Source organism: Miniopterus natalensis, chromosome 11 (genome assembly GCF_054644295.1).
Source record: "Miniopterus natalensis isolate mMinNat1 chromosome 11, mMinNat1.hap1, whole genome shotgun sequence".
Classification (NCBI taxonomy): Eukaryota; Metazoa; Chordata; class Mammalia; order Chiroptera; family Miniopteridae; genus Miniopterus; species Miniopterus natalensis.
In genome coordinates, this window is record NC_142091.1 from 72,312,095 (window position 1) to 72,581,555 (window position 269,461).

Genomic DNA, 269,461 nt, shown 5'->3' on the forward strand with positions numbered 1-269,461 from the left:
AGCTCTGGGACTCTAGGGGGTTCTGGGGGCAAAGGTCACAAAAGGAAGAGTCTTATAGATTAAGCTTGGGAAAGATAGACACTTGGGAGCATGTTAGTTTTCAAGGCTGCCATAAACTAGATGGCTTAAGACAACAGCAATTTATTTTCTCACACTTACAGAGGCCAGAAGTTCAAAATCAAGGTGTGGGCAGGGTTGGTTCCCTTTAGAGGCTCTGAGGACAATCCTATCCACGCCTCTCTCCCAGCTTCTGATGGCATCCTTGGCGTGAGTTGCACCACTCTGCTCTCCACCTCTGTCTCCACATGGCCATCTCCTCTGTGTCTCTGTGTCTCTGTGTCTCAAACCTCTCTCTCCTTTCTCTTATAAGGACATCAGTCACTGGATTTAAAGCGAATCCTAAATCAAGGATGGTCTCATCCTGTGATCCTTAATCCTATTTCCAAACAAGGTCTCATTCACAGGCACCAGGGGTTAGAACTTCAACATATCTTTTTAGGGGACACAATTCAACCCAGTACAGGAGGCATCCCCATGGAGGGGCTGGTTGATGCCATGACCTAATATCTCCATCTGCTTTGGCTCAGGTGTCACCTCCTCTGGGGAGCCTGTTGTTATCTTTCCTTTGTGCCCCACAGGCCTGTGCCTGCCCCCATCACTGCCATTATTCCTTCAACTAACATTTACTGAGCACCCACTCCATATCAGTCAGGCACTGAGTTGGGTCCCAGGGGTACAGCAGTTAAGGTTGCCAAATTTAGATTTATTTTTTTATTTTTTTTTTAGAGAGGGGAAGGGAGAGGGAGAGAGAGAGAAGCATTGATGTGAGAGTGATACATTGATCAGCTGCCTCCTGCCCACCCCCTGCCAGATCGAGCCTGCAACCTAAGCATGTGACCTGACTGGAATCCAACTGGGAACTTTTTGGTGCATGAAATGATGTCCAACCAATAGAGCCACAGCAGCCAGGGCTAGGTGGCCAAATTTAGCATATAAAAATACAGGGCATCCATTGAATTTCAGACAAAGGTTGAGTTTAAGTTTGACCCATGCATTGTATCTAGAAATGCTAACAGCAGCAGGGGAGGGAAGTGCAGCCCCCAGCTGCAGGGTGCCTGCAGTCTCGCGGGGAGACAGCAAAGATAAGTGGCTCCAATGCTGTGTGACAGAGGACCAGGGGGCGAACAAGGCATCGGGAGACTCCAGGAAGTGTGACTGGGCCAGCTATCCGAGCAAGAAAAAGGGCCCCAGGGGTGAGGAGGAAAGACACTTTAGGTGAAGGGAACAGCAGGGCCAAAGGTGGGCGTGGAGAGGGCGACTTGGCCAGGTGGGCAGCGGCCGAACACCCTAACTCCTAACAGTCTAGAACCTTGAAGTGCTTTAACTTGCCTGGCTAGAAGTGCAGTTTAGAAAGAGGGGGATCGTGGTGTCACGGATGCCAAGGAAAAAACAGTCCTTCATGGAAAAGAGAGTAAATAATGCCAGAAGTCAGAGGGAGGCCCAGAAAGATAAGGACCTGGATGTGTCCCTTGAAATTAGCAAAACTGCTGGAGGCGGCAGGGAGAGGCTTCTGGTGGCGGCGGAGGTGGAAACTGAAGCCGGGCTGCGGCGGGTGGAGTCAGTGGCATGAGAAGCGAGGCAGTAGGGACAGGGTAGGCCACTTTTTCCAAATGCTTTTGAGCGAGAGGGAGGGCCAGCGCGGGCTGGAGCTGGAGAGGAGCTGGGTTGAGAGGCTGAAGGAGGGGGGGAGGCCTCCAGGGAGGGGCCCTGAGGGGATGAGCCCAGAGTAGTCTGGCCTTGGAGGAGGCTTAGCTCCCCAGGTGGCAGGAAGCGGAGGGTGGGGAGCATTCAGATTCTTTTTGGGAAATCAAGGAACTCTCAGAGCCAGCTGATCACATAGTACAAAGTCTGCTGTGCTGTGACACGCCCGCCCCTGGGCAGGGTTATCTCCCAAGCCTGTTCTTCAGCTCAGATGACAACATGGAGCACAAAGTGGCCCCGAGCCTGTGCTGAACAAATGAACAAATGAATAGCTGGGAGCAGCTGAGGGCACTAGAGTGACAGGAGGGCAAAGGACAGTATTTGGGGAGTGGCTGTCTTGGGATGAAGGGAAGGAGAAGGAAGAGGAGTCCAGGAAGGAGGTGGGAGGTGTGCAGGGGCAGAGGGGGGGAGACAGTGTCCCTGTGCAGAGGGTCAGAGAGGAGGAGAGTGGAGAAGGGCCCCTGGGCCCTGCGTGGGAGCTGGAGGGAGTGGCTAATGCAGTGTAGACAGGCTGGTCAATAGGGGCAGATGTTGGGCAGGGGCAGAGATAGTGGGGACATGGACTTTTGTCCGTGGGAAGGGATTCCTTTCCTGCCCCAGGCCATGCCAGGTGCTATCCACCATTCCATCTCATTTAATTCTCAGAAACCCCACGGGAAAGATGGCGAAATAATTGCTATGTGTAATCTCACTGTAGAAAGAAGGAAACTGAGTCTCAGAAACTTTAGTTACCTTGCCCCAATGTAGCAGGGAGGGCGTTTAACGCCAGACCATTCTGACTCCAAAGCAAGCTCTGTCTACTATCCCAGGAGACTTGAGCAGGGCAGAACCTTTAATCGGGGGCAGCTCCAGGGATACTGCTGTGGGGCAGGAATAGGGCCTTGGTCTTTCTCAGCCTTTTGAGGTGCCTAGATGATGCCACCTCCCCAAGAGACTACTGGACTCACCTCCCAAGCCTTTTGTCAGGTGTCCAGCAAATTCCAGCAGCCTGGGGAGGGCGGGTGGACCCAAGAGTGGGAAGTGGCAGAAAAGACAGTACAAGATGTCACTTTGGCAGGCATTTGTTCCCTGAAACAGCTGCTCATGAACTTCAACATGTGTAGAGAGAGAAGAGAAGCCAAAGCAGGGAGGCGCACTGGGCTGGGGTGGGGGTTGGACCTCATTCCTACCTTGGTCCACTGCTTCAGGGGTCCTGGCTCTGAAAATACTGTTCCCCCCCCAAATCTCCTTGCCTCCTCCTCCTTCAAAGGTAACTTGAGTTTTCTCCACCTTGGCCACTCTCCTCTGACCCTTAGCTCCCTCTTTTGGTCCCCAGAGTGTCAGCAACAAGATTTTCTGACTGAGGAACAGGATACAGGCTGAAGATCCGTTCTAGTCCACCTGCATCCCTCCAAGTCCCACCCAGCTTCATCCAGCTTAAAATACTGTCCATATGCTTACTGCGCTCAAATGTTTCTCTCCTGCCTGAGTTCCAGACTCTGATTACTCCACATGTCCATGTGAACATCTAAAAACCATCTCAAAACAGGCATGGTCCAAATTGAATTTGATCCTACCTGCAGAACTCTCAGAAGCCAAGACTCTGGCTCCTCCGTTGGATTTTCTGGTGATGGGTCCCAGGGGTGTGCACAGTGCGCAAGCTCTCTGGGTAATTTTTTAAAATATATTTTTTAATTGATTTCAGAGAGAGGAAGGGAGAGGGAGAGATAGAAACATCAACGATGAGTTATTGATTGGCTCCCTCCTGCACGCCCCCTGCTGGGGATGGAGCCCGAAACCCGGGCATGTGCCCTGACCAGGAATCAAACGCAATCTCTTGGATCCTAGGTGGATGCTCAACGATGAGCCACGGCAGCTGGGCCTCCCGGGGGAATTTTAATGCAGGTCATGTAGGGGTCACATTTTGGTCTTCTGGAATAGACTGAAATACTGTCCAGGATGCCTGGGGTCTCATTTTCACACCACCACCCACTCTTCATTTAATAGTTGTTACGTGCCTGTCTCCTCTCTAAACAGTGTCTTGGACTGCAGCGGCACCTTGCTCTTCTCTGTGGCCCGTCAGCACCGCGTAGATGCCAGTCAATGTTTATTGAAAGTGCAAATGAATGGAGGGTGAATGAATGGTGACAAGATGGATGAATGAATAACAGGACTCTGGTTAGAAAGGAATTTCAAGAGTTCACGATCTAGGTGGGAACGTTTCCAAAGACTTCCCCTGTGCCCTGGCCAGTGTGGCTCAGTTGGTTGGAGCCTCATCCAGCAAACCAAAAGGTTGTACGAGTGGGGGAGGCAACTCATCCATGTCTCTCCCCTACTGATGTTTCTTTCTCTCTCTCCTTTCCTCTCTCTAAAATCAATTAAAACAACAAAAAAAGACTTCCCCTGTGCCCAGAGTTGCAGGAGGGGCTGGTACTTCAGAGGTCGTGACGGTTTGGTTGGCTCCAGGCCAGGCGGGGCCGCAGAGATGCTGAGCGCCAGGGCTGCGAGGCCACCCACCCGGCTGCCCAGAGGCGAGCTTCCCTCTCAGCGTGGCGCAGCCGTTGCCATAGCTACAGATGCAGCCTCTCGAGGAGGGGGCGGGCCCAGGGCTACGTCATTCTTAGCGCGACGCTGCTCTGCGACTCCCGCCTCTTCTGGGCTGCGAGACCCTCGGCCCGCCCCTCGAGCTCTCCACCTGCACGCCTCCCCGGGTTCCCCCGCTCCCGGGCTGTGCGCAGGCGCGGTGCCCACCAGGGCGCGCGGGGGAGCCCGCGAGGCGCATGCGCGGTGCGGGGCCCGCCGTCGCTCTGCTGTCGCCGCTGCCACCGTAGCTGCCGTTGCCGCCTCCCTGCCGGCAAGTGTGGGAAGGAGGAGCCGAGGGCCGCTGCCACCGTTGCCGCCATGGGGGTGAGTGAGGCAGGGAGAGGAGACGCGAGCACCCGGAGATCTCCCCGCTCCATTCGCTCCTTGCGCCCTCATTGTTCCTGAACCCCCCTTTTCCGTGACCTCCCAAGCCCCTTTGGCCTCACGTGCCCCCTAACCCCCAAACCACCCAACTCCCCCATTCTAAGTGTCCCCGCGCCGGACCCATCCCGGGAATCCCCTGGGGAGCCCCCTTCTCCCAGCCCCACCCCCGCGGGTGCCCCCCGCCCTTCGCGTCCCCGCGGCCTTCCTAGCTGACCTGTGATCTTCTTGGCCTCCCCCTGCCCCCGCGCGCATCTTGGGGTATCCCCCCGACCCCAGGGGTCACTGTCACCTGGTTGTCACCGGCTTTGCGGTTTCCCACATCTTAGGTCAGCCCTGGCCTGGAGGCAACTGAGGCCGAGTAAAGAAGGCACCCAGCCAAGGTCACACAGACAGTGACTGGGGGCCACACCCCGACTCCGGTCTCCCGACCCCCTGTGCTGCGCTTCCCGCTACTCGGACTCTCAATAAAGCCGGTTCCCTTCCTCTCTTTCGAAACCTCTCCAGCAGGTTCCTCCTGCCTCTAAAACAGTTTCTTCCTTCCAACAGAGGCCTGCCTCTCCGGCCTCCTAGGCGCAGCGAGGTGGGGCTTATTATTCCCTGAGTTGTGAGCATTCAGTACTGCAGGTGGCTTTGCAGGGGGAAGCTGTGAAGAAGGTGAGCAGGGGGCTGGTGAGGGCAACTGCCGACGGATAGTGACCACCTGTTCTGTGCAAGGCCGCCTGGAGGTGCATTTTATGCCCTTCTCTGGCACGTGCTGATAGAGGGTTGCCAGAAGTTATGCACATGCTTCTGTGGGTTCACTTTCCTAAGTCCCAAGTAGAATAGCATAAGTCACTCTCCTAAAAATGTAACTGGCCCTTCCTGTGTATATTATTAATTTTTCCATGGAATTTCCCCCACCTTTAGGGAGCCCTGACTTTGGAGCCAGAGCTACCTCAGTTCCAGCCCCATTCACTGCCTAGCAGCATGATACTGTGCCAGTGACATGGCTTTTGTGAATGTGAATTTCCTCATTTATGTGATAAGGATGATGGTACCTCCCCCTTAGGGTAGATGTAAGGATTAAATGAGATAGTGGATGTAAATAGCCAAATAGATGCCTCTTAAGTAGTGGCTGTTATTTTTGCCTGCATTCTCAGTCTTTATTTTGTTTATCTAGAATAGATTTGTACTATTTTTACTTTAACCCATTGAGTTTGTCCCTACTGTTACTAACCTAGATTTTTTTTTCTCATTCAAGTAGTTATTGACTGAACAAATCAACTTGTTACACAAAAATAGTTGTCTAACCCTTGTCAAAGCACTTTATGTAGTCCATGTCAAAACCCATTCATCATGTTTCAAGAAGGATGGTTTTGGTTACTATGTATTTCATATGTAGAAAATCAAGCCTAGAGACTTTCGGCATAGTTAACCTAGACTTAGGTGAAAGGTCCCAGACCCAGCTTTTGTTGAAAGGAAATGAAACCTGTGTGCCCAGTATCACTCGTTAAGTATCTACACAGCATCAGCCACTGTAGACTGAGCAGAAAACAAGAAGCATAACATTCCATTCTGGGTCAGCACTTCCTCCTTGGCTGAGCTGAAGTAGTAAGCCTCAGAGATACTGTGATCGTTGCTTCCTTTAGGGCCCCGTCTCATCACTCATACTTTACAAATGTGTTTCTCAGAATGGCCCCTACCTAGTCTGGTCTGGCCTAAAACTCACTGTAAAAGACAGACTTAGATTTTCCTCTCTGAAACAGCTGCAACTTCTAATTATCCTCATTCCTCATAGGTGGGGGCCGTGGACACCCCACTTCAGTGTCAGGATGGTCATCATAGTGGTCACCTTTGAGCAGAGGGCCATGCTCCATTTGGCAGCCTGACCTCAGGCTAAGAGAGAGTGGCATCAGATAGAGCACCATTTTTTTCACAGTTCTTTTAGCCCTTGCTGCCACACATTTCTTTTAGGAATTAGAATTTAGGTATCTCCCTTTGCCCAAAGCAGAGGTTCTTTTCGGATCTTGGATACTTTGTGGGGTACAGGCATTAACACTGAAAATCTAGGAGATGCCAAATTCCTTTTCTGAAAGGTGCCTCCTGCCCCCATCTGGGTGTTTTTTGTTTCTTTACACTTCTCCACATCAGAGAACTGAATGTGGAGATACTATTTTCATAGGAATAGCAAGGGGAGGGGTTTTATGGCTGCATGTGAAAACACGTCACACTTCCTAATGTGTCATATAAATGTAATTGGTATAGTAGTGGAAGGAGCATGGACTCTAGGGTTCAGACCTGGATTCAGTCTTGGATGATTTGTCAGGTATGAATTGAGTATCTGCTGTTTGCCGAGCTCTGGGTGTAAATTGGCAAATAAAGCAGATGTGACCTCGACCTCATGGAGTGTATGGTCTGGTGGGGGTGGAGGGCAGTGATAATAGGAGGGCCTCTTTGAGAACTCTGTGACCCTGAAAGTTATCTAACCTCTCTGTGCCTCAGTTTTCTCATTAGAGAAGTGGGCACACATACCGTGCTGAGATATTGTGAAGATTAAAATAAATTATCTTTATTAAAGCACAAGCAGAGTGTCTGACACTAGTGAGTCCTTGTTAGCCCCATTTTATGGATGAGGAAATTGAGGTTCAGAGAAACCTTGCTGAAAAAGAGATTAAATAATTTGTCCAAAGTTGCACAGCTACCAAAGAGAAGAGCTGAGAATCAAATCCAGGTCTCCTGACTCAAAATCCCACACTCTTTATTATATAAAGCTCCTTTGGGAAAGACACTTAACCACAATGAGCTTTACTGTTCACTGTGCTTATTTCCTATTTTAATTAGGAGAATTTTTCTGTGTCCCTGCAGGATAGTCTTACCTCCACTACGTAGGGCAAAGCTAATTGGAACAGTAGGAGTCCACTTTTCCTAGGGTGTGCTAGGTTTGAGGGGGAACTCCTGCCTGTCTGGCCCAGCCTGCTGCAGCCTGCCTCATACCCTGTGTGCAGGCAGCAAAGTGCTGAAGGGGCTCTTTCATTATCTGCAGTCTGGGGTCATGGCAGCCCCAAGCCTCACTCCAAGGATTCCCTGGCTCGCCTGTTCCCCTCCATGAATGAGCCTATAAATCTGGAGGCCTGGGGTTGGCCCTCCTGCTGCTTGTGCTTAGGAATTACTTACTTCATGTGCTTAGAAATGAGATCCTATGGAGGGAACCCATGTTTCAGTGCTCTCTGGGTCCCCGGAGTCAAGCTTTCCTTCCAGCGCCTTTGATCCTTCAGCTCTGTATCTTGTTAAGAGAGAGCTAGCATGCTGGTTGGAGGAAGGGAGCTTGCTTCTGCTGTGAAGGTGTGCTGACTTCTGACTGTCCTTACAACTGTTCTGTGAGGCCGACATTGCATTCCCATTTTTCTGGAGATGGAGCTGCTTTCTCAAGTCATGCAGGGGGTGACAAGGGGAATATTGGCCTGGCCTGAGTGATGCCAAAGCTCATGTTCTTTCTGCTCCATCACACAGTCCTGGAGACCTGTCTTAGGTTTTTCTGCTCCTACCTCAGTATGGAGATGGGGCTTGAGGGTGGCACGGTGTGGGCATGTCATACCAGCCATTACCAAGCCAGAAGAGTAATGAGAAATGAATTGCTGAATAGCTGCCTTGGGGGCTTTTGAGGTCTCATCTTGACCTTAACCTTGGCCGGACTGAGAAGATCTTTGGCACTGACGTAGGCTCTCCCAGTGGGAGATAGCAGGGCTGGTGGAACAAACACTGGCTCTGCAGCCCAGCCCTTGGGATTGAGTCTTCCCTCTGCCATTTACTCTCTGGGGAACTCCGAATGAGTCACACCAGCCCTTTGAGCCTTGGTTTCCTCATGTGTAAGGGAGGTCATATTTTTTGCCCTGGGAGGTGAACCAGATAATTGTGAAAGCACTTTGCAAGCTGAGTGCATCTCAGCATTGTCTGGAAACCCAAGCAAAAGATGGATGATCTAAAACCTGTGCAGTAGACAGGCTAGTTCTGTGTCCAAATCCCAGCATTGTGAAGACAGTTTGTTTTCTTGTTTGTTGCTTCCTCTGAGAAGTAAGAACTGGGATCTAGCCTGGCTTCCAGCATGGTGCTCAGCCTACAGATAACAAATAGCTGGTGTTGGACGAGTTTATACCTAGAAGAGCAATCCCTGTGAGTTCCTGGTATCTGAACTCTTGCCTCCTGGTTTCTTGAAGTAGGAGTCAAGCAATGTCATTCCTGGGGGAACCGAGGGTAGAATTTATTCTGAGAAACGTTCCCAGCAGCTGTTTTTTCAACTTGCCTTTTCCTGGGACCAATCAGTGTCCACTAAGGTGTGACTGGAGGTAGTAGAACCTCTCTCTGATGAGCTCAGCCATCTTACCAGTGCCTTTGGGGTGCCTCTGGACTCAGCTGGGTGGGTGAGCACCTGCAGATGTGTGTGCTGCTCTGGTTCTTGGGTGTGAGGATGAGAACTGTCATTTATTGAGCATGTGCTATGTTAACCCTCATGGGCTTAACACCTCCAGGTAGGTATTAAGGGCCCCACTCATTAGATGAGGAAATGGGCTGTGTTTTGCCTGAAGACCACAGGGACTGAAGAGCAGAAAGAAGCTTTGGATAAGATCTGTCAGACTCCAGAGCTGGGCTCTTTCCCTGTGTTAGCAGCTTTTTACAGGACAAGAGGGTCCATTTAGGCCTGAGAGAACCCCACACGAGCCTCAGAATGGGATCTACTCTAGCTGCAGTTGTGTGTGGTTTACTGTTGCCACTCTCTGCAAGGACAGCCTGCCTTTGCCCCTCCCTGCTGCCTGTGTGGCTGCAATTTGGCCTTGTTGACCACATGTCAGCATGTCTCTGTCCCCAGGTGAACGCCTTGGGGCCCTTCACTCTGCCCTGTTGCTACTAGGTGCCCAGTGTGCCTGCCACTCATTGGCCTTGGTTGAGCCGCACTTCTGGGGAATGGCTCTGTCCCCTTAACCAGAGTGCCTTCGCCCTAGCTGAAAAAGGGTCCCAGCTCCCAGAGGGGCTGCCCCAGACCAGAGCTTTGTCTCCTGAAGCTGGAAGAGACTGAAAAGGCTTTGAATACTTACACATAGGAACAGCTACCTCAGATGCCATCTCTTCCCTGAAACCTGCCCTGAATCTATCTGAAATGAGTTGTTCCCTTCTTAGGAGGGAATGGGTAAGTGAATGATTCTTAGGCATCTGCCTGGAGCGTGGAGTATTGTCTCGTGCTCTCACAGTGACCCAACAGTCCCACGAGTCAGTACTCTTCCTGACAAGGAAGCTAAGTCTAGTGATGCTCTCAAAGTCTCACGACTAGAACACTCTTGGGTCTTTTGCAGCCCAACAAGTGTATGGCAGCCAGGATTGAAAGTTCCTGCTGCTGAGGCCAGGTCTGTGGATGCAGGGACAGACCCTTCCGTTTCTCAAAGGGAAAGTCAAGCCTTTGGTTGACCACAGCCCTTTAAGCCAACTTTGCTTTTCTCTGTTGCAGAGGAAGTCAAGCAAAGCAAAGGAGAAGAAGCAGAAGAGGTTGGAGGAGCGAGCAGCCATGGATGCCGTCTGTGCCAAAGTGGACGCAGCCAACAGGGTGACTCCCTTCTTCCCAATCCCTCCCTCTGGTGACTTCAACTTGGTTTTTAATTTTACTTCTTTTGGCGCCACCATGTGGCAGAATTGTGTTAAATAAGCCAAGATGAGCCTGGGCGAGTTTCCAGGTGGGCCAGCGATTGGGCCCCATGTGCAGGGAAATGTGGATTCAAATGGAAGTGGCTGCTCCTCTCTGTGGGTCTCCTTACCAGTAGTAGAGGGTCTGGAGATATTTTTATCAGGATTTTGCATTTTGGGGAGGAAACCTCCCTCATAAAATGTGGTATAATTTTCTCATTCATTCCTTCAAACATTTATTGACTGCCCATGAAGTACCAGAGGCTATTCTTGAACCAGGAAGATGCACCCACCTGGTTTCAAGGGGCTGCAGTTAGAGGAGGGGTAGCTGTGAACCTAAGCACCACATGGGCCCGGATTTCAAACTGAACCAGAGAGATTCTGATCATCTTTCCTGCCCCTTCATATCCCATTTTTTCTTGTTCTTTTAGCCCCCTCTGTAAGCAGTCCATGTTTATAAGGATATGGCTCAGGAATGTGATTTTCCGTTTTGGGTTTTGACCAGGTGAGATTAGGTGGGGGCTTCTTAGAAGTACACAGGAGGGTCAAGTGATCTCTCTCCTTTGGGTAGGTGAGTAGTGAGCAGGTTGTATGCCCATAGGCTAGTACTAGTTCTAGGCTAGTAAAGTCTCCTCCTGTCCTGTCAATGAGCTAACTCAACTCTCTTTGGCCCCCTTGCCAAAGCCTCCCTCTTACATGTGATTTCAGAGCTGAGGCAGGTGGAGAGTCCATGTGAGGGGTGCACCTGGTGCAGGAGCTAAGCCTCACAATGTGGGTCTGCCCAGCATCGGACGTCAGGGCAGACGCGCGACTCTGCCAGCGTGTTTGTGCTACTCCTCTTTTCTTTCCCTCCACAGCTGGGAGACCCTTTAGAGGCTTTTCCGGTGTTCAAGAAATATGACCGAAATGGGTGAGTGGTCAGCATCCCTAACCTTCGCCTCTGAGTGTCTTCAGGAACCCACCTTTCCAGAGCAGGTGTCTCAGACTCACAGTTTCCTCTTCTTCATTAGGAAATAGCAGAAACGGCGGCTAGTGCCTGTTGATGTAAAATCCCCCAGTTAGGGTGACGGAGGAGTCCACAAATGAGCAGAGGTTGCATGGTCTCAGACTGACGTCCCTAGACCTTGTTATTCTCTCCGGACAATGAATCACAGAGCTAAAACTCTTAAAAATCATCTAGGCTGACTCATACAGGGGGAAACAGGCTCGGAGGACTTGAATGAGATTTCTGAGTTTACAGTTTCTCTCTGGCAGCCGCAGGGGCTTTTAATTCCAATCCAGTGCTCTTTCTCCCGAGTGTATAGTATAATTGTTAAAAGCCACTTACTGTCTTTGTGACCCTGGACAAATTACTTAACCTCTTTGTGCCTCAATTTTCTAATAAGAAATGGGTCTAACAGTAGTATCTTCCTAATGCAGTCATCAGGAGGATTAGATGTAAAGCATTAGTGCCTGGAGCACACTAAAAGCTAGATCAGTGTTAGCTGTTACTACTACTGTTATTACTGATCCAATTTACTGTGGGATCTGCATAAAACCCCTCCCCTTTCGGTCCTCTTGGTTTATAAAATAGAAAGCCTAATCTGTTTTACCAGAGATGCGTTGGCTGGGGGGGAAATGGGGGTTATGGTTTTAGAGAATCACAGCTGTGGGTTTGAATCATAACTGTGCCTCTTATTAACTGTACTTAGACAAGTCAGTCATACTCTGAAAGCCTCATTTTTTAATCTCTTAAATGGAGTGAAGATGCCAAACTTGCAGTTGTTTTAAGGAGGAAAGAATGTATCTAGCTCTGTAAATAGCAGCTGGTATGAGTAGTTTAATGAACAAGATAGACAAATGTAAATATATGAAGTATGAAGCAAAGACTAGTAGGAAGCACTATATTTGCCTTTCATAGCTGTGTCTGAATTTCATCATATCACATTAGTTTATTCATTCTTCTCTCTGCCTGTGATCAGATGCAGTACAGTTCCTGAGGTTGCTTTAATTCAGCTTCTGGGGAGGCCTTTGACATAGTTTAGAGATCTCTTCCTGTGATAGTTCTTAATGTTCCATATTCCACATTCCCACTGACTTCCAGAAATATGGAACAGCTCGGAGGCAGTCATTGCCAGCCAACGCCGGGCTCCTTCAGTGCCTGGAATTTTGTGTGTTTGTGTGGCTGTGATCCTACTTTCATGAACTTAAAGAACTCAGAGTAGCAGAGAATTTATACATGTGAACCGCCCTTTGGAAAATACACAGCTGAGACAGATGCAGTGCTGTGTTTGGGCATTTCTGACTACTACATGTTCACTATTTACAAAGAAAGGAAGACTCTCGAGTTAGGAAGTTTCAAATTTACAAGCCTGAGCACATGTGCAGCTCACATGGTGCACCACTCAGCATAGGTGAGGTGGGAACATCCTCTGAGGGGTTGTGTCAAAGGTCACTGAAAGATACTGGTATGGGAGCTCCATAAGGACTTGAAGTTGCTGACTTCAGTCCCTTCAGAATGTGGCACTACCTAGAGAATGTGAGTTACCAGTTTGGCCGAGGTATTGAACTATGATTTACTTGTTTCATGTAGAAGTAAATGGCAGATTGTGATACCTAATGACTACAGCACTTGTTAGTTTAGGAAAACAGTGTGGGATTAGACCTGTTCTGCTCTGATCAGCTGAGAGCACCTGTGTTGTCCTCAGACGAGGTGGCAGGCAGCACCCGGGGGGGGGGGGGGGGGGGGGGAGGGGGGGTGTCAGCCGTAGTCTTCTTAGAGGGGCTGGAGGTCACCCAGATGCTTTCAAAGGAGAGTGGTAGATAAGAAGGAAGAGCTCCCAGGGGAGTCCAGTGAGGAGTCTGTTCAGGGTGAAGGCAACAGGAAATACGCCTGAGGGCAGGAGCTAAGGGAACAGAGAAGACTCAAGTGTTTGTAACAAAGTACAGAAGACAGGGTGGAGGGAGCAAAGAGGCAGCAGAGAGGGACAGAAGTTTATAACGAGCGAGTCTGATAAGGGCCCTGCAGGGAAGGCAGGAAATGGCACTTGTGGTCAGGTGGTGCGCCTGTGATGACAGTTGTTAATCTTGGCCCAAAAGGCTTAGGTCCTTAACAGGCATCTTTTGTAGTCATGTCCAGGGAGGCAAGGCAAGGCTTGGCAATTCTGTGTAGATTAACAGACCAGGCACCCTTTTTGTTAGGCTTTCTGGGCAGTGGGGCAGCACTGGGCTGGAGCCAGCTTCAAATACTTCCTTTTCTTCTCAGGTTAAACGTCTCCATTGAATGTAAGCGAGTGTCTGGACTGGAGCCAACCACCGTGGACTGGGCCTTTGACCTGACCAAAACCAACATGCAAACCATGTGAGCACGCCCTTACCTCAGGGTCTCTTCTCCAGGCTGGCTTTCCTCTCCCATGGTTCCGGTCCTGACTGCCCCCCACTTCCCCAGGTATGAGCAAAGCGAGTGGGGCTGGAAGGACCGAGAAAAACGGGAGGAAATGACAGATGACCGAGCCTGGTACCTCATCGCTTGGGAAAACAGTTCCGTCCCCGTTGCTTTTTCTCACTTCCGGTTTGACGTGGAGTGTGGGGATGAAGTCCTGTACTGGTAGGAGCTCGGCTTGCGGTGCGGTGTGGGGAGGAGACCCTGGTGTTGCCCTGGGCACTCCAGCTGGGTGGCACAGTCCACTGTGCCTGTCAGTCTGTGGGCTGCCAGGGGCCACAGGCTCCTCTGACGGGCCCTGCAGCCCCTTCATGCTCATGTCTCTGCTTTCTCCACCAGCTATGAAGTGCAGTTGGAAAGCAAGGTGCGGCGGAAAGGCCTGGGGAAGTTCCTCATACAGATTCTGCAGCTCATGGCCAATAGGTAAGGGCCACTGCATGTGTCACACAATTGGAAGGAGCTGCCTGACTTGTCTGCTGTTCTGTGTGACTCCGTGGAGGACAAGGCTCACGGGAATGTTTCAGAAGAAAGGCATCTAGAACCCTCTCAGCAAGATATTCCCTGTCCTGCTGTGACCCCAGATTTTGTACATGCACCTCAGTGCACAATGGGGATGCAGAGAGGAAGTGGAGAAGCTGGTCAGGTGGGGGTGGGGGCGACTGCCCGTACAGTCTCATCAGCCCCTGTCAGGGAAGCCCCAGGCAGAGGCTGGACTCAGGGCTCAGAAGTGCTTCTGAGGGGCAGGCAGAGGCCCGGGAGAGAAAGCATGACTTAGCATCTGTCTCTTTCTACAAGGTATTCTCTCTGCTTTCTTCTAGCACACAGATGAAGAAGGTTATGTTAACCGTATTTAAGCACAATCATGGCGCCTACCAGTTCTTCAGAGAAGCGCTGCAGTAAGGAGCTGGGCCCTGGTGTGGGACTTTCCACCACACTGCCTTTTTCCTGGTCCTGGCCCCCATTCATCCTGATGCCTGAGCTCCTGTCCAGTGGTCATGAGGGTTGGGGGTTGGTGGATGACCTGGGGGTGTCCTCTGGCTTGATTTCCTGCCCTCTTCCTGCCCCCTCACTCCTAGGGGTCTCATGAGTATGGCTGGTGGAAAAGTTCTTGGGCCAGGGAGGAAGGCAGTCAGCTCCCTGCAACCAACCCTTTCCTCCTGCCTCCTTGCAGATTTGAAATCGATGATTCTTCCCCCAGCATGTCTGGTTGCTGTGGGGAGGACTGCTCCTACGAAATCCTGAGCCGGAGGACCAAGTTTGGGGACAGTCAGCATTCCCATGCGGGTGGGCACTGTGGTGGCTGTTGCCACTGAACTCCCAAGCCAGAACACTCTCTCCAAGGCCTGCCCTCTCCCCTGGTCTCATGCCACTTGCCAGGTGCCCTCAGAGCTGTGGCCTCCTCAGCCCTGCATGTGCCAGGCTGCGCCCTGAGAGCACAGAACCCTGGGAAGGAGTAGTCTGAGCTGCTCCTCCTCCTCTCTCCTAGAGAAACAGAGTGCCAGGAGGGAGCAGAGAGGAGAGGATGCTGAGGGATGAGCTGGTGGGGGCTGGGCATGAAGTCATCCTTGCATGGAGGCTGCCTTCTCACTCCACTCTTGTGCCCTTGAGTGTAAGATTCCCTGACTTCTCTGTAGCTGGGTTCCTGGACCCCCCCAACACACACACATACTTGGACAAATGGAGTGTTATACCCACCTTTATGGAAGTCCTGGAGCCTTGGGTCAGGGTTTGGCTGATCCTCAAAGAGAAATGGACTTGGTGTAAGGTCTGGGCTTAGAGAGGCTTCAGAGAGACTCCTGCTTCGTGCACGGAGTGCTCTGGTGGAGACTGGGAAGGTCTGTGCTGCAGCACAGGGAAGCACGGGAGCTCTTTCTAGCTGTGCTCATGCATCTGCAGTTAGAGTGGAGTCGTCCCAGGGGACCAGCCGACTCCAGGAGGAAGCTGCCTCCCTCTCTCCATCGCTGCCAGCGAGAGGGGCTGAGAGGACCAGGAAGAAGTTGCCGAGTGGGACCGACATTGCTTCTTTGGGCTTTTGGACTTTGCTGCATTTTGGACTTTGCTGCATTCTAAGCTTAATCTCTTGATCTTATGGCAGTGGCTCCAGTTTTTAATTCATAGGAAAAAGCCAGAGGTCCTGCCTGTCTTTCCATTGCCCCTCACTACTCTTTCTCCCCCTGCCTCTCACCCCCACCCCAGATACCTCTGTTCTTACTCTCCAGGGGGGGAATAACAGCAGGGAGCCCCTTGTCTTCTCCCACGAGGACCTCTCGTTCCTGGCATAGTCAGTGCCCTTTCCTCTCATATCTCGGTGCTGATAGCTCTCTGCAGGTGGGGCATCCCTCCCTCTTCAGAGAGCCCCCAGCCAGCAGCAGGCCCTCTGCCTGCGCTCCCCAGCCTCTCCCCTCGCTGCCTCAGTGAGGCACTAGTGTCACTGCCCTGGCCAGCAGCTCAGGCTGCAGCAGGGCCCGGGGCCGCCTAGGTGGCCACATCAGCTGCTTTCCTCTCTCTGGGATCACCCTGCGGCAGCGGCTGGAGCTGGGGAGGAGAAGGCCTTCCTCTTCTCACAGGATAGAGGGTGTGGGGTCAGAGCTTACACTTGCCCTAATCTCTAGGCCTTGTTCCCCCTCCAGGGAAAAAATGACCAAATCATTATCCAGGAAAAAGCACCTAATGCCTCCCTTAGACATCCTTGAGCTCTGCTTTAGGGAGTGTCTTAAAGCTCTAGCCTTTGTGAAGTCGCTGTCCTGGAGGTCTGTGGGTCCTCCTGACCTCAGAGGCTGCTCGCAGCCCACCCTCTGCCCTGACTCGGGTGTCTTTGCTGACAGATCTCCCCGGAGCTGTTCTTGCTTCTCCCCCAGCTCCCTGCCTGTGCGGGGGTCTGTGCACACAGCCTCCTTCACCCAGCCCAGCCCCGCTGAGCACTCCTCAATGCTCTTAACCCTGCCAGCTGTGAGATGGGTCACTCCCTTGGAGAGGGCCCTGTGGCTTTACACTGGAATAAGCCCACCCATGTCCTTGTCCTGTTGGCTCGGGGGATTTTACCCGAGGGAGAGAGTTTCAGTTTCTGGGAGGACATTGGTGGGCTTCCAAGAATCATGGAATGACAGAGCATGTTTAGGAAGAGTTTCCTCTAATCCCTGTCCCTCAAAGGACACAGAATGATAACTATTTATTGTCTTAGATCATGGATTTCTGATACCTCCCACTCAAGGGGACCAAAAGGAACCCCCAGTGTAAATCCCACATAAGGTGAGTTCAGTGTATGTTGTCTTTCCAATCATTGGACACCTGGCACCGAATCCATTTGGGGTGCTTGGTGCCATTCCCTGCTGGTCCAGCCTCTGCTGGCCACTTCCCGAAGGGCTGCCCTGGAGGTCGGGGCAGGGGCGGGCGAGGCACTGCCTGAGACTAGCAGGGCACTCTTGTCAGTGTTGAGCCCGTTCGGTTCTCACCCGCAGTCTTTCTCCACTTCCCAGGTCTTGGTTATGAGAAGCATAGCAGGCCTTTACTGGGCTTTTTTGTTTATCGTTCATTTGGGGCACATTAAGATACTTTTTAAGATTTTTCTTTTAGTTGTATTCACTCTATTTCAGGTTATTTTTGTTGATGTCAAATGTGCATATGAATGTGTATGGTTTTTAACCCTTTCTGGGTTTTTTAGAGGAAACTTTGAAGATAAACTCCTCCTTGATATATATTTTTTCTTTAGCAACTTGTTATCACTGGAATCAAAGGGGAAAAGTGACCTCTTTTTGCATTGGTTGTATTTGTATGTCACAAATAAAAGATACTTTGTTCAGCTGCTGGGATAGTGCCAGATGCTGGGGTGCCATGGACAGTGTGGGCTTGGGGACACCCTGGATCTTCACACTGCCCCAGAGTTGGGTCTATACCTTGGGGGGCATGTAGCTGTGATGGCCCCACATCCCTTCCTGTAAAAGAAGCTTCAGGTGAAACCTTCTTCCCTGAGAAACCTCTGGGTGTCTGGTGAGCAGCCAGAGTTAGGAACTGAGACCGAATGCCTGTGTTTTTCCCACTTCCCAGAAGCCCTGGTAGAGGTCATTCCGGAGAGAGCCCTGAGCCAGGCGTTGTGATACCTGACATCTGTGGCTGAACATAAATTCCAGTATACTGTGTGGGAGTTGAATAGATGAGAGTGTCAGTGTTTCCTCCCTTTTACTTTATTGGGTTACTCAGAATATTCTTTGTGTCCTGAAAGGATTCCAACCCCCTCTTTCCTCCACTCACAAAAGGCAAAGGCTCAAAGGAAGGGTAACTCATGTCAGGCCTGACAGGGCAGAAAAGTTATGAGCTGGGGGAGGCTCCGGCCAGCCCCTCAAGCGTGACAGATGGAGCCATGCGGCTTCTCTCCCAGGCGGGACTCCTGCCAGCCCTGGCCCAGGGTGAGCTGGGAGGAGAGGCAGGAAGTGGGCCCGGAGGTAGGGCTCAGAAGCACTTCCTGTGGATACTGAAGGGGCTGGCCTGTCACCCTCCTGCGTGGTGATCACATCTGCTGGAAGGTAGAGAGGGAGGCCAGGATGGAACTCCCCGTGGAGTGTTTGTGCTCTGGGGGGTCAGTTATCTGGGGAAATGGCAGGGTGCCAGCATGTTGTGGCCTTGGCCTTGTGGGCAGGGACACACCCAGGGGATGGTTTGTGCACTGTCTTATCTTTGAGGCACAAAGAAAGGTGTCTTGGTCCTTGAACATTTCACTGGCTCATCATACAACAGATTTCTTGTGACAAAAAGCTCCTTGTTCCTTGAAGGCTGTTTTCATCGCAGGCAGGAATTCCTTGGAATGACCATTCCCTTGCTGCAGGGTAAAAGCCAAGGTTGGAAAGGGTGGGGCCCTTCCCTCAACTGCGCCCTTCACCCTCCTAAGTGGCCAGGGCCCCTTAGGTCCTCCACAGCGGCTGCGTTCGACCTCTGCCTCCACCCTTGCCTCCAGCTGCAGCTCAGGCTTCTTTGCTCAAGGGGCACTTGCCTAAATGCCACACCTTCAGCAAGAGGTAGAGCAGGAGGCACAGTTGCTGGATGAGTGGTCAAAGCCTGAGCGGTTTCCCCAGTGGAAGGAGCCTGGCACCGAACGGTTTGACTGCCAGGCTTTGGGGGCGGTCCGGTCACACAGGGCAGCGTTACTCTAGCTCCCTGTGCTTCCTCTCTGAGGGCAACAGAGGCGGCTCCTCGGCGACCTGAGGACAACGGTCTGGATAGGTGGGAAGGTGCTGGGAGGAGCCTCGTGGGCTGGACAGCAGAAGCAAACATGTTGCTACTTGGCTGTGACAGGGAGGAAACTGGCATTTAGTGAGCCCGATAGGCAAGTGACATCTCACGCTCAGCGCTCGCGTGTGCTGGGCGCTGTGGAATGTTTGCTCGTATTAATCCTTCTGTGCCATGCAGGGGCTGCCAAGAAAGGTGGGGGGAGTTGAGGCTAATATGGAGGAGCGGCTGCCTCGTGAGGCTTACCCATAAAGGAGGGTTGGAAGAGGGGCTGGGGGCAGGGGACGCGCCTGTCGCCAGTGGTGACAACCTGCCTGTGCAGCTAGCTCATAGTTCTCCAGAGAGGAGGCGGCAGCTGTAGCCAGCTCGTGTTCAGAGTGCAGGGCCAGGTACCCCAGCTTTTCCTTGATGTACCTGCATGATCTCCACTCAGCTGAATGGGGGAGGAAAGGGTGATAAATGGACAGAGAGGCAGGCTGTGCCCCAGCCCCCTGCTGGCTGCCCTGGTGATGATGCCATGCTCCACAGGGCACAGGAGTGTCAGGATCCATGCTTGCTGGGCACACCCCCACATATGAGTCCTTCTGACCCATGCCCACCATGACACCCTCAGGGGAGACAGGAAGGGGAGGCCTTGGGTGTGCTTGGGAGGTGGTCCCACCTAGCAGCCCCGCCCCTTTGGGTCTCAGTTTACCCTTCTGTTCCATGGGGGCTGGTGTGGAGGGGAGTGGCAGCACAGGGACTCAGAGATCTGACTGTCAGCTTCAGGGAGCTGAGGATGGGTCCTCCCTCCCCAGTGAGCCGGCGTTTGCTAAGCCTGAGTTGTGACACGAGTGAGGTGATCTAGCCCTCGTCACACATGGCACTGGCTGTGGGTCACAGGCTGGAAGCGGTTAACCACCACCTGGCAGGCTGTGGGCAGGCATCCCCCCCAGCCCACATCCTCCCTGTGCCCTGGCCACCTGCCTTTCCAGCCATCTGCAGGGCCACAGGACCCCTGGGGCTCTTCCAGCCAGGATAGCAGGACAGCCACATCCCACTGGGGCGAGCAACACCCCCCAGCCCCTCCCTCTGCGCCTCTTCCATGTCACTGCCTGACAGTTGCATCAGGGTCCACCCCCTGGGCTTTGGGAGCCTGGGGACAGCTGTACTCCAGGAAGATCGGACGCTCCCTCTAGGATCCTACATCATCCCAGTCCCACTTCCACCCCAGGGGTTCCTTGCTTCTTGCTGGGGACATCCCAGACCAGTGCTGGCTCAGTTTCCCAAACCGGCCCTTTTCTTCCATGATGCCGACCCCTCCTGCCCCTTTCTCTTGCTGGACTTTGCAGGAATTTCCCCATTTTTCAGATGGTGGAGCTGAGGTAAGGGAGGTAACCCAGCAAATCAGTGTTGGGCCTGCAGCCCGTCCTCACTCCCACTCCCCCTACCCCACCCACCCCCGCCCCTCTCAAACCCTCCTCCTTTGGACACTGGGCCCTCCCTGAGACTCTACTAGGGCCCCTGCCCCTGCTCCCACCCCAGGAAGTCCCCCCTGGCCCAAAGAGAAGCCGCAGCTGCCCTGAGAGCACTAGGTGGGCTCCTTCACCCTGCAGCCTTCCCCCTGGCCAGCCCCAGGGCTCAGTGCCTGGCACCCACTTGATATGTCAGGAGAGTCCTGGCCAGGTGGGGAGACTGGAGACCCCTATCTCAAGTTTGTACCAGCTTTGTGTCAGATGCTCTGGGAGGTGGCAAACTCCAGAAAATGTGTGTGGGGGGGTGCTGATGGATTTCTACCTGCTGGCCCCACAGGGCTTGGGTTCAGCCCCCTCCCTAGGACTCACGAGCTCCATATTTGGCCAGCAGTTGCTGGGCCAGAGCCTTAAGTGGACAGTGCCAGGCCTGAGTTATGAGGGCACCCGTGTATGGCCTGTGGGCCTGTGAGCCTGGGGCCCAGCTCTGGGTTGGGGCACCTGGGATCTTTCCAGCCCATGTATGACCATCAGGACCTCGGTGCCAAGATTGTGAAGCCAGTCTTAGGAGTAGGGACCAGCTCCCCTACCTATTCCTAAGGCTTGATATCTGTTCCTACTGCCCCACTCAGGAAATGGAGGGTGGGGGGACAGCTTGGGCCTTTGGGTCAGAATCAGGACCCAGGCTGAGACCTCTAGGCTTCCCCCTGTTGCAGGGAGAGACTCCCAGCTGTCCAAGTGTGGTGGGCAGCCCCAGGGTGGGACAGAGCAGAGCAGTTGTCAGGGTGTTAGAGGAGACCCCTGCCCTGTGGAAACCTGGTCAAGGTCCCTGCCTCCCAGGGAGTTGGTCACCCCTGGGGCAAACCTCCCTCATTGGACCAGAGAACCCCACTCTTCTTGCTTGCTTACCCTAGTGCTGTAAGAAGTGCCCGATGTGCAATCTCGGAAAAATGCAGGAAAAAAGACCAAAGTTTTCCACCACCATCTAGACACCACCACTGTCGTGTTCGTGTGTCCTCCCAGCCTTTTATCTGTGCACAGCTATTTCTCTAGATAGTTTCTTGGCTTTAGAAAAACAAGATCACATCACACATTGTTTTCCTTGCTTTTTTTCTTGTCTTCCTTAAAACTTTTTTTAACTGAAGTATAACAGGCACAGAGAAATGTGCACAAGTTGTGAATGTCCAGCCACTCCTGATGGAATTATCACAGAGTGAGCACATTTGTGTAACCCAGCGCCCCATCATGCCTCTCCGGGTCCCTATGCCTGCCTTCCCACTTCCCCCAGGATCCCTGCTACCTGTCACCCCCCCCCCCCTTAGTCCTGCCTGCTACCCTTTATATAAATAGGACCACAGTCTGCTCTTATGTGTCTGGCCTTTTCTACTCAATGCTATGTCTGTGGGAACCATTCTTGCTGTAGCTGTAGTTTGTTTTCACTGCCATACAGTGTTTGCCTGCAGAAAACACCACAGGGTGCCCTACGCTATTGTGAAAGGCCTGTCCCTGCTGTTTGGGAGGAGTGGGCTGCTGGGGGTCTGGGGGTAGAGCAGAGACATTAGTATTAGTTCGATAGACCTAGGTGTAAACCCTTGGCAATTGTAGACTCAGCCGTGGTGCTTAACCTCTGCCGGCCTCTTTCCTCCTCTCTGATGGGGTTTCTGAGAGAAGCCCATGGCAGGGGCCATGCGGAAAGCCCTGGGACAGTGCTGATGTGCCTGTTCCACAAACGTTGACTCCTTTTCCTCCAGCCTCTGGCGAAGGAGATGAACGTGCATTTCCCCAGAGAGTAACCCAGGAAACCACAGAAAGGCGGTTCCTTCCTTGAGGACCTCTGGGCTGCTTGCCTGGCTGTGCTCTAATCTGGGCATTATTACTTTGTTCACAGGACAAAGCCCAGTAGGGCAGCTGGGAGGTCCCTGCCCCTTCTCCTAGAGGCTGGCAGCTGGGGCCTGGGCCTCCTAGCCCTGAGCCCCTAGGCTGTGCCCTTTGAGACAGGAAAGGGAGATTTAGAAGCATCTGTCCTGGGCTGTTTGCCAGAGCCCCGGGCAGGGTGAGGGCAAAGAGCTGGTACCTGGGGGTGGGGCTGGGCTGAGACTGGTGGACATTACCAATAGGGAGATGGGGGAGGGGTGAAGGGGGGCCCTGGGTAGCTCAGGGCCTGGGAGCCCATTCCTCCAGAGGAGGCTCAGGCACAACCCGCCCTTAGGGGCACTCACTCTGGGTCCATCGCCACCTTTCTGCGAGCCCCCCTCCCGATGCCCACGGGGCTGAGTTTTCTCCAAAGGTCCTGATTTTTCAGTCCCTTGCCACCTCACCTCATGCCACCCCCTACCGCAGCCTTTGATCTTATTGCCCACAATATCACAGCTGGAACTTCTGGAAACTCTCCTCCATAGCAGCATGTGTGATGGTTAAATGTATGGGTTTGGAGCGGGTAGACCTGCCCTGGAATCCTGTCTAGGCAGCCTCGTAGCTGCATGATCTTCAGTAGGTCAGTCAGCCAGTTCTCCAGGCTTTTTTCCTCCTTTGTAAAAAAATTTGAAATAATAGCATCTCCTTGTTGTGAAGATAAGATGGGATTGCACAGGTAAGGCCTGTGTGATTTGGTTAGATTTATGTTTAAAAAGAAGGAAGATAGAGGGAGGAAAGGAAGGAGGCAGGCAGGAAGGTCAGCTGCCGCCGCCTGGATACGGGAATTAGGGGTAACAGCAAGGAGAGTTCAGTCAGGAGGTTAGTGTCAGCCGGAAACAATGGGGGCCTGGCGGACGGTGGGGGTTTCTCCAGAGAGAGATTTGAGTACTGTACGAATAGAGGGAGGAGTCAAGACTGCCGCGGGGCCCTGGCCGCTGTGGCTCAGTTGGTGGGGTGTCCTCACTGCAGGAGGGGCTCGATCCCAGTTGGGGGCGTGCAGGAGGCAGCCGATCAATGACTCTCATCATTGATGTTTTTCTCTCTCCCTTCCTCTCTCTCTGAAATCAATAAAGACATATTTTAAAACTAAACAAACAAATAATTTTAAATATCTCAAAAAAAAAAAAAAGGGCCGCCTAGGTTTCTGACTTAATGTGATAGGGTGACCACAGATTTCACTCACGAAGACAGGCCGCTTTGGAGGCGGGGCATAACCGCTAGGGACACCCTCCTTGCCCCGCCCACCAGCGGTAGGAATGGCGTCGATTGGCTGTTTCGAGGAACGCGCCCAAAACTGACCAGGGCGGGAGGCGTAGCCTTTCGTCATTTCCGGAATATTTCCGGGACTGCTTTTCCCGGCCTCCCCAGCTCCGGAAGTTCCGGGCCGCCATTTTGACTTCCCGACCTTGGGCTCTGACTGGTAGTCTACAATCCGTTCTGTGCGGTCATGTCTGCGCTGACGCCGCTGCTGCTGAGGGGCCTAACTAGCCCGGCCCGGCGGCTCTTGGTGCCGCGCGCCCAGGTCCATTCCAAGCCTCCGCGGGAGCAGCTCGGGACCATGGTGAGGAGCGGCCCGACCGGGAGTCCCGCGGCGGGTTCGGAGCGGCCGGGTCCGGCGCACTGGACCTCGCGGCCCGCAGCGCAGCGGGGAGCTGCACTGTTGGTTTGGGCGTGTCTGGAGGGCGCAGGGGACAGTGCCCGGGCCACCGTCGTTCAGCCAGCCTCAGGGTCTTGGGTCACAGCCTGTCAGTCGGTTCATTGGGGTGCTTGACGACTGTCAGCGACTATAGTAATTGCTACCGCTGTTAATTATTACGGAAGGGAGGGGGGAACAGGAGGACCCCAACAGGTGTTTGTAATTCCCAGAAGTGTGGGAGGGTTTAACCCTTAATGACAGCTTCCTCCTGTCTGGCGCAGTTATACATTGCCTCGATGGCAGAGCCGGCCTTGAATGCATGTCTTCAGAATCCAGGTTAGCAGGCCTGTTGTTAAGAGCAGAGCCGGGAGATCGCTGCGATTGAGGAGATAACAGTGATAATTGCAGCTGACATCCGCTGAGTGCCCTCTGTGTGCCAGGCACTGTGCGAAGACTGCTGTGCTGGTCTCATTCAGCCCTCCCTGTGACCCCGAGGGGAAAGGCCATTGTCTCCATTTCATGGTTGAGGGAACTGAAATTTTAGGACTTGTCAAAAGTCACACCCTTCAGTGGCAAAGAAGAAATTTGAACTCAAGTGTGACTCCAAGTTTTGCTGTGATCTTAGCTATAGAGAATGTGGAAATGGCTGTAAAAAGCCTTTTATCCCTAGCCCCGAAGTTTGCATAGCAGTCCTGGAAAGGAGGTGGTGGTGGGGGTTTAAGGCAAGGAAGGGAAGGTGCATTTTTACAGTTAATCAGCCCATGCAAGGTTCCTGGGTCCCAGCAGACCAGATGTAAACAGGTTTGATTCTTTGTTCCTGTCCCTTCACTTTATAATTGATGGTGAATTTCTCCAAGGATCCTAACCCAGGCTGGCCCCCGCTGCCACATCCGACCCTTTACTTCAAGGCCCGGAGTGGGCCTTGAATCTGCTGTGTTCTTCCTCCGGAACCTGAATTTTCACTCTGAGCGGTGCTTTCGGCTGCCTGGGAAGGCTGCTCAGACAGCCAGAGAGAAGCCTAGCTATTCCTTACTCAGGGGCTTCCTTCTTTCTTGTGCTCTGTATAGGATATCGCCATTGGGCTCACCTCCTGCTTCCTGTGTATCCTCCTGCCCGCCGGCTGGGTCTTGTCTCACCTGGAGAGCTACAAGAAGCGGGAGTGAAGGGGGCTGTCCTCTCCCTCACCCTGTGACCTGACCGCCCCCGCCTGCCCTGATCATGTCTGCTGCATTCCTGGCCAGCCTCCCCTGGATCGTGTCCTTCAGTTACAGTGACCTCTTCTGCAACATGACCTCTTGATTTCTCCATTGTGATATCCTGGGACCACATATTTCGGTTTATAAGGCCCTGCTTGGTAGAACCCACCTTGTAACAATAAAATTTATTTACATCTTGCTTCAGAAACTCATCGTGCCTTTGACCTGGGCTTTTGCCTCCATACTTAAGCTGAGGTTGGTGTTGGGTGGGGGTGTGGAGAAGAGGGCTTGGCTGGCTTCATGTCCCCGCTGGCTGACTGTCCAGTGGTAGGTTATGCGTGCTCAGCCATTTTCCCTGCTGTCAGGGAGTGCTCTTTTCTTTGCATGCTTTTGTGTGTTGAAATGTTTTCTGGCTACTTGAGTAAACAAAGCCTGTTGTCATTGGGCAGCTTTTTGTGCTTACCTTCTCTAGCACCCTTGGTTTTGCCAAGCTCAAGGCCATGTGTTTGTGTCTATCCCATTGGTACCAACTCTGCTGCTGGAAGCCTTGTTCCTATGGGGCCGGCTTTCCCTGTCCTCCGTTGGTGGGCACCAACCATTTCTCAGGCATTGTTGCCCTTCCTAGTTGGAGGGTGGGGTACTTTACAGTGTCTTGCTTTTTTATGTCAACTCCAGGGCCCCTTAACTTTTACAATTATATCCGTAAATGCTTATGGACCGACTGGCTTTTTGCTGCTTCTCTGTTTCTTCCTTTGCTTGGGGAATTTGCTGTTCCTCATCCCTAGGGCCCTTCTTGGGGGCATGGGGGAGGCTCCTGAGCTGGGAAGTACTTCACACTGAGCTAGAATCCTGACTTCCAGTGTCTGGAAGGAACCCTCAGTCCTGCTGTCCCCACCCCTGGAGGACAGCTTTAGCTCTCCTTTGCTTCTCTTTGCTGGGGTGACATGGGTGATTTCTGAACAGACACAGGTTCAATGTCCCCTGTGGAGCTGAGGCTGTTAGGACTCCTGGGGCAAGGATTGAAGGCAATGCTGCCAGGTGAGAGCTGATGGGCTCTAGGGTATGGTTGGTTTTGGGCCCTGGGTATCAACACACATCTCCTCAAACCCTCTTCTGCAGGGCTATTGTTTCCTGAATTATGTTTACAGAAGCTCAAGGTGGACCCTGTTCTACTCTTTGTCTAATCTTTCCTGATCTTTTTGTGTGGTGTCCAGTGATGCTTGTGGGACCCAGTGCCTGGATACTGTGGCAAGTTCAGCTTTTGCCCATGGCTGCTTCCTTGAGGGGTGGGGAGTTGTTTGCCTGCCTTCTAAAAGGCTTGTTTCTTTCCACACAAGCAAGCCTTTGTGTCTGGGCCTGAAGGGGCAGGGCTTTGAATGCTGAGAGGTGTTCACAGTTTGGGATGTTGGCCACGGAAGTAGGAGAGCCCACGTAGGACCTGAAGGGCCAACCAAGCCAGGCTGGGGTGCTGAGGAAGGGACATCCACCTGTCACCTGCAGGTAACTCAATAACTCCCTTGTCTTTGGGGGGAGGGGCCTCATGGCTATCACCTCCCAAACAACTGGGTCACCCCTGTCCCCTACTTTACCCGGAGGCTTTCCTGTTGACACATCTCAAGCAGAGAGCTCCAAGCTGCTAGCTTAGGTTGGTTGTGGACACAGATTAGGCCACAGGGCTGCCATGTAGCAAGAATGTGACCCTGGGAGAGGAGAGGAGAGGTGTCTTAAGTTTTGGTAACTCCACTGTCCTGCCAAGGGTTTTAATTGGGTGTCCCCCATTTTGTGTCCCTGGAACTCTCAGGGACAGCAGTCTCCCTGTTCTAGGAGGACTACCCCAGCCCAAAGCTGTACATCTCAAGCCACCATGAATAAGTCACTGTACATGGCAAAGGGGACTCTGCAGATGTGATTACAGTTGATGAGAAGCCAGTGATTATAGGCAAGTCCTTCAGAACCCTGGTCTGAGAAAGTCATCAAGCCTAACAGCTCCTCCAGCCCTTGTTCTCCCTTAACCTGCTGGTCCCGCAGCTTATGTGGACACGGGCAGGGTCATACACTTGGGGGTGGATGGGAGAGTTTGGGGTGCAAGTGACCTGTCATGCTTGAACCCCATTCTCCCTTTGGTTCTTAGTGTGGCAACTAGACCTGAAATCTGGTGACTTTTTAGAGTCCCTTTCATCCCCAACCAAATCAGGTGCGCTGGGGTCATCCCCTATAGATAAAAGAAGGCTCCGTGTACTCCCAACCAGCATTTTCTGTGTGTGGGGGGGACTGTCAGCTGGATGAGTCTGGAGGACTGGGTGTCTGCCAATTGTGCATGCTGGGCGAGGGGAGGCTGCAGTCATGGCAGATACTATAATGTTGAGAGCAGTGGACTGGGAGGCAGAAGCCTGGCTTTGAGGCCTAGTTTGGCTATTTACTATGACGGTGGGCAAGTCATTTAGCCCCTCCTGGCCTCAATTTTCATGATTTTCAATGAAGGTGATGTGGCCAGCAGAATTATGTCCTCCCAAAGATGTCAATACCCTGGTCCCTGGAACCTGTGAATAGGCCACTTTACATGGCAAAGGGGACTCTGCAGATGTGATTACAGTTAAACATGTTGAGATGGAAGATGATCTGATGGGCCCAGTCTAATCACACAAACCCTTCCGGTGGACAATGGACAGGAAGGTGGATAATGGTCATCTGAGAAGTGCCACATGAGGACTCTGCCCGCCTGCCTGCCTGCCTGCCTGTGCTGGCTTTGAAGATGGAGAAAGTGGGCTGCGAGCCAAGGAATGCAGTGACCCCTAGGAACTGGGGACAGCCTTCAGGTAATAGCAAGAACAAGATTCAATTCACAGCTGCAAGCAACTGAATTCTGCCAACAGCCTGCATGAGTAAGAAGCAGATTCTCCTTTAGAGCCTCCGGAAAGAAACACAGCCGTAGATATGTTATTCTTGTCTGGTGGAACCCATACCAGACCTTTGACCTCCAGAATTGTGAAGTTAAACATTTGCGTTGTTTTAAGCCACTAGGTTTGTGGCAATCTGCTAATGATGGCAGTAAGGGAATTAATGCATCATTCTGGTGCTTGGAGCTCTCCCAGGGGAGGGGCTGGCGCCTCTCCCTTGAGATATTTTGGAATGTGAGGCATTTACAGGAGGACAGTGCCCAGAGGAGTGTAGGTGCTGAGTCTGGGGTGGTGGTGGTTCTCTTTGCAGCCTCTGCCCATCCCCTCCTTACTTTCTGCCTTAGGTGGCCTGGGCCCTGCAGGCAAGTATCAACCCAGCCAGCAGCCCTCAGGAACAGCCCTGCTACGCTTCATCAGTTGGGCCTCTGGTTTTGGAGCCAGCTGCCTAGAGCCCCTTGTGGGTTCTGCAGTGTCAGTTCCAGAGGTTCATTTGGGGCCAGGCATGCCCCCACTCTTCCCATCTGGGGAGCTGCCTGCCTCCCAAGCTGGCCTTAGAAAGGATCACCGATCCCTCATCTTTGGCTCACCTTTGAGGCTTGTTCCTGACCATGGCCTTCTTGTGAGGATTGTGGCTGTCCTAGGGCCTGTGCCATGTCCTTGCTGCCTTCGCCCTCTCCCCTGAGAGGTGGAAGAAGTTGAGTCGGCCTGGCAGCCATGTGGCCGCCTTAGGACCTCTGTGCCATTCTGTAAGCTTTTTCTCTGAGGCCAATGTTTCACAGTCCTTGGGTCCTAGTATGGGGTCTCTTCTCCCTCCACCTGACAGAATCCAGCTGACATGGATGTGGAGTCCCAACACACTGCAAGCAAGCAGGGCTGTGAGGAGGTATCTGTGTCATGTCAGTGCTATGGAAAAGAAAGCCCTGGGTTGCTGTCACCTTTGCAACTGTATCCAACAGCAGCCTGCGCCACACCGCCACACCGCCAGTGCTGCCTGTTTCATTACAGACCTCTCCAGCCAGAGGTAGCAGCACCAGACCATTTCTGGGTTGGCACATTGGGAGGCAGAGAAAAGTCTGGAGCTAGGCTGGTAACTCCTGGCAAATGTATAGTTGGGCTTTAAATGTTTCAGGATAGAGACCCAAAACCCTAAACTGGTAAAAGTAACATTGACCATGGAATGAGGGTAAGAGAAGTTATTAATCATAAAATGAACTGACATGGAAAAAAGTGGGCAAAAGTTGAGCACCCTACGCCCTGGCCATGTGGCTCAGTTGGTTGGAGAGTCATCCAGTTCACCAATAGGCAGCAGGTTTGATTCTAGGTCAGGGCCCAGACTGCAGGTTCGATTCCTGGTCTGATGGGTGTTTCTCTCTCACATCAATGTTTTTCTTTCTCTCCCTCTCTCTAAAATCAATTAAAAAAAAAAAGTTGAGCACCCTGGGCTGGATTAAGAGCCACAGTTTCCCCCTTGCTATTCTGCCTGACAAAAAGGGGAGGACTGGGCAGCAGATTGGAGAAAGGACCCTCATTTACAGGCCTTTTGTACATGAGGGTGCAGGTTTTTTCTTCAAGCCCCAGGCCCTTGGGAGGGAGGTATTTACTTGGTGTTGGCAGTCAGTCCAGCACGGGGATTCCTTCTGACTCCAGAGCAGCTGTGTTCCCTGTCCTGACCATGAGTCCCAGCCTCAGCTCCCACTGCGCTCCCTCCCCTGCCACGGACTCCCCCCTTGAAGTAAGGGGTAGGAGGTAGGAGTTGTCCTATAGCTATTTTCAAGATTTTGAAAAGCCTAATAACATGTTTTTGTCAACTGCCTTATTAGCTCTTCATAGAATACCAATTCTATTCTACTAACTGAAGAGCTGATTGGCAGTTACAGATTTCATTGTTAAACTCTGGAAAAGGAATGAACAGTTTGGTAGGCATAAGGTCCAAATTGGGTGGATCCTTTGCTTTCTTGTGTTTGGAAGAAACCTCAAGGCTCAATGATCCAATAAATAGTAATTTGCAATGTTTCCGGGACACAGGTTTGACATCTGTAGTGTTGCTGTGGGATGGTCACCCGGGGTTGTGTGGTGAGCCTGGGCACCAATGCACCTGCTCTAGGACTGGGCAAAGCTCATGAACACATTCGGTCACATTCCACTCCTGTACTGTCATGAACTGAAGGGTCTGATTGGAACTCAGGCACAGCCTCCTCAAGTGCTGAAAGACCACTACTGCACTGTCATGAAAAAGGCCCTCAAATAGGGAAAAGTCAGGAACAAGCCCCAGACTGACTGTAACCTCTCTGAGTATCTTAAGCATCCAAGGCCTTACCACTTCGTAACCTTTTTATTTTTAGATAATTCACAGGCAATTTTCGCATTACACAGAAAGATCGGTGTACCCTTTCTGCAGTTTCCCCCATTAGTATTATTTTGCAAAACTCTAATACAGCATATACCAGGATATTCAAATACAGTTAAGATACAGAATGTTTTGCCCTGGCCAGTGTGGCTCTGTTGCCTGGTTAGGGCACAAGCCTGAGGTTGCAAGCTCAGTCCCCGGTGAGGAGCATGCAGGAGGCAGCTGATCATGCTCTGCTCTCAGATGTTTCTCTTTCTCTTTCCCTCTCCCTTCCTCTCTAAAAATCAGTAACACACACACACAAAGATACAGAATGTTTTCATCTCCACAAGGATCCTTCCTGTGTCTTTTACAATCTCACCCTTTCCTCTGGCCCCCAACCCCCTCCTTAACCCCTGGAAGCCACAAATCTGTTTTTCATTTTTATCAACTCCCTGCTTTTTAAAAGACCTTGCTTTTCTCATAACGAGAAGTGCGCAGGGTCCGGAGTTAGGTCCTGACACTTTGGCCTTGACCCGAAGGGACCTGTTCTCCCTGCCAGAAGCAGGACACCAAAGCCCGCTCAGAACTGAGGCTCAGGGAGAGGCGGTGGTCCGGGGCTCTGATCTGAGTGGCCAGGTGCTCCTCACTGCAATCACCAGCCCTGAGTTCTGGAGCCCACCGCAGGAATGTTGCCTTGGGTGATTCTAATTTCACCTTCCTACTTATCTCAGTAACACACTCCTCGTTTCAAACTCCAGAGAAAACTACTGCCTCCGGGAGGCTCTTCTCAGCAGCGGGAGCTTTGGGAATCTGGGAAGACTGAGCCACGCAGGTGCGCGGGTGGAGGGTGGGCGGGGCACCCGTCCCTTCAAAGGCCTGGGCCCCTAAGCCCGGGCGGCAGCGGGAACTGCGAGCCCCGCAGGCGGCTACCTGGGGCTCCCGTTGCTAGAGGCGTTGCCAAGGAAGGTCACGAGGAGGGGCTCTCTTCCGGAGAAGGACAACTGATAACCCGGAAGCAGTCAGCAGTGCGGCGCTGTTTAAAGATGGCGGCGGAGGAACCTCAGCAGCAGAAGCAGGAGCCGCTGGGCAGCGACGCCGAAGGTACCGACTCGGGGAAGACCATCCGACCAGGGCTACCGGGGGCGATGCCGGACCGCTGGTTCCCGAGGAGGCGGGGGGCGGGGCGGCCGGCGGCGGGGGCGTAGCGCGCGAACGGCCCCTTTCTCCTCCACCGCTGCCGCCGCCTCCCCTCCCCCTCACAATAGAAGGAGCCGCCGCCGCGACCCCCGGCCGGGCGGGCGGAGCGGGCCCAGGCCCGCGGCCCTTCCCCGTCACGCGCGCCCGGGGCGGGGCCTGGGCCGCCCCGCCCCCCGCCCGGCCCCCCGCCCGGCCCCCCGCTCAGCCCCCTTGGCGCCAGGCTCCTGGGTCCCCAGCCCTGCCGCCCAGGTCTTTGCAGTCAGGCGGAGGCCTATGTCGGCGCCCACCACTCACCCGCCTTCCCCCGAGCAGCCCGCGCCCGGGAGGGCATCGTGTTACACCGGGCCGCGGAGCACAAAGGACTGGGCGGCCGCTGGGGATGCTACGGGCGGCGGGGGGTGTGAGCGGCCGCGGTGTGTGTGCGCCTGGAGGCTGCAGCCTGCGTTTCCGGCAGAGCCCCCTCTTCTGGCCTTGCAGCCCCTTTCCGCCTGCCTGGGCATTGTATTCTTAGATTTCTGAAGAGTTGGACCTTTCAAAATGGTGCCACTCTCTCCATTTTCACCCACGAATTAGGCCCTGGAAACTAAGTAGGCCTTTTGGGTGGGAGGGACAGCCCCATTGCAGGGCACTGAAGGGAATGGGTCGAGGCGCAGCTGAGGATCCGGAATACTCAGGCCCCAAAGTATTGGCCTTAAAATACCCCTCTGCCCCATTCGAACCGCACACTTGAGGGACTGATCACTGGGACACCCACGCCCCCAGAAGGGACTTGTTCAAGATCACATAAGTTAAGAAGAAGCCAGGACCAGAATTCCTTGCTCCTGGCTTCTCACCAGTAGCTGCTCAGAGTGTGCCTCAAAGGTACCATCTCATGATATTTCATTGAGGGGAGGAAGACGGCGGTATTGGCTCCTTTTTACAGCTGAGGAAAGTTCTCTGCAGTGAGGTGGCAGAGAAGAGGTATTATGGTGAAGAGCTAATAAACCTTCGGAATTAGGCAAACCTGGGTTTGATCACAAGTCTTGACTAGTTGTGACCTTGGGCAGGTTACTTCATCTGTCTGCATTTATCTGTGAAATGGGCACCATTAAGAATACACAGAACTGCAGGAGGAAGGGTGTGGTCAAGTAAAGGGCAGGCTCACAGGAAGCTCTCATCCAGCCCAGGACTCTGCCTCCTCCTCTTACTTTCCCCAGGAGACCCTGCCTAGCCCCAGAGCTTTCCCAGGCTGCTGGGAAGTGATGTTAGAAAGCTGGAGGGCAGGGGAAAGGGGTGTTAGAGCTGGAAGACACACCTTGGGGTGATCGCCTCTGCCTCTGCATTTTAAATGTGAGAAAACAGGCCTTAGAGGGGAAGGGCTTTGCCAAGATCACACAGTTGGGTGGAACAGGGTATAAGATGCATGCTTCCTGATTCTAAGTCTGCTCTGCTGGCTGCTTTTGTCCTTGGTCCAGCTCCCTAGAGTGGAGCTAGCAAGGCCCCACTGTAATCCTTGGCCTTTTTCCTTCTTCCAGGTGTTAACTGTCTTGCCTATGATGAAGCCATCATGGCTCAGCAGGACCGAATTCAGCAAGAGGTGAGAGGCTGTGGCCAGTGGCCCTGTTATGGGGATGCATAGGCTGGGCCTGAGGCCTGTTTTTCTCTACTTTGGAAGCCCTCTCCTTTCCAAGCTGTGCTAGATACTGGATGCCTGTGCCGCTGGGTGACTGGCCCAGCACCCTTCGTTTAGGTGTTCTGGCTGTTAGGTGGAGGTCACTCCAGCCACGTGCCAGAGCATAATGGATTTCCTCCCCTCCGCAGATTGCTGTGCAGAATCCTCTGGTATCAGAGCGGCTGGAGCTCTCGGTCCTGTACAAGGAGTATGCTGAGGATGATAATATCTATCAACAGAAGATCAAGGTGGGAGCCTAGCCAAGTGGGCAGGAAGAGCCCTGGGGACAGGAGCAGGAGCAGGCCTGCTCAGACCTACTCCTTGCTGGGCCTGGCCTCCTAGAGGGTAGGGTGTTGGGGGAACCCTCTTGTTGCTGGTTCTCAGTGTGCAGACTCTGGGATCAAAAGACCTGGATTCAGATTTTGACTTTGCCACATAGCAGCTATATCCTTGGCAGGTTCTTCAATGTGTCTGAGCTTTGGGGTCTTTATAAAATTGGGGTGATCAAAGCATGGGCCCATGGTTGTTGAGGGTGGTTGTGAGGTTGAGAGAGATGATATCTGTGGGGCATGATGGTCTGAGTGCTCACAGTGGGGCTGAATGGACGGGGTGGGGGTGGGGGCACAGAGGCTTGGGGCAGGGGTATGACCTATAGCCTGCTTCCCGGATCTTTGTGGAGAGGCAGGCAGCAGTGGGGAAAAGGGGCCTACAGACCTTTGTGCCAGGTCCTGCTGCTTCGTTTACAAACATGTAAGTCCCTTAACCACTCACTTCTCTGTGAGCTGGGAGGCTGAAATGTGGCAGTGGGTATGTGTAAATAGTATCCATTGGCACAGCCTGGGGGTTTGGTAAATGCTACTCCCCCTTCCCCTAAAGATCAGAGATGCTTAGAACCTTCCATCTGAAAGGAGGAGCCAGGAAGGTAACCCAGGTGATTGAAGGTGGCCAGGTCAAATGGTGAATGTGGGCACCGAAGCTCTGAATCAGCCAGTAGCAGGGAGTGGAAGGACCTGGAGCAAATGGGAGTGACCATGCCTGTCACTCCATTGTTGTTGGATCTGTTTTCCAAGAGAAGCCAGAAATTATTATTTTTTACTTATGTATTTTTTGTTAATCTTCACCCAAGGATACTTTTTTCCATTGCTTTTTCAGAGAGAGCGGAAAGGTGGGAGGGAGGGAAAGAGAGAAACAGAGAGAGACATTGATGTGAAAGAGACACATTGACTAGCTGCCTCCTGCATATGCGCCGGACCAGAGGCAGGGAGTGAACCACAACCCAGGTACATGCCTTTGACCGGGAATCGAACAGATACCCTTCGGTGGTTGGGTTGACACTAACCACTGAGCAACACTGGCCAGGACGAGCCAGAAATTATTTTGATTTGAGATCTCCAGGTTCCTAACAGCTGACAGCTAGTTCAAATTTAAAATGTTGTGTGGACCAGAAACACACATGCAGGCCAGATCCAGCTGTGTGTGGCCTGTGGTCTACTCTGACCCCTTGCTTAGGGTGTTTGTGATTTACCCAAGGTTTGTGGAGAGATAGATGAAGGCACTGGTTCTGGGGTCCAACAGACCTGGGTTTGAGTCATGGCTTCACCACTTACAGCTGTGTGATCTTGGACAACACACTGAGCATTCCTGGGTGGAGAGGTCACTGCCTCCCAGGGCGAGCATGAGGCTTGAAGGAGATGACAATGGTCAAGTGCTGAGCTTAGTGTGTAGCACATGGCCAAGGCTTAAGCTGTAGGTCTTTTCCCCATGTGGTTGGTGAGTGGAGTGGGGCCCTTATTTAAGGCCTACATGTCACACTTAGGCCACCCTGGTGAGATTGACAGGGTGGGCGTCTTGGGTTCTTTCCCATCGAGTTAGCAAATGTTCAAGTGTCTGCATGCTGTGTGTGCAGGAGCTCCGACACCCCCAGTCTTTGCTGTGCTTACGCCCACCTTTGCCCCTGGGGAGGCGCCTACACCTAGATGCCAGAGCCTAAGCAGAGCTGGGTGGCTTTGTGAAATGGGCCCCTCTGAGGATTAATAGGATAATGGACCCGAGCCCTTAGCAAAGGGCCTGGCGTGGAGAAAGTGCTCAGAAGGATTCTAGTAACTCCTGGTAGCTACAGTGGTTTGGTCTCTTTGTACGCATTAGGAGCTGTTGACTTAACATTTATGAGCATGTATGGTAGGCTAGGCCCTGTTTTGGATACTGAAAATAGTGATGACTACCACTGACAAACTCCTGCCCTCATGAAGCTCAGACAGACAATAAGCTGGGGTAACTGAGAAGGTGGGGTTTGAGTGACTGACCTGACAGAGGCACTGGAGCAGGTTGTGGCCACCTGGGCAGAGAGTACAGCCTGAGGCCGGGGTAGGAGTGAGGGTGGTGTGAGGGTGGTTTGAGGAGTGGCGTGGAGGCCAGTGCAGCTGGAGCAGAGTGGGGAACAGGAGAGGGTGGGAGACGGGGCTCAGCCAGAGAAAGGACTTGAAGGAAGATGGTGGGTATCAACAGGTTTCTGGGTGGTTCAGGTGGCTGGGTTGAGAGTGGGCTGAGCGCAGGTGGAAGTTTTGCAATAAAACCAGTAGGAAGTGGATTGATGCCTGGGACCAGGGTGGGAGAGTTAAGTAGTGAGAAGTGCTTGATACTGGATGCATTCAAGATAGAGCCAAAGGGATCTGTATTGTATTGGATGTGGTGTGAGGGAGAAGTTGGCAATGACCGTGAGGTTTTTAGCTGAAATGTAGAGTTGTAGTTGATGGAGGGGAAGGCTGAGAGGAGCAGGCGCATGGGGAAGTCGGGACCTGCCATGCCAGGCTGGGTAGTTCGGAGGTGTAGGTGAGGCAGCTGGATGCATGAGTTGAAATTGGAGTTCAGGGCTGAGATGGGGCAGGCGAAGAGTTACAGTTAAGGCCATTTAAATCCCAAGATCGATGACATCAAGAGAGTTAAGTGGAAGCTGTGCCAGGCCTGAGCAGGGTTGTGCCATTCACATAACAGTCACTGTGGATGGCTGTGTGTCGTGACCATCTCCTGGGAGGTGACTCACTGTGTCTTGAACGGTGTTGTGGTTTGGTGGTGGCTCTGACCTTCACAGGTTAGAGGGATGAGGAGTGGGAGTAAGGCATGAGGACAAGAAGAGGGCAGGATCCATAAGCCACGGGGAAGAGAGTGTGGAGGTGCCTTGGGATGGGGGTTTAAGGAGAATGGAGCAGGTACGAAGTAGCCATCAGGGCGCAGGGGAGGGTGCCCAGGCCAGGGAGTGAGGCCCATTTACCAGGAAGCACTAATGGCCCACTTGTGTGGGCAGGTTCGACAGAAGAAAGTCTATGGAGTTTGGGGAGGAAACCGGAAGACATCACACAGGTGGTACCTGTGAGCCACCAGCACAGGGTTGAGGAGGAGCTGAGGGGAGCTCTTTCTCATCCCAACCTGGGGGCTGGGTGCACCCCCACCCTAACCAGTTTGACTTGGTCTCTCATGGTTTGAAAGACTATTCACTGGTCAAGGACTGGTTCACTTGCCTGTTTTTATGCACAGCCCTGCAGGTCCAGGCAGTGTTTTAGGTACTGACATAGAGCAAGATGTGGCCAGTGGCTAGTGACTACTTTGGTGACTCATGCAACCAGTATGTACATAAGTCATGGTTTCCTGAGGCTTTGGGGGCTTTGGGCAGTGAGTCACTAGGTGACTCCCATCACCAGAGTCAGCAGCCAAGGATGGCAGGTAGCTGCTTAGAGCTCAGTTGCCACTGCTGGGCGTGACCTTTGTCAGGTGGCTCCTTGGCCTGCCCTGGTTCTGGCCTCATGTTGATGGGCACGGGGTGGGGCGGGGTATGCCTTTCTGCAGGACCTCCACAAAAAGTATTCGTACATCCGCAAGACCAGGCCTGATGGAAACTGCTTCTATCGAGCTTTCGGGTTCTCCCACTTGGAGGCGCTGCTGGATGACAGCAAGGAATTGCAGAGGTGAGGAGGGTGGGCGCTCGGGCACTGAAGTAGGTGGGTGACAGATCCATGAAGGGCTGGTAGGGCTCCCTCCTCCCTCTTGATGGCTAGGCGGTACAGTTCCACCTGAGGCCAGACAACAGGCTGGGCTCCTATTCTTTTGGCTGAGGAGCCCATGCCCACCTCCCTTTCCCTCTTCCCGCTAGGTTCAAGGCTGTGTCTGCCAAGAGCAAAGAAGACCTGGTGTCCCAGGGCTTCACTGAGTTCACAATTGAGGATTTCCACAATACGGTGAGCCCAGCTGCCTTGTTGCCTGCTCTGCCAGAGGAGGGTGGGTGGCCTGGCCATGGCGGGGTTGACCCATTTCCTGCCTCACCTCCCCCTCTCTCCCTGCCTGTGGCAGTTCATGGACCTGATAGAGCAGGTGGAGAAGCAGATCTCAGTAGCTGACCTGCTGGCCTCCTTCAATGACCAGAGCACCTCAGACTACCTGGTGGTCTACCTGCGGCTGCTCACCTCTGGCTACCTGCAGCGGGAGAGCAAGTTCTTCGAGCACTTCATCGAGGGTGGGCGGACGGTCAAGGAGTTCTGCCAGCAGGTGCCACCCGCACTCCACTTCTCAGATTCCGGGCCCTCCCTTTTCTCTCCCCTCAGTGTGGGGAGCGTCCTGGGGTCGGGGGCATGGGGAGGGGGTGCGGAGACCCAGGCCCTGACCTGCACCCATGCTACAGGAAGTGGAGCCCATGTGCAAGGAGAGCGACCACATCCACATCATCGCGCTGGCCCAGGCACTCAGCGTCTCCATCCAGGTGGAGTACATGGACCGCGGCGAGGGCGGCACCACCAACCCGCACGTCTTCCCTGAGGGCTCTGAGCCCAAGGTCTACCTTCTCTACCGGCCTGGACACTACGACATCCTCTACAAATAGGGCTGGCCCTGCCCGCCGCTGCCCTGCTGCCCTCCCCTCTGCCAGGCGCTAGACATGTACAGAGGTTTTTGTGTGGTTGTAAATGGTCATATTTCACTCCCCCCCTTCCCTGTCATACAACCTTCCACGTTTTATTAAAGGGGATGCTGGTGGTGAGCCCTGTGTGCGTGTCCCTGCTCTGCTGCTGCCCGCCTGGATGCTATGTGTCTGGCTGTCCCCCTCCCCCCCAGGTGGGTTCCTCTTGGCCTTTCACCTGTCCACCTCACGCCTCCCTACCAGCAGCAGTTATGAGGGGCTGGGCCTCTTAGGGCCCCTCCTGGTTATTGGGATTCTGCCTAACCTCCTTCCCTCCTTAGCTGGCCCAGGGGCTTCCATGGAAGTGTGGAAGTTCCATGGGGACTTAACCAGGGACCTAGGACCATCAAGGCTTCAAGCTGTGCCCCCATAGGTCTACCTCCATCCTGCTGTCTTGCCCAGGGCCCCAGACCCCAGCTGCCTGCTTTCCATCAGGTCTGCATGGTCAAGGAGCGCGGGGCAGAGAGGGCCCGCATGATGGTGAGGCCTGGCTCAGCAGGTGGAGGGGCTGGTGGGAGTAGGGCAGCCTTCAGGCCTCTGCTTAGTCGGGTCCCCAGGCAGGACTTGCCAGGCTGCCATCCTCCTGCCCACCTGCCTGTGCCTGCTTTGCACCCCCTTTGCTTCAGCCACAGTGTCTGCATTGCCTGCCTTTTTGCCTTCACCTCCTTTCCTCCCCCACCCCAGCACATGTAGGGGCTCAGTCCCTAGGCTGTGAACTCCTTGGGGGGCAGGCCCTCAATAAATGTGAAGTGCTGCTGCCCACCTCTGCCATCGTCTGGCCAGTGCCTCCCTCACCCAGCTCCCCGAGAGCTCTCACCAGCCTCTTTGAGCCAGAGCCCCTGCCTACACCTGTGGGTTGCCTCCCTCACCAAGTCAGGGCTCACACAGCGGGAGCTGCAACAAGGGTGGTCTTTATTAGAAGGCTCCTGAGGGTCGGGGCGGAGGGAAAGGAGGGGCTGCCCAGGCCCAGGCCCAGCTGCAGGCTTCAGCGACCTCTCAGAGCTGGGAGCGAGGTCCAGCAGGCCCCGGGGAGTCTGCGGGCAGAGCAGAGAGGTTGGAGGGAGTGGCGGGCTGGGTTTCCCAGGCTGCCTCCCTGTGGGGGTGAGTGCCAGGGTGAGCGGGTATTAGTGGGCAGGAGGTTAGTGGGCAGCCACACAGCGGGCCAGGCCCTGCTTACCAGTCCTGGTCAGGGTGTGCGGCAGGGTGCCATCAGGCTGGAAGGCAGAGGACACTGAGAACCGGCCCAGGGTGGGTGGGGCGGGGCAGGGGCTGGTGGGGGTGGGGGTGGGCGCCTCCGCAGGTACCTACCCACTGGGAAGTAGTGGGCCAGCCGCTGCAGGTAGATGTTCTCGTCCTTCTCCAGAAACACACAGATGACCAGCCGGTCCACCTGCCAGGGCCTGTTCAGCTTAGGGGGGAGCCCCCCTTTCCCTGCTCCCGAGTCTCGTCACTGCCCCCCAGCACCCCACCCTGCAGGGGTACCTGCCTTGCCTTTGGGGAGCCCCTCAAGCTAGGCTACATGCTTTACAGAAGGGGTTCATGGTGTGGGAAGAAAGGAAGGAGAGGAGATCCGTGGGCCAGGCGCCCCTCAATGACTGATGGAGTTGGTTAGTGGGACCAGGATGTGCCCCATCACCCTACCCCTTCCTGCCTCAACTGGGCCCAGGCCTCACCTTGTCCTTGTGCTGCTCTAGCCACTCTCGCAGCGCGGCCAGCACTACCTCGGCAGCCGCCTCGTTGGGGTAGCCTGGGGACCCGGCGACAATGAGTCTGGGCCCCGGCCCACCCCTCGTCGTCGGTTAAGTTCCCACTGCCAACCCCACCCTTCCTCTCCCTGATCCCACTCACCGAACACGCCGGTGGAGATGCAGGGAAACGCCTGGGAAGCGGGGAGAGGGAAGGGGGAGAGCGTCACTCTCGCCCCGCCCCACCCCCTCCTTTGGCCCCGCGGCCTCCACCAGCTCCAGGCCGCGCCCGCCCCGCCCCGCCCCGCCCCGCCCCGCCCCGCCCCCGGCGCCCTCACCGCAGAACGGAGCCGATGCTCCAGCAGCAGGTCGAGGCTGCTCAGGTAGCAGCTGCGGAGCTCAGCAGCCTGGTTGGCGCTGGGCTCTCCGTGGGCGATGGGCCCCACCGTGTGGATGACATCTGCGGGAGGTGACCGCGTCAGGCGGGCTAGGGTCTCCCTGCGGTCCTCCCTTCTGCCCCCGCCAGCCTGCGCCGGGAGGGGACAGGAAACGGGCGCTCTTCCCTCCTCCAAGTTCCTTGACTCTCCAGGGGAGGACCTCACCCATGCAGGCACAGGCGCGCTCTGGAGCCCTAATCCACACCTGATAGACAAGGCAGGCCCGCTCCCCACATCTGGGTGCACCCGGCTGAGACGGGCGCGACTGGGTGCGTGAAGGTCCCGCCCCTTAGCTCTTCCCCCCTCCCTTTCAGGTCCTTGTCCCACTCCAGCCTCTACGCGCTCCTAGGGTGTCCGAGGAGGGGCAGGCTCCAGCACTTAGGGCTAAGAAGTGCCCCTGAGGAGGCCTCCAGCAATTCTGTGGGGGCCGCACCATGACACGAGGCTCCCATAGCTGGGGGTGGCGGGACTCACACTTGGCCGGCAGCCGATAGCCCCCGGTGATCTTGGCCTTGCCGGTTTCGCAGTTCTGCAGGGTGCGGCACTCGTCGGTGAGCAGGGGCCCGGCGGCCCGGTGAATGCAGCCGTCCACTGCAGGAGAGGGCCAGTGAGTCGTGGGCTCCTTCCGTCCCCCGAGCCCGTTTCACAGAGAAGCCTGAGGCCCACAACTGAATGGTCCCAGTCCCCTCGATTGTGCTGGGATTCACCTGGCCTCGCGCCTTTCTCCCAAGGCCTCCAGCTGCTCTCGTCACCCCCGCCCCCCATTGTTTCCCATCAGGAGAAATCAAGTCTCAGAGAGGCACCGCCACGGCCCCGGAGGAAGCGGCGCAGTACGGCCGGCAGGGGGCGCGCCCTGCCCACCTGCTCTTTCCCGGCAGAGTAGCCAGGGTGCGGGCGGGCCGCCGGCGGGCAGGGGCCTCCCCCGACGTGGGCGGCTCGGAGCGGTGGGGTCCAGACCGCCGAACAGCTACGCGCGCCCGGCCAGGGGTAAGTTCTTCCTCTGGGCTCCGCTCAGGTGCGGCAGCCGGCACCGCGCACCCGACCCCAGGGTCGACCTCCCCAGGCGAGGCTCCTCGGCCCCGCAAGCTTTAGGATCCACTTTACGGATGAGGAAACTGAGGCCACCTCGATACAAGTGGCAGATAAGTCCGGGGCCTTGAGCCTGGTCTTCCAGCACCTCCTGGCGCACACCCTGCTCAATAATGAACCTTCTCATTAGCGCATCGAACTAATTGCAGGTGGCCTGGGCTTGTTAAACTGAGAACAAAGGCGGCTCTGGGGCCTGGCCAGAGACTCTGGAGACCTGAGCCCAGGTAAACAACTCGGGAGGCTCAGAGGAGCCGCTCCTTCAGCTTCACCTCTTCCTGGTGCCTGGGCCTGAGAGGACCCTGCGGGAGAGGAGAGGCTCAGCCTCAGGCAGGCCAGGGCCAAGTCCAGGCTTGCCCCTCACTTCCTGTGCCAGTGGGCACGTTGGCAAGTCCTTTCCCCTCTCTGAGTGTCCACTGCTTCATCTGGAAAACTGGGACAGTGACCCCCTCCTCCGAGTTGGAGTTGGCATCCTGGCAGGGAGAACAGTACCCACCTCTGGCAGCTCCCCAGCTCCCACTGCTCCCCAGGCCTGTACCAGAAGCTCTGTGGGCACCAACTGCTGGGTGTGCACAATGCTGGGCAGCAGAAAGGACCACCATGTCTCCATTTTAGAGATGCACGTACTGAGGCCCTTTCTCCTCCATCATAGCCCCATCAAGCACAGGTCCAGGGCCACGAGCTGGATCCCCCCCTTCTTTCTTTTGTACCCTGGGGATCCCAATGAAACTTAATTTTGCGACTTCATGCTGAGCTGGTACTAGGAGATTTTCCAGAGCATCCCATAAGTGGGGGTGAATGGGGAAGAGGAGCTGGGGAACCCTGGAGGGGCTTTGAGACTGGGTCCTCACCCCCTCCTCTCCTGTGTGGGGATAAGGGCAGCTGAAGCCCATGGGAGGAGAGGAGTGTCCAGGAGCTGCAAGGATGGTGCATAGCCAGGAGTGTGCAGCATCCTGGTCCGTGTGTCTGCTCTGGGTGGAGGTGCCAGGTGCCCACTCAGCACGGTGTGCAACAGCAGGAGCTGGGCAGCTGGGTGAAAATCCCAGCCTCTCCAGTCCCACGTGTGTGACACAGGCTACCTCCTCTCTGGACCTCAGTTGCCCCATCTGTAAAGAGTAGACAGCCACCTCCCAGGGTTACTGGAAGGTGAGTTAATTCATGTACAGTGTTTAAGCCAGTGCCTGGCACGAGTGAGGCGATGTGCGTGTTGGCTGTTATTTTATCAGGATAGTGACAGTCTGGGCATGTGTTTGGTGCGTGTGCACCTGAGAGTGCATTGGGAAACGGGCATCCAGGCAAGGCCTGCTCAGAGTATTCAGGGCGCATGGGGGTGAGCACAGGGATGTGTCGAGCCAGCTCTCCTGGGACATCCCTGGCCTGCCCAATGGTGTCAGCCACTCGGCACCCAGCTGCCTGCCATCTCCCTGTGCTGTCCACCCTGCAGGTGACCTTGGCCTGCTGCTGGGGGGAGGGGGTGGTGTGCGGAAGTGGAGCTCACTGAGCTCTGTGTTGCAGGGATTTAATGTTTCCTGGAGTGGACAGGCCTGCAGCCAGGCCTTTGGGACTGACCTGGGGGCATGAGGTGGGAGGAGCTGGAGCGAGCAGAGGCTGGGGCTGGAGCCTCCCAGCAGCATTGTCCAGGACAGGGTCAGACCCTGTGACTGCTGTGCAGGTGCCCAGGTGAGCAGTTCCCTCAAAGCAGAGACCAGGGGTGGACCCTGGGCACCACCCCTGGGCCAGAGCACAGACTGGCCCCTCCTGCCCCCTCCATGTCCACACACCGGCCTGTTGTCCTCCCACCTCTGAGTGCCAGAGAGGACCCCTGCTGTCTTAGCCAGAGGCTCTGACCCCAGGCCCTGGTCCTTGACTTGTGTTAGGCTTAGCTAAGCCCTGGAGGCGGAAAGCAGGAGGTTTCCTGGGGCTCCATTGAAGAAAGAGTTCCCGCCCCTCCCTACCTGACCCTGGGGCACCTGGAAAAGCTCTGGCGCCTGGCCCCTGGGGCTGCCTGGTGGGAGGAGATGTCCCCAGTTCATGCCAGTTGACCCCTCAGTCCTGTCCCTGGGCCCCTCAGCCACATCCAAACAAACCTCAAACCTCCAATTTCACCTCCACCCACCCCGACCCGCAGAAAACGGGTCTGTCCTGGGGAGGCTGACCCACGTGGGTAGTGGGGCCAGCTTCAGATTCTTCCAGCAGGTCAAGGCTGGACCCTGCTTCCTCCAGAAGCCTTGCCCTGGGCCCTCCCTGCCTCCTCTACCGCTCAGCTCCCGGATCTGGCCCCTTCATTTCTGCCTCTTACTGAGTAACTGCCAGGTGCTGAGCGGTTTGCATCCACCCTCTTGTTCCATCCTCACAGCCACCCTAGGAGGCGTTACTATCTTTCCTGCTTTAGAGGAGAAATTGAGGCACAGAGAAGGTGAGAGACTTGCCTAAGGTCACACAGAGGTGCCATTCTGCTTCCTCTGGGGCGCTGAAAGGGCCTGTCTCTCCCCGCCCCACCCCCTCCTGCCCTGGCTGGCTGGCTCTGCCTCTCCCCTCACCCACTCTGGGAAGACACTATACCTGCTGTGTCAGCGTCCCTCCTCACTGCCAGCCCCTGCAGCCTGGCTCTTGTCCCCCTCCTCACATCAACACTCCCCCTCCCCAACAGAGGGACTGCTTGGGGAGCTCTGGTTGCCGAGGTCTTGACTAATCCAGCTGCGTCCCCCCGGCAAGGCTGCCTTGGAGACCCTCTGCCCCGTCCCCCGCCTCCCTCCCCTGCCGGCTTCCCGAGCTCCTCAGATGCTGCCGCCGCCTGGGAACCTGGCTGCCCTCTCTGCTCCAGCCCTGACCCTCTGCCTGGTCCCAGGCACGACCCCCAGATAGTGGCCTCCACACCCCACACAGCCTTCGGGGCTTCAGCTCACAGCCCCTTCATCACAGGCCCAGGTCAGGAAGGGCTGGCTCAGGAGCAGGAAGGGCACCGGGAGAGAGCAGGGCGGCAGCCAGGCAGCCTCACAGCCAGGCAGGCAGGCTCCTGTGGGGGCCATTTGCCAAGGCGCTTAGGATATGTTGGCCGCTATTTAGGGTGCTGTAATATTCATGAAGGAAAGATTAGATATTTAAATTTATTCAGCAATAAATGCATCTCAGTGGGGGAGCATTCCTCATGCTAAACAAACAAGCAAGCAGGGGCTAATTAATTATTTACAGGAAATCGAGGAGGTCTATGGCCTGGGGGAGAGGGGGCAGCTGTGCCCCACCAGAGGGCAGGAGACCCTGACTGGCCCTGGGCCTGCCCCTCCACCTCCTCCACTGTCTGGTGGGTCTGGCCTGTACACACCCCTTTTGGGGTTTCTCTTCCCAGAAATCCTGCCCACAAGCTCGATAGTGGCTTTGGGCAAGTCACTTAACCTCTCTGAGCCTCAGAACTGGCTTCAGAGTTGTGGGGAGGACTGACATAGGCTGAATGGTGGCCTGGGGAATGAAAGACTGAAGGCCAGAGTGATTTAGCAACTTGTCCAAGGTCTCGCAGTCAGAGGCGAGCAGAAGCTAAGAGCCATCTAGCAGGAGCAGGGACCGAAGCTCCTGGAGGCAAAGCCAGGCTCTCAGCCATGTGGGGGTTGTGAGGCCTGCACAGCCCTCAGCCTGCCCTGTTCTTCCCAGGCTCCTGGTGACAGAGCAGACCCAGCCCAGCGAGACCCAAGTCCCCTCCCCCAGCTCCTTCACCCCTTTGCTGCACCACTTCATCTCTCTGTGCCTCAGTTTCCTCATCTGTGCAAGGTCAGTGATGGCCCCTCCCTCCAGGGTTGGCATGAGTGTTCAGTGAGAGACTGTACCAAAGTGCCCTAGGTTTTATCACACTGTCATCCCATTTTACAGATGGGGACACTGAGGCCCAGACTCTGTAAGCAGGAGATGACTGTGCCCCTCATTCCCTGAGGCCTCCTTCACCGGAGGCACAGGATGAACAGCCGGGGCCTAGATGTCCTGGAGAAAGCCCTGGGAGTGGGCTTGAGGCCTGAGGGGGCTGGGGGAAGGCTGTGCCTCTTGAGCCCAGGCAGGCATCTGGGTCTGGGCCCCAGGGACCACTTCCCATCCAGGCAGAGGGGTGCTACCTTGGAGCTGCCCAAGCCCCAGTCACCTGCACAAACACCAAATGCCAGTGCTGGGCAGGTGTAGAAACTGAGTCCCTGAGAGAGTACCAGCTGGGTCAAGGGCAGAAGCCTCAGCTGCTGCACCTCCAGGCCCCTAACCCTGCAGAGGGCCGGCCCAACCATAAAGCCTGGATAAATGAGCCACCCGGGGCCTTGTGCCCCTTCTCTCCCGGCCCACCCTGCCCTCTCCATCTGTTTCCCTCCCAGGCCCTGACTGAGCCTTGGGGGCTACCACCCCATGTGATGGCCCAGTGCCAGGACTGATTTTGTGCTTCTACTCATGCCTCCCGGTCACTCATTCATTCAGCAAACCCAGGCCAGCCCCCGGCTCTGGGCTAGTCTTGGGCTTGGCCCATCGGCCCACGGTGGTGGGGAGGGGCAGTGCCCACTCTCGTCAGGCCCCACCCTCGCGGTGCCAAGGCGGGTGGGCGCCCCAGGGAGAAGATAGATGGCCAACAGCACCATGATGTGATCTGAAATTCATTATGGGGTGAGATCAGCTCCTTAAATGGGGATTTGAAAACATTAGGGCTTCATTATGTACACAACGGCAGCGCCTCATTCATCATGCAAAAATCACTCCCGTTATTAAAAATCCCTGTGGCAGCTGCATGCGGGGGCTTGGTGGCATCTTGCCTGCTGGGGGCAGGGCATGGGCCCCACCAGCCTATGCTAGAGCCCCCACGGGGGACGGAGTCTCCTTATCCCTCCTACCCAGTGAGGGCCAAGGGAGGAGGGGGTGGGGAGCATCTTTCATCTGAAGGGACTTGGTGCCTCAGTTTCCTCATCTGCAAAATGGGGAAGCTAATGGTATATCCCATAGCACTGAGGTGATGGTATGTGAGATTCTGCGGGGAGGGCTCAGCAAGGTCCTGGCATCCACACAGGGGTGGCAGGGTGATCTGGGGCCTTTATTTGGGGCAGGTTGTCACTCCCCAACTCATAACCTTTTCCTGAGGCTCCCAGGAGTCCATGAAATAAATCCTCAACTCAGAGTAAGGCTGGGGCTCCCTCCAGGCTCCACCTGAGATGACTGCTGGCCCTCCCCCCTGTCTCCCACCGGCATCAACATCGGGGAGGGGGCCTAGGGTGACAGCTCTGTGGGAGGAGGGGAAGAACAGCTCTGAAGGGAGGGGTGGGTGCTGTTTATGCTTGGGAAGGCCTCTGAGGAGGTAGCATCTGAGCAGAGGTGAGAAAGTGACAAGAACTGGCTTCTGGAAAGTCAGGGAAAGAGAGGTCCAGGCAGAGGGCTCAGCTGGGCAGCAGGGCCTGGTGGGCAGTGGCAGGAACCTGAAATTATCCCACTGAGCTGAGAAGTTTCGAGCGGGGGGGGTGGGGGGGGCGTGGGCTGAGGTCCTCTGGGCCCCTTGCTGTTCCCTCACCCCAGATGCCCTTCTCTGCGACGCAGCCCCGCCCCGCACGCTCACCCGCCCGAGCCTGGCACATAGTGGCGCTTAGCGAGTTTGTGGACTGGTCCCTCCGAGCCCAGCCCAGTCCGGAGGGGCCGGCCCCACACAGCCTGGCTTCAGGGGGCTCGGAGGCCACATGGTCTGCCTGCTGTGCCAGGCCCGGGGGGCAACTGCAGATTGGAGGCACAGGGCAATGGGAGGTAGTGCTGGGCAGGGGTGCCCAGAGGGCAAGCTAACAGGTTACACAGAGGCCTCTCTAACCCTCTGGGCCTGACTGGCTATGAACAGAGGAGAGCAGGAGAGAAGGAGAGAGAAGGGAGGGAGCAAGAGAGGATGGGAAATGGGGAGAGGGCAGTGTCAGAAAGACAGCATGGAGGAGCGCTGGAGAGAGCAAGTGAGAGGGAGACAGCGAGAGACCCCGGCGAGCGAGCTAGAGAGAGAGACAGAGAGAAGCGTGTATAGCCAGCGAGGCCGAGAGAGCTGGGGGGGGCCAACTGCCCCTCAGGGTCATCTGTGCCTGTGTGACGAGGGAGAGTGCGCCCAGCGTGGCAGGTTCCACCAGAGGCGAGGGACCACCACGATGGGGGAGGGATTTGTGCACAGGGCACACAGGTACATGGGCTGGGGTGGGGGGTCTGGGCACAGCCAGCCCACACACAGGTATACATGAAGCACCTACTCTTTGTATGTGCCCCTCAGGGGGATGGTCTGATGGGGAGCAGTTGGTACTTAAGTAACCACACAAATGGAGTCTGATTATTAAGGGTGACAGAATGCTGGCCCAAGAGGGACAGAGTCTGCTGTGTCCTGGCGCCAAGAACACTGCCAGGGGTGTGGCAGGCCCCCAGAGCAGGGATGAGGGGTGGTCTGAGAGGCTGGCCTGGCGTTGAGATAACTAGGCAGGAAGGTTGCGGTGGGAAGGCAGAGGCGCCCAGGCACAGCAGTGGCATGTGCAAAGGACCTGGGGCAGGAGAACTGTGTGACCCTGGCTTCTCTCGTGCATGACATGCCTGGAACACTGGGGCACAGGGTACACACATGTGGACCTGCCACGTGGGCATGGGGCACTGTGCAGGGCCAAGTGGGCTGGAGGGCGGGTGTGCGCTGGCTCCTGCAGGCTGGGGTGGGGCCGCTGACCTCCAGAGGAAGGAGTATCATTGGCAGTGTGTGTGGAATGGGTCGGGGCTCCATCCTGCTCTGCCACCTGCGTGTGCCAGGGACCTGCCTGACTGCAGCCCCGCCACCCCTCTGGCCAGCCCTTCGGGGCACTGCCAGGCAGGAGCAGAGATGGCGGCCATGCAGGCAGAGGAAGGCATCCCTGAATTAATCTGTCACTAAAGCTTGGCCATGGCAGGCGCAGTCATGATTTAGATGAATAATTGAAATGCTCCGATACATTTATTATCCCTTTAGTGCAAAAGTGGCAGAGAAAGACGAGGGGTAATTGGAAAAGCGCGCACAAATCTCCACGAGAAAGCCAGCTCCTTATCGCCGGGTAAACATTTCAGTCCCAATAAACAGGAGAGACACGCGTCAGGGCCCTGTCGATTCCCACCCTGATTTAGGGCCCGCCTCCCTTCTTACCATACAATAAGAGTGTGTTTAAAAATAGTGGGTGGTTTTTTTTGGTTTTGTTTTTTATCGAGACAGTAAAAGGCTCTCCAGAGAGAGGCGGGAGAGCGAGAGAGGGCCTGGCAGTCTCCTGGTCTGAGGATCTGGCCGGGGCGCTGGTGGCTGCCCAGCCCCATCAGGTCTCTCCCCCGCAGGCACAGGCCCTCTACCTGGTGGGCCTCTCTACCCCTGCGTACCTGTTGAGCTCCTATTCAGCCTTTAGGACCCAAGTCAAATGCCCTCTCTGCTGGGAAGCCTTCTACCAAAATGGGTCTCTTTGAGGGCAGAGCCAAGTCCCGAGTCCCAGTGTTTGACACAGGTGTCCCCTGCTACACACACACACACACACATACTCAGAAAGAGCCCTGGGAAGGAATGAGGAGTAGGGGGCTCCTCACTATAGCCAGAACCACCTGGTTTGGCCCCAGGGCCTGGAGGGGGCTCAGCCTCAAAGGGAGACAAGCCCAGGAGCCCCCGATGCTATGGGGTAAGTCTTTTTGGCCCCGCAGCCCCTGGGAGCTTTCATTGAGGTTGGGGGCCCCCGCTCCCCAGAGGCGCAGTCCTCTCCCTCTCTGAACCACCACACCCTAGCAGTAAAAAGATAGGCTCACTGCACCAAAGCTCTGCAGGCCAGGCCCCAGGCCCCCTTCTGAGCTGATAGCTGCCCCAGACCCCATTCGCTTATTGCCTGCTGTCCCTTGGCTGCAGCACTGGCAGGGCACCCCGGGATGGTTAGACCTGTGTCCCAGCTTCTAGGGCACGACCCAGCACACAGAGAGTGCAACTGACTGCCCCACAGAATCCCCCAGAAACCTGTCCTGGGGAGAGGACATTCTAGTGGGGAGACAGACAATGAAAACAAACATAAGACAGTTTGTGAAGGGGGATCGGTGCTGTGGGAAAGGCACAGAGCAGGCGAGAGGAGCGGCATGGTAGGCTGGGCCAGCTGGGCCATTCTAAACGGCGGCCAGGGCAGGCTGAATGGGACCAGTGCTGGTTAAATGCCCGGATGGTGGGGTAGGTGGGTGGTGGTGATGGGAGGAGGGTGTGTAGGTGGATGGATGGCTGGGAGGTGGGTGGGGGTGATGGGAGGAGGGTGTGTAGGTGGATGGATGGATGGCTGGGAGGTGGGTGGGGGTGACAGGAGATGGATGGGTGGGTGGGTGAGTAGATAAATGAGTGGTGACAGGTGAGTTGGGTGTGGCTAGAGGCCTGAACCCCTCATGGTAGACTCAAGAGGAAAGGATGGAACTTCAGGGGACCCCATAGGAAGATTGGGGTCTGTTTAGGCAGAGTCAGGTGGGGTGGGGTCCTGGGCCCCCCAGTCCCAGGCTACTCCTGCTTATGCCCCCCATCCTGGTAGGTTGGTGGGTTATGGCCGGATGGACCTGACCAGACCAGCGGTGGTGCAGGGCACAGGGAACAGACGTGAGGGCAGAGCTGTCCAGGGGTTCTGGGGCCCTCTCCCTTCCAGCCCCAGGCGGGTGTCAGGCCCCTACCAGCCCCGGCCTCGCCCCTCCCCCAGTCCCCTCCCCACCACCTCCACCTTGTTCCAATCACATTAGCAGAGTGACAGCCCCAGCGAGTACTTGCGGCGGCTCCATAAATCTCAGCCAGCGTTAAAAGGCTAGACTCCGGGCCCACTTCCTCCCGGGCCCTGGCTCACCTCATCCATCTTTGCGTCAGTCTGGCCGACTTGGGGGCGGCTGTAGCCTCCTCTCGTCCTCAATGATGCAGGAAGGGGAGTTAGAGGGACACCCATGGGGCCTCTCCCCTTAGTCTGGCCAGAGCAGGTACCCTTTGACCTCTCAGAGTGAGGTCACCAGGCCATCTGTGAGGCACACCCTGCCCTGCCAAAAACCTCAGTGGCTCCCTGTCCTCGTCAGCAAGTTCCTCTCAACATGTAAGGCCATCCCTGCCTTCACCTGTAGTTCATTCATTCATTCAACAACCATTTATTGAGCATCTGCTCTGTGGGCCAGACTGGGCTCCAGGTGCTAGAGATAGTCATGCCCCTGGAGCTTTTGTTCTCGGGGAGACAGACAATAAACCAGCTGCTCAGGTGGTCTCAGGCTCCTGCATCAGCTCCCGCCTCCCCTCCTCCTGGCTGGGCCCATCCTCTGAGCCTCCCCGAGCCCCCACTCTTTCCTTCACTTCAGGCTTCACCTGTGCTATTCCCTTTGCCCGGGACACCCTTCCTACTGCTCTTCACCAGCTCTCTCCCACCCAGTGGACGCACCACCTCCTTCCAGGAGCCGTCCTGATGCCCAAGCCTGGATAGGCGCTCCTTCCTGAACCCCACCTTGCCTATGAGCAGCCCCTCCCCATAGACCACCCTGTGTAATGGTGGGTGCTCTCATCCTGACTGTGAGCTCTGGGAGGGCAGGATGTGTCCTGGCACCCAGTGCAGGGCCTGGCACCCAGCAGGCCCTCAATCACTGGGTGATGAAGAGCAGAAGGGGAGGGGTGGCTATGGGCAGAGCATAGCAGGTGCGAAGTCAATAGGGCCCCAGAGTCTGTGGCCCCCCAGCCTCCAGCGAAGCCCCCTCATTCTGTGAGGCCTCCAGGGCAGCTGTGACCTCCACAGGGACAGCTGGAGGAGAAGTGGGGAGGGAGAGAGGGAAAACATCTCCAGCCACAAACAGACCCCCCTGCGTCCTGGCTGGTCACCGACAGCTCTTAGCGCTGCTCTTATTTATTCCTGACCTTCACTGCCCCTTTTATTTTTCCCCCTTTTAAAACCTGGCCTGGGCCCCGCCACCGCTGCCGTAAACACAGCCCCCGGGATTTATCCGACGGCGCATTAACCCCTGGCCCCTGCCTCACCAATCATCCTGCTGCCTGCGCGGACAGCAGGCAGCCCAGCCCGTGCGGCCCAGGGGCTGGGGGCGAGGGGCTGGGGTCAGCCTGGGTAGGACTGGCCAGGGAGGTGGGCCCTGGGGCATAGGGCTGTCCCCCATGGCACCTGCTGACCTTGGCCTGGCTGCGGAGCCCACCCTGACCGAGGACCTCCTGCCCAGCTGGCCTGTGGGAACCCCTGCCTCAGGGTGGCCACTAACACTGGTAAACACACAGCTGCTCTCGAGGGCTCAGCAGTTGGCAGGGCTCTCCCTGACTGTACGAGACCTCAGCTGGCCGCAGAGTCACCTTTCAAGGTTTCGGGGCAGAGTGCAGACGATAATTTTGCCCTTCCAAGTGGGGAAACTAAGGCCAAAGGGGCACAGAGCATGCTGAGGGCATGTCAGGGTCAGAGGCAGGGCTGGGCTTTTCCCACATCGGCAGGCCCCCAGTCCCTGGCCCTGGGCCCTTTTAAACCTCACATGTCCCCCACCTCCCAGTTACAGACCAGGAGGCCTCTATTCAGAGGGGACCTGCCCAGGTCACCCAGCAGTGAGGGACCCAGGCCTGCCACCAGGTGTCTGGCTTTGTCCACAGTGATGGCAGGCCAGACAAGGCCGAGGGGGAGGGAGGCAGAAAGGATGGGCAGAGACAGAGACATGGGGGGTACTGGGGGGTGATGGGAAGGCCGTGGCAGTAAAGGACAGCAGCAATCGAAGCTCAGGGGCCAGGGGGCCAGGGGAGAGAAGCTGTGGAGGAGTGGCATCACCCCCCACCCCCATGCCCCCAGACCACAGGAAGGGTCCACTCACCACCGCCTCCTCCGAGCAGGGAGCTGTTGGCTGCAAGAGAGAGAAGAGGCTGGTCAGTTGGGGAGTGGCTGGTGGGGGAGGCTGTGTGCAGGGCGGAGGTAGGGCTGCCAGCTGGGCCTTCAGGCTCTGGGCATGGGGTCTCCTACGAGCTCGGACAGGTAAGCGGGCGGTGGAGGGGCCGGGGCTTCCTCTCCCACTGAGGCCTGTGGGCCTGGGATGCGTATGGCAGTGAGGGAGGGCCTCGGAGCCGCCAGAGTCCTGCCCGCTCAGCCCAGAAGCAGCTGCACATGTGGTCTAGAGGCAGACAACCTGCAGCCACGCTTGTCCATTGCTATTCATTCATTCTTTTGCCCACAGTGCCTCCTGAGGCCCATTTGTGCCTGGCCTGGTGCAGAGATGTGGGACGAACAGGGCAGTCCTGGTCCCTGCCTTTGGGGCTCACAGGCTACAGAGGGACACAGACTTGGAGCCACTGGGAAACTGTATTATTGCAGCTGTGGTAAGTGACTGAGTGTGTGGGGGGCAAGGACATGAAACCGTGTGTGATGTGAGGGCCCAGTCCCAGGGCAGCGCAGTGAGGGCCTGGACCCAAAGCCGTGGTCAACGGATGGGTGACTCGAGCTACTTTTCTCCGTGCCTCAGTTTCCCCAGGGAGAACAGGCCACCTTACAGGGTTGATGTGAAGCAAGGGAGCTCCCACCCTTCCCCCCTTCCCTAGAGCAGAGCTGGGCTGCCCGCCGCTGTGGCTGCCCGGTCCATCTCGCTCTGCCTAGCTGGCTGCCCCCTTCCACCTCTCCCCGGGGCCGACGCTGGGGCAGAATGAAGCTGGCGCCTCTCCTCCGGAATGTCAGGGCTGTTCAGGTCAGTGCCCCCTCCCCAGCAGGGGCTCCAGCGCCTGACTACACAGCTGCATCTGTTAGCTGCTCGTGCTAATCAGGGCAGGTGATGGCAAGACAGGGCAGGTGTGTCCCCAGGCCCAGGCGTTGCCCAGGTGGCGAGACCAGCTGTGCCACAGCCGCTCTGGCCCCAGGAGCCCTGGCTCCCAGGCAGGGCCTTCAGCTCCCACACCGCTCTGGCACCTACCACCCTACCTCCCCAGGTCATGGTGCAGCCCCTCTGTATGAGGGGACACACAGAAGAGCTGGGGCCAGAAGTGGGGGCCATTTCCGGCTGGTCAGGCTGCAGGCCCGGGTGCCACACGGAGGCTGTGGATGCTGCTAAGTGGTGTCGGTGGCTCCGAGTGGCTGGTCTCCCAGAGCTGACAGCTCTTCGCTTGGGGAATAATTAATTCCACAGCCCGAAAACCCAGGGCTGCAAGTTGCCACGTTACTTGCCAGATTAATACAAGCAGCTAATTAAGATGGAGAGGCGAGAAGCGGCTGCGCGCTCCCAGAGCAGGGTGGGGGGCTGCGGGGAACTCGGGGGCAGTGGTGAGGCAGCTGGAGCCGGATCCTAGTGAGAGCAGGAGAGGGACCACGGTGGGACACCCAGGCAGACAGGTAGACAGGCAGGCGGCTGAGGGGCTGAGCCAGAAAAGGCCCTGGATGTGGCCTCTGCCCCAGGAACTTGCATTTCAATGACAGAAGGAGAGCTATTTGCCAGGCACAGGAGGAGCTAGCGCTTCACACAGAGGATCCTGTTCACTGTCATAACAAAGCCACGGGGGAAGAGCTATTGTTCCCATTTTATAGATCAGGACACCGAGGCTCAGAGGTTGAGTTGCATATGGCAGTAGCAGGATTGGAAGTAGCTTTGTCTGACTCCAAAGCCAAGCTGAAAAGTAGGCTGAACTCAAGGCAGACTGCCCGAGGACTCAGAGAGCCTCTCCCCATGGCCAGGGCTGGGCTCGCCTCCTCCACACCAAGGCACAGCACACAGTAGGCCCACCCCTGCCCCAGCAGGTCTGGCTGCAGAACTGAGGGGCTGGGCATCTGGACAGCCCTGTCCCAGAGCCAGCAGGGGTATCTCAGGTCGAGCGGGTCCAGCCCCCGGCTCCCTTGGTCCTCAGGGCAGTCCTGGCGGCTGTCGGAAGCTGCCCTCCATGGCCCTTCCCCACCTCCCCCATCACCTCTCTCTTAATTAACACCAGCTGCAAATGAGCTGGCTCCCGCTCTGAGGGCTCCGTGCCAAATGGGTTGGCATGGAGCCTTAAAGGGGCAGGAGGGGAGGGGGCGCTGACCTGCTGCTGTGCAGGCCCCTGTCTGAAGGAGATGCTAACCTCCTACAAACCCGCCACCCCCTGACCCCCACCGTGTGTGACCCTGCTCAGATGAGGGAACTGGGGTGACCTGTCTGACATCTGCCAGGCCAGGAATATCTAGGGGCCAAGGAAGTGGGCCTGGGGCAGAGGAAGGATTTCACAAGGCTGAGCGGGGGGAAGGGCTGGCCAGGTGGCCAGGTGGCATTACCTGCCACAGGTAAGAAAGGTCAGGTGGGGCTGACAGGGGCTCAGACTGGGGCTGCACAGAGGACCGGTCACCTGCCTGTCCCCAGCTCAGTGGGTGTCCTAGGAGGCTGATCTGCAGTGTCCCTTGCCTCCAGCCCTCCACACTCAGCAGCCCCATGGGTGGGGACTGAGGGGGAAGGGCAGTGACCCTGTGGTCAGGACCCAGTTTCTCCCCTGCTCTTTCCCTGGGCCCCTGTCTGGCTCTCTCCCCAGGGGCCTGGCCACATGGTACTCCCATGAGACTCACCAAGGTGCTCAGTTGGGCCAGGCGGCCCAGGTAAATGGCCTGGGGGTTTGGGGAAGATGCCAAAAAAGGAGGGCAGAGCCAAAGACACCTACAGGCCATCCCTTGGATGTGCCACTCAGCCTCCCACCTGAAGCAGGGTGGTCCCAGGCCTTCTGATCCCCAGGCCCGGGCCGGCTCTTCCCACCTCACCTACCCCAGATGCTGGCCTTGAGTCTCTAGCTCCTGCTGCTTCTGCTGTCCACCCCTTCATGCTCCCCAAATAACAACTGGTGATTCTCCCATTTCTTGGATGAGGAAACAGAGGCTCACAGAGTGACTGGGGAGTGGGGAAAGGGGCTTGAACAGGATGGTTGGCTGTCAGCGCCCATTTTCTTCCCCTCTGCTCCCCCTCCTCCCCCCCCCCCCCCCCCCCCCGGGTCTGGAAGGGTTCCTGACACCTTTCTGCTGAGGGGTGGTGACAGCTGAGCTGCAGAATGATGTGGGGATGAGCAGTGGACCTCCAGTCCAAGCTCGGGCTCCTGACCTGGCTCTACCCAAGGACCAGAACCTGCCCCGGCAAAGCAGGGGCCTTTGAGCTCCTGAGGGGCTGGGTGAGTTGGGCCCAGCCTCGCCCTGGGGCTTGGGGAGGGGCATGAGGTTTATTCTGGCTGTGGAGGGGGTAGGTTCCTGGGACAGAGGGAGGGCCTTGGGAGCAGAGGTGCCTGTCTGAGAACTGCCATCTGCACCTGCTGGTTGGCTCCCACCGCAGCACAAGGCGGTCCAGCCCTGCTGTGTCCCCCTAGCCTTGCTGTGTCCCCCTGCCCCCACATATGCCTGTACCATGCTCCACTGGGCTTGATGAACTGGCTCCCAGCCTCAGTGCTGGGCCTGTGACCTTGGGGCAGAAATGAGGCCCTCACCCCTTGTCACCAGTCACTACCAAATCCTCTGTCCCCCAGTGGTGGGCCACCGGGTCAGGGGCTGGGGGCCCTGGGGGCATCACTCCTGTCTCCCACACATTCTGCGGGCCCCTCCCTGCCCCCACACTGCTGCTCATGCAGTGTACTTCCCAAGCCCCACTTCACGCCTTCTCAGGCCCAGCAAGCCTCCTCTGGGGGGCCCCAGCCCCTCCCCCACCCCAGCACTTGCTGTCCAGTGGGCAGGGTGATGTCGCTCCCCAGTCTGTGCTTCAACTCTCGACCTAGTTCAGGGGCTGGCAGGCGGCCACTGCCCAGTAAAAGGGAGAACGCTTGGCCACTGTCACTAGAGGTCAGAGGAGGCCCCAGGGCAAAGGCAGACCCTGAGGGCCCTTTCTTTACTCTGCACACAAAGCATTTTAATTGGGTGCCACCCATGTGCCAGGTGCCACCAAGCATACAGAGATGAACCAGACACTGTCCCTGGGAGGAAGGGAGTTCCCGGTCTTGGATGGGGAGGGAGGAAGCATATAAATGCCATGGGGAGGGACATGCAAGAGCCCTGGGCAGGCTTCAAGGAGAATGTAGCCTGTGAGCTGAGGCTGGAGGGAGGCTGCGCCTTCAGAGGAGAGGCATGAGGGGGGCATGGCAAGGGCAAGGGGAAGGGCACTGCGCAAGGGCCTAATGTGGCAGCATTTTCCTAGGCAGGATGAGGGGCACTGGTCAGCTGGGCCTGACTCCACAGCTGGAGGGGGGATCAAAGGGGCTGTAGGGACTGGATGGGAGGAGATGGAGCTGAGCAGGGCAGAGGGAGCCTCCAGGGCACACAGATACCTCTTCCTCTTCTGGGTGCCCCCACCCTGCCCCTGCCCCCGCCCAGCACTCATTAGAGAAAGAGCCCCCACTTTGGGGGCCCAGTCATGTGTCTTGGGCCCACAATACTTTTAGGGACCCATGAAAATACTGTAATTTCTTTTAAGAAAAAAGTGAACTTTAAGGTTGAAGAAAATGTTTTAATATATAATGTTAATATATTTGTCTTTATGCCAATAAAGTAATCAAATCTAACTTTAATATTTTTTTATGGAAAAAGGGCCCACAGTGGCAGAAGTGCTGGGGGGAGGCCAGGTCAGCTCCAAACTCACACGGGCTCTTTCAGTCGCACCCTGTACTGAAGACCATTACTGGCCCATTTTACAGATGAGAGAACTGATCCATGGAGAACAACCTTCTCACAATGCAGATTCGAGAATCTCCTATTTTACCCCCAGCTTCTTGATCAAACCCTCCACAGCTCCCCTTGGCTCTCAGGATAAAGAACTGATCCCTAGCCTAACCTAGGCCTGTGGGCTCCAGGACTCATCACTTCATTGCTTCCCCTCTCCCCTCCATTTCTCCCTCAGCCACACTTCAGGTCCTCAGACTTGCCCCATTCCCCCTACCCCAGGGCCTTTGCATGTGTTGGTACATCTGCCTGGAAGACATCCTTACCATCTCCCACCCTTGGAGTCAGCCGTGAGGATCGCATCAGCTCCAGGGTCTAGCTCGAGTCCTTGGTTTAGCCCTCCCATGGGTTATGAGTCACTGCCTCCAGCATCACCTCCCAGTTGAGTGCCTACCTTGCTGCCCCACCCCGTAGCCCTGTGTGTCTCATCCACAGTTGTGTTCCAGCTCCCAGCACAGAGCCTGGTGCACAGCTGGTGCCTGCTGACAACTTACTGAACAAACCGAACAGGTAGTACAGGGACTGTGCCCAGAGTCACTCAGCTAGGCGGCACGGGCCTGCCTGGCTCTGAAGCCCAGGCTTGCACCCATGGGGCCTTGCAGAGGAGCCTGCCCCTAGGGCTGAGGCTGGGCCCTGGGGAGGCAAGACCTGGGGTGGGGGTGTGCAGGCGACAGGGCTGGTCCAAGGGCAGTGGCAGGAGGCGGGATAGGAGCTTTTCCTTGATGGGAACTAAATTCTCCAGCCCTGGGTGGGGGGGCACCAAGGGAGGCGAGGGGCCCGTGCGGGGGCTGCTGCCAGAGGAGACTCAGTGACCTGAGGAAAGCGCTGAGCAGGTTACCGGGCCAGGGAGAGGCGTGCACGTGGGCAGAGCGGTGACTTTGAGCTCACACAGTCCCTCTGTGTGCTCCCAAGGTCCACTGCTGACACATGCCCCTGACTGCTGCTCCAAACACCTTGTCCTGGCCTCAAATGCTGGAGAGGCTGCCAGGCAGGCTCGGGGAGCTGGGGGCTGCTCCCCCACACCCTTAGTAGGCCTGGCCCGCTGTCCTCCATCCCCCTTTGTGAGGCCAGATCTCAGCTTTCTGTCATTTGACAAATATGCAGCCAGTCCCTACTAAGTGCCAGGCTCTGGGACATAGCCAGGCAAGGCCCTGCAGGCACAGAGCTCATCATCCAGCGGGGCCGGGAGACAACAGAACGAGAATAAAACTGAACGAGAATTAGCACCAGAGGTCGTGAAGGGGACAAAAGGGAAGAGAGTGGGGACTGATCTAGAGGGAGTCAAGGGACCTGCTGAAGAGAGGGAGCCAGCCTGTGCAAAGGCCCTGGGGCAGGAGTCGGCCTGGTGGGTTGGAGGCACATTCAGGAGGCTGCTGGGGCTGAAGAAGAGAGAGTGGGTCTGCAAAGTAGGAGAGAAGGTCAGAGGGCAATGGGGGCAGGAGAGGGACCCACTGGCTACCGCACGGTCCAGGGGATCCCTTCCCAAACCTCCCTGAGGGAGTGGGAGCCCCTTTGCCCCCCCCCCCCCGCCAATGCCTGTGTGTCCTGACTGCTCTGCCCCATTCTGGGCTGCCTCGCCGCCCCACCTGGGCTGGGCCCCTACTGCTCACCTGTACCCCAGAGCCTGGCACAGTGCCTGGTACCTACAAGGTGATGGCTCATTACTGACTGGCTGCCCCAGCTGCTCCGGCAGGTGTGGGGAGTGGGCTTTGTTCTCGGGAAAGCAGCGTGTTGCCCCTGCCCCCACTCCCCCAGGCCAGTGGTGGGCACTCATGTTATTGAAGGTGAGTCGTTTAAAACATGTTTTAGATGAGAAATGCCCCACATGAATAAAATGTAAAATGTGCTGAATTTTCGAAGATAAAGCAAGACATCAAAGGCACCTCAAGCTGTGAGCAGTTGCCGTGTTTAACAAACTCTGTCCCCTCAGGCCAAGGTCACTGTCCTCTGAGGTGGGGCTGCCCGTGAAAGTGTGAGGGTTACTAGACATTCCCCAGGCTTGGGGGAAACTACAGGGGGCAAAGGGGCTCACATTTATGGGCACCAAGTGCAGGCTTTCACACGGGATCTCTGCTCATCATCTGAACACGAGTATGTGTTCACGCCCAACCCTTCTGGTCCCATTACAGATGGAGAAACTGAGGCCCAGAGAGGTGAAGTGACTTTCCCAAGGCCACAGCCCTTAGCGGGAGGAGCCAATGTCTTTGTGCTTTGCCAAGCCTGGTCCTGAAACCCCCAGCTGAGAACTGGAACCAGTTGCTCTACCCCCTGGGGACTCAGTCTCCTGATCTGTAAGGTGGGTAGGTCAGTTAACTGATGCCCTTGTGGGGCATAAATGATAAAGTTTTAAATGCCTATAAAACTATTATGGCCCCATAGAGTGTCACAGTGGCAATGGGCACGGAAGCTGGGGTCCCATAACGACAGCAGCTTATGGAGGTTTGTTCACCAGAGAGACTTTGGTGAACCAGGGAGTCATGGGGACTTCGCTGAATGCGCAGCTCCGTTCTACAGAAGGGGAAACTGAGGCTCAAATAAGTGCCTGGCCTGAGGCCACACAGGTTAGGGTGGTGTAGACAGGATTCAAATCCCACTGGTCTGACTGAAGCCTGGAACACCAAGCATACTGCTCAGCCAGACTTGGCTTGTTTGCCTCCAGGACCAAGCCCCTCACCCCCTCTTCGCTGAGCAAAGCCCTGCAATTCCTCAAATCTATTGGGAGGTGTACCCGCCTGGGCCTCCACTTCTAGGACGCCCCTCTCTCACTGGCCCTGTGCCAGGCCCTGATTCCTCTGTCTCCTCTGAACCTTCGATCCGGCCCTATACCTCCTGGCTCCCCACTGCCCACTCAACCATGTCTGCCAAGCCCTGCAGCCCCCTCCCTGGTCTGCCCTGGGCATCCCACTCCCAGGCCTCTCCCTACAAAAGCCATCCAGTCAGCCATTTAAGCTCAAAGCCTGTGACTTGGTTGTGGTTCCTGCTGCCTGGGCCTCTGCTTTGTCTCCTCCTGCCTGGGTTCCTTGGATCTGCCCCTAGAGACCTAACCTCCGAGCCAGTTGCCCCCAAGCTGGACCCCAAACCCTTGGGCCCCTAGCCCCTCAACACCCACTCTCTAAGCCCCGTTGCCAGGCATCTTCCAATTGTTGGTATTTTTGTTATGCAAGAAATTCATGGGTAATATACATAAACATAATGTACATAAACAAAAGGCAAAAGAAAAGAGAGTCGCCCATTAGCTCATCACTCAGATCCAACCAGCCCTGCTCACATTTTCCTGTAGGACCTTTTAGGCTTTACACAAAACCAAAAAATAGTTAATAGCATATTTATCAAGAAAATTCTGTCAGGCATTGGGCTAAGTCTTCCAGGTGGATTCTTTCATTTCATCTTTCCCTCCCCCGAGAGCCTAATGTGAGGGTAATATTACATTCTCCACTTTACAGATGAGCAAACGGGCTCAGAGAGGTTGAGTAACTTGCCCAGGGTCACGCAGCTGGGCTGGGAAGTGGGGGAGCCAGGGTTTGAATCAGGTAGTGTGACTTCCAAGGGTCCACTGAGGGCTGCAGAGCTGTGGGACCGCTGCAGGGACCGGCTGCCTGGGCCTCCCCTCCCCCAGGAGCCAGGGGGCAGGCGCTCAGCGTCCCACCATTAGCATAACCATGAGCGTGAGCATCCCTGAAACCCAATTACCCGGAGATGGCTTGGGCCCCAGCCAGCCGGGTGCAGTCTCCATCTATACAGGAACGAGGGGCTGGGGCCCAGCGGAGCCCTGGCGGGTGGGAGAGTGGATGGCAGAGGGAAAATGTGGATGGCTGGAGAAGGGCCCCTGGCCTCAGGGTTGGTGTGGGTGGGTCCCAAACACAGCCTTGCCGCTCTGATCAGTCCCACTGGACAATCCCAACTCCCCCTAAGGACAGGTCACAGGTTCTTCCTCCCCCACCTTGCTGGGTGACCCCAGACAACCCCTTGCCCTCTCTGAGCTTCATTTTAAAATCGGGCTGTTTGAGCAGAAAATTAACCATAGGTTTGGAGGAGGAAAGCATGCCCGTGGGCTCTGAACGTTCAGCCAGTCAGGCCAGGCCTCCACTTCTCACTTCCCCTGGAGCCCACCAACCGTCTCCTCCCCGCTGGGCCACGCCTCGCTGCCCCTCACCCGCACCCCATCCTTTCCAGCAACCGGCTGCCCTTTCCCACTGACTTCATGTGCACAAAAGCAGGCGCACACGGCCCCTTGACCTACCATCCCCCAGACACACCATCACGGAAGAGTGGAAGCCTCTCCCCCAGAGAGGACCCCTCTGTGCATTCTGCATGCATCTGCTGGAGGGGCTATTGTCCTCGCCCCTCAGCAGGGTATTAGCTAGTCTGCATGGCTTCATTTTATATAAAGTAGAGCTCCTGGGATTGGCTGCTACTGTTTACAGCCGTGCTTGGGAGATTGACCTAGGTCGGCCTGTGCTACTCTAGTTGGTGTGTTTTCACTGCTGTATAATATTCCAGTCAGGGACTGTCCCACACTCATCCACCTGTCCTCCCACTGACCAACAGGCAAATGTACCAGTTTTGTCTCTTGCAAACACAGCTGCGGTAGCATCTTGCCCACACCATGCACACATGTGCTGGGATTTCTGTCGGGGATACGCCTGGGAGCGGGACTGCTGGGCTGTGGTATATGCACATCTTTTACTTCTCTAGTTTTTGCCAAATTGCTCTCCAAAGTGGTTGTTCAGATGATCGCTTTAAAATATAAATTAAATCATGTCACTTCCCTGCTTAAAACTCTGAAATAGCTTCCGATTACACTTAGAATAAAATCCATATTCCCCTCCGTGAATGCCTGGCTGCATCCCACACTCTACTCCCCCCAATTTCCTGGCCTCCTTTTTCTTCCTTCAATAGGTCTGGCTCTTTAATGCCCCAGGGCCTTTGCACACACTGCTCCCTCTACTTGGCACACTCTTCTTTTTTTTAAATATATTTTTATTGATTTCAGAGAGAGGAAGGGAGAGGGAGATAGAAACATCAATGATGAGCTGCCTCCTGCACACCCCTTACTGGGAATCAAGCCCGCAACCCGGGCACGTGCCCTGACCAGGAATTGAACCTCGATCTCCTAGATCATAGGTCGATGCTCAACCGCTGAGCCATGCTGGCTGGGCTGGCACATTCTTCTTTCAGCTCTTTCCAAACTGGCTCCTTCTCATCCTTCAGGTCTCAATGAAAACATCACCTCCTCCGAGAGGCCTTCCTTGACCACCCAGCTAAAGTGCCTCCTGCCCTATTCCTCTTGTCGCACTGTTGATTGCTGTTGGGGCCCACACCATGGTCTCATCCTCAAATGTGTTTGTTAATGTGTTTCCAGCATGGCAGCCTGTGGGAGAGGACCTAGTCTTCTTTGGTCAGTCCTATACCCAGGGGCCAACATGGGCTTGGTACTGAGGAACTGCTCTTAGTGCCAGTCTGGTCATGTCTGGAGGGGTGAATGAGCTGTGTGTGGCAGGGAGGGTGAGCTGTGGGGCAGGGGTTCTGCAGAGGGAGTGTGATCGAGTTGAGGACAGAGAGGCAGTCAAGCTCCTGGGCCTGGAGCCTTCTCCCATGGCCATGGGGAGCCATGGCAGGTGATGGAGCAGCAGGGTCAGGCTTGCACTTTAGAAAGACCCTCCTCAGAGCTGAGGAGGAGTGAATTGTAGGGGGTGGATCTGGGGCAGGGGCTGGGGTATAGTGGTGGCCAAGGATTGATTGACAGAGGGCCAGGAAGAGAGGCGATGCTGAACCCCCAGGGACCAAATAGAGGACTGGATCAGGCATGGGACCAGCTTCCAAATGTGGCACCATCAGGTCAATGGAAGGAGCACTTTGTGTGTGAGTCCCCTTCCACCACTGCAGGAAGCTGGGAGGGAGCTTCCTGACTTCAGAGAGAGCAGCAGAAATCCCCCAAGGTGCCCTTGATCTAGCCCAGACCCTCATGTACAGATGGGAACTTGCCCTGGAAGGAAAGGAGCCGGAAGACCACACAGCTGAATCCTCACCCTTGCTGCTTTTGGAATTTGAAGTGCTGCAGAGACCAAACTGACAGAAAGGGGCAGCCCGCTGCCCAGGGACCTTCAGTTAGACCCCAGGGAGGACTTCCTGGGAAAGTGCCCACCAGACAGCCTGGTCAGGCCTGCCTCCTCTGAGCAGCCTGCAACTGATGGCTCCTGCACCTGGCTGGGTCTCTCAGAACAAAAGACTTGGGGGTTGGGGGGGCGGGGCAGAGCAGGGGAGGTGGCTGGGTCAAGGTCACTCAGCCAGGAAGAGGCAGAGGCAGGTTAATCTGGCTCTAAAACTAGTGCTCCTTCAGTGGGAGCAGGGGCTGTGAGAAGGGCCAGGTGGGTTGGGGGTGAGGAGTCCCAGCTCCCTCCCTTCCCTGGCCCTGGGGATCTGGGAGCCCAGGGCACCCCCAGCCCTGTAGGCTCAGGGTGGCCATCTTATCCCCTTTCCAGGCCGTGGGGGACAAGCTAGGACCCCAGCCTGGTTCCTGCCCTGACTGCCTCAGGTCCCCCCTGGGCTGGGTGCCCCTCCTCCCAGCTGGGGCTCTGCTCTGAGGAGGGGGGAGGAGGCTGGTATAGCAGCCATTGGTATGCAAGGCCCTGCCTCAGCCCCTCCAAGGCCCAGCCTTTCTGCTCAGCTCTTTAAGAATCCCTCCTAGGCAGCGTAGCAGCTTGGTGGTTGCTGGGCAACACCCCCCCCCCAATCATTGGCACCCTCCCCCCTCCCCCTTCCCCTCTTCTGTGCCTCCTCCCAGGCCCAGTCTCAGTCTCAGCAGTGCACTTAGCTCAGAACCTGCCAGGCCTGGCTGCACCTGAGGGGCCATGAGTGACCCCCCCCACCCTGGGCCACATCTCTGTGCCACCAGGACTTGAGGAGGGACACCCGGGGCTCAGAACACTCCATCTGTAGGCTCCCCTTGCCCCCATCTTCAGTGGCTTCAGCTGCCCTGAGGTGTTGGAGCCTGTTGGGGAAAGGGCAGAGAGGACCCAGGGGGAAGGACCCAGGAGCTGCATCACAGGCTCCCAGCACCCTACTCCCGTGAGTGCGGGAGCCCAGCTGCAGAGCTGCTGCCTGTGGATTTATGCTGGAAGGAGACCCGCTTCCTTTCTGTGCGCAGCGCACTCCCCACCCCTCCTATGCCCTTCTCTCTGCCTCGTCTCCCTGACTGGTCAGGAACCTGGGTGGGGGCGAGACCAAGGTGGTAAACTAGGGCAGGGGTGGGAGAGGGAGGAGGCGGGAAGGAGTCCAGAGCTAGGAGCCCCTGAAAAGAAGGTCTGCAGGGGGTCAGAAAAGGCACAGTGAGGGGTGGGGGAGCCTCTGAGGCCCCAATATCAAAACCTGGGCATCTTTCACCCCACCGCCCTCGGCCCTGTCCTTCTCTTTTCCCTCCTGGGGCAGTCTCAGGGACCCTGCCCTCCGGCTCCCCAATGTCTCGGTCATGTGCCCTCTCTTTGCCCTTCCAGCTTCCTTCCCGATGAGGCTGCACTCCCACCTCACCTCTGCTTCCCATCTCCACTACCCTCTGCCCCGAGCTGCTCACCATCCGCCCCTCTGCACCTGGGTGCATGAGCATCCCTCCACCCGGACTGTCCCTCAAGACACAATTCACGGCTCCCTTCCCGAACTTGGGATGTGTGTAACAGGTGAATGATGGCCGGAGTCAAGAAATGCTTAAATCACCATAAAAAGCATTAGCTCTGCTGGGAATGATGGCCGGGGAGTGAGCAGGCCAGGGAAGGGGGGAGCGAGAGGCAGCCCTGAGTGTGTGGCAGAGATGGGAGTTGGGGGGTGGTGATGTCATTTGTGGGGAGAAGTGGAGCCTCCCAAACAAGAGAAGGGCCCATCAGAGACAAGCCTGGGCCGTAGCCTCTGTCTTCCCAGGGAAGGCAGGCTGGCGCGGAACCCTGCTCCCCAGGGTGACACAGCCCTGCCTCTGCTCAGGCCCAGTTCAGATCCTCTCTGCCGTCTTTCTCCCCTCCCCCCCAACCCGCAGGGGGTATTGGGATCACAGCTGTCTGTCCTGATCTCTCCTGCATCACCTCCCCACCACCCCTCACCCATAGACACACCTGGACCCCGCCCTGCCACTGCCCATGGGCAGGAAGTGTGTTTGGCCCACCTCTGAGGCCCAGGAGCCATCATCTCAGGGCAGCTCCCAGTTTGGAGCAGCTGTCACCACTGCCCAGCAGGACAGTCTCATTCTGACACTCAGCAATATCTGACTGCACTTGCCACACACCGGACCCTATTGCAAATGATGGGGACTTGAAGGGACTGCAGGAGGCCCTGGCTATGCCCTCAAGGTGCTGGGAGAGACCGTCACCAATAAAACACGGGTTCTGTCAATTCAAAGTCTTCGCCACTATTTTCTGTGTATTGGAGAAGAAAACACGGCCAGCCACAGCCACACCCGATCTCAGAGACGCTAAGTGTCGTCCAGCGGAAGAAAACTATAGTCACACCAGTCATGTGTAATCACAGGCTGAGCTGAGTGCTGCCGAGGAGAAGCCGAGGGAGCAGAGATGAAGGTGGCCTCATGAGGAAAGGCGGGGTTCAGGCAGGACAGGGGGTTAACCCCTGGACTAAGGGATGGGCAAGAGTTGGCTGGGCTGAGAGGCAGCCAAGTGGCAGGAAGTGGGACTGGTGTTTCAGTGCCCAGGGCAGCAGTGTGCCCAGAGGCAGGTGACGGGGAGCGTTGAGGCAGGTGGCTGGAGCATGTGCGCTGCCTCTCTGGCCAGCAGCTTCCCCAGGCCCACTGCCCAGGCCAACATTTCTTGGTCCCACCTGCTCCCAGTGCCCATCCTCAGGAATTGCTGGCTTCATCCTGCCTGGCTTTGGTCCCTGCTGTGCCCACTCCCTGGAGCACCTTCTCTGGGGCTTCTTTCTGGGCTGGGGGCCTTGCTCCCTGCTCTCCCAGAAATTCTATGCTGGGGCTCACCTGCCACTCCTGTCCCCTGACCATATGCTCATGGGGAGGAGCCCCAAGCTCTGTGCTGTTCAGGATGGAAAGATTTAGTGCACGGTGGGGGTGGGGGAGCATGGTGGCCTTAGGACTTGGATCTAAGAAGCTGCTTGGACGTTCTGGTGACAGCTGCTGTGCCTGGCCAGGTAGCCTGCCCACAGCTAGCCTGCCCACAGGCCACATGCTCATGGTTTATGGGGAAACATCCTTGGGTGCACCAGGGCATCACCGAGGTATTCAGTGACTGTGGTTCTCTAGGGGCCCCTTCAAATGTCCTCAGACCCAGGGGACCCTGGGGATCTTGAGGGCAGAGATGAGGTTCTCCTGCCCCAACCCAGCACAGGCCCAAGCAGGGCCAAGAGTGGCACGACTTTGGTTGACAGCAGTCTGATAAGGATGAGCTGTGTTGTCACTTACAGAACTTCACAGTATACAAAGCTTTCCTCTTGGAACCTCATAAGACTGTCACATTAGCCCTAGGATGTCTGTGATGGCCCCATTAAGATAAGAAAATTGAGGAGCAGCGAGGCTGGGAAAGTGCCTGGGGTCACTAGCGGGTAAGTGGGGAGGTGGTGAGCAGAATCCAGATCTGGGGACTGCTGAGAGGGTAGGCAGATGGTGGGGGAGGTGAGGTGCTACAGGCAGGGCCTGGGTGACCTTGGCTGCCCAGTGGTAGGGCCCGCCACATCTAGCTGCTGGACACTGCCTGGGTGACTGCCACCCTGGGAGCAGGGGAGCTGGGGCTTGTCGAGCTCAAGGTTGAAGCCACAAATCATCCCCAGGTGACCACTGCCTGGGGCTGAGACCATCTGTGAGTGCCCAGCTTGAAGATTAGCTCAGACCTCCTGGGCCAGGGCCCCAACTTCACTGCTTGCTGGGGCACAGGGGCTCAGCAAGCATTTGTTGAATGAAGTAATCTTTCTGAATCTCAAAGTTGAGGGTGCTCCGGCTGTACTTACACTGCCTCCCTGGCACCCTGTCCTTCCAAGATAAAAGCCAGACTCCCCAGGCCTGTTCAAGGCCCTGCACACCTGGCTTGGCTGCTGATATCAGTCACCTCATCTCCACCGTGGCCCCCCTGACTCCCATCCCCCAAGCTCTGACCAAGGTTTCCTTGTCTCCAAACCACAGGTTCTTTCAGGTCACAGCTCCTGTGAACAAGCTGGTAGAAGCTTCTGGAGTTGGCTCAGAACATTCCTCCTGACCCTCCAAGACCTAGTTCAGGAGCCACCTCTCTTGGGAAGCTGTCCTTGCATGTCACAGCTGACTTGACCCCTGCGTCCTGGGGTCACGGAGTAATGATGTCAGCTTCAGCAAGCCCTACCTGTCTGGGTGCCCATCTCCCCTGCTGCATTTCTTGCTTTGCCAGGAGGGGGTCCAGCAGAGCCCGATTCACTTTTGGCCTTTGGTGCCCCCCGAAACTGCTCGGGACACAGTTGACCTCCATAAATACTCTGAATTGTGTATACATCCACCAGGCATGGCAAAGCATTACGGTACATCGGCTCGAGGGAATATCACACAGCCATTAAGACCACAATTATGAAGATGATATTTTGATATTTAAGAGCAACAGTCAAATAGAGCTATATGCATACCATCCATTCCACCTCACGGCTCTGAAAGCTGCTCTGGGCCAGCCCTGCGCTTGGCATGTGGGTGGCAGGGATGGAAAGGGGTCCCTCCTTCAAGGATCCAGTTAGGAGAGGAGGAAGACACGCACATAATTCCTGAGCAACATGCTAAGTGCCATGATGGAGGGATGGCGGAGCCCTAGGGCCCCCACGTCCATCTGGGGGTCTGGGCAGGCGGAACGGAAACCAGGGCTCTGTAAAAATTACAGCTGACAGTGCATGGACAAGCCTGGAAGGGCGCAGAGAAACGAAGGCTGTTGACGCCACAGGGCAGTGGCATTGTGGGTGATTTTTCTTTCCTTTATTATTGGTATACTGTTTGGGCAATAAATAAAAATTGAGAGGAAAAAAATAGCTGTTTGGTGAATTGAGTAGAAATCGCAAGAGGAAAGGGAATTAAGGGGCGGTAAATGAGAAGGGAGAGGTGAAGGAGAGACAGAAAGGGCAAAGGCAGGGGTACCCACTGTGAGGACAGAGGTGACAGCCACAGGCAAGGAAGGCCTCAGTCTGCTCCTGGGCTGGGGGCAAGAGGAATGGGAAGCACAGGAGTGGGGGTGAGGCAGTATGGCTTCCTCCGGGGGAATCTGAGAATCTCCTCCCCCAGAGGAGGGGTGGCTTGGCCAAGCCTTAAAGGACAGCAAGGAACAGGGTGTGCTGGGCCCCTGGAAGGGTCTGACACAGGCCTGGAGCTGGGACAGTGGGTAGGAACTGTTGGGCTGGTTCTGGGGGGAGGGGTCCCGGCCAGACTGTGGGGAGTCTGAGTGTTGACCTGTAAGCAGTGGGGCCAGGGGAGGGGTGTTCTAGGCAGAGGCAGGGAAAAGGAAGGCAGGATGGGGGGCGGGGCTCCCTTAGTATCCCGGAGGGGGTCAAGAGCGTGAGGATTTTCCAGGCTAAGAGGAGGGATGTTTGGTCCACCCCTGGCTCCAGCCCTCACACAACAGGTGCAGACATTTCCCAGGTCCCTAATGTGTGCCACGCACTGGCCTAGCCGCCTTCCTATTCAAGGGCTCCTTCAACCCTCCTGTCAGCCACTGGAGGTAGGTCGTTAATGCTCCCATTTTTCAACAGAGGACGCTGAGGTTTGGAGAGTTTAAGTAACTCGCTCAAGGTCACAGTCAGCTGGGGGGGGGGAGCGGTGCGGGGCTGGGATCTGACCTGGCACTGCCCGCTTAGGCAGCTGGGTGGGGCACCGCACGGGGAGGCCTGGGTGTTTAGAACAAGTGCAGGTGAGGGTGTCCGCGTGGGGAAGGGGCGCCTGGCAGAGAGGAAGGGGTTACCTTCGTGTGGATACCTGTTAGTGAATGAGTGCACGGGTGGCGGATGAATGAATGAATGGCTGGCTGGAAGGATGAATGAATGAGTGGGCGCAGAGAGGAGGGGTAAAACGGAAGGCTGCACGAGCGAGAGCCCCTTTCTCTCTCCCCCGCCCCCACGCTGGAGGCTGGCTTTGGGAGCCTCCCTCCTTGCCCCGGGGGGGCCGGCTCCCCAACCTCCTCCTCCCGCCTCCCAGCCATTTTCGCCAGAGGGTAGGGGTAGGAGGACGCGGAGGCGGTTTCTCCGGGCTGGGCCTGAGTCCCCGCGCGGCGGCGCAGCCTCCCGCGCCGGGTCCCGCCGGCCAGTGCGCAGCGCGGCGCCCCCGCCCCCGTCGCCTCCTCCCCGCCTTCCCCGCCCCCCCACGGCTGCCTCCCCCACCTTTCCTCCCCTCCCTCCGGCTCCGCGCCTGCACGCACGGCCCCCGCCGCCGCCGCCGCCGCCGCCGCGAGGGGAGAGGCGGCCGCCCAGCCTGGTTCCCCGCGCCCTGCTCGCCGCCGCCGCTCGCGCAGGCACCACCGCTGGCCCTCGCCCCGCCGAGCGCACCCGCCCGGGCACACGCACCCCTCCGCGGCCGCCGGGGGCATCCCCGCGCACAACCCCCGCGGCTTCTCCGGGCGCCCGAGCCGGGCAGATGCGCCGCCGCGCGCCCCTCGCCCCGGGCCCGCCGCCGCGCTCCGCCGCTCGCCGGGGGCTCCTCTCCCGGTTCCCCCTGGGCGCCCTCCAGCTCGGGTTCCCTCCCGCTCCTTGGAATAACCCCTGAGGTTCCAGCTGTCGCCGCAAAGTTTCCCGAGGAGACCCGCCTCCCCGGCCGCTGCGCAGGTAAGGAAGGATTCGGAGGGCGGGGGTCGGGGGCCGTGCGAGCGGGACGGGGCGCGGGGGCCAGCGGGGCGGGGCTGGGAGTGCACGGAGGCGCCGCGGGGTCGGACCGCCCAGCTTTGCCCTGGCGCCGCCGGGGCCGCGCCACCTTTGGGATTTGGGGCGGGGGGCCCCGAGTCGACAGCCGAGCGCCGGCGGTGCTGGCCCCGCCGCGGGGAGGCGCGGGGTGCGCGGTCGGCGGCTCCACTCTCCCGAGCCGAGGTTGGAGTGGGCGGGGGCCCGGACGGAACCCCAGCCCGAGCCCCTTGCTGCGACCCCAAGGAGGCGGCCGGGCCCGCGGGGGGCGCCAGGTTGGGCCGGCCGGTTATAGCTCCGGCCTCGCACCCAGGAACCAGGGCGCTTGGGGCGCGCGGGGAGAGGCAGCCGGCCGGCTCAGGCGCGCCGTTCTGGTCCCCACCAACCGCGTGAGTCACGGCTGGAGCGAGATTTTATTTTTAAAACGACTTCAAGGGGGGCATAAGCAGCCTCCAACTTCCCTCCCCGTGCGCGCTGTGGACTGTGAGCCCTGTGCGGGGCAGGGAGCCCGGGCGGTGCACCTGGCGCTGGAACCGTGGACGGACCCGGCTTGGGCCCCGGGGCAGCAGTCCCCTCACCAAAGCCGGAGGCCAGGCACACGCCCCTCCTCTCAGGGGACTAGAGGCCCAGGGAGGGAAGGCTGGGCAGAGTCGTTGCCCAGCTGCAGGGAACCGTGGCTGATCAGAGCTCTCTGTGGAGAAAGTTGTGGAGCTGGAGACGTCAGGGAGCTGCCCTAGGCTTCCAGGTGGCCACGAGGGCTGCAAGGCTCTCTGGGGTGTGTGGTTTTAAGAGAATAAAGCCCAGCTGGAGTGTGCTAGGCCCCTGAAGCCCAAGCCGGAGCACCCTCCCCATGTGAATAAATAAAGCCTAGGCTGGGGGGTGGAGTGGGGGACTAGTGAGTCCAGCCCTGCAGCACCTGGTCCCTGAACCCTCAGGGAGGATGGACACCTGCCCCTCCCGGGCAGGAGGTGCCTGAGTGGGGGCACCAAGCCCTGCAGGATGCTGGATACCACTGGCATAGGGATGTTGGGCTGGGGCATGTCCCTCTGCCCAGCAGCCGGGGGGAAGGTGGCCACCAAGCTCAGGGCCTCCAGGCTCAGGTTTCTGGAGTGAAAGCCAAGTGCATCTCTTCCTGCCAGCCCCAGGAAGAGAGGCGCAAACATCACCTGTCAGCCGGTGCCGACTCCGACTCCGTGGGCAACTGTTCAGGGCTTCCTCAGAGGTTTAAAATGGAAATGGCCTGAGCTGTCAGGGCCCGTGCCTGGGAGGGGGTGCTGTCTAGCCCGGTGCGCAGCAAGGGGGCTCTGGTGGGTCTGAAGGGCAGGAATAGTAGACGGGCTGTCACATCCTGACTGAAGGGCCAGCCATGGGCAGGTCTGAGAGCAGGAGAGAGGAGGGCAGACAGGATGTGTGTGTTGGGGGGGGGGGGGGAAGCTATGTACGTGCCCCAGCCCCGTGATCTCACATAGACAGGGACTGGACACTTCTGTAAAAAGCCTCCCCAGCATGAGTTCAAGCCAGGCATGCGTGGGATTGCCGCAGCCTGTAGACAGTGTGCCCTCGCTCTACCACTTACTGGTTCCAAGTCCCTCCACCTCTCTAAGCCTCAGTTTCCCTTGGTGAAATGGAGTTGACTGTGTGAGGCGGGGTCAGGACTGCATTATGAAATGGAGTGAGGTGGACAGATGCCCTTCTCCTGGGTTGAAGGGGTCCCTGAGGACTGAGGGCACCTGTAGAGACGTTGGAGGGTTGGAGGGTCAGAGTCCTGACATGATGCTGACCAGCAGCAGCAGTGCCCTCCCTTGTGGCTTGCCCCCTCACACCTCATCTGAGACCTCCCAATATAAACCCCTGGGAGGTCCCCGCAGTTTGTTTATAAGAAGGCGAGGGGAGGGGCACTGCCACCCCATTGAATCAACTGCTGCCAAGGCTCTATGGGGAGACCATTAGTCCGAAAGACAGCTCTGCTGACTGACGCCTGGTGGCTGAGCCTGGGTCACTACTGGGTGACCCGAGGTCTGCTGCCTCTGGGGACCCCCCTTTGCTCGCCTGCACAGGGGGATATAGTGGTTGTCCCACCCTGCAAGGATATGTGGACACCCCGAGTATGGGAGAGCAGGGCAGGGCAGGGCAGTGCACAAAAGATGGGTAGGTGGTATCTGTGCTTGCTTCCAAGTCAGCTGAGAGATGGACCAGAACTGCAGGTGGACCCGAGATGGTGGGTGTTGAGGGGCAGAGAGGCAGGATGGAACCCAATGACTGACCACAGAGACCCAGTGCAGTGACAGTTGTCAAGAAGCAGCTGGCCTGGTACAGGGGAGAATGGGGGCCCTTGGGGCCTGCTGGGCACAGCTCCCTCTGCCTGGTCAGGTGGGACAGAGGCAGAGGGCAGAGGCTGGGAGATAGAGGCTGGGTGCAGCATGCTTGGCAGGCTCTGGGCCTCAGGGGGCAACTTGTCCCAGCCAGGCAAAGGGGCAGATGGCTCAGGAGTGGCGGTGAGCAGCTGAAGGCCCTGCCCAGTGTGGATGGCCCCTCTGTGTGTCCCTGGGAGTTGAGGACCTACTGGCAGTTGCCTCCGTAGCTGGCCAGGCTGCCCTGCAGTCATGGCTAAGAAATGGCCTGATCTCTGAGATGGGCTTGTCTGGGCTGTGTGAGGGGATCTGGCTGAGCCAGCCCTTCTGCCTCGGGGTGCTAGGGACTTGTTCCTGGGGAGGGTGTTTCTGCTTGGCCTGGTAACTTTGAGCAAGTGACCAGATCTCATGGGGTCTCGACATCTTCATCCATAAAGTGGGGTAAGTGCCCATCTTGGGGGTACCCACTGTGAGATGATGCCTATGAATTTCTAGCACAGAGCTTATGCCTGGCAATGTAGGCTCCCTGTGGTCCCCACCTCTGGCTCATGCTGGGCTTCCAGTTTCTTCAGGCCTTGGAATGGCAGGAAGGACTGACAGCCCCCTACCCCAGGCACCAAATCCCAGTGGGATCTCACCCTGCTGACTCCCATGTCTGGCCCCCAGTGGCAGTGGGAATTTGCAGGAGTGAGGTATTGTCAACAGTGGGGAGGTTGGGGTTTTTTGCTGGGGGCCCTCACGGGGTGGGCTGTAAATATATGGACAAGGAGGGGCTTGAGGGGTGTGGGCGTGGCTGGAGCTTCTAAGTGCTCGTAGAGGGGTGGGCAGTGGTGGCCCCAGGGTGCTCACCTACTGGAGAGGCTGCCAGGGCTCTGGAAGGGTGGGGCTGGCTCAAGCCTAAGGCCTTGATGCACAACCCTCTGTGTGGGTTTGGGGGGAGTCCCCTTCCCAGAACCTGGGTTCTTCCCCCCCCCCCCCAACCTCACCCTGAGACAAAGTTCAGGCCTACTCCTGCTTGTGCAAGGGCACGAGGCAGCTGCATTCTGTCCTTAAGGCTGGGGTGAGGGGAACAGACCGATGGCTGGAGGAGACAGAGGAAAGGACAGTGTGACCCCAGGGTGCCCTGACCATGCACCCATCCCCAGTCGGCCTGGCATTCCCTAGCAGCAGCTGGAGTGGCGAGGGCTGTAGGACAGGGGCCCTGTTTGTGCAGGCCTGTGTTTGCCTGAGCTGGCTGGTGGATGCCTATTTACACCACTGGCGGCCCCCAGAGCCTAGCCACTCCCCAGGGTTAGCAGCTCTGCCGATGATGTCAGCTTTTGGGGGCCTCAGCTCACCTTGCGGAAGTTGTTTGCTGGATTTGCTGCAGCCCTGGGTTTTGAAACTCCCCCTGTGGGGCTTGCAGGCTTGTGTGTGCTGCCCCACACCCCACAGAGCCAGGGCCAGTGAGTGTAGGGGAAGGGAGGGAAGAGGGGATGGGAGGTTGGGCACAGGCATTACTTCAGCGAGGGACGGGGCACAAGGCACCCTGCTCAGCACCCCTGGTTATCTCTGGTCTTCTGTCTTTCCCTCCCTCCCTCCTTCCCTACTTTCCTGCTCATTCATTCATTCATTCATTCATTCGTTCATTCATTCATGAGACAGGTGTTGAGTGTGGGTTATGGGCTGGTCAAGGTGCTGGGCTCTGGGAGGAAAGGGGTAAACAGAAGCAGCCATAAGTCGTGCCCTCAGGGAGCGTTCAGTTGGAAATGAGGCTCAGATAGCCATCAGATGCTCCCTTTCCCACTAAGGAGCCTTGGGCTCTGAAGGTGGGAAGGGAGCCCTGTGAGGTTGGGTGACAGGGGAGCCTGCCGGGCGCTGGAGTCAGGGAAGGGGGTGCTTGAGCCAAGACGTGAAGCTGGGGCAGTAAATGGCAAAGAGAAGGGACAGGAAATAGGGGCCTGGCAGATAGAACCAATGGAAGGGGCTGCATGGGAGTGCTTGGCAGGTGTGAGAAGCAGGGGGTGCTGGCGGGTGCACAGCACCTGCAGGCAGGGGACAGTAGTCTGTTCAGAGCTTGTGGTCTGTCTCTTTGGGTCTCTGCTGGCCTGTCCATCTCCATCTCTCAGGACCCTGGACCTGCCTCAAGGACCATCTGCTCAGTCCTCCCGGTAGGCCCTTGGAAGGGTGAGCTTCCTGGGCTCAGGGTGTGAGGCTCCCCTGTTCCTGAGAGCTGTGTATCCACCTACGTGGACTGGCTGACCCAGCATTGGATGGGCCAGGAGCTAGAATATTTGGGCTTGTTTGTGATGGGGGCAGTGGCTCCAGTATAGACTATGGCTGTTAGTAGCAGTAAGGCTTCCTTAGAAACCCTCTCCTGGCTCTGACTGTCTCCCAGTACAGAGATGGGGCACTGAACAGAGGGGTTGGTGCGGGGGAAGAAGGGAGTGAAGGCTGGTCTCCTGGAGGCACCAGGACCCAGCTGTATGGGGCTCAGCTAACCACTAGGGGACACTGCCTCCCAGGCAGAGTGCAGGACCCAGGCATCCGGCAGCCTGGGGCCACGGTGCTACAAGCTGTGCTCACCAGGAGGGACTCCCTGGCAGGGAGGCACTGGCTGGGCTGTTTTGTGGATGGCTTTGTACTTAATTAAAACGTGGATTAAGACGGGTCGCGGGGCTTGGAGGCATTGGTCCCGGCTGTTCCTGCCTGCACTGATCTCAGGAGCAGCTCTGTGGCAGCAGTTTTTCACTCCCCTCTCCCTCCTTCTGCCTGAATTCATCGTTGGCACCAGATTACAACAGATTTAGCAAACTGTTAAAAAGAGAGAGTGGGGGGAAGAGAAAAAAGAAAGGGGGACTGACTTTGGAGAGGAGATGGCATTTATCTCCACAAGCAAACTGCTCCTCGATTTGTCCCATCGCCCTCCACTCCTCACCCCCTGCGACGCCTGGGAGATGCTGCCTGGAAAAAGGTCCTCAAAATACCTCTGGGCGCTGACGTCAGGATGGGCTTTCCCGTGTCTGCCAAGTGCTGCCTGGTGCAGGGAGCAGAGGGGAGAGCTGAGCTTTCAGGGGCGATGGGGGGTACCCAGGGCCGCTCTGAAGAGTGGTGCTGGTCCTGAGTGGTGGCAGGGCTGGCGATGAGGGGTCAGAGGCTCCGCTGAGGGCAGAGGCTGTGTCTGTCTGGTTCCCTGGTGCTGCCCCAGGGCCTGGTGTGAATGAACGGGCGGAGGAATGATGAAGCCACGATTGACCAGCCGCACAGAGCTGGCGCCGGTGGCAGTAGAGGGTCCAACCTTTCAGCTGGGACTCATGGGGATGAAACCAGGTGGACTAAGCTGCCCTCTGGGGACACGCCCTCCTGCGCCCTGGATGGAGTGCTAACGGAGGTTCCCTACAGGCCCTGCCCAGCAGCCGCCTGCTGGCTTTTCTGGGCTGACCTTGACTTACAACATGTCCCTCTGTGGGCAGACCTGGCTCAGGGAATCTGACTGCTTGAAGTCCCCAGATCCTGGGATCTTGCCCTGGTCCTGAGGGCGCCTATCCCAGTTAGAGCCTAGGGCGGATTAGGTCAGCCCAGGGCCACAGGGCTCCTGGGCTGGGCTGGGCTGACGCTGCCCTGAGTGGGGGGCACTTAGGTTCGGGGGGGGGGCAGGGGCCTCATTCTCACAGAGAAGCTGCCTGAGGTGGACCAGGCCCGGAGCAGGGCTAGGTCAGGACGGGACACAGATGTGCATCATGCTGACACCTCTCAAACACATACACACACCTTTGCACACGGGCTCACACCTAACTCTTCTAATCTGCGTTTCCATAGCCAGTCTGAGCGGCACTATGAGGTGAATGAACCTCACGTTCCACGCCCCTCCAGCGCACTACTGAGAAGAGGTTAGAGTGGCTGCCCCTGCCCAGACTCGGGGGGGCCCCTTCCTGTGCAGCCCCCGCCTGGCCTGCCTCCTCCAGACTGAGCTGTTGTTGCCCACGTGCTCTCCCTAGGCTCCTCTCTGGGGAGGGGGTGGGTATAAGGAATGAAAAGCAGGGGTGATAGTGCCCGCCCCAAGCCCTGCTCCAGCCAAGGAAGCCTCGCTATTGTCAGCCCTGCAGCCTAACCTCTGACCCCAGGGAAGGAGCTGAGCAGTTAGAGCCTAGGGCGCTCAGCAGGGCCACCTGCCTGGAGCCAGCAGAGAGAAGGCTGGCCGTGGAACAGAGAGAGCGCGGTAGGGGATTGGAAGCCCTTTCCCTCCTCACGGAGGCTGCACACCATGCAGTGTCCACCTGCCCTAGAGAGACAGGCCACACCCCCTTGCCCCCCAGTCACAGTGGGGCTTCCTGTGCCTCAGTTTCCCCACTACTGCTGGCCAAGTGTTTGGACCACAAGGCTCTAAGGGCCCAGAAGCACCACAGCTCTGGGATTCTGAGCCCCGAGTCTCCTCCCAGGTTTAGGCTATGGAGAGGCTTGGGCAGTGCTGTGTACTAGCTTCTAGGGGCTTCTGATGGGCAAGCCCTGCCTGGCTTATCTTCTTCACACTGTGAGAGGAGGGAGATGGAGGCTCAGAGTGGAGGAATGCCTTGTCCAGGGCCATGCAGAAATCAGGACCACCCTGAGGCAGCGGGCTGTGGAGTGAAAGCACCTGGGCTTTGGGGTCTGATGGACCTGGATTCAAATCCTACCTGTTACTTAACAACTGGCTGCCCCTGGACGCCTCACTCCCCCTCTCCATCCTAAGTCTCCACACTAGTGAAATGGAACAACATAGTGCACGTCCCAGGGTCAGTATGAAGTCTGAATGTTACAGTGCCTGTGGAAGGGCTATGTGGAAACCAGTAGTTACTGCACATGGGCAAATAGGATAGGCTCTCCCAGATGCAGGGCTGGGGTGCTGACTGCCCCAGGGCTCCGAGGAGCCCAGGGGCTGGGAGTGGCTGCACACACTAGTCCCATGCCCTCGGGGATGCCCTACCCTTTCCCGGCAGGTAGGCTCATGGGACCTTTGCTGAGCTCCTGACCGGCCCCCTTGTTAGGCAGAGGTCGGGGCCTCAGGTCTACAGCCATGAGGATAGACTGCTCAGTTTGGAGTGTGGGCAGTTCTCAGGGGGATTGGAGAGAACTGAGCCCCTGAGGGCTCCAGGAAGCAGTAAGGGTTGGGGGGGTGGCAGGAACCAGAAGGGTTAGGGGCCAAGTTGTGGAGAGGGAGTTCGTAGGGCTCAAGTGTCATCTTCTCCCAGGCTGGGTCCCCTGGGAGGGCGTCAGGTGGAACCCCCTTGGGTAGTTACTGGGCACCTCCCGTGTGCCAGGCCTCCAGGTCGAAGCTGGGCACAGGGACCAGTATGACTCCATCCCATGAGGGCAGCTGCCTGTACTGACTGTTCACTATCTACCCAGCATGTCACAGAGCACCATGCTAAGGACCCACCAGTGCAGGATCTCCTCCAGGCTTCACAGCAGCCCATTTCGCAGAAGAGAACACTGAGGCACAAGCAGATAAAGTGACCAAACCCAGGTCACACAGCCCAGACACGGCATCTTACACCCGCCCCCAGCACATGACCAAATAAGGAGATGGCGGTCACCGTCCCAGCAGTCGCCACACACACTGCACCTACCTGCCAGCGCTATAAACTCGATTAGTCCCCCAGGAACCCTCTGAGGTGGGGGCTCCTTTTACAGATTTTACCCCAGGAAGCAGGCACAGGCGAAGGGATTTGCCCAAGTGACACCAAGGAAGGGCCGCCCTCAAAGCACACTGGTTCCAGCCCCGTCTGGGTCCTTACAAAAGCTCTTGAAGATGGAAACTGGGGCACAGAGATGGCGGATAACTCTGAGGTCTCCAGGACCTGAGGTTTGTCTCTCCTGCTTCCCCTCAACCATGCCTGTCCCCAAACTGGGGACCTTCAGAGTCTGGGCCTCCTGGAGGGCCCCTCCCTGCCCCACACTCCTGAGGCCCCACTATGTGCAGGACCAGTACAGGCCTTGATGACATGTGATGTCATTTAACATGAGTGGGGGAGGCATCAGGGAAGGGCTAACAGCAGAGGTGCCCTTTGAGCCCTGGATGGAGAGCCAGGCCCAGGTGGGAGGCTTTCCTGGAGGGGTCAGCCTCAGGGTGGGTGCGAATGAGTCTGGCCTGTTGGGCTGAGGGTGAGCAGTCTGGGTGGCGGGGGCATGACATTTCTCTCCAGGCCCAGCTGCTGCCGTGATGTCAGCAGGTGGCCCAGCTGGGCCTGGCTGCCCGCCAGTGCCCCCAAAAGAGCTTGGGCAGTGTCGAGGGGGCCCAGGAGGGCGGGAGCAGCCTGCGGTCACAGAGCAATCTCCATTAGGGCCAGTGAGCGAGTGGCTGCAGCTCCTGGAATCCTATTAAAAGCTTTTTCATTGTTCCCCGCGATATGCTCCGCTCCGCCGGGACCTGGGCATGTTGATAATTTATTTGTGGAAGGGAAAGGGGCGAAGAGTGCAGGAGAGAGGGAAATGTCATTATTTACTCAGCTGCTTTCTGCAGCATGGGCCCTTCCTGGGGCAGCTTGAGTGGGGGGCACAGCATCCCCTCAAGTCAGGAGGTGGGGGGCAAGGCTCTGTAAGGGCGCAGTTGGGGTTGCCATGGTCAGGGGAGGAGGGGCCTTGGGGAGGGGCTCTGAGGGTGTGGAGGCCCTGACACTCAGAGGCCCCAGGCCCAGACCTGCAGCTAAAGGGGCCCCCCAGGAGCTTCAGGAGCCCGACTCTGGTGTGGACTGGAGATGGGGATTTGAGGCTCTTGCTGCCATGACTTTGGCGTGGGTGGGGGCGACCTCACTGGGTCCTCTGGGCAGAACTAACAACAGTATTAGCCCATTTACCAGGTTCTCACTACGTGCTCAGCGCTTCACGGACAGTGTCTCGATTAGTGCTCACGACATCTCTGTAGGCAGAACCTCATTATTGCCTTCTTCCACATGAGGAAACAGGCACAGTCACCCAGCTTCTAGCACTGAATCCCAGCCTCTTAGCACTGTTACTGACTGGTGGAGGCTCCACAGAGGCCCAGCCCCCCTTTGTCCCCAGGCGGGAACAGGGTCCCCTCCTGCAGATGCCTGCGTGTTGAACTTGCTCGTCTCAACGGCACTGCGGGGCCGGCTTTCATTATCCCCTGCGCAGGTGAGGAAACAGGCTCAGAGGGGTGACGCATCTGCACAAAGGTAGGACAGAGCAGGCATTAAACCCTGGCTGGTCTGTGCTGGGTGCAAGGCTGCCCGATGAGGGGGGTCCATACCCAGGAGTGTCGGGGCAGCCCCAGGCAGTGCCGGCTTTGGGACTAGAACCCCACAGAGGATCAGGCCCGGGTGGCTCTGATTGGCCCAAGTCCCCTTTAAGCACACTCATGATTGGCCCAGTCTTCAAACTGTAACGATGGCATAGGCAGCTGGCTGTCACATGGACATCACCCCCATGCCACCCCTCTAGCACAGACACTGCCAGATGTTTAAAGAATACGGTTAATCAAGTCACTCACTAACTCTGAGATCACCAGTGGCTCCCTATTTCTTGAAAAACTGAGTCCAAGACCCTTGACCTGGCATTTCAGACCTTCCCAGCCTGGCTTCTCCTCCAGTCCCTCTCCTATTAGGCCTACGGATGACACAGCTCCCACCTCTGAGCTTTCGACTGTGCTGTTCCTTGTGTCCAGAGGCCACCCCCACTCCCCACATGGGGTGAACGCCACCTCCCATGTGAAGCCCTCCCTGACTCCGAAGCCCTCTCTGACTAACAGGAGGAACCAGTCCTTCCTGCCTCCCATTCCCCCGGCACTTGGCAGGCCTCTCATCTGATGTGTGACATATGACGGTGTAGGTGGCTGCAGTTTACATCTGCGCCACCTCCACCCGCCTTCCCTCCCCCTCCTTCCCCGCCCCAGGCCCCCTGCAAGATGCTGTCTTAGTGCTGCTTAACCGTGGAGCCGAATCTGGGATTCATTCATTCATCCAACCAACCGAGGCTTCCTGAGCCCGAAGCGCATTGATAAATAGCTTTCTCTTTACAGAAGCTCTGGGAGTGAGTGGAATTAGCCCATTTCATAGAGGAGAAAGGGAGACCCAGGAGGTCACCTGGCCAAGGACACCCAGCAAGTCCGAGGTGGAGCTGGGGATGAAGCTGGGCCCCAGGCAGGAGCAGCGATAGGGTGGTGATCAGACTGGCATTCCCTGAGATCTCCCGCCTGCCTGGCACTGAGTGGAACATTAAATACAGGTCTCATTTGATTCTCACAGTTGCCCAGGGAGGAATGTACTTGGTGATCCATTTTACAGATGAGGAAACTGAAGCTGAGAGAGAGAGAGAGAAGCAGAGCCCCAACCCTGTGACTTCCTGAGAGCCCTAGGTGAGGAGAGGGGCTTTTCCAGTGTCCTGTATGCCAGGCCTGGAGCTGTCCCTTCAGAGTGGGGATGGGGCAGGCCTTGCCCCCTGAAGCTCCCCCTGGAGGCCCTGCTTGGCTCTTAGGCCCACAGCCTGCCCTGGCCAGACATCCTCTGGATGAGAGGAGACTGGGGAGGTGGTGTGCCCAGGAGCAGATCGGGCGTGGGCCCTGCCCCCACGGCAGCTGTCTGCCTGCCCTATGGCCTCATAGACAGATAGGGCTTGTGAGAGCTGGGGGCCTCCGAGGAGAGCTTGGCTCCCTCGGCAGCTGCTCAAAGGCCTCTTTGTGGCAGGACCTTCCGTGGGTAGCTGCCCCACCATAGGCGCAAACAGAGCCCAGCCTTTGTATCATCACACTGCCCCTGCCCTGACCTGGGCTCTTGTCTGGGGGAGGTTGGGGGCCTTGGACCCTCCAATGGCCTAGGAGGGACTGCCTTGGACCCTCCAATGGTCTAGGATGGGTGTGGTCTGTTGCCAGGACCCAGAACCCCCCCAGCTCACAGACACTGCCCTGGATGGGGCTGGTCCCTAGCCTGACTCAGGCTGGGGGAGGGAGTTTGGAAGCATTAATTAATATTAATAATAATAATAGCAACAGCACAGCAATAACAACATCTGCGGCCATTTGAGGAACTCCTGCCTTGTCTGCTGATAGGTATTTATGCTATTATCTCATTGATCCCTCAAAGCAGCCCTATAGACTGGACAGTTGTTTGCCCCATTTTAAAGATGAGGAAACTGAGACTCTGCGAGGTTAAGACCTTCACCCCACATCACATAATATCAAGGGGCTGCTGGATCTCACTCCAGAGCCCATTTTTTTTTTTAAATCCTCACTTGAGGATATGTTTCAAGAGAGGAAGAGGGGGAGAGAGGGAGAGAAACATCAATCAGTTGCCTCCCACAACCTAGGTATGAGCCCTGACCAGGTATCAAACCCGCAACCTTTCTGGTATATGGGACGATGCTCCAACCAACTGAGCTGCCTGGCCAGGGTCAGAGCCCTCTCTTAAGCACCAGGTATTGCCATCCCTGTCAAGCCCCCAGACGGCCACAATATTATGCAGAGGCGGAGCCACCCTGTCACACCCCACGAGCTCCTAACCATGTCACTTGCAGTCCTGTGTGAGGGAGGCCCTGTCACCTCATGTTAGAGCTGATGAAGCTGACGCTCCAAGAGATGAACTGGGGTGCCTGGCACAGGGTGGTCATGGGCAGATTGCATTTTGCCTTCCCCACTTGTATCCTTCCTCAGGCTTCCCCTTTGGGGAAGGTGAGGTGATTGCCCGAACTGTGTGAGTGGGGATGGTGAAGGAGGTGACAGAGTCCCTGCAAGAGACTTGAGGGACTTCAGGGCTGAGCCTCCCCCACTGACAGTCACTCCCAGGAGGACCCTCAGAGACCACATGTTACACCACCATTGTGAAGTAAGGAAAACTGAGGCACAGAAAAGGAAAAAAGTTCTGGCCTAGGTTCCACAGCCTTGGGGACTGACTGTAGGCCCCAAGGCTGTGCTGGTCACCAGGACACCACCGCTGGTCCTGCGCAGAGTAGAGTACAGCTGACCCTGAGCCCTTTCTGTGCACCAAGCCCGGTGTTAAGCACAGAGCTGCAGAACTGATCCTCACAAGGACTGTATAAGGGAGGTGCTACTACACCCCGATACCAATGAGGAGACTTAGGCACCTGCCCCCAGGACAAGCCCCCAGGGCGGTCTAGGGTCTCATTAGCCCGCCAGTCCCTTACCTCCCTGGAGGCGCTTGCTGGGAGAGGGGTGGGGGCTTTCGGCGGGGCCAGACAGATAGCTCAGGCACCTTTTGCAGGGCAGGCTGCCACGCAGCAGTGTCCTTCTGAGCTTCCCTTCTCATTGAGCTGGATCAGTTTCCCCACCTGTGAAACGGGTGCCGAGCCTGTGCGGCTCCTTCCTAGGGGGCCACAGGTGAAATCCCGTCTGCAGACCCCCTCATTGCTGGGGCTGGGCTGGGTCTCCACACCTCCCCCAACTTAGGCCTGGATGTTGGATTAGAAATAATGTTATTAATATTCATAACAAGCAGCTTGGTGAAATGATGGGGTGATCATCTGCTCTTCCCTTGAGCTCTCCTCTGATGACAGGAAGTCAGACCCTCCGGCCTTTGTGCCTCAGCACCCCCTGGGGTGCAGTAGCTCCCAGAGCCCTAGGTGCCCATTCCCCTGGCTACTCACCTAGCCACCTCTCTAGGCCTCAGTTTCCTCATCTGTAACATGGGGCCAGGGACACCAAGACAGGATGATGTGGGCAGAAGCTCGCCCCTCGTGGGTGCCCGGTTAGGGCAGGGAAGGGGCTGGTCCCTCTGGGAACACACCAGCAATGACAGCTCTCTGGATGCCCAGTGAGTGACTGGGTCTGCAAGCCAGGGAGGAGCTGAGGAGGAGGCGGGGGACTCTTGGGGCTTGGACTGACACCTTCTGTGGTGAGACTCATGTGGCGACCTCTCCCTCCCCAGGGCCTGGCACTGATTGAGTCTCATCATTACAGGGCAAGGGGCACCTTTTCTGGATCCTTGCTCGGCTCCCGGGTGGGCAGCAGAGCTGACGGCCGAGCAGGCTAACAGCTGTTTTTGTAGAAACGAAATCTGTCCGGGTCTGACAGACGGCCACACGCCACCGCTAATGCAATTTCAGCGTGGGAGAGGCCTGCGAGCTGACGTCTGTGCACCGGCCCTGGGTCCAGACAACACTCCCCTCTGAGCTCAGGGTCCCTGAGCGCATGGGGGGGCAGAAGGCTGAGGTTGGTAATCTCCTCCCTGCACAGTGGGCTGGCCAGACTCCCCGTAGGCCAAGTCCATCAGATGAGCAGGTCTGGATCTCAGACCCTCAAGAATTTCCTCCCCTCCTCATAAACTCTGATTCATCCTAAAATGCGGACAGAGTGCCCGTGGCCTCTGATCTTTCTCCCTGCTTGGCCCCCAGGGACTCTAGGGCCTAACTGGGCTCCTTTGGACCCCAGAGCCACCCCCACCCCATCCTTAGGTCCTGTCTTTCTTCCCTGGAGGAGTTGTGAGAGGCAGTGAGAGAATATTCCAGGGCCACTTGGTCCCTGAGCACTGTGCTCCCTGTTTATGGCATTTTTGCTCAGAGGAGAGGTAGGGGCTGCTCATGGACTTGATTGGCATTTCTGGCAGAGTCTGAGGGAGAAGGAGGGCAGGGCCCCCACACCAGAGCAAATTTCTCCTTGGAGGATGCTCTCACCCTCCTCCTTCCAGTGGGAAAGAGCTCCCTCGGGGCCGGATCCGGACAAGCCACCCCAGCCTCCATTCTAAATTGCGATACTTGTTCTGAACCTTGGAGGGTGAAGGGAAGCACAAATGAATATTGTCTGTTAAAAACCTTCCGCGCTGCGAGGCCCTGTTACGAATCGAGGCATTATAAGAACTGTTTTCCTCCAGCTGCAGGAAAGGTTTGAAACGTTGACATGGAGATTTAGCCTCTTCACGGGCTGGCAGGGTCAGGGGACAGAGTGGCACAGGGACCTACGCTCCTTACCTGTTGCCTTGGGCAGACATGGCTAATCAGTCCCAGCACGCTCTCCTGCGAGCTGGGGAAGGCAGCCTGGGAGGGGCAGCTGCCAGGCACCCCAAGCAGGTATTTTGCAAAGGAGGGGTGGGGGCTCCGAGAGCCACCAGCCTCTAGAGGTAGAGATAGGATTTAAACCCAGTTCTCCCGACTCCAGAGCTTCGCGATTATGGAAGCTGGTGGTCCAGGGGTTCTTTAGCCAGGTGGAGTAACGCCATGATGCCAGAGTACCCCCACTAGAGCCCACCCAGCTCCCCACCGACAGGCGCAGCGTGGCCAGGCTATGCTCCCTCCCCGCCTGTTAACCTTTATGGGCTGCAACCTGCCTGTGCTCGGTCTAATTACAGCTGCTTACATTCTGGGCTCTTAACTGCAGCCAAGCGATGCATGTGAATGTGGGATTTGTGATTCCCGCCAGCATCCTGAGCCCCACTGAGGGGTGTGTGGGGCTGGGAGAGGGTCAGCATGTTGGCTCAGAGCTGCAGGAAGCCAGGGACTGGGCTCAGGACCTAGGATGGGCGTGCCAGAGGCTGGGTGGGGGGCTCCCCGCTTCAGCTCCGGGGCTGCCTTTGCACAGCCTCACGCCTCGTGAGGAGGTAGTTCTGCTGGCTTCCAGGTTACCCTTTTAATTAAGCCAATTAATTAGTACCTTTAATGAAGCAGATTAACCAGGCCAGGTTCTGCAAATGTGGCTGTCACAGCCCACGGTTTCCTGCAGGTCAGAATTTGGAGGGGCTGCTAAGCTGGGCCTGCAGTCCTGGGGGGCTGAGATGCCTGCTCCAGGACAGGTGGGCTGCACAGAGATGGCTGGCGCAGCCATGACAGGAGAGACTTAGGTTAGACAGAGGAAGGACTGCTTGACAACAGGGCTTATTAACAGTTTTGTGAAGGAGGGCAGCGGCCGCTTCCCCAAGGAGACTGAGTGCGCTCAGCAGCAGGCCTGATCTTAGCCCTTCAGAAAACACACTGCCCTATAAACCCAGGGTGGCCTTTCTGGCCTCCATCAATACAGTGGGCACTGGGCTCCTTGCGGGATGCCCTCAGAGCCTCATCCTCCCACCCCTCAGCCCAGAGGCACCTGATGGAGTGCAGGCCAGCAGCCAGTGGGCCCCAGAGGGTTTGTGCATCGGGAAAAGCCACTGCACCCTTCCTGGGACTCAGTTTCCTCATCTGGCTCCCACCTGCCTCTTCTTCCTTTTCCGTGCTGACGTCGTCTCCTCCAGGAATCCTTCCTTACTTCCCCCAGCCTGGTCCTGAACTTGACTTTCATCATGGCCAACCACTGTATCTTGAGAGTAGCCTTGGGCCTTCGTTGTCTCCTAATCTGCTGTGCCCAGCACAGGGCCTGGAGTGGAGCCCAGCCTGGAGGAGGCGCTCCTCTGGGGCCAGAGCAGGGGTGAGGGGCAGCCACTAGCTTTGCCTCCAGTTTATCTTGAGAGGAACGCCATGGGGTGGGTGGGAGACAGGAATGGGAATAAACACCATCATACTCAGAGACACCTCTTTAAATACCAGCTGGAAGCAGCCCAGTTTCTGGGTGGGTGGAGTAGCTCTTCATTAGCAGGAACCACAGGCGAGGCGCTTTGCACAGGCCAGGCGGGGAGGCATGTGGGACAGGGACAAGCAGACCCTGAGCTGTCCACTCTCCACCCCCAGCTTTGCACAGGCCAGGAGGGGAGCACAGCCGGAGCTGAGGGTGGAGAGTGGGCAGCTCAGGGTCTGCTTGTCCCCATCCCACATGCCTCCCCCCCAGGATGGGAGCATCTCACCTGTGTCCTTTCCCAGCACTGGGCACACGGTGACATTCTCTATCTATAGTCTGTCTCCACTAGGCAGTGAGCTCTGGGCAGGCAGGAGCCTTAGTGCTCTTCTGTTCCCAAGGGCCTGCATGTTAGACAAGCAGTGATTATCCACAGAGGGATGGGTTGTGGGCTGTGGGGTGAGTGCCAGGTGTCTTCCCTGCTCCTCTGCCTACCTTCCTCCCCCCCATACAGATGGCATGGGCCTGGGTACAGTTCTTAGCACCAGAGGGCAGAGGCCATGCTGACTCCCCCTGATAGCCACATGGGCAAGGCATGTTGTCAGTTCTCGGGGCCTCAGGTCTCCCATCCACAAAATGGGAGCACAGCTGTCTTTGCTGCCAGGAAGGGTTGGCAGGAAGCTATATGCAGACAGGAGGAAGAGGAAAGGGGGCCCCATGAAGCCTAATATGCAGCCAAAGCAGTTAGGACCATGGCCGCTTTGCTCTCAGTCTTCCGGGCCATCTCAGCCTGGATGCCATCGCCTGTGTGGCTTCACCAGGAGTGGCAGGTGAGCCCAGGGGAGAGGCTGAGAGAGCTGGACCTCAGCCAGGTCTGCAGGGTCCCCCCCCCAGTCTTCCCCCTCACTGCTTCCTGCTCCCCACGCTCCAGGCTCTGCTTCAGTGCCAGAAGGAACAGGCCCTCCCTCCTAGAGGAAATTCACACCCACAGCCCACCTAAGCTGTCTGCAGGGAGGAGGCTGGGGAGGAAGGGGCAGCAGCTGTGGAACAGGAGGCTCTACAAGAGCATGGGCAGACTCATGGAGGGACAGAGCCCAGGTCTCTATCTGTAAGTGACAGAGGGGTGCCGGGGGCCATCAGCCCCGCCTCGCCCCCAGCTCAGCCTGCACAGCCTGGAGAGAGGGGGCTGAGTGCTGAGTCCTGAGTCTGGGTAGCTGCAGGCAGGGCTGGTTGTGATGAAGATGCAGAGCCAATGGGTTGTTGGAGAAATGGGCCCCCTGGGGCTCTCCCCACTCTCAGCACTCACTGGGGACAGTTGAAAACGTAGTGGAGGTTTTGGGCTAATCCTGGTGTGGGGTGTGGGTAGTATGAACCCCAGGCTGAAGTCAGGGATCTGAGGCACCTCGGGGGGGGTGGTGTCTGTCCCACCCTCTGGGAAGGCCCTTGGTCTGTCTTATAAGTCACGTCTGTACCCCCAGACTCAAGGCTCCAGACTTGAGCTGATCTACACCCCAGGTTCCCTGCCACAAGGCCAACCCCTCCTTTTCAACCTGGCATCTCTGCCCAGCCCAAGGCCTATCCTAGACTTCCTTTTGGCCTCTGTTCCAGTATCACCTCCCCCAAGAAGTCTTTCCTAGGCACCCCACTGTCAGGCCTCTCCTGCAGGCCAGTCTGCACCACACTCCTTTTCACTAAACAGGGCTTTCAGTGCACACATCTGGTTCCCTTAGTGCCTGGCAGCCCCGGTGGCCCCTATGCCACTTTGGGCCTTAGCTAACCCGTTTATAAGGCTTGGAGAAAGGGCAGGAATGAGGTCTTTGGGGCCAGCTGGCTGGTGGCTGGATTTAGGGAAGGAAACTCAGTAGGTGGGGTCCCTGTGCTCAGGCCGGAGGGATGCAGGACCCCTCATATCTGCCCTGTTCAGGCACCACTCCTGCTCAGTAAGCAGTTTCACCTGCTGAGGTGAAATTAGAACCTTGTGGGGAGTGACCACTTGGTGCCAGGCTCCATGCCAGCAGTGAGGACACAGAGGAGACAGACAGCCCAGTCCTAGCCCTTTCCGGCTAGTGAGGAGGACGCCTGGCATGGAGACGAGTCAGTGGTCTCCAGGGTCAAACAGGCCAGCATGATCCTTTTTCAGATGAAGGGGGGTGGTGGTGGAGGGGCTGACTTCCTGAGGCCATCTGGCTGGTGAATGCCCGAGCAGGACCTAAATCCCGCCCGGGGCCCTGACTCCAGGTCACCTCCTCTCTGCCTGCTGGAACGGGGTCTTCAAACAGGAAAGTGTGCCGTGAGAGGGGCAGCCCTGCCTGAGCACCTGTCACCCTGGGCCACAGTGGAAGGCCAGGTCAGGACAGGGGGCTGAAGAGAGGTGCCCCTTCTGCAGGGTTCCCCTCTCTCTATCTACAGGTCTGAGGGAGACCTTCTCAGAAAGGGGATCCTGATAAGGCTCTTGCGGGAAGTGGAGGAAAGGAACAGCCATTTGTTGAGCATTTACTCTCTGCTCAGCACTGTGCTAAGGTTATTTTCACAAGCCCATTGAATTCTCACAGCAACCCTCAATAGGCAGCAGCACCCCCACTTCACAGTTGTGGAAATGGAGGCACGAATTGGTGAAGTCACAGGATTTGAACTCAGGCAGGTCCAATCCCAAAGCCACTCTTTCCACCATGCCACCCTTGGGCTGTGGCTGCCCAGACAACACTGCTAGGTGCCTGCCATCTGCGGTTAGGAAGCGCCGCTTTGCCCCACCCCCAGCTCAGCCCTCCTGGAACAGCTGTCCCCTCTCCGATCTGTGAGCCACAACATGATCCGCTAACGCTGGGCTGCGTTATATACAACTGCAAACCCATTATAGTCCTACTTATTTAATAGATGACACCCTATCACAGCCCCCAGTGGTGCTGCATTTCTGAGCACTGTCCACGCACGGGGTTACTAATCCTCTCATTTGGTGGCTAGTAGAGGGCGCAGGGCATCTGAGCAGGGTGACCTGCTCTTGCTGCCCCAAGGGAGCCCTGGGGTGGGGCAGCTGGGGACTCTGCTGGTCTATGACCCCCCTCACTGTTCATCTCAGCTCTTGGCCTGAAGGGGTACCTAGGACAGGAGGCAGCCTGGGGCAGGGCTTGGCCTGGACAGTCACCTGTGGGCGGGGAGGGCTGGGGGGTAGGGCCTGTCCGCTGCTCCCCTGTATGCCAGGCTGCGTTGGGAGGCACCTGCGGCTGCACACCTGGAGTGGGAGCATCAAGGCGGGCCTCTTTCCGGGGAGCTGCCTCTTGCCTTCTAGAAGGGGCAGTAGATGCCCCAGGCCCAGAGATGCTGTGAGGACACTGGGGAGGGGGCCGCAGTGGAGCTGGCAGCTGCCGAGTGCTGCGGGCACAGCCCTGTAATTGGGCAGCCTGTTTCCAGATAAGGCCGATGACACTGAACAGCTTCCCGCTCCACACGCGCTGCGGCCGCTCATTTCCTGCTCCCGCAGCCGGCGATGCCAATTACCTCGCCTCCTGCTCGCCAGTGGCAGCTTCTGGGGCCTCCAGACAATTCCTCTGTCATCGGCCTGGCCTGCATCCTCTCTGGAGGGTGGGAGGGCATGGCGAGGGCAGAGCAGGGTGAGTGGGACCAGCAATGGGGGGTGCTGCACTGGGCGTGGCTGGAGGTTAGGGTGTGGCACACAGACCCAGGCCACCCCGGGAAGGCTGTTTTCTTTCCTGTCCCCACACCTAGAACAGAGTTCACTGTTTATTGAATGGGTTGAGGAGCCGGTAAGTGGGCATGTGCATAGAAGACAGCCTCCCCTGTTTTTTCAGCAGCTTCACTCCCTTGCCCTCCATTCCCTCTACCCCCTTCCACTCTCACCTCCTCTACTGAGAGGACCTGGGTCACCAGTGTGAGACCCTGGGCAAGTCATTGAGCTGCTTGGAACTGGTTGCCTCTAAACTGGGGTGATGGGGGCAGTGCCCTCACAGTGTCGGTGTAAGGACAGCTTGCCCAGCGGAGAGGACACCGCCTTTAGTGCCCAGTGCTCAAGTTCTGCTTGTTGGATGAGAACAGGTACCCATTTTGCTCTGGAGAAACTGAGGCTTGCACAGGTTTGGCCAGTGCTGAAAGAACAGAACATCCCTGCCCTTTCTCTGCTGCAACCCCCCACAGGACAGACTTGGAGGAAGAGGGCCAAGGGGCAACCTGTCTGAAGGGGCAAAGGTTGGTTCCAGATTCCTCTCACCCTTGGGGGAGGTGGGAGAAGCATGGAAGAGTTTCGGGCTGTGAAGAGGGAACATACAGGTTCCAGCTCCATTTAGGGTAGATGCAGCCAGTCACTGATTCGGGGGGTAGCGAAGCACCTACCCCAAGAGGGATGCAGCCTTGCTGCCTTCAGGAGTGGTGGGAGGAGGTGCTCCCTAGGGTGGGAGGCTGGACAAGGAAGGTGGGTTCACCAACTCTGAGGGGGCATTCCCAGGCCCTTTCAGGGGCAGAACATGATTGCTCAGGGTCCCCCAGGCATCCCTACCTACAAGACACTTCCTCTCTTATTGGGGGGACAGACAGCACAGAGGCTGTGGGTAGGGAGATGTGTGTGCCAGGATAGGGGACCTGCAGGGGAGCCAGCCCTGCCATGGTGCAAATAGGGAAACGGAGGCCCAGACTGAGAGGGGTGGATCACACAGCCACTCCAGGCTGTCAGACCCAGCTTCCCCTCCAAGTCTGGGTTCATTCCCTCTCAAAGGGGTATCGGAGGGGAATTTTCAGATAGAACTCAGGAGCACTTGACCTCGAGAGGCCAGCCTCTAGGCACTGACTGGTTGCTAGTTTCACCTGGCAATAGGAGAAGAACCTCGAGGACCCTAGGGGCAGGGCTCGAGGCCCCAGCACCTAGACTAGTGCTGGGGCTCACGCGGGGCAGGGCACCCAGTGGCTGGGAGGGCAGAGAAGGGCAGCAAGGGCGGTGCAGTGAGCCTGGGTGCCCCCTCCCACCCAGCCGGAGGGGGGGGGAAGCGGGCGAACAACTCCCTAAGGGGCAACTAACAGACCAATTAAGCTGCCAATAAAAAATTTAATCAAGTAATAATGCACCTTACTTTGTTTAATTAGTGTTCTGTCAAGTGAATGAATATTTAAGGCGCGGGTAGTGGTGCCAGCATCTGCCCAGTGGGCAGAGAGGCCGAGCCTACATTTCAATCAGCCTGACAGCTCTCCACGCGGGCATTGATCGCCGCCTCAGCCGCCCAGAAGGCCAGAGAGTGCCGGGCACGGTGGGGAGCTCTTCATTCCTGCGCAGGCCTACTACAGCTGGCTGGCCCTGGTCTGGGCCTGTTTCCTCATCTGCAAAATGGGGGCAGTAGTCCAGGTGAACTCTGCCAGTTCTAAAAAGACAAATTTGGACTGATTTTGTTTCTTGAACCTGTGTCCCAGATGGGTCCGGAAGGCACGTGGAGCCTGAGAGCCCAGTCTGTGCTGCCCGTGTCCCTCAGGTCTACCCCCAGGGTGTCTGGTGTCTGTCAGCCCGGTGCCTACACGATCAGAGCTGTGTGTGTCTGTGAGGGGGTGCCCAGCGCGCCCTGGGAGGTGCCCCTCCGTGCAGCCCGAGCCTGCGGACCAGGGAAGGCCTGTCTGGGCTACACTTCTGTTCCCTAGGCCTCCCATTCATTCAACAACTTGGGGGCTCTGCCCGGTGCCTAGCTCAGGGTTTCTTTCCTGGAAAATGAGGGACTTGAACTGCCTCTCAAAGGCCCAATTTAAGAACTCTGCGAGCCCCAGCCCCCCCTTCCCCCTTTCTGCTCGAGGTCTACCCCAAGCCCTGGCCAAGGCCACAGAGCCCTTGGGGCCGCGGGTGTAGCCCCGCCCCTGTGCTCATTTGCATATTCATGACCCGGGTGGGGCCGAGGCCCGGCGGTGTCTCGCGTGTGGACTGGGGGTGTCCTCAACAGAGGCCTCTTCTTCCCTTTACTTCCTGCAGAAGACCGGGTGCACCCCGATTCCCCAAGCACCTGAGAGTCTCGCGCTGGAAGGACTTTGGTAATTATTTGTTTCAGTTGAGCTGTTTTCAGTCTAGGCTAGGCTGAGTCTTGTAATGAGTATGGATTTGCCAGTAAATAAGTCCCCCGCTTCTAACCTCTGTAATAAATGCATTTGGAGTAATCTGGCGATCACGCGGTGTAATTTGCTGGCTGTCAGGGCAGATTGATGTGCCACGCGCTGACTTCGCGCCGTCCGCCCTTGGTTCGCGCTGCGCCTCCGACCCTGGTCCCTGCCCCCAGCTGGACGCGAGGGCCCTTCTGCTAGGGAAGAGGAGTGGGCCTGGTCTGCTCAGACCCCCATCCAGCCTCTGGGGCCTGGGGGTCCCTCCTGCACCCCACCGCGTGGGCTTTCAGGTCACCTGCCTCTGACCCCATAGTGCCCCCCTAGGCAGCCAGTCCATGGCTCCCAACTGCATCAAAATGCAAGGTCCTCGGTGCCACCCTGGACTTGCTAAATTGTATTATCTGTGGGTGGGGTCCTTAATCTGCATTTGAAAATGTCTCCTTCTAGCCCCAAGTTACGCAGCCAAGGCATATTTAGGAGCATCACTCAGTGCAACATCAAGTTCCAGCTCTTCAGAGGAGTAAATGAGACACTCTTGGACTTCCTTCCTCCCCAGTTCTTCAGTTGGTTACTTTTCCAAACAAATGCTGTTTTGTTCATGCCTCTGAAACGTTTTTCCAAACCTCTACTTGGCATGCCTTGGCCCCTTCTCTGCCTGGGGGATGTCCACTTGGCTTTGCTCAAATGTTCCCTCCTCCATGAAGCCTTCCCAAACTTCCTCAGAAAGGGGTCTCTCCCCTGCACTTCCCTGGCTGGGCATCCCAGTTGTTTTTTTACACAGGGGCCTGGTCCTACCACACACTATGAGGGCTGCACCTCTCACTGGCTTCTGCAAGCAGCCTTCAACACCTTGCACAGTGCCTAGCATATAATAGGTGCTCAATAAACACGAGGCTCATGAATCAATGAGCAAGTGATGAGTCTTGGCTACCTTTCAGAGGGAGCATCAAGTTTGTGGGCTGACACAGTTCAGCTTATGCAAAGATCATCTCAAATCCTAGTGTCTTATGTCTGCCATGCCCTGGGATAACCTGAGCATTCTAAATGGGGGGGAAGGGGGAATGGCACCCTCCCACCTAACAAGGGGCTGAAGGAAGTCAATTTCAGCCAATTCAGCCCCACCTCCTCCTACACTCTGGCACCCAAACTGGGGTGAACGTTAAGATTCATGTAAGAACTTGGTCAGGGTTTACTGAACACCCACCATGTGCAGGCACAGTTCTAGGCTCTGGGAGTGGAGCTACACTGACAGATATTGATCTTTGATGGGACTTACAAATCCTAGCTGGGTAGGGAAGGAGCCCTGCGCCATCTCCTGCTCTGCAGGAAAGCCATTTGTGCTATAGGTTCTCAGTGAGCTTGTCCCTGCCTTCCAGGACGTGACCCAGGCGGAGGCCCCAGATTGCCACCCCAAAACCAGGCCACAGAGGGCTGGGGGGAGGAAGGCAGGCCCCTCCACCCTGGCACCATTTTCCAGGCCAGCTCTTCCTGGTCCTGCTCTTGGGCCCTGAGCCACTCCCGAGTTCTGGCCGGGCCTGGGGCTGGGACACCACAGCTGCAAGAGGACAGAGGTCCTGCCCTACCTTCCAGCTGTGAAAGATTAAACAAGATAACCGGAGGGAAAGTCCCTGGCCCAGTGACAGACAGTATGGTGTGAGGGCTCGAAGGCTATAGTGCAGTCTCAATGGAATGAAGCCAGTGTAGAGTGATCCAAGGCATGGACACAGGAGCCAGGTGAACTCGGCTCTGTGTGCCCTTGTGCTGATTCTTAACCTCTCTGTGACTGTTGCCTCATCTGAACAGTATGGAGAGTGACACTAGTGTGCTCTTCATAGGGTTAATATTGGCTCCAGGAAATGACGGTTTTAAAACACCTAGAGGATTGCTTGTGCATCGGAAGTGCTGTACATGTGTCAACTAAAAACAGCCCATATGTATACCAGACACCAAGGAAGCCCAAGGAGTGAAGGAGGGAGGGGGAAGATTTCCAGAGGAGGTGATGTGCTTTTCTTGAAGGATGAATAGGAGTTCATCAAGGGGTAGGGGAAAGGCAGTCTCAGGCACCGCAAGAAGCCTCCCTTACCAGCAACCCTCCTTATACCTTCTTCCCCCTCTGCTGGCTGAAGCTCAGATGGGAATAACCTTTAGAGGAGTGAGGTTTGGGTGATATTGGTGTGTTTTGTAGGGATGAGAAGCGAGAGGCCAGTGGTGGGGACAAGGGACACTCCTCAGTGTGTGCCCAGCTCCCCCACGACAGCCATGGCTGGTTCTCCGCCGCCTGTCAGCCAGCAATCATGTTTAATAAAGGCCCCAAATTAGACAGCCGAGCGCAAGCACCTTCGCTCTAACAATGCAATTAGCACAGACAAAGCCTCCCGCTTCCTCCCAGGCCCCAGAGAGGGTGGCAGAGGGCGGGGAATGAGCCCAGCCCTCCCCAGAGAGCTGTGGAGAGGTTTGAAAAGGAAATGGTGATAGACCAAGAGGTGACAATGAATTGCATCCGAATGACAGCTCCTCTTGTTGTCAGGCCGTCATGGGGAGAGTGCATCTTCACTGGATCTTTCTAGGTTACCCGGCTTTGAACAGTGACACCCACACATCCCAAGGTCTCCTTCTCTCCAGCCCCTCTACTTCTCCAGCCCCCCTCTCTCTCCAGTCCCCTCTACCTCTCCAGTCCCTCTACCTCTCCAGCCCCTCTACCTCTCCAGCCCCCTCTACCTCTCTAGTCCCCTCTACCTCTCCAGCCCTTCTATCTCTCCAGCCCTTCTATCTCTCCAGCCCTTCTACCTCTCCTTATCCTGCATCTTCTTCCTCACTTTCTGAGGACAGATGCAGGTGGGGTTTACATGAATAAAACATCAGTGAAAAGGGAAAAAAATCCCAAACTGCACAGCTCAGGCTCTGGGACAGAAAGCAAGCAAGCCATGTTGCCATCCTGCTGGTGCTGGGGATGGGGGTCTCACCCAGGGGAGAGCCTCACCCAGGGGCAGACCTGTCCAATGCCTCTGGCCCCACAGGGAGGGGGATGTGAGTTCTAGGGGATCTACACTGGGTCTACACTGGGGCCGGGACCCTGGGATCCTGACTCCTCAACCTTCTCCCCCCAACACAGACAGGCAGTTCCTGGTCTCTTGGCCAAAGAGCCAGAGGCCTCGGGCCCTGCTCTGGCTGGGCATGCAGGGCCGGTGTGTGTGTACATGATGCATGGCCCTCACCCAAGACCTGCCTGCTGGCTGCCGCAGAGCTGGCTTCTTCCTCTTTGGCCTTATTAAAACCCAGTGTGTGTCCTGACAACATCAGAGCAGGGTGCAGCGGGCGGGGCCTCTGGCCAGACATTAAATAGTACAGTAAGGGGCTTTCTCCGAGTTCTCCCCTTCCCTCTCCCCTGCTCCCCCAGCAGGGAGCCAGGCCTGGCACCCACCACCCAGTGAAGAAGTTCGCAAAAAGGGGGCTGTAACCCAACACCTCAGGCACTCAGTGGCCAGGAGCCAGGACACAAGGACCTTAATCATTCATTTGTTCATTCATTCATTCACTGAGTGCCTTTGGAGCCCACACACAACATGCCAGGCAGGAGGGACACCATGGTCACTAAGATAGATCGGGTCCTGTCAATCACTCCCTGAGAGTAGTCTAGTGGGGAACAGGCCAGACACAGGTCAGTGACAGTGCTGGGGACATGAATTTTGATGAAGGAGCCCAGAACAGGCACCTGACCCAGACTTGGCCTTGGGAGGTTTTCCAGAGGAGAGATGGGTTGCACACAGGCCTGGAGGTAAGGTGATGGTGGCCAAGGAAAGGGGTGCAGGACAGCGTTTCAGGAAAGGGCTGGGGTCGGAGAGGCTGAGGAGTGAAGGTGCAGAGGTGAAAAGTGGGGGAGTATTGAGCGTGAGAGAGGTGAAGCAGAGGGCGGCAGGTTTGGGCAGGGGCAGAAGGCTGGGCTTGGCTCAGGGGTGGCTGGAGCCTTGGAGGGCGTTGAGCCAGGGCCTGACAAGGTTAGCGCTGTCTTTTACCAAGAGTTCCCTCCGTCTCCTTTTCCTCGCCTCCCAAACCAAACATTCACTAAGGCAGCAGTGAGCATAGCAGGGTATGTGCCTGTCCTAAGCCAGAGAAGATTCAACAGATGAAAAGGAGAGAGTCCACTCCCCCTCGATGCACAGCCAGCCGCGTGGGAGGGAGACAAAGCGAGGTTCACCCCAGCGCCGAGGTGAGCACAACTGATCCTGCCTCAGGAAGGCTTCCCAGGGGAGCCACCTTCAGGTGGGCCTTGATGGATGAATAGGAGCTTGCTAAGTGGCTGTAAAGATGTATTTAAAGGGTCACTCTTCTTAGGAGATGTAAGACCCCAAGGTAGGAACAGGGTGAGGCTTACTGTCTTCCAGGTGCTTCTGAGCACTTTAACCCACTTCTTTCTCAAAATGCTCCTCCCAGAACCCTATTTTACAGAAGGGCTGCTTGACTGGAAGGCAGATGGCCTAAGGTCAAGAAGCTGGAGAGCAGCAGAGGCGGGATTTGGACCTAGGTGTCCAGCTCCAGTGTCCACACTGACAGCCAGCAGGCCGAGCTGCCCGGTGCATGAGGCCTATACTGAACACCTGTGATACGGCAGGCGCCGGCCAGGTGCTGCAGATGCGGGGCCAAAGCGCCACCAGTATCCCAGTCGTCCTCCCTCATGCTGGGTGATCCCAGGGGAGACTGCATGTGGTGTCCAGTGACTCTCCATGACCTGTCCTGGTCCATTAGCCAGGGGCTGGGCATGAGGTTTCAGGGGCCGAATGGAAGTTTCCCATTTGCTCCCAGGCGGGGCTGGCTTGGTTGATTGAGGGCTGCTGGAGGCCAGGCAGGTTGGCTGGTGGGGGTGGGAGGCCTGCGTGCCCACCTGTAGGAACATGCAGCTCCTGGAGGCGGGCAGGGAGAGGCTTTGCTTGGGGCACCCACTCCAGCCTGAACAACACAGCAGCCTCATTAACAGGCCTCCCTGTCCCCTCCCCACTGCTTCAGTCTCCCTGGAGAGTGGTGAGGGGGAGTCCATTATCAAGCAAATAACAGCTGCTGACGTGAAAATGAAATATAGATTCAATACCTGCACCTTTCAGCTCACAACTCATGCCCCCAGCCCAGGTGACAGCAGATACCGCTCAGATAACAGAATGAGGGGGGCCAGACCTCACCATCTCCCCACCACTTCTTCCTGAGGCTCAAGGACCCAAAGCAGAGCTCAGGCGCTGCCACCCTGCTGCCCCTGGGAGGGGTGTGTGACAGCACAGACATGCTGTGGCTTGTGCACACACACCACCTGGGGCCAGCTGTCCCAGCCTGCGACTGTCTCAGACTTGCCCCTCGGGGGTCTGGCAGGCACAGTCCAGTTTGGGAACTGGGGTCACCCCAAAACTGTTTGCTTTCCTGGCTGTGCCACCTGTATACTCCCAAAACAGTCACCGAGGGGGTCCAGGAGGAGCTGGGCAGCTGCTTCCTGTTCCGGGCCATTTAGCCAGCAGTTCCCCCCACTTTTACGAGTGGGCAGGCGGTGAACTCATCCCCGTTACAATGCACTCAGGGACCCTGACAACTAATTCAATTTAAAGCAGCCTTGCAATAAAAGCTCAGAACGGAAAACCGCCGAGTCTTGGGGGTTATTTAACAAATTGCTTCACAGATAAATACATTAAAATGATTCTCAAACTGGAGTCGTTCGAAGTTGAAGTAAAATTAAGAAAGTCGAATCAAAATGTAAATTAATGGCGTTGAGATATAGCGTTTGCATTGGCAGGAGTCATGTGCACGGGGAGCGTTGGCAAGGGCTCGTCCTTCTGTTCAGGTGATGTGGTGCCTCAGGCTGTGCCAGAAACCCCTTCAGTGCCAGGCATCCGTGAGCTGGGGCGAGGCTGCTCCGAGTACCTGCCTGGCCCACCCTCTGCCTTCAGGGAACCTCACGCCTACCAGCATGGGCAGTGGCCCTGACTGGCTTGTTCCTGCCTCTGGTCAACTCCTGGCACGTGCCAGCAGTTGTAAAATGGGGGTGCCTGTAGCACCTGCTTTGCCAGTGACAGCCAGAAATAAAGGAGAGTGAGCATGTCAGGGCTTGGTGCAGACTGGAGCCTGCCGTGTGTGAGGTCCTAGGATGACAGTGGTCATCGCTGTTGTACACACAGTATTCACTGCTGGGTGAACCTTACAGTGTCCCTGCAAAGCCGGCAGAGCCTGCATGCCCACTTGATTGACAAGTAAATGGAAGCCGGGGTGCACAGGCAGAATGGGGAGGGCTCCAGCGCCAGGGCTTTTACCACCACCCCTTCCAGCCAGCAAGGAGGTCCTGATTTCACTGCTCTGTCTGTCTTGGTCCGTTTCTCTCCCCACTGAGAGCAGAGAAGCTGGGGCTAGGCCAGCTGCCCACCTGGGGCCCAGAAGATGGGCTCAAAACCTGGCTGCACCCCTGTGGGTACGCCCCCCTTTCCCCCCACGTACCGTGGGCCTCTGCCCCTGGCAGCCCTCCTACCCTGGGCAGCCTCTGGGCTTCACTGGAGGTACTCAGAACTGTAGGGGGCTTGGCAGGAGATGGGCACCCATGTGACCCTCCCTCCCCCGGGCCTGGGAGTGGTCCCAGGTGCAGACAGACAGGGTTGGTAACATTATCTAGACCTATCTTTCTTTTTCATTTTTTTTCCCTTCAGTCCTCACCCGAGGATGTTTTACTGATTCTAGAGAGAGGGGAAGGGAGGGAGAGAGAGAAACGTTGATGTATGAGAGAAAACATCGATCAGCCACCTCCCGCACGCATCCCAACCAGGGATCAAACCCACAACCCAGGTATGTGCCCTGACCAGGAATCACACCCGCACCCCTTGGTGCACAGGACGACGCTCCAATCAACTGAGCCACACTGGCCAGGGCTAGACCTGTCTTTCTTGATAGTGCCTGTGTTCATCAGCCTGGGAGAGAAAAGAAGAGGGAATCCCTGGGGAACAGTGGCAGGGAGGGGTGAGGAAGGGTGGGGCAGGAGACGGAGTAGGGTGAGGGGGAGGGTGCAGCCGACCACCCGGCCCAGCCTTCACTGCAGGGTGGTCAAGAGGTGGAGGGAGAGCGGGAAGGCGCTGCGTGTTACCTCTGCTCCACCCCACCCCACCTCTGGTGGAGGCCTTCACCTGGAACCACAGCCCACCTGACACCTGAGACAGCTCTGGGCCCGGAGGGAAGGCACTGCTAGGTCTGGCCGAGGGCAGCTGTCAGCTGCCAGTGCCTGGTGGGGTGCGCAGCCTCCCTGGGCTCGCTAGGTTGGCTGAAGGAAGGGATGGATTTCAGGGTGAGCACAGCCACAGGAGGCCTGGGTGGGGATGTAGGGGCTCTCCCCACCCAAGCAGTTCCCCCAGATGTGAGGCTAGTTTGTGGTGTGGCAGCTGAGATTGCTGGGGAGGCGCTCACCTATCTGTAGGGACTCAGCAGAGCTGGGTGTCATATGGGAGGGGGCGTAGTGACACACTGGGGTCTGGCCTGGGTCGCCGCATTACCTCAGTGTTTCACAGGAAACCTCTGTGAGCTGTGGGCGCGCTGCAGACGCAACAGGCTTCTGTATTGACAGCCATTACGTCTTTAGCAAATGGTTGAGGGAGAAAAAATAGCCATGAGGATTTATCTTGGGCGCCCATCCCGACGTCAGTTGTGAAGGCGAGTGCTACCCTGACCCTCAGGGCTGGGTCAGTGTCCCCCCACATGGGAGCACAGCAGGGGGGTCCAGGAGACTGGGGGGGGGGCTGGAGGAGAGCAGTGGAGAGAAGAGTCAGCAAGTGAGGCCCAGACAGGTCAGATGGTATGCTCAGGGTCACAAAGCTGGTGGTGACAGAGATGGGAACAATCCTCTGGCACCAAGTGGGGCAACTGAGATGGATGATCAGAGCCCAGCCCACCCCCCTCAAAGCTCCCTGGGGCCCACCCAGCTGTGACTGAGGATTAGGGTTCTCCCCCAGCCTTTCTGAGCTTCAGCTTCCTCTTGGATGACATGCAGCTGCAACGGCAGGGCTGGGCCTCGGGAGGAAACGTGCAGGAAGTGTTTAAAAAACTACAAAATGCCAAGCAAACAGGAGGCTGGCGGGAAGCTTCCCCCCACTCCTCGCAGGCGGTCGGAGGGCCACCTGAGGACAGGTGGCAGGTCTGCTGGCAGGTTAGGCGGGATCCAGCCCAGCCTTCGACTCCTGCCACAGTGCAGAAAACACCGTAACTAACGCGGGCCGGCGCGCCGGGCCTCGGGCCGCCCAGCTGATCTGGGCAGATTTAACAGGACTTTGAAAAATAAAAAAGGTAAAACAGCAAACCGCTGCCTGCTCCTCCCGCTGCAATAAAAATGGATTTATTTGTTCGTGGAATGAAATTTAATAACTTTGGCGGGAGATGAGGCGTGAACAATAAGAGTTTTTTGCTCTTTCTCGAGGTGGAAGGGAGTAGAGGAAGAAGGAGCAGTGAGGGGGACCCCGTCTGGGACACTGTCAGGGAAGGGGGTGTTCATGGGTCCGAGTCCTCCAGCACTTGGTTAAGTAAACCGAGGAGGGGCTGTCTATTCATTGCTCCAAAAGAACAGGTCGCAGTCCTCAAACCGTCCCATTTCTCCTGCTGGCAGTACTCCTCGGTTCTTCCCTGGGCACTGTGCGGGACACCAGGCCTTTGCTCCTGCTGGGCTGCCCCTGCCTTGTTGCCAAAATTCTTTTCATCCCTCAGAGCCCCTTCAAAAAAGTCCTCCTCCTAGGCTCCCGTGGGTCCTTGGCTGAGAGCAGCCATCCAGCCTCCCCTGAGCCCCTGTGAGCACCACCGCTCTCAGGGAGCCCACCGGGTTCTCGCCCCAGCACAGGGCTGTGCGCGGAGGGGGGGGTGTTAGAGTGCCCCCTGAGGTCAGGTTCCCAGGGCCCCGCACAGAGCAGCTCTCTGGCAGGGAGTGAAAGTCATGGATGGGAACCCCGTGTCTACCTTTCCCAGGAACCTGGTGTGACTGGGTGGGGGCTGGGCGGAGGCCAAGGCGAGTCCCCTTGCCAGCTTCCCAGGCAGCCACTGCTCCTGGAAACTCCTGTTCTTACAGCTACTGCTCATGTCACTTCGCCTCTCTTGGCCTCAGTTTCCCCATGTGTGGAGTGGCTGTAGCAAGGCCCTGAGACCAGGGCCCTTTGTCAAGCAGGAGGCCCAAGGGTCAGGTGTGGCAGAAGACCGCAGACTGGGCTGCGTGGTCCTGCCCAGGGCCTGTGGGTCCTGAGACCGTGGGGGGGCGTGGGTCTTTGGGGACTCACCCCGGCTGTGTGCAGGGGTGGGAGTGGCAGGAGGTCTGGGAGGGGGCCCCCGACCTGCCCAGTGGCGCTTCCAGGGCCAGGCTCTGCAGCCTGAAGAGCCCTGAGTAGCTGAGGGGGACCGGCCGGCTCCCGCGCTGCACGGGCAGGTCGATAACAAAACAAACGCACTATTGACCGACTACCGCGCACTAAATCCTCCCGGCAGACAAGATGATGTGAGCGCGAATCGACTGCTGAACTCATGACCCGCTCGCCCTGCCCGCCAGCAGCCAAGGAGGGGGTGTCGGGGCGGAGGCCGGGGCCCGGGGGAGGCAGGGCTGGGGTGCAGGGCCTCACTTCATCCTCACGCTGCCTGAGACGGAGGGCTGGTCCTGCACCCTTGTGTGGGCCAGGGCCTGGGAGGCAGGCCTGGGGACAGCAGCTGCTGGGTGTGTCCCGCCCAGCCCTCGGGGCTGCCTCTGTCCCAGCCTTTGGAAGCCCTCAGGGCAGGAGTCCCAGAAGCTAAACTTAGGAGGTCAGCTGATCCAAGCCTTTGTTTTTAATTAAAATAATTACATAACATCAGCTAAATATGAAAAAATACATGTGGCATCTCTGTAAGTTATGAAACATAATGATAAACCATACACTCTGAACCCGCCATGCAAATTAATCGCAGCGGTTTAGTACCCACTGCTGGGTTAAAATACTGGCTATGCCATTTCCCGCTGTGTGGCTCTAGGCATGTTACTCTACCTCTCTGTGCCTTGGTCTCCACAACCATAAAATGGGGATAAGAAAGAGCACCCCTTAGCCCCTGCCCTGGTTATAGGGTTGTTCTGAGGATTAAATGAGTTAAGGTTTCTAAAACATGAGGAGCTCAAGGAGAGGGAACAGCTCTTGGAATATGGGGGGTTTTCTTCCTTTCTTCCTATTGCAGCTTCATCCCATGTGGGGTCCAGGGGTCCCTCACCTGGCCTTCTCAGGGTCTGTGAACCCCAAGACTCCCATGTAAATCTGAATGTCTGGGGGGTTATATTCCAGGAAAAGGATCATAGCCTCAAGGTGAGCCCCCCTAAAGTGAAGACCCCCCAACTGCTCCAACTGCCCCATTTTATGAAGGGTCCTGTGGCCTGGAGAGGAGTAGAGCCCCACCCTGTCAGCCATCAGCAGTGCGGGCAGGCTCAGCTGTTGATGGTTCAGAGCCAATTATCCCTGCTCCAGATGCCTGGCCACGTGCAGGGAGCCTTGGGATGGGGGCAGAGATGCCCCCCCTACAGGTTTCTGTGGGCCACGGGGCACCGTGCACAGACTGGGGGCTGCATGATGCTGGACAACTGCTGTGTGCTGATGGTGTCCAATTGTGACCAGTGGGCTGTCTCTCTGTCATTGTTCTGTGGCCTCTGAAGATCCCTACTGCCCCTAGGCTCACCCTTGCTCTCTTTTGACGCAGCCTAGGTCAGACTTGGGGTCCCAGGGATCTGCCTTTGATCCCCACTTGACACTTTCTTGACACTTTCTAGCTGCCCAGAGCCTCACTTTAGTCATCTGTAAGATGGACAGAATGAAACTGGGAAGTTTGGGGAAGGATCAGCTGAGGTCATATGTGGCACTTACTAACTTATTCATTCAAAATGAGCGCCGGTTCCCTGCTGTGCTGGGCCCTCCCGGCTGCCCAGGTGCAGGAGGCGCAGCCCAGAGACGGCGCCGGAGGTGCCTCTGCCGCTGGGCGCCCAGCCCATGTGGTCTGGCGCGTCAGATGGTGTATGAGCCAGTGTGTGCGCGTGGGTTCTCGCCTCCTAAACACACTCCTTGGGGAATAAAAGCTGGGCCTTGGCAGGGTAAACACTGCAGCTTCCCGCAGAGAAGCCCAGGAGAAGCAGCCCAGCCTGTGCTCCAGGAAGGGAAGCCCTGCAGCCCCGGAACCTTGCAGGGGCCAGAGCCGAAGCTGGGACCTGGGTCCCGCACGGCCACTCTGGGCTCTGGGGTTGGAGGACTGGCTGGGCTGGGAGTGGAGGGAGGAAAGCCGGGGCTCTGACTATCAGGAGAGCCTTGGAGGCCCAGGTACGAGGGAAAACGGAGGCAGTGTCAGCCCAGCCAGTCAGAGGGATGTTGGGGGGGGGAATGCCCCTCCCCACCCCAGTCCTGCCTCCCCCAAGGAAGAGTCACCTAGAATGTCCCAATTAGACATGAAGCTAGATCAAGGTAATGGCCTCCTTCTTTGATGGGGAAACTGAGACAGCGAAAGGAAGGGCTTCTCCAAGGCCCCAGGAGGTGGACAGAGTCTCTTACCCCACTGCCCCCTGCCCTTGGTGGCTGGACTCTTGTCCCTTCCCATCCAGATTTGAAGTGACAATCCACACAGCTCCTGAGGAGGGAGGAGAGACCCTAGGCCTGGTCATTGCCCCTCTGCCAGGTGCCTGCTGCAAAACACAAACCACATGGCCACGGGTGTCCTCTCCAACTTCCCCCTGCGCTATCCCTCCCCTTCTTGTGCTCCTGCCTTGCTCATCTCCTTGGCTTGGGGCTAAGACTTCCTCACGTTGAAGGGATCTGCACGTGGAGTGAATTTTCACAGCTGGGTTATCACCTCCTAAAAATAGGGCTGAGTGATGGATGATAGCTGTCGTCAGGCCCTCCAGCCATGGGGAGTGGTAGGAGGGAAGTAGGGGGATGGGCGAGTGAGGGGTCCATAGACCCCAGCCCAGTGCCCTCACCCCAGGGTGACTCCCCAGCCCCGGGCGGGCCTGAAGCCCTCTCACTATAGGGGAGAAGTTGCTCTGCTCCTGAGGTCTTCAGAGCTGGGTCTGAGGCTCCAGGAGGAGCCACCTGCACAGGCACCAGCCACACCAGACCAAGTGAGTCATCTACCCAACAGGTGCCCGGCCTGGCAGCCAGAAGCATCCTGTCCCGGTGGGCTCAGGGCTGTGCCTCTGGAGGGAGGTATGGGAATCAAGGACCCTGTCACAGGGCTGCCCTGCCTCTCCCCATCCCCAGCTGTTCCCGGTTCTGAGTTTTGTTTTTCAGCTTCTTAGTTTTAAAAGATCCATCAGCCTGGCCTCTGGATCCAGGTGCTGGTGGGCATTTGTGGAGACATGGCTGGGCTTCAGGCTGTGGACGGGAAGGTGGGGCACAGGGACTCCTTGCTTCCAACACACATACACACATGCTCAGCCCAGACACTGAGGACACACTGGTGGGTGCCCACATACTCATAGACACACTGGCACCCGCACACCCACCTCATGCCCTTGGTCTCTGAAGGCACTAATGCAGGTGGAAGGGGGGCTCCAGCTGGTGTCACTGCCCATCACGTCCCAGTCACCTAGCACTGGGCCAGCATTGCCGAGGGAGGGCCCTTAGCCCAGGAGCCTGAGAAGGTTGCTGCTAGGCGACTTGGGCCAAGGCCCCCCCCGTGGTGATGGGTGGACTTCAGGAGCCCATTCTGGCTCAGCAGGCCCTCCTTTCCCCACCCTTCCTCAGCTGGGGTCCCAGAGGCTCTCCTCACATTCCAGGCCTGGGCAGTCCCATGGGCTCTGTGAGTGGCCTTCCCCTTCTCCAGGCCTGCTCTTGGTCCACAGCTGTGTACAGAGTGCCCTTGTGTATGCCTGGCATGTGGGTGCTGGAGACAGCCCTTCCCTTCCTTACACACATCCAGCCCCCCAGCCCAGCCACTGGCCCAATCCAGAGATGCTGGCAGAACAGTCTGTGCCCCTTGCCCAGAAGGACGCTGCCCTCTGGAGGGAGATGGACATGCTCACTCTGCACAGGTCAGAGGTGTGAGACCCCACCCCTGGCGTCTTCTCCAGTCTGAACCCCCCACCCAGTCCTGTCTGCGGTGATGCTCTCGGGGCGAGGCGGCCTCGGAATTACATATTAAATGCAGCTGCACCGAAACAGGGCCTCAATCCAATTACCCCAGGAAACAAGAGGAGCCGTTTAGGCTAATCTGGTTATTCCGGCCGGCCTCCCTCGCAGCCTCAGAGGGATGCCCAGGAGGGCAGCTGTCTGGGTGGGCAGCGGCGTGATCGAGGCCCTGTGCCCCCCGGAGCCCCAGGGGGCTGCCGCAACACTGACTGCCTGTCTCCCGCGGCAGTCTGCGGGCAGACGCGGGTCCCTGGGCAGGGGCGCCATGGGCTGTGGAGAGGCTTCTCGGCTCGCAGCCCAGCAGGAGAGTGAGCCCATTATCCATCATCCTACAAATACTAACCAAGCACAGAGCTGCCAAGCACCCGGCCTGGTCGGCAGGGGCACCCAGCAGTGCAGGGAGAGCAAGAGCGGGCTCTGCTTCAGGGTGGGCACCCCGAGCTGGGGGGATAGTCAGGGGAATAAATCTGAAAGGCTACAGTATCAGACGGGGTGACGGCTGGGAGGGAGGCTCCTCTGAGGAGGAGGATTTGGGGAGGCCACAGAAGATGGGATGGGGGGGCCAGGAGCAGTTGATGGCTGGGAGAAGCCAGAGCGGATGCAGTGCTAAGCAGCGAGGCCTCACTCAGGACAGGCTGGGAATTCCCCCTGGAGGAGGTGATGGGTGGGGCTGGGCCCAAGAGCTAGTCCTGGGGGCTGAACAAGGCCATGGAGATCAGAGCTCAAGGCCAAAGTGGGGTTCAGATTCCAGGTGAGGCTCAGAGGGCGGGCTGAAGACCCCACCTCTGGGTATAGGCACTTGGTGGGAGGGGAGGGTCTCAGGCGACCTCTGCCCTTCTCCATCCTGTAGCTCTGGGCACCCCAAAGGGTTCCCCTCCAAAAGGAAGCTGGGGGATTCCTGCTGGGGGATTCAGCATGTGAAACGGCCAAGACCCCCCCCCAAGCTGCTTTCCCTCAGCTCAGATTTCGCAGGACCTGGAAGGCATCAGGGTTCTAAGAAGGGCCGAGCACGGCCGCCAGGCTGTGGAACCTCCTTCCTCTCCCACCTCCACCTCTCTGGTCTGCCTGACTTCTTTCTCCAGCTACTTTGTCTCTTAAACACCATGGCACCTGTGTGCTGGTCCCACCTCCCTTGTGTCAAGCATTCCCTGGTGTTTTCTCATTTCATCCCATTCACGTTCCCCTGGGTGGGTACCAGCGTCTCCATTTTACAGGTGAGGAAACTGAGGCTCTCAGAGGTGAAGTGACTCTGCAGCAAAAACAGGTAAAGATCAGGATCTGAACCCCAGCCTGCCTGCTCAGAGCCTGCGTTGTTCCACCCCGGTGCACTCTCTCCTCTTAGGTTGTATTTCTGTAAGCTGCCACTAATCCTTTAGGACGAGATGGGAATAAATAAATAAATACATAAGTAAATAATGAGAGGCTACAGAGCGACGCTGATGAGGTCAGAGCTGGGAGTAGGAGACAGCGACAGCATGGACAGGACTATTTCTGGGCCCTTCTGCAAGTGTGTGTGGGGGGCACGGGGAGCTCCCTAGCTACCCCAGCCCCAAGGTCAAGAGTGAGTCAGCTGCAGATATGTGGCACCAGCTGGGGCCTGCGGGTGGGGCACCCTGAGCAAGAGGAGGATACTGGGTAAGGGTGAGGGCCTGTGCCAGGGGCAGTGTGGCTGATGCTGGCAGGGGCCTTTGAGGGCTCCTCACCTGCTGCTCCCTTCTTAGCACCCAGACAGATCCTGATGCTCCTGTTATAATGCAAATATGTTGACACATTAATCCGTCCCACGCCCCAGCTTGGCCCCAGCTCTGTGTGAATGGCTAAGGGCCACCATTGATCAATATTAGCTCAGCACTTACAAGGGACAGAGCTGAGTCCCCAAGCAAGAGGATACAGGGCCCTCCAGCTGGAGTGGAGGGTGGGAATGACTGGGGGAGACTCCCAGATCCCAGGGGGTCTGAAAGAAGGACCCTGCATTCCTAGGGGGCAACTAAAGGGTAGAATAGACCTGTCGCCCTCCACAGCTTGGCCCCAGCTCTGTGTGAATGGCTAAGGGCCACCATTGGCCAGGAGCTGGGAACACCCAATCCTCAGTGCAGCCCCCCCCACACTGTTGTGGACAGCTTGAAGAGTTGTCACACAGCTGGAGAAAAAATGTGTGGGGTTCAGGTGGGTGGCATCTGAAGCTGGTCCCTCCCTATCTCTGAGCACATGTGTGAGTTTGTGCATATGTAAGTCTGTGTGTGTGGGAGGGTGTGTGTGTGCACAAGTATGTGTGTGCAGGTGTATATATGCCTTGTGCAACCCCAGGTTGTTACAGCCTCCCTGTATCAGCCTTCCGCCCAGGCCAAGCAGCCAGCAACAGGCACTCAGCCTCCAAAGGTGACACGGCTATACCTGGGCCTGGATTCCTGCCAGTGTGTGCACATGCATGTGCTTGAACATATGTGCATCTGCTGGGCGGGTACTCCTATCCCCAGTAGCACTGGGCCCCCCTCAGCATCTCCCACCCTGCCTCCTTCCGCCTAAGCCCAGCTTCCCTTCCTCTCTGGAACCCCACACCTTGGACAGCAGCTGGGAGGTAGCAGAAAAGTCTCAGGGGCAGTAGGAGGAGCCTGAGCTCTGAGGTCAAAGGGCCTGGACTTAGATCATCTCTGCTGACCTCTATAGAGGCCTTGAGCAGTTTCTTCACCTCTCTGAACCTCACTTCTTTATCTGTAAAATGGGTGCACAGTGCCCGGCTGGGTATGGCTCAGCAGTTGAACACTGCAACCTAGGATCCAGGAGATCATGGTTTGATTCCTGGCCAGGGCACGTGCCCAGGTTGCGGGCTCGATCCCTAGTTGGGGGCATGCAGGAGGCAGCTGATCAATGATGACTCTCATCATTGATGTTTCTATCCCTCTCTCTCCCTCTCCCTACCTCTCTCTGAAATCAATATATATTTAAAAACAAAAAAATGGGTGCATAGTGCCCATTCAGGAAAGCACCCAGGAGGATCCCAACATGTGGCAGTGAGGGTGAGAGCAGTGACAAAGCTGCTCAGGCAGGGGTCAGCCAGGAAGGAGCAGAGTTGTGCACAGGGGCTGCCAGGGCTCGGCCTTGGCCTCCATATCACATGCTTTGGGGACCCCAGCACTGTTCCCTATCCAGCCAGACTGAGCAAACCCAAAGCTGCACCCCCCAGGTCCAAAGAGGTGATGCCCTGACCCTAGTGGGGAGACAGCCCCCCGGAATGTTGAAAAGCCAAAGGTCCCTCCTCAGCTCTGCAAACTCCTGCTCCCACCCATCCCTTGCAGCCTGGGTGCTGCCTTGTGACAGTAAGGGGTGGGGAGACCACATGCAGGGCTGTGGTTATATTATGATGTCAGCTAATAATATATTTTACAGACTGTCCCATTTTACAGATGAGGAAACTGAGGCTCTAAAAGGTGCAGTCACTTGCATAAGATCCCTGAGTATGTCTGGGATTCAAGCCTAGGCAGTCTGGCCCCAGGGAGGACCAGGGTGCTGGGGACAGAGGGCAGCTGGGTGGGGTGTGTCTGAGCAGATAGGTGGGATGCCCAGGGCCACCTCCCCCAGTGAAGGGGGCTAATGGGCTTGGCGGGGCTCCTCTGGAGGCAGCGCTGTCCCTGGGCACCGCAGGGAGGCAGTTCCCATGCACAGCCGATTCTGTCCTGTTTAATTTGGAGCTGAAGTGCAAACAAGGCTCAGAGCCCGCTGCTCCCACCCCAAATCAAATTCAGTGCTGATTTCTCTGCGGTGGCGGCCTGCCTTCCGGGGAGGGGTGGCAAAGGCTGGCATGGGGGCCAGGCCCAACCGCAGCACAGGCTGGGCTGGCGGGCAGGAGTTAGCGGCACCCTTTCTCTGCGGCGGCCAGCTCGGCTAGCTGGGATCTTTCACCCAAATTAAATTTTAACCCAGATCATAAATCTTCCAGGTCCATCCCCTGCCACCCACTGGGTCCACCACCAGCTGCAGCCTGGGCTGGCGTGGGGATAGCCTCGTGTGACTCTGGGGCAGCGAGGCCTGCCTGCCTTGAGGAGAGGGACAGTCATGCACAGATAGCCCTAGGGATTCAGCAGGCCACCGGACACTGGGGCTGGTTAAGGGCCCAGCTTGGCAGTCCCAGGTAGAAGCTCTGTGTCATCAGCTAGGGGCCCTGAAGGCTTGGGTCAGGGTCCCAGTGAGGCCAGGGGTGGCTCTTCTGTCAGAAAGGTTCAGCTCAAATCACAGGTCCACCTCTTCCCAGGCCAGCTTAGGTAGGTTTCCTGACTTCTCTGGGCCTCAGTTTGCTCAGCTGTGCAATGGGGGAATAGTGGTGTCCCCTGTAGGGTATGGGGAGGAATAAGGGTGGTGATGCAGATCACACCCTGGGGACAATGAAAGTGGGCTCCTCTGCTGTCACCACCAACCTGGCCATCAGAGAGGTAGGGATGGGTGCCCCTTTTTGTCCCCACAGCCCCTGCCCCCAGCACCCTTATATATGTATTTGCCGTTTTATGGAGGTGTGAGGTGCACAGTAACTTCACCAACTGCAGGGCACAGCTCAAGTCCTCCTGTGCTCTGTGGCCACCCCCAGCACAGAGGATACAGCATTCCCGTGCAGCCCCAGGCTTCCCTGCGCCCAGCTTTCTACTCTCAAGTCCCAACCTGCCCCCCCCCCCCCACTGTCCCAGGCCGTACTCCCTGCCCCATGTGGATCTGTCCCAGTACCGTCCCAAGGCCAGCCTTCTCTTTGCCTGCAGGTCCTGCTCAGACTTCAGGTGTCGGGCTATACAAGTTCAGTCCACGTGCAGGGAAGGGAGGGAGGGAGGTTCTCACGCCACAGTGCAGATGTCAGCACGGAGGGGTCGTGACAGGGCCAGAGCCCCAGGTGGAGCAGTGGCAGCCGCCTGACTCTGCAGCCCGCGCAGTCTAGCGGGGGAGGGAGCCTGCCAGCCCTCCCCAGCCCCTGCTGGAGCTGATGCTGTGCCCTCTCCTCCGTGGCAGCGGCGCAAAGGGGAAAACGGCACCTTTTCCATGTCAAGACCCCTCCCTGGTGCTCCACATCTCCTGGCTGACACTCCCGGGAACATGTAGGGTCCTAGCCCTTCACCTCCCCTGCCCTGGCACACCCCACTGGCTGGCCTTTATTCACACAGTGGCCACACGGCCACCTCCTGTGCCGCGGCTGCCATCCTGACCTACGCCCCCAAATGCCTGTTTGTCTTCCACCAGCACAACCACCCCCCCCACCAGGAAACGCCGCGGGGCCGCACTTCACCTGCACCCAAATGTGGACCACAAAGGCAGTGAAATAAAGGACGGCGTAGTTACGCGGGGCCTGGGATTTGCGGGTCTGGAGGAAGCACACCTGAGCTGGCTGGAAGCCCCAGCCCCACGTTAGTGCCCAGAACTGGGCCAGCCCCCCACACCCAAGCCCCTTGGCCTCCCTGGGGCTCCTGCTCAGGGCAATAGGGAGAACCTCGGCCAAGGGAGGGGCCCTGGGTGTGTCTGGCTCCTACCCAGCAAGCTGTGTTCTCTGGGAACTAGAACAGCAGGGCCTCACCCCTTACTGGGGCTCTGGGCTGAGAGGCAGGGACCCAGGTCCCAGACTACCAGGAGCTTCCACTGATGAGGGTGGCGAGGTGACAGCCCTTGGAATGGGCACAGTGGGTGTCAGCGTCCTGCCAGCCTCACCCATGCCCTGGATGCGGATAGCTGGAGACCGGATCCCTGGCCCAGCATGACCTTTTCTGCTCTAAGGTGGCCCACTGACCACTTTCCTAGGGGCAGAAAGGGCCTAGTTCCTCATTTCTGAGGCAGGGAAGGAGTGGGAGAGGCCTGGATGTGTCAGGAGGAGACTGTAGGCCTTCTTAGCTGTTTGGGGCGCTGGGAAGGGCCCTGTCCAAGGTCACTCAGCTCACTGTGACTAGACAAGCAGGTCCTCCATTAGTGCTGTCCCCCATCACTGGCTGCCTCTCCTGGCCTCCTCCTCTTGCTCCTCTCATAGGCATTTGGGTTGCTAGGAGTTTTCTGCCCCTGCTCCAGGGCCCAGGGGACACTGTTACTCAGAAAGTATTTGGCAAAAATAAAATTGAGCCACCTGGGGACTCCTCCAGGTGAGTCAATAAAAGTTGCTGCCTCCCCTGGGGAGGGACTAGGTGAGCACTCTGGGAGCTGTAACTAGGAGATGGCGGGCCCTGTGTCAAGAGGCCCAGCTGCCAGGGGAGGAGCCACAGGGACTCGGGGGGGGGGGGGGCAGAGGAGCCTGTCCAGCCCCAGCTCTGCCTCTCTGAGGCCAGGAGACTTTGGATGTGGCTGCTCTGGGTCTTGGATTCCTCACCTGCACAAGGGAGGTGGAAACATGCTTCTTGTAGGGCTGCCGCACGCAAAGGTGAGCCTTAGCACATAGCAGCTGCACTCAGTAACTGCCAGCCTCGCCTTTGCCTTCGACAGAAGGTTGACTCTACTCTCATCTACATGAGGCAGCTGGGACCACAGCCATCTGCAGCGGGGCCATGTGACACTTTAGTCCCTGCGCTTTCCTGGGCAGAACTGCCCAGCTCACGGGCTCCTCACAAAGCACCTGCATCTCCCCTCCTGCCCTAGAGGCCCCAGTGCAGCCTCCTGCTTTCATCTTGGCCCCCAACAGCACTGCCTCTGGTCCCTGTGTGCTCCAGGGTGCACAGCCTCGAGCAGGTCTCCCCTCCTCTCTGAGGTTTAGTTTTTCTGGCAACACAGACTCAGAGCCAGGCTGTTTTTATCACAGCTGTGTGGCCCAAGGCAGATCACTGAACCTCTCTGGGTCTCCATTGCCTCGTCTGTGAAATGGGGACAATATGGTTCCTTACAGGGTCATTAAGAGCATGAAATGAGTCAGTGCAAACAGTAAAAGACATTGAACTTGCCTGGCACACACTGGGCTTGCAGAGGGCAGGGGATCAGAGTGTATGAAGGGGTGGTTCACAAAGTCATGGGTGGGGTTAGGGGAACCAGCAAGGAGAGGAGAGACAGTGGGAAGCTGTTACCACGCAGGCCTGAGGGGCAGGGGAGGCAGTGGTTACTAGGTCACCAGCAAGGGAGGGACGCAGCTGGGAACCCACGCTCCACCTGGCTCTCCTCCCTTCCTTCGAGCTGCTGCAGGGGCTCCCGGTGGCAGAGCCAGCTGGAAGCCAGGGGTATAGGACCCTTCTGGTGACCAACAGCCAGCCTCCCAGGCCCCAAGCAGGCTGGAGAATGATCTGAAGGGACGCTGTGTGGCTTTTCAAAGTCCAGTGAGCCTTGGAACAAGCCCAGGCGGGTGATGGAGGAGAGGGTGACATTTCATAGCAGTTACGGGCACCCATGGGCTCCCCGTAGAAGAACAGGGTCCCTGCCTTGACTCTGCTTACCAGCTGTGAGACCAGGGGTGGGTGTCCAACTGTCCTGGATTGCCTGGGGTTTGTGCTAAAACTGGGAAAGTCCCTGGCAAACCAGGACCTGGGGGATCCCCTTGGCCCGGGGCAAGGACCTAACATCTCTGAGACTTGGTTCCCTCATGTGTAACACGGGGAAGGAGCCCTCTACCTCGTGCCGTGGGCCTGGGACTCCACACAGGACAGGTCGCTGGGAAAATCAATTCGGACCCAGCAGGGCGGATGGGATGGGTGCAGGTCGCCAGCCCTCAGTCGTCCTCAGAAACGCATCGGAAGGTGTTTTTCCAGCCGGGAGCCTAATAGTCAGCAGTTATTTATCGTCGCGTTTCCAGTGGGTAGGAAAGCCACAAATAAGTAAATTCAGGCGGCAGGGCACAATTATTGAGCCGCTGCTTTATTTCCCCATCTGGTCTCCAGCCCCGGCCGGCACTGGGTCGATAATAATTTATGACGCAGCCCCCAAAGCAGAGGGGAGGCGGCCAAAAAAACCACATTTGCTTGGAGTCACCCTCCCTGTGCCAGCTCTGTGCGCACAGGTGGCTGTGACGCTGAGGGGGAGGGGAGGAGGCAGAAAGTGGAGGCTGTGAGCATCACTGGGGGGGGGGAGGAGGGGGCATGGGGGGGCAGCTGGAGCCAACACTCCCAGTGCCAGGTAAAGGGGTTCAGGGGCCTGGGGCCCTGCCGCCGTGTCCAGCCTGGAGCATCAGCCAGCATTTACTCTGCTGTGGGAGGAGCGGGGCTGTGATTTGGTTTCATAATTTACGCAGCTGATTTCATCATGTTTCATGTTCTGTCATGTTTCCTGCTGTTACAATTACATCCTTCCCTCTGGGGGGCCTTAGGATGTTAAACTGGGATGCTGGGGGGAGGTGGCACCAAGCTAAGCTGTCAGCCTGGCTGGGGAGAGGGGGAGAGGCTGGGGGGGGGTCCCCAGGCAGTGGGGCTGAGGGGTGGGAAGCCCAGGGAAGAGGCTTTGCTGAGGGCGCTTGTCTGACCTCTGCGTGTGCGGAGAGTGCCAAGCTGGTCCTTAGGGGTTCACGTGGTACCACCTTTGGTCCTCACCACAGGCCTACAAGGGCACTTCCCTCATTAACCATTGAAGACACCTAATGCTCAGAGACGAGCACACAGGCCCCAAGTAACACAGCTTTTTAAGCTGCACGTGGGACCCGGCGCAGACCTCTGACTCCAGGCTGTTAACCACCTGTTCTTCCTGTAACAGCCCTCCTAACCCCCGGCCACATTCCAGTGCTCCAGGAGGCAGCTGAGGCCCCAAGAGGTCAAGGGCTTGTCCAAGGTCATCTAGCATAGAAGCACACTCCCTGCATGGCCTCTCTCTTAGGCCAAGCCATCTCTCCCACAAGTCCAGCCATCCCTCTATCCCCCTGTGACCCCAGCCCCATCTGGGGAGGCCCCAGGCTCCATTTTATGACCACAGCTGGGCAGAAACCTCATTTGCAAACAAAGGTAGCCTGCCCGCACACTCTTAATTAAGGGGATGCCCTTCTGAGGGCCTCAGAGGAACAGCCCTCCCAAGCCAGGGCCTACAGCATGCCCTGGTGTATCCAGAAGGCCAACCTGCCCCTTCCCCTGCCCCCCCCTGGAAACCGAGTCCCCCCTCCTTGTCCTACTTAGACGCAGCATGATTGTCCTGGGGTGGCCAGTGGCACTGAACAGGCTGACCCCCTCCCTGGCCCTCATCAGGGACAGTGTGACCATCCAGAGTGGCTTCTGGCACCACATATTCTCAAAGCCGGCAGCCCAGAGCGGCTCTGGAAAGAGCTTTGGGGAGGGCTCCAGCTTCCACCCACTGATGCCTCCCCTTTTCTTGTCTTTTCTTTCTGCCAGGCTCTTAAAAAAAATTAAACACGGATGGTTTCGTCTGGGGAGAATTAGTATTCCAGGCAGGGCTGGGGGTGTGATTGGAATGCCACGGCTGGAACCACAGAGCTGGTGGGAAGAGATGCTGCACCTGGTGGGGGCCCTGGGGTGGGGACGGAGGGCTCTGACCCAGCAAGGAGGCGTGGTGGGTCCCCCTGCCATGGGGAAGGTGAGGCTGGGTATGGCAGGAAGGGCTGGCATCGGGTCCAGGACTGGAGGAGGAGGTGATGGGGGTGGCTCAGGGCAGAGATTATGTCTGGCCAGGACACGTGGCTCCTGTGGCCCCAACGCAGCTATCCACCCCATCCATTTCCTCTCTCATTTGGCCCCCATTAACTGAAGGTGTGTGTCCCCACTGTGCCAGGACTGAGCTAGGTGCTGGGAAGCCAAGGGCAGGGGCATGCTGTTCTCACCACTGTGTGTCACTGGCACAGGGCCTTTGCCCCGCACACAGCAGGCGCTTACCAAAGACTGGTTAAATGGCTGTGAGAACATCAGGAGGCATCTCCCAAAGCACAGCTTGAAGAACATACAAATCACGGAAGGTCGACAGGTAACCACTGGAGCGAACAGTTCAGTTGGGATCTGAGACAGGACTTCTCAGAGCCTTTAACATATGAATGTGGCCTGTGAACCTGTGCAGGGAGGTCCGCCTGCAGCCTCCTGCCTGCCTGAGCACAGCCCTCTGTCTCTGGCCACACAGGTGATGCCACTGTGGGCGCTGAGTGGAGACAAGAGCGGGTTTGCATCCAGGCTCTGCGGTGGACCCGCTGTGTGACCTTGGGTGGCTCCTGAATAGCTGTTTCCTTAGGTGGAAAATTGAAATGGTGATAATAGTGTCTGTGGGTTCAGGGCACTGATGGCCTCAGACTCAATACAGGGTTGCTACTGCTGCTGTTGTATTATTATTACCCACATCAAGCACTTAGCCCTGGTGCCTGGGACCTCGTCAGAACTCAATCACCTTAGCTATGGTTGTCACTGCTGCTGACAGTCCTTGCCCTTAAGTCCATCCCCTTGGGAGGAGGACGATGGCTGCGTGAGTGGGCCTCGGGGGAAGGAACTGGGTCATCTAGGCCCTGCTCCATGTGTTCATCAAGAAGACCAGGCTGATAAAGAGCAGTGTCCCAGGGGAGTTCGAGTGGCCATTCTAAAGCAGGCCAGGAACAAGGGAGGGTTAGAGAAGGCTTCCTGGAGGAGGGGACTCTTGTCAGCCAGAGCTGAATGGCAGGCTCCTGGAGTGAAGACCGCCCTATGTGACCGCATAGCGCTGGTCGCTCACAGCATGGGGCAGACTCCAGAAGCTGACTGCGCAGGCTCGTGGGCAGGATCATTTCTCTCTAGGAAAAGTGGATTGGGGAGGCCGACCGCAGAGGTCAGAGGCCTGGCAATGCCGGACCTCCAGCTCCTCCCTTGGTTATCAGGATTCAGAAAGTGCTCCCACCCCCAACCATGACCGTGGCATCCTTGGCTGCTCCTGGAGTCCATGGGGAACTGAGATCCAAGCATTTCCCCAAGGTCACACCCAGGTCAGGGGCCCAGAATCCCTGTAGCCCGGTGCCCTGCCTGGGCCTGCATCCTGGGGGGCGCGTGCCTGTGCGTTGGTGACCGCAGGTCAGGGAAGCTCACAGGCCTGCAGCTGCCGTGCATGGCCAAGCCCAGCTCCAGGAGCGAAGGTACCGGGGGCCTCGCCAGCCACAACTTCAAAGGGCCTCATTATTAACAGAAGTGCTCCAGGAATCCTTTTTCTCCCTCCGCTCCTAAGGCGGGCTCCCAAATGAAAAGGCCCATCTACAGCGAGCGAACCTCAGAGGAAGGCCACGCGGCTGCGGAGCCTCAGTCCACCCTCACGCGAGGTGTGGGCTTCCTTTATTTATTTAAAATAGTCTCTCTCTTTGTCCCTTCCTCCCAATTCAGTCGGTCTCTCAGGCTGCACTTTAAGTCCTTTTGAAGTGTTACAACCATTTTCTCCCCTTTCAATTAACAATAAGAAAAGGAAGCTAATAGCTTCCTGAGCTACTCGCTGTAAATATTAACAAAGTCTGGCCGCTGGGCCTGGGTGGCTGCGCTGCTCCAGGAGAGGGTGTTTACGGGAAGGAGGGGAGGGGGTGGGAGATTTCCAACACTGGAGGCGACAATCCCTTGGCACGGGCTTCTGCTGGTGCAGGGAAACCAGAGAGCTGGGGGAGCCGGGCGAGAGGGTGCCTGTCCCTGAGGGCCGGAGGCTGGCACCGCTGGCGGGAGGGATGTGGGACACTTCTGGAAGAAAAGGCAGCTTCCCCCAGCTGCACCTGGGTAACTTGGAGGACACAGGTGTGTGGCCTGGAATTCCCAGCCTGAGAGACCGACTGAATTGGGAGGAAGGGACAAAGAGAGAGACTATTTTAAATAAATAAAGGAAGCCCACACCTCGCGTGAGGGTGGACTAAGGCTCCGCAGCCGCTGTGGCTTTGTGTGTGGTCAGTGGCAAAGGTCTAAGGAGGACTGGCTTTTGTATACAAAGACTGGAAGGGGTGCTGATGGTCCCCAGGGTGCCCTCTGGACCCTGGCACCTATGATGTAGGGCTCCTGAAAGAATCTGAGGCCAGGGAGTGGACTGAGGGAAGGGGGCAGAGGAGGGGAGCTGATACCTGTGAGCAGAGCCCCATGCGAGAGCACACAGAGCCAGGGTGGACAAGAGGGACTGGGTCTCCTGCCTCCCAGCTCCCACTGCCCGTGTTTCCTGAGAAAGGTCTGGCCTTCTCTGGTGGCACCAGAATCATCGTTCAGGCCCCCTGGGCTAGACCCAGGCCTGTGTTCCTGAGCAGAGTGAAAGCAGCCCTGCTGTCCCAGGCCTGCCACTCCTGTCTCTACCATGTTCAGGAAAGCTCTGGCCACTGTCTCCTCCCTTCGGGCTGTGAGCCCCCACATCTCCTCTGCCCCTCCTCAGTGGCAGGGCCACCTTGCAGGCTGCCCCCTCCAGAGGCTGGGTGCCAGCTGCCCCTGGCTGGCTTTGCCCCCTTGACCACTCTCACTACTCACTTGACAGAGAAGTTCCTCCTGCCACCTGCCCTTGCTCCTCGAGGCTCAGGAGCACTCCAGACCCAGGAGGCCTCTTCAGGCTCCTGCCTGCTCTTCTGTCTCCCAAAGCCCAGGGGTGACAGTGCCCACTCAGTGGCCTTTCTATTACTTGGCTGCATTGGGCGGCAGCACCCTTAACTGGTAGGGCCGTGTCCAGACCTCCCAGTCAGTGCAGGGAAGGGGCTGCTGGGCCCGGCAGGCAGGCAGGTGCTAACAGTCCAAGCTGATTTGGCCCCTGGTCTGCTCTGAGAGCCCAGCAGCAGGGGATGGGTGTGCAAGTGTGTGAGCCAGTCCGTGGGTGGCTGAAAGAGCCAACTCTGGATCCAAAAGTCTGGATTTTGTCAGAAAACAGTTTAATTAGCAGCGTGGAGGCTTGGAGGGTTCACACTGAGTTTGCAGGCTCTCTCACCTACGCCCTTCTCACCCACCATGTGGGTGCTGTGTGTGGTGCCAAGCCTGGGGGCCAGAGAGAGTGAGAAATGGGCAGGGGGGGCCCTCTCGTCTGGCAGTCTAGAGGGAGGAACTGGAGCCTCCAGCATACCCCCTCCAGAGGCCCCTTGGCTGCCCCTGCCCATAGCACCTAGAACCCATATCCTAGTGCTTGCAGAAGGGGGAGGGAACCCACTCAGCAGAAGGGGAGGGAACCTCAGGCCTGTCTTCAGGGAGGTCTTTGAGTCAGCCCCTCCCCTCAACCCACTGCTCCCCTCCCCCAGCCTAGGCCTCCACCCCTGCTCCTGGTGACAGTCCCAGCCTGTCATTGGTCCCTTTCCATGTACCCTGGCACTCTCCAGTTCTCCACATGGTGGCCAGAGTGATCTTTCTAAATTGCAGACCTGGTCATGCCCCTCCCTGCCCAGGCACCTGCGCTGGCTCCCCATTTCCCTCAGTATGAACACAGGCCCTCCACAGGGCATTCAAAACTACCCCCAAGGTCAGAATCCCATCTCCCACTTCAGCTCAGATCACTGCCCTCCACTAAGTCAGAGCTTTGGGACACCAGCCTCTCACCACACCAAGCCCTCCCTCTGAGCTTTCGCATATGCTGTTCCCTCAGCCTGAACCGTGCTTCCTACTCCACTCTCTACTACCATGCTGACCCCGTTACAGGAACAGTCCACAGTCCCAAATGGAAAAGCTTCCCCCCCCTCTGGCTCTGGCCCCCAGCCTTCTGCCTCCTGGAGAGAGGGCACCTGGCAATGACAGCCCCCAGGCCCATGCTGGCTCCAGAGGAGTGACCCACACACTGCAGGGGGAAAGGAACAGGCCCTGTAGGTAGCCAACCTGGTGGGAGGAAGTCGGCAGCCACGGAACAAACTCCACGTTTGAAGCACAAAGAGCCTTTTCATCTCTGAAGGTCAGGCACAGATGCTGACCTCAGCCTGGAAGTCCAAAACGAAAGAAAACGCCGGGTCTCCTAGTTCGCACCAGCTTTGACCCGCTTACAATGATCTAAACCCGGCCCTCTTTGCATCTGTCCAGGGAGGGGGCGGGCATGGTGTTCATTTAAAACACCGCTTGGCTAAGTCTCCAGCCATAAAGCCCACCTGGGTTTCCAGCAGCACATCCTAGGCGTCGGATTAATAACCCGCACATAAAAACCTGTCCGAAGAGCCATAGGTTGAAATGAAGCAGGAGGGCTAATTGCTAATATAAGAATTAATATCAGTGAAGAGCGAACTTTCGGGAGCCAGGAACTGTAATGATGAAGAACATTTCCATAGCAGGGAAGCCCTGAGGTCCAAAGGGGGCGGGGTGGCTCTGGAAGATGGACAGGTGGTCGGGAGGAGACTGGCCACACCTGCCCCACTCTAGCTTGCCAGTGAGCTCACATGACTATCATGACATGGGAGTCTGGAGGACCCCAGGACCACAGCACTCGTCACCCTCCCTAGGAAGCACCTGTGATTCACAACCTGCCCCTCTCCCCGGGCTGGGCGAGGTGAGGCTAATGCCCTGTGACTCACACTGTGGTCCTTTGAAAACCAGTGGCTGCTCTACTGGACCTCGAGCTCCTGGAGGACAGGGGCTCCCCTTTAGATCCCAGTGTCCTGCATGGTGCCGGGAGCATGACTGGATCCAGTACATGTTCGTGGGATGGATGGATGGAGGATGGATGGATGGATGGATGGATGGATGGATGGATGGATGGATGGATGGATGAATGGATGGGTGATTGCACGAGAGGGCCTCAGGAAAAACCCAAAGTGTCTCAGTACAGTGGGCCCAGGGTCCACCTTGTATTTGGCTGGTGGTATGTTTCTGCTGTGCTGAGACTGGCATCATGTGGGGAGAGGGAACTGGCCCAGAGTTCAAGGCCCTGGCTGTCATGTAGGTTGTACAACCTTGGACAAGCCCCCTCCTCTATGTTTTTTTTTAAGTCCCCATTGCACCTGCACGGTGGCGACAGTCCTCCCTGCTCTGCCAGCCATGCTGGGTTGTCCCAAGGCTCAGGGAAGACAGTAAAGCAGAAATGACCTGGAAAAGATCAAGTCCCTTTGTAAGTGGAAAATGCAGTGGTGTGGAGATGCAGGACCGTGCACTCGGCTTTCTTTCCCCCCTTTCAGATTTCTTTTAATACAGTTATGATGTTATCTACAACCAAAAGTAGAACTGTGCAAGCATCTCAAGCAGTTACAAATGGAAGCTTTTATCATGTTGACCCAAAAAATGGTTCTTTGGTACCTGAACGCAGAGACCAGTGGGTAGGGAGGAAGGCGAGGTGAGGTGGGGGTGAGCAGAGGCAGTCTCATGGGGAAAGTACCCATGAGCTGGCCAAAGAGGCGGGGCCAAGAGGGGTCCCCAGTTACTGAACCCTTGGGGACCCCCACAGATTCATTTCGTCCTTCGTCAACTGGACTGACCACATAGAAAGTCCACATGTCACCGCTAACTTCGTCGGCACTGTGTGGTTCTGCTTACTCTGTCCAATTGTGTGCCCACTGGGGGCTCAGTTGGCTCTGACGGGAGGTGTTTGCCAGAAGAGCGCATTTACATATTTATTCCTGGGCCCGGTGAATACAGGTGGCTACTAAGTCATCATGATGCACCCACACATGGAACAAGCTCACAGCTCCAGCACTGCCCACCACGCTGATCTTGGAATACAAACATGCACCCCGACGCCCTAGAGGCACCCACTCACTCGAGGCAGAAACACTTGAGGAGCCCAGTATACTCAGTGGGGTCTGGGGCATATGGTGCACCCAGGGTTCCCAGGAAGCTTTGCAGGACCATAGGGAAGGCAGGGGGTAGGGGAAGGGGGAAATGGGGACAGCAGGGAGGGCAGACGCAGGATAAATAAAGCTGGACGGGCCAGAACCTTGCTTGGACCCTTGGTTTTCTAAATGAGGAAGCAGAGTCAGGAGTTCACGGGATGCATTAATTAGGCACCTTCTACGTGCGAGGCAGTGGGCCAGGCCATATCTGAGTGATCAGTCTCAGAGAAGCAGATGCAGTTCCTTCCAAGATACTGTGTCATTGCTGTCATGGCTTGTGCGACTATGCACCCCAGTGTAGGAGCTGAGGGGTGATATAAGATGGACTCTTGCAGGATGGGGAGCGGCATGGGGTTTGGGGGAAGTGGTGGGAGACAGGCAGGTGGAGCAGGCAGGGCCAGGCTGCCATAGGAGCACTGCCCGATCCTGAGGGCTGTGGGAAGGGTCTGATGCTGGCGGATGGAGCTGCCTTCCTGCACTCATAGTTTCAAAAGGAGAACTTGGGTAGTGTCTCTCCGTCATGGGGGAGCAGCAGCCATGCCTGGCTGGAGCCTCTGGGCTCCAGGACACTGCCGCCCACCCCCACCCCCGGCAGTGTAAAACGGTTTCCTCGCCCTGGCCAGGGAAGCAGATGACCTCATTGGACTCTTTCCATCTCTTGCTTTCATAGAGAAATTACAATTTATAATTGGATGAAATCACACGGGTGTAATAGCTATAAGAGCCCGAGCTGGAGCCCGGCATCACCCCTCATGGGGCAACTCTGTCCTCAGCTTCCCTCCTGTCCGGCCCCCACCCTGCCCTTTCCTGGAGGCCGCCCCCCTCCTACTTCACCTGCCTGCTCACACCTCAGGATTGCTGTCCCCTGGGGCCCACTGGTCCTTAAACCTTGCTCCTGGGGAAGCTCTTCCCAAGACCTGCCCCCATCCTGTGGACCCCATCAGCCTGCACCCCACCTGGCCAGCACCACCCCTCTTTCTGCATGCACTCCCTGCCAGGCTGGGCGCCCAGTGGGCAGTGAGCCCCTAGCTTGGGTTTATTAAAACACATACCCTAAAAATTTGTTTTTATTTGGAACAGCCCCTGACAACAAGTATTTTTCAAACCAGCCACCTTCAGCCCTACAAAGAAAAGTGCCCAGATGCAGCTGAGCCCATCTGGATCCTATTTCAAATCAGAGCTGACACTCTCAGATGTGTAATGAAAGCACTTTACCAAAGAGGGGCTCCTGCAGGGGGAGTACGGACACCAGGGCACCGGGCCTTCAGTGAGCCACGCTAACGAGAGGGCCACACTAATGAGAGGCAGCGAGGGCTTTGGGTTTTGTTTTGGATTCCTGCAAACAGCCGGCCCTGCCCCCAGGTCTCTGTGGAAGGGCAGTTGGGGGTGTGGAGCACTGACCCCTGCCTGGGAAGTGGGGTGGTTGCAGGAGGGAGGCAGGGACACAGCTTCCCTGGTTCCCTGGTGCTCCTGCTTCCTAAGGGCAGCGGGAAAGGCAGTGCTTGTTCTGGGAGCTGAGGCCACGGTGGCCCAGTTGGATCCTTTGAATGACATTAGCAAGAGGAGCAGGTGCTGGGGGAAGTGGAGCCAGCTCTGGGCCTGGAGCAGGGCCCCTGCAGGGTCAGGAGCTCTCAGAACTTCCTTTTTCTCTTTCCAGTCCTTCCAGCCCCAGGAAAAGGGGAACCAGGATGCTGGGAGGCAGGGGGCTGTGCATGGCCAGCTGTTTGTTATCTGGATTTGAGAAGAGAAGGGAGGTGGTGGAGAATAGTCCCAGCCCCCTCCCAGCTGGAAAAGTGGCGTTCAAGAAATAGCTTCCCAGGGAAGGGAAGAGAGGGGTTGCAGCCGGGCAGCCTGTCTCCAGGTGGCTCCTATTCCGGGGCTTAATCACTTCTATTGTTTTTTGGCAGGTGAGGCAGGCAGTGGGTGAGAAGGACTTCTTTTTGGACCGACAAGACCAGGAGGTGAAGCAGGAATAACTGCCCCCCCTCCCCGCCTCCCCAGCAAGAGACCTCTCTACAAACAGGAGCAGCCAAGCAGCACCGAGCCCCGAGCCCCCCAAGCATCTTCCCAAAGAGGGGCCTGTGGGGCCTGACAGCTCGGTGGCGCATGTCAGCAGCTCATCCCCGCGGTGAACATCTGAACTCCTCAGCGGGTATTGGACCCCCTCCTCCCCACCGGAGACACAGCCTGAGTGGCAGGAGTACCTAGTCTTTAGAGAGTGGCTCCCTCTCAGCTCTGTCACACAAGAGCGCTCTCTCCATCAGAGCCCATTCTGCCGAGTGACTTAAAGGGATTAAAAAAAGAGAAACTTGGTAAAGAAAAGGGGTAAAAGCCACACAGAAGCCTTTCGGAGAAGGTGGTGGCCAACAGACAAAAGAGCAAAAGTTGAAAGAAGGCAGCGAGAGGCCACCCTCCCGGGATGGGCGCCAGGCCATAGGGCATGCCTGGGGGGCCGGGGCCCAGAACATCCAGGGACTCCACGGGGGAGAGGCCAGCAGTGCCCGTGGCTTAGGGTGTGGAGAATGCTGCTCTGGACCCGCAGCCACGTCTGACCTTGAGCCCAGCAGAGTCCAGTACAGGGCTTCCTCCCTGTGCTCTGGGGCGACCCCAGCACCACCCAGCACCCCAGGTTTGCAGTCTGCACCTGAGTGCCAGGGCCGCGGGCCCAGAATGTGAGAGTGGCCCAGGCCCACCTGGACCCAAGCACAGCATCCAGAGCAGCCATCCCGGCCAGACCCAGCAGACTCCAGGGCTGCAGCGAAGGAGGTAAGGTGGATGGGGAAGGGCCCTGATGATCCAGGGAAGCCCACGGGCTCCTTGTGCCCAGAGAGGGCAGACAGATGAAACAGCTGGGGCCCACCCTCTTTCAGGCTGGGTCAAACTGGGGCCTCACAGAGCCCCCCAGGTCTGTAGCTCCATCCCATCCACCCACACATGTTCAGGCAACTGGCCACTTCTGCTTGCCAGGGGAGGAGTCACTTGCTACCTGGGGGCCCCATGCTGCTGGGCTGTATTTCTGGGTGGTGGGCCCAAGGTACAAGGGAGTGGCCTTTCTCCTTTCTTGGAGTAAACTGCTGGTGTTGTGTCGTGCCCCCCCCCCCCCCCCCCCCCCCCCCCCCGCCCTGCCGTCCTAGGAGGGAGGTCTCACTTTCAGCCCCTCCGAGTTCTGCCCAAAGAGGGCAGCAGTGAGGCCTTGGGGGAGGCAGAATGTTTGGTGACTTCAGTGCTGGAAAGGAGGACCCAGGGTCGGGTTGATCTGAATCCACCAGCCACGGCCCTGCTCCTGCTGGCCTTTGGGCAGCGTCTGCTCTGGCTTCCAGCTCAGCCCCTTTGTTGGTAAGAGTAGCATGTGGAGCCCAGAGAAGGGCAGTGAGTGCCCTAAGGTCTGCCAGGGCTGCCCTGTCTTCCCCATCCCCAGAGGCCAAGAGGGAGGACTCAGGCCTCCCCAAACACAACTCCCAGGCAATCTGGAGCAGAGGCATCGCCCTGGGCAGGGCAGGGGAGCCCCAATTCATTACCAAGATGGAAAATGACACTTCCCTGTGTGCTTCCCCAGGAGAGGGGCTGATTTATGGCTGCACTGCGCCGAGACATTCGTCAGCGCCTCGTGGCGCACACGCCATCTGCGGGGGCATTAATAGTGTGTTATTAGCCACCGGTGTGAAAGATGCCCTGTGGATGGGCTATTGCTGTTATTTATTATAAAGGCGCCAGCCCAGCAGTGGGCCCGTTGGAGCCTGAGCTTGGCCCCCGCCACTGCCTCCCCGCCACTTGTCCTTGTTCTCTTCCCAGCCTCTACCAGGGGTTGGGGGGGTCATCCCTGGGGCTGAGGCCACGCTGGAAGAGAGCAGCTAGCTATGATCCCCCAGGCCTGCGCCACAAATATTTATGGAGAACCTGTTCAGTGCCCAACTCTGCCTCAAAAATGGGCTGCGGAGCCAGTCGGAAGTGGGTTGGTGCCCTGGCCTTCCAGTTGGTGAGCCATGTGACCTTGGGCACTTCCCTCCCCCTCCCTGAGTGCGCTCCCCTCTGTGCGCTGGAGGCGCAGGCTCAGCAGGGAAGTGGCTAGCTGCAAAGGAGGGAGTTTGTGGAGGGCCCGGTGCAGCAGGTGCTCAGGCTGGCCTGTTACTGCCACTACCTGGTCTGACCCCATCGGACCACAGGGGCTGCTGGTGGAGGAGAGCAGCCCCCACAGGACCCTGCTGGACACTGTCCACCATCGCCTCCCATGCCAACCCCCCAGGACAGGGTTTGAGAGTCGGTGCCGAGGCAGGAGGAGGTGGGCAGGGAGAGGGCTGTCGAAGCGCTGGAGGGCTCTCTCTGCCCTGGACCCGCCCTTCCCCACTCTGGGCCTTGATTTTTCCTCCTCTGTAAAAACCAGTTGATCTGCGAGATCCCTCCCCAGTCCTGAGAGTGGGATTCACCCCTTGTGCGTCTGTGCGGGCAGGCGGGAGGGGCCGTCTCTAAGAAAGGGGGGCCAGCTTCTGACACCTGGCAGTGGACCCGCAGTTGGGCAGTTCCAGGCTGGTCACCCCATATGAGAGGAGATGAGTGAGGATAGCAAGGGTCTTCCCTGGGTTTGCTCTCTCCCAGGGTGGGGCCTCCCCAGCTGAGGGGCATGTAAGACACCTGGGAAGGGAAGAGCAATGGACATTCAGCCCAGGGCCTGGGTTTGTGTCTGGCTCCGCCACCACGCACTGCACAATTCAGACCAGTCCCTTTGACTCTCTGGGCCACCGTGGTGAGGGCACCTGGCTCACTGTTACCTCCTGGGGTGGGGTTAAAGGAGGGCCAGCCTCCCTCTTCTCTCCTACTGCCAGGTCCTGGGTTTCGGATTTTGGGGCCTCCCTTTTGGCTCATTCATTCATTCTCTCATTCAACAGATGTTTATGAGCACCCCCTGGGTCAGGCTGTGGGCTAGGCCCATGAATAAGACAGAATATGTCCTGACTGGTAGGAGGAGTTTGCATTCTAGAGGCAGGGGACAGACAATCAACTTGTCCTAAATAAATGAGGGGGTGTTGCACAGGACCAGGGCCTGCATGTTGAAAATGCCCAACCTCTACCCAGCTCCAAGCCTCTATTGTATTATCAGTAAGCATCGCCATACCTAGTCTTACCGGGCCACCCACTCCTCTCTCAGCCCCTGGCTGCCACGATCCTGCTGGCTGCTGAGCAGCCCAGCAGGGCAGACCCAGGGGACCACTGCCCTGTTCTCTGACACTGTCACCAGCCCTGCAGGTGCTGCCCTCTCTTCCTTCCTCCCAGCCCCCCAGAATCAAGGCCTTCGGGCCCCTCTCCTACCTCTGAAACTCCCCCAGCCTCTCCTTTTTCCTTCCCAGAAGGAACTAAACCTAACCCTAGGCAGCTTTACTAAAAATGCTCACTGACGGAGGGAGATGTCAGGTGCAGGAACCTCTTATTAAATAATGCCGGGAGAGAAAGAAACAAAATTACAGGTGTCTCCTTTCATCCCCCCACCCCCGCCTGGCCCTGAACAGTTTAATATTGAACACTGTTATCAATATAATTAACCTCCTAAGACCCAATTTTAAAGTCTTATTTTTAAAAGCAATTTACATTCTCTGAAGTTCAGGACATCCCAGCACCCAGCCCCGCCCAGGAGGCCCAGGAGGGGAGATGAGCTCGAGGTACGTTTTTAGTGGATTTGCATACCTGCCTGCAATTACAGCCAGTGATAACTACTGATGCATAATGCATGCAGCATGAAATTAGAAAAATAATTAACTTTAGGTTTGAAAAGAATCCCTACCCCCACCCCCCACGCATTGCAAGTTTCAGTGGCACCAGTAGACAGATCAGGCATGAAGCTGTGCAGTGTAGGGTTAGAAAGGCCTTGAGGGCCCTGGCATCCAGCCCCACTGCCCTAAGGAGGTGCTGCCAGTGGGCATAGACTGGCCTGGGCAGGAGTCCCACTCATACTGAAATCCCAAGTCCCTCTCCTCACCTGCCATTCGCATCCCCTGGACCCGCAGGGAAGCACTGCCCATTGCTAATGACAGCACTGGTCCTGGTTCTGATTACCACTCTGCAACAGGCCCTCGGCGCAGGCTTGAAGATAACCGTCCTTTATCCTCACAGGAACCCAGGGGCATGGATAGTTCACGGCCCCATTTTACAGATGAAAGCCAGAGACCTGAGGCCACCCTGCTCAGTGGAGCAGCTGGACCAAGTCCAGGCTGGCTGCCAGGCTACCTGCCTTCACAGGGGAGGGCTTTTCTGGAGGGTGCTCTCCCCAGGCCTCCCTGAGCATGAGGAGGTAGTGGCCATACCACGTGCCACTCCCCCACCCCCACCCCGCCTCTTGACCTCCCTCCCTCCATGTTGCTTATGACCAGGGAGGTGGCGTAGGCTGGTAGGGAAGAAAATGTGGGGCCTCTCATTAATTTAAAGATTTGCTGAGGACCCATCACAGATATGGAGGTGACCCTGCCTGGTGGGGCCCCCCTCGTTTTTCCCCTTCTGGGGCTGAAACTGCTTCTGTCCCCAGTCTGCCCTGTACACTTGGCTCCTGCCTGGGGCCCTGCTCTGCCAGTGGGGCCTAAGAGCCTGGCAAGGTTTAGGGAAAACACAATTCTTCTTACTGAAGGGAAGGCCTGGGAGGGGGCACAGGAAAGGGAGGGCTAGGATCTTCCTCTGTCCCAGCCTCAGCTTCCTGGCTCACTGTGTCTGCCCTCCCTCTAATGAAACTCAACCAGGACTAGTGAGTGACCTCCCTGAGTGGGTCATAGGAGGACCTTGGGGTCCCTCCCTGGGGACAGTTGGGGCAGCTCTTCTTTCCAAAACCGCCAGGCCTGTGCTAGGCACTCCACACAACCCCTCTCTCAGCAACACATTACAGATGAGGAAACTGAGGCCCAGAGAGGCATCCCTACAGGTCACACAGCTGGGGGCTGGTGAGGCCAGATTCGAACCAAGACCTGTTGTCCTCTCCCCATTTCCAGTCCACACGCCTCTTTCTTGGAGTCACCACCATCTGGAATTCTCAGATTCCTACCTGGTGCTGAGGGGCCAGCTCTGTGTGGCCCAGATGTAGGGTCAGTGCTTCCACCCCAGCTTGAGGGGAGGGGCTGAGGAAGCACAATGTGAGGTGAGGGAACCAGTATCACAGCCCCTGACAGGATCCTGCCAGGAAGCAGCATGGCCTGCAGGCTCCCAGTCTACCCTAGAGGCTCAGCAGGGGCAGGGGCTGGGGCAGGGGAGTGAAGGAGGGGCTGGTAGAGAGCGGAGGAAGAGACAAGCAGTTAACACAGAGCCTAGACCAGTGTGCCTGGGGTAGTTGGAGAATTATAGCAGCGTTTAAACCTCATGCATATGTTACATACAGGTTGCACTTATGAGGGGGTACTCTGCACATATTATCTTACTGAATACTCAATAGTAAGTTCCCCTGTAAGGGGAATTATGATGACAATACTTATAGATGAAGAAACTGAAGCTCAGAGAGGACAAGTAACTTGCTCACGATCACACAGCCTGGAAATGGCAGAGGCAGGACTCAAACCCAGGTTTCTCTGTCCTGGAAGGTGGCAGGAGCTAGTGGCTGATGGCAACTGCCAAGAATGATGCCCTAGGTGCCTCCTTGGGTAATGGGAGTCTGGATACCTCCAGTCTGAGCCACCTCACTGCGTCCCCTCCCCCACCCCCATGGCAGATCAAGGATCCTGCTGTCAGTCAGAGCTGGCAGGTCATAATTCACACCATGCTGAAGTCTGTGGGATCTGTGCAACGATGACAAGTGACCCCACAAAAGACAAGCGATTTACCAAGTTTCATTTGATGGCCATATAAACCATTCAACACACAACAAGAGACTAAAAAGGCTACCTGGCACCCAGGCAATTAATGGGCTCCTCCAGCGAGGTGTGCTCCCTGTTCCCCACCCTAGGCCCCGCCCTACTTTCCCAGAGCCAGAGGGCTCAGAGTTGGTGGCCTTGGGGAAGGGGCAGTAGGGGAGATGAGCCAAGATGGATGAGACCCACAGACAGGGGAACGGAAAGGCCTTGGGTCCCTGCCTCCCAAATGCTTCTTGGTTATCCATCAGGCATCTCTGAAATGTGCAATTTATACTCTATTATTGATGCCAGGGCCTCTGCAGGCTGAGGGCTGTGGCCATGAGCTGAGTGGGCACTGGAAACTGACATCCATGCCAGAGAAGGTGGTGGCTGGCCTTGCCTTTGGCCTTAACAAGTCTGCCCCCTGCTCAGGGCACTGGCCTGGAACAGCAGAGCTCAGGGGCTACCCCAATCCTCATGCCAGGACTCAGCATTGACAGACCAGGAGGGTGTGTGTCCTCTGACCATTTGCTGGGGGCCCAGGCAGAGGCTCTCCTGGGCTTGGATTTGATCCCTCAGACCGGTGCAAGGTAGCCTTTGGATAGGCCTGCACCTTCCTGTCCTCAGCACCTGCCCTGGCCCTGATTCTCTGTTCATAAGCAGCCTGAGACAGGACCTTCAGGCTCCCTAACCTTCGTGGTTCTGGCTCTGTGCAGAGCAAGGGACAGATGTGCAGCTGGAAACCTGGGCTGGCTGTGACCCTGGATAGGCCTCTCACCCCTCTGAGCCTCAGGCTGCTCAGCTGTAAAATGGGACAGAGGACCTGTGTGTATATGACAGGTGGGCGAAGATACAAACATATGCCTTGGGGGGGGGGCGGTGGTTGAGGACTGCCTGGAGGAGTCCCCCCGGTGCCTGGGTTCATCCCTGTCCTCTGAAGTCGGCATGCCCAGGTATACACAACTATCCCTTGCTTTGAGCCCATCTGTCCTATAATCAGGGCCAGTGCCCTTCCCAGTCCGCGATATAATGAGAGGTGGGAGAATCAGTGTTCAGATAAGGGTTGGGCGGCCTGGGATACACACTCCACTCAGCTCTTACGAGGTGACTCAGTGCCACTGAGGGCAGGAAGGGCTGGGAAGCATGGTGCAAGGCTCTGGATGGGAGATGAGCCAGGGTGGGAAGTGGCCAGGGTGCCTGGTCAGGGAAACAAAGGTGATAGCGCGATCCACAGAGAACTGAGCAGTGGGGGTTTGAGTGGGCTGGGGCCAAGGTCCGAGGCAGCAGTCCTTGGTTCCTCAGGCCAGTGGGTGCTAGGGGGAGAGAGCTTGAGCTGGCTTCAGGGACCTGGAGTGCTGGGCATAGTCTCATCAGCCCCCCTTCCCTCACTTCCCCCTCTGGTTCCAGGCGCAGACCCCAGGCACCTTTCCCCTGCCCCTCACTTGCTTCCAGCCTGATGTCCTGGACTGGCTCTTGACCTGCCTTGGGTTGACCTTATGGACAAAGCTTCATACTGCAGACAGGCCCTGGGCAGAGTTAGTGTGTTAGCCATGGGCAAAGTTTGTGCTCTCTCCAGAAGGCCTGGAGCTGCAGGCTGGGCAAGGCCCCTGTAAATGCAAATAGGGCATGAGTGTGCTGGGCTAGTGGTGGAGGTGCTCCCGTCTTCTCAGTCCCTTCTGTACTGAGGTGGTCACTGATGCCAAGCCATATCAGGCCAACACAGCCCATGGTCCCTGCCCTTGAGCACCTGAAATTTAGTTGGGGACATTAAAACACTAGTCACCAAACAGCGTGACCCACAGCCCGCAGACATACAGCTCTTTGAGCCTGGTGGTCAAGTTTCTGCCTAGGTTCCCCCTCACTACTTCTCAAGTGGCCTTGAATAAGTTTACAACTCCAAGCTTCAGTTTTCTCTTTTGTTAAATGGGAATAAGAAGGGCTCTGACCTCATGTTTGCTGAGACGGTTAAATGACTTAAATATTCATAAAGCTCTAGGCGAGGTCTTTATTACAGTGTGAGCTACTATCCCACCAGTATGGAATCACAAGTGGCTAGAATACAGGTTGGCATATGGTACATGCTCAATAAACATCTGTTGGGTGGCTGGATGGCCAGATGCATGGAAGGGATGGATGGATGGATGGATGGATGGATGGATGGATGGATGGATGGATGGATGGATGGATGGATGGATGAACGAACAAACAGATGAGTGGATGGATGGATGAATTGGAGGATGGATGGATGGATGGATGGATGGATGGATGGATGGATGGATGGATGGATGGATGGATGGACGGAGAAATGGATGGATGGCTCAGTGAGTGGGTGGGTGGATGGAAGGATGGATGATGGAGCAGAGGGAAGCTCTATCTGGCATCAAGAAACCTGGCAGAGGAGGGGGCATTTGAGCCTGGTCCTGAAGGGTGAGGTGCCATTTGCTAGGTGGAGAAGAGCAGCCCTGGTGTAGAGAGAGACTGAGAAGGAAGAGGGCTCTGACATGGTTGAGAGATGGAGACACTGGGTCGCTGGGGCGTGGGAGTGAGGCCCCCACTGACTCCTCCGCAAGCCTGTCCTGATTCTGCTCTTCACACCAGGCTGCCCTCCAGCCTGGAGCCTCGGCTCAGACTCCAAGAGGCCATTGTGTCCTACCACTGAAAAGCCTTTGTGAACCTAGATTTATACAGCAGGCCTTGGCCGGCTGCATGAAGACACCTTCCCCACTGAGGTTGAAAGATAATTTCTCTTTAATTGATTTTTTTTTACCACTATGAACAGTTAAATAATGAGAAAAGTCTATGCTGCAATTTTTCCATTTGTGAAAACTGAAATTACACCTCCAGGCAATTCCCTCAGAGCATGGATCCCTCCCTCTCCTTTTTATTTGTCTCATTTCTTTAAATGCAAGAAAACAGATATGTATTTTTTTCTCTCTCAAGTTTTGTGATTTTGGAAGGGGACAAGGTGTGGAGTAATTTCTCACACAACACGGGACGCAGCTAGGGAGGGCACCTCTGATAAAAAGAGATTTCTGTAAATACACAAGAAAGCAATTCTGTTGACACCTTCTTCTGTCTATAAAATGCATGAGTGGCACACAGGACATGTTTTAACACCAGACAATGAAGCGCCCCGCTCTCCACTGCTCACCAGTGACAATGCTGGTAGCTGCTTTTTTGCAGGTTCTAGTCACACCCCACTCTTGAGCTCACAGGCATCCCAGAAACAAGCTTTCCCTTCAAACCCTGGGTCCGAGCCAGATGTGAGTTCCTCATTCCAGTGAGAAATGGCTTGGAATCCATAAAACACGCCCTAAATCCATCCCATCAACATTGACCAGCCACGTTTAGCATTAGCCATAAAAACCAGCTTAGTGTGAAATCTTGAAAGAAGAAACCGAAGCTGTGGCGTGGCCCTTGCTAAATTAACCTCCCCCGAGGCACAGAATCACCGTCCAGGAGGGCTCGCAGCGTCTAATTCACGGGCAACATCTTGCTCCTGCTGAGATTTAATGTTAGCCAGATGTCGCCAGAGTCCATCCTAAGCCTGACTGATCACCTGTGACATAACCTTGGCACAAAAGGGGCCGTGGTGCCTGCGCCTTGAGGCTTGATTTCTGTCCCACGTCCCTACCTGCAGCGGCCCCTTGGTGGCATGCGGGTTGTCACTGCCACTCGCTCTCACTGCACGTGTCTTGTGCTCCTTGCAGGTGTTGAGGCCCCAAGTCAGGTGAGGCTCGGTTCCCCCAGCCATCCACCATGGTGGTGGCACACCCCACTGCCACTGCCACCACCACGCCTGCTACCACTGTTACCGCCACTGTTGTGATGACCACTGCCACCATGGACCTGCGGGACTGGCTGTTCCTCTGCTATGGGCTCATCGCCTTCCTGACGGAGGTCATCGACAGCACCACCTGCCCCTCAGTGTGCCGCTGTGACAACGGCTTCATCTACTGCAACGACAGGGGGCTCACCTCCATCCCCGCCGACATCCCTGACGATGCCACCACCCTCTACCTGCAGAACAACCAGATCAACAACGCCGGCATCCCCCAGGACCTCAAGACCAAGGTCAACGTGCAGGTCATCTACCTGTATGAGAACGACCTGGACGAGTTCCCCGTCAACCTGCCCCGCTCCCTGCGGGAGCTGCACCTGCAAGACAACAATGTGCGCGCCATCGCCAGGGACTCGCTGGCCCGCATCCCGCTGCTGGAGAAGCTGCATCTGGACGACAACTCCGTGTCCACCGTGAGCATTGAGGAGGACGCCTTTGCCGACAGCAAGCAGCTCAAGCTGCTCTTCCTGAGCCGGAACCACCTGAGCAGCATTCCCTCGGGGCTGCCCCGCACCCTGGAGGAGCTGCGGCTAGATGACAACCGCATCTCTACCATCCCGCTGCACGCCTTCAAGGGCCTCAACAGCCTACGGCGCCTGGTGCTCGACGGCAACCTGCTGGCCAACCAGCGCATCGCCGACGACACCTTCAGTCGCCTGCAGAACCTCACCGAGCTCTCGCTGGTGCGCAACTCGCTGGCGGCCCCGCCCCTCAACCTGCCCAGCGCCCACCTGCAGAAGCTCTACCTGCAGGACAATGCCATCAGCCACATCCCCTACAACACGCTGGCCAAGATGCGCGAGCTGGAGCGCTTGGACCTGTCCAACAACAACCTCACCACACTGCCCCGCGGCCTGTTCGATGACCTGGAGAACCTGGCCCAGCTGCTGCTCCGGAACAACCCCTGGTTCTGCGGCTGTAACCTCATGTGGCTGCGGGACTGGGTGAAGGCGCGGGCAGCTGTGGTCAATGTACGAGGCCTCATGTGCCAGGGCCCCGAGAAGGTCCGGGGCATGGCTATCAAAGACATCACCAGCGAGATGGACGAGTGCTTTGAGACAGGGTCACAAGGTGGTGCGGCCAACGCTGCAGCCAAGACCACAGCCAGCAACCACGCCTCTGCCACCACACCCCAGGGCTCCCTCTTCACCCTCAAGGCCAAGAGGCCGGGGCTGCGCCTCCCCGACTCCAACCTTGACTACCCCATGGCCACCGGCGATGGCACCAAGACCCTAGTCATCCACGTGAAGCCCCTGACAGCGGACTCCATCCGTATCACGTGGAAGGCCACACTCCCCGCCTCCTCCTTCCGGCTCAGCTGGCTGCGCCTGGGCCACAGCCCAGCCGTGGGCTCCATCACGGAGACCCTGGTGCAGGGGGACAAGACAGAGTACCTGCTGACAGCCCTGGAGCCCAAGTCCACCTATATCATCTGCATGGTCACCATGGAGACGGGCAACACCTATGTGGCCGATGAGACCCCCGTGTGTGCCAAGGCGGAGACAGCCGACAGCTACGGCCCCACCACCACGCTCAACCAGGAGCAGAACGCCAACCCCATGGCCAGCCTGCCCCTGGCGGGCATCATTGGGGGCGCCGTGGCCCTTGTCTTTCTCTTCCTGGTCCTGGGGGCCATCTGCTGGTACGTGAACCGGGCCGGTGAGCTACTGACCCGGGAGCGGGCCTACAACCGGGGCAAACAGAAAAAGGACAGCTATATGGAGTCGGGGACCAAGAAGGATAATTCCATCCTGGAAATCCGGGGCCCAGGGCTGCAAATGCTGCCCATTAACCCTTACCACGCCAAAGAGGAGTACGTGGTCCACACCATCTTCCCCTCCAATGGCAGCAGCCTCTGCAAGGGCACGCACACCATTGGCTATGGCACCACGCGGGGCTACCGTGGCGGCGGCATCCCCGACATAGACTATTCCTACACATGATGCCCCGCCCGGCAGGCCCACCCCGGCTCCCGGCTCCTCCTGGCGTGGCTACCCCGTGGCTTTGCCCAGCTTGCTGCCATCTGACAGAGTGAGGAAAAGAAACTCCACGATGACTTTCCCAGCAAAAAGCAAAGTGTGGGGAGGGTTGACAATTTTCTAGAACACAACAGTGAAAAAAAATTTTTTAAGGATAGAAGGCAGAAGGGGGGTTTGACGTTGCTAAAGACATAATTTATACCGAATTATGCCAGTAGAGAAGGGAAGGACTAAAAATAATACTGCAGGAAGGGTTGGGTCGGGTTTTTTCCCCCTGAACTGGAAAGATACTACCTGTACAACGTCTGTGTACACCTCATGCTCTGTTCAGGGCCGTCACAAAAGGACCGTGAGAGAGAAGCAGCCGACACGGAAGCCCCCACGCGGCTCTTGCTGCCGGCTGCTCACTGGCAACGACGTGTGGAAGATTTTCAGGCTCCTCACAAAGGAGAGAGGGAAGAAAAGATCTTTTCTTTTGCTATGGAGGTATTGCCCTGAAGTCTCTTCCCTGGTCTTTCCATACCATTTCCCTTATAGATTTTCAGAAATATCACGTCATTTACTGCGTTCTTTGAACAATGATGTAACCAATTAAAAAAGAAACTTACTTTTTCCTATATGAAACCCTCTTCACCTCCATGCACCACACTCCATGGAAGCCCCATGGAAGCTGCGGCTTTTCTGGCCACTTGGAGGTACATCTATCAACCTATCTCTATGTTGTGTCTCTAAACACAGACAGGTAGATAGAGCCACATAGACGGTCCTGACAGTACTTCTTGGGTCAGTTCGTACAGTTTCTTGAGACAATAGAGTCATGAAAACGTTGCTTTCTCCTAACAATCATTGAGTAAGTAGACAGTGTGTTGGGGATCCAAGTGGGGTGGGGGACAATGCTGTTCCTAAAGGCGGAGGCATGTCTGTCCTGGACAGGTGGCTGAGGGCACCCTGGGCAAGGGATGCTTTCAATTTGATCCTATCTCAGGTTGGCCAGAGCTGGGCCATGCTCTTTTCTGATATAGAGAAACTTTCTTTGACTGCTAGTGTCCTCGTCTTCTACCCCCCACCTCCCACACACATGCAATCACCTCAGTAGCTCCTTCTCCGTGCTCTTTGCTTTCTCCTGAGATAGGTAATTGGTGCAGGGATTGTGTTTTTTTTAAAATATCAGCTGATTAGATCTAATTGTTTCCATGGCTGCTCAAACAACACCCAGAAACAGACATGAAAATTCTCAGAAAAGCCCTGGGAGACAGCACTCCCAAATGCAAGACCCTGAGCTGTGCCCACCCCTGGGACTGTTCTGGAGATAGAGGCCCAGACCTCCCTCTAAACAAGCCAGACTCCAGAAGGGTACTGACCAGGGCCCTCACAAGAGCTAAGGCTTTATTTCCTCCCTCTGGAATCGACATTGCCATCATTTATCAACTGAGTGCAGTGTGGCGAGCCATGAGATTAAAACGATGATGAAATAATGACAGCAAATCTGGAAAGAAGAGAGGACTGGTGCCTGGGGTTCTGCTGTGTCTGCGTCCCTGCACGTGGGGAACTTCGGTCATCATCCGTCAACATGCCACTTGTCCTATACTGGGGAAGCACGATGTCAAAGGAGAGACACTGGGCTGAGGGCAGGGAGGATGAGAGGGGTCCAGCTCCTGGTGGTAGCGCTTTGAAAGGCCTCAGCTGCTCTGACAAAAGCCAAAGGCAGAAGGATGAGGTCACAGGGCTGCTGTGACAGGCCTGGGGCCGGCTGCTCACTGGACATGAAAAGATGCTACTGGCCCCTTCAGTGAAGGGGGGTCGAAAGAAATGGACACAAGAACTGCATGAGAGGCGGAGAAGAGACACAGGCATGGCCTGGCGAAAAGAATGGTCTCACCAAATGGGGACTCCTGACTCCCCAGGCCCAGGGAGAGGCCGAGGGGTACAGACACCTTTCATTCTAAAACAGGCCTTTTTGCCTTTTTCCCATTTTCTCATACAATGTCAGGAGATAAATTTTTCCAAGCCTTAATTTCACATCTGTATAAAGATGGCCCTCTGGCCTGTAGTGCCCCCAGACACAGGTTCAGTCCCATTCCCCCAAGCTCAGGAAGGAGCAGAGGAGCCCCACTGGGTGTGGCTGGGAGGAGAGGGGGCACCAGGGTCTAGGGCATTGGCTGGAGGACAGACAGAAGTCCAAGGTCTCTGCTGTTTCTGAAATGAGGTCCCCTCCCTCAAGGTACCACTCCTGCCTTCTGCCAGTGTCCCAGGAAAATTGGTCCCTGGACACTCCACTATCAGCCCGCAAGTCCCACTGCCAACATGCTTGGTCCTCCATCTCTAGGTTCTCCTTCCTCCTTTCCCCATGCCAGGCAGAGGTCAGGTCATTCCCTTAGAGGCTAGGAAGGCATCTGGAACAGCAGGTGGCCCAGTGCAGAGAGGGCTACATGTAGGGGAGGGCCTGGAGCCAACCTGTGCTGAACTTTCTTCCCCCAGAGCATTAAGCAGGCCCTGGCCCTGCCCGGGCCTGAGGACAACTTCCCTCTCCTACTCTGGCTCCCGCGCTAACAGAGCTCGGGCCCTGCCTGATTTGCCACAGGCGTCAGCCCAGCCAGCTCCCTGGAGCCCGCTCTCATCTTTCCTGCCCTAAGCATCCCAACATCTTTCCAGCATCCTTTCTGAGAGTAGGATCCCAGATGTCTGCTGCCTTATGTCCCCTCGAGCCAGGGAGGGGGCCTGAAGCCAGGTCCACTCTGAAACCTCATTCCCTCCTGATCCAACTCCCACAAAACACAACGAGAAAGAAAGGGAGAGAGAGTGTGTTCCCGGGCACCCTGCCTCCCCCACCCCCAAGACGCAAGGGAGGACACAGGCCCAAGAAGCCAAGCCTGGGCCACCATGTCTGTCCAGAATCCGCCTTGTGTGGGTGGCCAGCCTGACCCCTGCAGCCTCTGACCAGCTGGAACACCTGCTGGCCTCGGCAATGGCGAGTGCATTCTGTGGCATTTAAGGCAGGTTTAAAGTTAAAAAAAAAAAGCCCACGACACTTCTTTGGTTAAGTGGTTTACCCTTCGTGGTAATTAGATGTAGTGATTGGAATCTCTTTTCTATTACATGGCAATTTTCCTTTAAATTTCCCCTTTAAAAAAAAAAAGGAAAGCAGGGAGGAGGCAGCGGGGGCCAGGCGAGTCATTTGCATTTTGCGAATGAGGCCTCTTGTAAGCTCAGCTCAGGCGTTGGGCCCAATGTATGGAATGCTTAAGAGATTACTAAGAATAAAATCTATTAATTAGTCATACCCAACTCCGCAGACATGATATGCATCAAAAGCTCCTTTTCTTCCCGTTTCTCCCCTCTTCCTGTGGCCTCCCCGGAAGCCTCCACCTTCTCTAAATTGGCTCCGGCTCCCTGGACCGCCTCCCTGGTAACAGGGCACCCGGTGGCTAACTAAGGGGTGTCCCCACCGAGAGCTGGGGTGCTGGCTTCTTGATCTGGGTGACGCTGGCAGAGGAGGTGACAACAGCTGGTTAGGAAGATGGCAGTGGCTGGGGGGGCCAGGGCTTCCCCACCCAAAGCCTGAAGGCCACGCCCACCTTGTGCCTCCTCTCCCTCTCTTGAGGGGTCCAGGGAGGCCCACCAGCCCCAACAAGGGAAGCCCAAGGCCAGGCAGAGAGTGAGAAGTGGTCAGGGAGGCTCCCAGAGAGTGGCAGGGAAAGTGTTTTGCAAATCCACGGCCTCTGTTTCCCTTCCTGTAAAGTGGGAGTGGGCTCAGGTAGCGCCTAGCTTTACCCAGTAAAGCTGGGTGCCCCAGAGGCCTTCTGTCCTCTGCTGATCCCGGAAGGTTCTAGTCAGGCCAATACAGGTGATGGAGGGCCAGAGCGGGAGGGAGAGCCAGGCGAGGATCTGAGCAGGCTGACCGGAGCCTGGACAAGGGGCTGGGCAGCATGCTTGAGACTGCATCTGAGCCTCCCTTCTCATCCCCGGGAGCTGGGGAGCAAGAGGAGGACACCCTGCCCCCCCAAAAGTGGCCACCCAAGCCCCAAAGCCAACCCACTCCACTCCAGAAACCTGTGTCCTGCTGAACGCAGCAGGGAGGAAGACCAGGCATCTGAGGCTTATGCTTATGAAAAACACAGGAAGACTGGATGCGGCAACAGGGAGCGATGGGGCTGGGGCATCTGCTGGAAGGACGGGCCTCAGGGCACACAGCAGCTTGTGCCCACAAGGACCAGACCGAGCTGAGGGCGAGGACATAGCCAGGGTGAGCTGTGAGTGTCCCATGCGCCCGTGTCCCCTCCTGCACTCAATCAGCGCAGGTGATGGGCAACAGATACCTGGCACGGATAGTCGCCAGGCTGAGCACTAACAAGCAATTCACAGCCCCATGCAGGCCTTCCAGGATGCAGACAGAGGAGGCATCTTTTTTCCCTAAGGAAGGGTATAAAGGCTCAAAAATGTAAATCATTACCATTTACAACCAGGCGAGTCTGCTAAACTGATTAGGAAAGATTAAACTCCTTGGAGTTGAAGGAAAAGGGTTTTTCCAGTTTTATGAACCTGCCCCCAGTGACCACGCATGTAGCAGGGATTTTATGGCGGGGCTCAGGGGCTGCCCCTTTGCAGCTCCTGGGGGACCTGGGCTTCTTCAAAGGCTGACACCACACAGGCCAGAGTGCTCAGGAATAGCTCAGGTTTGACGGAGCCGGGGCTCAAGCATGGTCCTCAGAGAAACCAGTTCTGCCTCCATTGAGGGCCTTGTGCTCCGGGCTGTAGGGCAGGGTGGGTTACTTGGCCCACAAATGTCATTATGAAGCTGTCCTAACCCCCAGCAGAGAATCTGTCCCTGCCCTCCTGATTCTGCCTGCCTTCAAGGGTGAAAGTGAGAGGAAGTGGCCAGTCCAGTTGCTTAGAGAGTAGGACTCCAGAGCAATGAGCTTTTCTGCTTCCTTGCTGTTCCAGGATGGGTCTGTCTCTGATCCATTCCCTGCAGTCAGTGAAAGGGGAGTGGGGCCAACTGTAAAGGGAAAACTGAAGGCAGGGAAGAGAAACTGTAGCCTAACAAAGGAATCAGGCAGTGAGCTCTCCGTCACTGGAAGCATTCAAGTACGTGATGAGACGGCAGGTATTTTCCTGCCTAAGCCAAGATGTGGTTCTTTGACTAGAAGATCTTGTTTCCTACCCTTACTTTATAACCCCCCAGGACCCTATAAAGGATATATCAACAGATGCCCACTGTGCTGCTCAGAATGACCAGTGTCCCCTGAAAATCCCAGGTCAGGGCCATCCCCCAGCCCCGTCAAATAGCTGCTTATGCTACAAAAGAGATGCCACAGAATTCCCATCCTCAGTGTCCAACAGGCACCGGGAGAGGAAGAACAGACATGCACCACTCCCTCCAGGAGCCGACGGGGAGTTCGGAGGGTGACCCACCCCTGTGGCTGTCTCGCCTGGGGAAGCTAGGGGGCCACCTCCCGGGCCTCAGCCCCAGTTCCCAGGCTGCCTCCTGGACCTGCTCGAAGTGCCAGGCCCCCTGCCACCGAGCTCCCACCGCTGTCCCACCGGCTGTGTTCCCCGCTCAGCGTACCGGGCGCCGCGTGCTCAGTGGACCCACCCCAGCCAGGTCAGTGGGTGCCGGGGCACCGTTCACCCTGCCTTTTCAAGCATTTACCATTTCTTCTGAAATGTTCCAAGTACTTGCCTGAAAAATCCACATTTGCTTCTTTAAAAACACACAAAAAGATTCCCCAGTCTCTTGATGCCTCCTCCACCTACTTTCCCCTTTCCCTTTGCATTTTGAGTATATTGTGTTTCTCTGGTTTCATAGGTTCCACTATCGCTGGGGTCAGGCCCACTTTCTCACCATAAATGGGACTTGCAGGTGTGCCCAGACCCCCAAGGCCACAGAGGCAAAGCTCCCTTTTCTCCCGTGGGCAGACCTTCAGCCCGGGGCAGCTCCTGCCCTGCTTCCCACGGGACCACAGTCACCCCCCTCCACCCCTTGTTACTAAAGTGCCCGGCTTGTGCTGGGAGGGCAGTGCGGGCATACTGCGGGGGGCTCGCCCGGCCCCCACTTCCTAGCAAAGCCAGCCCCTGAGACTCTGCAGCCATCAGAGCCACCAGGGTACCCTGACCTCCATCCACACGCCCACCCACACCGTCCCCCACCTGAAAGCTCAAAAAGCTGAGCCTGGAGAGTCCTTGCAGGAAGGTCTTCACTGTCACTGCCCCTAAATCTCTTTTATAGCTGTCAGGGTGGACGGCTGCTCAGGCAAGGTGCCAGGTCCCCCCGAGCTCCTCCGAGTCGGGTCACTGAGCCCAGCACAGCGCCTGGCACACGGCTGCTCAATTGTCTCTTCTGCAGCCCTCCTCCCACTCGCTTGTCCTCCCCGCTTACATCTGCCCCCTCGGGCTCATCGCAAAGCCCCCCCCCCCCCCCCCCCCCCCGGTGTGCTAGCAACAGCCTTGCTCCAGTCCCGCACCTGCCCCTCTGGCAGCCTGGCATGGGGAGGGGCTCCTCTCACAGCTCTTCCCCCCTGAAGTGTCTCACTCTGCTCTCCCTTGGACCCACCAATCATCAGCTGTGAGCCTGATGGGGAAATCCAGCCACTCGGCAGCAGCTGGCGACTGACCTGGATGACTGTTTCCCCTGTCTGAGCCAAGCCTCAGGTGGGTGACAAAGGTGGCAGAGAACTGGGCGTCCCACCTTGTATGACCCTCCCATCAAGAGTTCCGCACCCTGAGCCACCCACCTGGAGAAACTAACCAAGTTTTCTCAAGAAGGAGAGAAACAAAGGCAACAGGAGCTGACAAAGCCACAGCGGACATGGGCTGCCACAAGCTCATCTCCTGGAGCCGTGATCCAGAGCGCCTCTCCCCTGCCCTGTGCGGAGGACATACTTGCAGTGTCCCAGAGACCACCCACCTCTGGCTGGCTGGTTCCAAGAGGTTCTAGGTTCCCGGAGGAAGACATGAAACCCTGAAACTAGCCTTAGCTTTCTTTACTGGATGCAGCACACCACCTGCCAGCAGGCTAGTGGCCCTGCTGAGAAGCCCACCCAGCGTTCAGGGCCGGGTGCCAGACTGCAGTGGGCAGGGGGTTTCTCTGGAACCTGGAACCTGGTGCCTTGCAGTTCACAGAGATGCTGAGAGCCATGGGGAGGAATCTGGACGGCGCAGCATTTTTCATCTGAGAAGGAGAGAAGGGGGAGGCTGCTGGTTGTGAACACAGGCAGCCAGAGTCGTGCGATTCTGCTGGCTGGAGGGGACGCCACTAATTACGAATGTCACCAGGAGGGTGTGAACAGGGAGGCAAAGGGAGGAAGTAAACTCAAACCCACGCATAAACACTGCAGGGTGAACCCACAGCAGATCCCTTTGACGGTGAAGGTTATTTGCGTGGCATTGGTATGATGGTTGAGCATTCTGGAGTCACTGGCTCCTGGCTCAGTGGGTTCCATTCCTGGTGGTCTAAGGAGGAAGAGGCTGGGGAGGGGTCCTCAGCCAGACCCTGGAGAAGGGTGGGTCCCTCTGTTACAGAAGGCGGGATGCCTCGTCTCTCACAAGCCTGTGACCAAGGTCCCTTCTGCCATCCGAGGGACCCCTTCCCCGGGCACCACAGCTTCCCTTGAGCCCCTGCTCCTCCTCACCTGCAGAATCAGTCCCGCAGGGCTACTCGGCCGCACGCTCCTTGCCTTTTTCTTTTTCTCTGAAGGGCAAAGCAGTCTCGGGGATGGGAGGGATGGGACCACCCCCACGGCTGCCTGCAGGTGCCTGAGAGCCTGTGCTGACCGGGCCTGGCCTCGGGCCCCCGCCTGACTCCCAGCTTCACCATCACTGAGGGGTTTTTGGAAACCGAGACACACACACACTCACCATGACGACCACACAAACCAAAGTGCACTGCGAACCGCCCTCGGCCTCCTTCTTGTAGGTGCCTTGAAACTTCAATGTTGACATGAATGTGATGAACTATTTGGTCCTATTTTCTGTTTGTCTGTTTTCATATAAAATGTCCAAGTCCACTTTCCTTGTCCTTTCTTGAAATAAATAGAAAGATTTAACTTTTACAGTCATCTCGCTGCTGACTATCGGCTTCGGGCCCAGCACACACCGTCTTGGCCACCCACACCGCATCCCCAGGCCTCACTTCCAAGGTGCAGCACTGGCCCAGGCAGTGGCTGGGGGGCATAGAGACTCTGGGTTAGTAAGTTCCCCAGGGCACCATCGGAACCAAAATGATTCTGCTCTAAGATGAGAGGGACCTCTGACCCCATCCCATAGGCGTCAAGGGAGGCAGACCGCCAACTAAAGGCAAACTCCGAGGGTCCCCACGTGGAGACATATTAATAGGGGCTGTGGATTATCCCATAAGAGGCTCTGACACCCGTGTGGGCATTCTGATGAGACTAGGATTGTATGGGCACTGGGGACACGTGTTCTTCCTCCGCCAGGTGAGCACCCCCTGGGTACCGACCCCCCAGATTCGGTCCTCTAAATACACCCACAGTGTTCACAATTCTAGGCCTTATCTGATCTCTCAGATAAGGAAAGGGGGAAAAACAATTCTTCATGAGAACAATAGCAGTTTTTGCTAAATTTAACATAACTCACTACTTCTGCCTGAGATCTGATTTCATGTCTGGATATGGGTTAATGAGTTTTTCCTTATATTCCAATGAAGCAATGTTATTTCTCAATGTATGTTGGTGGCAGGTGGCCCTCCTGAGGTGACTAGGGGTGCTCTGACCCCACAGGTGACCCTTTCCCCCTCACCTTCCCTCATTCTTCCATCCCCTGGGGGCAGGAGCCAGCCCAAAGGGACCAGGCCAGAGAGCAGCACTCGAGGTGAGCGCCCCGCAGGGCCCAACGCACAGTGGGTGCCCGTAGGGGTGGGGGAGAGGCAGGGATGGGCCTGCCCCCAGCTCACCCCACCCTCCACACACTGGCAGTAGTGCACAAACCAGGGAGCCCCTGAGGCTCTCTTCAACCCGGGCAGTAAGACTGGGTTCCCAAACTGTGTTTCTCAGCCTCTAGATCTAATAGAGCTTCCGCCAGGAAGGGTTCACGGTCATAGGCATTTGGGAACCACTGGATTAGAGCTCCTGCTCTCCTGGAGGGCTCCTCAGGCAGGGCCTTGGAGCCCCTTGGAATGCCTCCGAACTGGGTTAGGCCCATGGGCTCCAGCACGTCCTCCCTGTGCCTTGGTTTCCACCTCTGTAGAATGCGCACATGGTAAGAGCTTGTTGCGAGCCTGCTCATGTGTGGTAGGCTGCTGCGAAGGCCGTGGGACGCTGGGTTTCCCTCTGCTCGTCCGAGGAGTGCAAGCCCTGATCCTTGCACATCCCTGGGATTTATCCAGCAGCCCTGACTCCCAGGCAGGCGCTGAGCTGGTTGGCATTTCTTACAAGGAGGCCCGGGTGTCTCAGCAGAACCCGTGGGACAGGACAACAAAGTGCCCGCAGATCTAGCACAGAGGAAAGAGGTCCTAGCAGGGGTGGGGCCTGCTCCCCAGACCACCCCGACCACACCCAGGGTCTGTGGTGTGTTCTTAGCACCCGGCCTAGGAGGCACCAGAAGCTTCCGAGGTGACCCAGGCAGCCCCGAAATGCTGCCCGGGATGAGTAGGTCTGGGTGGAGCTTGCCCACCTGTGGTCGGGCGGCTTCCCCTCCCTCCGCACCCTGCTCGTCCTGTCAGCACCTGCCTCCCGGCGGGCGCCCCCACGTCGGGGCCCCCGAAGGACCCTCTCCTCCAGCGGCGAAGTAAATAGGCTCTCTCGAGCCGCTAACTGACAGCACAGATACAATCCCACGCTCCCCCCTCGGAGATTTACAAGGGAAGTGAAATCTTATTTGCACTGCTGCCAAGCCTGGGACGCGATGAAATTATGCCTGGAGAAGGGACCTGGGCTCCTCGCAGAAGCCGCTGCATCGGAGATGGGCTTATTAAAAGCCACAGTGGCCGCATTTCAACCTGTTTCAGGTGTTAAGTAATTTACTGCCACCCAGAATTCAGCGGTAGGTTTTTATCATTTTTATTTCCCTGATGCAGGCGAGTGCCCCAAGAGGTCCCTGCACAGGGAACTTCAGGTCTAAATGCTCCCTGCCACCCACCCCCAAGCACTGCAGAGGGAAATGGGGAGCAGGGGCCAGGACGGGGGCAAGAATGGGGGCTCGAGTGGCAGCAGACGACCCTGACTCCCCAGGGTTACACCCGGCTTGACCAAAGCCCAGAGTGACAAGGAGGGCAGGCTCTAAGACCTACACCCTACATTTGGGGGCCTAGTGATCACCCCAAAACCCTGTGGGCAGTTTCTAAAGGCAGCAACAGTATAAATTCTGTGAGAACAGTCAGCTCTGTCTCAGGACCCGACGGCTGACCGCACTATGAACAAGTCTTTACTGAGTACCTACTGTGTGCCAGACCCTGCTCAGATGGGAGACATAGCAGTGAACAGGGGCCCCAAAGACCCCTGCCCTATGGAACTCCCTTCTGCTGGTAAGGGCTGAATAAATATTTGTGGTTGGTTGACTAAAATCTCCGAGAGACAAATTAGCTCTTGGGAGAAAAGACACTGGAGCGAGGGGTACCGTGGGTGAAAGGGCAGGAAGCAGAGAGGCCACCGCACTGAGCATCTGCTCCTTGCGTCACTGCAGCCTCCCTCAAAGCAGGGACCTCCCCATGTCACACACGGGAAGGTGCAGAGCCTCCGGGTGTCGGTACCCTGTGCCTTTCATGGAGAACATACGGTGGGGGGCCCACGTTCTGTCTTTCCCCTTCCCCACCCACTAACTCTCGGGGAATGCACAGCCTCCTGCTCACAGAAAGCTACGGACAAAGAGCCGTGTTGTCTGGAGCCCCCAGGGTCACAAAGGGCCTGCACCCTCTGCGCCTTGAGCCCCTCAGCAGTACTGGACGGAGGGCTGTTTGGTTCCAGCTTGCATTGTGGGGATTAAGCCTATTATGGAGGCTCAGGGGCTAGGCTGATGCTCTTTCTGAGGCCCCTTTTCTCCACCTGTTTTCAGATTCTCCAGGAAGACCAAGGGGAATCTTCCAAGTTCAGGCTGAGCCAAGAGCAGAAATTCTTTAATTAGCTTTCCCTTGGATCAGGGCCCTGGCGAATGGATTAGTTGTGGTGGGACAGAGAAAGGGATCGGAGTCCTCCGTAAAGCTGAAATTACAAACGGGGTAAAGGGCCGAGAGTATATTACCAGGGAGAGCAGGTTCCTGAGCAGGCCCTCCCCAGCTCCCGAGGGACCAGCAGATGGAACCTGTCACCAGAAAGACATGGGAGATGTGCTCTCAGCGAGGCTGAAGTCCCCAGGAAGCTGGCGCGGAGAGACACTTGGCTCGGCCAGGCTGTGTGCCTGAGTCTTCTAATGAATATACTTCACCCATGTGGCCGCCCAGTTCTGAACCTTCGTAATCAGGGGGGATTTCCTAAAGGAGCATCCATCTATGATAGGCAAGACAGCGTGGCCTGATGGCACCAGGCGCCAGACATCTATCACCATGCTCCATCCTCACTTATCCCCATTTTCACACAAGCAAACCAAGGTCCAGGCCTAAAGAGTTTGCCCAAGGCCACGGTGACAGGTTAGCATTGTACCAGGTCTGTCCAGACTCCTCCCACAGCCTGGAGTCCTGGCCCATGAGGCCTCATGATGAGGCCTGACTGGGGGTCTGTGAGCCTGGAAGGAAAGGCGCAGATGAGCCCTTACCAAATCCCATTGTGGGGAAGTAGGCCTCCCAGGCAGGCTCCTCCAGGAAGCCTTCCTTGACCAGCCCACCAATGCACTTATACCCTGTGCTATAACCCTATTGCCCCCACTCTATAGCAAGTGCCTTTTAGAAGCAGGGACTGGGTCTTTATCTTTTCACAGGCTCTGAATGAAGGAAGGAGGGCTGCACCCACTACAGTCTGGGGAACTGGAGAGAGAAGCCTGCAGGGGACGGGGCCTCGGGAACAGAACAGGAAGGCAGGGACCCGGAGAGAGGAGGCTACCTGGGATCCCAGGAGCCGAGCTCCAGGCTGGCACCACCCTCAGGGCCAGGCTCTCCTCCTGGCTGGCTTTGCCCAGGAAGGCACATGAGAGGTGGGTGGGCAGGAGGACAATTCAAGGACTCAGAGACCCAGATTCCTGGGACTGAAGCATTCGAAGTATGACTTGTGCTCTCCTCCTCGAGCTTCACATCAAAGGTGGCTCTGCTGTGGGCCAGCCAAGGTGGGCTCTGCAAATATGGGCTGCCCGTGGGAGCCAGGCAGAGAAAGGGCATCTGGCCTAAGCCTCCTTGTGGCCTCCCTGCTCTCACTGCAGCAAGCTGAGCCACACTCAGGGTGCCACCTTGGGCCCCTCTGGGATGCTCCACCTGACCCCCCCTTCCTGACCCTCCGGACAGGTCTACCCCAAGGTCATGTCATTACAGGAGACTGTGTAGATGCACCACCCCAAACAGCAAGAAGCAGATCCACCCCAGGAGAGGCCAGACCCACAAAGACCAGAGCCACAGGCAGCATGTGGACCCCCAGGGCCAGGGGATGGGGTGGGGGTGAGGCTGGAAGCCAACCTCCCCTCCACTGGCCCCCAAGAGCATCTCTAGTGGCAGGTGTGGCCAAGGTAAGGAAGGGACATGAAGGTGGTGATAGTGCTGCTGCTGAGACTTAGTGTGAGCAGAGAGGAGTTCTATGTGTTTTCTGGCACAAAGCAAGTATTTCTGAGTACCTACTATGTGCAGGATTGGTTCGAGCCACTGGGGGTGAGCCTGGAGAGGGCCCTCCTCCAGCTGCACCTGCGTCTGCACTGAGCAGTGCTTCCAACCGTGCCTCCCCATGAGAAGAATGATGCCTCTTGTTTCAATTAGCCTTTTCTTGATTACTTGCAAAGTTCTGCATCTTTTCACTTGTTTACTGGCCATTTGTTTTCCTCCTTCCGGGAATTGCCTGTCCACATCTTTTGCCCATTTTTCTTATTGATTTGTGGGAGCTCTTCGCATATTAAGAGGAGTGGAGAAGCAGCCTTCTCTTGGGGCAAACCCTCAGGCCCTCTCCAGAGTCCTCGGTCCCCGGAAAGGGAGGAGGATTGGTGTGGGTTTCTGGGGGCTCACAATGTATCTCTAAACAACCCCCCAGCTCCAACGAGCCATCTTCTGCTGGAAGATGAGCACCTTCTGCTGGTGGGAGCCCCTGCCAGGCCTGCATCTCAGCTGGCAAAACCCAGAGGGCTTATTATTTACTTACATGAGATATCTACACTGCCTGTGGCTGGCAGGGGGTCCCTGATGGCACTCAATGGGAGCCAGCTGGTGTAGCTGGGCATCTAGGAGGAAGGGATAACTTTCATCATCCCAAGCCTGTTCTGTGGGGACCATCCAACAAAAGGGGCAGGTCCCGAAGGCCCAGGCTGACTCTCCCACCAGAATTCCTGGGCCCCCTCTGGCACACACCATCCCTGCCACCTCCTTCCAGCTATGATGGTTCCTACCTGAAGAGTGACCCAGACCCAGGAGGACACATCTGAGCCCTGCCCCCTTGCCCTCTGCCAACTGACCTTTCAGGCCCAGGAGTAACCCAACCCCGTGGTTGATTTTCCCGGCCATGCTTCTTGTCTTTCAGCAGACAACACAAGTCATAAAACTGATTTCCAAAGCCTATAAAGGCAATAACATTAGGGAGCCTGGAAAAATAAAGCCCCTCCTTTCCTTAAGTAATGGCTGCAGGAGCCCTCATGGGGCCCTTTCTGCAGCTGGGGGCTGCACCAGGTGGTAAATGGCTGTCGGCACATGTTCCAAGGGACCCCCAGCAGCCAGGGAGTCTGCAAACCGCTTGCTTACCTCTTCCCTGACTCCCCTGCTCATGGCTGCACCAGCTCCCCATAAACCAGTGAGAACTCACCGGATCCCCATGCCACCCCTTCTCCGTCCCCCCTAAGCTAGTGTAGCTTGCAGGCCACTGTCCTGGTGCTGGCCAAGGTCACTCCTGTGGCCAGAGCAGTAGAGACGTCTATGCTAAGGGTTGCCTGGTGAGTGGCCCAATAGGCGTCCTGGCCAGTGAAGCTCAGCACCCTGCTCTGCACCATGCTTGAGGGAGCCTCCAGAAGGGCAAATGACACTGCCACAAAGGTGGCTATTGTGACCTCTGGATGACAGAAGGGGATTGGAGCCCTACAGAGACCTGCAAAGCTCAGCTCTCCCCCAAGCTCTCCAAACACCATCCTCCTAATCCTGGGCTGATTCCACACCCACTAACCAGAAGGACACCTAGAACTACAAGTGGTTACCATGTGCCCATTCCCCCTCATTCATTCATTGAAAGGTAATGTGAGAGAGTGGAGAGAACCCAGCATCACGGGAGCAGAGGTGGTTCTAGCTTCCCGACTTGCCTGGAGACAAGTCACATAACAGTCCTGCACCACAGCTTCTCAACCTGAAGAGTGGGAATACGGAAAGCCACCTCCCAGGTCCTTTTTATGACGTCTGTCCTAGGCTCAGAGCATTGCTACGCCAGGGTGGGACTACTGTCTGCTGTTGCGGGGTAGAGGCTGGGCCAGTTATGAGGGCAAAGCAGGGCAGGCCTCACCAGCCGGAGGGGAGAGGGCCTGCCTGGAGGCAGGGGGATGGGCCAAAGAACCCCCCCAGTCTCTTCCAGGTAAGGATGAGTTAATGTCGAAGACAGGGCACCTGTGCAGTTAAAGGAAGGATCTGCCACCTTCAGGGCAGATCCACTGTGCAGCCAACAGATCCATAGCCAAGGGTTAGGGAGGCACCCTGGGTGTGGGGGGCACTGCACTGGCTCTCAGGGACCCCTCTCGGAAGTCACTCATCCCGGTTCTCCTTCAGGATTAAAACATGTCATGACGTGGAATTAGCCACGGGCTCGGCTCCGGCTTAACCACAAAGAGGTAGCGAGGAGGAGGAAGGAGGATCTTCCAAGCAGGATCCCGCTCCCGGCGAAGGGCCCCCTTTAGTGGCTGTGGGAACAGGAGGGGTAGGGCAGTGGGGTGCCAGCCCCCCCCAGCCTGTGGGGCTGTGAGCCAGCATTTGCATGGAGAGCTCGGTGGTTCTGGAATTTATGCAGCTGCCTGTGTGATTCCTAAGGCGAGACGAATCTCCAGGCCGCTTTTCTCAGCAGGAACAAGCCTTTTCTTCAAATCGATGGTGACACATTTTTAAACTGCCATATTAAGGAGGGAAAGATTTTGCCGGCCCCCTGGGGGTAACCCTTATTAGTCACTGGCTGCTATGAGAGAAATTGCAGGGGCAGACCCAGTGGGCCTGGGCGAGGCAATGGACAGCAACAAACAAGAGGGCAGAGGGCGCCTCCCGAGGAAGCAAAGCCCAGTGAGGGGAGGGGCACTGAGGGAGTGAAACTGGACAGGGCTCTGGAGCAAGGTAGGAGGCATCGGAAGAAATAAAGAACAGTTGGTAAGGGGGATAGACAGAGAGAATGGAGAAAAACGGGCAAGAGTAGAAAGAATGAGATAGAGGCATTAAGCTGATGTTTAAATTGATTTCCAAGTCTGGAGTTATAAAACCTAAAATCTTGTTTCACATGTTGCTATGGCTGCCAGGAAGCTCAAAGCCACATTCATTATCAGTTGCAATAGACTTGCTTGGCCTAGTTTTCATCTGGCCGAGACCAGGGTAGGTTCCAGGAGCCAAGCTGCCCCAAGCATAAGCAGCCACGCTGCCTTCCTTGGTAGACTAGGGATTGGCATCAAGTGGCAGGTGGGAGGGCTGAGTGGAGGGCCACTACCAGGAACCCAGCAAGAGGCTAACCAATTGAAAAGCACATGCCAAAGGTGTCCAGGCCAGAGGGCTCCAGCTATGGCTAAGGGCATGGGACACATCCTTATGAGATGCCCTGGTCAGTGCCCTCCCTTGTCTTGTTTCTTTTTATTTCTGTTTTAATGGTTCCCCAATTTTATTGTACCTATATTTCAATGGAAATTGGTGGGTTAAACATTTAAAAAAATCAATTCCAGCTCAAACGCCCACTTCCTCAGTGATAACAGTCACCATTTATTGAGTTCCAATGACTTGTCACATTTGCATGCAGCCTCTGGAGCCTCTCCATCACCTTCTGAAGGGATGTCACTCTGCCAGGTTTACAATTGAGGAAACCAAGGTTCAGAGGCGATATATGTCCTGGTCAAGGTCACAAGAGCTTGTAAGTGGCCACAGCAGCCCTGTCCTGTATTCCCCTGATGCGCCCTCACTCCAACCTCCAAGCCCCAGACCCCAGCACCCTGCTCTGCACACCAGAGTGGGCCCCCACCCCACTTGTTAGGAGGGAGATGAGGCTGAGTTAAGGTTAAGGCCAAGGAGGTGCTGAGAGGTGGTCAGGTGACCCCTAGAAGCCCTGGCCCTGACTATGACCCCCTGGTACCCACTCTGGCAAACCCCAATGCTTCAGCCATGACCTAGGAAAGTTCCCTGCCAGCTGCCAGACGGGATTTAGCTCCTTTAACAATCAAAGCTGCAAAGCTCCTGTTGCAAATGTCGATTCTGGGCCATTTGCTTCGTAGATTTTAATGTTCCTGTTTCTCCTCAACATCCTCAGCAAGGTAGCTCTTGCTTTTCAAAAGGTCTGTGGCGTTTGATGATGTTTAAGCCATCGTGAAATACAGCCAGGCGGCAATAATAAAACAGACGCGAGCCCTGCTGGCAGGGGAATGGCTGACAGCCGGGCCCTCTCTTCCCACATGCTACGCGCAGCTAAGCTACTATTTTTATGGCAATTACAATGTCCGAGAGGGGGAGAAAGCAGCGATGGGGAGAGGGGTGGGTGCCGCTGCACCAGGACCACTTGTTGAGGGGTGCAGCTGATGGGGTGTTGACGAACCAAAGCTGCGGTGCCAGCCTGGTGTCCAGCAGAGGAAGGCGGGCCGTGTCCACACCCGCCTCTCCCCAGCCCCGTCTGTGCTCAGTGCTTCCCACGCCCCCTGCCAACCAGGCTCCGCATCCCAGGACCCGTCCGCCTCCAGGTCTACAGCCACCAAGCTCCTGGTTCCAGAGTCCTCGCTGACTTCTGCCTCCTGACATAAACAGACATAAATAGCCCAGCATGTGCCCCCGGGCAGCCTACTTCCATTCAAGGGTCCCTGGCCACAGGAACTACTAGGTAGGAGACCTCAGCCACCCCCACAGCAATGGGCACCAGCCATGTGCTGAGCCCTGTCCGCATGTGGAGACTGAGCCTCAAAGGACCCGGCCCCGCCAGAGAGGGTCTGGTGGGTGGTAAGTGAGCCTCACTAATAAGAACAGTAGTTAGGCTTACTGAGCCCGACGTGCGCAAGGCCTTGTAGGCTGTAATGCATTTTTCCCCTTAATCTTTCCATGAGGCAGCCGCGCGTGGAAACCGAGGCCCAGAGAGGTGGTTAGTGGAACCGGCTTTTACTTTAGTCTATTTTCTGAGCAGCCATGGCCCTGGCCTCCAGGGCCCTCTGAGACTGGCCCACGCCACACCCAGACCCTCCAGCTCAGGCCCAGCTGCTCAGGACAGTGCCACCCTTTCAGTTAGCAACAAACCAGGACTACAGGGAGAGGGGCCTGTGATGGTGCCACTGGACATATTAGGACAAATCATTTGCCAAATAAATAAATGAGCTCAAAGGGTGAGCATCTGAAACAAAGGGAGAGGAGGGGAGAGGAAGTGCGGGCCGGAGGCTTCAGGGGGCCTGCAGGCCACTGGGGCTCTGCCAGCTCAGGCTCAGCTGGGGCCAAGCTCTGAAAAGGAGCACTTCGGTCAAGGGCATCCCAGGGGAGGGGGGCATCCCTGCACAGGCTGTTCCCATGTGACACACACACCCTTCCCCATGAGAGGCAGAGCCGACCCTGACAGCCCTACTGCAGAGGCAGAGGAGGGGCCTAGCCCTCTAGCCCTGCACCCTCAGTCAGGAAACCCCAAATACAGAAGACTGGGGGTCAGGTGGGGATCCATCCCTCTGCCACCCTGGAACTTAGCTCACCATGGAAAGGATAGGAAGGAGCAGGTGCCTTCAGCCTGCTCAGCGGATGGAGGGGCTAAATCCTGTCCCCAGCGCAACAGCGAACCACGTGCACAACAGGCCCCCTCCCAAGGGTGTGAGCAGCCCTCTGAGAGGCAGCACAGCAGCAAGCACAGAGCTGGCATTTGTCAAGGATTTACTCCGTCCCAGACATTGTACTGAGCATCTCCACCAGCTATCTCCTTTCACACCCACAACAACCCAAGGGCATGGATCCTAGTATACTCTTATCCCTGTTTTACAGACGAGAAAACTGAGGCTCAGAGAGGTTAAGTGACTTGCCCAAGGTCACACAGCTGGTATAGAAGTGGGAGGTGAAGAAACAGGGCTGGATCCTTTGACTCTCTTTTAAGCCATGTGATATCCTAGAGGCCACTCCAAGCTGGGACCAGGCCAGGCCTCACCCAGGAGGCCCTAGGGTCAGGGTCTGGTGTGTGTGTGAGCCTACCCTAGGGGTCTGGAGAGAGCAGATTCAAGTCAACACCTCTGCAAACTGTGTTATCTGCACAGAACTGGGTTTTGAGAGGGAGAGAAGGGAACCTCAGTTCCTGGGTGGCCTCCACATACTACGCCAGACCTTCACCTCCTAGGAACACAGGGTTCCCTTCTGTTAAATGGGCAGGCAAACCACAGCCTCCTAGGGAGGCCTGAAGCCGACTGGACAGGCCTTTGCCAAGTGCTGGCGGTTCATTCCGGAGAACAAGCCAAAGGCTACAGATCCAGCCCCTTTCATGCTTGGCTAATTTAATGGTGCCCATTAATTTCAAAATACACACTTTCCCACAAGCTCTGGCCTCCTCAGCTCAGTGCTCGGGGTGGAGAGTGCTTCGGGGACACAGGCGGGAACACAGGTGTGGGTTCTGAGGCCACACGGCCTCAAGGACCGGGGAGCCAGACAGAGGGTGCCCAGGGCCACTCAGCGGGGGCGGGGGGGGGGGGGCAGCAGATCCCTATTGGGTGTTCCTGACCATGGTCTGTCATGATGGGGAGAAAAAGGCCTGGGAAAAAGGGCCCAGTGCAGGGAATTAGGAAGGCCCTCTTTGCCACTTTGCTGTCATGTGACCCTGAACAGGTCACTGTCCCTCTGCGCTTCAGATATCCCCCGTCTTCCTCTGAGACTGCAAATGCCTGGGGGCAGGCACTGAGTCACTGAGCCTTGTAATCCCAGGGCCTCACACAGAGCCAGGAACCCCACAGGCAGCCCCATGTGTCCACCACTGTCTTTGTCTGTAAAAGGCCTTAGGCCTTCCAGCCTGACTTCTGTGACCACCGAGAGGGGCAGAGTGGAGTCTGGGCTGGGGCAGCAGGAGGGAGCCCAGAGGAGTCACTGGGTCACCAGTCCCTCCCACTGACAAACTCTCAAAGGCATCGGATCCCTCCTTCATTCCACAAACATTTACTGAGACCCAGGACAAAGGGTCATGGGGCCAGGGGCCAGGGGCCAGGGGCCCCTCACGTCCCTGTGGAAGGACAGGGAGGATCCGGCTAATAAACGGGAGACTTGGCCAGGCCTCGTTTACAAAGGGCCTTCCAGGGTCCGTGAGTCCCGCCCACCAGCCAAAGCCCAGCTCTCTGGGCCAGGCCCTGTGAGCCCTCCCGGGAATCTCAATAATTCAGGAGGAATCCATCATTTATGAATTTATGTAACCGCTTCCCGACCTTGTGGAAATGAGCCGCCCTCCTCTAGCAGTGGTGGAAGTTAGGCCTTGGCACTTTCTCGGAGGTTCTGGGCTTTCTCATGTGGGGAGGAGGCCACCTAGACCCCAGGCCTCTCAGTTGGCTTTCTCGATCGATTCTGCCCCGGGACCAGAGGGAGCTTCTGGAAAAGCAAACCTGACTGCATCCCCAAGTCCCAAAGGGAAGGGTTTGATTCCTGGCTCTGCTTCCTACCAGCGCTGTGGCTCTGTGTGTGCCTCAGTCTCCTCGTCTGTAAAATGAGGGAAATGAGGTGACGTATGCGGTCTGGGGGACAGTCCCTGGCCCAGAGGGAACACTCAGTAACAAGCTGCCCCCAGCCCAGAGGCAGGGGCTCTGTGGGGCAAGCCGGGGACGGGTTGAGACACAGGACAGCCAAGCAGGCTATGGGGGTTGGAGCCACTACAGGGCTCGTGAGGCCAACGGACCTAGACCCAGGTGTTGGTCCCATCTTTTCTGCACTAATCACCTGCTGTGCCAAACCGCCCTACTTCTCCATTCCCCGTCAGTCAGGACAGATGACAGCGCACCCACTCTGGGGACCAAATTTTTCAACCAGAATAAAGAACTATTCCCGCCCACCTTCAAAATAAACAAAGGATTTCCTAGAGGCTCTGAAGTCCGGAAAACCTCCCTTCCCAGCACCGCTGCTGTTTAGCTGTGTGTCCTTAAGCAAGGTGCTTCATGTCTCTGAGCCTCAGTTTCCCCATTGACCCCCTAGGGCTGATATAACACCAGGAGTCCAGGAGAGGTGGCTTGGGGTGTGAATAGCCTAGACCTGGAGGGAGACCCTCAGCTCAGGATGGGCCATAGCTCATTCCAAGCACCTCAGAGCTTCCCCAAGTCCCTCCCTGCCAGCACTCTCCTCTGCCCTTGGAATGCCCTTGTCCAACTTCTGACTCAGCTTCCCCCTCCTCTGCTTGAGTACCTCCTCCTCTAGGTAGCTTTCCTGATTGCCTCCCACCCCCTGCAGGCAGGACTCCCATCTCTCATACACTTTGCTATCCCTTGCCATTCACATGTCTCATCCCGAATTTTGGATTAGAGACTATGTCTCTTGTAGCTCAGGGCCACCCTAACACCTGGCACAGAACAGGTCCACCACGTACATCTGCTGAATGAAGGGAAGGCCACACATGAGTTCAGTTCCAGCTCAATCACCTGCTAAGCTGTGGCATGTTATGTCTTTTTCTGAGCCTTGGTCTGATCACTGAAAATGGGACTCATAGTCCCACTTGCCTCCCAGATGCCCCGGTGGTCAGCACCAAGGGACGGGCCAGTCCTCACCCAGTGCTCCCCAGGGGACAGGGCCCAGCAAGATCTGCCGCTCACAGGTTCCCAGCCGCACCCGCCTCCTGCCCACTGCAGAGAGGTTGCTGCCGCCGGCGGTGGAGGCAAGCCTCAGCAAACACATTTAAATCTGAAGTGACAGATAAAGCGATTTACGGCGACAGTTTAGCGTCAGATCACTTCCCACAAGGCAGTCGGCGTCCCTGGCCCCCTGCTTGCTAGTCCATCAAGGCGGTCTCTAAATCACTGACTCCGAGCGGTGGCCCAGGGACAGCGAGGGAGCCCCAGGCCCTCCGGGCAGCAGCGGGATGAAGCGAGGAGTTGGCTGACTCGGCTGGAGGAGGGACGAGAGGCCGCTGGCAGACCGCAAACCAAAGCCCCAGGACTTAAGGAAGCAGAGTGCCACTCCATGCTTTATTTTAAATAAATAAGCAGCTCCAAAAGCTCCCAGCGAGGCCAGCTTGTCACTGTGAACCATGGCTTCCCACCCGGTCTGCATGGCGTGGCCCACATGCCCGGACCCCTCCAAGGCCTCACTGACCCGCCTCGCCTCCCGCCACCTCCCGGCAGAATTAATTGGTCCCTGCGGCGTCGCATGACACTTTGTTTAGACCTTGTTTCCAGTGCTTTGTCACATTATATTCTACTTAGTTGCTCTTGCTCCTGACTTCCCAAAAATAATTTCTTGGGGGCTCCCTGTGCGCCAGGCCCTGGCTCAGCACTGGGCGAGCCTGAACTCGTGTCGTCCTCACACCATCATGGATAGACCAATGATGACCCATTTTTCAGATGAGGAAATAGAGGCTCACTCAGACGTGCCTGGCTGGAGGCTGCGGTGCCACCAGCAAGAACGCTGGGAACCTGATCCAGCTCCTGCCCTCTGTGCCCGTGGCTCTGACTCAATGGCCAGGGACACCTCTGAAGGGCTCTTTCTGTCTTTGCACAGAGCTTCCCATTCACCCTGCTCCATCCTGTTACGCCTGAAGGCCAGAGCCAGAGGCCCAGCCCTGGGCTGGCCCAGAATGGGGGTCTTTCTTTATGCTGGGACACTTCCTCAGCTGTCTGTTGAGAACTAGGGGCCCATAGGCACACTGGGAACCTCATGGAAGTGACCCAGTCAAGGTCATGCCCCCCACCCATGGCAGAGATAGGACACACACTCCAGAAGCTGGAGAACGCCCCCGGGGTGGAGACCCCAGACCTGGAAGAGATGCCAGACATGGCTCTCCCCAGACACAGCCTGGGGAGGCAGAACTGCCCCCCAGAATCTCCCAGTCCAGACAGGGGCCTGCAGGGGCTTATCTTGCCAGCATGGCAGCCCAATTTAATTAAGATGGATGCTGCGTGCCCCCGTGGGCAGGAGCCGTGGCCGGCACAGATGGCAGGAGCCTAAGACTCTCTAGTGCTGCTTGAGCAAGCGGCCTTGGCCAGCCGGGCTGAGGAGGGTCCAGGGATGTCTGCACTGTGCCTGGGGACTTGAGAGACTTGGTCCTGCCCCTGTGACCTCAAGCCCCGCCACCCACAGGCCAGGCAGTCCCCCTTCTACTGTCTTCCCAGCCCCCCTCCATATACCATATAACATACCTCACATACCACGCACACCACACACACACCAACCACATCTCAGACATCAGCAAAGTGGGGTAAAAATCAGTCCTGGACTTCCAATGCCAGGGTTCCAGCAGGGAAACAATGTGATTTTCCGAAGTCCTGAGAGGGGCCATGGGCAGGGTCCCTCTGTGGGGCAGGGCGGGCACCTGGCTCCTGCCCTCCCCAAGGACTCCCCGGCATCCTCCCGAGGGTCAGGGAGGCCCTCTCAGCTCAAGGCTCTTCAGGATGGAGGGGGCTTGGGGGGTCCCAACGCCCTTTCTCTCCTAGGCCCTTCCCAGCTCCCCGTGCCTCCCCCTCCATGGTCCCTGCAAGTGGAGCAAAGCCCAGGCCGCGATGGCACCTTCGCCACCCCCATTCTGACCACAGGGACAAAAAGAGACACCCCCCCACAGGATCTGGAAGCTCTGCCGCCAACCTTGAGCCCCCAGCCCAGTCCAAGCCCCACCGGTCCCCACGGGCCACTGACCCCATGGGGCCAACACTGCCCTTGGCTTCGAAACTAAAAATCTGAAAATCTCCACCCCTGGATAACTGCTCGCCCCTTTTCCCCATTGTGGTGGCTCCGCGTCGTTGTCGCTGAGAAGCAATTATTCACGGCTAATGATTATAATCAAGTCAAATAGAATTTAATGGACACGTATTCTCTTCCTGCTTGAAACTTTACATATGAATTAAGCACATATGGGTTTCACGAAGCACGGGCCAGATTTATGCAGCCCGGAAAAGCCCCGCCACGCCGCGGCCTCCATTCCGCTAATAAACAGGCTGATTTACGGGCGCCGCGGGCGTGGAGACCGCGATCTCTGCTGCCCCCTGGTGGGCAGTGCGCGGCCTCAGCCGAGACGGCGGGGTCCCCGGGATGAGGCCCGAGGGAGGCCCCCGGGTGTGGGGCCCCTGTGCCAAGACCACCAAGGGCCCCTGAGGCCTCATCAGTGCCAAGGCCACCCGAATACCAGGGCTCAGCAAACACCTGGATGGATGGCCTGGAGGGGATGCAAGCTCCGTGTGGGACCCCCAAGTCCAAGGGCCAGCCTCAGCCATTCCCTGGGGTTCCAGGCGGGTTCTGGGTTCTCCCTGCTATGAGACTTTCTAGGAATAAAAAGGAGATCCCAGGAAACCACACCAAGAGGTGTTGGGTAAACTGAGGCAAGAAGAGGAAAGAGGAAGCTGCTCATCTGTGGGAGGCACCCAGCACCCCTTTTCACGGCTGAGACAGGGCTGACGCCCATCACAGAGTGACGGTGATGGCATTGATTCTAGCACCGACGACAGCGGCAGGTGCTGAGCTCTCGCTTCATGCCAGGCGCTGCGTGCGCACCACAGTTCATGAGCATCAGCACCTAATGTCCCCCAACACCCCATAGCTGGGTTTTCTACCGCCCCTATCATGCAGAGGACACAGGGCCCAGGCAGGTACATGGAAAAGGGGAGTCCTTGGAGAGACATGCAAACGCTGCCACCCTCAGCCCGGTGCAGTCAAATGAAGCCAGAACCAGAGTGCTTCTCTGAGCGTGCGAGGGGCTGCCAGAGCCGCTGCTCTCGGAGGCTGGCCAGGCACGAGGGCGCTCAGGAAGGGCCATTAATCACGCCGCAGCCCTCCAGAGCCCCCACCCGCTCCATCTGTATCCCATCGACACCCTGCCTTGGTCGTCCCACCCTCCTTCCTGGCCCGCCAACCACCCACCCAGCTGCGAAGGGGCTGATAAGATGCCCCACTTTCCCCTCTGGCTACTTTGCTGCTCAGCAAGGAAAGTGACAGCAGGGTGCCTCCCACAGCCTTGCCAGTGACTGACAGCGCAGGGGACACTGGGCAGGGCAGCCCCATGGGCCCGCGGGACTGTTCCCTCAGCCTCAGCCCCAATACTTGGTCCTTCTACCCCAGGCCAACCCCTCCTGGATCCAGGCAGCAAGAATGCCCTTCTCCTCTGGGCTGCTATGACATCTGCCAGCCCAGCTTGGCTTGTCTTAGCTCCATGTCCCCCAGATGGACTCACAGACCTCGGTGCCACCCACCATCCTAGAGGCCCAAGGGAAATGAGCAAATGCAGTGGAAGAAACCCAAAGGTGACCCACGCTCCTGCTGTTCCAAGTCAGAACTCCTGTCTTCAGGTGACTGGTCACCTGTGTACCCAGACAGGCACTGGGGGTGGAGGGAACACCCATGTGACTGCACAGTTCTGCAAACATCAATAGGGAGACACACAGAGCAGGGTCACTGCCAGAAATGCAACCCAAACTACAAACAAGCAGGCCCGGAGCAGCCGAGTAGCCGCCTCTCCCCGGGTCCCGACAGCCTAGTCACTTAGCCAGATCAGCATCGGCACCGCTATGTCCCAGAGTCCTTTGACGACTTGACGACTCCACTCACTGGCCAGCACTGGAGTCAGACACAATGGCCACAAACCCGAGGGTGAGAGGAAGGAGACTGGAGATGCTTCTGGGAGTGTCTGAGACTGCGCAGGCGGGAGGGGGCCAGCACAGCAAGGTTTCCCTGTGAGAGGAAACCCAGGTCCCCACACCTTGAGAGGCTTCTTGCTGTGATGCCCAGCGAGCAGGTGAGTGAGCCCCACTCACCCCTGTCCCATAAACCACCTGCACACCTGCTGGGCTTGACCGCCCTTTGATACCCTGCTCCTGACCTTGGCCAGACAACCACCACCTGGGAGAAGAGCAGCCAGATTCCTCCCTCCTCTAGAGGGGACAGAGCAGCAGTCTCCCCAACTCATCACAATAAACTGCCAAGCCAGCAAGAGCCACTGCAGGCAGCTGAGCCTAGGACCCAGGGGCCTCTGCCCCCACCCTTCCCTTGATGAGCTCCCCGCCTGCTCCAGGTCTGACAGTGCAGGAGGGAGGCAGAGGAAGGAAAGCAGTGGTCAGGGGCATCCGCCTTCCTGGAAGGGCAGCCCGGCGCGATTCCAGCCAGGCTCTCTCTTCCCGGCCGCTAATGGGTCTCAGAGCTGTGAGGCAGCTCAGCCAAGGCGCCCCCGACACAGCAGGTCAGGGTTTCAAAGGAACAGGAGTCCACTCAGCCAACACACTGGGCTCCCGTGGCGCCAGCAGGCCATCTCATCCGGCCACCCGAGCCTCACTGGAGCCAGGTGGTGTCCCCCCATGCCTGGCAAGGCAGACCACAGCGAAGGTGACAAGGCAACCAGGTCTCTGGCTCAGGCCAGGCAGGAATCTCCACTCACCAGCATTGACAATGGCGTCCACCTCCAGCTTAGTGATGTCACCTCGGAACAAGGAGATCTTCTCATTGAGATGCTTGTCCTTTTTGTACTTGGGCTCCTCCACCTTCACAGTCAACCCTGGAACAAGCGGAGCTTCAGAGGGATTCACAGAAAGGCCTCCACTGCAGAGTGACCCACCAGTGCCCATAGACTGGGTGCCTCCGTCCACTCCTGGGTGCCCCCCCACCTGCAGAGGTAGCCAGCCTCGGGGGCACTGATGACACTGGTAATGACAGTCCATACCAACTAAGCAGCACACATGCTGTCTTGAATCTTCACAACAACGTTACGCACAGGTACAGTGTCAACATCACCCATCCCATTTTACAGATGTGGAACTGAGGCCTGGGTGGGTTAAGTGACTTGCCCAGGTTACCAGTTACCAGGACTACAATTTGCAGGGCCTGGGCACTCACTAAGGATGCACCCCTGCAAGCCACTCCACCAAAGCTACAAATCCTAGTTCAACAGCCACTGGATGATGGGTCTGGGCACAGCCTCCCAACAATGTAATGGGGATAAAAACCGAAGCCACCTCAGGCTGTGTTAATAATTAAATGAGGTGACACGTGCAAAGTGCCCCACACACAGCAAGCGCTCAATGAACGCTGCTGCCGTTCTTCTTGGCCTTGTCTGTACAATTCTCCCAAGATGTGCTCTGAAGAGGCCACCCGCCCAGTGGCCAGCAGGGCCTCCCCAGCAGGCCTACCTTTCGCCGTCTCCTTCCAGGTCGGGATCTTCTTCAGCCTGATGAAGTCCTGGCAGAAGTAATGTTCCTCCCGCTGCTTGTCACTCAGGCCCTTCAGAAAGGCTGCAGGGGCAGGGTGGAGCAGGCAGGAAGGAGGGTCAAGGCAGGCAGGGAGGGTAGCAGTCCTGGGGGCTTCCCACCCCCACTGGTCTCCCGACGCTCACTAAGTCCAAGGACGAAAACCAGCCCTAGGAGTCCATTCTTCCTACAGGCTCCAGGGAGGGAGCAGGCGGGGAGGGGCCTCACCACTGGGGGTGTTAGAGTCTGGAGGCCCCTAGAACATCTTGCCCTGCCCTCTTTGTTCGGGAGGGGAAACAGGCCCAGGGTGACAGAGGACATCTTCCAAGCACCACAGACCCAAATTCAGAAGTCAACTCTACCACTTTCCAGCGGCACCCACAGCTCTAGGTCCCTAATTTCTTCACTTACAGAAAGGGGATGAAGAGACCTCTTGCAGAATAATTTCAAACTTACAAGTGCTAAGGCCAAGCAGGTTGGCCACAATGAATGAATTACATTATCAATCAGTTACATCATCAATCGATTACATTATCAGTCCATTACATGATCAATCAGTTACATTATCAATCAGTTACATCATCAATGGGTTACACTACCCGTCAGTTACACGATCAATCAGACATCGCTATTGTCATTATGTGTAGGCTCAGGACATAGGGAACCAAGACAACCTTCCTCCTCAAAGAGCCACAGAACTAAACGGCTCTGCTTCCTGTTCACAGCATCCCACCAGCATGGGCTGAGGACCTCCCCCTGACAGAGGCCCACTGGGGCCTCTCGCCGAGGCGTGGCGTGAACCAAGGGAGCAGGCAGCTGGAACTGTCCCTACTTTACAGGTGAGGAAATAGAAGCTTGGGCAGATCAGGAGGCCATCTGTGTCTGGTGAATGGGAAGCCTCCCTCCCCCAACCCACTCATGGACTCTGAGTCTGCCAGGGCTGGTTCCCCTGCTCTGGCCTTGGCCCTGGGCCTGGCATCCCTTTGGGCAGCAACAGCAGAGGAGCCCAGAGCACCCCTTAGAGGTGTCTCTCCTGAATGGTGGTCCAGGCTCATGGCTTGTGGGCTCCCCCTGCTGGCCTGAGGCCACGTGGGTGCCAAGGTGCTCAGCCCAGCCTCACTCCCTGGGACCACACACTCCCCAGTTGGAGCAGTCCCTACTGACCACAGGAGGGGAGGGACAACAAACAGCAAAGGTCACAAACAAGGGACTCAAAAAGCACCAGAAAGTGTGCAGAGGTGGGAGGGCCTTTAGAGGAAGTGGTGGGAAAGGAAGGGTTGCCTCTGGGAGCCTTCTGGGGAGATGGCTGCAAGGGCCAGGTATTCGAAAGTCAGGTTGGTCCCCTGCGAGTGCCCTTTTCCCTGCCAAAGTCACTAGGTGCATCCAAGCCTCTGCTCCTCTAGGACGCATGCACACAAAGGGCCAGTTCATGGCCTGGCTCAACACTATGGTGGATTATAAAAGGCTCCAAACCAGAACCACACTTTCTGGCAGCCACGTCCCACCCCATCCATAAGACACCTACGAAGTGCAGGTTCAGAATCTGGTGCTGGGAATACAACACTCAACAAGGCACACATGGTCCTGGCCATGGAGAGCCTATAGTCCAGCACTGGAGACAGGCTCACCAGACACAAGCAAGCCAGCCACGCAAGGGAGTGCCAAGCAGGGCCGGTCAGCGGGCTGGGAGACAGGAAACCGGAACCCCAGCCCAGGGAGCTTAAGAGAGGCTCAGAAGAGGAGTGGGAGGCAGCAGGGCAGGGAAGGATGCTCCACCTGCAGGAACAGCATGCTCAGGGGCATGGGTAAGTGAAATTCAGGGTGGCAGGGGTGGGGGGAAGCACAGGGGAATGATGCTGAGAGGAGGTAGGACCAACTGAGGAGCCACCAAGGCCTGCTAAGAACTGACCATCCCAGGGACACCATAATCAGATGGAAAATGCTTCCACCAGATAGACTCAGAGCCCACACACATGCCATTTGCATTCTTTCCAAGAGGCCAAGGGTAGTGCTGCTGTGGATGGTACCAAGCGTGGATGGTCCCCTCTGTCACTAGCGTCCCTTGCTGCTCACAGCCCACTCTCCTGTGCCCCTTCCCAAGGGGCTGCCCTCCCCGCTGGGCACCTGACCCCACGCACTGAGAGACAGGCCAAGGGCTCTTACTTAAATGCTCCTTTCTTTGTGTGTTGCAGGGGTGGCAGTGGGGGTAAGGGTGCTGGTATTTGGAAGGAGCTAAAGTGCTTCTCCAAGCCTCAAACATCCTCTTCTATAAAACGGGAGTACAGAAGGCTCCCTAGTGCATTAAGCGAGATGTGAACAGGCTTAGTGGGGAGGGGGGGAAGTCATGGCAAAGAACTTGGCTGCTGGTGGACAGTGCCACCCAGCAAATAACAGGCTGTGGAAAGGCCGACTCCATCCAGGCTCTGCCTCTCCCTGGGGGTAGGGGACAAGATGAGGTCCCGGGGCCTGACCAAGCAGAGGGAAGGCGGGAACAGCTTCCTATAGGAGGCACTCCCCAACTTCTCCGGTCAGCCCCAGGAGCTGCAAATTGCTAGAAAAATCTCACCACCAAACAGAAGGATCCCTCTAAATTTTCTTTTAAATCCTCACTCCAGGACATGTTTATTGATTTTAGAGAGAGAGGGAGGGAAAGAGAAAGAAAAGAACATTGATGTGAGAGAGAAACATTGATTGGCTTTCTCCCGCATGCACCCTGACCAGGGATTGAACCCCCAACCAGGTATGTGCCTTGACTGGGAATCGAACCCGCAAGCTTTGGGTGTACTAGAGGATGCTCCAGCCCACTGAACCACATTGGCCAGGGCTCCCTCTAAATTCTTGATCTCCCCCTGGTGGCCCGTCTTCCAGGCCACTCCAGCTGCTGCTTTAGAAGTAGGTGCCGCTCCTCCATCTCCCTCTCCCAAGCCTCCCCACCTCATCCTCCCATTCAGTCACTGGGCACGAAGGTCCTCCCTCCCAGCCGAGGCCACCCGGCTCACCTTCCAGAGGCCTAGCTCCAGCAGCTCCCCCGCACTGGACTGTCCTGTCTGCCCTCACCCTCTGGTATCCCATCTTTTCAAACAAAACCCTCCCTCAACCCCACATCCCATGCCCCACAGCTGTGGCCTCATTTCTCTGCCCCCCTCCTCCACTGTCTACACTCCCTCCCTCCCTCCCTCCCGTGCTCCCCCCAGCCCACGGCTGTCTGGCCGCACCTCTCCATCAAGGCCAAGGCGAGAGACACCACCCGGCCATGTGGCCCCACGAGTGGCCCCTCCTGTCCTCCCTTGTGCACCCCCCGCCCCTTCATCCCCATCAGGAAGCCCCTCTCCTGGATGCCACCTGGCTCACTGGCCCTTCTCAGTCTCCTTGCTGCCTCCCCTACTCCTTAATCCACACCCTCTCCCTAGGTCTTCACAGCAATTCCACACATTCAAAAACCTTCTTTATGCTCATGATCCTAAGGCCGCCCCTCCAGCCCCTCAGCATCTTCTGAGCTATTAGATTTACCCCCACAGTAACCGAGAAACCAGCCCTCTGCTCACCCCTGCCAGGGTCCAAGCCTCCATCATCGCTCTCTAGAGCCCTACGAGGCCCCCAACTCCCAACTGACTCCCTGTGTCCATCCAATCGTCTGTTCCTCACACAGCAGCCCAGGGAGCTTAGGGATATAAGTCAGAAGCCGTCTCTCTGTTTATAGCTCATTTCAAACTCCAAGTCCTTACCATGGCCAAGTAACGGGCCTGCCTCTCTCTCTGACCTCCTCCTGTGCTACCCCCCACTACAGTTCATCCTGCCCCCTACACCTCAGCCAGGCAGCCAAGCAGGTCACCTTTCAGTTCCTCCAACAGCCAGGCTGTTCCCTGCCTCTGGGCCTTGGACCTGGCTGTGCCCCCTGCCTGGTCTTCCAGTACAGGCCCCTCCTCCGTGCCCTCCCCTCCCAGAGCAGCCCCTTCCCCGACTGTCTATCTTTGTTCCTCACTTGACCTTGGCTACACTGGATCTGTCCTGTTTACTCTGGATTCCCACCACCTGGCACAGGGTATGGCATGTGTGAACAGCATGGGATGAATCCAGGAGCAAACAAACTGAGACCTAGAGGTTGAGGACACGTTTTCTAAGAGAACAGTCTTTCAGGCAGAGGGAACAGCATGTACAAACGCCCTGAGGTAAGAGAGCGCACCTGGGTGGAGAAATGGCGAGTAACCTAGAACAGCTGGACTGAAAAACAAAAGCAGCCCTTCTCCATTCGGGGAGCAGAGAGCCCGACGGAACCTGCTGGCCCAGGGCCAGGCCGCTGCTGCGGTTTTCATTCCTCTCCTGCTTCTTGGTCCCTCATGACCTCCCAACATCATGTTCATGGGCAAGTCACCCAGCTTCTCTGAGCCTCAGTTTTCTCATCTTTAGAACAGGGACATGGCAAGCCTTCCCTGGAGCCTGGGCTTGCTGTGGTTGAGAAGCAGGCTGTGAAAATATTTTGTAAGCTGTAAAATGCAACATACACATCGGAGACAAGCACTCCTTCCTACGAGTGAAATAAGACTCAAAACAAGCAAAACAAAACACAAATTTGGGTGGGAAATTTTTTTTCAACTTGGGGCATTGTGAGTGGAGGAGCTTTTAAAATTATTTAGGTCCTCATATTTGTCATCTTGTACAACTGTGACCAAAGATATCTCCCCTCCGAGGCCTTGCGATGCCCAAGTGCGGGGACTCCCAGCCAGCTGGACCCGGGGACAGAGTGAATGTATTGGCTGTGACACAGACAGAGAGACTGGGCAGCTAGGACCCAAACTGATCCCACAGGACTCCCATGAACTGAGGCCCTCTGGCTGGGGCAGGCCTTAGGCGCCCATGCAACTAGTCTGGGGTGCCCAGAGATGGCTCAGGTCCTCTAGCACACACCATCTGGTAGATGCCACCACCTGCCTTCACAGAAGCAGAGAAAGCTTGCTGGGCCACAGGCAAACCTGGGCAAGATGCAGCCCAGGGCTCGCTCTCTCCTGCACTGTCCTCCCCAGTATCCATGGCCTCGGCTGAGTGACCCACCGCCCACGCAGCCCCTCTCCAGCAAAGTCCAAAAGACGCCTCCAGTTCTCAGAGATGACAAAGGAAGACAACCAGAGCTCCCAGCTCTGCCACCAGCAGCTGGGCACCGACCTTGGGGACATTTACTGGCCTGTCCTTCTAGTCCATGGTCCCGGAGCACACACCTCTCGAGGCCAGAGTGTGGGCCACCATGTCCGCATCCCCAGGTCGCAGCCTGGCTGACCCAAGGAGCTACACACGGCGCTGGGCTCTGACTTACGAGGAAGGAGACAGAGATTCTCACTCAGTGCTGTGGTTATTGCCCCAGCTTCCTGTCAGGGGGTACCCCCCAGGCCCTCCTCGCTCGCTCTGGGAAAGTGGGGCCCTCCAGCTGGACTGGTGCGCCTCACATTTATAACATCTTCCACCTCCTTTTGCCCGAAAGACAGATGCAGACTTAAAGCACAAGTGAGTTTTATTTTTTGTATAAAAGATGTACAACATAGGTTTTAATTTCCTTTCTTTTTTGGAGAGGCGAGAGTATTTCACAGCTCAGTGAGACAGGTGTTGTAAAAAGATGTTTGCAGTAAATTTTGATGGGGAGGCCTGACCCCAGACAAAGCTTTCCGCAGCTCCTGGGCATGCAAGCTGAGCGGGAGGAAGCAGGCCGCGCCAGAACCATAAAGTGCAGCGGGCGAGCGGGGATTCAATGATGTGTTTTAAGAAGTGTCTTTATGGCACTTGCGTGCGGATGTTCAGAAAGGTGAGGACGGGCTGGCGTGGAGGGGGCTCCTCTTCTGGAGAAGGCCAGGTGGGCAGGGCTGATAGTGGCTGGGCTCTGGGAACAAGGCGGCAGGGACATTAATCACCTGGGCTCCCCATCCCCCAAGAGTGGGGTCTTGTCAAAGCCCTGGGCACAGCAGCAGGGACAAAGAGCAGGCGGCTGCCTAGGCCCCTCGCCTCCCTTGCGCTGGGATGTGCCAAGGCGGCTTCCTCGGGAGCTGGGTGGGAGAAGGCCCCCCCAACCCCCAGGTGTGCCTGGAAAAATCTCCCAGTTTGGCAGTCGAATCAGATAAATCATCCGTTCTGCATGAAATGCCAGTGGTCAAAATGGGTCCTCACCCCCACCCGGTGCATACTGAGGCTGGAATATAAGTCCTATCTTGAGCCACCACAGAGAGGAAATATGACTCAGGACATGCAGGTCAAGCTCAGCATCTGACACCGCGGGAGAGACAAGTTTACTCAAACTCAGTGTTTCCATGGCCAAAACACAGCAGAGAAAGAAGACAGGCCCAAGAGGGGCTGCTGGGACCCTCTGTACACTGTGTGGGCCACCGTGTACAAAATGGTTTTGATGTGATCCCAGTGCAACCTATGAAACCTACAAACCAGGTGTTGTTGGTCCTATTTCACAGATGAGAAAACTGAGGCTCAGAAGCATGGGAGCAGGGTACTGGGGTTTGCCCATGTCTGATGTCACCAGTGCCCATTTATTCTCTTTTAGCACACAGCTCTGTCCCTACTGCAGGTCAGGAGGATCTGTGGCCCCTCCCGTGGTGAAACAGTCCCCACATGTCCCCAGTGCCTGACCTTAAGTCCCTTCACACCCAAGTGCTTTTATAGCACAACTGTTTCTACAACTTTCTGATGAAAGGGCACTACCTGAGGGAATAATGAGAGGATTAGAGAAATTAACCCTGACCAATGTAATCAGATGCTGCTGAGGTCTCCCCAAAAGACAATGTCTCCTACTCAGGAAGACCCAGCCTGATGCTATTTATTTACCAAGAGGGAGAATGGGCCCACGGAAGCGGGCAGTCTGCTTGAAGGTGGAGAAAAGGAATGCTCAGAGTGAGGAAGAATTTGGCCACCTGTCCACTGGGCCATGGGGCTGGGGCATCCTGCAGGGCCCAGAGCAGGCATACCACACTGCATATAGACCAAAATACTGAGCAAGCGCCCAGGGAAGGGGATCCTTGGTGGGTACATCCACCCCTGGCAGGGAAGCTTGCCCAGCATGCCCAGGGCAGTGGGATCAGCTTCCATAATCATTCAACCAGCTCCCCAGCTGAGAACACATGCTGCTGAGTAAATTTAAGACTACAATTTGGGCCCAGCCAGTGTGGCTCAGCAGTTGAACATTGACCTATGATCTAGGAGATCGCAGTTCGATTCCAGGTCAGGGCACGTGCCTGGGTTGTGGGCTCGATCCTGGGTGGGGGGCGTGCAGGAAGCAGTCGATTGATGACTCTCTCATCATGGATGTTCCTATCTCTCTCTCTTTCTTCCTCTCTCTGAAATCAATGAAGATATATATATTTTTTAAATCAGCTTTCCCTTTAAAAAAAACACAACAATTTGGCTTCCACATGGCTTTTCCATGGGGAAAGGAGGCTCTGTCCAGGCACATGAGTTTCCAGACTTCCTACTGTAATTCCCCACCTTGAACTGCATGCACATCAACCTTCTGACCTATACATCAGTATCTTGTGAGTTTGGTTACTGTGCATCAGTCTCTGAGAGAGGATCACCTCAGGCACAGACAGGCATTTGGAGGCCTATGTAGGTATGTCCCTGAGAGAAGGGAGAGCACATGCCCATCAAAGACATGTACATAAATACTCAAAGCAGCTTTATTCCCAACAGTCCCACACGAAAAACCCAAAGGCCCATCAACAAGGGAATGGGGACACAAACTGTGGTATATCCACACCACAGAATATTACACAGCCAGAAAAAGAACAAACTGTTGACACCCCCAGTAATGTGGACGGATCGCAGATATTAAGTAAAGGCACCAACACATTGTATGCCTCTGTTCATATGAAGTTCAAGAGATGAAATGAACAGATAGAAGAGTAACGAGCTTTAAAGGGTTTTGATTGGAAAGGGCCTCAAAGGAACCTTCTGGGGTGATGACAATGTTTACCTACTGATCGGAGTGGGATGGCACAGCAGGATACTTGTATAAAAGTACTGAAAGTACACTGAAGGTCTGGACACTTGGTCTAGTTCACTGTAACTCCACCCCGAGTGTAAACCGAATGTAATGAAGAAACAGTGTGACCCCAATCAGAGGCAGGTTCCAGCTGAGGCAGCACCACCCAGTTTGGGGGTCTTAAAAATATGCCCCCAATTCTTTGACCCTCTTTCCTTCCAAAGATGGGGCCTAATTTCCCTCCCTTGGAATGTGGCTGGACTCCATGACTTGATTCTAAGACCTAGGATAAAGCAGAAGAGATGCTGTGCGACCATGAAAACCAGGTCACAAAAAGGCACTGTGGCTTCCAGCTTGGTCTCCCCATGCTCCCTCTCTTGGATCACGTGTTCTGGGGGAAGCCACCTGCCATGTCGTAAGGACACTCGAGCAGCCCTGTGGAGGCCCCACAGTGAAGAACTGAGGCCTCTAGCCAACAGCCATTTCACGTGAGCGAGCCACTGGGAACGGCGGGACCTCCTGAGGACCCTGAGGCGGAATCACCCAGCTAAGCCATCCCCAGGCTCCTGGCCCTCAGAGAGTGAGATGTTTGCTGCTTTAGTCACTCTGTTACTGGGGTCATTTGTTACGCAGTAGTGGATAACTAAAACACATGGAGGTCTCTGTGTCTCACCCCCAACAAGCTACCATCTGACACCTGCTGGGGCTTCACTCCTGGTGCTGGGGTACCTGGGGCTAGACTGCCCTCCTCACCTCCCCCTCACTGGACACTGGAGCTCAGGCAGCCCCATCTGCCATGGTCTCTTCACAGCCCTGACCTTTACCTGGCACTATCCCACTGAATGACCACATTCTCTACTCAGTTTCCTCTCTCTAGAGTAGAAGCTCCATGAGGACAGGGCCCTTCCTTGTCTCACAGCTGAATCCCTAGCACCAAACAGTGCTGCCCCATCAAAAACACTCAATAAAAATGGACTGACTGAATGAGCGGAAATCTCAGCTCTAAGCAGAGGGACAGAGATACCACAGTAGCTTGGGAATCCCCAGCCCATCAGCTTCATGAGATCTGGAAGTTTTCAGGGGCACCAAGGAAAGAGTGGTGGCAGGGAGCCGGATCCTAAAAATCGAGGCATATCCGGACCTGGGGCATGGGCCCCTGGACTCCCTAGCTCTTTCCCACCATCCTGGGTTCCTGTTTCCTGACAGAGGAGAAGCAGGGCACCCTGGGGAACAGCCCCCGTGCCAGGGGTTTCTGCCGTCCCCCCGCTCCCCACCCTGACTGGTGTTCTGGGGCCAGCGCTGAGGGTGTGACAAGCACTCCTCGAGCTCACAGAGCAAAGTCAAGTGCTTCCTGCAGGCGCTTTAAGATCGCAGCGCAGGCCACGCAATTCATGAGGGGGTAAGTCTTCCTGAACTCTACGTCCAATCTCCAGAGGATGGCTTCCCTAACCCCCAGCCTGGCGCCCAAGGCCTGCCTTCTCAGCCCCATTGGCCAAAGCCACTCCACGGGCGGGCGCAGCCAATGAGCTGCTTTCCCTGCCCTTTTGAAAGGGGATCCAGCGGGGAATGGCCACAAGGACCTGGGAAGCAGACCCTGAAGGGCAGGGGCAGCTGGAACTGGCAACCTGGGCTATTTGGGGCTCTGCAAGTCAGGCTGCCTCCCTTCCAGGCTTGGTGCCGAAAGTGGGGGTGGGGGGCATAGTCAAGCTCTGGGAATTAAGCCCGTCTGGTGGTGGTGATGTCACTGTTCTCAGACACAATGCCCCATCTCTGTCCTGCTTCCCAGTCGCTCTGCCCTGTGTCCCCCAGGAATGGAGTGCGGACTGCTTACAAGTGGCAGAAGGCCAGTGATGAGGGCGAAAGGGCACCAGACCACATGTCCCGAGAGGCAGGTCCTTGGGGGAGGAGGGTGGAGGTGGGACAGGCATGCCCAGGGAAGCCACTCCTTGGGGTTATCTGATCCCACCAGGTGGGACGCCAGCCAGAGAGCTATCCCCTCAGCCCATTCCCTGCCACTGTGCCTAAAATGCCACCACTTGAGAAACCATACTATGCAAAGCACTGGTAGTTCGGCAACCTAATGTCAGGTCTGCCACACATCCCAAGTGACCTTGGGCTATTCAGCTCAAGTACTGGGCCTCAGTTTCCCTGCTGCACAATGGAGCAAGGGGGTAGGTCCTGGATGATCCCTGGGGGTGCCCTGTGACCCATTCCAGTGGGGTAAGGCCACTTTCTTCACACTGCCCCTGACAGGGGACCTGGACCAGGTCTGGCGGGAACTGGTTTGTGGGGCTGGGAACACGGGGGGCGTGGCTGTGAATAGGGGTGTCCATACCAGAGTACGGGGCCTCAACTTCCACAGGTCTCTAGGGTGGCAGAGACTGTTGGTGGGGTGCCGTCCAGCGGCGGAAGGCCCACGGGGGCCACCCTCGCCCCTCGTCCCCCTCCTGCTTACACTTACATTTTGCCTCCTTCCAGTCGGTGGAGGTGTTCAGGTCCACCTTCGCCGCCATGGCCAGGGGGGCCCAAGTGCGCACCCCAGTTCTCTGCCCCACCGCCGCCGCCCCCCAAGCCCCAACTCCCGCTGGGGTCCGCGCGCGGGGGCCGTATGCGCTCAGGGACGCCGGGGGACCGCACGCACTGCTGCGGGTCCGCGCGGCCCCCGCTAAGGGGCCTGGCCAGGGGCGCGGGGCGCCGAGCAGCTGCCCCGCTGCACGCAGCTGTGCCAGGCAGCCGGGCACTCGGCCCCGCAGAGGCATGAGCGGGCGGCGCGGAGCGGCTCCCCGCCCCTCGGACTCTGGTTACGGCGCTCGGGAGAGTCTCTCCCTTATTTATTCCGGAACCGGGTGGCGCGTGCCAGCCCGCGGCGACCTGCTCCAAGCCCGCGGGCCGCGCGGCCGGGAAAACCCGGGCGCACCGCTGAGCACCCTGGAACTTGTAGTCCGGGCCACCCGCCGGGCCCCCGCGCTCCTGTGAACACGTGCGCGCCGCGCCCGGGCCTCGCCCACTCGGGCGCCGGCGCCGCGCCTCCTGGAGCCCCCTCCCTCTTCCCGGCGAGGCCCTGGGTCGGCCCGGGGCCCTTGGCCCCTCCCCCGGGGCGGCCCGGCCGCCGCGCGCTTCCGCGGAGCCTCCGGCCCTCGGCCTCCGCGCGGCCCCGGCCGCTTCCGCCCCTGCGCCGCGGTGCCCGGGACCGAACTCCGAGGGCTGGGCACGGCCCCGCCGTGCGGAACGCTGTGCTGCCAGGCGCCCCGGCTCGGCTCCCCGCACCCCATCCCTCGCCCGGTCCTCCGGAGCCCCGCAGGAACGGGTACGTCCGGTTCTGCGACTTTGCCCTCGCGGGCGAGCCGCCCCTCCTGGCCCCGGGGCGGGCGGGGCGCGGCTGGGACCGAATCTGGAGCAGCGGGAGGCCGGGGGCACGGAGTGGAATCTGAAGGTCGAAAACTTGAGTTCCAGGTGGCGTTTCCAGGTGGAAGAACGGGGGTGATTTTTTTGTTATATTTTTCCTTTACAAAGACTATGAAGATGGATTTTTAACATACTTTTATGCCTTTCCGTACTACTATTTGCTAAATATAATCGTGGATATTTTTATAACCTGTGGAGAAGGAGTCTTGATTCCAGAGAAGTGTCCAGTATCAGCTTTTCCACCCTGGGGCACACTGGCCCCTTGCAACTTGCTTCTTGAGGTGTAACTTATAAAGACAGCATTCCCAGTCTGGCTAGTTGGGAGACCCGCCCCAAACGCTTAGGCCTCTGGCGCTGAGTGTGGCAATGACCCTGGACTGGGCTGTGGGGAGGGTGACGGAATTTGCCTGTGGGTGCAGCTGGCACCACCGCCATGCCCTAGAGAGGGTCAGTGGCATACTGCCGGCAGGGAGGTGGGTAGTGATTGGTCCTGGGAATGAGGGCAGAGAGGAGAGATGAAAGTCAGGGGCCAAGGGCCCCCAACATTCCAGGACCACCAGCAAGGCCTGTGCCCTCTCCCGGAAAGGTCAGTGAGATGAGTTCAGGCCTCCATGCTCAAGGTCACCTCTCCATTTGCACTTCTCTAATAACTCAGCAGTGCAAGAAGTCCTTACCAACTGCAGCTGGTACAGCAACCAGTTACGGGGCACTAGGCACCAGCCAGCACAGAGCTAAGCACTCGGTCCATTCGCTCTACCTCCATTAACCTGTTATGTGCTCCGATCGCCTGGTGAGGCAGCTCTGCCCCATGGCACAGATGAGCAGCCAAGACTGGCCCGAGGTCAACAGCCTGTGAAGACTGAGCCCAGACTTTGGTCCAGGTTTTCTGGTTCCCGTCTGTGGTCTGGAAAATGATTACACAGATGTCACTGATTCAGGAAATGAAGCATGTGGGTGACCCTGTGTATTAGTTTTCTATTGCTGCCGTAGCTAATTATTGCAAATTTAGCAGCTTAAACAACACAAATTTGCCTTCAAATTATGTAGGGGAGAAGTCTGACATGGGTCTCACGGAGCTAAAATCAACGTGTCAGCAGGGCTATGTTCCTTTCTGGAAACTCTTCTTTGCCTTTTCCAAATTCCAGAAACCACCCTCATTCCTTGACTTATAGTCCACTTCCTCCAGCTTCAAAGCAGGTGACAGTGCATCTCTGACCATTCACCCTTGGTGGCCTCTCCCTCTGCTTACCTATTTCATTTTCAAGGACCCTTGTGATTACATGGGACCCACCAGGATAATCCATGACAATCTTCCTATTGAAAGTCTTATGAATTCCATGTGCAACATTAATTCCTCTTTGCCTTGTAATGTAACATATTCACAGGCTCCAGAAATTAGGATGAGGGCATCTTGGGGCACCACTATTCTGTCTAATACACCCTTCCTAGCAAGGTCTGGGGAAAACACAGCAAGAGGCAGGGGCCAGCCTTAGAGTCTCAGAGCCCAATCAAGAGGCAAGCCATTGATGTGCTGGGACACGCTGGGCATCTGTACCAGTCCCTTTGTTTTTGCTGGGACTCAGCTTTGTTCTCACATGGCAGCCAGGATAGAGAAGGTCATAACTCACAGCCCTCCATCATCTGGTTTAAGAGAGGCCTGAAGCCCTGGCTAGGTAGCTCAGTTGGTTAGAGTGTCATCTCAACATGCCAAGGTTGCAGGTTTGATCTCCTGTCAGGGCACATACAAGTACCAATCAATAAATGCATGAATAAGTGGAACAACAAATCAATGTTTTTCTCTCTCTCCCTTCCTCCTCTCTCTCTAAAATCAATTTTAAAAATTCAAAGAAAAAATATGGATCAGGGCTTGGTCTGTGATTTCAGTTAAGAGAGGCCTGGCCACAGAAGCATGATTCGCACTGAGACAGGCAGGACCTCATAGAGTTTCAGCAGGACCTTGCGGACAAGGTAAAATTTTGCTGGGTACCAAAGGTTGGGGGGGCATTATTCTAAGCCAAGGGACCTACAGAAACACAGGGGTGGAAGTCTGTGGAATGCCAACTCTTCCTGTAGGAATGTTGCGCTAGGCATTGTCAGTTGAGGATTTTTAATGTTGAAGAGGGAGGGGCTTTTGTGCAGAGAAAAGCTACCTACTGCTGCTTTTATTTAAATTAATACTGTTTATTAAACTTATAAATTGAGGAAAGAATTAGTTTTTCTTAAACATCCAAGTATAATTTGAAAATCTAGTTTTTTATTTATAAATCTACTAAATTTTGTATAAAAATAAGAACTGCTTTCACTTATTCTTTGATAAATATTTAATTAACTCACAGGTTGAACAGATTAAATTCTAAAAATGAATGCCAATTACAAACTTAGGTAATTAAATTCCATAATAGATTTAAACTACATTTTACAGAGTTGAAATAGCTATTTCTCTGAAACACCTCACACTCTCAGCAGAAGAGACACATCTAACAAACATGTATTTTTCTTTTTTCTCTTTTTCTTTACAAATAGAGAGGGAGTGGGGGGCTAAGGGTCCTCTCCCAAGTCAAGCATATTTTTTTTCTAATCAGTTAAGCAATTCTTATACCTCAATAAATTAAAGTTATAAATATGGTAAATCAGTTCTCTTAAATACTCAAATGCTGTTTATGAACTTAGGTCCTTTTGAATTGTCTAAGTTACCTATTGCTGTGTAATAAGCCTCTGAAAACTAACTTAAAGTAACGGCCAGGATGCTGAGTCAGCACTTTGGGCTGGGATAAGCTGGAAGGTTCATTGCTGGTCTTGCCTATGTCACTCCTGTGACTGCAGTCATCTGACAACCCAGCTGGGCCAGGGGCCCAGGATGGCCTCACTCACAGGATTGGCAGCTGACGCTGGCTGTCAGCAAGGCCCCTCGGGTCTGCCCTATGTGGCCTTTCATCCTCTGGTGTTCTAGACTGGGCATCTTCATGGCATCATGGTCTCCAGGCCCTGCTCCAAGGGGGTGACAGCAGAGGCTGCAATTCCCCTTGAGGCCTGACTCTAAAGTCACACAATATTACCTCCATCACATCCCATCGGTCAGTGCAGATTTCAAGGCCAGCCCATATTCGAGGGAATGGAGATCTAGACTCCACCTCTTAACGGGAGGATAGCCAAGTCCCATTGCTAAGGTGAGCACCAGGAATTATTACAGCCGTCGTTGCAGGTAGCCTACCACTCATACTCCTCTAACTAAAATCAAACCAAATAGGGCAGATTGACTCCAGTGTTTTGAAACCTTAAATAAACACTCAGATATGAGCATGACAATCACAAATCTTATTCCTAAACTGGTACCAAGAGTCTGGGTTGGCTTTGCTGGTTTCCCTACCTTCCAGGGTTGCAAAGCCACTCAGAGGAGCAGATTCACCTCTCAGCGAGGCCGGAGGTGCGGCGAGATTCAGGACCACAGTGCAGTGAGTTTCCTGCTACCGGTCTGAGACTTAAGATGAGAGCAGGGCCCAGGAGAATTCTGCCTGGTCTAAAGGGACCTCCCCCCCACACACACACAAGCCCACTCCTTTCCCCTTAATTTTAAAGCCCAGTACATCACTGTTTCCTGAGAGTCTTTCAAGTCAGCTCTGCCCCTGCCATCTTCCTTCTTCCTGCCTCATTTAGGTAGATGAGCCTCTGCACCTCCCAGGTCCCCCTAACATCTTGGCTGTGTGGTTCCAATTTTGCAGGTTGTAATGCTCTCTTTATATTTTACTTTACCACCTGCCAGTGTTTCATTTTACTATCTATTTCATTGGCCGATGTTATATAGTCATTATCTTGAGAGGTGTGAAAGGGAAGGATGGATTACGAGATATTAAATGTCCAGGGCATGTAGCTATATATCATGCCCCCCCCCCCCAGCCAAACTGATTCCTTGCTTAAAGTAACCAGGTCAATGGTCTGGAGAGAGGGCTACACTGCCTTTCCCAGGGAGGGCCTCAGAGGGCCCTGGAGCAGGCTGGGGGAGGGCATTAGCTGCCCCCTGCGACTTCAGAAAAGGCCTGGGAAGGAGGTAAATCGTCAGGCGACATTTGGCTTAAAATATATAAAAACCTCAAATAGTAATGTCTATTGGAACAACATAATAAAAAGTGAAAGCCCCTGTTAAAAGCTGATTTGTACCCCCACACACATTCATATGTTGAAGTCGCAACCCTTGGTACCTGAGAATGGGACTGTATTTGGAGATAGGGCCTTTATTTTATTATTTTATTTTTTATTTTTTTAAATATATCTTTATTGATTCCAGAGAGAGGAAAGGAAAGGGAGATAGAAACATCAATGATGATTCATTGATTGAACCCACAACCTGGGCATGTGCCCTGACCGGGAATCGAACCCTGATCGCCTGGATCCTAGGTCAATGCTCAACCACTGAGCCACGCCCGGCCAGGCTGGAGATAGGGCCTTTAAAGAGCCGGGCCGGGCGTGGCTCAGTGGTTGAGCATCGACCTAGGATCCAGGAGATCACGGTTTGATTCCCAGTCAGGGCACATGCCCAGGTTGCGGGCTTGATCCCCTCTGAGGGGTGTGCAGGAGTCAGCCGATAAATGACGACTCTCTCATCATTGATGTTTCTGTCACTCTCCCTCTGCCTTCCTTTCTCTGAAATCAATAAAGATGTATTTTTTTTTTAAAAAAAAAAAAGAGGTTATGAAGTTAAAATGAAGCCCTTAGGGTGGCCCTAACCCAATCTGATTGGTGTCCTTACAAGAAGAAGAAAGCCGGACACAGAGACACCAGGGATGGGTGTGCACACACAGGAAGACCATGTGAGGACAGGGCAAGAAAGCAGCCATCTGAATGCCAAGGAGAGAGGCCTTGGAAGAAACCGGATGTGCCAACACCCTGACCTTGAGCTTCCAGAATTGTGAGAGAATCAATTTCTGTTTAAGCTGCCCAGTCTGTGGTATTTAGTTATAGCAGCCCTAGCAAAGTAATACATCGTCCTTCCCCATTCCCAAGCACAGAGGTAACAACTTCAGCCATCAGCGGCACCCCTCTAACTTCTCCCATGCATATGTAACCATATGAAGATATATACTTTTTTTTTTTTTTTTACAAAAATAGGATTCAGCCATACACACTGTTCCACTACTAACTTTCTTCATCCCACTGTATGCCGTGGGCATGTTTCCATGTCAGTATCTACCCGAGAGCTCCTTTGATTGCTCTCTAATAGCCCACCCTATGGAGGCAGCATTGTTTCTGGTTTCCTCTCTGGATGCACAGGTGGTTGGTTGCTGCTCCTTTTGCTGTCCTTGTGCCTCCAGGGTGGGCTCACCTGTAGGATAAACTCCTAAGAGCAGAATTGCTTTTCGTATTTTACATAGATGTTGCTAAGTGTACATTCCCACCCTCAGGATATGGGTGGGCAGGGTCTGTTTGCCCAACACTCTCACTCTCCACCGCTTGGTTTTTCTCAAGAAACAGATGCTGGAAAGGAGATAGTGGGACTGGGACATTTGGATCTAAGGGAATCCAACCATTTGACCCAGAGAAGGGTCCGCAGAAGTGGGGGTAAGGGAGTCTAGAGGGAAAAGGCCAGAGGGGCTCCCTGGCAGAGTGTAGAGAGGTGATCAGTTCTGTTTGCTCATTCACCGAACACTTATAAGCACGGACCGTGCCTCAGGCCCTGACTGCACATGGCAGTGAACAAATTGTAGGCCCTGTCCTGGTGGAAACAGAGTCTCACCAGGGAGACACACAGTCAACAAGTGAACAAGTACAAGTTGTTTCAGGTGGCGCTGAGAACTGCCCAGAGGATGAGTTTGGAGAGCAGTAAAGGACCGAGTGGCTGATGCACGTGGAGGCAGAAGGAAGGGAAAGAAGCAGAGAGGGAGGCAGGACCTCGTGCCCCCTGGGACAGAGGCTTCATTCAACGGGGGATCTCAGGAGGGTGCTGATCAAGGTCATGGTCGAGCTGATTTCTAAAGGGCGCCTCTTGACATCTAAGAAACCATTAGCATTGGAGACAGTGGCACTTGGACAAGCAATCAGGGCAGATCTGGAGAGGAGCAGATGGAATGAGCAGGACTCTCACCAGGATTTTTACCATCAGCAGAAAATAGGAAAGCACAGGAAAAGCCCTGGCTGGAGGGGCCTGGGGACAACTGTTTTGCTTATCAGTCCCTGTGTAACAAACTACCTTAAGCAGCCTTGAGGCTTAAGTGGCTGAAAACATTTAATTATATCTCATGATTTTGTGGGTCAGGAATTTGGTCAGAGCTCAGCAAGGAGCAGCTAGATCCTTCTGCTCCACATGGCCTCAGCGAGGACCACTCAGTGGTGATGAGGCGGGGCTGGAGGGTCGCAGACAGTTTCGCTCACACGCCTGGGCTGGGATGCTAAACAGCTGGGCTCTCCATGTGGCTACTTGGGCTTCCTTGCACCATGGCTACCTCAGGACAGTCAGACTTCTTACATGGTAGCACAGGGCTCCAAGAGTGGCTGTCTTAAAAATAGGAGGTGTAATCAGTTTTGTAAGGCTTGAAAACTGGCACAGTAACACTTCCACTGTATTTTATTGGTCAAAGTAGTTCCAGAGCTCACCAAATTCAGGGGGAGGGGACAGACTTCTCCACCTTTCAGTGGGTGGGGAGTCACCAAATTTGCACCATCTTTCCTCTCCTGCACTGCCCCTGACAGCCTTCTCTTGGTACTGGGCGTCATATTATGCACTGTGGTCAATTTAAACCTGCTTGTCATGTAGCAGGTTCCACTCTCAAGCCTCAGCCAAGCTCAGTGTGCAAGAAATATGTTTAACATTTCCTTAGATCAGGGTTTCCCAACCTCAATTGGGGCCAAATACTTGTGAGGAGCTGTCCTGTGCAATATAGGATGTTTAGCAGCATCCCTGGCCTTCATAGCACGCCCACCCTCCAAGTTACAACAACCAAAAATGTCTCTGGACATTGCAAAATGTCCCCTGTGGGCAAAGTCATCCCCGGTTGAGAACCACCGCCTTGGGATGAACTCATTCTGACTCCAAGCCCCCATCCTACCCAGCTGTCAGGATAATTTATCCCAGCTATGACTAGAGCCCAGCCCCTTCTCTAGCCAGGTGGTCCTGAATTGGGGCAAGAGTGTGTGATGCCCTTAACCTTGGCAAGCGTGCTGATCCACTGTCTATCATGGTTGTCATCAGTGTCCTCACTGGGTGGTCACCTGAGTACAGCAGCTCTCCTCTCATCCTCCACCCCAGCTCGAATCTCTCAGGGTATGGCCTGGGACCCCAGACTGGGGATCCCCTCTGACTCTGACCACCCACCAACTCAGGGAGACAACACTTCTTTCCCCTTTCCCTTTCCCTTTCCCTTTCCCTTTCCCTTTCCCTTTCCCTTTCCCTTTCCCTTTCCCTTTCCCTTTCCCTTTCCCTTTCCCTTTCCCTTTCCCTTTCCCTTTCCCTTTCCCTTTCCCTTTCCCTTTCCCTTTCCCTTTCCCTCCCTTTCCCAGTCAGAGCTAGGAGATGGCTGGGGAGTCACGGAGGGGTCTGTATCTGGCTGATAGTATTTGCTGATGAGCTGAATGTGGTGGTGAAAGGAGTCAAGGACACCTCCAAAGTTTCCTGCCTGAACCAGTCCGGGAATGGCAAGGCCATTGATGGGAGGGAAGCCAAGGGAGGGACAACTTAGGGGGAGAATGTCAGGAGCTCCAATTTGAACACATTGGGAAGTCCATGAGCCTTCCAAGTGAGACATCAAGGAGGCATCTGGGTAGATGAGTCTGGAACCTGGGAGCTAGATCTGAGCAGAAGATGGAAGTGTGGAAGTCATCCGAGATGGTATTTATAGCCCGAAACTGGCTGAGGTCACTCCGGGAGGCAGTGTGGATGGTGAGGCCCCAGGCTGGGTTCCAGGCTCTCTGAGTAATTATTGGATAATAATTATCACTGTTTTATTCCTTGAAGTCTCTGGCACAGTGCCTGGCTCCCCGTAGTTCACTGAATTGAACAGAACTCGATGGCACTTTATTTGCCACCACGCTTTCCCTGCTAATTAGGACTCCGATTCTATCTTAGCGGGAAAGCTGGAAGTTAGAACCATTCAGTTAAGTGGGAAATAAAAATATCCTTTAGCCACTTCTCAGAATCCGGAAGGGAACTTTCCACTCACTTGGAGAGGAAACTCAGGTTGTCTCAAATTCCCACTCCAACAGTGGAAGTTCTTATAAAAATAGAAGTTCCATGTGCCACAGACCCCAGAATTCAGAGCTGCGAGCCTTCCCTAACCCCCACTCCTTGCTCCCATGCTAAGCTTCCTGATGTCCAGATGTTTTATTATTTCTGATACTGGGAGAACTTTAAAACTGGAAGTTTGCTCTGCGAGAATTTGGTCGCACCCACTGACCCCTTCAGCCTGTCATTCGCCCAGAGTGCCCAAGCAGGCACCAAATACAGCCCTGGAACCTTGCTCCCCGCCTGAGAGCAGCGGCACTGGGGTAGCAGCCCGAATCACTTGAGACGCCCAGGACACTTTCTGTGGTGGAGCTTCTGCTTGTGCTCCGGGGACCCGGACCCGGGAAGGGGACCCTGGCCGGCCTGCATCACTACCTCCCTGCCCACTCCGGGGACTCAGTTTACCCAGCCCTCTGGAGAAGCCCAAGTTGGTGGAAATTCTGAGAGCAAACATTCCTGAATGTTCAGAAGTGGCTTTACCAGCACACTGATTAAGCTTGAGCTTTAGGGTCTCCCGTCTGCATTCCTTCTGAAGCCCCAGACCTCATTTTTTTCATTTGTATGTATTTCTTTTCTTTTATAGTTTCAAGTCTGACAAGACTCGAGTGTGGGTTATTTTGTTTAATCCTCATAGTAACGCTGGGAAGTCACTGGCACTTCATTACCCCTTTACAGGCAAGGTCACAGAGCCTAGAAAAGCCAGCTTTATCCCTAGCCGGTTTGGCTCAGTTAGAGCATTGGCCCATGGACCGAAGGGTCCCGGGTTCGATTCCAGCCAAGGGCACGATCCTTGGTTGCAGGCTTGATCCCCGGCCCCGGTTGGGTTGCGTGCAGGAGGCAACCAATCCATGCGTCTCTCTTACGTCGATGTTTCTCTCGCTCTTTCCCTCCCTCCCCTCCCTCCCTCCCTCCCTCCCTCCCTCCCTCCCTCCCTCCCTCCCTCCCTCCCTCCCTCCCCTCCCCTCCCCTCCCTCTGAAAAGCAAGGGAAAAAATATCCTCTGGTGAGGATTTTTTTAAAAGCCAGCTTTGGGTTCCTTGGAAAAATCTCAAACTTGTTTCAGCCTATGCGCCCTCTGTGACCCTTCCTGAGGGCCTGGAAGCAGGGCTGGCTTCTCCTCACCCTAGGTCTAAGGGGCCTTCACTAACTGCTCACCTTTAGGAGGTCCTTCCTTTCCTGCCTCCCTGGTTACTCTCTATCCCTTACCTTTTGCTTTCTTCATAACTCTAGAATTATCTTCATTTGTGCGTTTATTTTAATTTTAAAAATGTATATAGTGCTTACTCTGTTGTCAGGCCCTGTTCCAAGTTCATTACAAACATCGATTGGATCATTTAATCCTCACAACTACTTTGACTTTGAAATGTTTTCATCCCCATTTTATTTTATTTTATTATTTTATTTTAAATATATCTTTACTGATTTCAGAGAGAGGAAGGGAGAGGGAGAGAGACAGAAACATCAATGATGAGTCATTGATCGGCTGCCTCCTGCACGCCCCCTACTGGGGATGGAGCCTGAAACCTGGGCATGTGCCCTGACCAGGAACTGAACCTCCATTTCCTGGATCCTAGGTGGATGCTCAACTGCTGAGCCACACCAGCCGGGCCATCCCTATTTTAAAATGGAAGAAACTATAGCACAGAGAGGTTAAGTAGGTTGCTTGAAGTCACACAGCTGATGAGTTTAAGTATCATCTGTCTCACCCACTAGAAGACAAGAGCCATGCAAGCAGAAGTTGCATCTGTGGGCTGCCTTGTTTACTGTGGAGGCCCTCCCCCAGAGCAGTGCACCACATGCAGCAGGACTATAAAAAAAGATGTGTGGGAGGTGATAACGCCAGGTCACACAGAGAGGAACAAAGAGAAGCCTGGAGATAGGTCGTGGGGGAGATGACAAAGGCTTCAAAAGGCACCAGAGACAGAGGAAGGGCTGGTCTAAGGCACAGCAGTGGGATTGGCAAGAGTGTGGCAGTCTGGAGAAAGTGCCAAGAAGCAAGGAAGGGTCTTGTTGACAAATTTAGCAGATGAATGAGAGAGGCCAAAAGCCTCAGAGTAAGCCTTGTCTCCTCATTCCTCACGCTGTGTCCAGTGCATCAGCACATCCTGTTGGCTCCTCCAAACTGCATCTGAATACAACTCTTCTCACCCCTCCTTTGCTCCCACCCTGGCATAGCCACCACCACAGCTCTCCCAGCTTTCCCCCTTGCCCTCTTCATCTACACAGCAGCGAGGGGGATCTCATTGAATGAAGTTGGATCATGTCACTATTCTGCTCAAAATCTACCATCATATTCCAAAGTGAATACAATGTCCTCCCACCTGCAAGATCTGGCCCAATTCTTCTCCATCTGGCTCCTACTTCCTCCCTGCCTCCCTCCATTCTGGCCACCTCAAGGCAGCTCCTACCCCAGGACCTTTGCATCGCTGTTCCCTCTGACTGCAAGGTTCTTCCCCAGACTTTTCATAAATCTCACTCCCCTACGTCTTTTCTCAAATATTAGCTTCTCACTGAAGTATGCCCTGGCCCCTCACCCAGTGCTCCTTGCCCCCTAGCCCTGATGTATGTTTCTTTACTACACTTGCGCAGATATGCTATATAAATTTTTAAGTTTGTCTTCTTCACTAACATGAGCACCAAAAAAACTGATTTTTGTGAGTTTTGCTTGCTGCATTTCCCCCAGTTCCCATAATTACACCTGACACGTAACAGGACATTCGATATTTGATGGATTAATGAATGCCGATGTGCCAGACACTGCCATGCACCTGGAACACAGGATAAAGGGAAACAGACCTAAGGCCCTCCTGGACCTCCTCACAAACTGTGGTCCTGATGCCAGTCACTGGTTTGTGGTTGGGCACATGTACAGCACACACAGTGCTGTGAAAGCAAGTAACAGGTGGACAGAAAATCGTGTGGTTGTTGGGGGCCGGTTGCCAAGGAACCTTGACAGCTCATCTCAGCCTGCCAGATGAGAGGTCAACCTGGCAGAGCTGGTGGAAGGGGTATCCCAACAGAGGGAGCAGCTTGTAGGCGGGCCCAGAGTGAAGGAGCCCACCTAGTTCAAGGAAGGAGAGGTCAGTGTGCCTGGAGTTCTATGCCGAAGATGGTGGACGGGGAAAAAAGGGGTGGGAACCTAGGCCTGCCAAATCAGACAGGCCCTGAGCCCCAATCCGAAGCCTCCAAGTTTTAAGCCAGGGAGGCAGCAGTCATGTGAATCTGCAGTGACTTTGGCCACAATGTCAAGACAGCTGGGGTGTTAAGAGGAGGCTGTGGAGACAAGCTATTGGCATAGAAGACACTTAAACCCTGGGAAGGGATGGCATTAGCCAAGGAGGAGAAGAACGGCAATAGAGCAGGACCCGAGACCCTTATCCAAGCCCTCTCCAGGCCCGGCATGTGGCTCCTTTGTTCCCTGAACTATACACCGGTCCAGGTGGAAGAATCAGCACTTTAATTCCGCAGGTCCGTCTGTCACGCTTTAAGCGTTTGGGCTGTGATTTAAGGAGCTCCCAGGCCGCCCCCCGCCAGGAGAGGGTCCAGCACCACATTGAGGTCTTTCTTTCACCCTTTTACGTACCAATAATGGAGGTAGCACCCTTTCTTTAAGTGCTCAATACTGCATAGGAACCCTCTCGTGGCCCTAGATTTCCAACTCTTTACGCCAGAGGTTCAGAGAGGGTGTGCGTCTCCACTGAGGGGACGCAGCGGGCCACCGGCCCCGCCGCAGTGAGGTCGGGGCTGTTACCCCAGCCCCGGCGCCTTTCCCGCCACGCTGTGTTTCTGGACATTCAGAACCGAACAGCTGGGATCGGGGAAGCGCAGGGCGCTCTCGAGGCCGCCCGTCCCCCCGCCCTCGGCAGCCCGACACAAGGCGCGACATCGAGTCTCTGTCGCTGGGGAGGAGCGAGTCTTCGGGGTCCGACCGCAGCAGAGGGAGGCGGGACGCGGCCCGGGCCCAGGCGGAGCCACAGGGGCAGAGGCGACAGTAGCTACGGACTCCCACAAACCCCACACTGCCCACAGAAGGGCAGCACCAAGGACCTATCGGCGCAGAGTGCTGGCAACTCCCCGCCCAATTGAATGTTTTTTCTTCTGAAGGCGTTTCTATCAGGAAGTCCGCCAGCCCAATGGGAAAAGTGGAAATTTCCAGAAAGAACAAGACCAATGGGCGCGGCCAGCGCGGCCACGATTGGCGGAGCAAATGGCCAATCCCTGTCGCTGCTCTCCGTCCCGCCCTCCAATCGTACATCCTAAGGTGGGGTCTATCTGGGAGCACCCAATCCTGAGGCGTCCTGGAGGCAGGGCCGAAGGGATTGCTCCCGGCTGTCCAATGAAAGAGAAGCGACGATGATGGGCTAGACCTGAAGCCAATTATAGAGAAGCACAGAAAGCCCCTAGAGGAGCGTGACCATTGAGCAGGCGAGGAAGGGGCGGGATCCGGGGGTCCCGGCAGCTTCTAGTAGGTTCCAGAAGGCGGCGCGTGCGGTTGGGAACGCGGAGCCGACGGAATCGATTCAACCGGGTTCCGGACCGGGCTATGGAGCAGGTGAAGGTGGAGGGGCAGGCTGAGGCCCAGGGACCGCTTCGGGACGGCCGAGACCCGGGCGCGGCGTGAGGGGCCAGGCAGGCACCCGATCGGGGCTGAGGGCTGGGGCCACCCGAGCACGGAGGAAGGCGAGGGCGTGAGGGCCGCGGCCGCAGGCAGTGAGCGGTGGTGGAGCGAGGCCCGGCCTCCGGGAGCGCCGGGTCCACTCGGTGCTGGTCGCCTCTCGATTCGGCGAGGAGAGCCGAGGGTAGACGAGAGTTCGGCGTGAGTCTGGCCCGGGAGGGGCCGTGGCCGGGCCCTGAAGGCCTCCCGGAGGTGGCTCCGGGCTAAGCGGGGGGAGGGGGCATAGAGCCAGCGGCTCTGGGAGAGATGGATGGAGGTGGTCGAGGGGACGCGGAAGAGGCGCGAGGGATCGGGTCTACATCAGGGAATTCGGCTTCTGGGAGATATATGAGAGAATGCCGCCGAAGAAGCCACCCAGACTTGGCCACAGTTAACTTGGAGGAATGCACGCAGCGGGGACGGGCATACGCTGGAAGTAGCTGAGGGACTTACTGGCCATCTGGGGAAAACAAACTGTTTTTCTGTATTTGAAAACCGGGATGGAAGTGTTGAGTGAAGGTATGACGAGCAGCAGGCCGACTTCTTTGCCTGATGCAGGAAAGGGGAGGGTGCAGCAAAAGTCCCTGGAACGAACGCCGTCTCCACCAGTGTTTCACAAATACATGTGCGGCCCTCCCCTTCCTTGTCTTTTTCTTCCTTGTATGTGTGATTCTAGAGTAACCGAGGACAGACTCTTCTGAAAGGTCGGTTTCTAATTACACTAGGAAGAGGCCGTCGCTGTAGAAAATTTAGACTCTAGATGAGCAGCACGAAGTCAGTTGTTTGCCTCTGCTCAGCATTTGGGGGGGAAGCGAGTTTGAAGCTGCTGCTGGTTGCTTTAGTGTCTTAATTATATCCCAGTGGCTTGAAGGTTGTGAAAGGCCTACAGAGGTTATTTTCAGTTGGAATCTGTCATTGAGCTGTAATGATTGATCTGGAATTTTTTTTAAAAAGAGAGAGGCTCATATTTTTGGTGTGATCTGCAGAGCCTAACCTTTTGCTGTAGGATAGCCATTGTTTCTTTAGTCAAATCTGGAGTCTCTTTACTAAATTAAAACAGAAAATTGGAGTGGAATGGACAAGTTTAACTTTTTTCACCCTTGCGGTAATTAAATTTTATCTGGTAATAAGCAGGCTGTGGTGTAGACAAGAAAGAGATTTCTGGAATCAGAAACATATCAATCTGTTAAATTTTTAAAAGAGGTTTTATTTTCCCTGGTTTACCAAAGTAAAAAAAAATTTATTTTATTTTTTAAAATAAAATCACAGTACCCATTAGAGAAGTGTATGTACAAGTAGAATGTAAATGAATGTCTGACTAAATGCAGGACTACAAATTTACCCTGACGGTTGTACAAATGACCTGGCTTTTTTTTAATGTGTTCTTTTTTTATTGATTTGAGAGAGAGAGAGACATCCATTTATTGTTCTACTTATTTATGCACGTATTGGTTGAATCTTGTATGTGCCCTGACGTGGGATCAAACCCAAAACCTTGGCATGTGGGGTCGATGATCTAGCCACCTGAGCTACCCAACCAAGGCTTGACCACCTAGCATTTTAATTCCAGGGGTTGTCAGGGCCTACTATCTTAAACCCATTCTTAAAAATAAATATGTGACTTCTCTACTTTTTGTTTTCATTTTCAACTTTGAGATTCACATACCAATTTTAGAGAAATTTGAGTGTCTAAAATTGTATTTTTAAAAAAATAAGTGTGATACCTTTCAAATAAATGCCAGTGATAACACTTTTTACATTTGACCCAATACTTACATACAACTGTATAACACATTTAACAAAACAGTACTTACTGTTATGTGGACTACACGCTAGTACTTTCTATTCCACTTGATCTTTCAAATATGTTTTTATTGATTTTTAGAGAGAGGAAGGGAAAGGGATAGAGATAGAAACATCAATGATAGCGAAACATCATCATTGGGCTGCCTCCTGCATGCCCTCTACTGGGGATCAAACCCAAAACTCGGGTGTGTGCCCTGATGGGAAATTGAACTGGTGACCTCTTGGTTCATGGGTTGGCGCTCAACCAGTGATCCACACAGCCAGGCTCCACTTGATCTTTCAAAGTGCTGCTCATGACCTACAAACTTTATTTCCTGACCGAGTACTTCATTTGGAAAATGATGGTGTATAGAATAGGCAGTAACTTCATCAAGCTGTTCCTAGCTGCCTCTTGTTACTAGTTGAGTTTTTTTTTTTAACTTTTGGTCTCCATCCTGGGTTCTAAGATTTTTATCCTTTAGCTTAAGTTTGGCAGTCTCCTACCTTTTTTCACTTTGAGGTTCTCTCTAAGTTCTCTCTGATGGAGGCTCCAGGCTGGTGTGCCTGAGTTCCAAAATCATTTCTCTTAACAGAATTCTTTCTTGCATCATAGGTGGGTGATAGATAAAAAGAAAGAATGATATAGTAACTTGAATGACATTGACCTAGCTTGATCTCAGTGGATGTGTTTGCATTTAAGGTGCTGTCCTCTGTTTCTTGTAGGGCCACCTTGGTTAAGAGAAACCGCTTCAATTATGCCCCTGCTCTGAAAGCCAAGGCCCAGACTTCACCTACTTGAATGTTTTAATGCATTCCTGTTTCTTCCCTTCTGAGTGTTTTGAGAGGACAGGGGAGTGAACCTCTGGTAGTGTTTTTATCATCCTCCACCCAGTTATAAGAGATTAGTATCTAAGCATGGCAAAGCCTGATTTTGGGAGGGGGCTGGCTTTCCTTTACCCATTAAAGAACAGGGCGTTAATCTTCCATGTAGTATATTACCATACCTATAAATGGAAATATGTACATATTTCTCTGATCATGGAAGAGCATCTTGATGCTCCTGAAGAAGCCATCCTAAAGCCTTTAGTGCACACTTGTTCCGCTTCCTTCGTAATGGCCTTTTTCTATGAGGAGTGACCAGGCCTGTGCTCAGTTTATTGTTTGGACTCTGGAAATATACAGGAACTCATGAGTATGCCCTAGAGTGGCTTCATCAGCTCAAAGTAGAGACTTAGAAGAGTGGCTGGAGTTCTTACTAATCCACGTGGGAGCCAGTGGACAGCAATGTGTCAGGCTTATTTCGCCTGGTTATTTTATTTTTCTTCGCAGGGAAGTATAAATGAATTAATCTATGGTAACCATTTATTCCCAAATGTGTGGGAAGTATAAATGAATTAATCTATGGTTTCTCTCTTCTGATCTGTAAAGTAACCTATTGGTAACTGCAGCAAAGAATGAGCATCACCTAAAAGTTGGGACTAAAGCATATTGTGGCTCCTTTTCTACTCAGGTAAATGAGCTAAAAGAGAAGGGCAATAAGGCCCTGAGTGCCGGCAACATCAACGATGCATTACAGTGCTACTCTGAAGCAATTAAGTTAGATCCCCACAACCATGTGCTCTACAGCAATCGGTCAGCGGCCTACGCCAAGAAAGGAGACTACCAGAAGGCCTATGAGGATGGTTGCAAAACTGTTGATTTAAAGCCTGACTGGGGCAAGGTAAGCTGTGGGTGAGTTGGGCCTCTTCATGCTTCCCAGAAATGCCTTTTGGTGTGCAGTTCTTAAGTATCAGGCCCTCCTGACCTGGCTTGTTGCCTAGCTGAATAGACTAGTAGTTTATTACCCATTTAAGTATATTCCTCGGAGAAATAGCATATTTTCATCAAATCTGTGGTACCATCGATTGTTAAAACATTTTGTCTTATTTTCTTGAACTGAGAAAGCAAATTCTGCCTAAGAAACTTGATCATAAGATGAATTGGGATGGGGAGGGTGTGCCTCTTTGGTAGTTGGCTAGATTCTTGAAGTGTCCATCTTGGCTTTATATCCTGCTTTTCTTCCTCATTTTTTTGCTTTGGGGTTTTTTTGTTTGTTTTTGACTTCACATAAATGCCCATTTGTTCCGTAAAATGTAAAATAGATTCATAGATCCTTTTGAGTTCACCTTCTGGATTTACCTCTAGGTACCCTTTATAGTCATGCGTCACTTAACAACAGGGATACGTTCTGAGAACTAAGTCATTAAATGATTTCATCATTGTGCAAGCATCATAGTGCATGCACACAAATCTAGATAGTGTAACCTACTGCACAAATAAGGCTATATAGTCTAGCCTATTGTTCCTAGGCTATAGACCTGTACAGCATGTTGCTGTACTGAATACTACAGGCAACGGTAACACAATGGTAAGTATTTGTGTAAACAAAGGAACAGTACAGCAAAATATGGTATAAAAGATAAAAAATGGTACACCTATATAGGGCACTTACTAGGAACGGAGCCTGTAGGACTGGAAATTGCTCTGGGTGAGTCAGTGAGTGAGGTCGAGTAGTTGTGAAGGCCTAGGACCTTACTGTCCGATACTGTAGACTTTATAAACACTGTACACTTAGGCTACACTAAGTTTATTTAAGAAATAGCATAGCATTGCCCTACCACATTAGGATGGCTACAGTGTCACTAGGTGATAGGAAATTTTTAGCTTTATTATAATCTGAGACCACTGTCACAAATGCAGTTCGTCTTTAACCATAATGTTATGTGGTCCATGACTGAATTTTCTGTCTATCTTTGCTGATTTAAGGGCTATTCGAGAAAAGCAGCAGCTCTTGAGTTCTTAAACCGATTTGAAGAAGCCAAGCAAACCTATGAGGAGGGTTTAAAACATGAAGCAAATAACCCTCAGCTCAAAGAGGGCTTACAGAATATGGAGGCCCGGTTGGCAGGTGAGCATCGTGTACATTCTCATTTTCCCTTTTTTTAATCGTTATCTTTAAAATGGGGTTAATTTTGAGGCTCCCCCCCCCCCCCCAAAATGTCAATAAACTATAGGGGCATAGTAACTTGAGTAAACCGATTTACTTTCCTTTGTTTGGAACAGAGAGGAAATTCATGAACCCTTTCAACATGCCCAATCTGTACCAGAAGTTGGAGAGTGATCCCAGGACAAGGGCACTGCTCAATGATCCTACCTACCGGGTACTGATAGAGCAACTACGAAATAAGCCGTCCGACCTTGGCACGTAAGTTCAAGCAGCATGGTTTATCTCTAGAAATGCATACGAACATCATGTTTTCTTCCTGGGATCCGGTGGCAGGGGGTTCCCTCAATCCACCTGCATGGTTTCTACCTTTGCTTTTTCTTCAAAGAGCAATAGGAGTGTGTTCGTTTGTCATTTGTTTGTATTTCTAGAAAGGGTTGTGGAGCATAAAACACAGTAATCTGGAATGTTCATTCTAACCCTTACATGCCTCTTCATTGCTCTCCTACAATTCTGATCTGGCACCAACTGTATCCTTTCCATACACAAAGTCCCTGCTGTCTCTAATGGCATATTGGAGTGGAAACTCAAGAGTAAAAAGAACTTCATGCCCTGGCCAGTGTAGCTTAGTTGGTTGGGCATCGTCCCATGCACCAAAAGGTTGCTGGTTCGATTCCCAGTCAGGGCACATGCCTGGGTTGCTAGCTTGATGCCCGGTAGGAGGCATGTAGGAGGCAGCTGATTGATTTCTCAGTCTCACATGGATGTTTCGCTCTCCCTCTGTCTAAAATCAGTTTAAAAATCTTTTTAAAGCCTGGCGAGGTGTGGCTTAGCGGTTGACCGTCGACTTAGGATCCAGGCAATCAGAGTTCGATTCCCGATCAGGGCACATGCCCGAGTTGCAGGCTCAACCAATGACTCTCTCATCATTGATGTTTCTCTCTCTCTCTCCCTTTCCCTTCCTCTCTCTGAAACCAATAAAGATATATTTTTAAAAAAATCTTTTTAAAAAATTAATACGAATATCACGTGTAAAGAGGTATCTCTAAATCTTGTACTGATATCTGTGTCTCTGAAAATCTCTGGCTCCTGAGGTCAGTTGAAGTATACATATAACTCATCTTTTTGTCTGCTGGCTCAAGAAATAAATCTACCTCTGTTACCTCATTTTAAATGGATTTTTGAAGGGTTGACTATTCCCCAGTTGTAACTCATGATTTAAGTGCAAAATTAGCAATCTTTTGATGGTGAGAAGCTTTTATATATAGTAGTCTGAGCTTTAGCAGTCAATGGGAGTTTAAAAATCAGTTGCAGGGAAGAGTAATTGTTACTGTTCTTTTGTACTAGGAAACTGCAAGATCCCCGGATCATGACTACTCTCAGTGTCCTCCTTGGGTTTGATCTGGGCAATATGGATGATGAGGAGGAAGTTGCAACACCTCCACCACCACCTCCTCCCAAAAAGGAGACCAAGCCAGAGCCAATGGAAGAAGATCTTCCAGAGAATAAGAAGCAGGTCTCTCTTTCTCTCCTTACTCTCTCATACAATTGTAAACAACTCAGTCAACATAGGTGTGTCGGGTGGGGACATCTATAGACCTTGGATGGCTGTATATTTTTGAGTGCTTAGTGTGTGCTAAGCTTATTATTTAAAATGGTCAATATCTTAAGAGGTACAAGCAATTTCATAGAAATTCTGTATCTCAAAGACTTGTGGCAGTAGGAGCTACCCTTTCATAGTCCCACAGCCACTGTGGTTCTGCCAATGTGGCTGTTGGCCAGAGCAAGCCAGTAAAGTTGTGAGTGATCCTTGTCTTTGCCATGATCCAGAAGAATGTTGTCTGTATCAGTCCTTAGGCTTCTGCTGCTTTGTTCTGGTTGGACAGGGTATGTAATTAAAAGTTGTCTACTTAGCTACACTGCCTTCCAGAGCAGGAGGCAAGTACCCAAATGATTTTATTTCCCTTCTTGTAAATGAGAATAGCAGATTGTTGCCAGATTTAGCATCTTTCATTGGGCAAGTGTTGGTTGTTTGGGGTGTCTCAAAGCTGGAAAAAGGCCGTACAGTGTGGGTGGCAGTAAGCTGTGCTGAAGACTCGTGCCACCAGTACAACCCTTTCTCATCCTCACCACCCCCTCTGCTGCTGTTCCCTGACAACTGAGACCCGGAGACAGCCACACAACAGGAACTGGACTAAGTGCAGCCTCTCACAGTCAAACCTGATGCAGAACTGTGCTGTCCTCTTTGAAGCTGATTCAAGTTGAAGGGATTTCTTCTCCTCTGAAGAAGCCCTCTGTTTTCTGACAAAGATCCAGGAGAGTAGGCGGAAGAGGGACTTTTAGAGGAAGCAGAGATGAAACTCTAGCTTTTCATTCTAATAGCTGTTTAAAACCTATAGCTGTTTAAAACCTACTTCACTGTTTAAAACCTATAGCTGTTGATGAAGAGGCCTTGAGTGTGAAAAACCTGCTTCCACAGACACGGTAGTTGCAGGTGCTATTCAGTACCTGTGACAGATCACAGGCTGTTGCTCTCTCTGCTGTCTCGGATAGATTTGCTCAGCACTGATTTCTTTCAAACCTCATCTAGGCACTGAAAGAAAAAGAGTTGGGGAATGATGCCTACAAGAAGAAAGACTTTGACACAGCCTTGAAGCACTATGACAAAGCCAAGGACCTGGACCCCACCAACATGACTTACATGACCAATCAAGCAGGTGAGGCCCAGGACAAGGGGCAAGTGAGTTGCTAGGTGGTCCTTGGGGAGAGGCAAGGGCTGACTCTTCCTTCTTAACCATCCTGCCTGGCAGCTGTGTACTTTGAAAAGGCTGACTACAGTAAATGCCGGGAGCTTTGTGAGAAGGCCATTGAAGTGGGGCGAGAAAACCGGGAAGACTATCGACAGATTGCCAGGTATGCTCGACCTTCTGGAGTACCTTGAGTGGCGGTTTTAATGTCCAAGATTTAAATTTCTCTGCATGGTGAAATTTAGCCATAGAAAAATAAGTAAAGAAAACAAAAAACAAAAGGCTGGAAAGGAGGCTTAGGGAGTCAAGACAAAAGGTGTGGGGGGGGCACAGTGCCCGAGCAGTGGTGTGGGCCTTGTTTCTAGTTTTCTCTGCAGGGACTGGCCTTGTGTCTGCTCTCCTCTTAGCAACTTCTTTTTCCTCTTGTCTTTGTCAGAGCTTACGCACGAATTGGTAATTCCTACTTTAAAGAAGAAAAATACAAGGATGCCATCCATTTCTACAACAAGTCTCTGGCGGAGCACCGAACACCAGATGTGCTCAAGAAATGCCAACAGGTGAGTAGGAACAGAATGAGGGGTATTTTGTTATCTCTTAATTTATTGTTCTATTACTGTCATAAGTAGTGTCTTTGGTCATGTTACGTGCTGCTGCCCCATCACTTAATGATGACATGTAGGGAATAACCCAGTTTTTTGGCCATCTTTTTTATTATCCAAGATTTCAACCTTACATGTGTTAATATTGCCCAGCCAGCATGGTTCAGTGGTTGAGCGTCTATCTAGGAACCAGGAGAACATGGTTCGATTCCTGGTCAGGGCACATGCCCAGGTTTTGGGCTTGATCCCCAGAAGGGGGGCGTGCATGAGGCATCCAATCAGTGACTCTCATCATTGATGTTTCTGTCTCGCTCTCCCTCTCCCTTCCTCTTTCTGAAATCAATAAAAACTTTTTTTAAAAAAAAACACATTAATATTGAGGGTCAGTGTGCTAACAGTGTTAATGGCTCTTATAACTTAAGAGTTTTCTTATGTACCCAGAGTGTTGTGTATTATGCCAGTTGTCATAAATTATGTAGGAGGGATGATTGTAGTCACAAAAATATTGGTCAGAAAATTACTTGTGCTATTAACACATGCACCAATTTCCTATGGAGCATATATTTGTACCAAGTGTTAAAACCATTCTGTTTCACAGTGAACCTTGAGAATGAGGCATATAAAATTCTTAAAATTAAGTCTTGCCAGCAGTATTCTTTGAAAATTAAATTTCTAATCTGGCTTTTTAAGCTCAATATTTATGTATTCTGAGCGTTTAAATGACTGTTCCAAGAATTTTTTTTCCTTAGGCAGAGAAAATCTTGAAGGAGCAAGAGCGGCTGGCCTACATAAACCCTGACCTGGCTTTGGAGGAGAAGAACAAAGGCAATGAATGTTTCCAGAAAGGTATCTGCAGCCCAATGGTGACACTTGGATGAGAGTGGTGTGGACGTGCTTTCTGGGCCTTGGTGACTACAGGGTAAATATGCCCTAGTGGGAGAAGGTGGCTTTATGCATTTTTTAAAAAGTTTCTCATCATCTTATCCAGGGGACTATCCCCAAGCTATGAAGCATTATACAGAAGCTATCAAACGGAACCCAAGAGATGCCAAATTGTACAGCAATCGAGCTGCCTGCTACACCAAACTCTTGGAGTTTCAGCTGGCGCTGAAGGTAAGAGGGTATGGGAATGTGGAGCAGCTGTTATTGTGACCTGTACATAAGGAATATGTGTGTTTTCTTTTCACGTTTTCATCAGTATCAGCTTGCTGTCCTTGTTTTAAGATTCATGTTGGTGGTTGTACATGTGTGAGGTTTGTGAAATACAAAGATGCGCAGAAGTAGGTTTACGGTTGGGAGTATGCGAAACACAGCTTATTCTTGTGTTATTAAGCATTGTATTATTTTCCACACGAACTGTAAGCCTGCTTTTGCCCATCCCTGTACAGGACCTGCCTTCACCCGGTCCCAGCCCATGATGCTGTTAGCGATTGGGAGTATTTGGGAAAGTGGATCCTTTACCACCTTCCCTGATGACTCAGATCTTTTTTTTTTCACCCCATAATCCTTCCCCACATTTGTATTTGTTTCATTTTACCTTTTTAACATGTTAAGTGTGCAATTCAGTGGCATCAAGTAGATTCATACCGTTGTGGAACCATTGCGACCACCCATCACCAGACCTTTTTCACCCTCCCAAACTGAAACTGCATTTTCTCCCTTGCCCCTCCCTGAGCCCCTGGCAACCACTGTTCTACTTTCTGTCTCTGAATTTGATCAAGGTACCTCAAAAAACTGGAACCAAACAATATTTGTTCTTTTGTGTCTGGTTTATTTCACTGAGTATAATGTCCTCAAGGTTTATGTTATAGAATGTGTCAGCATTTCTTTCCTTTTTAAGGCTGAACACTTTAGTTGTAGGTATGTACCAAGTTTTGTGTATCCATTTATCCATTGATATATGTTTCCACTTTTGGCTATTGTAAGTAATGCTTCTATGAATATGAGTGTATCTGTTCAAGCTCCTAGTTTCAGTTTTTTCTTATTTAACAATGGAAGTGCTGGATCATAGGGTAGTTCTATGTTAGGGGGTTTGTTTGTTGTTGTTTTTTTAGAACTGTCATATTTTCCACAGCAGCATTACCATTCTTCTTCACTTTTTGATGTTTAGCTCAGCTAGACAGGTCTGTTGTTCTGTCACATTAAGAATGATTGTTTGAATATGTTCGACACTGTGGAGGAGTTCTTCCCCATTGCTCTCTTGAGCACAAGCTGCTCTGTGCCTTTTGGCTATTTTATAACTTCTCTAGGAGATAAACCAGGAACATTTTTGTGGGAAGGTGAAAAAATGTGATCTATCTAGAAACACCTGAGTCCATGATGGTTTTGTTTTTGCTGCCATTGTGATCTAGGTCTGTGGCCTAAAGACTACAATGTCAAACAAGTTGGTTTGCAGGGCAAAGAGTAACATCCATCACCTGTGGGGTGGAGCAGTACTCTCCCACTTATGCAAAGGAGGGAAACATTGAATGGATTTACTTCTTGTCTTAGAGATTCTTGGTGGAAGACTAGAAATTAGACCTAGCTCTGTAAACTACACTGTGTAACACATTCTTTTTTACATAATTTTATATTTTGAAGGTATTTCAAACAAAAATACACTGTAGCTTTGTATTCTTCAGCTATATTCAACAATAAAGATGCATTTTTGCTGAACCATTTGTGAAAAGAAATTATATACATTTTGGCACTTGACCTCCAAATTCTTGAGCCTGCTTCTCCTGAAATGACTTCCCCTGTCCAGTCAAAATATTATTAGCACCTGATAATAGCAAAACTAAGACCATAATGCCATTTACTATATGTCTATATTCAGATTTCTTTACTTGTCATGTGTGTATATTTTGTTTAGTTTTGTTAATCCTAACCAGAGAGTATTTTTTTCCATTGATTTTTAGAGAGAGTGCAGGGGGGTGGGGAGAGAGAGGGGTAGATGATAGATAGATGATAGATAAACAGATAAACAAACATTGATGTGAGAGAGACACATCAACTGGTTCCCTCCCACATTCATCCCCACCAGGGTTGGGGACCAAACCTGCAACTCAGGTACGTGCCCTTGACAGAATTGAACTCGAGACCCTACAGTGCTCAGGCTAATACTCTAAACACTGAGCAACACGGGCCAGGGCTTTTAAAATCATTATTATTATTATTTTGTTAATCATGACATCAGCCTTTTGAAAAGTTCCGGCCACTTGGGTGGAATGGTCCCTAATCTGGATTTGTTGTCCCTTGTGGTGTTGCTTAACTCACTCTTCTACCCTCCTTTTGCTGTGCCTGCTGTTAAATCACCCACGTGCTGGGATTGACAGGAAGGAGCACTGGAGGCAAAAGAAGAACCCTTCTAATGGCTCTGGGTGGCGGTTCAGGTCGTCATTCCAAGGGAGCAGTCTGCCTTAAAGTAGCTCATGGAAAGGCATGAGCCTAATTCCTTTTTGCCTCTTCTTCCTAGGACTGTGAGGAATGTATCCAGCTAGAGCCAACCTTCAGTAAGTGCCTTTATGTTCCTCTCCCCATCCCTTGATTCTGGTCAAAACGATTGAGAGGAGAGAGCATGCTCTTTGCCTGCCTGTGTTCTCACAGCTATAATATTTAGCAGCTAGCATCACAGGTGTGAAGGACGTTGGTGCTCGTGAAGAGGTGGAAGCAGCAGCCCTGGAAGCTGCATTTTGGATAAGGCCTCACTTTTCCCATTTCTGTCTGCAGTCAAGGGTTATACACGGAAAGCAGCTGCCCTAGAAGCAATGAAGGACTACACAAAAGCTATGGATGTCTACCAGAAGGCACTAGAGCTGGACTCCAACTGCAAGGTAGGGCTGTTTCTGGCTTCCAGTGAGCTCTCCCCTGCCTCCACTTCACCTTGAGGTCTTTTCAGTGGTCATTGACTGATCCTTCCCTCTCACCTGTGTCTATGTGTGCGTCTTGGCCCTTCTCAATTGCCTCTGTTATCTTGGACCTGCTGAAGCAGTGAGGTGAGGCAGGCTGTGCTAACGCCCTCCCCCTGTTGTTTGCTGGAATGCAGGAGGCAGCAGATGGTTACCAACGCTGTATGATGGCCCAGTACAACCGACATGACAGCCCTGAAGATGTGAAGCGACGGGCCATGGCTGACCCTGAGGTGCAGCAGATCATGAGTGACCCGGCCATGCGGCTCATCCTGGAACAGATGCAGAAGGACCCTCAGGCACTCAGCGAGTGAGTAGAGTTGGGGGAGCTGGCCTTGAAGAATAAAGCAGTGAGAAGGCATGAAGTTGGGGATGTATGTGATCACCCTGGGTGATTCTTATTGTGTGATTCTTACTTGAAACTTAAAAGGTTGGCAGTTGGTGGTGAACTGGAAGGGCTTTATCTGTTAGCCGTGAAAGCTTAAGCAGTTCTTTGGAAAGAGCAGTTTTGCTGGGAGAATGGTCTCCGCTTAAAGCTGTGTTCCTGTAACACAGGTTCTAACTGCATAGTAGTCAAGGCCTCTGCAGTTCTCCTGCCAGGATTTGGCCTTAACCCCCTCCTGTTGGGATCTTCTAGGGGGTTTGCAGTGGGGCTTGCTCCAAGAGCAAGTAAGACTTCTCTTAGGTTAAGTCTCATTTCAAGCTGTGCCTCTTTTTCATTAGACACTTGAAGAATCCTGTAATAGCGCAGAAGATCCAGAAGCTGATGGATGTGGGTCTGATTGCAATTCGGTGATGACTTGCTCATCATCTCTTCCCTTTGTCCTCGTGTGGAAAGAGGAGCTGGGACCTCAGCAAGCAGCACGGAGCAGAAGGGGGAGAAGGGGGAAAGCAAACAACTTATCTCTATATATTTATACAGACCTGTGTGGAAGATACAGAGACTTGTACCCACATTACTATAGCCGCCGCCTCTGGGACCTCCCAGCACATGCATGGTCTCTTCTGCTGCCCTCGAGTTCCATGTCTCTGTCCCCTGTCCCCAGTCGCTGTCTCAGCTGCTCTCCCATAGTTGGTTATTTTTTATTTGGGGCAGTGGGCATGTATGGGGAGGGGAGGGTGTTTTTCCCAACCTCAGGTCCCAGCTGTCTTCACATTGTTAACTCCACGTTCCCTTCTCCAATAAAACAAGCCAGTCAGGTGTGGTTATACCTTGTGATGTCCTTGAGTAATTTTTCTGCCAAAAGACTTTAAAGTGGCTGTCCTCCAGGGGTCACAACCTGGATTGGGAGAGGTATGTCTGAATTGACTGGACTGAGGACGAGGGCCTTTCTTTTTCTTCCTAATGTGTGAGTTAGTGTGAGCTTCCTTCCCTTGGTTCCATGCCTTTGCCAAGGTGGTCACTAGGTGGTGCTGTTGCTCAATGAACAGCTGAAAGGGAATTAGGTGGCTCCCCTGCTCAGAGTGGCCAGGTTCACATGCACATTCAGGTGATTCCCACGCTGTCAGCTCTCCACACTAATGTCAAAACCAGAAGCCAGCTCAACCCAGAGAATACTATTCCCAAGAACCAAAATTATTTCCATTGCAAGAGATGCTTTGGACCTGTTTTGGGGAGATCAAATCTATCAGCAACTATATGTTACTATTAGTTTTTAAACAACTCACTGCTTTCCTGGTTGGTGTAGCTTAATGGTTGAGCATTGACCAATGAACCTAGAGGTCAGTTTGATTCCCAGTCAGCGCATGCCTGGGTTTTGTGCTTGATCCCCAGTAGGGGGCGAGCAGGAGGCAGCCGGTTGATGATTCTGATGCTTCTCTCTCTCCCTCTCCCTCTCTGAAATCAATACAAAGACATTTAAAAAAAACTCACTGCTCTCAACTGGGTTTAAAGTAGTAGATTTTAATACATTCTTCTATGATCACAACAAACTTTCTGAAACCCTGTTGGACTGGGACTGCTTCTGGGGCAGGAGTAAAACTTCCTCTTTTGCTCCAAGAGTAGCTTTCTGGGCTAGGAAGCTGCTGAGGCAGCAACTGGCTGCACTTCCTGCTGCCTAGACTTTGCATAAACTGGCTTCCCCCGGGAGTCCCGGCAGGCCCCTCCGCCACCTGGGTAGCAGTTCAGAAAGCCTATCCACAGGGATTCTGCTGCACCTTTGGTGCCACTGTCTCTTCAGACTCAGTTCCCTCCAGCCCTAAATTGGAAAAGCCAAGTTCCTGCAGGGAGCCAGGAGTAGACACAAGGCCTAGCTCTCCCCAAGCTTACATCCCAGTGCACGGCTGGGCGGGAGTAGGCTGGGCTACCAGGGACCCTCTGAGGTCACATTTGAGTAGGAGCTTGACAGGAGTGAGCTTCGGGATCCTGGGGGTGGGAAGGAGCACCTGGGGCAGGGAGGTTGTGAAAGATGAGCCAATTTTTTGAGCTGTTTCCCAGGGCAGGTCTAAGATGGACAAGTTTAGAAATGGAGGCCCTTATTGGGGACAGGAAAGACAAGGAAGTTGTTTTTCCTCTGGCCTTCAAGTGTCTTAGTGGTGATAAGGGACATTGGGTCTTGAGCTGACTTGACCTGTTAAGTCCTAAGTAACCTGGATCTGATCCGTTCAATTCCATGGCTCTCCTTGGCCTCCTGGGATCTTTATGGCCCAAAGGCACCCACCTCATGGCAGATGGGAGATGGGAGATGGCTTCCTACAGGGGACCTAGCCATGAATACAAATTGATGGCTTCTCTTGAACCAAGCAACCCTCCAAATGAGGGGAGCCTTTTGTGGTATTGAGTCCACCAGCCTTACTCCTCCCTTGCTTCCTGTGTTCACTGGGAACCAAGGCGGGGCCACCCTGTGGCCCTCAGCGGTGGCTGGCAGTTTGCTTCCTGCACCCAGAGCCACCAGCCCGCCCTAGGGAGGAGCTGAGCCCGCCCTGCTTAAGACTCAAGGGCTGCCCTTTGAAGGAAGCTCCAAAGAGAAAGTGGAGGAGAAGGAAGCACCCAGAAGTCTGCAGGTGCTCAGGCTGAGGCCAGGAGTGGCTGACACTGCAACCCTCCACCTGCAGCCCCAAACCCTTGCAGGCAAGGTAAGCAGATGCCCTCCTCTCCTTTGCCCTGCTACAGCCCCCGTGGCCCCGATGGCCTTCTCCATGCAGCGGCCTGGACTTGCCCCTGCTCTAGAGAGGCCTCGCTGGTCTGGGATGTTTGGCGCTCATCATTGGGTCAGGATTGGATTTATTTTCTGACCTGGGTTTACAACCATTTCCAGGGTAGGCAGCTGCCAGTGTGGGCTTGGGGTGAGTTGTGAGCTGGGAAAGTAGGTGGAGGTGCCCAGCTCTGCCATTAAGCTGGGTGCTCTTGAGTGAGCCCCTTCTTACTCTTACTGGGCCTCAGTTTTCCCGTCTGTAAGATGGGAGTGGGTGGACAACACGGTCTCTGAGGGTCCTTGCAACTTAACCATGATGCGAGGGTCTGAATTCTGCCTGGAACAACTCAGCACCATATCTTGCTGCTGCCATGTGTACTGGCTACGGGTTTGCTCTGCCCCCTACCTGTCCAGGGCAACGTGGGGCCTCTTCAACTTGAACCCGCGTAGCCTACCAGACCCAGCGCCTTGCCCACTTTGCTTCCTCCCCACCCACCCTAGAGCTGCCGCAGCCATGGCGGGCATGAAGACAGCCACCGGGGACTACATCGACTCGTCCTGGGAGCTGCGAGTATTTGTGGGAGAGGAGGATCCCGAGGCTGAGTCAGTCACCCTCCGGGTCACAGGGGAGTCGCACATTGGCGGGGTGCTCCTGAAGATCGTGGAGCAGATCAGTGAGTGCCCTCAACCGTGCTGCTGATCTCAGCACCGCGGGGTGACTACAACTGGTGACAACTGGTAGCCCTCGGTACTTCCCTGCTGCACAGCCCTAGATAACGGTGTCACAGTGACTCAGGCACCAGCTTAATCATTTGGTTCCAAAAAAGACATTTTCCCCACTTCCCCTCCCTCCCACCGTCTTCCCTCCCTTCCTCCCACTCTGGCTGATTCTGCTAAGTCCCCAAGGAGCAGACCCGGCCACAATCCTCCATTCCCCTACTTCTAGGGGCAGAGGGGGCCTTGCCTGGGCTGAGGAAGAGTTCACATTCCGGAGGTCCGAGGGGAGAGAAGACAGGGCTCCTGGGGACCTAGGGGCCTGCTCCCACACCTCCTCCCTAAGGCGGAAGCCCTCAGCAGGCTGGTGACAGGCCCAGCCTGGGTGGGAAGGCCCTGCCCCCACAGGAAGTTACAGCAGAGCAGCCTGTGGTATCAGCCATTGAAAGGAGCAGGGCCAGTGGCATCTCATCACCTTTCCCTGCTGGGGTGGGAGTACCCCTTCCTGGGAGGGCAGTAGGCATACTCTGACAGCTAGAGCTGGTCGCAGCCCCTCCATAGTCCGAGCCAGGAGCCTGAGTGGCCTGGGGGGAGGGGTTTCCTCATACCCAGCCAGCCCACCAGGTGCCTCCTGGGAGGGAGATAGGTGGGAGATCAGGGCCCCAGGACAGCTTGGTTAAAAGGTGAGCGAGCTTTCAGAAGGCAGGGCCCAGGGAGGCTGTGGAAGCAAAAGTTGGGAACAGAGGGTTCCTCAGGAGACTGGGCATCAGACAGAGACTCAGGCATGGCAGGCCAAGCAGGGGCTGAGCAAGGAAGACCTGATTGCCCCAGGGCATGGCACATGGCACAATGCAAGAGGCCTAAACAGGGAGGCAGACAGACCCCACTCCTCCACCCACTGCAGGGCTCCCCAAGGCAAATCCCTTCAACTCCGACCCCCTGCAGTGGGGACATTGTGCCCACCCCTCCTGTTCCCAGTCATTCCTTAGTGTGTCAGACATCCACTGATGCTCAGCTGAGCTGAGCCTGTTCCAGAGCCTGGCTTCCTGGAGCATGGCAAGAGCAGCACGGACGGCTGGGGCAGCCCAAAAGGAGCCAGCATGGGGGCCTGGAGCCAGGAGAGGGTGGCACCAGGCCTGCGACGGGGAGGTTCACAGGAGAAGCCACTCAATGAGTCCTGAGAGGGGCCACAGCAGGGAGGAGGGAGGAGGGAGATGCAACGTCAGGCAAGGGTGTTCTGAACTGGGGCATCTATGCCAGGTGAGGGACTCCTGGAGGGCGACAAGAACCCTCATAAGGATTTTGGACTCTCTCCTGGAGGTAGAGGCCACCACCCAAGGGAGACTGTCAGGCAAAGGCTCACATTAGGCCAGTCCCGCCGGTGGTGGTAGGCTGGAGGCAGGGAGACAGCCTCATAATGTGGGTTGGCACCCAAGATTGACAGAAGGGTGGCTCTTGGAGGTCTGACTGACATCGATTAAAGGTGGTATCTAAAGTGAAAGGGATGACACCCAGGCCTGGTAGGAGAAGCTTTGTCATCAGCCCCCAGAGGTGGCAGAGTCACCGGTGAGGAGAGAGGGCGCTTCCATCCATGTCAGGCAGACCAGGGTTAAGATGAGCACCTTGGGGGCTGGGACTGGTCATCGCATTTCTAGACCCAGAGCCGGCACCTGGTCTGGTGAACAAGGTTTTGGAGTGAAGCCGGTGGATGTGCCCCTTGGCAGGTGGCTTGTAGGTTTCTGACCTGGGGTCACTGCAGGAAGGCGAAGCCACAGCCTAGGTGAGGCCCCAAAGAAAAGGCTGTGGCCGAAGAGGGACCCTGGCCAGGATGGGGGATGGCCAGGCAAGGGGCCAAGGGGGACAAAAAACAGGAGCAAAGAATCAAGAGGAGAGGGGGAGAGGGAGCAGGGGGGCTCCAGCACCACCAAGAGGGCAGACGGATCCATGTGGGGAAGCTCCCTTCATTAGGTAGCACAGGCGACATTAGGGCAGGCGGTGGAGGAGGGGTGGAGACGAGGAGCTGAGCCCCTGGAAAGGAAGGGCCGAGCTCATCCTTGGTCTTCCACAGGCCTCAGAATCGTAGGCTGGCGCTCAGTGTTGGGGACGGGGTCCTCCATGGCTGATGGGCCCCCGCCCCCTTTCCTGTGGCCCCGCAGATCGCAAGCAGGACTGGTCGGACCACGCCATTTGGTGGGAACAGAAAAGGCAGTGGCTGCTGCAGACGCACTGGACGCTGGATAAGTATGGCATCCTGGCCGACGCCCGCCTCTTCTTCGGGCCCCAGCACCGGCCCGTCATCCTGCGGCTGCCCAACCGCCGGGCTTTGCGCATCCGAGCCAGCTTCTCCCAGCCCCTCTTCCAGGCCGTGGCCGCCATCTGCCGCCTCCTCAGTGAGTCCCTGGGGCTCCCCACTGCACCACCCTGCGCGGGCCCTGCACTGGGCTGGTCCCCTCCCTTTATAGGCCCAGCTATAGGCACATTGTCCTCGCTACCCTGGTGCCCATCCTGCCTGCAGGGCTGTGACCTGCCCCAAAGTGCCCATGTGGGGAGGGGGCAGGAGGCCCCAGGGCTGGGCCTGGCCCCCTCTGAGCCCGGCGCCCCTCAGGTATCCGGCACCCTGAAGAGCTGTCTCTGCTCCGGGCCCCTGAGAAGAAGGAGAAGAAGAAAAAGGAGAAGGAGCCCGAGGAGGAGGTGTTTGACTTGACCAAGGTCGTCCTGGCCGGGGGTGAGCACCCAGGGGTGGGCCTGGACAGGGGGGGGAGGGGGGGCGGGGGAAGCAGGCCCCTGAGGCTGGGCGGGGCAGGGCGGCCTGGCTGAGCCCAGCCTGCACTCCAGGGGTGGCGCCTGCCGTGTTCCGGGGGATGCCGGCCCACTTCTCAGACAGCGCCCACACCGAGGCCTGCTACCGCCTGCTGAGCCGGCCCCAGCCGCCGCCCGACCCCCTCCTGCTTCAGCGCCTGCCTCGGCCCAGCTCCCTGTTGGACAAGACCCAGCTCCACAGCAGGTGCACTGTCTGCCCGGTCTGCACCTGGGGCTGCGTCCTCTTGTGGGTGGCCCCCCACTCTCAGGGCTCACACCCTCCTTGTCCTGCTCACCCCAAATCCACACCTCCTGTTTCCAGGCTGTTCCTATATGTGTGTGCTTGCCCCCAAGCCCCCCTCCTAGCCTACCACCCTGCCCCAGCGCTATAGCTGGCTCAGCCCTGACCCCTGCCTGTGCCGTGGCTCAGGTGGCTGGACTCGTCACGATGCCTCATGCAGCAGGGCATCAAGGCCGGGGACATGCTCTGGCTGCGCTTCAAGTACTACAGCTTCTTCGACCTGGATCCCAAGGTGGGCCAGGGGTCTGGGTCAGTGGGACATGTGGACCTAGGTTTAGGGGTCTAGGCTTTGGGAACGTCAGAGACTCATAGGGGTCTGTCTCTGTCTGTTTGGCCATCCACACCCGTTTATTAGCTCTGCCAGCACAGTTCTGGGCCTGGGCTGATGCCACGGGCATCAGGGAGATAATGACCACAGATCAGTGTAGACAGTGGAGAGTGCTCCTGGGAGGCCTGCTCAGGTGGGAGATGCCCGACACCTGGGCTCAGGGAAGGCTTCCCAAAGGAGGTGGCACTAGAACCTGCAGGGACTAGAGGTGAGCCAGGGACCAGGCTTTGAGGCAGGTACCAGTGTACATCTCTCCCTCCCAGCCTACTGTCCCCAGTGGCAACCTGCAGGCTCCATGCATCTCTCTGAAAGACCACCAGAGCCCACAGGCACTCCCTCTGCCCACTTCTCTGCCCCCTTCACTGAAAAACTTCTAACGGCAGCCATTGTCTACAGAGCTCTTAGGGTCCCATCTTCTGTTTCCCAGCCTTTCCTGGGTGCTAATCGACTCCTTTCTCAGCGAAATCTATCCTGGTGTCTTTGTCCCATCCACACACGAAAGCACATCTACCTAGGTAACCACGCCTCAGTGCTGTCTATCCTCTGCTCTCTTCCTGCTCACTTGTTACTCAGCCATTTGTGACTTCCATGTGCTCACGGCCTCCAGCTGCCCTGCAGGCTCCTCGGCTGTCCTTCCCATCTCCACCACCTCTGGGAGTTGGCAAAACCCCTGGGTTCCATCCCTGCCTCCTTCTCCACCCTTTCTCCCAGGAATCTCCAGTCTTATGGATTTAAATATCATTTGTGTGCTCTTCACAACTCCCATTTTACAATCTCCCCCTGAGCTCTAGACTCGCATGTCCAACTGGCCATCTCCACTCAGGTACCGAAATAGGCACCTCAGACTCCTGCAGGCAGCAGGACTTATAGATTATAGACTTATAGACCACCACTTATAGATTCATTGCAAAGCCTGGACTTGAACATTATGGAACCTTCCCTTTTCCTCCTACCCCACCCTTCAAGGTGTCCTGTTGATCCTCCCTCGGACCAAAATCCCAAACGGCCCGCACTTCTCTTGTCGCATCACCTGTCTGGTTGTCAGCCTCTCTCATGTGGGTTACGGTATAGCCCTCCTCATTAGCCTTCTTCCTTTCTGGGCCTCCCACCTCCACACAGCTCTGGAATGAACACTTGCGAGTACACATTAGGTCATGTCGCTCCTGCTTACGACGCTTCTGGGGCTGCCCACAGTCCCAGCTGCCATTCCCTGAGGCCCAGCCTGATCTGGCCCAGCCCACCATGACCTCTCTGCCTCCCGCCCACTCCCTTTCACTCATACCACCTCCTTTCCCCAACCCCTTCCTCTCCTGGGGACTTTCTTGTTCCCTTCTCTTGCCTTTCCTGCCTCCTCGGATTGAGCAATTATCATGACTCTATCTTATCTCCTTTACATTAGCTTATTAGCTATGCTTTTTCCCTTTTAGTTGATACTTTAGGGGTTATAGCACACATATACTATTACCAACTAGTAATATTACCACTTCACAGAGTCTAAGAACCTTACAACAGGATACTTTCACTTCCCATCTGGTGATCACACACTTCACTTCTCTGTGTGCCAGAAACCACAATACTGTGTCATACTTGTTGCTGTGATTATCATTATTATTCTGTATTGAGAAATAACTCATATATCATATAATTTGCCCATTGAACTGTACAAGTCAATAGTTTTTAGTATGTTCACAGAGTTGTGCAGCCATCACAATCAATTTTAGATTTCATCACCCCAAAAAGAAATCTCACACTCACTAGCAGCCACTCCCCATTTATCCCCAACTCCCCCAGCCCCAGGCAACTACTTTTTGTCTCTATAGCTTTGCTTATTGTGGACATTTTATATCAATGGAATCATCCAATACATGGCTCTTTGTGTCTGGCTTCTTTAACTTAGCATGTTTTTTGAGGTTCATCCATGCTGTAGTGTGGATTAGTGCTTTATTCCTTTTTATGGCTGAGTAATATTCCATTGTATAGATATGCCACATTTTATTTATATCACTTAATAGACATTTGGTTTTTCCCCCTCACTTGCTGTCTACTATAAATAATGCTGCATTGAATATTCATGTACAAATTTTTGAGTGGATAATTTTTATCATTGAGTTGTCATCCATATTACTTTTGCTTTAACCAGTCAATTATATTACATTTTTATTTTGAGATAACTACAGATTCACAGAGAGCTGTAAGAAATAACACACAGAGGTCCTAGATACCTGGATACCCTGCCCAGTTTCCCCCCACCAGGATCCCAACCAGGATGTTAACATTGATACAGTTGAGATACAGAGCAGTTCCTTGAGCCAAATGTCCTACAAAGACATTTAAAACATATGAAAAAGTCTTCTATACCTGCCCACACACTCACCATTTCCCACACCTTTATTCCTGTGTATAGGCCAGATTTCTGCTGATATCATTTCTGTCTGCCTGAAGGACTTTCTTTAACATTTCTGTGCTGACCTGATGATGAATTCTTGCAGCTTTCATATGTCCATGAGTCATCATTTTGCCTGTGATTTTGAAAGATATTTTTACTTGGTGTAAAAATACCTTTCTTGATTGACAGATTTTTTTTTAATATATCTTTATTGATTTCAGAGAGAGGAAGGGAGAGGGAGAGATAGAAACATCAATGATGAGATACTCATCATTGATCAACTGCCTGCTGCACGCCCCCTACTGGGGATTGAGCCTGCAATCCTGGGCATGTGCCCTGACCGGGAATCAAACTGCAATCTCCTGAATCCTAGGTCCATGCTCAACTGCTGAGCTACACCTGGCCGGCTGGTTGACAGGTTTTTAATTTTTATTTATTTTGCAGTTACTTAATAGTCTTGTGGCTTACACTGCTTCCAACAATGGATCTGCTGTCATTCTTTGTTCATCTGTATGTAATGTGTCTTTTTTTTTCTGACTGCTTTTATGATCTTTTTATCGCTGATTTTAAACAATTTGATTATCATGTGCCTTGGTTCACTTCAGGTTTCATATGTTTGGGGTTCATGGAGCTCAATTTTTATTTTTTTAATATTTTCCATATCTCTCCTTAACATACTCATGCTTTTCTCTACTTTCTTGAACATACAGGATATACAGGGTGGAGCAAAATAGGTTTACAGTTGTCTATATGGAAAATAATACAATAATTAATAAATAATAAATAATAATAGAGAATAAACTGTGTTTCGTGTACTTACAGCTATAAACCTACTTTTGCCCTGCCCTGTATTCATAATAACCTCTAGTGTTTTTGTCTATGAGTTTTATAATCTAAGCCATTTCGGGATCTATTTCTATTGACTACTTATATCTTCATTATGAGTTGTATTTTTCTACTTGTATTCATGCCTGGTCATTTTTTAAAAAATATATTTTTTTATTGATTTCAGAAAGAAGAAGGGAGAGGGAGAGAGGGATAGAAACATCAGTGATGAGTCATTGATTGGCTGCCTCCAGCACGCCCCCCCCCCCCCCGGGGATTGAGCCTGCAACCCGGGTATGGGCCCTGACCAGGAATCGAACCTCGATCTCCTGGATCCTAGGTTGATGCTCAACTGCTGAGCCACACCAGCCAGGCCAGGCCTGATCATTTTTTTATTTGATGCAAGACATGACAAATTTTATACTCTTGAGTGATGAGTTTTTTTGTAGTCCTTTAAATATTTACAAAACTTGTTTGGGGATGAAGTTAAGAAACTTGGAAGCAGTTTGATCCTTCTAAGACCTGAACATTAATTAAACAAAACAAGAGCATCTTCTAATCTAAGGCTAATTTACCCCCTTACAAAGGGAATAGCCTTCCAAGTATCTGATGAGCCATGTGTGAAGAGAGTTCTCTAACTTGGCTGTTAGGAATGTGACTGTTCCCACCACACCCTATATAAGGTCTGGTAAATGTCCCACCTGTTCCTTTTCAGAGTTTTCTTCTACCAGTCTTGGGTAATTTCCTTACACACACACACTAATCAGTTCTCAGGTAAAAACTCAAGAGGAGCCCTCTGCTGGACTCCAGAGCTTTCTCTCTGCGAATGTAGCTGTCTCCCCTCCAGTCCTGTGTCCTGTGAACTCTGGCTGCCTTGGACTCCCTAATTCTCAACTACATCTCCTCAACTCAAGGGACAATGCTGGGCTCTGTTTTGGGTCCTACTCCCTATCTGAAGCCTAGAAACTCTCTCCAGGAGGTCAGCTGGGGCATTCTCAAGAGTCACCTTATTGCACCTTCTCTCAGGGATCACTGTCTCATGTGGTCTGTTGTCCAATATCTAAAAACCATTTGGTTTTTGTTGTTCTCTTTGGTTTTGTTTTAGATTAAATTTTATTTTTTGTTTAAGTAATATATGATAGCTTAAAGAGTTAAATAGTCCTACCAGGTTTGTAACAACAACAGCGACAAAACACCCAGCTCCCTGCTGTACCTCTTCTTATCCCAGATCTCTCACCCTTAAAGACTGGAGTTTAACTCTGTAGCTTTTTATTCTGGCATTTATGTCTCTATGACACGCTTATACATTTCCATTCCTTGGTGTTTTCATTTCACACATTGTCTATTGACTTTTATGAAAGATGAAGATTTAGCTGTCTTATACCCTCCCCCCTCCTCTACAATATACACATTTCTTTGCACCTTTCCAATTGAGTTGTGCTATAGTTTTTGGTTAAAACAACATGATCATGGCTATAAATAGTAACACATATAAATAGTGTTCTTAGCTAGCCACAGTAATGATATTTCCTTTCTTGGTCAAGTTTTCTTATAGTTCATAATTGCTATATTTTTATTAACCTGTTTTTCTATTAATTGTCTATCTGTGCACAATTAGAAGAGAGACCCAAAAAGGCTATCAGTGGCTTGCCATTGGGGTGTTCACTGTCTTCACCCCAATGTAGGGGCAGGTATTAGAAACTTTTAAAATCTCCTCCTTATCTCTTGGTGTTCTAAATCTTTCAATAGTGTGGATCTTTCTTCATTGATTGGCCTGCACACTTGCTGAGCCCTTTCAAATTAGAAATCTGGGTCCTCTAGTCCTGGAAAAATGCCCTTTACAATTTCCTTTTTTTTTTTTTTTAATATATCTTTATTGATTTCAGAGAGAGGAAAGGAGAGGGAGAGAGAGAGATAGAGACATCAATGGTGAGAGAGTCATTGATCGGCTGCCTCCTGCACGCCCCCAACTAGGGACTGAGCCCACAACCTGGGCATGTGCCCCAACCGGGAATCGAACCCCAATCACCTGGATCCTAGGTCAAAACTCAACCGCTGAGCCACGCCCGGCCGGGCTACAATTTCTTTAATAATTTTTACCCCTTCATTTTTCTGGGACCTAGTAGATGTAGACCTCCTGGATTGATTTTTCAAAGAAACAAATTATACATTTACTTTTTTCTTTCTCTTTTTTAAGCTCATTGTCTTTTCATTCTACTTTCTGGAGAGTTTCTTGACTTATCTTCCAAATGAACTATTCAATCTTTAATTTTTGCAGCTATATTTTTAAGTTCTAAGAGCTCTTATTTTCTGAGTGTTCCTTTTTAAAGCTTACAGCACTCCCTGGCCAGCACGGCTCAGGAGGTGAGCATCAACCTATGGTCCAGGAGATGGTGGTTCGATTTGCGGTCAGGGCACATGCCCAGGTTGCGGGCTCGATCCCTAGTGGGGGTCGTGCAGGAGGCAGCCAATCAATGACCCTATCATCACTGATGTTTCTATCTCTCTCTCTCCCTCTCCCTTCCTCTCTTTGAAATCAATAAAGTTTGATTTTTTTAAATTAAAGCTTACAGCACTTTACCAGCCACCAAAAGCCCCACTCATTCTCCTTCCAGGCACTATCTCCCATAGAGGCAACAACTATTGTTACCTCTAACACCATAGATGACTTTTGCCTGTGTTTGAAATCTATCTAAATGAAATCACACAGTATATACTCTTTTATGTCTGTGCTCTTTCACTCAGCATTGTGCTTGTATGATTCATCCATGTGATGTATAGTTGTATTTTATTATTTCTTATTGGTATGTTACATTCTGTTATGTCAATATACCACAATTAATTTCCATTCTACTGTTAATGGGCATTGTGCAATTTCCAGACTGGGGCTATTAAGAACAGAGATGATATGAACATTTCAGTGTATGTCTTTTGGTGAACATAGGTACACATTTCTTCTCTTTTTTTAAGAAATGGGGAAATCAACTTTTAAAAAATGTTTTATTTATTGATTGATTTTAGAAAGAGAAAGAAAGGAAGGGAGAGAGAGAGAGAGAGAGAAAAAGAGAGATCAATTTGCTGTTCCACTTATTATTGATGCATTCATTGGTTACTTCTTGTATGTGTCCTGACTGGGATCGAACCTACAACCTTGGCATATCAGGATGACACTCTAACCAGCTGAACTACCCCGGCAGGGCCAGGTACAGATTTCTGTAGGGTACATACCCAGAGGTGGAATTGCTGGGTTCCAGGGCAGACATTGGAAGCCTATAGTAGAAAACTGTTAAACAGCTTTCCAAAGTGGTTATACCAGTTGACCCCCTGCCCCCCATCAGCAGTGTATGAGAGTGTCAGTTGTTCCACAGTTCCACCAGTACTTGGTATTTCCTATCTTTTCCATTGTAGCTGTTCTGGTAGGTGTGTAAAGGTATCTCACATGGTTTTTTTATTTATAGGTTTTTTAAAACAGCTTTACTGAGATATAATTTACATACCATAAAAATCACCCATTATAAGCATTCAGTTTGATTATTTTTAGTAAATTTATACAGTTGTCACCACAGTCTAGTTTTAGAACATTTCCATCACCCCAGAAAGTTCTCTGGTGCCCATTTGCAGTCATTCCTCCTCCCACACCCAACAACCAGTGATGTGCTTTTTATGTGGCTTTAATTTACATTTCCCTGAGGAGTAATCAAGTTGAGCCCTTTTCATAGGGCCATTGGCAGTTTGGAAATCCTCTTTTGTGAAGTTTCTGTTCAGGTTTTTTGCCAGTTTTTATATTGACTTGCTTACTCTTTTCATACTGCTTTGTAGTTCTTTTTTTTTTTTTTTTAAACATATCTTTATTGATTTCAGAGAGAGGAAAGGGGGGGGAGAGAGAGATAGAAACATCAATGATGAGAGAGTCACTGATTGGCTGCCTAGCCCGCAACCTGGACATGTGCCCTGACCAGGAATCAAATCCTGATCTCCTTTATCCTAGGTCGATGCTCAACTGCTGAGCCACACCCAGCCGGGCATGCTTTGTGGTTCTTCATGTATTTGGTATATGAGCACTTTGTCAGATAAATATATTGTGAATATATTTTTCCACTCTGTGCTCTGCCTTTTCATTCTCTTAATGGTTAATTTTGTATATGTTTTCCTAAGCAAGCACATTATGGTTTATTTTGATAAACAAAAGTTCCTGATTTTAATGTATTCTGATTTATGTTTCTTCTTTTATGATTAACATCTTTTGTGTCCTGTTTAAGAAATCTTTTTTATTCCAAGATCACAAGATATTGTCCTATTTTTCTCTAAAGGCTTAGTTTTAATTTGCACATTTGGATCTACAATCCATCTGGAATTGTTATTTGTATGTGGTGTGAGGTAGGGGTACAAATAATTTTTTTGACACATGGTTATCCAATTGATCCAGTGTAATTTACTAAAAGGAGCATTCTTTCCCCAGTGACTGCAGGATCACCTTTGTCCTAAGTCAGGTGAACATACATGTGTAGATCTCTCTCTGACTCTCTTTGGTTCCATTGGTCAATTTGTTTCTCATTGCCAACGCCACACAATCTTAATTACTATGACTTTATAATTATGTTCCTTTTTAAAATAGCATCCTGTTCTTGTTTTATGAGTGCAGTATTTTGTCCCTATAAGGATTTTGACTAGTTTTCTTCTGCTCTCTACATTGTCTTTATTTACTTCAATTTACCAAAAAAAAATTTTTTTTTCAGAGAGAGGAAGGGAGAGGCAGAGAGAGATAGAAACATCAATGATGAGAGAGAGTCACTGATCTGCCTCCCACTACCTGGGATCGAGCCCGCAACCTGGGCATGTGCCCTGACTGGGAATCAAACTATGATCTCTTGGATCATAGTAGGGTGATGCTCAACCACTGAGCCATGCCACCCGGGCACCTCCAAGTTTTTTTTGCTGTTTGTCTTGGTCTGTATAGTTCATGCTAGCAGCTTCCTAAAAATGTGGGGAATCCTTGCTGGTCCTTTCATATTTATAAGGCTCTTATAAGCCTATCGGAAACCCTGAGTACATGAGTAGGGCTTGGCATTTTGGGGAACTCTTGGGGGTGTTAGGGCAGGAATGCTACTTTTGGGGGGGTTCTCTTTGGCTCATCATTTCTCAGCAGTGAACCTTCTGATCTCCTGACTGGGCATAGAAGGCTTAACTGCCAATGTCTTGGGTGACAAGTCGGCAAGTGCTGGGTATCTCACCTCTCAGAACTCCAAGCTTCTCTAAACTCACCACCCTCTCCCAACCCCCAGCTGTGCCTGAAGTACCAAATGCAGGGGCACCTCTGGCTCAGCATCTCAAGAGAGTAAATCTGTGGCTTTTGCCAGGTGCCAGCTGGCTGTCACGAGGGACCTTCTCCTTTGATATACTTTCTACAGCCCTCATTTCAGCCCGCCCTTGCTGCTCAACCAGGGATCCCAGTCTGGAGCCTGTCCTGGGCTCCGCCATGGGAACTGGATGTATGTGTCCAGATCTCTGTTCTTTTGTTGTTTGCTTTCTAATTTCAAAATTCCTTAGTGCCTTTCCCACAGGACAAGAAAGGACAGCATGAGATCCCAGCTCTCTCCCTGAAGCCCAGTTCCCATTCCTGTTTTGCTCCTCAGCTTCCAGAATTTTCTCTCTCCCCTGCTCTAGTCCCCTCTCTGGTCTTTGCCTTTTGGGTTGACCTTTTTTATGCCTTCGCTATGAGTTTCGGTGGGTTTCCGAGGGAGCATGGGCTTGGTCTTTTGTGGGTAGCTGGATGCCCCTTTGAGCTTTGCACTCCCCGTTTCTTCTCTCTGGAATGTTCTTCCTATTAGCCTTCCCTTTAGTGGCCCATTGTCATTCTTCACACTGAGCACAGCATGCCACCTCCTCAGGGAGTCCTTCCCTGAATGCTTCCTCCGGTAGAGGAGCTCCCTGCAACCGGGTTCCAAACTCAGTCATCAGACTTGTGTTTTGCCTGAGGGCAGAACTAGCCAGCCCGTGGCAGCTGTTTTCTTTATAGCTTTTATCACACTCTGGGGTCACTTTACCTATTTACTGATTGGTTTACTCAGGCCCCTGCTGCCCTCAGCAGCATGTGGAGACACAATAGACGTCTGTTCAAAGGTTCCCAGGGACCATGTGCCTGGGCAGATGGAGCAGGCAAGCTCTAAAGCTGGGCTGGGGTCTTCTGCCCATGTGGGGCCACTAAGTGAGCTTGCCACAGCAGAGGCCAGGGCTGAGGCTTGCAGGGGCTGGGCCCTGGAGCTTGACACCTGACCAACCTAGTCTCTCCCTCCCCGGCTCCAGACAGACCCGGTGCGGCTGACCCAGCTGTATGAGCAGGCCCGGTGGGACCTGCTGTTGGAGGAGACCGACTGCACCGAGGAGGAGATGATGGTGTTTGCAGCCCTGCAGGTGCCAGGCAGGCCTGGGGGCCCGGGGGGCAGGGCGCAGGGAGGCAGCTAATTCCGAGGCAAGAGGGTCTTCCAGAGTGGGGCCCATCTCCAGGGAAGCCAGCTCAGGTGTGGTGGGGCGAATGGGCTGCCCTCTGAGCCCTCCCTGGCCATGTGCCGCACCCAGTACCACATCAACAAGCTGTCTCAGAGTGGGGAGGTGAGCGAACCAGCCGGCACAGACCCGGGGCTGGATGACCTTGATGCAGCCCTGAACAACCTGGAGGTGAAGCTGGAGGGGTCAGCGCGCACAGATGCGCTGGTGAGGAGGGGCTCCACTCGGGGGCCGGGGTCAGGGTCAAGCCCAGGAACTAGGCCCCCTCTGACTCCTCTCCTCCCCAGGACAGCCTCACCACCATCCCAGAACTGAAGGATCATCTCCGGATCTTCCGGTGAGTTTGGACACAGAGTTGGCAGCCTGCCTGCCGGAGGGGCCAGTGTGGAGAGAAAGGAGGGAGGGAGGTGGCCTGTCACCACCTGCCGCCTCACCCTCAGGCCCCGGAAGCTGACCCTGAAGGGGTATCGCCAGCACTGGGTGGTGTTCAAGGAGACCACCCTGTCCTACTACAAGAGCCAGGATGAAGCCCCAGGGGACCCCATTCAGCAACTCAACCTCAAGGGTAAGTGAGGGGGGCCTGGCCGGGACAGGGACAAGGGCAGGGCTGTGGGCTGGCCAGGTGAGTGCCAGGGACAATACCCTGTTCTCAGGTAGCTGGCATTTGCCTGGGGGCCTCGCAGGCAGGGCTCCCCTTCTCCAGTCTTCTAGCCCACCCCGTCTTCTCCCTCCAGGCTGTGAGGTGGTCCCCGATGTCAACGTCTCAGGCCAGAAATTCTGCATCAAACTCCTGGTGCCCTCCCCTGAGGGCATGAGTGAGCTATACCTGCGCTGCCAGGATGTGAGGGCCGGGCAGGGCCCAGAGTCGGGCCAAGGCGGGAGTGGGGTCAGGGAAGGAGCAGCGGGCTGAACCAGAGCCTGACTAGCCCCTTACCACGCTCCCCCGTCCTCCTCCCACAGGAGCAGCAGTACGCCCACTGGATGGCTGGCTGCCGCCTGGCCTCCAAGGGCCGCACCATGGCAGACAGCAGCTACACCAGCGAGGTGCAGGCCATCCTGGCCTTCCTCAGCCTGCAGCGGACAGGCACTGGGGGCTTGGGCAACCAGCCCCAGGGCCCTGATGCCTCCGCGGAGGGCCTCAACCCTTATGGCCTTGTTGCCCCCCGCTTCCAGCGAAAGTTCAAGGCCAAACAGGTGCCAGAGGGGGTGGGTGGTGGGAACTACCACAGCGTTTACCTGGCCATCCTTGGCCTCTGGATCTTCACAGAGCCTTCCTCTGGGGAGCCATATGCTCACTCATTCCTTCTTCCACCCACGTCCCGAGACTGAGTATGCTGGTCCCCTCCCAGAAAAGAGGGGGTCATGGTCCAGATGCCACGTCTACCTCAGGGCCTGGCCTAGCTCATATTTGATGAGTGGCGAGAGGGTGCACCCTGGTGGCCCCACAATGGGCACTACCCCTGCCCTAGGCTCAGCATCCTGTGTCCCTGATGGGGACAGGCAGGGGGTCTCAGGGACTTTGGAAGGCCCTCACCAGTGTGGTCCCACAGCTCACCCCGCGGATCCTGGAAGCCCACCAGAACGTGGCCCAACTCTCATTGTCTGAGGCCCAGCTGCGCTTCATCCAGGCCTGGCAGTCCCTGCCCGACTTTGGCATCTCCTATGTCATAGTCAGGTAAGAGCCCTATCCTGGCCCTCTCTGCCTCCACCTGCTGCCTGGTGGGGGGGCATCCTGAAGCCTCTCCTACTGTTCTCTGTGGGCACACCTTACTGAGGGTACCCCATGTGCCCCACCCATCCTCCACTCCCACAGCAAACACAGAGATCAGACCAGGAAAGCAGGAGATCCAGCTCCATCCCAGCTCTGCCACGGACCATTCCCTCTCCCAACCTCTGTTAGCTGGTCCAGGACAGGACCAACGTGGGCTGCTGTGACAGGGACAGAGAGTGCCCCTTTGCCCATTTCCCAAGCTTACAAAGATATGATTGAGCCCAGCTGACATGGTTCAGTGGTTGAGCATCAACCTATGATCCAGGAGATTGCAGTTTGATTCCCGGTCAGGGCACATGCCCAGGCTGCGGGCTTGATCCCCAGTCGGGGGAATACAGGAGGCAGCCGATCAATGACTCTCATCATTGATGTTTCTCTTTCTCCCTCTCCCTTCATCTCTCTAAAATCAATAAAAGATATATGTTAATAATTTTTTTAAAAAACATATCTTTATTGATTTCAGAGAGAGGAAAGAAGGAGAGAGAGAAACATTAGTGATGAGAGAGTCATTGATTGGCTGCCTTCTGCAGGCCCCCTACTGGGGATCAAGCCTGCAACCTGGGCATGTGCTCTGACCGGGAATCAAACCGCCATCTCCTGGATCCTAGACCGACGCTCAATCGCTGAGCCACGCCTGGCCGGGCAAGATATATTTTAAATTTTAAAAAAAGATATGACTGAGGCAACAGATGATGATGATACAAAAAATGTTATTTAAGGGCATGGACTATTTGCCTGATGCTGCTAAATGTTATTATAATGATGGTATCAATTAACTCCCATTTTCCAGATGAGGAACTTGAGGCCCAGAGAACCTAAATGACTTACTTGCACAACACACTCCTGGGCACTGCACCAGGCTGTCTGGGCAGGTTCCAGGGCTATGGGGTGGGGCCCTTGCTCACACTCTGTCCTCCTGGGGACCAGGTTCAAGGGCAGCAGGAAAGATGAGATCCTGGGCATAGCCAATAACCGACTGATCCGCATTGACTTGGCCGTGGGCGATGTGGTCAAGACCTGGCGTTTCAGCAACATGCGCCAGTGGAATGTCAACTGGGACATCCGGCAGGTGGGCCCAGAGTGAGGGTGAGGGTAGGGAGCGGGGGCTGGGCTAGACAGCCAGGGCAGGGCAGGACAGGCCAGGGCAGGGCTGCTCCCTTATCCCACCTACCAGCCCCTCTGACTGCCCACCCTGCAGGTCGCCATCGAGTTTGACGAACACATCAACGTGGCTTTCAGCTGTGTGTCTGCCAGCTGCCGCATTGTGCATGAGTACATAGGGGGCTACATTTTCCTGTCAACGCGGGAGCGGGCCCGAGGGGAGGAGCTGGACGAAGACCTCTTCCTGCAGCTCACAGGAGGCCACGAGGCCTTTTGAGGCCTTTCTTACTGCCCTTGTCCCACTCACCACTTGCCATGCCGCTCCTAAGCCCACACCCACTGGGACTCACTGTCCACACCCTCTCCAGACATGCATTGAGCTGGGCACATTAACACGCTGTCACTGGCTTTGTGCAGACCAGGGACCTGGCTGGGACAGACTGCCATCCCCCAGGCTAGGGAGGGTGGGTCCTGAGCTCTACAGCATAGCCCTTCCCTTGTCTGAGTGGCTGAGACCAACGCCCCAGACCTTGTTGTAGTCCCTAAGCACACAAGGAAGACCAGCTGTAGCTACAGGATAATTCATGGTTTCAGACTAGAGTTTCTTTTTACATTTTTTTAAAATAAATATTTTATTGTTGGATCGTCCTTCTTTCTCTGGAGCTGTGCTTGGGGCCACTCTGACACTCTGTCTCTTCATTATCAGCCAGGGAGAGGGGTTTTCCTGAGATAGAGACAAATTGGTTAGAGAAAGGGAGACCTAAATCAGCCAGGGATTGGGAGCTGGAAGGAGGTAAAGGGCAAAGGGCACAGGCTTCAGGCACAAAGCACAGGGGTAGAATGGAGGTTCTCACGGGTAGGCCGCAGCTGCAGGGCCTCCTTGAAGTACTTGGGAAGCAGGAAGCCATCAGCATTTCCTGGAGTCAGGATCACCCCATTGGCAGAGCGGAAGAAGGGGATTCCATCTGCAGACAGAGCCAGAGATGTGACTCAGGCCCTCTCTGAAGGCCTAAGGCAGTCCCTGCTGTGTCCAGACTCACCTGCCAGGGCGAGGGGCCCATTGATGAATACGGCCACTTGGCAGTTTGGCCGCATGCCTGCAGAGACAACTGGAGCTGGGACCAGGGGCGTCTGAGGTTGTAGTTATCAAACATGGGCAGGCTAGGGTCCTGGGCTCAGTGGGAAGAAGGGGGTGCTGCTGCATACAGGGTATGGGGTGGCTTTGGACAAAAGAGGCTAGGACCCTTGGATGGGCACCTGGGAGGAGAGAGTGGGTAGGAGTAGCTGGGGAGCACTGACCACTGATGACACCAGGGTCCCCAGGCAGTCCTGTGGCCAGGTGGATGTGTGTCCTTCCCCGGCAGGACAGGCCCTTAAGCCGGATGGAGGGCCAGTGCTGCCAGAATGTGCCATGGACGAGCACCAGGGGCAGGTCTTGTGGGGTCTCCAGGGGCATCAGCTCCAACTCAGGTACCTGGCATGGGTGGGGGAGTGGGCAGTAGTGAGAACCCCCATCACAGACAGGGGTCCCACCTTGCTCTCCCACTTGTCCTGTTAGCCCCCACCTGCAAGGAGTGACCCTGATTGGCTCGGATGAGGGGGCCGGTGCTGAGGTCCCCCGGCTGCAAGGCGAAACGCTGCTTCCCATTGGTGTCCACCACACGCTGCACATCTTCAGCTGAGAAGCTGCGGAACTGAGGCAGCTGCAAGAGGGCACTCAAGGGCACGAAGCCGCCTGTGGGCAGATGGGATGCTGAGGAGTTTAACTTGTGAGCCAGAATTAACAGGGAGACGTGCACAACCAGAACAGAGCTTGGAGGTCACAAGGGTTCATCTACGTGACCTTTAGAAAGTCTCCCCTTTCTGGGCCTCAGTTTCTTCAACTGACAAGGGAATAGGATTTGCCTCATGGAAGGTCACAAAGATAAAGTGACCCTTTTTTGCACACTATTTCGCTCAAAATGGATACTCAATGAGCCTCATTTGTACCACCACCACCCCACCCTGTGCCCACTTTTGGGATAAGTGTTTACTGGGTCACAGGCCTGGCCCAAAGAGAGGCTCCTCTCCCAGTTTGCCCAAGAAATAATATTGGGCTCTGGGTCTTCCCTGTAAATGGAGGGACGTCCCTATATACCATCCCCACTGGGCTGTGCTGGGAGCCATGGGGGAGAGCAGTCAGACAGGCTCACACTGCTCCCTGCGCTGGAGCCCTTCCTTACCCCAGCCTCCAAGATCTTCACTTACCAGGCCCCATGGGAAGCCCCAGCTTCAGGGCCCCGTGGCGCAGGGCATAGGACAGAGCCTTGGACAGTTGCACATCTCGGTCCTGCAAGAGTTCAGACATGATCCCCTGCCCTGCTGCCCACCCTGAACTCTGAGTGACCAGCATCAGGGGGAGACCAGAGGGAGAGGAGTCCCTCTGCTCTCCAGAGGATAGTATGATCCATCAGCCCCCAGTCCCACCCAGCAGCATTTCCCAGGGAGCCAGAGCTCCCGTACCGCCCCGTCCACCATGGGGGTGGAGGTGAGGGCGCGAGGGGCGCACCTGTCCCGGGGGTCGGTGAGCCCTTCTACTCCTGGGCCCTGCTGCTTCCTGCTTCCTCCCTCCAGAACTCATGGCCAAAACCCGTGGGGAGCAGCGGCCTGTGGGGGCTGTTAAAGGCCCTCCATGACTCCACCCTGCCCAGAAAGTCACAAAGCCTCACGACGCGAGCTGGGCCGGGGATAGCAGCTCATTAAGTTCACCTCCCGCCCCAACTCCCTGCTGCAAATAGGAAAGCTGAGGCCCAGCGGGCGAGACTCGCCCAAGGTCACACTGTCAGCCACAGAGCGCAGGAGAGCCGAGCCCCGCGCTCCGGGCTCGCGGGTCCGTCCCGCTCGGCGGGCCTGAGGAGGCGGGGCCGGCGGCCGGCCGGCCGAGCGGGAGACCGCGACCCGCGGACGCAGACGGGGCGGGCGCTCCGACTCCCGCGGCCGAGCGGCGGCTCGCAGGCTCCGGAGCCGAGGCCGAAGCCGAGGCCGAAGCCGGCCAATGAGAAGCCGGGGGGGGGGGGGCGGAACTTCCGCTCCGGGGAAGGGGGCGGAGACTGCGGGCCCAGGGGGTGGTGAGTGCCCGCCCGAGGCTGGATTTCTGGACCCTGAGGGGTTCCTGAGTATCGGGTTGGAGGCAGGACCCCTGGGTTGGGGGGGTGACTGGGCTCAGGGCCGATGGGTAGTAGGGGTGCCCGGGAGTCCCAGGGATGTCTGGATGGTAAGACACTTTACTGCCCAGGGGTTGCCTAAGGGCTGGGGGTATTCTCAGTAGGTCTGTGGGTGGCTGTGGGTCCCCCACGGTGACAGGCCTGGCTGTGACCTTCCCCAGAGCTGCACTGTTCAGACCATGGACACTGAGGTGTCTCTGCTGCTGCAGTGCCCCCCGGGCGGGCTGCCCGAGGATCAAGTACGAGCTGAGCTGAGCCCAGCCCACGACCGTCGTCCACTGCCAGGAGGGGACAAGGCCATCGCTGCTGTCTGGGAGAGCCGGCTACAGGCCCAGCCCTGGCTTTTTGATGCTCCTAAGTTCCGCCTGCACTCTGCAGCCCTGGCGCCCACTGGCTCCCAGGGGCCACAGTTGCTTCTGCGCCTGGGCCTTACTTCCTATCGAGACTTTCTGGGCACCAACTGGGCCAGTTCAGCTGCCTGGCTGCGACAGCAGGGGGCTGCCGACTGGGGTAACAAGCAAGCCTACCTAGCAGACCCTCTGGGGGTCGGCGCAGCACTGATCACCGCTGATGACTTTCTTGTCTTCCTGCGTCGCTCTGGGCGAGTGGCTGAGGCACCTGGGATGGTGGACGTGCCTGGTGGGCACCCTGAGCCTCAGGTGAGATGCAAGGCTGGGAGCAAAGGCACAAAGACCCAGACACCTCAGTTTAGTTTTCCTCATCCCTCAAAGGAGAATTGGCCTAGTACTTCTCTGAAAGTGTCTGCCCAAGGCAGCGCCCTCAACTTCCCCACTGATCTCTTCCCCAGACCTGTAAGAAGCTAGGGAATGGGAGCAAAGACCTAGATGGACCTCTGGTCGTCCATCTGGAAAAGAAGGGCCTGGGTCTGGGGACCACTGTGCCCAAACAGGCCCTCAGGGCCAGCAAATGTGAGGGAAGGCAGGGCCAGAAGAGGTGGGGAACAGGGGCTAAGCCTGACCTCTCACAGGCCCTGTGCCCTGGTGACAGCCCTCTGCACAAGGACCTCCCTGGGGAGCTGGTGGTACATGAGCTCTTCTCCAGTGTCCTCCAGGAGATCTGTGATGAGGTGAGTGAGCGGTGGCCAGGACAAGGTGGTGGGCTGGAAGGGAGGGTGGCCAGGACAGGGTGGTGGGCTGGAACGTGCCAGAATGAACCTTCATCTGGACTGGTGGGAGGGTCTGCAGGCATGTGGCATTGAGGGAAGAACTTGGCTTTGCAGTGGGCACACTTGGAATGGAATTCTAGCCCTCATTTCTGTGTGCCTCAAGTTCTTCCTCTTTACAATGTGAACAATGATAAATGCCTTGCCTACCCGTCCCCCAGGTTTGTTGAAAAGAGAAGTAACTGGAAGTCGATTTACCGATTTTCCTTTGGTGACTCTGGGCAGATTATTCAATCTCTAACATGCCCAAGATCCAACATCCTGTGATTCTGGGCACTTAAGCTACAAACCCTAAAATGTTATACAAGGGTAATACATGTGCTGTTCTCCATTGAGAGGGGCAGGGATGTGGGCAGTGAGCACTGACAGGTGGGACCCTGGCCCCAGGTGAACCTGCCACTGCTCACCCTGAGCCAACCGCTGTTATTGGGCATTGCGTGCAATGAGACCAGTGCGGGCCGTGCCAGTGCCGAGTTCTACGTCCAGTGAGTGAGCTCTGGGGAGAGTCCTGGGTACTGGGGTAGGTGGGTGGTTGAGGGGCATGGCTGAGGCAGCTGCGGCTCCACAGGGACCTCCCAGGGGCTGGGCAACCACCAGGCCATTCTCATATCTTGCCCAGGTGCAGCCTGACTTCAGAGCAGGTGAGAAAGCACTACATGAGTGGGGGACCTGAGGCCCACGAGTCCACGGAAATTATCTTTGTGGAGACACAGGTGCGAGGTGGCAAAGTCTTGCTTGTACAAGGAGCTGGGGTTGGGACTTGCAGAGGCCTGCTGATGCATGTCTGTCTGCGGGGAAGGCAGGGTCAGATGGGGCTCCCAGATCTCTCAGAGCTTTTCTCCAGAGCCACAAGGCCTCACTGGGGATGCCCAAAAGCCCAAGGGAGAGGGCCAGGGACCTGTTCAGCCTCTTTAACATGTCTCTCTAGGGACTGTACAGTGCAGAAGACTCTGGGGTTCAGGAACTCTGGGCACAGCTCCCTCAAGAGACCTGAGAGCTAGATGTCTGGATCTTTGTCTCCCCACAGTGCGTGAGGAGGTTGCAGGAGACTGAAATGTGGGCTGAACTCTGCCCCTCCGCCAAAGGCGCCATCTTCCTCTACAACCTGGTCCAGGGAAGTCCCACCTGAGTCGCCCTAGGGTCCCCAGTCCTATCACCACAGCTCGAAAGACAATAAAGGACTTTATTCTTGGATTCCGTTGACATGTGCTGTTCCCACGAGACAGAGAGGGGCCGCTGGGAGAGCCTGGGGTAGGTGAGGGAGACAGAACAAGCGACTTGGAAAAAAGAAAGCCCAGCCTCAGTTTTGCCCTCTGCCAGCTGGAACGAGGGCCATGTCCCTTTGCCAGGCTCTGGTGAGGTTCCAGGTCGACTAGGGGGTGGACGCTGCTCTGTAAAACATTTTATAAAGCGGAGTGACAGCCATGTTCGTGGACAGAACGACGGCAGCTGGGCCGAAAGCCTCACTGAGTGGCAGGCTTGGTGCCCCCCGCTTCCTGGGTGAACGCCAGCACCTCTGGGCGCGTCCAAGGTACCGGCCTCGGGGGCGGGCCCGAGACGTCAAAGGCCAATGGGTTACGGGGGCAGGGCCCATGGCACCTTCCGGTCCGGTGGGCGTGGTCTGCGTGTCTAAGCCAATGAGTGTGGGAGTGGGGCCTCAAGCGGTACAGGAAATGGCGGCGGCCGAGGTGCGAGTGAGTGCTGCAGGGGCGGGGCTTGGTGCGGCTCCTCCTGCGTCCGCCCCCCAGCGCGGGGTCTCTGCGCTCCGGCCGGCCGCCCAGACGCCGGGGCCAGTGTGGAGAAGGGCCCGGGTCAGAGGCAGGACAGGTCTAGGGCACTGGGGTCTGATCTTGATCAAGGCCCCGCCTGTCCATGGGTTCTCCGGGCCTGCTTCAGTTTTCCTTTGCAAGTAAATGGGGCCCGGCTGCTTCCTTCTGCCCCCGGAGCGCTTGAAGTCTGGTCCCAATGCACTCTTCTTTGTGACCTCCTTTCACTAGCTGCCCTCCTGCCGCCATGTTGCCCCTGCTGCCCCTGTGCCTTTGTCGCCTGTGGCCCCGCAGCCCTCTCACCCGGCTCTTCGCGGAGGCCGCCAGGCAGCGGTGAGTCGGCGGCCCGGTGCCTGCCCCTCGGCCGGTCGTTCAGTGGGTTTTTGTTGAGGGCCCAGCTCTAGGCCCTGCCCTAGGTGCTGAGGTAGTTGTGATCTCTGTGTCAAGTGCCTTACAGCCTTGTCTCAGGTAAACCTCACCTTCACTGCTGAGGATCAGAGATTAAGGGATGATCACCAAGGCTATACAGCGAGTTATGAGGCAGATCTGGAGTTTGAAAGCCAAACCCAATGTTGTGGAGCAACGCTGATCATAACCCCCGGGGGTGGGGGGTGGGGGGTGGGGGGTTTACAAAAATGCAGATTCCTGGGTCCTGCTCTGGAGATTCTATCTGCAGGAATGAGGTGGGGCTCAGGAATCGTTTTTAAACAAGCTTTTTCGGTGTTTCTGACACATGGAGCCTGAGGACTACATTTTGAGACACTCTGGTCTGATCTGCACCATTCCCCAAACACTCAAAAAGGAGAGATGGTTTGGAGATAGGTCTCCCATGAACCTGACTCAGCCCCCTCAGCTCCTGGTTGCTGAGTTGAAGGGTGTGGCCCAGCGGAGCTGGGAGGGGTAGGGAAGGGGTATCTTCTGTGTTTCCTTAGCCCCTACAGGTTCTGGCCTCTCTCCACAGGTCTGGCCCCAGTAACTACTATGAACTGTTGGGGGTGCATCCTGGTGCCAGCACTGAAGAAGTTAAACGAGCTTTCTTCTCCAAGTCCAAAGAGGTACTGGGCAGGGAGGTGGGAGGGGAAATCTGAGCCAGATGGGGTACACCCCAAATTCCCAGGAACGGAGTTGAGTGGCTCACTCTGGCTAGTGGCACATTCCCTCAGCATGCATAGGAAGAGGGAGGTTCCCCAAGGGCAGAGGTGTGAGGAAAGCCAGGGATCCTGTCTGATGGGCTGGGCTTGGTTTTCTTGATCTGCCTGCTCTTGAGAAAACCTGGACCAGGGCATATAGTGAGAGCTAGGCATCAGGTGGGGAGGAAGCAAGAATGCTTCCTGACTCTGGCTTTCTGGTGGGTTGGCCACTCTGAGGGCCTGAGAGTTAAGGTCACTGTCCAGACAGGGCCTCTGGGAATGATTTGAGCCCTTGTGGGTGGATATTATGGAGATGGAGCATGGGAAAGTAGATGAGGGGAATCCTGCCCCACCCCAGCTGCACCCTGACCGGGACCCTGGAAACCCAGCCCTGCACAGCCGCTTTGTGGAGCTGAGTGAAGCATACCAAGTACTCAGCCGGGAGCAGAGCCGCCGCAACTATGATCACCAGCTCCGCTCAGCGACTCCCCCAAAGCCTCCAGGAACCACAGCCCATCCCAGGTCTACTCATCATACACACAGGTACAGTATCTTGCAGCTCACTTCTTCCCCTCCAAGTCTTGGGAGCCTCATCCCCACACTGTCCCTTTTTCTCCTTTCCAGTAGCTCCTGGGCACCCCCCAATGCACAATACTGGGCCCAGTTTCCTGGTGTGAGGCCTCAGGGACCAGAGTCGAGGCGGCAGCAGCATAGACACAATCAGCGGGTGCTGGGGTACTGCCTCCTGATCATGCTGGCAGGCATGGGCCTGCACTATGTTGCCTTCAGGTGCATCCCTGCTTTTCCCAGAGGGGTGGGGGTGGGTGGACAGAGGGTAAGAGGGGGAGTGAAGCCCAGTGTGCCACCCATGTGGCCTGCACTCTTGTGTCTCTCAAGCTAAGAATTGTATGAAATGGGTCTCTCGAGCCTCTTCTTACTTAGAAAGGCAGTTCTTCACTAAGGGCTAATGTAATTTTCAGGTTTTTTTGTTTTTTTTATAATTTGTATGTAAATCTTTGGTGCTGGCTGCCAGGAAGTGGTGGAGCCAACCAGAATCATGCACAAGAAAGAAATGCATTGTAAAAACTGTCCTCACTTGTTTGGCATGTCTGCTGTTTCCCCACCCCTCTCTCATGCGTGCCAGGACACTGAGGTTCTACAGCAAACGTACATAAAGGCAGTGCACACTGCTAGCAGCCTGCCTAGTTCAGTGACAGAGTTAGACATAGAACCCTTTCTAATCTCCTGCGAGGACCACCCTGATGTTCAGTGCTGCTGCCGCTACCTTCAGCAGGATAGCCGGGGACCTGGGTCACCACTGGACCCTGGACAAGCCTGGCCACTCTGTTTGCTCTCCCCAGCTAACACAGGCAGTTAGGCTGAGGTCCCCACAAATGTAAAGCAGTGACATCCTAGAGTAGGGTACAGGGGGGTGGGACTTGGGGAACAGCAGGATTTGGGAGACCCAGGGCTAACTGTAACCCCCTTACAGGAAGCTGGAGCAGATGCACCGTAGCTTCATGGATGAAAAGGATCGGATCATCACAGCCATCTACAATGAGACTCGGGCCCGAGCCAGGTCTGTCCCTGTTCTACCCTGCCTTCTTCACTGTCCTGTACTACCCTCTAGGATCCCTGTTCCAACCACCCTGGTGCTCTCTCCTGCAGGGCCAACAAAGCCAGGCTCCAGCAGGAGCAACAGCAGAGGCAGCAGCTGCAGCCACCACCCGGGCCTCCCCCAGGCCCAGGGATCATGCCCCCCTGAGCCTCTCACCTGGATGGAGCCTGCTGTGTGTTCCCTCTCGGGACTTCCCAACACCCAAAACGTGTGCAATAAACATGATTCTCCGCGCTCATGTTCGGCTTCCTCCTTAAGTCTCAGCACCCCCTCACCCCAGCCTCTCCTTGGGACAGCGCCCCGCCGTCTGAGTTCTGGCGGCCTCGACCCGGAGCCCTGCCCCCTGGGCGGTGCGTCCCCTTTCCCCTGCAGCAGCAGGAGGGGGTGTGTGGAGGGGGCGGGCCCGCCAGCAGCCTCGCCTCCCTCCCCCTCCCCCGCCCCGCCTCCGCCCCTGCCCCGCAGCCGGGTGGGGAGAGAGTGTCTGGGTCACATGAGCCTCCCGCCAGCCAGCCCGGCCCGGCCCCCCGCCGCCCCCCTGTCCCCGCCGCCCGCCGCTGCCACCGGCAGCCCACCCTCCTGGCTCCTCTGGCCGCCGCTGCTGCTGCCCTGCGCTGCCTGCGCCCAGGGCTCCGGAGTGGGCCGCGGAGGAGCCGCCTCCCGTGCCCGGCCCCCGCCCACCGCGCCCCGGCCCGCGCCATGGGGCTCTGGCTGCCGCCGCCCCCGGCACCGCCGGGCTAGGGCGATGCGGGCGCCTCCGGCGCGTGGCCCCTGTGGGCACCATGGGCCCCCTGCTCCGCCGCCTGCTGTTTGCGGCGCTCCTGCAGCTGGCCCCCGCCCAGGTATGTGGGGCCCGCCTGCCCGCCCGCCCGCCGTGCCCTCTCTCAAGGTTGGCGGAAGTGGGGAGGCGCGAAGCGGCCTCGGCCGAAGGTATTCGCGGGGACCGCCGATGGGGGCATCACGGGCTGGGGCATCCTCCAGGGAGTTGTCCCTCCCCACTGGCCTACGGTCCCAGCCCTGGGGCCACTCCCCTGCCCCACCCCATCCCTTGGGCGCAGCCAGGGGCGGAGCCTCCTCAGTGCCTGCAGGACCTGGTTGCGGGCCCACTGTGACCCCTTCTGACCTGCGGCCTCCAGAACAAACCTGGTCCCCAGGCTTGGAGATTGGACTCCTCTGGCAGAGCGCGCCTGATGGGTCGAGGCCGGGGGCAGGTCCCAGGTGGCCAGGAGAGGACAGGTAAAGCTAGAGTGGACCCAGGAACAGAGCAACCTGGAAAATGTCAGGAAGGAGTTGAAGCCTCCTGACTGCAAGAGCAGAGCCCTGGGGACACTGTGGCCCTAACTAGAATGCAACTTGGGTCCAGGTCTCTTCTCTCCTACAGGCCTCCATCTCCCAGCCTGATGCCCCTGGCCACCAGAAGAAAGGTAATAGTAACAACAATAACTTCACACTAGCCATCATCTTGTGTAATCACAACTGCTCTGTAAGATGCAGACTCTTATTTTGTCCATTTCACAGAAGCGGAAATTGAGGAAGTGGGGTTCCTGGGTTCTGGATGAACAGGTTGGGAGGGCAGAAGTGGAGGCTAGTGGAAAGTGGCTGTGACATGGGAACTAGGGAAAACAGCTGCTGGGTGCAGGAGTAGGGAAGCCAGGGAGCAGCTGCAGGAAACCCAGTGGGGACTTAACCCTGATGCATCTGTCCCCAGTGGTGTCATGGATAGATGTGTATGCTCGTGCCACCTGCCAGCCACGGGAGGTGGTTGTGCCCCTAACTCTGGAGCTCATGGGCACTGTGGCCAAACAACTAGTACCCAGCTGTGTGACTGTGCAGCGCTGTGGTGGCTGCTGCCCTGACGATGGCCTGGAGTGTGTGCCTACTGGGCAGCACCAAGTCCGAATGCAGGTATTGGGGCACGTGGAGTGTGTGTGGCTGGGGGTGGATGCTGGTGCTCTGTGGGCTGACGGGGTGGCATCCAGAGCCCTGGCAGGTGGGCAGGCTGTTCTCCCTCCAGCCCATCGAGTGTCCTCTTCTCTTCCTCTCTCTGTCATTGTCTCTCTCTCTCTCCCTGTTCTCCCAAACACAGATCCTCATGATCCGGTATCCAAGCAGTCAGCTGGGGGAAATGTCCCTGGAAGAACACAGCCAGTGTGAATGCAGGTGCCAGCCAGGCCCCACTTCTGAGCTTGCAGAGACCAGGATTGGGGGGTGCTGGGCATGGTGGTGCACCACAATGGGGACCAGGTTTCCAAGAGTGGAGCTGGGGTAGGCCTGGGATCGGGGCAAGAGAGTAGGGGCTTGGCTTTCCTGATCGCCCTCCTCCTCGTTTCTGTTGGTCTCTCTTTCAGACCAAAAAAAAAAGAGAGTGCTGTGAAGCCAGACAGGTGAGTCTCTTGGGCTCCTGTTGAGGTGGGTTTGGAACCCAGGCCCAGTGCCCAGGATGTAATGTGTGTGTGAGATGGGGGCTGTATAAGTGTGTCAGGAAACTGTGTTCCCCTCTCTTCTTTTTCCTCCCACTTGTGTGCCACACTCCCCTTTTCCTCTGCTCCCCAGTCTGTGTGCTCTGACCCAACCCCAGCTCCCTCCAGGGAAGACTCTTCCTTCCAGCCCCAAACGTGTTCCTTCTCCTCCTAGGGCTGACACTCCCCACCACCATCCCCAGCCCCGCTCTGTTCCTGGCTGGGACTCTGCCCCCGGAGCACCCTCCCAAGCTGACATCACCCATCCCACTCCAGCCCCAGGCCCCTCTGCCCATGCTGTACCCAGCGCCACCAGCGCCCTCACCCCAGGACCTGCCGCTGCCACTGCAGACGCCGTGGCTTCCTCCGTTGCCAAGGGCGGGGCTTAGAGCTCAACCCAGACACCTGCAGGTGAGGAATTATGGGGTGGCAGTTGTTTGGGAAGGCATCAAGACCCTGTCCTGGAGCAGGTCCAGGGTGAGCCTGCCAGTGGGATAAGAGCCAGGGAAGAGGAAGCTGTTGAATGTGTTGAACAAATATTTACCAGGCGTCTGCTGGCGCTGGGATCAGCATAAACAAGGCTCACATTCCAGTGCAGGAGTCTGACACAGGAACACATGATGCCAGGAAACGCTCTCAAGGCCTGTGGTAGGGGGCACTTTGCATCATCTTTGAGAGGTCAGAGATATCCGGGAGGCGGTGACATCTGCCTGAAGTAGAAATGAGAGAGACAGCTTTCCAGTTTGCAAACATCTGAACCTTCCCAGAAGCCCCTGTGGTAGACAATTGTTCCACCTTATTGGCCCTGAGAGGCAAGGGGACATAGTGTAACTTGTTCACTCTTGTCTTAGGGCTTCTTACCACCCATCCCTTCCACAGTGAGGCCATGAGTGGCATCATGTGGGCTAGGCCAGTTGGGACTCCTTAGGAATGTTAGGAAAGAATGTTAGGTTCACAGAAGGTAACAAGGGGGCGAGTCCAAAGGAGCAGATGCTGAGCTGTGAACAGAACCCCCTTCCTCTCCTCCTTAGGTGCCGGAAGCTGCGAAAGTGACACATTGCTTTTCAGACTCAGCGGGACCCCTTGCCTCATAGGCCACACCCCAGAGGGGGACTAAAGGGCAGCCTAGTGAGAACAGTCCAGTCCCCCAAGACCTCAGCCCAGGTGAAAGCTGCTCCAGGACCTACCTGGGCCTCTCAGAGGGATTTCTGGTCATCTCTTATCTCTGCAAGGCTGTTATCCAACATGGTGGGCAGAATTGGATGAGACTTGGGAGGCAGCAAGAGGGGCCATGTACCTGTGCAAGTGAGCATCTTACAACTGGTCTCTTCCTGCCCTTACTAAGAAGACCCTGATCCTCTGCAAATAATGGGAGTTGGGCTTTGGTATGAGAACTGTGACCCTAGATCCTGATAAAAGAGATGGAAGGAGCTGTCCCTGCCTTTGTCACTGTTGTCACTGCCCAGGCTGGCTGGTTCAAGCATCAATGTCTGTGTCACACTGCCTCCTAGATCTAGAGCTTCTTACTTTGTTCACTGTGCAGATGGAGTAAATGAGGCCCAAGGTCCCACAGTCAGAGCCCAAATCATGTATTCTTCACATTCATGTTACTGCCAGGAGCCCCTTAGAGCCAGTGAGCTTGAGGTGGGAACCAGATCTGGGTGTCACTGCCCCTCTCTGTCTGAGCATCAGCTTTCCACATGTGCATATGGAAGACAGATGATCACTGGTACGGGCCCTTGGGCTCCAGGAAAGTTTGAGTATGTTTTGACATAACAGAAATGAACACCCATCTTCCCGGCTGGGCAGCACTGTGTTTACTGCTTTTTGCTCCCTGCAGCTTAACTCTAAAGCCACGCACCTGCCTTGTCTCCACCTCACTCCCACCTCCCTGAATGGGAAGCACCAAAGGTCTATGGCTGGTGGGCTCAGTTGAGAGGCCCCCCTCGCCCCAACCTCACAGTCTTCTCTACTTTCACTTCCCTTTCACCTTGGGTGCCCCTCACCAGCCCGTTTAGGACTCTCCTGACCCTTATCTGCCCCAGTCCAAGCTCAGTGCCCAGCCTTCTGCCTGCAGACTCAGGAGCTGCCTGGAGCTGTGTGGGTGGTCCAAAGGCCAACTTGGGGTACAAATGGTTTGCCCTTTGAGGCAGGACATTCAGGGACAGCAGTTAATCCAGAGCAGCCACCCTCATGGTGTTAGACTTGAGGGTGTGATAGTGATCATGTTGGGCCCAAGTCAAAAGCGGGGTTAAACCAGAAGAGACAATTCCTGAGAGTGATTAATATTTTCATATCGTGATAGCCATGCTGTCAGTGAAAATGCTGTAGCCCAATTAGGGACAGATGAGGGTTAGGGACCTAGAGCTACCTTCTCCTGAGTCCACGTAGCCTCACTGAACAAGCACAATGCTTCATATGCACCTCCTTGTTTAGTCTGCAATTCTGAGGTCAGCTCTGTGACTATCTTTCTTTTTCACTTGATGAAATAGGCTGATTGACCTGAGGATTTGACCTCAAATCAGTTCTCTCCCTAACACTCAGCTTAGGTTTAATTGCCAAACAGCAGGCTCATTACTTCAACTGAGATGTTTGCTGGGTACTGGGCGCCTGGAAACAACAATCTGGTTGGGGACCGGGCCCAGCCATGCCATTAGTCTGACTCAGTGGTCAGCGCGTGACATATAGAAGCAAACCTGGATCTGGGAGAGAAAAGGGAAAACATTTGCTGAGGACCAGCGCCTGGCAATGTATACCATTGCGGCAATCCTACAGGGGCCCTGCAGGGTGGGTGTTATCAAGTCCACCGTTACAGGGACGCCAAACCCTGCTAGGCTAAGCAACTTTGCTCAAGGTCACAGAGCCAGTCAATGAGAGGCAAACTCTGAATTCAAACCCGGCCCACTCTGAAGCCCAGGCTCTCCACACCCATCAACTGGGAGCGGTGGATCCTGAGGAGATCCACCAGGGGCGTCGTGGGCGAGGCTGGGGGCGGCATAAAATGGCGTCTCAAGACCCCCTCGGGGAATTGCGGCCGCCTGACCTTAATTTCACTTCAACCGGAAGTGCCTGGGGCCCTTTCGGAAGTCACTTTCACCTAACCCCCTGGACTGCTGCTCTACCGGAAACGACGACAGTCACGTGGTGCTTAAGGGACGGGGCCAAGGAAGAAGCCCGCCCAGCGGGCGTGTGGCAGCGGGTTTCGCACGGCCCAATGAGGGCGGGCGGCGTGGCCCGGGCTGGTAGCGGCAATGACGCGCCTGCGCAGAGGCGGCGGCACGACTGGAGTTGATTCCGGGGGCGCGGCGAGGAGGTGAGCGGGGGCCACAGCCCGGGCTGGGGGGAGCCGGGGTGTAAGGGTAAGGGGGCAGGCTGGATCAGGCCGGGGCTCCGAGTGTCAAGGAGGGGTAGGCTACGAGGAAACTGGAGGTTGGTGTAGGAGCTGTCTGGGATGCCGCAGGGGGAGGGTTCTCACGCCGCACGGGGCGGAGCCCCGGGACTCAGGGCGGGACGTGGTACAGAGACCGGTGAGACCTCTGAGCTGGTACCTGCGGAAGGCGGGACTCTGGGTCTGGGGGCGGGGCTAGTACTAGTGGGGGGCGGGGCCTGGGCCTTGGAGGAGGAGCTGGGACTGGCGGGAGGCGGAGCCTCTGGTTTGGAGACCAAAGGGGACGAGGCCCAGGCCCTGGGGGCGGGGCCTCAGCCGGTGAGTGGCGTGAGTACAGTTCAGGAAAAGGGATCTAGTTCTGTCGAGGGAGGGTCTTCAGGACGGGGGGCGGAACTACGCCCTCTAAAGGGTGGGGCCAAGGATCCAAGCGCAGGGGTAGGCCCAGGTAATGGCCCAGGGCGTCCACGCGGGGGCGGTCTCCGTGGTGGCCGGGCCTGGGAACGTGGTAGGCCGAGAACTCCTCCAGGAGAGGTGGTGTGGGTGGAGCGAGCTCGACGGTCACCCGACACTGGGCCAATCTGGGTGCCCCGCAGACCCCCAAGGGCTCAGAGCTGGGGCGGCGCCCCGGGCGGAGGCACAGGGTCGGCCTGGGGGGTATCCCCAGAGGACCGGGGCTCCCCGGAGCCACCCAGCGGTGATGTGTGGGTTCCTCGAGGCCGGCCCCCTGCAGCGGCGGCAGAGGTGTGGGTGTGCTGGGCGGGGGGCAACTGGGTGTGGCGTGAGTGGTGTCGCCCGGTCCGGGCAACTGCTGTGCAGCCAGATAGGGTCTGGACTTTGCGTAAAGGGACGGGTGGGAATTGAAGAACGGAGCTGGGGACCGGGAGGGAAGGAAAGGTTGAGGGTGAACAAAGGGGCGGGGCCCTGGCTGCTGTGGCCTCCCCTGACCCCCTCCCCCCGCTGCTGGGGTCCTCGGGCAAGCCCCCTTCTCACTGGACTGGTAAGTGTGGCTGCGGATCCTGGGGAAGGGGGCGGTGACCTAGAACAAGGGGATCCCCAGGGGCAGGCAAGATACAATGGGGTGGAATACCTACTACCTGCAGGTATTCCATACCCTTCCTGCCCTTCCTACCGATTGGTAGGTCGGGGTCTGTTCCCGCAGAGACATGAGACTCAGCTGGGTCCTGACAGTACTGTCCATCTGCCTGAGTGCTCTGGCCACGGCTGCGGGGGCTGAGGGCAAACGGAAACTGCAGATCGGGGTCAAGAAGCGGGTAGAGCACTGTCCCATCAAATCGCGCAAGGGGGATGTCCTACACATGCACTACACGGTGGGTGAAGGAGGCAGAGCTTTTGGGTGTGGGTGGCGCTTTTAGGGACCAAAAAGGACTTGGGAGCCAGGTTCCTCAGCTAAGGTGGGTGACCTTGGGCAAATCCCTTCTCTGCCAGTTTCCATGGTTCTGCCCTGCTCTTCACTGTCTACTCCCCAGGTTGGCACCAACAGTTACAATGTACTGTGAACTGCCTAAGGCTCTGTCACCTAGGACTATGACTACCAATGCTGTAGGGGACAGCTTGATGAGGAGAGCACCTGGGGGGGGGCGTCTATCAGAGTGGATCCTCTACCTCACTGGCCTTCCTATGGTCCCACAGGGGAAGCTGGAAGATGGGACAGAATTTGACAGCAGCCTGCCCCAGAACCAGCCCTTTGTCTTCTCTCTGGGCACCGGCCAGGTCATCAAGGGCTGGGACCAGGGGCTGCTGGGGTGAGTCGGGGCCATGGCTGTCATCCAAGAGGTGAACCATGGGAGGCAAGCCCCAGGGATGGGGTGGGGGCAAGGAGCCTGGAGTGCTGCCATGTGCTGAATATGTGTTGTCCTGCAGGATGTGTGAGGGGGAAAAGCGGAAGCTGGTGATCCCATCAGAGCTGGGTAAGAGGTCCTTCCTGAGTGGATATAGGATTCAGGGTATTTGGGGAAGGGTGAAGAAGGCTGGTTCAGCCTCTACATTGGCCTGCTCCCACCCACTCATTACAGTTCATGCCTCTTCCAAGTTTAGCTGTGTCCAGCAGTGAGGACAGAGCAAGACCCTTGAGGCACTCAGCTCTGATGTCCATCTTGTGCCCTTTATCAGGCCTTTTGTAGCCCCCTCTCACCCATTACACCTTCTCCATTTCTGGCTATGTTACTGAGATGCAGAAGCCTGGTTTCAGCCTGGATGTCTGTAGAACCTCTCTTTGCCTGGCCACAGCTCACTCTATTTTTGTGCATCTTTGACAGGGTATGGAGAGCGGGGAGCTCCCCCAAAGATTCCAGGTAATATACCTTCCTGCCTCCTATCGCCCCTATCCCATCTCCCTATGGCCCTGGTTCTCATTCTGCCTCACTTCTCCACTGCAGGTGGTGCAACCCTAGTGTTCGAGGTGGAGCTGCTCAAAATCGAGCGACGTTCAGAACTGTAACCAAGCTGGGGAAGGCCAATGGGGAGGCCCCCATCAGGGACCAGATGTTTAAAACAAAAAGAACAAAACAAAACAAAAACACACAAAAAAAACACCTTAAAGCTCATGAAGTGAGCCTGTGTTTGTTATTGGGCCCTGACTTAGAAACCACAGTCCCAGCCTCCCCTCTTCCTCAGTATCCTGCACCCCTCTCCTTTTGTGGCTTTAGAGCCCTGGGATCTAGGCTCAGTAGCCTCAGGGTGAAGATGGCCAGGCCCTGGGTGGCATGATGGCCCTTGCCCAGAGGGAAAAAAGTGTTCTTGCCTGACAACAGCAACAGTGCTCCCCCCCAAGCTCCCCAGCCACTTCTAGCTCCTGGTCTGGGATCCAGCATTGGGCTATCACTATGGCTACGTGGCCCACAGGAAGGCCTACGGTCACCTGGGGAGAAACTGAGCTGGTAACAATTGTAGAACAGTGTGTCCCCCCTAAAAGAGACCAACCAAGCCTGTTAGCTGCACCAAAGGCATATCCTAGCTTTATTAAAGGGCCCGCGCCGCAGAGTCAATATAAAAACACAAAAAGTCCCATCAGTTTAATATAATAATAAAAAAACCCCAAAAATGGAAAACAGGGGGCAGGGAAGAGCCCCTAAGTGAGGGGCACGGGGAGCCCTGCTCATGGCACCAGGCCTGGCTGCAGGGCCCCTTGGTATTGCTGTTGCTACGAGGTCAGGGGGCAGCGATTGTCCTGTGGGAGCCACCATTCACCTGGGTTGAGGACCCTTACTTCTTCTGGGGTGTGCTCAGCTTCTGCATGCCCCGGATCTTGTCCAGCAGGCCAGAGATGAAGGCCTGGACAAGAGAAAGGACATTAGGAAGACAAAATTCCAAGATGACAGGAACCCAGGCTCCTCGTCCCCAACCCTCTGGGGAAACCACTTACCTCAGTGGGTTTGTAACAGTCAACCAGCAGCTCCTGGTGGGACAAAGGGGAAAAGTATAACTAAGTTCTCAGGAACAGGGGGCTGGAGTTCACCTATACCCACTTCAAAGAGACTGGGGCCACCCTGAGGCACAGGAATGCCATCCCTAGGCAAGTAGCATTGGCCCCATTTGCTAGGGGCCGAAGCTGAGGCTCAGTGTCAGAAAGCTGGCTGACTCAGAAAAGAAGGCCTGGTTCCAAAATCTCGCTTCCCCAATTGGCACTGTCTCCCTGCAGTCCTCTACTCCAGCTCCCCTGACCTGACCCTGCTAGCCCCCAGCTCCTCTCTCACCTTGACCCTGGCAGCCCGGGTTTCATCACTCTCCATGTCCAGGAGTTCGTCCACGTCAATCTCCAGCTCCGGAATCTCCTCTTCCTGGGTTGGGGGTAGGAGAGGAGGGAGAGACAAGGGCCTGAGTTGGGAGAGAGGGTATGAGAGGGGCTGGCTGGCTGAGGCCCCTGCCCTACTTCGGGACAAGCCAGCCCTCTTTGCCCAGTAGACAGCGGCAGCTGCTCCGAGGAAGAAAACAGATCAGGCCCGTGCCAAGGAAAACTGCCTGACTGGGGGGGAGCGCTTCCTGTCTGCCAGTTGGGCACCCTGGGTGCCAGACAGGGCCAGACAGCTAGGACTGGGGACCCTGGGCTGGGAACACTGCAGATGTGTCTCCCTAACTTCTGGATCCCCCATTTCAACTAGAGCAGGTGGGGCCAGCTGTCCCAGCTTATCACAGAGCTTTCCCCTCCCCCAAACACCTGTCATAGCTTCCCTGGAGTGAGAAGGAAGTAAAGGGTGAGGGGTCAGTGTGAAGGACCCAGGCCTGGTAAAGGGGAAACAAAGAGCACATGTTTTGCTGAGGGAGGGGTGCCTACCACCCCTCCTCCCAAGGAAGCACCTACTGTCTGGAGCCAACTGCATTCCAGGGCTGGGCTAGGGTAGGCAGCTCGGGGCAAGCCCACTCCTCCACCCTGCCCCCAGGGGCCTGAGTCACCATTTGAGCAAGGAAGGAGTCATGGGGTGGAGAATCGGAACCCAGAGAGCAAGCTAGCCTGTCCCCACGCCAAGATGGAGCTACAGGCTACCCATTAGAATAACCCAGACACTTTATGGTCTCCCCACCAACCAGGCTAACGTCTTGTAAGCAGTCTAGGCTAGCAGGCACTAAATAGACCTTCCACTGCCAGCCCAGGCCATCCCCATGCCACCTGCCCAACGCCCGGGCTACCCCAAACTAGGGTAGTGGCATGAGGGAGGCATCAGAGAAGACTGGAGTGACTTAAGTCAGACAAAAAAGAGCATACATTGGGGGCAGGAAGCAGGAGGGGAGCGCTTGGAAGCGGTGTGCCCATTGACTCAGGGTGACAGGCAGGCTCCAGGTGGGGTTCCCAGGAGGCCCGACTTGGGACCCACTTAAGGGTGTCGGCGCGGGGTGGGGGACACACCTGGCAGTCGTAGAGGCGAGTGAGCTGCTCCAGGATCCATTCTTCCAGGTTGAGGCGCTTCCGTAACTCCTTGCGGTCGTACTTGACCGTGACCTTCCCTTGGCGCCTCACTGGGCCGTCGTCGTCCGCGCTGCCCGGGCCCTCGCCTGCAGCACCAGGGGGGCTCTGAAAGTAGACGCGGGGCCCTGGCCCACCACCTCCCGGCCCGGGGGCCGGGGCCGCCAACGCCGCGCCCCCCGCGGGGCCGCTGTCCGCCATGGCGGCCGCCGGGGCCACGTGCGCGCGTCCGGCCCCTCCCTGCGCTGCCGCCTCCGGGACGCCCGCCGGGTGGCTGCGGGCCGTTGGCTCCGGTTAGCTGGTGGGCTCGACTCCGCACTGCTCCGCGGCGAGGGCGGCGGCGGGGGCGCCCGGGGGCAGCTGCAGCATGCGGAGCCCCCGGGCCTGGCTTGGCCGCGCCCCGCCCCCTCCCCGCCGATCCGCCCGCCCTTTGTCCCCCGCGGCCGCCGCCCGAGCCGCCGCCACTGAAGCCGCTTTCTCTGTCTGGCTGCTTCCCCCGCCCCCCGACCACACCCCCTTAAAGAGCCAGTCCCACTGCAGTCCCCTCACCCCTACCCCGCCCCCGGGCAGGGTCTAGGGGAGGGTCTACTCGTCGGGGGTTTGGGCCTGGCTGTCCGCCACCCCTATTAATTTTCCGGCTCCAAACTCATTTGTCCTAAGCGCCGGGTATCAGGATTTGTTGCTCCCATTGGAACCCTAGTATGCTGTCCTCATACTGGGGCAAAAACAGAGGCCGTCTGGAAAGGGAGGGGAGTGGGCACTGTGTGCCGGGCGGGTGTCCGGCGAGGAAGTACGGGAGACCCCGGCGTCAGGGTCCTCCAGCCCTTGTCCAGCGGGGCGAGGAGGCTGCTCGGCGCGGACCGACACGTGGACCCGGCTCCCAAGGGTGGAGGAGTGGAGAAGGCGGCGGGAGCTGCCCAGGGCCCCGGACGCCCTAGTCGGCGGGGTCCCGCCACCCCCACGCTGGAGGCCCGGGTTGGGGGTGAGAAGAACGGACCCGGCGGTCGGAAGGGCCAGACCCCGGCGGCCACCGCCCACCGGCGAAGATGGCGGCGGAGAACGGAATTAGGGGAAGTGTAGTTCCCGGTCCGGCCTCGCGTGGCAGTCCCAGCCCGCGGCGGAGCCCGGTTTCGGAAGCACAGAACTTGTTTGGGGCGCCCTCGTGGGGCCGGCCTTCCCAGGGCGCGGCCTCCGCACCCTGCGGCGTGTGCACCCCCGAGGAAACAGGTGTGAAGAGCTGGGCGTGGGGGAGCCGGTACTCATGACGATAAAGATGGTAACAGCTGACCCCTAGTACGCGGTCCTGGAGTCCGCTCCCCAGTGGGTCCCAGCGTGGGGGCACCTCACTCGCTCTTCCGCGGGCCCAGGCCCTCGGGCGCCGGCGCCTCGGGCCGCACGCGGGCCTCACCTGCCCGCCTCCCGTGAGCAGACCGGGCGTCCCCTTCCACCCCCACCCCCACCCCCGCCACACCCGTCTGACTTTCTGTATCTTTAAAGGGCCTCTCCCATTCATTTGTTCGTTGTCTGTCTCCCACTTGTAAACTGGGAGCTCCACGGGCCGAGGGACCTGCCGGACTCTAGGGTACCGCTGATGCTCGTGGGCGAGTGCGCGCGCTCAGCCTCAAACCCACTGCATCTGGCAAAGTACCTGATTCCTGCTGAGCTCCGCATCTATGTCAGACTCACAGTAGGTGCTGCACAACTATTGGTTGAACAAAAGGCTGAATGAAAGAATGGCTTCCTTTGTGCCTCCATTTCCTCATGAGGCTGTGGCAAAGATTAAACAGGAAAATGAACGGACTTTTCAATGACTGTGCCACAGAGGTTCATTAAGTCCCACAGATAGATAGAGATGCCTCTCAGCTTCTGAACCCAGGTCCCTGACACAGTCTCTACTCATCCCCCTACCTTCCCTTAGATATCACCCAACAAGTTTGTGCAGCTCCTCTGGGATGCTCCCACAGATGACAGGCTCACTCTCCACAGTTTCAAGCAGAATATCAGGGTCTGAAAGGTGGTAAGTGTTTCTGTGCCCGCCCCTCACAGGCACCCTCTCTCTGGATGCCTGAGAAGCCCTCTGCAGCAGGAGGGATTCAGAGAGAAGTTGAGACTGTCCCAGGGTCACACGGCTGATGCTGTAGCCAAGCTCAAACCCAAGACTTTAGGCTTACCTCGTAGTTGGGGAAAAGAGAAGGCAGAGGCTAAGAATGGGGGAAGATGCAGGGGGGTCAAGGTGGGCTTCTCTCAGAGGGGCAGGCTCGCCAAGCTCAGCCTGGGGTAGGTAGAGTGAGCTGATGCCTCCTCCCTCCCGCAGCCTTCCTTCTGGCCTTAGCTTCCCTTCAGCCTGGGGGGCCAGGGAAGGGCTGACCCTTGCTCTTATGGATTAGGCAGGACCCACCCTTTCCACTAGAAACCCCATTCCTGGCTTAGAGCCTGGCATCCGGGTCTGAACCTGGACTCTTGGGAGGAACAATTTAACCAAGCCCAAATTCCCCAACACACCCCATTTTCCCCCATCAGAGCCAGTCTGCTCTTTCTGAATGGGACCATTAGGGTGTTGGAGGTCCTCATGTTTAAGAAGGGGGATAGCCCTGGCCAGTGTGGTTCAGTTGGGAGTCATCCCATGCACCAAAAGGCCTCTGGTTCAATTCCCAGTCAGGGCACATGCCTGGGTTGCAGGCTCGATCCCCAGGAGGCGGCCAATTGATGTTTCTCTCTCCCTCTCCCTTCTTCTCTCTTTAAAATCAATAAAAAACATTTAAAAAAAAAAGAAGAAGGGGGATATACCATAGGGTGCTATGGGAGTGGAGCCTAGAGGCCATGAAGACCTGAGTACCAGCCCTAGCTCTGACCTCCAGATGCTGTGACCCAGAGCGCTGACCTTCCTGTCCCTCCCCCCTTCAGAGCTGATGTAAAGGCCTTCTGTCATGTCCAAATTTCATGGGGGTATCCCCTGTGGTTTCTCTGGGCAGGACCAGGAGAGCACTACTCCCAGATTCCTGGGGCCCACTCCCCTGTCCATCCTGTCTCTTCCCATGGCCACCCACCCTGAGAAGAGTTTGTCCAGATGGCCATGCTGTCTTGCAGGCTTCGCGGAGGCTGGGCTGCCTTGCACAGAACCTCAGAGGGCAAGAGCTGGGTTTACAACCTGGCTCTGCACAGTAGGGTTCGGGGCCATGGGCAAGCCACTTACCTTCCTTAGCCTCTTTAAGGCGTCTGTTTCTACTGACCTCCAGTGGTTGGGGGCCAAGAGCTCAGTGATCCGTGTGTGCCCACATCCCAGCCCTTGACTTCCTGCCTGAACCCCCCTGGGACTGGAGTGTGCCGCCATAGCTGCTCTTCACCCTTCCAGCCTCAGGCTGTCACCTCCTCAGCCCCACCCTTTCTGGGGTCCCAGCTCTCCACCAGAGTGCTCCATCAGAGTGTAGCTAAGGCTGCTTTCAGTGCCTCCTTGAAGCAGAGGCCCTGGGGAGGGTCCCGTGGGCCATGACCGCTCCCTTAATCGAGGGTAGAAGCAGGAAAGGCAGCCTTCCTTCCACCATTACTGCTTGCCAAAAAACCCTATTATCATTACCAAGACTGGAAGAAAGTGTCCGAAGAGGAAGGAGCCCTTTAATGGGGGCAGCCCTGGCCTCAGGAGACATGGGGAGGGGGGAGAGGCTCAGGCCCAGGAGAAAGTCTCCCATCCTGTTTTTGAAGGAGCTGCTGCCCAGTGCTTCCATGAGGTACACCTGTCCAAGGCCTAGGGCCCACGCTCAGTCCCCTAAGCTCTAGGCCCTGGCTCTAGGCCCTGCTAGCTCTGGCACTGGCTGGCAGGCACTCTGCCCGAGCTCATCCATGCCCTTTCTTCCTTTCTCCCTGATGCCTCCACAGCCTGCTAGCCATTCCTTAGATGTCCAGTTTCCTATAGCCAGGGGTCACAGTGTACCCATTTGCTTATTTCATTCTCCAGCAACCTCCAACTTCTGGGCAAGGTGACTGAGGCACAGAGGGACTAGATTCTGTGGGAGCAGAGGACAATCTCCACTCTGCATGCATGACTGTGCCCAGTAGATGTGGTGGTCCCTGGGTCTGAGGGGTACAGCTCTGCTACTTTGCTGAGAGATGAGGGTGACAAGTCCTGTTCACCTTTCTTTTTTTCCTCAAGGGCAAGGAGTGGAGAGATCACAAGTTGCCCTCCAGGTCACAGGGCTGAACACCTCCTACAGAGCTGTGTGACCTTGGACAAGTCCCTTCCCCTCTCTGGGCCTCCAGTGGAGAATAATCACACCCCAGAGGGCCTTGGCCAAAGACAAGGTGATTCCTTAGGTTGGAGTTGGTGTCCAACATGGTTGGGATCTTAAGGGAGAACCAGTTCCAGGCAGGACTCCCTTTAGGGGTCTGAGAGCCCGGGGCAAAGAGGCCTGCAGGGCTCACTCCTCCTTGACTGACCCCTCCTCCCCCAGAACCAGCTCTGTCTCTTTCTGGGTTTCTAGGTGACTTGGCTGGCCCCTCTGGATGAGTTCTACTTTAAACTTGCTGCTGCCACTGCCTCTGTATTGGGGGGGCTCCCACAGGGGCCCCCAGGCAGGAGCCCCCCCAGCCAAGCCCTGCGGGCGGGGCTGTACCCCCCGTCCATCCCAGGGCCCATGTGCCTTCCTCCTCCCATCCCTGGAACGCAGATTTCAGGGCACCTGCTGTGAGGCTGGCACTGCAGAGCCCCTCCTTAACCCCCGGGTTCCTGGACACCTCCGAGGCTTCTAACCCCTCTGGGCAAACGACCAGCTGGCCCCTTCGACGTTTTTAGTAAGGAGCCCCCCAGGGACAGGCTGCCTGTTGGGTCATGGGGGTTTGCAACACAAGAAGGGGCTGTTCCTAGGCTCTCTCTGAAAGGCCAGGATGCTTGGGTCCTCAAAAGAGGTCTCCCCTGGCTAGGAACCGAGGAGGGGCGCCTGCCCGGCGGGAGGCCCATTAGCTAAGTGCTCTCAGGGAGGGGGGACCGCGCTGCAGCAGGAGGGGTTGAGGCCAAGTGAGGGCAGAGAGGAGGGTGGAAGTGGCTTTTCCTGCACTCATTAAGTGCTGCAGGAGTGGGATGGGGCAGGGCTCTGCGCCCCCAGGCACAAGTCTGGCTCTCCAGTGGTACCCCACCCCCGCCCCTCAGAAACCTTAGCGGGCTGACCCCGCCGGTCTTCAGCAGCGCCTCTACACCCAGCCCTTCCAGCTGCGCTCACAGCCCCCCACGCCCCAAGCGCCCTCTCCTCACACGCGGCTGGTTCAACTGAGCCCCCCACAGAAAAGTGCTCGGGGTTCAGGTATGCCTCCGCCCCATTCCCCACTCAGGCTGCAGTCGCCGCCCCGGCCGCCAGGGGGAGCCGACGCGGGGCGGGCCCGACGCGGTGGGAGGGGCGGTGCCGCTGTGGCCCCGCCCCCGCCCCGCCCCGCCCGGCCCCGCCGATTCTCCGGTCTGTCCGGGACAGACTGGCGGGCGGGCGGACGCTGACGCCGCGGGGCCGAAGCGGGCCGCGCGGGAGCGCGCGGAGGGAGCGCCGGCGCCGTCGGTCCCCGTCGGGGCTCCTCGGGTCCCCGGCCCGCCCCGCGCCCGGCCATGGCGGGCGCCAGGCCCGGCGTCCACGCGCTGCAGCTGGAGCCGCCCACCGTCGTGGAGACCCTGCGGCGCGGGAGTAAGTTTATCAAATGGGACGAGGTAAGTGCGGGGCCCCCTGCTCCGCCCGGATCCAGGGACTCCCTCACTCAAGCTTGGCCGGACGCCGAGGACCCCCATTCCAGCCTGGCCTGGCCGTGGCTCCCCCCCATCTCAGACTAGCTGTGCTCCGGAACCTTGAGTCCTCAATCGTCCCTGTAATGAAGAATTTGACCCCCACACCCACACCCCAGTCCCTCAGCTGCGGAAAATTTGGCTTTCCACTCCTTGGCCGGGAGACTTCGAACCCCAATAAATCCCGGCCCCCGTTTTCTCTCTCCCTTCCTACTCCTCCTTGTCGGTCTAATTCCGGTTCCTCCAACCCTGGTCTGGTCCCCAGACCCTTGCCCAGTACTGGACTCTTTGGTTGGAGGACCCTGACCCCCAATCTGGCCCAGATGCACCTCCATTCTGGGTGGGTGCCGCTGGAACCCAACTCTTCCCAGTGCCCTAGTCTGAACATTCTGCTCCATTCATCACTTTTTCACCCTATTTTGGTTGGCACCCCTTTGCCTTGCTTTGGATCCCAGCCCAGCTCCCAGCTCAGGTGGTACCACCAAGTCACCCCCTAGTGGAGACTTTGCCCCCCAACTTCCTCCACCCCAGGGGAACTTTGCGCTCCACTCCTTAGCATCGGGACTTTGAACCCCAATAAATCCTAGACCCCTTTATACTCGCCTTGCCTCGGCCTTCACCTGCAGCCCTGTGCCCTACCCTCATTTCCCACCGCCCCCTCCTCTGCCCCTTGGGCCCCTCCTTTCCCAGGGGCGCCACCCAGCCTGCCTGTGCTTCCTCGCAGCTCCTACCCGGTCAGGCCAGAGGCCTGGAAGTCTCTGGGCTCCTTTCCGGCTGGGTGGGGCGGGTAGGCGTGGGAGCTGGGGGAGGGGCTGGGGGCGTGGCCTGAGGCAGCAGGTGTGCCATAGAGGGTGCCTGGAAGCCCCAGGGGCCTGGGGAGACCCCTAACCCCAGACGGCCTGAAGGGAAAAGTTTCTCTTTTTTTCTCCCAGTGTGATAAACCCAAATAAGGAAGTGGGAACAGGGAGAGGGCCCTGGGGGTGGGGTAGGGGGTGCTGACAAGGACTTGGGGCCAGAGAGCAGGGGGCCTGGGCTACCTTTGAAGGCCAGACCCCTGGGAGGGGCAGGGGAGGTCCTGGGGGCATTATTACAGAACTTCCCCCCTCACACTATTGGAATGTCCTGAGTCCCAGGGTTAAGAACCCCAAAGGGGACCTGAGGATGTTTGCTAGCACAGTGAGGTGAGGAGACTCGAGCTTCCCCAAAGTTCCAGGGCCCCCTGTCCCCTCTGTCCACAGATCAACTTCCTGCACTTTGTAAGCAAAGCCTGAGATGGGCGGGGCTGGTTGAGTCCCATCTTTGGGTAGAGGAAACTGAGTCTAGAGAATGGAGACTAATCCCAGGCCCCACATTGGGGTTGCTGCTGAGACCAGGAGCTGGGAACCTGGCGAGGGTCCTGGTTCCCTGCTTCCTAGGCCACAGGACTCTGGAGCCGCACCACCCACATGCAAACCCCGGCTCCTCTTCTTGACCTTTCACAAGCTGTGTAGCCTCTCCAGGGCTCAGTCCGCTCATTTGTGAAATGAGAAGAATAACAGTGCATTGTAGGGTTACTAGGAGGACTAAGTGAACTCTTAGATGTTAAGTGCTTAGAACTGGATGTGGCACACAGTAGGAACAATGTGAGGGGAGCTGTTGTGTTGATGATCTGATTGCCGGACAGCCAGCAGCAGTTTGGGGGTGACACCAAGATGAGGTGGGGCCTCCTACTGGGGCAGGAGAGTTCTAGCTGTGGCCACTTGCCACTCAGGCCCTGGCCAAATCTGAATCCCTTTTGACCCTCCCTCTGGCTGTTGTTCTCAGTTGTCTGGGGTGGCCCTGGGAGTGTGCCAGGGACCAGGCCCTCCTCAGAAAATGGGGCAGCACACCCTTCCCTGCCCTCTGCAGGGCTGTTTGAGGGAGGGCAGATTTCACTTTGGTTCTGAGGGAAGGGCAAGTCCCCTGCTGGAGTTACTCAGTCTGTGCTCTGTAAGATGGCCTGAGCTGTGGGGTACAGAGTGGGGGTAATGAACTTCAAGGGAGATGTAAGGGGTGGCTGGTTGTCATGGGGCCCCTAGGGTCACAGAAGAGCTGTGGGGGTCAGATTTCCAAACCCTCTGCTTTCATCCCATAAGTATTCCCAATGGGGCTGCTCAGCGATGCAGGCTTCAGGGAGCTCTCAGACTTCTGGGGAAATCGAACCCAAGGTTGGGGTCCAGGGAGGCCTCCCGAGACAGGTCTCCCGAGGCAGGTGGGTCAGATTTCATGGGTAGAGAAGGAAGGAAAGGGTGTCTTAGCAAAGGAACAATGATGCAGAAGCTGGAAGTGGGGAAAAGGTAGTTACTGGTCCATGGGACAGAGCCTTAAGAGAGAGAGAGGTGACACTGGGAAGAGTATCAGGACTCCAGATGACACCCCCAGGACCTCAGCTTTGTTCTGAGGACTCTAGGGAGCCATAAATAAAGAGCCTTTAGGCTGGGTGAGGTTTTGTCTTTGCTCACTGTCAGAAACACTGCCCTGGATGGCCCCAGGGGGTCCCAGGGCCTAGCCTGGGTTGCAGCCCTCGCTTTTTGACCCCTATTGTCCCATCCCATCCCCAGGAGGCCTCCAGTCGGAACCTGGTGACCCTGCGAGTGGACCCCAATGGCTTCTTCCTGTACTGGACAGGACCCAACATGGTGAGGGCAGGAACTATTGCAGCTCACTTGGGTCTAGGGCCCCTGCCCCAGACCCCCAGCTGCTGGCTGATCTCTCCCATGGTTTGCTGGGCAGGAAGTGCTAAGGGTATGGGCTGAGGCATGGGTAACAGCAGGGGGTGGCTACTCTTTGGCCTGGGTGGGGATCTTGGGGACTCTGGGATCTCACCCTGTAGCCTCTGAGACCCACCCTGGCACCTCGTTTCCCCAGGAGGTGGACACATTGGACATCAGTTCCATCAGGGACACACGGATAGGCCGTTACGCCCGCCTGCCCAAGGTGAGCGATGGGGTCCAGGACTAAGTGTGGAAGTGAGGTGGTGGGGGTGGGGACAATCCTCTTCACCCTTGGCTCTCACCTACTCAGGACCCCAAGATCCGTGAGGTGCTGGGTTTTGGTGGCCCTGATGCCAGGCTAGAAGAGAAGCTGATGACGGTGGTGGCTGGGCCAGACCCAGTGAACACAACATTCTTGAACTTCATGGCCGTGCAGGATGACACAGCCAAGGTGGGCTGGGGCTGAGGGGTAGTCCAGGGGAGCCACCACCTTACTTGCTGAGTCAGCCATCACTCAGTGAGAGCCTGTTGTATACTAGGCTGTTCTCTGCCCCTAATTCTAATCGTCCTGTGACAAAGCAGTATTTAAGCACTTACTGTGTGCTACACCCGGTTCTTGGCATGGGCTATGGCTGGGCCAGCCCTTCTGACCCCCCCTCACCCTCTCCCCCTACATCCTGACCCCTCAGGTCTGGGCTGAGGAGCTGTTCAAGCTGGCTATGAACATCTTGGCTCAGAACGCCTCCAGGAACACCTTCCTGCGCAAAGCGTGAGTGCCAGTCTTGCCTGGGGGGTGTGGGGGTGCGGGTGGCCATTCGTAGGGTATGACCCTTCTGCCTGTTTCCCCAGATACACAAAGCTGAAGCTGCAGGTGAACCAGGATGGACGGATCCCGGTCAAGAAGTGAGTGTCCCTTCCCCTTAGCACCTTCTCTCCTGCCCCATCTTGGTGACCTTTGCCCCCATTGACCTTGACCCCTCCTACCTGTTCAGCATCCTGAAGATGTTCTCAGCAGACAAGAAGCGGGTGGAGACTGCACTGGAGTCCTGTGGCCTCAATTTTAACCGGGTGAGGGGACTGGGGGCAGGGGCCGGGTGGGTGTAAAAATGGGCACCTGCTCTTTCGGGGCTGGCTGCCCCTGGGTTCTCACCCCATACTCCTCGGCCCCCAGAGCGAGTCCATCCGGCCTGATGAGTTTTCCTTGGAAATCTTTGAGCGGTTCCTGAACAAGTTGTGTCTTCGGCCGGACATTGACAAGATCCTGCTGGAGATGTGAGCAGGGCTGGGCCCGCTTACCAGCCCCAACTCTCCTCACTGGCCTCTGCTCGGGGGTTCTTTCTAGCCCAGGACGGGAAGTGGAGCTGTTGAGTGGCCCAATGCACTGAGCTATGGCTGAGCTCAGAGCTGCTTTGCCTGCAGCTCTGTTGTAGACAGTTCTCTGCTGACCCTTTGCCCAGGTTACTTCCATTGGCCCTTGCTGGGGATGACAACCGAGTGGCTTAGACTATTGGGGACTTCCCTGAGCTCACACAGCGAGTGAGGGCTGCAGCTGAGATTGCGTCCAGGGTCTGGATTGGCAGGCCAGGCACTTGGTGGCTTCCATAGCCCTTGCTAATGCCAATGCCAGTGTCAAGCGGAAGAAAGTGGTTGGGGAACAGACTCAGAGAGGCAGTGACTTGCGCAAGTCCCAGTCAGTGGGTGCCAACTCCCTCTGCCAGGGTGAGGGCTTGGAGCAGGGGCTGGTGAGGCTTCAGCCTGACCTGGCTTCCCGCCCCTCCAGAGGTGCCAAGGGCAAGCCGTACCTGACATTGGAGCAGCTCATGGACTTCATCAACCAGAAGCAACGGGACCCAAGACTCAATGAAGTGCTGTACCCGCCCCTGGGGCCCTCCCAGACCCGGCTGCTCATTGAGAAGTATGAGCCCAACCAGCAGTTCCTGGAGCGAGGTGAGCCAGCTAGGCTGGGGGGGAAGGCAGGGACTGGGGGAGGGGGTCAGCTGACCCTGACCCTGCTGACCCTACCTGGCCCCCAGATCAGATGTCCATGGAGGGCTTTAGCCGCTACCTGGGAGGTGAAGAGAATGGTATCCTGCCGCTAGAGGCTCTGGATCTGAGCGCAGACATGACCCAGCCACTGAGCGCCTATTTCATCAACTCCTCACACAACACCTATCTCACAGGTGAGCCAGCTGCCCTCCACTGGCTGGGAGGGAGGAATGGCATCCGTGACCTTTGCCTTCTGGCCCTTACGCTGCCTCCCTCCTTTTGGGATGGCCAGTACTAGGTATGTAGGTAGGGAACAGACAGCCTGCTGTGGGTACAGGGCTTCTCTGCATGGGGGTGTCTCATGGGTGGTCTGAAAGGCTTCCTGGGGGAAGGGCCGAGGCCTTTATCAGCTGTCTTTGGGAAGGAACAGTCTGTGCAAAGGCCCAGAATAGAAGACTGCTTGGTGCTTTTAAGAAGCAGAAAAGAGGCCGGGAGGGGGAGGTGGGGAGGCTGGGTGGGGTGGGAGCTGTGGCAGGTAGAGGTGAGAGGGGGCTGGAGAGGAAGGCAGGGCTAGACCCAGCAGGGAATGAATTTGGATTTATCCTACATGGTCAAGAAAGGCTTTTTGGAGGGTGTTGAGCGGGGGGAGATGTGACCTGGAATGGTTTTAGAAGGATGACGCCAGGTGCTGTGCAGAGATTGGATGGGAGGCAGGGAGGGGCCTGCTGTCCCCAGGCAGAAGGTGATAGAGGCTGTTCCAGCGCAGCAGCGGTGGAGGGAGGAAAGGGAAGTGAGGGGCCATGGGGTGTTGGGTATGACTCCCTGATGGGATGGGAGATGGTGGATATTTAGGTGAGAGAGAGTGATCCCTGGTAAAGGAGCCAACCCGTCAGCCAGCACTGGGAGACGCTGACTCTGACCAGCTTGGGAGGGGCCAGGGGCTGGGTGGTAGGCCCTGGGCCCTGCTCTGGAGAGATGGTGCTGGTTCTACGCTGAATTAAGGAGTGATCAGGGGTTGGCCAGACAGAGTGCTGGGGCCGGGCCTGGCTGCTATGGGGCTCTCTGTGCCCCTAGCCTGGCCTGGTTCAGCACAGGCCTGGAGAGGAGGAGGGGAGCCTGACTGGCGGTGGCTTTGGTGACCGAGCATTGCCTCCAGCGGGGCAGCTGGCTGGGACCTCGTCGGTGGAGATGTACCGCCAGGCACTGCTGTGGGGCTGCCGTTGTGTGGAGCTGGACGTATGGAAAGGGCGGCCACCGGAGGAGGAGCCCTTCATCACCCACGGCTTCACCATGACCACGGAGGTGCCACTGCGGGATGTGCTTGAGGCCATCGCTGAGACAGCCTTCAAGACCTCACCCTACCCGGTCATCCTCTCCTTCGAGAACCATGTGGACTCGTAAGTAGGCCCCTGATCAGAGTCGTCTGGCCCAGCAGCCCCTAACGTGGAGGCTTCTGACCTGGGGACCCCTGATCAACCCAGAGACAGCCTCCCACTGTGGCCTGTTGGACTGCTCCTCTGACCTCTGACATTGGCCCCACAGGGCGAAGCAGCAGGCCAAGATGGCCGAATACTGCCGCTCCATCTTTGGGGATGCGCTGCTCATCGACCCACTGGACAAGTACCCGGTATGGGGCTCGGAGTCGGGCAGGGCGTGGGTGTGAGGGTGCCCCAGCAGGTCCTGACCTGTCTGTGGCCACCAGCTGGCCCCGGGCGTCCCCTTGCCCAGCCCTCAGGACCTGATGGGCCGCATCCTGGTGAAGAACAAGAAGCGGCACCGGCCTAGTGCTGGCGTCCCCAACAGCTCCGTGCGCAAGCGGCCCCTGGAGCAGAGCAACTCGGCTCTGAGCGAGAGCTCCGCCGCCACCGAGCCCTCCTCACCCCAGCTCGGTACGACCCTGCCCGGCCTTTGACTCGGATCCTGAACCCACCTCTCCCTTCTGCTCCCAACTCGACCTTCCTCCTCACCAAGCTGCTTGCTCACCGCCTCCTAGCTGAGCATGGGACCTCCGACCCCTGACCCCAGCCACACTGTCCTGAGAGCCCCCTTGACTTCCCCACTGAGTCACCCCCACACACAATGGGCACAGTCCCTCCTGGCTGCTGAGTGTGTGTGTGCCCTGACCTCTGACCCCGTGACCCCGTCCTCTGCAGGGTCCCCCAGCTCCGACAGCTGCGCAGGCCTGAGCAATGGGGAGGAGGCGGGCCCTGAGAAGCCCAGCCTGGAGCCTCGCAAGTCTCTGGGCGAGGAGGGGCCACAGCGGGGCCCAGATCTTGGACCTGCCGATCGTGAAGAGGAGGAAGAGGAGGAGGAGGAGGAGGAGCAGTCGGACCCCAAGAAGCCGACCACAGATGAGGTCAGGCCTGCGGGGGGAGCAGGAGCTTTTGCTGAGCACCAGCTGTGCCGGGCACAGCACGGGGGGCTGGCTGTGGCCATAGTCAGACCCTCCCTGCTCTCCTGGAGCTGGGGTGGGGGGGGGGTGGAGAGGGGACGAGAGGTCTTAGATAAATAAGCATGGAAGCAAATGTGAAATGATGCCTGTGAGATGCCCTGGGAGGGGTGAGTTAGGGTGCAGAACGGGGTGGGGAAAGAGGGAGGAAGGGGAGTCTGACCTGGGCAGGGAGGTTGGGTGAGCAGCCCCGAGGGAGAGGGAACACGTGTGGCAGGGCTGGAGTATTAGGAGGGGGGCCCTGTAGACAAGGATAGTGTTGAGTTCTGAGGAGAGGCGGTGACAGAGAAGTGAATCATGAGGTCAGATTTGGGAGGGGCCCAGGGTGGGGAAGGGTGGACAGGGGCTGCTGAGCTCAGCAGCCAGGGCTCGAGTGTGTGTCTTGGGAGCCCCCGAGAGGAGATGGCAAGGTGGTGGTTGGAAATAATGGCTGGGGTTGGAAAATTGGGGCCTGTCTGCATGTGGGTAATTGAACCCCGGGAATTGAGTGAGAAGTTCCAGCTTCCAAAATCAGGGAGGCAGGAGGCAAACGAAGAGGATGGGGCCCAGGGCTGGCAGAGGCCATGGAGGGGTTGGGGCCCTTGCTGAGGCTCCTGGGTGGTGTGATTGCTGGGCTGGGAAGAGGGACAGAGCCTCTGTGATGGTGTAGGGCAGGTAAGGGAACTCCTAGCTGATGGCTGGGGGCCATGACACTACTGACCCTGCGTTTGGGGCGACAGGGCACTGCTAGCAGTGAGGTCAATGCTACTGAGGAAATGTCGACACTCGTCAACTATATCGAGCCTGTCAAGTTCAAGTCCTTTGAGGCTGCTCGAAGTAAGTGGGGTGGGGGATGGTAGGAGTGGGAGCCAGCTTGGCCCTCCCAGGCCTGACCCCCTCTTGCTGCCCACCCCTCAGAGAGGAACAAATGCTTTGAGATGTCGTCCTTCGTGGAGACCAAGGCCATGGAACAGCTGACCAAGAGTCCCATGGAGTTTGTGGAGTATCCTTTGGTGGTGCTGGGGCCCTTGGACCAGGCTGGGGGCACTCAGAAGCTGGCTCAGATGTTCTGACCCTGCTTATGCCACCCACACCCTGTCTGGGTTTTGGGTGGGTCTGGGAGACTGCACAGGGGCTAGGCTAAGAACTGGGGGCCTGAGGGGGCACCTTGAGCCCAGGCCGGGAGGTGGATTCACAGGAGCTGAGGCTGGGCCTGCAGTGCTGGGCTTGAGGCACGAGGTGGGTGAGTGCTCGGTGTGGCCCCTGACCGCCAACCTCAGATACAACAAGCAGCAGCTCAGCCGCATCTACCCCAAGGGCACCCGTGTGGACTCATCCAACTACATGCCCCAGCTCTTCTGGAACGTGGGCTGCCAGCTCGTGGCACTCAACTTCCAGACCCTGGGTGAGCACTCGCCCACCTTGACCCTTGACCTCTGGCCCCCAACGTCATCGACTTCTGCCCCATAACCCTGCTAATTTTGTCTAAATGGACCTCTGACTAACCCCAGATTCCCAAACCAAACTGAGACTTTAGCTAACCCCAACTTCTGACTTGGCGGACCCTAGACCCCCCTCCTGTCTGATCTTTCCTACTTGTGAACCTGATAGCATTTATTCTGACCCTAATCCCTGGTCCCCCTCTGCATGGCACTGTCCTTCCTGACTCTTGACCCCATTTGACCTGCTGACCCTCCCCTTTTTCATGTCTCCCCCAGATGTGGCGATGCAGCTCAATGCGGGCGTGTTTGAGTACAACGGGCGCAGTGGCTACCTGCTGAAGCCTGAGTTCATGAGGCGGCCAGACAAGTCTTTTGACCCCTTCACCGAGGTCATCGTGGACGGCATTGTGGCCAATGCCTTGCGGGTCAAGGTGGATCCAGGGAGGGCTTGGGCCAGGGCGTCCTGGGGGTGGGACGCTCTGCAGCCGCCTTACCCCCCTGGCTCCCCCAGGTGATCTCCGGGCAGTTCCTGTCTGACAGGAAGGTGAGCATCTATGTGGAGGTGGATATGTTCGGCCTCCCCGTTGACACGCGGCGCAAGTTCCGCACTCGGACCTCTCAGGGGAACTCGTTCAACCCCGTGTGGGATGAGGAGCCCTTTGACTTCCCCAAGGTGAGCCTGGCACCTGCCCAGACCTGCTGGGCTCTCCTGGGGGGAACAGGAATCAGGTGTCCTGGTGGCAGTCGGGTGGAAGGTACGGGCGCCTGTCACTCCAGGCCCCACCCCAGGCCCTCCGTGTCCCAGGCTCAGGCGTGGGCTCCCTGCCCTCGTCAGGGTGAGAGAAGAGGACGGGAAGGTGAGATGGCAGGAGGCCAGGGCCTCCCAAGAGGAGCGGGTACAGCCTGCCCCAGCTCCCAGGCAGGAAAGACTTGCCTGAGATCAGTGACAAGCTCACACCAGCTCCTCCCCTCCTCCCAAATGGACTAGAGCTCTGTGCCCAGCTGCGGTGGGGTGTCCCTCAGCCCCAGACTCCTGGCTCACTCTATAGTTTCTAAGCTGGTGATCACCAGACTATAGTGGTGTTGGGAGGGGTGGGTCAGCCTGTTCTCTTGGCTCAGGGCTTTGATGGCTGCTGGCCGTCCATTTGGCCATGCTATGGAGGTGTGGGTCTACCATTGGCTCGGTAACAATGGTGACTGATGGTTAGTTATTGGGTCAGCTTGTCCGAGGGTCCCCTCTGAGTGTTGGCCTTGGTGGCTGTGGTCAGCTGTGGCTCAGTGGCCACACTGGCCATGGATCAGCTCCACGGCTTAGCATCAGCCTGGGCCCTCAGGTGGTGCTGCCCACACTGGCTTCGCTGCGCATCGCGGCCTTTGAGGAGGGTGGCAAGTTCGTGGGACACCGGATCCTGCCCGTCTCTGCCATCCGCTCAGGTGAGGCCATTTGGGCTCTGGGCAGGGCAGGGGCAGTATATGTGGGGGGACCTAGTGGAGCCCATTCACCTTGCCCTCGCGCCCTCCCAGGGTACCACTACATCTGCCTAAGAAACGAGGCCAACCAGCCACTGTGCCTGCCAGCCCTGCTCATCTACACTGAGGCCTCCGACTATATCCCTGACGACCACCAGGGTGAGCTGCAGGGGCAAGCCAGGCAGCATGGGGGACAAGGGTGCCCCCTGGGCCTGGGAACGACTAAGCCTAGTGGCCCCAATTGAGGGTGGGTCCTGCAATCCCTCTCTGAGACCCGAGGTGGTGCGAAGGTGTGGCCCTGGGGTTCTGACTCGAGATCCTTGCCCTCTGCTCCTACCCAGACTATGCAGAGGCTTTGATCAACCCCATCAAGCACGTCAGCCTGATGGACCAGAGGGCCAAGCAGCTGGCCGCCCTCATTGGGGAGAGGGAGGTGAGCCAGGGCGGGTTGGGGGCAGGTGGGAGACAACAGGGCTCAGACTCACCTGGACCCTGAGGTCCTCTGGGGGTGGAGGTGGGTTGGACTCGGCCGGCCCTGGTGGAGAATTACCTGCAGCCTTCCCTGCTCTCTTCCGCCTGCACCAGCCTGTTCACTGGCATCCCACTCTTCCCCGAGAGGGAGAAGGGCTGTCCACTGCCCTACAGCAAACGCCAGTGTCCTTTACCCATCCCCTTCCCTCTGCCCAGAAGGTCTGTTCCCCTTTCTGGATTCTTCCCTCACCCAAACCAGAAAATAAAGCCAAGTGAATGCTGAGCATCAGCTCTCTGCCCGGCCAGGTGTGAGCTCTTTTCACCAACTTGGCTCATATGATCCTTCCACCACCTGAGCTCACCATCCCCAGGGAAGAGATGGAGACACTGAGGTTCTGAGTAAAAAAGGCCTGGCCTGGGCCTCCAATCCTTGGTCTTTCCACCAACCTGCACGGTGTGGGGCTTCTCACAGTTAGCTCAGGGGACCTGGGCTACTGTCTGCATTTTAAGGAGGTGGAAGCCATCCCTTTTGCATGTGAGAGGCCTTCGGGACAAACCTGGGCCAGATTCCTCCAGCTGCACGCAGGGTCAAAGCTGGGGTGCCAGGGTTCTGCCGCTTCGGCAGCCCAGTTGGAAGCCACAGAAGCTTTTAAAATGGGTCCTGCGAGCCATAAGATGTCAGTGGCTTCTGTGGGAAGGGGTCAGGAGCAGAGGCACGCCTGCACAGCTAGACCCAGTCCCATGGGGCCTGCAGCAGGCAGGGGGAGGTGGCTACTTGGAGCTGTTGGCCAGAGAGGCTGGTGCCCACTCGGCACTCACTTCCTTCGTTGATTTAATCAGGAGCCAAGTAACTAGGGAGATGAGCAGCTGTGGGCAAGGGTGGGGGGGGACTCAGAGACAGGAGGAGACTTGAGGCTGGGCCAAGGCTTTCCTGAGCCATCTGGATGTTCCTGAGCACAAGCAGTGGGTCCCAGCATCCTGGACACCATCTCCCATTACCTTCCCACACCCCATGTGGAAAAGGGGTTTAGATCCACTTGTTTATACCTCTTGTTTCTCATGTAGTTGTCTGAACAACCCCATGTTACAGATGAGTCCAGGCCGGGCGGGCAGAGGGAGGCACACCAGGGCATTGGGCAGTCCCAGGAGGTTGTGAAGGACAGAGGGGCCTGGAGACAACAGCATTTCTGGAAAGAGCATTCTGCTTTCTCCCGCACAGGCTCAGGAGACATGCCAGGAGACGCAGTCTCAGCAGCAGGGGTCCCAGCTGACCCCAAATCCCACACCCAGCTCACTGGACACCTCTCCTCGCCGGCCCCCAGGCCCTGTCACCTCCCCTACCAGCCCTTCCCTTAGCAGCCCAGGTAAGGGGCAGCCTGGGCCTGGGGTGGCCTGAGGGAGTAGCTCACTGTCCTCTCCAGCTTTTTCATAGTCGGCCTCTGCTCTCCAGGTCAGCGGGATGATCTCATTGCCAGTATCCTGTCAGGTAGGGGCCTGGCCTTATGGAGGTGGGGCTATCCAAGGAGGTGGGGCCTGCCCTGGGGCGGAGCTAGCAAGGAGGCAGGACCACTCCTGCAGGCCCAGCCCAGCCCAGCCCACCTTTGCTCTGCTGCCCACAGAGGTGGTTGTGACCCCCTTGGAGGAGCTTCGAGGCCACAAGTCTCTGGTGAAGCTCCGGAGTCGGCAAGAGCGAGACCTGCGGGAGCTGCACAAGAAACATCAGCGGAAGGCATTCGCTCTCACTCGCCGCTTGCTGGACAGCTTGGCCCAGGCCCGGGCTGAGAGCAGATGCCGGCCGCGGCCGGGTGTGCTGTGAGTGTCCAGCCTGCCTGTGTGTGACTGTGCTTTGTGCATCGATGCGAATGTGGGGGGGTGCACGTGCATTCCTCCTGCGCTGGGTGGGCACGGAGCATGGCCAAGGGCCTCTCCTTGACCCCCAAGGAGGCGGCTTTGGTGCAAGGAAGAGAGGGGAGCTTCCCTTGCTCAGTCCCACCCTCTTCCTACCTGAGAGCAACACCTCATCGGAAGACACCTGTGAGGAGCATGTGTTTTGAGAGACTGTTGCCCAGACAGGCTCCCATCATTTGGGTGAAGCGAACCAGCCTCCTCATGGGCGTAATAAACCCTGCCCCAGGCTGGCCTCCATCATTGCTGGCTGGGACGTGCCCTGCCACCCTCCGCCCTCCCAGCCCAAGTTCATGTGATGAACTGAGTGTCACCCAGAGGGCTCTTCACACAGAGGCGGCGAGGATGAGAAGGAGGCGGCGGAGGAGGCGAGGCGGTATCTGGAGTTCCAGGAGAGGCAGGTGCAGAGCCTGCTGGAGCTGCGGGAGGCCCAGGCGGATGCCAAGGCTGAGCGGAGGCTGGAGCACCTGAGACAGGTGCGGGGTAAGGCGGCGTCTGCCTCTGGGACACCCCTGTCACCGGCCTGTCTCACCTCCTGGTTACCTGTGTCCACAGGCTCTGCAGCGGCTCAGGGAGATTGTCCTGGATGCTCACACAACTCAGGTGAAGAAACTAAAGGAGATGAACGACAGGTGAAGGCAGAAGATCTTGTATGGGTAGGGCGGGGGCCTCCCTGGTGCCAGGATGAGGGCAGAGCCCCCAGTCTAGCCACTGACCCTTCCTCTTCCTCCACTGGCTCCTCCAGGGAGAAGAAGGAACTGCAGAAGATCCTGGACAGGAAACGCCACAACAGTATCTCAGAGGCCAAGACAAGGGAGAAACATAAGAAGGAGGCGTAAGGGCACAGGGGCCGGGAGCCATACGGGCGCTGGGCAGGCGGGGCTGCGTGCCCGGCACTGAGCCCATCCTGCCTTGCTCCTGTGCAGGGAACTGACAGAGATTAACCGTCGCCACATCACCGAGTCGGTCAACTCCATCCGTCGGGTGAGTAAGGCTTAGGTGCCACTCTAGCCCACCCCTCTTCCTTCAGTCATCAGAAACCCTTCTCTGTGGTGCTGGCCCTGGGGTGACATTGCCCTGGAGGGGTTTCTAGAGCCTTTCCCTCTGGACCCCACAGCCCCCTCAAGCCCACTCCATCTCCAAAGCCAGCTGTCTATAACAGTGCCCCATGCTTTGGAGTCTGGGCCTGGAGCATTTGCCATATGGATTAGTATTTCAGAACCCTGGCCACACAACCCTGGGAGACTGGTCCCTCCCTTAGAGACCCTCTTGTTCCCCTACTGACAGCTGGAGGAGGCCCAGAAGCAGCGGCATGAACGCCTTGTGGCTGGGCAGCAGCAGGTCCTGCAGCAGCTGCTGGAAGAGGAGCCCAAGGTGAGTCCTTGGGTGAGGTGAGCACTCGGGTGGCAGGCAGAGTGCTGGCTGCCTGGCCTGTGATCCCTCTCCTCCTCCCACAGCTGCTGGCCCAGCTGGCCCAGGAATGTCAGGAGCAGCGGGCCAGGCTGCCCCAGGAGACCCGCCGGAGCCTGCTGGGCGAGACGCCGGAGGGGCTGGGGGACGGACATCTGGTGGCCTGTGCCAGCAATGGTCACGCGCCTGGGAGCAGTGGGCACCTGTCCGGCGCTGACTCGGAGAGCCAAGAGGAGAATACAAAGCTCTGAACTGGCTGAGCAAGAGGTGGCCACAGGGCCAGGGTGGGCACTGGGAGGGCCGGAAGCTAAGACACTAATGCTTTTTTTTTTTTTTTTAACTTTTTATCTTTAGAAATTTTATTTTTTTAAACTGAGGCGAGCACCCCACACTAACTTCCTTCCTTCACCCTCTTGGGGCCCCATTAGTCCCCAGCCCCTCCTTCCTGCCCTTAGTCCTAGGGAAGGTGCTGGGTCACTCTGGGCCAGAAAAGCTTGGGTGGGGCCCTTGCCCCCCATGACGCCCACACCCCAGAGTGGGAGCTATCTCCCTCACTTCCCCAGGGAACACCGTGTGGAGACTTAGAGCTCTGGGAAGTAGGGGTCACATTCTTTCTCTATTCTCTGGGGACTTTTTTTTTTTTACGTGAATAAAAGTGGATTTTAGGGACCCTGTGTGCAGCGTGGTTTGGGGTGGGGCAGTGCTAGAGAAGACCCTGGGTTCTAGGCCCCCTCTGCCACTTCTTCTGGGGCCTCAGCTTCCTCATCTATAAAATGGGCTTGTGGGCACTGTGGGGTTGAGGTCAGGCCCCAGTGATGAGTTACTGGGTTTGAACCTTGAGACCTCCTTGCCTGGGGCCTGCAGATCTTCCCAATAACCTGACACCAGAGGCCCTGTGGCCTCCCCCAGACTTTTCTGCCTCTGTGCCCTTTGCTCCTGGACCTTACTTTTTTCCCTTCTGGGCTCTTGTCCTTTCTTCACGGAGGCTCAGGCCTTGGCTTCAGGAAGCCTCCCCTGCCCCCCTTCCTTTTGCCTGATATGACCCAGGGGCCAAACATCTTCCTCTGAGGCTGCTCTGGGCTCCATGTAGGCAGTTAACTGTCAGGAGATGGACTAGGGGTGGAGCTGGGCAGCTCAGGACCTGTCCAGCATCAGAGGAGGTGGGAAGAGTGGTGGGCCTGACAGTGACCCTTGGGAAAAGGGAAGCTGCCAGCCACAGACACAGGGGCTGGGAGACCCAGCACCCCCTCATCCCTATGAGGGAGATGTTATGCCTGTTTTACAGATGAGGAAACTGAGGCCCAGACAGAAGTCACGTGTGCCGGGCCAACTCAAGACGTCCTGACCCAGGGGCAGGTCAGGTCTGAAGCCTCTATGGCAGATGGTCTGCAGCCAGCCTGGAGGAGCTGCTCCATACCTCCCCTTCCTGCCTCGGGACAGCGTGGAGTGGCAGAGACCCGGCAGCGAGGGCGCGGCTGGGTTCTGCTGCAGGGTCAGGCTGGCACTCCTTCAAGGCCTCTCCCAGCTTCCTGGCTGAGCTTCCCAGGCTGTCTGCCTCCCTCCTACAGAGGAAGGCAGCCTCTTATCTGGGCTTATCTCCTGCCAATTGAGTGTTTTCTTTCTTTGTTTTTGCTGCAGCCTCAGGCAAACAGATGAGGTGGGGAGGCCAGAGATATAGGACTTCCAGAGTGGGGCTCTCCTAGGGCAGGGGACCTCTACTCTGGGCCCTAAGAGTCAGTACCATTACCCAGGCCTTCCCTGCTTCTCCGGTCAGTCCTTGTCCCATCCCCAAATTTGCCCACTGCATTGTGTGTCCAGGCCCCTCAGCAGCCAACTCCTGTCTTCTTGGCTTGCCTCCACGTATGGAAACACTACACGTCAGTCCCGTGGTCCTCAAAGAACAGGCTAAACTCCAAATTCCTGAGTATGACATACGAGCCCCTCAGAAGCCTGGCCTCTGCTGCTCCCCCCATCCTTCCATGGGTCCTTTTTCCCCTCTGCCCAGAATGACAGTCCCTCCCCATTTCTCCCTTCAAGTCTCAGCACTAACTCACCGGCTGTGTCTTAATTCATCTCTGTATACCCAACACAAATCACTGGCTGATCTATAGGGGGCGCCAATAAATCTTTCTGGAATTGAGCTCGGAGCTCTGCTCCCAGGTCCTGGTGAAGCTTCTCTGGTTCCCTGTTTATCACTCTATTCGCGGCCCTTGGCCGAGCCTTGCGCCGCCCCCTCCCCCGTCCTGCGCGCCCAGCCAGCTCCCTCAGCAGCGCTGGCCCCAGGCCGGCCACACAGTAGCTGTTCTAAAGGACTGACCCAAATAGGAACAAGTGACCCTCCCTGGGGGACGGCGGCACGGTTTGCAGAGTGAGGCATTCCGGCGGCCGGTCGGCCTGCGGTTCCCAATTACTAGATTAGAGATAAGAGCCTGGAGGTCCCTGGGGCGCAGCTGCGCTCCGCTTCCCGGGAGCCAAGAAGCCTTCGGCTCGGCCCGCCCCTCGACCCTTTCCTGGTCTCGGCCCAGGATTAGCCACTAAGAAAGAGTCCGAGTTCCCCCTGTGTATAGAACGGTGGCATCTTCTGGAACTGTCAGTACTAGCGCTGCCCGCGAAGCCCCCAGCGACTGACAGAGGAGACTCGGCGGCACAGATGTGGGCTTTATTAGCACATTTCATGGCGAGCGTCAGCCCGCAGGGTCACCGCGGAGGAGAGTCCTGGTGAGGTTTGTTATGCCGACTAGCGACTTGGCGCAGGCGCCTGGGGCAACCCACTTCCAGCGGCCCGGGGCGGAAAAACCTCAAAACTTCCGACGAGACGGAACCCTCGGGGGTCCCCCACACACCGGAAGGAAATCCGCCTCTGGGTCAGAACTCCTCCTCCGAAATGGAGACTGGTTCTCGGCGTAGGCCTGCGGAAGGGACTTCCGCCCACACCCAAGATGGCCGCTGCTGGCGGCGCGCGCTGGGGAGCTTCTGGTGCGGGAAGGAAGGTCACTGGGAGGAGGTGGGGCCTCCTCTCCCCAGGTTTCGATCCCACCAGGACTGGAAGAAGCGCGTCCAGCTGGAGTTTTGCCGCATCTGCGTTGCTGTGCTCGCGCTCTTTGGGCGAGGAAGTCCCTTCGGGGTGGGAAAAGGAAAGGGTTATGAGTTAGCAGTCCGAGTCGGGGCCCTCCATTTCCGTAATCCCATCTCTAAGTGAGAACCCGGGGAAGAGAAAGACCACAGCTTCCAGCATGCCCTGTGCCGAGGGGTCGCCTGACTACTTTCCTAAGCTCGAAATCGCTCGTTTGGGCCCTTAGAAATGGGACGGGTTAGATTCCGAAGCTCCGTGCTAGGGGCGGGGAAAGCGGAAGCGTAGGGCGCTGTGTGATAGCGAGGAAGCCAGGGATCTTCCACCTGGAAGGTGGGGCCGCTATTCAAGAATTTAAAAAGTGGTCCGAAGTTGAAGGCAAAGAACCAGGACACCCCGAAGGGACCGACTGGGAACACAGATGCCCACGTGCTTCGCGTTCCCCGGATTTGGGGACCCCAGATCTTGGCCTTCTGGAGCGGTCTGGACTACTCATTCCGGCATGCTTTGGAACTCAAGGCAAAAACAGCTGGGGAGGGGGGCTGTCCTAGCACTACAGATCCCGGCATGCCCTGGGACACAGAAAGTGGCCAGGCTTGACACTGCAGGTCCCGGCATGCCCTGGGAGTACGGGTCCCGGCTTGCTCCGGCAGTAGGCCCCCCCCATCGTCGGCGCGGCGCTCACCTTAAAGGAACCCTGGAATTCATCGCTCATCCTCCGGAGCTCACGGCCATAGCGCTGTGCAGCCCAGAGGTTGGGGGGCGCTGAACGCGAGCGGCCGCGGAAGGGGCTGAGCTCCTCCTCGTTCCCGTCATCCTCCTCGCTCCCCGTGGGGTACGAGCTGTGGCGACTCCGGGACTCCGCAGACCCAGCGCCTGCAGAGAGGGCAGACGGTGCGGGGATGACGTGAATCTCACTCCTCTGCCCCCCCCCCCCCCCCCCAGCATTAGCTCCACCGGCCCGCTGATGTACTAGTGTGCACATCAGGTTATACCTTTCAGAGCTCCAGTTCCCTCATGTATTTCGAGGGAAGCTCCTGGGGCTTCTGTGAAGATTTGAATTAACTTCTCATTAATCCCACAAATCTTAATTGAGCCCCAATAATGGGCTAGGGCTTTAGTGTATAAAAGCGACTTCCTTTGTGCCTGGCACAAAATAAGGGCATAATAAATAGTTACAGTTATTAGTGCAAGGCCATGGGGGCCTCGCAGCAAGCCCATGGGTTGTTAGCTCTTTAATCATCTCCATCCTCCAGCAGTGGAGACCAGGCCCTGGATGAGGAGGTGTTCTGCCCCAGCCAAGCAGGGCTGAACTCCAGCTCTGCAGGCGACCTGCTGGTGCTCATTTGTTTCACTGCTGTGACTGAGAGGAGACCCTGAGAACCAGAAGCATCAGCAGCATGTTCGTATCTCCCACAGCACCTGCTTTGGAGAAAACGTCCTGACCAGCCTGTTGACTTTTTAGGTAATATTTATGGAGCACTTACTATGTGCTAGGCCCTGGGCATTACCTTCATTACCCTTCAAACCATTCTGGGAAGTGAGTACTAACATTGCCTGTATTCTACAGATGAGAAGACAGAGGCTTACAGAGGTTAATACTCGCCCAGGGTCACACAGCTGTGAAGCTCTGAGGCTGGAAATGCCTAGAGGTTTGTTGGAATCCAAAGTCCAATGATTATCCCTTGAGCTTCACCTCTGTCCTTGTCCAACCACCCTTCAGCTCTCTGAACCTATGTCTTCACCTTCATGTGGGGATAAGCCAGTGACTGTGTAAAGGTCACATAATATAGCCTGAAAGTGCTTTGTGAGCTGAAAGTGCATGATGGGTGATTATTCAATGGATCATTATTCTACTGAGTTCAGAGTTTGTCTGACTTGTGTACTATGTGCCATCCCCTGACTCCTGCCAACCTCACCCCCATATCCAGACCAACAAAGACCTAGAACCACTCCCAGGAGCAAAAACCCAGACCTAAGTAATAAAGTGGAAGACGGGCCTGGAACAGATGCCAAGAATGTGCTCAGCGTCCATGGGTAGGGCTTGTCTGTCAGGGAAGCCATTTTGAAGGAGGCAAGATGTAGGCCAGGTTTTGAAGCCAGTGGACAACAGTGTCTTGTTCTCCTTCCAGCAGACCTTTGGCCAGAGCCCTGTGGGCCCAGAGCCCTCCACAAACTGCAGGGCCTCCAAGGGTCCCAGCTCCAAACACATGACTGAGAAAGCCAAGAAGGTGACAGAGGGCTGGATCCAGAAAGGCTTAGGCCAAGAGGGTCTGGTCAGAGTGTCTGGCTGTTTTGAGCTTCACCAAAGCCCAGGCCCAAGGTCAGACAGGGACACCAGAAAGCCTTTGAGGATGGAGGTGGCAATGGGGAATAGGCAGCTAAATCAGGAGTGGGGGTTAGGGGATGGGGACCAGAGGAGAAAGGAATAGAAAGACCCCTGATAGGATCAGGACCATCTGTAGCTCACTTTCCAGCTCTGTGGGATGTGGGCAGTGAGGCAGGAGCAGTAGCTAGGTGAGTCCCACCTAAACACATTTCTGCTTTCACATCCTGAAGCCTCCCACCTCCCCAGTGAGGTGGGTGCCAAGTTCTCCCTGTTTCACAGATGAGAAAGTGAAGGCACCCAGAGGCACTCTGAAGTCACACAGTTGGCCACTTAAATGCTCAGAAAGTGTCTGCTGTCATTCTCTTTTACTAGCTCTAAGAACCCAAACAGCTACCACACTTGACAGATGCAAGGCCTGAGAGAAGGAAGGTGAGTGATTTGCAGACGGGCACTTAGTCTGGGCACTGCCTCCTCTTCCAGGAATCACAAACAGAACACTTGGTGTGTCACTTGGAAGTGCTTCCTGGGCTTTATTCATCAGGTCCTTATCACCCTATCAGGGAAGTTACTCACTGTCCCCATTAGACAGCAGAAAAAAATAAAGGCACGTCGAAAACTAAGGCTCAGAGAGGGTGAGTAACTTGCCCAAGGTCACTCAGCCAGTAGGTAGCAGAGCAGAAATCCAAACCTAATGAGTCTGGCTTCAGGGCCTGCATCCTTACTTCTCACGTCTCAGGCTCCCCCTTGGAGGCCCAAGTTGGGGAATGCGCCCTGGGCTTTTTGCTTTCCAGCTCTGTGGGATGTGGGCAGTGAGGCAGGAGCAGTAGCTAGGTGGGTCCCACCTAAACACATTTCTGCTTTCGCATCCTGAAGCCTCCCACCTCCCCAGTGAGGTGGGTGTCAGCTCTACTTGGAGCCTAGCCTGTGGGGTGGATTTTCACCAAAGCAATGGATCTAGCAGTGTCAAACCAGCCATTGTCAAAATGACACACATTTGTGTCAACCGGAATTTTAAAAGTGCCCTTCTATTTACTGGAAAAAACCTGGAAGATTTTTGTGAGCCTGTGGGGAGGGAACATGCCATCTGAACCACCCCACCCTCAATCAGCTCTCATCCCTACACGCCCCAGGGCAGGGCAGAACAGAGGTGGCCCCTCCCCATCCCGGAAGGTGAGGGAGAGGAAGGGGCGTGGCCTCTGGGTGGGTGCCAAGGCCTGCCACTTATACCAGCCTCTCAGAGTAAGCCTGGGACTGGAGTAGGGTAGTAGGAGGGGTCTGTGGCTGGAGATACCCAGCATTCCAGCAAAGCTTTAAGTTCTTTACCCCCGTTGGGCTTCTGGGTAAGTGGATGGGACTGAACACATCCCTGGTCAGGCTTCTGTGCACATCCTTGCAGACTTGAATTAAAATGTGGCGTGCAGACAGTGCGAGGCAGTGAAGCTTTGCCGTCAGGCAGGGCAGTTTGGATCCTGCTCTTGCACAAGCCGATGTTCTACTGCCTGCCCCCAGCAGACAGAGCAGCAGGCAGAGTAGCCCGCAGCTCACATAGCTTCTAGAACCTGCATACCTTGGCCCAGACTCCCTGTGTACCCTAAAGCCATTTGGGGACCAAAGCCCCTTACCGGCCTACAAAGAACATTACCCTCATCTTGCTCAGAAAGCAGGGGCCGGCAAATGTTTTCTGTAAGGGTCAGAGAGTAAATATTCAGGGCACTGCAGACCACCCAGTCTCTGTCACAACTACTCAGCTTTGTGGTCATAGCTTGAAAGAGCAATAAACACTATGTAAATGACTGTGCATTACTGTTTCCACTAATATTTTATTTAGGGACACAGAAACTGGAATTTTATATCATTTTCACATTATGAAATGTTATTGTTGTCAACTACTTAAAAATATAAAAACCATTCTTAGCTCATGGTCTGTACAAAAAGAGGGTTTTAACTTGTGGCTATGGTCTGCCAACCCCTGTTCAAAACCCAACTATATCTGTCCTCTGCCTGAAACCGTCAATGGCTCCCTATTGCTTATAAGATAAAGTCCAAACTCCTTAGCATGGCTTTTAAGCCCTTATCTTCTGGCTCTAACCTATACTTCACTTGTCCGTCATCAGAGGGGTACTGGTTTTTGATGTCTTCCTCTCTGCTGAATGAATGGCAACCCCCAGGTCTGCTCAGAGCATGGGCCAACTCATAGTAATAATAATAACGATCGCAGTAATAGTAAGAACAGTATATACTCCTCTGTGCCAGGCACTGTTTCAAAGCACTTTCTCTGTATTAACTTATCAGATCCTCACTACAACCCTATGAGGTGGGACTGGTTCTATTCCCATTTAACAGATAAGGAAACTGAGGCAGAGTGAGTTAACCTGTTCAAGCTCAACCTGCTAATAAAGGATAAAGCTGTGTTTCAACCCTGCAGTCTGGCCCTGGTGCCTAGTGCTGAGCTTTTTCTCCCACTGGGTGTCCTTCCTTCCCTCTCTACCATCTACACACCCACAGCTCACCATGCATTAGCCCCTCCCAGGCACTAAGCAGTCCGCACACAAGGTCTGTGCAGTCCCTGCCCTGGGACACTTACAGTCCAGCAGGGGCCAGGAGGCAGGGAATATGAAGAGTGAAGGGACCCTGCCCATCTAGAGGAGAGCAGTGGCTCTGGCAGGTCACTTGGTACTTGGGGATCTTTTATGGAAAAATCACTTGCTTTTTAGACATTAAAAAAAAAAGTCAAAATTTTAGAAATCCTGTGTAGTCCTCTCTAGTGGTTTCTATTTTCTTCTTGCAGCCCTTCTCATGGCGGGGTCTGGCATCCTCTTAGCTCCTAATTGCTGCTTCAGACCAGTCTCATGCCCTCCTCCCTAAATCTACTTTCTCAGGATGTGCCAACCCTCCCCTGCATGACTCAGGCATCCCCCAGTCCCAGGTCACACCCCTACTTTGTTCAGGAGGTTACTCCAGCTCCCTGCCACTCTCTCCTTTGCCACTCCTGTCTTCATTCATAGAACAGTAGTGGTCCTTGCCACCTCCTAGCCTTTCCTTTCCTTGACCTCCTCCACTCCTCCCCTCACTCTTATTCCCATGGGCAGAACCTAGACCTGGTCACCATCAGTAACTCCTCCCAAGCCGCCCACAGGCTCACCACCACCACCTACACAAGCCCTGGTGATCCTCTTGATACCCAAATCAGATCACTTGGCTCTACTCAAAGCCCTCCCATGTTCCCGCTCAAAGGAAAAGCCAAAGCCCTTGCATTGCCTTTGAGGTCCTGCCCAGCTGCCCCTCCCCCTCCTTTAGCTCCTGCCTCTTTGACTTCTATCCCCTCAGGTCATACTGGCCTCAGGGCCTTTGCATTCGCCCATCCCTTCAGGATCTATCTACAGATAGCTGCCTGGCTCATGCCTCATCCCTTCTAGTCTTTGCTGAAATGGCGCTTCTCACCAAGACAGACCCTGGCCCCCAGTACTCCTGATCCAGAGAAAGGAAAGACTTTTTCACACTGCTGCCCAGCGGGTGTCATCTTCTAGTTTAATATATCATTTACTTGTTTGTTTATGGCTTGTCTCCCCTCCTGACTAGAATATAGGTGCCACAAGGGCAGGGACTTTTATCTCTTCTGTTCACTGATGTGTCCCTGGCAGCTGGGACAGCATGGGGCACAGATTAAACACCTGATATAGAAGAGAAACAGCCACGTGGGAGTGGAAAGCTGTTGTGAGCAGAAATACAGCAAGTGCAAAGATCTGGAAGTTAAAGAAAGTGTAGCGTTCAGTTTGACAGTGTGTGTGAATGGGCAGAGGAGGCCGCCTTAATAAGCCTTGATCCTGAAAATGGGGAGAGGGTCATTTGGGCTTCAACAAGCAAGGGACATGTTTTTGTGTTTTTTAAAAAAACTTTATATTCATTTTTTAGAAGAAGGGAAGGAGAGAATGAAAAACATCAGTGTGAGAGAGAAACATTGGTTGCCTCCCACACTTGGGAGGGAGGTGTGTGTGCACCTTTTGGTGCACTGGACAGTGCTCCAACCATCTGAGCCACACTGGCCAGGGCTAGGGGAACATGGTTTTTGTTTTCAGAAGATCTCTGTGTTTTTTTTGAGGTGCCAAGGCCTGTGCCAGGCGCTGGGAGGTAGAGACTGAGACATGGCCACTGCCCTCCAGTGCCCATCCTTCCATCCAGCCTATGCTTCCCCACCCCACACAGACCAGCTGCCTTGGAGTGCTGTATGCCTCTTAGAGTCACTTGCCCCTGGCAACTGGTGAGGATAGTCCTGGTGTGGGTGAGCCACAGGGTGGGAAAGAACAGACCTGGGGGCTGGAAGCCTGGCGCAGGCGCCCTGGAGGCTTAAGCCCTGCTTTACCCAAAGGAACCAGCAAACAAGTATGACCCTAGGCAAGTCACTTCCCTTTCCTGGTTCACTGACTTACTCTGTGATTTGTTGTGGTACTGCACTAACAAGCTACATTCTCTGAGCATTTCCTAAGCACCAGCACTATAATTAAGTGCTTCCTATATATCTGCTAATCATTCTAACAGCTCTACAATGGTGGGGATTAATTGCTCCGTTTAACAGAAGAGGAAAGCTGAGGCACAGAGAGGCTGTGGGCTTACTCAAAGCCACCCGGTGAGGCTGAGGTGCAGGGAGCTAGACAGGCAGGTGAGGGAGAGGCCCTACCTCCATGGTGGCTGCTGCTGGCCGGCTGGCCTTGCTGGTGACCAGCTTCCCCCAGGAGGCCTGGGACCGTACTCCAGTGCTTGCTGGGGCCTGGGTGCTGGTCCCCTGTGGGGCTGGGGCCCAGGCCCCTATCTGCAGGGCTGGAGTCTTCCTGCTCACTCTGCTCAAACTCTGAGATCTGGAACATGCTCTGGGCTGTAGGGGCAAGATGGTAGGTAGAGCACAGCTGGGGAAAACGGTGGCTGACGGAGGTGGGGGAGCAGGTGCCCCTGGTTCCCTTTCCCATCTTAGAACCCCAGGTCCGCCCTGCTTCCCAGGCCCCCGTCTGTCTGTCCTCTGAGACTGGCTGGGCAAGGAGCTCAGCCTGTCCACCCAGGACCTAAAACTCCTTCCGGGGCCCTGATGCTGTGGAGCCCCGACCCCTACCCAGGCCCCGGCTGGACGCGCCCCTGAAGACCGCACGCAAGACTCACCCCAAGCCCGATCTCGAGGCCCCTGACTCGGGCCTGCGCCTCCCTCTAGCACCGAGGGAGCCCGGCTCTAGTTCCCTGGGCAACGGGAACTGTCACCGACCCTACCCAATCAGCTATCGAAATGTCACCAGGGCTGTCCAGGAGGTGGAGCCACTGCCGGCGCGACCTGCTCCCCGCCCACCGCCTTCCTCCCCTTCCTGGTCTCCCGACGCTCTCCTCCCGACTTCCTCGTACCTGAGGGGGGGCTAGTGTGGGATTCTTTGGGGTCCCCAAAGAATTTGGAACCTGGGGGCTAGCTTCTGTTGACAAGTCCTTCAGCCCCTCTGGGCCTTAGTTAACGCCCCTGTAAAATGGGGATAATGACACCTGCCTCAGGGACCAGTGAATTTTGTAAACCGAGGGGTGATTGCTGTGGGCGAAAGCACTTAGCAAAGCCATAACTGGAGCTCAGCCGTAAGATGCACTGTTGCTGTCGGCTCCGTGGACCGGGCCACTGGGTCCCTCTTCCCACACTGTGGAAGCCGCACCGCACGCATCATGGGCACCACTCCCCGTGCCACCTGGGGAGCATTCGAGATAAGCGAGGGGCCTCCTCCCTGGCAGGATGACTGTCCCGGCGCAGGAGAAGGGATAAGGGCTCCTGTGAGGGTGGCCATTGGGCTCGCGGGGACTTTGCGCCTGCCAGGCGGTGGGCCAGGTGAGCGGGAACCGCGGCCGTCTAGGGCGGAGCGCAGGCAGGCCTGGGGGCTGCGGAGCCGGGGCTCAGGGCCGGGGGCGGGGCCCGGAGGCCATCTTGGCTGTGGGCGGAAGTTTTCTTCAGAGACTGGGCGAGGGAAAGTGGCTGCCGCCCTCGGCTTGGCGGCGCATTCTCGGTTTGGGGATGGGGTTAAGAGAAGCGTGGGGACTGGCGGCCCCGTAAACAAGCAAGGACCGGTGGCCCCGGGCATCGTCCACCAGGGAGCCGGCCGAAAGCGGTGTCGCCCCAGCACCTCGGCCGCCCGCCGCCTCTCGTAACCCCTGGCACCCGCCAGCGGCGTAGCTCTCACCCATTCTCGAACGACTACGCGCTGGGCGCGTCGCGAGGTTGCGGAGCCGGGGTTAGACCCCGCGCAGTTTGCGTAGCGAGCGGCGCCCGCGCAGGCGCAGGCGCAGGCGCAGGAGGGGGCGGAGCCGCAGGAGCCGAGGAGCCGGAGCCCCGGGTCCCAGCGACCGGAGCCGGCTCCTCCAGAGGCGGACTGAGAACCTGGCGTCGACCTCCTCCCCGCCTCGGGCGGTTGGAGGGTGGACGTAGTGGGGAGTGGGTTGGGGGCAGCGTCCGGAATCCTGAGGACTGAAGGCAGAGCCCCCACGCCCACCCCACACGGATTATTGAGGGGAGAGAGCCCGCAGTTTGAGGAGGGGGAGAGCCGGGTGTTGAGCGCCCCACGCTGCGGCCGCTGCCCGGAGCCAACAGGCATCGGCCGGCTCTCCCCCTCCTGCCGGGACGACTGGAGCGACCAAGGCCAAGGACCTTTCTCCTTCAGCCTCTGCACCCCCAGGCTGCTGGCTCTGGGACTGGCCCAGGGAGGCGACACTCTCCACCCCACCCCCCAACCCTCAGCCCTGGAGAGAAGAGTCTGTCCTTCCACGCTCCTGAGTGAAGGGCCCAGGCCCTGGCCCCAGGCTGCCAGTGCCCCTCTGCAAGGGCTGCTGCAAGGGCGACTGTTCCTCTGCTTCAGGGAAGGGCCTGGCCAGCCACAACTTCTTTCCTCCTGAACTCCCCATCTCTGTCTCTGCACGCTTCAACTCCCACCCCTCCATATTTATTTATTTTTTTCCCTGGCCCCCTGCCAGCTCCTCCATCTCTGTCTCAGGATTCAGGCCTCGCTCCCTGACATGGAGAGTAACCTGTCTGGCCTGGTGCCTGCTGCTGGTCTGGTGCCTGCGCTGCCACCAGGAGTGACCCTGGGGCTGACTGCGGCCTACACCACTCTGTACGCCCTGCTCTTCTTCTCCGTCTATGCCCAGCTCTGGCTGGTGCTTCTGTATGGGCACAAGCGTCTCAGCTATCAGACCGTGTTCCTGGCTCTCTGTCTGCTGTGGGCCGCCTTGCGTACCACCCTCTTCTCCTTCTACTTCCGAGATACCCCCCGAGCCAACCGCCTGGGGCCCCTGCCCTTTTGGCTTCTCTACTGCTGCCCTGTCTGCCTGCAGTTCTTCACACTGACGCTTATGAACCTCTACTTTGCCCAGGTAACCGAGGTAACTGGGTGGGATGCTCTGTGGGGTGGCAAGCCTCAAGGGCCCAAAGGAACAATGGGCATCTCTGCTCCCAGGTGGTGTTCAAGGCCAAGGCGAAGCGTCGGCCAGAGATGAGCCGAGGCTTGTAAGTACACAGGACACTGGTGGGCCCAGCCCCCAGGCCAGGAGTAGCCTGGTGTCTACCCCCCCATGGCAGGGCTAAGGTGAGGACAACTCAGGGAATGTTTGTGAAAGAACTTGGGAAAGTGAAGCACCTGGCACAGATGGCTTAGCAGAGGTGTTGCATGTGTGAAGGGCAACAATAATAGAAGCAGCCAGGGGAGAGGGTACCAGTGTGGTCCATGACAGGAAGAGCTGGAGCCTCCAGCCCTTGGAAGCTCCAAAACCAAACCACTCCTGGGTGACCTTGGGTGGTGATACTCCTGTCATTTGTACAACATCTTACAGTTTATTAAGAGCTTTCACAAACATCTTTTATTTTTATAACTTATATGTGAGGCTGTTATTATCTCCATTTGAGAGATGAAGAAACTGAGGCCCAGAAAGGTAAAGCAACATATTCAAGGTCATAGATGTGGCTAGAGGCAGAGCCAGGACTTAAGCCCAGATTTCTGACACCCAATCCATTGCTCCTTCCACTATACCACAGCTGTCAGTCACCTTCTGACCACCTTGGGCCTCAGTTTCCCCATCTGTAAAACTGGAGGAGCAAGGTTCTGATTGACACTGTGATCTCCTGGGGGAGGTTGGGTGGTGG

General features: G+C 55.9%; 17 protein-coding genes across 35 annotated transcripts in view; 13 read left to right on the forward strand and 4 right to left on the reverse strand.

The window, feature by feature from the left end:
- Positions 1–9,591: 9,591 nt before the first annotated feature.
- On the forward strand, positions 9,592–17,579 carry NAA40 (N-alpha-acetyltransferase 40, NatD catalytic subunit). Of its 2 annotated transcripts, XM_087821943.1 has the most exons (8): positions 9,592–10,279; positions 11,214–11,266; positions 13,601–13,696; positions 13,784–13,942; positions 14,117–14,200; positions 14,596–14,673; positions 14,949–15,061; positions 16,959–17,579. In XM_087821943.1, exons 1-8 carry the CDS (start codon positions 10,091–10,093, stop codon positions 17,012–17,014), a joined length of 828 nt encoding a protein of 275 aa, XP_087678069.1. In that variant the 5' UTR covers positions 9,592–10,090; the 3' UTR covers positions 17,015–17,579. The 2 variants fall into 2 exon arrangements, with proteins under 2 accessions (XP_087678069.1, XP_016071856.1); XM_016216370.2 differs by having other exon boundaries at positions 9,599–10,279; positions 14,949–17,579.
- A 6,129-nt stretch (positions 17,580–23,708) lies between these two features.
- Positions 23,709–25,393, forward strand: COX8A (cytochrome c oxidase subunit 8A). Its single transcript, XM_016216372.2, has 2 exons — positions 23,709–23,923; positions 25,066–25,393. Exons 1-2 carry the CDS (start codon positions 23,810–23,812, stop codon positions 25,159–25,161), a joined length of 210 nt encoding a protein of 69 aa, XP_016071858.1. The 5' UTR covers positions 23,709–23,809; the 3' UTR covers positions 25,162–25,393.
- Positions 25,394–31,448: 6,055 nt separating this feature from the next.
- Positions 31,449–38,970, forward strand: OTUB1 (OTU deubiquitinase, ubiquitin aldehyde binding 1). Of its 2 annotated transcripts, none has more exons than XM_016216365.2 (7): positions 31,449–31,521; positions 33,132–33,193; positions 33,418–33,516; positions 37,109–37,227; positions 37,413–37,497; positions 37,610–37,804; positions 37,938–38,970. In XM_016216365.2, exons 1-7 carry the CDS (start codon positions 31,464–31,466, stop codon positions 38,133–38,135), a joined length of 816 nt encoding a protein of 271 aa, XP_016071851.1. In that variant the 5' UTR covers positions 31,449–31,463; the 3' UTR covers positions 38,136–38,970. The 2 variants fall into 2 exon arrangements, with proteins under 2 accessions (XP_016071851.1, XP_016071852.1); XM_016216366.2 differs by lacking the exon at positions 31,449–31,521 and adding an exon at positions 31,869–32,478.
- Positions 38,971–39,050: 80 nt separating this feature from the next.
- Positions 39,051–171,382, reverse strand: MACROD1 (mono-ADP ribosylhydrolase 1). 5 transcript variants are annotated; one of them, XM_087821948.1, is made up of 11 exons: positions 170,986–171,382; positions 160,499–160,600; positions 159,751–159,867; positions 52,225–52,254; positions 40,807–40,923; positions 40,234–40,355; positions 40,059–40,089; positions 39,884–39,957; positions 39,519–39,600; positions 39,388–39,441; positions 39,052–39,244 (listed from the first exon to the last, which is right to left on the reverse strand). In XM_087821948.1, the coding sequence occupies exons 1-11, from the start codon at positions 171,281–171,283 to the stop codon at positions 39,207–39,209; spliced, it is 1,065 nt and encodes a 354-aa protein (XP_087678074.1). In that variant the 5' UTR covers positions 171,284–171,382; the 3' UTR covers positions 39,052–39,206. The 5 variants fall into 5 exon arrangements, with proteins under 5 accessions (XP_087678070.1, XP_087678074.1, XP_087678071.1 ...); XM_087821946.1 differs by having other exon boundaries at positions 39,155–39,244; positions 39,388–39,424; positions 39,519–39,610; XM_087821947.1 differs by having other exon boundaries at positions 39,198–39,244; positions 39,388–39,424.
- On the forward strand, positions 122,883–135,600 carry FLRT1 (fibronectin leucine rich transmembrane protein 1). Its single transcript, XM_016216364.2, has 2 exons — positions 122,883–123,128; positions 131,869–135,600. Exon 2 carries the CDS (start codon positions 131,918–131,920, stop codon positions 133,940–133,942), a length of 2,025 nt encoding a protein of 674 aa, XP_016071850.2. The 5' UTR covers positions 122,883–123,128; positions 131,869–131,917; the 3' UTR covers positions 133,943–135,600.
- A 12,788-nt stretch (positions 171,383–184,170) lies between the features above and the next one.
- STIP1 (stress induced phosphoprotein 1) lies at positions 184,171–198,003 on the forward strand. 2 transcript variants are annotated; one of them, XM_087821949.1, is made up of 15 exons: positions 184,171–184,398; positions 187,190–187,193; positions 188,087–188,296; positions 189,382–189,523; positions 189,679–189,820; positions 190,907–191,075; positions 192,150–192,276; positions 192,370–192,472; positions 192,743–192,863; positions 193,655–193,751; positions 193,894–194,018; positions 196,360–196,396; positions 196,614–196,717; positions 196,930–197,102; positions 197,516–198,003. In XM_087821949.1, the coding sequence occupies exons 1-15, from the start codon at positions 184,271–184,273 to the stop codon at positions 197,586–197,588; spliced, it is 1,755 nt and encodes a 584-aa protein (XP_087678075.1). In that variant the 5' UTR covers positions 184,171–184,270; the 3' UTR covers positions 197,589–198,003. The 2 variants fall into 2 exon arrangements, with proteins under 2 accessions (XP_087678075.1, XP_016071855.1); XM_016216369.2 differs by lacking the exons at positions 184,171–184,398; positions 187,190–187,193 and adding an exon at positions 184,606–184,689.
- Positions 198,004–200,440: 2,437 nt separating this feature from the next.
- On the forward strand, positions 200,441–217,303 carry FERMT3 (FERM domain containing kindlin 3). Of its 2 annotated transcripts, none has more exons than XM_016216398.2 (14): positions 200,441–200,600; positions 202,797–203,030; positions 203,246–203,365; positions 203,476–203,644; positions 203,870–203,972; positions 213,583–213,690; positions 213,856–213,990; positions 214,071–214,120; positions 214,191–214,348; positions 214,518–214,624; positions 214,744–214,977; positions 215,334–215,458; positions 216,482–216,623; positions 216,753–217,303. In XM_016216398.2, the coding sequence occupies exons 1-14, from the start codon at positions 200,441–200,443 to the stop codon at positions 216,930–216,932; spliced, it is 2,025 nt and encodes a 674-aa protein (XP_016071884.2). In that variant the 3' UTR covers positions 216,933–217,303. The 2 variants fall into 2 exon arrangements, with proteins under 2 accessions (XP_016071884.2, XP_016071885.2); XM_016216399.2 differs by having other exon boundaries at positions 214,224–214,348.
- On the reverse strand, positions 217,257–219,574 carry TRPT1 (tRNA phosphotransferase 1). Of its 3 annotated transcripts, none has more exons than XM_087821951.1 (7): positions 219,204–219,574; positions 218,903–218,984; positions 218,221–218,390; positions 217,955–218,129; positions 217,696–217,752; positions 217,510–217,620; positions 217,257–217,379 (listed from the first exon to the last, which is right to left on the reverse strand). In XM_087821951.1, the coding sequence occupies exons 1-7, from the start codon at positions 219,273–219,275 to the stop codon at positions 217,288–217,290; spliced, it is 759 nt and encodes a 252-aa protein (XP_087678077.1). In that variant the 5' UTR covers positions 219,276–219,574; the 3' UTR covers positions 217,257–217,287. The 3 variants fall into 3 exon arrangements, with proteins under 3 accessions (XP_087678077.1, XP_087678076.1, XP_016071887.2); XM_087821950.1 differs by having other exon boundaries at positions 218,221–218,408; positions 219,204–219,358; XM_016216401.2 differs by lacking the exon at positions 219,204–219,574 and having other exon boundaries at positions 218,903–219,101.
- A 208-nt stretch (positions 219,575–219,782) lies between these two features.
- On the forward strand, positions 219,783–222,235 carry NUDT22 (nudix hydrolase 22). Of its 4 annotated transcripts, XM_016216404.2 has the most exons (6): positions 219,783–219,908; positions 220,020–220,517; positions 220,847–220,945; positions 221,429–221,526; positions 221,661–221,754; positions 222,069–222,235. In XM_016216404.2, exons 1-6 carry the CDS (start codon positions 219,906–219,908, stop codon positions 222,168–222,170), a joined length of 894 nt encoding a protein of 297 aa, XP_016071890.2. In that variant the 5' UTR covers positions 219,783–219,905; the 3' UTR covers positions 222,171–222,235. The 4 variants fall into 4 exon arrangements, with proteins under 4 accessions (XP_016071890.2, XP_016071894.2, XP_016071893.2 ...); XM_016216407.2 differs by lacking the exon at positions 221,661–221,754 and having other exon boundaries at positions 219,785–219,908; XM_016216405.2 differs by lacking the exon at positions 219,783–219,908 and having other exon boundaries at positions 219,977–220,517.
- DNAJC4 (DnaJ heat shock protein family (Hsp40) member C4) lies at positions 222,155–225,793 on the forward strand. 2 transcript variants are annotated; one of them, XM_016216409.2, is made up of 7 exons: positions 222,155–222,292; positions 223,039–223,140; positions 223,769–223,862; positions 224,296–224,480; positions 224,562–224,726; positions 225,430–225,516; positions 225,606–225,793. In XM_016216409.2, exons 1-7 carry the CDS (start codon positions 222,246–222,248, stop codon positions 225,700–225,702), a joined length of 777 nt encoding a protein of 258 aa, XP_016071895.1. In that variant the 5' UTR covers positions 222,155–222,245; the 3' UTR covers positions 225,703–225,793. The 2 variants fall into 2 exon arrangements, with proteins under 2 accessions (XP_016071895.1, XP_087678078.1); XM_087821952.1 differs by having other exon boundaries at positions 224,565–224,726.
- A 467-nt stretch (positions 225,794–226,260) lies between these two features.
- On the forward strand, positions 226,261–229,443 carry VEGFB (vascular endothelial growth factor B). Of its 4 annotated transcripts, none has more exons than XM_016216384.2 (7): positions 226,261–226,394; positions 226,934–226,976; positions 227,261–227,457; positions 227,639–227,712; positions 227,901–227,936; positions 228,187–228,422; positions 229,020–229,443. In XM_016216384.2, exons 1-6 carry the CDS (start codon positions 226,335–226,337, stop codon positions 228,398–228,400), a joined length of 624 nt encoding a protein of 207 aa, XP_016071870.1. In that variant the 5' UTR covers positions 226,261–226,334; the 3' UTR covers positions 228,401–228,422; positions 229,020–229,443. The 4 variants fall into 4 exon arrangements, with proteins under 4 accessions (XP_016071870.1, XP_016071869.1, XP_016071871.1 ...); XM_016216383.2 differs by having other exon boundaries at positions 226,262–226,394; positions 229,043–229,443; XM_016216386.2 differs by having other exon boundaries at positions 226,263–226,394; positions 228,288–228,422; positions 229,043–229,443.
- A 2,019-nt stretch (positions 229,444–231,462) lies between these two features.
- LOC148092104 (uncharacterized) lies at positions 231,463–232,260 on the forward strand. The gene has a single exon (XM_087821953.1). It carries the CDS (start codon positions 231,463–231,465, stop codon positions 232,258–232,260), a length of 798 nt encoding a protein of 265 aa, XP_087678079.1.
- On the forward strand, positions 232,122–233,963 carry FKBP2 (FKBP prolyl isomerase 2). 2 transcript variants are annotated; one of them, XM_016216388.2, is made up of 6 exons: positions 232,122–232,140; positions 232,539–232,727; positions 233,050–233,162; positions 233,281–233,327; positions 233,676–233,711; positions 233,796–233,963. In XM_016216388.2, the coding sequence occupies exons 2-6, from the start codon at positions 232,563–232,565 to the stop codon at positions 233,855–233,857; spliced, it is 423 nt and encodes a 140-aa protein (XP_016071874.1). In that variant the 5' UTR covers positions 232,122–232,140; positions 232,539–232,562; the 3' UTR covers positions 233,858–233,963. The 2 variants fall into 2 exon arrangements, with proteins under 2 accessions (XP_016071874.1, XP_016071873.1); XM_016216387.2 differs by lacking the exon at positions 232,122–232,140 and adding an exon at positions 232,269–232,396.
- Positions 233,964–234,347: 384 nt separating this feature from the next.
- On the reverse strand, positions 234,348–236,533 carry PPP1R14B (protein phosphatase 1 regulatory inhibitor subunit 14B). Its single transcript, XM_016216331.2, has 4 exons — positions 236,261–236,533; positions 235,113–235,196; positions 234,782–234,814; positions 234,348–234,690 (listed from the first exon to the last, which is right to left on the reverse strand). The coding sequence occupies exons 1-4, from the start codon at positions 236,516–236,518 to the stop codon at positions 234,622–234,624; spliced, it is 444 nt and encodes a 147-aa protein (XP_016071817.2). The 5' UTR covers positions 236,519–236,533; the 3' UTR covers positions 234,348–234,621.
- Positions 236,534–241,861: 5,328 nt separating this feature from the next.
- PLCB3 (phospholipase C beta 3) lies at positions 241,862–258,087 on the forward strand. The gene is made up of 32 exons (XM_016216379.2): positions 241,862–242,000; positions 244,652–244,729; positions 244,959–245,027; positions 245,115–245,255; positions 245,494–245,573; positions 245,654–245,707; positions 245,797–245,872; positions 245,976–246,076; positions 246,585–246,751; positions 246,838–246,984; positions 247,947–248,187; positions 248,333–248,417; positions 248,493–248,679; positions 248,944–249,146; positions 249,959–250,055; positions 250,137–250,221; positions 250,499–250,623; positions 250,937–251,091; positions 251,172–251,333; positions 251,995–252,094; positions 252,185–252,289; positions 252,472–252,563; positions 253,821–253,965; positions 254,052–254,087; positions 254,221–254,413; positions 254,841–254,982; positions 255,062–255,138; positions 255,252–255,341; positions 255,433–255,490; positions 255,794–255,880; positions 255,964–256,183; positions 257,202–258,087. Exons 1-31 carry the CDS (start codon positions 241,902–241,904, stop codon positions 256,165–256,167), a joined length of 3,681 nt encoding a protein of 1,226 aa, XP_016071865.1. The 5' UTR covers positions 241,862–241,901; the 3' UTR covers positions 256,168–256,183; positions 257,202–258,087.
- A 476-nt stretch (positions 258,088–258,563) lies between these two features.
- On the reverse strand, positions 258,564–266,512 carry BAD (BCL2 associated agonist of cell death). Its single transcript, XM_016216395.2, has 4 exons — positions 266,464–266,512; positions 265,991–266,185; positions 259,672–259,862; positions 258,564–259,033 (listed from the first exon to the last, which is right to left on the reverse strand). The coding sequence occupies exons 2-4, from the start codon at positions 266,175–266,177 to the stop codon at positions 258,908–258,910; spliced, it is 504 nt and encodes a 167-aa protein (XP_016071881.2). The 5' UTR covers positions 266,178–266,185; positions 266,464–266,512; the 3' UTR covers positions 258,564–258,907.
- A 1,134-nt stretch (positions 266,513–267,646) lies between these two features.
- GPR137 (G protein-coupled receptor 137) overlaps positions 267,647–269,461 on the forward strand; it is a 3,397-nt gene continuing 1,582 nt past the window's right edge. The window contains exons 1-2 of the mRNA XM_016216393.2: positions 267,647–268,695; positions 268,779–268,828. Of these exons, the coding sequence (XP_016071879.1) occupies positions 268,339–268,695; positions 268,779–268,828 (407 nt within the window). The 5' untranslated portion in view covers positions 267,647–268,338. The remainder of the gene's footprint in view (positions 268,696–268,778; positions 268,829–269,461) is intronic.

Excerpts from the sequence above, each read along its gene's own strand:
- MACROD1 (XM_087821948.1), bottom strand. The coding sequence starts at position 171,283 with ATGCCTCTGCGGGGCCGAGTGCCCGGCTGCCTGGCACAGCTGCGTGCA. Across the intron at positions 52,255-159,750 it reads GGACGCCATTGTCAATGCTG|CCAACAGCTCCCTGCTCGGA; the intron begins GTGAGTGGAGAT and ends TCTCTCTTGCAG. Across the intron at positions 39,601-39,883 it reads TAGAGCAGCACAAGGACAAG|GTGGACCGGCTGGTCATCTG; the intron begins GTGAGGCCTGGG and ends AGGCCCTGGCAG.
- FLRT1 (XM_016216364.2), top strand. The coding sequence starts at position 131,918 with ATGGTGGTGGCACACCCCACTGCCACTGCCACCACCACGCCTGCTACC.
- TRPT1 (XM_087821950.1), bottom strand. The coding sequence starts at position 219,275 with ATGAGTTCTGGAGGGAGGAAGCAGGAAGCAGCAGGGCCCAGGAGTAGA. Across the intron at positions 218,409-218,902 it reads GGGGCTTCCCATGGGGCCTG|CATCCCATCTGCCCACAGGC; the intron begins GTAAGTGAAGAT and ends TAAACTCCTCAG. Across the intron at positions 217,621-217,695 it reads TGGGCCCCTCGCCCTGGCAG|ATGGAATCCCCTTCTTCCGC; the intron begins GTGAGTCTGGAC and ends CTCTGTCTGCAG.
- NUDT22 (XM_016216404.2), top strand. Across the intron at positions 220,518-220,846 it reads GTGGGCACCCTGAGCCTCAG|GCCCTGTGCCCTGGTGACAG; the intron begins GTGAGATGCAAG and ends GACCTCTCACAG. Across the intron at positions 221,527-221,660 it reads AGTGCCGAGTTCTACGTCCA|GTGCAGCCTGACTTCAGAGC; the intron begins GTGAGTGAGCTC and ends TATCTTGCCCAG.
- STIP1 (XM_087821949.1), top strand. The coding sequence starts at position 184,271 with ATGGGAAAAGTGGAAATTTCCAGAAAGAACAAGACCAATGGGCGCGGC. Across the intron at positions 192,277-192,369 it reads TTACATGACCAATCAAGCAG|CTGTGTACTTTGAAAAGGCT; the intron begins GTGAGGCCCAGG and ends CCTGCCTGGCAG. Across the intron at positions 193,752-193,893 it reads CAATGAATGTTTCCAGAAAG|GGGACTATCCCCAAGCTATG; the intron begins GTATCTGCAGCC and ends CATCTTATCCAG.
- VEGFB (XM_016216384.2), top strand. The coding sequence starts at position 226,335 with ATGGGCCCCCTGCTCCGCCGCCTGCTGTTTGCGGCGCTCCTGCAGCTG. Across the intron at positions 227,713-227,900 it reads CACAGCCAGTGTGAATGCAG|ACCAAAAAAAAAAGAGAGTG; the intron begins GTGCCAGCCAGG and ends TCTCTCTTTCAG. Across the intron at positions 227,937-228,186 it reads AGTGCTGTGAAGCCAGACAG|GGCTGACACTCCCCACCACC; the intron begins GTGAGTCTCTTG and ends TTCTCCTCCTAG.
- LOC148092104 (XM_087821953.1), top strand. The coding sequence starts at position 231,463 with ATGCCGCAGGGGGAGGGTTCTCACGCCGCACGGGGCGGAGCCCCGGGA.
- COX8A (XM_016216372.2), top strand. The coding sequence starts at position 23,810 with ATGTCTGCGCTGACGCCGCTGCTGCTGAGGGGCCTAACTAGCCCGGCC. Across the intron at positions 23,924-25,065 it reads GGGAGCAGCTCGGGACCATG|GATATCGCCATTGGGCTCAC; the intron begins GTGAGGAGCGGC and ends TGCTCTGTATAG.
- FKBP2 (XM_016216388.2), top strand. The coding sequence starts at position 232,563 with ATGAGACTCAGCTGGGTCCTGACAGTACTGTCCATCTGCCTGAGTGCT. Across the intron at positions 233,163-233,280 it reads TGGGACCAGGGGCTGCTGGG|GATGTGTGAGGGGGAAAAGC; the intron begins GTGAGTCGGGGC and ends GTTGTCCTGCAG. Across the intron at positions 233,328-233,675 it reads GGTGATCCCATCAGAGCTGG|GGTATGGAGAGCGGGGAGCT; the intron begins GTAAGAGGTCCT and ends CATCTTTGACAG.
- FERMT3 (XM_016216398.2), top strand. The coding sequence starts at position 200,441 with ATGGCGGGCATGAAGACAGCCACCGGGGACTACATCGACTCGTCCTGG. Across the intron at positions 213,991-214,070 it reads CAGCGCGCACAGATGCGCTG|GACAGCCTCACCACCATCCC; the intron begins GTGAGGAGGGGC and ends TCTCCTCCCCAG. Across the intron at positions 214,978-215,333 it reads GAAAGTTCAAGGCCAAACAG|CTCACCCCGCGGATCCTGGA; the intron begins GTGCCAGAGGGG and ends GTGGTCCCACAG.
- PPP1R14B (XM_016216331.2), bottom strand. The coding sequence starts at position 236,518 with ATGGCGGACAGCGGCCCCGCGGGGGGCGCGGCGTTGGCGGCCCCGGCC. Across the intron at positions 235,197-236,260 it reads CTCGCCTCTACGACTGCCAG|GAAGAGGAGATTCCGGAGCT; the intron begins GTGTGTCCCCCA and ends CCCCCAACCCAG. Across the intron at positions 234,815-235,112 it reads CCCGGGCTGCCAGGGTCAAG|GAGCTGCTGGTTGACTGTTA; the intron begins GTGAGAGAGGAG and ends TTGTCCCACCAG.
- NAA40 (XM_087821943.1), top strand. The coding sequence starts at position 10,091 with ATGCAGGGACAGACCCTTCCGTTTCTCAAAGGGAAAGTCAAGCCTTTG. Across the intron at positions 13,697-13,783 it reads AAAACCAACATGCAAACCAT|GTATGAGCAAAGCGAGTGGG; the intron begins GTGAGCACGCCC and ends CCACTTCCCCAG. Across the intron at positions 14,201-14,595 it reads CTGCAGCTCATGGCCAATAG|CACACAGATGAAGAAGGTTA; the intron begins GTAAGGGCCACT and ends GCTTTCTTCTAG.
- BAD (XM_016216395.2), bottom strand. The coding sequence starts at position 266,177 with ATGTTCCAGATCTCAGAGTTTGAGCAGAGTGAGCAGGAAGACTCCAGC. Across the intron at positions 259,863-265,990 it reads CAGCAGCAGCCACCATGGAG|GCGCTGGGTCTGCGGAGTCC; the intron begins GTAGGGCCTCTC and ends CCCTCTCTGCAG. Across the intron at positions 259,034-259,671 it reads AATTCCAGGGTTCCTTTAAG|GGACTTCCTCGCCCAAAGAG; the intron begins GTGAGCGCCGCG and ends CCCACCCCGAAG.
- DNAJC4 (XM_016216409.2), top strand. The coding sequence starts at position 222,246 with ATGTGCTGTTCCCACGAGACAGAGAGGGGCCGCTGGGAGAGCCTGGG. Across the intron at positions 224,481-224,561 it reads TCTACTCATCATACACACAG|TAGCTCCTGGGCACCCCCCA; the intron begins GTACAGTATCTT and ends TCTCCTTTCCAG. Across the intron at positions 224,727-225,429 it reads CTGCACTATGTTGCCTTCAG|GAAGCTGGAGCAGATGCACC; the intron begins GTGCATCCCTGC and ends ACCCCCTTACAG.
- OTUB1 (XM_016216365.2), top strand. The coding sequence starts at position 31,464 with ATGGCGGCGGAGGAACCTCAGCAGCAGAAGCAGGAGCCGCTGGGCAGC. Across the intron at positions 33,194-33,417 it reads AGGACCGAATTCAGCAAGAG|ATTGCTGTGCAGAATCCTCT; the intron begins GTGAGAGGCTGT and ends TCCCCTCCGCAG. Across the intron at positions 37,228-37,412 it reads GACAGCAAGGAATTGCAGAG|GTTCAAGGCTGTGTCTGCCA; the intron begins GTGAGGAGGGTG and ends TCTTCCCGCTAG.
- PLCB3 (XM_016216379.2), top strand. The coding sequence starts at position 241,902 with ATGGCGGGCGCCAGGCCCGGCGTCCACGCGCTGCAGCTGGAGCCGCCC. Across the intron at positions 252,564-253,820 it reads CCCTCATTGGGGAGAGGGAG|GCTCAGGAGACATGCCAGGA; the intron begins GTGAGCCAGGGC and ends TCTCCCGCACAG. Across the intron at positions 254,088-254,220 it reads CATTGCCAGTATCCTGTCAG|AGGTGGTTGTGACCCCCTTG; the intron begins GTAGGGGCCTGG and ends TGCTGCCCACAG.